Genomic DNA, 288358 nt, shown 5'->3' on the forward strand with positions numbered 1-288358 from the left:
ATGCACAGAGCAGGACTACCTAATAAAAGTGCACAAACACTTCTGTATTTGTCACGATGTGTGTTTGGTTTGGTGATTCTCAATTTATTTATTAAATAAATGATTTGCATTTTTGTAACACGTCATTTTGATTTGGTCATTTTATAAGTATCTCGCTTGCTGAAAAAGTCTGGGCACACCTGATCTACATTATTCATAATTTTCCTTTTACTTTTTATTCTTAAAGGTCCTATATTTCATAAAATTTACTCTTGTGAGCTTTTAGCCATGATATAATGTTGATATCTCCATACCTGGACCATACTTGGACTTGTGTTTTGTTTCATTCACACATGTTTAAGTAACCTTTTTTATTAGTTTATCTACACCTCCAAAGGTCAAAATGCTTTGTTCCTCCATGTGATGTCATGAAGCAGTAGTTTTCAAGTTTGCAGCTACATCTCAACTCTAGTTTGGTAGAGACTGGCAAATGATTCTGGTGAAGGTGTATGGAGTTAGAACACAATGGAGCTCTTCCTGTATTACCACAGGACATCACAAAGTGGGACACAGTGTTTTCTGTTTGAGAGAAGGACACAGCCTAAATATGCAGGATTTGTGTGTTAAACATGTGTGTATGAAACAAAACACAACTTTAAGTATGAGAAAACAACATTATGACTGATCAGACAATAGCATAATATAGGCTCTTTTTGGTTTGACTTATTGAGCAGAATTGGAAGTGAGTGAGGTGCATGCCAAAGTAGATTTTGTAAACAAGTGTACCGTATTTTTCGGACTATAAGGTGCATCGGATTATAAGGCTCAATATCAATAATGTTGAATTCTCTTGTCTATTTTCATGGCAAACCGTATTATAAGGCGCATTGTCGATTTTTGAGAAAATTAAAGGATTTTAAGTACGACTGTAGTCCGAAAAATATGGTATTTTTCTCCTAAAACACAATCTGATTTACTGTCCCACTCTGAGCACTGCTGTATTGTGTTATTTCATCATTTTGGCCCTTTACTTTTTAAAAGGCCCATATTCTCTGATCTCTGCTGTAATGGTATTTCCTCATCACAAACAGACCTGGAGTTGTGTTTTGTTTCATTCACACATGTTTAACACACAAACCATGCACATTTAGGTTCTTCTCTCTCAAGCAGAATACACTTTGTTCCACTAGAACCATTTGGAGGATTTCAGCCCAGCAATTGACAAGCGGTCAGTTTTATTGCTTTCAGTTTGGCAAAATCTAATTCACAGCAAGAAAGAAGATAAAAGCAAGATCAATGCGTGAATATATTTTCTTTAGGATAAAACAATCTGGATGTGATTTAAAGTAAGTGATTTGTGTTTTGGAATATTACATCTGGATAAACTTGTGCATATGTTGACTGCATCATAACAGCCCCACTGTTTGTCGAAGCCCAGTGCCTCATGAAGATGGATCACACCATATGTTTCATCATTCAGTTTTCATCCTATGCCTGACTCAGATTCATTACATCTGCGGCGTTTCATCACAGTTTCATTATCATTTCACAGATGGTTAAATGCAGAGTTTACCAGTACATTTGAGTGTATGTACAGTGTGTAAATAATTCTATGTATGAGAAATCCCGCCCACAACTTTGGGTCTGCAACAAAGAATAAAAACATTAATCTTTTTTACACTGAAGAGGGCAGTTTCGAAGAAGGAATGTGTACTTTTACCACATAGAAGATATAAATAAAATGCAGTCCAAGTTCTTAAAATGTCAGTGCTTTGCAACAGCAGTAAGCAGAAGTATAAGAAAATAAAGACACAACCAGAAAGAATGCAAATGCAGTATACAGGTTGAGCTATCAGTAACTCCACAAACAGAACTGCCCAAACATACTTAAAGGCGCAATAATATGTAACTTTTGTGGTGAAGGGTTTGCCACCTGCTTCTTTCCACGAAGGTGACATTGCTTTGCCTGAAATGTTCAACAGTATGATATTTAATTTCAGGGCAGGCTGTACTTTCTCGGAAGGCTGAAGTCCTTTAACATCACGCTCCTGCTGATTTTCTACCAGACAGTTATCTCCAGTGTCCTCGTCAGCGCTGTGGTCTGCTGGGAAGGAAGCCTTGGGGTTGGATAAGCTGGTGAGGAAGGCAGGATATGTAGTGGGTGCAGAGATCTGTGGCTGAGAAGAGGGCCCTAAACAAGCTCCTGTCCATCCTGGATAACCCTCAGCACCCCCTGCACAGCAACATCACCGGACAGGAGAGCACCTTTGGGGACAGGACTTTGTTGTCCGTGCGTTGTTCCACAGAGAGACTCGGGAAGGCGTTTGTACCACACACCATACACCTATTCAAAGCTTCACATTTGATAAATTCATATAAATTGATTTTAAGTGTTCAGCGCATGTGTTGTGTTACATGTATTGATTTTACAGGTTAGATTATCATGTAAGAATTCATTTTTTGGTAAACATTATAAACTAAACTAGACAAGATGTGCTTTTTGTACCTGGAAATTGTTTTACCTGTAGGTACCAGGTACTTGAAGCGAAGTTAGAAGTCAAACCTGTAGAGACAAAAATAATTCATGCTTTTCCAAGTATTTTTGAGCATTAAAACACTTGTAATTGAATAAATAGAAGAAAGATACGTATACTGTGGAAAAATCCAACCAGAAAAGTTATATAGTGAACATTTAAAAACTTTTACATTTGCTTGCATAAATCTATATATAAACTAGAGAAGCCATGTATATCTGCAGATTTAGTTTGCAGATAGATAGGTCAAGTTAGGTTACATCTGTGAAGAGGCAACCTTGAAAGAATTCATGCTTTCTAGGCATTTTTCACTTGTAATTGAATAAATGCAAGATAAGTTTAATGGCATACTGTTCAAAGCAATAACATCTCCATGAAAATATGTAGGTAATAAGTGGCATAGACAAAAGTTACTTAGTGCCCCTTTAATAAATAGCAATTTGCATGCATACATATAACTAGACTTTTTTTCTTGGTATTCACTCCCAACGAGACAGAAAACAAGAAATAATGGCTCATCTATCCAGGAATCAAACCGCAGACTACGTCCTAACCACTGTTCCGCTTGTATAATCTTCACTGAATTTACCATACTCTCCTATGCAGAACACGTTTACATAGTCCTTTACCCTGGCCTTTTTTTAGTAGTTAATCTTGCTTTCTGGAGCCTGCGGTGTATTACAGAGAAGTGAAATGTTCAGCAGAAAAGCATAGGAGTCAGAACATTACACAAGGTTGTAGAAAGAGTCCGTTCCTCCAGGCGCTGGCTAATGCTATGACCCCCACTGTAAATCCATCAGTGCCATTGTGCTAATGAACTGATGTATGATTTAAAAGAACTGTCTGTGAACTCATTTCCTGCTGCTTTACAAAGTGCTGACGAAAGGCCCTATGCGTTCCCCCTTAAACCCCACTGTTATTGTGGCTATAAGCTGATTTGTGTTGCTCATTCACAAACCCTGATCCAGTCTGGTCGCCATTTGATAACTTAGGTCAATGCATATAGAAGGAAGGGGAACTGGTTTTTAAGGGGAAAACACTATTATCGGAATTAATGAGGCCACGGAGCCCCCGCTTAGACGCGCTGCTGCAGAGTCCTCTGTCAGATAATGTGGCTTATTTGCAGCGACAACAAACTTGAACAACATTGCAATCAGCACAATTTCAGAAAGTCATGGTCAACAAAAACTGTGTAAACTAGTATTTTGTTTTTGTGTCATTAAAAACAGAAGGGATGTTTAAAATGCTTCAGCAAACATCTGAAAGCCAAAAGATAGTGCTGCAAAGTAATTACACTAAAAAAGACTATGCAGATCCCAATTCATGTTGTTTTCAAGGCCAGAGGTGGTATAATAATTTAGTAAATGTCCAAAGCCAAAGATGTTCATTTTGTCTTCTTATGTACTAACTTCTGAGGTTCAGATACAGAGGTAAATACAAGAGAAATACTCTTTACTGTATTATCTTTTAAAAGAACCCAAGAAGCTAATAGTAAATGTCTTATTTGTTTATTTATTTCTCTTTTCTTTCTTCACTTTGTTTAAAATACATTTTGGTGTAACATTGCACTACACTTTCAATAGCCTTAACAAAGCATGAACAAAGAAGAAGTCTTTGTTCGTGCTTTATAAAAGGTACAGTTCCATGGAAATAGAAAGCCCAACAGTAGAAAGCACAACATTAATATGGATAAGAAGAAGAAGGCCCTCCTCCAGACCGAATAAGAGTCAGTTTTATGGAGATACAAGCCCACTTGCAGTGAGGAGGCATGTTTTTCAGCACTGATTTTCAGTTTAGTCTATTTCTGGCTAAACAAATTGTATTAATTATTTATTATGATTAAGTTTCTTTTGTTCATGACACACTCAAAGTGAATCATTGTTGGGATAATTGCTTTTATAAAGTTTAGTATTTTTTCTTGTACTGCAGATGCTATAAAAGAATAAGCTTTGTTAGTTTGAGCTTTATGTCAAGCTTTACTTGACTATGTCTTCATCTATGCAATATATATCTGCAGTAGTTTAATCAATTGGACAATTTTCAGTTAATGTTATTTTTTTTTTTTTTTATTCATTTTTTCCACCAAATTAACCGAAGGCTATTTCATATAGCTAGCCTATAGGGATGTAATAATAACCGAAATATCATGATATTGTATCATCAAGTTTCACAATAATATCATGGGCTGTCACATTATATTGAATTACAAGTTCCTTTGTGTAAATGCAAGGTTTTATAGTAGTAACAGCTTATAAACATAGGGAACTACAAATCCCATGATTCATTTCAGTGCAGAGAACATGAAGAAATATGTTTTTTACTTGAATTCTTGTGATTATGACAGTAATAATTCACACCAAAATCTTGTCAAGGTATTTTAAAAGCAGTCTGTCCTATCTACAATTAGATTAGCCTCTTCAAAATATCAATAATAATAGCAATAAATATCGTACCGTGAGATGCATATCGTGATAATATCGTACCGTGAGATCTGGATATCTTTACATACCTATAACCTAATAATACCCCTAGTATGTGTCTGTGCATGTTATTAGGGGCTGTGGGACTCCTGAGGTGTAACATCTGCAGGTTTAATTCATATGTGAGATTATCATAAGATCACATAAAGGACATACGGGGACATAATGCTTACTTCATAAAACGGCCAGGACGATATGAGGATTTTTCCCCCCCTTATAATAATCAATCCCCATTTTCTCTTGTCTCATAAAAATGTCTTTCAGTATCAATTACTAGAGCATGAACAATACAGAGATTAATTGCGCAGTCTTGATTCTTCATAGTTAATTACTGTGATGGCAAAATTCTGCCTCTGAAACTTGTGAACTTAGAAACTCATCGTGGTGAATAATTGGGAAGCTCAGAATGCATAATGTAAGTGAGGAATAACTCTGGATCACTTAAAACCATTCAAAATGAATTAGCTCTGTTTTTCGCATTTTTAAGACAGTAAAAATCAGATGCAAAACTTTAATGGAATCTCAGACTCAAGGGCAACATGAATAAATGCAATTGTACAGTCTTACCATGTGGCAGGAACATTCTTTCTCCACATATTCTCCTCATGGCTCTCACTTTGAGGTATTTTCATCGATTGTTTGGTGTTCACCTGCAGAACGGCTATGATCAAAGTTAATGATGAGTGCCTCTCCGTTCCACACTATTAATTATTTTTAGAGTGTGGGTGGCAAGGTCAGGGTGTGAAATGGCACTGCTCCGGTGTGTTTGACTGATTTCCCTAATAGATAGAATGGAGGTGTTGTGAATTGTAATAGAAGTGCGCAAGAGAGGCTATAGCATAACGCAGAAGGACTTATTAGCGATAAGGGAGTGAGGGAATTCATAAATACACTGTGGCAGATGCTTTGATGGTACTGATGAGACAGAGTTGCAGGGACAGACTATAAATTATACTATATAGGCTAGTGTTGACAAAAGTTCTGACAGTGATTATTCTTGCTATTCTCGTCTTTGTGCTTTCAACTTGTCCGAAACTTCTCCATGGCGACAATTCTCATTCACATACACTGTCAAGCCGTATAGTTATAAAGATTCAGAATAGTTTGAAGAAAGTCTGGTACAACACTGTAGTGCTAACCATAAGGAATGTTCGAATAGGGAACAGGAGAGATTATACTCCAACATACATGGATGACATATAAAACCACTTCAGTTATGCTTTAGTTAGGAAGCAACATTATAATATGGTAAAAAGCTACAAAAAGTTGATTTTGCATGATGGCCTTAGGGTTTAGGTTAAAGGGCCCATATTACTTTATTTTCTGATCTATGTTATAATGTTGTTTCCTCAAATGAAACAAATAACACACGCCAAAGTTCTTGTAGAGGTGCAAATTTAAGGAACAGCTAAATAAAATTGAAAAAATACATCGCACATTCAGAGGGCTGATGTCCAAAAGATTTTTTTTTTCTCTAAATAACGTTTCGGCAAAGAAGCCTTCGTCTGATCGTCTTTCTTGCTTTGGACAGTGTAAGATAGATACATTTTTTTTATTTTTATAATGTTGTTTACTCATTACACGCATACCCAGAGTTCTTTCGAACAGAAAACACGCCACCTTGTGATGGCATGCGGTAATACAGAAAGTGCTCCATTGTGTTTTTAAACTCCATACACCTTCACTAGAATTATTTGGATAATTTCAACCCTGACAGTCTCTGCTGAATAAAAGGTAAAAAGGTAGCTGTTAACTTGAAAATTATCACTACATGATCTCACAGGGTGGAACAGAGCATTTTGAGCTTTAAAGTTGTAGAGAGACTAATAATAAAGGATTACTCAAACAGGTACCGTATTTTCTGGACTACTGAGGACCTGAATATAAGCCACATGAACTAAATTTTAACAACATTTTAAAATTGTACATATATAGGCCGCACCTGAATATAAACTGTAGGTGTCCACGTCCTCAAGAACGTTTTCAAGGGTCATCTGCTTTTATTGCCTCTGAAAGCTTTTGTTGTCTTTTTGCATTGAGTTACATTCGTCACACTGCTGTCACCAACGTCACCATCGACTCACTGATGCTGAGCTCACGTGCAGCAGCTCTGTTTCCTTCTTCCACAGTCATATCAGTTTCCGTTAACTTAAAAGCTGCATTATCTGCATTTCTTCCTGTGTTTTCCATAAGGTGTGTGTGTGTATGAAGCACAAAATAAAAACAAACGAGCATCTTGCATAGCGCATCACCCCCATCTCTCCCCTTGCTCTCTTGCAGAAAGAGCCTCTGTCCTGCCTGTATCGTGTCAGTGTCTCGTAGGAGTTCAACAGATTTAAGGCTCTCTCGGCTAGCGGGGCTAGTTCTATCAACCAGTTCTGAGTGGATGTCCGGCTACTGAAGTTTGAGACATTTTTTCTCATCAGTTATGCATATGGGTAAGAGTAGTCCGCGGTGTTGCCAAACCATAGACCATATATATGAATGGATAATGTGCCAAACAAAAAATCCATCCATATATTAACCACGTTGTTTTATTAGCCGCAGGGTTAAAAGTGCGAGAAGAAGTAACTTCTTATAGTCTGAAATTTACAGTATATTTTTGATGAGGTGACATGACTTAAAGCTCACAAGATAGGTTAGGATCAGTCTTTAGGAAATGGTGAGTGGGTGTGCTATCTTGATTGAAGTGCCCTACGCGAGTGTGAAAGAGCTATACTGTGACAATTCACCCACTGCCATCTTTGTTCTCAGTCACATAACACCAACACCTGCCCTCACTTCCCCTTATCTAAACCTGCAACTTTTGAGCTTTACACTGTTGAAATAACTCACCTGTAAAAAGGCAAATACACGTGAGCACAGACAATAGTCATGATTTCATGAGAAGGGTGGAGAGCGGTGTCTACCCATTGAGCTAACCTGATTATAGGCCTTCAATGAACACCCGGTCTAATCTAAAAGCAACACCTGGAGCGAGCGGCAATGCAAAACAACCAGCATGCCAAAGTCCTGGCACACCCCCACCGCGAGTGGGCTATTCACGACCTTGGGGAGGTGTTCAAGCTGCTCGCCCGTCTCAGAAAACGCTGCGAATACAGTCTTTTATTACAGAGTCGGTGTGAAATGTGTAATGTATGTTAATCCTTTTGGGATTGGGACACGGAGACCCAGGTTCTGAAGGGACACAATGGTAGTTTAAAGAGGAAGACATGGAGGAGGGAAGGACAGTGAAGGAGAGCACACAAAGAATTGGGGTGTTCAAAGGTGCTATTTTTACTTCATGTGAAAATGACGACATATGAACAGAGATTTTAAAGCTGGCCTATTATGCAAAATCAACTTTTTAAAGCTAAACCATTTAATTTTTTTTCTTCTTCTCATTTAACCTCTCACAGTTGTATTTAGGATGATTCATTCATGTTTGAGTAATCTTTATTCTCCTGTATTCGCTCGGATCAACCCTTTGCTATGTACCTACTTTGTACTTTTCTTAATCCGTGATAAGTGTAGGATTCGGCAGCATCGCTTAAACATTTTGGTAAAATGAAAAAAATAAAAAAATAAATACAAAAAAAAAATCTGTGACTTGTTTCTACTAAGTTGTTTTAGATGAATATTGTGATTTAAAATGTCCAAATTACAGTATAACAATGATCCACAAGTGATTAGATTATGACTATATAAAACAAAATAATAAAATAAGATAATTTCCTCAAGATTGTGCTCAAGGAAACAGTTAATTATTCAGAACACTATCGAGTTTAAGCTGTACATGTTACAATGTTTATGACAGATGGAGGACACAAATTTGACTACTGAAAACAAATTACTGTTTGTAGTGGATGCTCATCCAAAATCTGTGTCAAATGTTTTCCCAAGCCAGTGTCCCTTGAAATCATTTATTGTGTAAAAATAATAGCTCTAATAACACTTATGACTTAACCCAGTCAGCCCAGACTACAAGCTTTTCCTATACTTTACAAAGAGGTGTGGTCTGGGCTCTAGTCTTATCTCACTGAATTCAGATGGGCGGGATTGACAGATGGATTAGTCAATTAGAGAAAAGCAAATGAGTATGTATTAAAATAAATGGTGGATTACAAGAAAAAACAAAAAAAAGTTAAAATATTCTAGATATCTGGTGAATCAATTAACACAGAGCTCAACAATGTTAATCTGACATGAGTAAGGTTTGACTTTTTTCTAAATCAGACCTGGGCAGTGTACTAATAAAAAGTAATAATAAACATACTGTATGATTTTACCTCATGCATGGACTAAAGAGACATTGCTTTTATTTTAGAGGGTTTTTTTTTTTTTTTTTTCATTACATTTTTATAAGGCAACCTCACTTTTCCATTACTTTATCATAACATATACTCTTTCCAATCTTATCAGCTTGTCAAAACATGCTATTTACTGCTTTTTATAAAGAAATACAATTAATATTATGCAGAATTGAGTTAAGCATTTTGGCCCGGCCCTCCACAATATTTTCTGTTTCTCATGTGGCCCCACAGAAAAAGTAATTGCCCTAGCCTGTTCGAAATAAATGACAGTCAATCAGCTTGTTTGTTTTGTTATTGAAATAAACAAATCCAATTACATGGTGGAAGGAGTAGTGACCAGGCTGATGTCTTCTGTCTAGCAGCCAGGTCATATTTGTCTAGGACCAGGAACAAAAAGTGAACCAATATTGAGTGACTGTACGAGGGGCAACAATTTAACATAAAATATATCAATTATATACACATCAGGTTCCAAATGATAATTAATTTAATGAAATAAGTTTGATTAGGTGGTTTGATCAGGGGTTCCCACCATGCATCAGCGCTAGGATCAGATGTCTGAAGCGCCCAGGCCCGGGCCACACTATCCTCCCCATGTCTCCTCCCTGATCAGCATGCTCCCTGTGGCACCGCGTCGACTGGCTGCCAACAAGACTGAGTGCCCGGATACTCTGTAATCTACGGAGGCCATGATGACTTTGAGGAGCCTTCTTCTTACCTTAGCGCTCCCTCTCACCTCCGCTGTAATACCGGAGCTGTCAGCGAGCAGAGTTATGCGTGCGGAGACAAGAGGCCATTTTGTCACACCAATGAAAAGTGTGCAAAGGAAGGCGGGCAACGGGGGACTATAAACGTGTTTTATGACAAAACAGAGGGGAGGGCCTGTGTGGAACTATGGAGCACATGCTGGTAATTAATGATGGCCCCACGTGAACCCAAAGTGAACATTCAAGAGGCGTATGCAAAAAATACTGCACTAGTTATCGTCATCAAATGCCTCTCATATATGAGCTGGTAGGGATGGGACAAGATATCGTGCCACAAGATCTCACGAGTCAAGACTGACACAAGATTATGCACACAGGGGAAAAAATGCCTCTTAACTTTTGTTGTCTATGTTTTTACATTTAAACTGGACAAGAAAAGCAAGCTAGTTATTTAGATGAGATCATTATTTAGATGAGATTGTTGAGGAACTATAGTTTCAAAATGCAGTAATATAGTGACAACAAAAATATTTAATAATAAAACAAATCAATTCTGAGGCCAAAATAATGAAATGGATCACACAAATCATGTCAACATTTTGTTCTCAAGGACCCAATCTCGTATCTTGTCTCATCTTGTCAGAATGCTAATCAACCTTATTTGAGGCTAGTGCAAATTTCTCTTTTCACCTACTCCCTATCCCCACCCACATCCTTAGTTGCGATTACTTGTAAAAGTACTCCTCTCCCAACACAGTTAATGTGTCATTCATACACAATTAAAGTTGGGGTACCCAACTCCTTGTTTTCCCAGTGGAGTATTATAAAAGCAGCACTTTGTGACATAATCAGATCGCTGCAGGCTGTCTGCTTCTAATAATAATAAAAAAAAAGTATTTCATCTTTCATAAACCAGGATTGACTGTGCTTCCGTGGTTCGCCCCAGTTTTGTTTTGTCATCTGAAAAAAGTTGTTAAAGTCTTGCATGTGCCTGAAAACTACTGTATATTAACATTATGGCAAACATTTGTGAAAGCACGGTCGAGTTAAATACACAGGCCACTTCCCCCTGTCGCTGTTTGAAAATCACCAACAGTGACACGTAAGAGATTTATGAGAGATTCATTCAAGGTACAGTGTGTCACTTTCTGGAGGTGGTATATCTCATGTAACCTGACTCAGGCCAGATTGATGATGTGAGTCACTCTGCTCTCACTGAAAGCGATCAGAAAACGAGGAGCATCATGATGACTTTCTGATTGGTTGAAGCATCACAACGGCGTGTAACTTTTGTTACATCCAGTTGAGAGAAAAGCACATGCATCTCCCCTGTTTACAAATGTACAAAATGCTTCCCTTTGCATGTTTTTCTCAAACAAAATAGTCTGTAGTGGCACTAAAATAGGCTGAAGTTGTTGGTGTTTCAATGTTGGTTTTGGTTCATTTTGGGGCTTGGCCTTTGGCATTCCCCTTGAGATGGAAGTTTTATACAACACGGTGACAACATTTCCATGGAAACAAGCAAGAGGAGTTTTTCTCATTCATGGCAAAGGAACAAAACATTATTTTTGAGTGAGCTTGCATCTCCACAGTTCTTACTTGTAACTGTTGCCTGGTAGCGTCACATGCGTATCTTCATAAAGTTAGAGAAAATTAACTCCATATAGTGTTATATTCCAGGCAAAGCGATAATACTGGGATGGAGAAAAGCAGGTGATGGACCATCAATCAGAGAACTTAGTGGACTAACTTGAAGTAACAGTAGTTTTAAACAGCACCAACACTTCTGCCACTGTGTAATCCTGTTTTTATTTCTAGTTTCCAAATATAGGCCTTTTGTGTAATGGATTATAAGAAAACATAACTCATACAAAAGAAGACAACCACAAACTTAAAAAAAAAAAAAAAATGCTAGTCAGTGTTTGTCTGGGAATATTATTTTCAACTTGCCAGGCAGAGTCAAGTCAAAGATGGTGTGGTGTGTTTATCGGTAGGTCCTCTGTCTCTTGTTGGACCACTGAGGCTTGTGAGAAGTGTGAGAGGAGAACTGTCTCAGATGGAAAATCCTCTCTGCTTCTGCAGCCTGAAAATGTTATCAGACTTTTTCATCCTGAGACAAACGGTCCCACTCTAGGAGAAGACAAGAGAGAGATACATTAATACTATTGTACATATATTGCATATAGACTGAGACACTTCAGTATTTTGAATCATTGTCTATTAGCACTTTAGCATTAGTCAAGGAATTTTATTTTAAAACATATAAAAGACTTGTTTCAGACTTAATCTTTTTTGCAGCACAACATCCAGCACCATGCGGTTCCTGGTGTGGAGCTCTCTCGTGACCCACTGTCACTGCTCCTGTTTGAAGAGAGAGAAAGCTGTGGAGCTCTCAGTGACAGGAGCGAGACTTTCTGTGGCAGGAGCAAGGGCATGATGCTTGTAACCAGGAGCAGGGTGCTTCAACACTGGTGCAGGGTCCACAGGAACACGGGCCTCTGAACAAGGAGCATCCATGGATCCATACGAGTGCTTTGACCCAGGAACAGGCCCATGCATCTAGGAGCATAGTGTTTAAAAACAGCACCAGCCACATGAGCAGGGCCCTCAAATACAGGAGTAGGGGCTTCAAACACCTGCGCACTCGTGAGCACAGGAGCTGGGGGTGGGTACTTGGACTCAGGACCCTTGTCATTAGGATGTGCATATTTTCTTGACACTCTGGAGCTGGAGTTGGTCTGTGTGGACTGGGGAGGAGGCACAGGAGCTGCTCTGGGCACTGGAACAATTGATTTGGCAATGATAACGTCCTCTATTTGTGTCTCTGTTTCTTCCATCAAAAGTTGACTGTCCATGGAGTAATCATAATAAAAGTCTATGACCTCCTGAGGCTCAAGACCTTGCTCATTATAAATAAATAAATAAATAAATAAATAAATAAATAAATAAATAAATGTAATTAGTTAAACAATTACTATTGCTATAACCATTTTAATTTGAGTCTGCTTTTTAAGTCCTTACCTGAGCCGGGCCTGGGCAAAACAGTTGCATCAGTTGGTTATATTCAACAAGAGGCTGGCAGTATTGGTTTTCCATGACCTGATCCAGCACTGTTCCTCCATTTTGTTGCTCCTTGATTCTTGTCAACATTTGTGGGTCTTCCATGGCCTGAAACATGTCTTCAGTGGTAGGCTTATAACCACTCTCATCTCAGAGACTGTGAATGCAGAAGACATGAGGTGGCAGAGGGTCTTCTACCACCTGAGGATCAGACAAAGGTATATGGATAAATTATGATTATGATTATGATTATTATGATTACATTATTATAAGTATTTAAATGCTTTTTGTGCAGTATTTTAGTTTGTGAAGCATGGGCAAATATTGTGTCTGGAGGTTTCACTATGGTATTTGATCATTTACTAGATTAAAAGAGATCTATTGAGAGAACAATAACAAAAAATCCATAGAATATTGGACAATAACTAGATTAGGAATTTATTTATTAAGAATTTGCCTTAAAATACCACAAAAGAAGGTTAAAAAAAAACCTTGACATGGCAAAAACTGTGTTTTTCTCTAGGTAAAAACTGCTGGAAAATGACTCCTAACAGCTTCAAACCTCCCCGGATGAATAGTACAGTTTTGTTTTGTTTCCTTTCCATTCTGCTGCTCAGTAAATGCTGTAAATGTCTCGTGGGTTGTATACTAAGATGCCAAAGGGACTACAGTAAATTCTAAGTTTTACTCCTGCTTCAGTGTATTTATTATTACTGATAAAATGTAGAGAGGTTAAGAGTGAGAGTCAAGTTTGTGGAGAATTTTTGTCTAAAAACATTACACACTGTGGCTTTAAATTATAGGGATTTGTCAAACTAGACACAGTATTTACTCAAAAAGAAGAAACATCACAAAAAGAAATATCAGAGCCAGAATCCATGATGCTCTATCATAACTGCAGTCCTTTATAAAAGCTACATTGGGTTATTATCATACACTAAAATCTCTGCTAGTGCTCCTTGAGATGGACTGTGCAGCACTTGTCTAAAACAATATGAAAAATACATCGACTCCAGGTAGAGGAAAGTGCAGGCAAACATCAAAGCCAGTGCACAAAAGACTGGGAGAGCAGCTGCATGAAAGATAGATGAGGCACTTAAAACCCAGATTAAAAAAAAGTGTAGAGGAAAACAAAAAGGAATCTTTTATAAGTCATCAGAAAGAACACAGACCCTCTCGTCAAATATACATGGTGGTTTGAGACCCAGGCTGACCATTGCACTACCTTTATGTTCCTGTGATGGGCTTTATGGAGAAGCATGTATAATAAAAGGAAAGTTCTTTTTGCAGACTATTTTATTCATACTCATCATTTGATCTCTGAACTTTGACCCGGTATAGTTAAAACATCAAGAAATACTAAAATAGAGCAGTGGGGGTTGTTTTTGTTTGTTTGTTTATTTGTTGTTTTTTTTTACCATTTTTACAATTTCATTTCACAAAACACATGTCTCAGTCACAACACTTTTTACAATTTTCTAGAACTTATTAAGTGACACCAAAGTTTCCAAGTTAAAGGTCCTATATTACACAAAACTGACTCTTGTGAGCTTTAAAACATGTTATAATGCTGTTACTTCCTTAAAAATATAATCAGAGTTGTGTTTTGTTTCATTCATGCATGTTTGAGTAATTCTTTATTTTTAGTCTGCATCTCCAAAGCTCGAAATGCTCTGTTCTATCTTGTGATGTCATGAAGCGGTAGTTTTTATCAATGTTCAGTAAAGTTTGAAAATTCTTGGTCTAAAATTATCCAAATGATTCTAGTGAAAGTGTATGGAGTTTAAAAACACAGTGGGGCACTACTGTATTATCACATGACATCACAAGGTGGAACAGAATGTTTTCTGTTTGAGAGAAAACTCCATCTGAAAACAGAGATATTCACCGGTGACCAAAGTAGTGAGCACTCTCGATCCCAGTGAGCACGGAGGCACATTGAAAAGTAAATGGGAGGAGGAGCAAAGCCAATAACTACATATGATTATTGTGGTCGTCAAATGAGATTTATTTGGTCTTCTGATATTTTATGTTATTAGGTTCTTTTTTCAGACCAAGAGTTTTGTTTCATACCTGACAGTTTCGACTGCTCACTATGATGATTACGTAAAAGTGTTTTTTTCTGTCATGAACTCAACCTGAACTGATCCAAGGCTAATGCTGCACCACAACATACATTCTATTGTATTTCATATTCTTCTTATCACTGATGTCAAAATGTTTTAAGAATGAAACACATTTGTTCACCTTCTTATTGTGTGTGTTTAAACGTCCTAGGAGAGTGGAAAATGTACCTTTCGGCATGACAAAAATACACACACACAGAAAACTTTTTACTTGTCATGAATTTCTCAAGCAGGGTGAATGAGTTCTGATTATAAACCTCAGTGGATCTCTTACATTTTTTTAATAACAATTTACAAACAGCATCCCTGCGAAGTTGAAATACATAAAATAAAATGGAGAATGAGTTAAATGAGAATTATGGCCATAATCTGAATTTTTCAAAGGAAAAAATTCTCTATGTACTTCAGACTAAAAGATGTTCAGATAATCATCAAAAAGTGTAAAAAAAAAAAAAAAGCAAAGTTTTTTTTCTTGTTGATAACTTCAAATATTTTCTCAGTGTTTCCACATGAGTTGTGTTTTGCGGCTAAATTAGAAGATGGCATTAGTGGTCGTTGCAACTTAATATCATATTTAAAGACCCAGTCCTCAGCAGACGTACTAGGGCACTAAGTCAGCTGATGTTGAAGCTGTATTCTTTCAGGAAAAAGCTGTGTGGTAAAGTACAATCTTGTGCTACAATAGATGCTCTAATGGAACATCATGAATTAGAAAATAAAAATTCCACTTTTAAATGCAGTTTGGAGCATAGCAGGAGGGGAGCTTCTGAAGATGTGTTTTGTATTCTTGTTGCCTTTCTATCATAGATGTCATCTTATAATTACTGTTGGAAGCAGTCAGCATTCGAATGATTCTTAATGTGGGTGAAGGACAGAGCTTTCATCTACACACTGACTGTCTACTTCATTTTATAAATGTAAAACCTCAGCACTGATGGAGTGTTGGGTGAGGACATCCTTATGCAGCTTCTGACTCAACTCAGAGGGGGCTCTGCTTTAGCCACTGGTGAATTATGTGTGAACACCTCACAGGAAATGTCAGTATTTGCTTGCCTGCCTGGTTATTAAGAGTAAAATACTGTCTTTTAAGAGTTTGTAAAATCCCATGTTTGTTTTGACCTAAACTGTGTCCATATGTTTCTCTGATTACTTAATCCACCTGTCAGTCATGCAGATTTCAAAGTCAGAAATCAGGGAGACAGGGTACGGTTACAGACCCACATGTCTTTGTAAAGTATTTTATCAAATTATCATATTAAACTATTTTCTGACCTGGAGTTGTGTTTTGTTTCATTCACACATGTTTAATCCTGCATATTTAGACTGAGTTCTTCCCTCAAACAGAAAACTCTGTTCCACCTTGTGCTGTTGTGATGTAACACCGGAAGTGCTCCACTGCGTTTTTAAACTTCACACACCTTTACTAGAATCATTTGGATGCCCTGGAATTGGCAAACTCTAGTTGTTAGCTTGAAAACTACCTCTTCATGACATCACAGGGTGGAACAGATCATTTTGAGAATTGGAGATGTAGATAGACTAATAATAAAATGTATTACTCAAACATGTGTGAATGAAACAAAACATAACTCCAGGTATGTTTTTGATGTGGAAACAACATTACAACATATCAAAACTAAAACAGCTAAAGCCTCACAAGAATCCTTTTTGTGTAATATGGGACCTTTAAAGTATTATTTAACCAAAATGTGTGGCTTCAGTTTGCAAATAAAAGCTTTGTGTATACTATGACATTTCTTTCTTTGTTACTTTTACAGGAAAAGCAATTCTGCAAGATTCTGTAAAAGGCAATGTCATTGGCGTAATGATTGAGGTTGGTGTGTATAAAACTGCTTTTCTAACGTAGGCGTTAGAGGTCGACAAGAGAGTGCGTATTCCAGTATTTGGTGGAAAAGCGTCATATTGTGTGCACGAGTGAATGGCAGAGTTGCTGTGAGGTTGTGTCGTCCATAGAGCTCACTCCAGGGGGCGGACTCCAGCGGTGGGTGACCTTTAGGTGGCTTTCATAGCAGACAACAGGATCCTGCACAGGGGGCATGTTTCAAAAGTCGGCTTTGATTTGCAAAAATATTGAAATTAATTTATACAATACGCACAAATAAATTCAAAGATTCAAAGTCCTTCTATTTTGAAGTAAAAACATAGTCATCTACATCCTGTGAGCCAGTGTTTATTACATTTTAGGGATTGGGTTTGTCATTTTATTCGGTCCCTATATTAATAGAGTTAAAGTTAAGACATGGATAGATTAAGGATAAAGAGGACACTGTTAGCATACTCAAACTTGTATCTCAGTTGATTCATGCATGTTTGAGTATTCCTGTATTGTCCTGTTTTCATTTAGCCCCTAGAACTGTCCACTTCCCTTCATTAAAAATTGTAGACTCTCTGTTATACCTGCAAAGTTCAAAAATTGTATGTGCTGGGGCGAAGTGCAGCTAACAAGAAGCGAGGCTTATCAATTATGCTTTTTGAACAGGATGTCACTGTTCTGTTTTAGATACAATTAGCATTTTTTACAGAAATAAAATAGCATCATAAGGTTTGGATTTAGGGTAAGCTTGGCGACACTCTACAGGAAATGAATGCAAATGTATCCAAAAAGCATGGAAATCCAACTGTGTGAACTGTGTGCGTTTGTGTGCGTGTGTGTGCGCATGTGTGTTTGTGTGTGGATGTGCATGTACGTGTGTGTGTGAGGACGAAAGGTGCCCATGAATATTAAGGAGTGATGAATGGAACTGCACAACCTCTTGTCCCCACTCTGTGTTTTAAATGTCAGCTGAGCAAAGGAAACGCAGTGTGAGGAGGAGACAAAAGGCATATGACACAGGACAGCCTAAAACCTTGGTTTGGTACAAGCTTTTTAAATATTTAGGATGACATAATAAACAGGAAATAGAGTGAACTACAGGAATGATCATGATAGCTACATCCAGTTTCACAAAGTATTGCACTTTTATCTCTTTTTTGAAGTTTCATTTTCATTTTTGACACTGTGAGTTGCTTGCTCCTCCCACTTCAGAGCACGATCACATTATAATCTGTTTACATTCTGCTAACAAAACTAATGCACATTGCATCAGGTTTATGAAGTTGTAGTGTATTATTTTGTGTCATGCTTTTGTATATTTATGGAAAATTGGTTGGGCAGGAGCATGTGTGATATAAGCCTGTGGTCTGAGCATTGGACTTGAGCCCAGGAGAGATTGCTGGATTACTTAAACATGTATGGATGATAAAACCTCTTCAGGCATGTTTTGATGAAGATATTTTTGCTTAATACTCCCTATTATTAACATTTGAAAAAGTCCTAATAATCAAAACATTAGATTGTGACCAGGCTGTATTTTGCAACAATGAAGAAAACTATCTTGGATTTAAATCAAAATCCATTTAAATTTAAAATACAAATTGCTATGGGCTATCACATTTCTTTCCTACAAATGTAATAATAAAATAAGTGGCTGTGCTCATTTGCTAACCTTGACTATTAATTCTAATGTGAGAAATTACTTTGGATCAACAACAATTTAACAATTTAAACCTAAGCAGATACCATTTGACTCCAGTAAAAATAGAAACACCACTAATAAAAACAATGCATTAATTTTGTATACAGTTTTTCCAGACACTCAAAGTCACTTTACAGGTTCATGTATGATTCATTCACTCCCCACATTCGGTGGAGGTAAGCAGGTAGACTGACAGAAGCAAGGCTGCCAATCTCCAACCACCACCAACCACACACACACTCACACACTCACACACTCACACACACTCACACACACACACGCACACTCACACCGCATTGATACATAAACATGGTGGGGAAGTGTCTTGCCCAATGACAGTAAGAAGTGGTTGGAGTTGGGATCAAACTCCTGAACTTTGAGTTGATGGGCAGACTCTCTAACTATTGATACCTTGCTTGGAATCCAAAATGTACACTTCTCCAATGCTTTATGCAGTTGTGTGCCTGGTCACCCGTGTATCTCCATGAGTTCAGATGGAAGTGATTGACAGGTGGATTAGCCAATTTATTTGTATAGCACATTTAAAACAGCCAAAGCTAACCAAAGTGCTGAACAATGAAATAAAACATACAATTGATAAAGCAATAGTATATATATATAAAATAACAGCAAGGTGCCAAGGTGTCTCTTCCTAACTCTAGACAAATGCCAGGGAGAAAAGGTGCATTTTGAGCAAGGATTTAAAGTGCTCCAGTGTTACAGAGAACTGAAAAACATTTGGATTTCTGCATCAATGAGCGAAGCACAAAGGTCTGTTAATCTGATGAGGACAATGTCATTTTACTCTAAATGACAGGTGACCATTGAGCTTATTCGTTTCACATGTGTCACTGAAAAAACAAAACAAAAAATAAAACAAATCCAAATGTACAAACATGTTTGGTTCTGACTCATGTGACAGAGGGTGTAATGACTAGACTGATATCTGTATAAATATTAGGGATATCTTTGTGAATTTTAATACTTTGAGTTTTAACAAACAAAATAACGTAGATGCAAGGGCGGTGGAAGAAGAACTTCATTTTGTAACTTAGGTAAAAGTACAGATACTAAAGCAAAAAAATATATATATATACTCAAGTAAAAGTAAAAGTATCACATGAAATCTAGGTAAAAGTATTAAGTACCCCTTAAAATGTACTTAAATCGTATTTAGCACAGAGTTTTAGATCAAATATAGCTTCAAATGTAATGATTCTGATAAAGATTAGTACTGAATTTTGTTCAACAGAAACATTTTTCCTCTAGCTGTTTTCATTTGTATATTTCTGTTTGCTCAAATTTCAAATAAACTCTCAGCCTTTTCAGCAGGTTTTACACAACAATAATAATAATAATAAAAACTTTATTTTTCAGTCCAGTTCACAAATGTAGTGAAGTAAGGCAAGGCAAGGCAAGTTTATTTGTATAGCACAATTCGTACACAAAGTAATTCAAAGTGCTTTACAGAATAAGAAATACATTAAAATCATATTAAAAACAAATCAAAACATAAATAATCATGAAGATTAAAATTAAAAAACAGAGACATAAATTGGAGAGAAGAGTGCAGAATGAAAACCTTTCAGTTATATGCACAGTTAAACAGAAATGTTTTGAACCTGGATTTAAACAGCGTCACAGAAGAGGCCTGTCTCACATGTTCAGGAAGTAGAAACTTTACTACTTTAACTGTTACATTCCACCACTGGATGCAAGCGACATACAGTATATGTAACAAACAGAGCCACGTTCATCTCTTTGTAATAAAACAGACTTCTCACTTTTGTCTTTAGCATATACAAGAGAAAAATGCATGTGTGATCAATGGGGCCAACATGTAACAGCTGTTCCACTACTGGGCTGGCACATTTTCTATGAGGATGAGCACAGCCTAACCTTTCAAACAAAGGCCTACTTGCTGTGCCTCGGGCTACACTTGCCACTTTGCTATTTTTTGTCAAAGCAGTAAGAAATCACACCAGAGAGACGTGCACGCAGATGAATAACACTGATGACACGTCAAAACTCACAGCCTGACAGGAGCCCAGGAACTCACAGCTTTATATTTACATCCACATTTGCACATCAAACACAAGCTGGGTTTATTTAAAAGCTCTGTGTTCCCTACTTTTTTTTTCCTGCCGACAATGCCATGTGGAGTTGTCTAGCTCAATATAAAGGAAACAGTGGTAGAGCAAGGACGTGTTTAAGCAAACTTGAGAATAATGTGCATGGCTTTACGTGTCCCATATGTGAACACAATGGACTCAGTCAAGCTAATATTTAGCTGTTAGCGCATATCTTCACAGTGACGGTGAGTAATGTGTTTTACATCCACCAGCGGCTGTTACTTTACAATGCACTTAAATGTACTGACTCTGTATTCACATACATAAGTTAACCTCATAAGCTATAGTGGTGGAAGAAGTATGCAATTTTGTAACTTTAATAAAAGTAGATATCAAAGCAATATATATATATATATATATATATATATATATATATATATATATATATATATATATATATATATATATATATAAAATATGTATGCATTAAAGTACCTGTTTAAATATATACTTAAAGAGTAAAAACTACACACATTTTGGACAGATAACAGATTAGAAAATGTAGTGGAGTAGAAAGTACAGATACCTGCTCTCAAATGTAGTGAAGTAAAAGTAAAATGTATCCACTGCATGGAAGGTGAGGAACACAATTCTAACTCTATATAATATATCTATCTATTGGGATGGAACCATCCATGCATGGTCAGGAGCTTTCGTGTCATAAAGTCTGTGTTCTGTGTGTCCTCCTTTGTCCAGCTGATGATTCCTGCTGGGTATCTGATCACTGTCAGGGCGTAGCTGTATATTGCCCTTATTGACACTCGTTGTAGGTATTTGGTATTTAGTCGTAGCCGCTTTCCTTGTTGCCTCTTCGAGGAGCCATTTGCTTGTGGGATACCAAGGTACTTGTAAAAGTCCTCAACGTTTGTTATTGTTCCCTCTTAAGTGAGACCCCCTCTGTGTGGACTACCTTCCCTCTCTTTGTCATCCTCCTACTACATTTCTCAAGCTCAAATGACTTTCCAGTGTCTGTGCAGTAGGTCCTGGTGGTGTGGATCAGTGTCTTGCTCACTCTTAGCTTGCAGCTTGATGTCATCCTTGTAGAGGAGGTGACTGAGGGTGGCCCCTTTCCTGAATCGGTATCCATAGCCAGTGCTGTTGATGATTTGGCTGAAGGGGTCAGACCTATGCAGAACAGCAGTGGGGACAGTGGGGACACTTGGTGTATGCCACATTTGATGTACACTTGAGTTAGTGGCTTGCCTTTGTTGGTTGGTGTATTTTGGTGGTTTTCGACAACCGCATCAAGCTTGTAATGAATGCCCTTATTATTATTATTAAATTTTTTGCTTAATGCAGTACTTTGCTACTTTTACTTCATAACATTCTGCCAGTGATAAGCTAACACCTTTTTTAAGTAACATGTTCATGTTGTAAATTTTGCATAACATTAGGCAATTTATTTCTCTCATAATTTAAAAACATCAAGGTGAGGCCAGGGATATTGAAGGGTGATTATATGATTACCTCATGCAGCCATGAAGAATTTGTTTGACCTTCACCTCTTTGATATTGATGTTGTATGTTATGACTAAAGTAGAAAAAAAAAACTAAAAACTGACATTCTAACTCTACAGAAACAGGGAAAGAAATAGCACTCTAACCAGTCAGTCTCTCTTACTTTCTGTTAAAATGCAGAAAGGACCAGAGCAGAAAAGGTGTCAAACCTCTTTCCAAACTTGGGACGGTACATACACAGGTGGTACTTTGTAGCATGTGTCTCTCAACTGTGGAAGACTTCTCCTCTCAAAACTTATTTTACCTGAGACAAATAAGAGAATTGCTTGTTGATTCTGCAGAAATCTCGACTGTTTCTTTCATTGGTTAATTTGCCTGTCAATCATGCCTATCTGAAATCAAGGAGACAAGTTATTGTTGCACACATCTTTGTGAAGTTTCATCAAAGTGTTTCACTTATCAAAGTGTTTTGGCTGGCCAGGAAAAGCACTCAGACTTTGACTAAAAGCAAAATTCCGACCAGATTTTCAGACCAGAGCGAAGACCCAATATTTTTTCTTCCTACTTCACACAGATATTGTAATTGTTTATATTTTTCCTTTAGCATACTGGCTAGTCCTAACCATACATGGACGGCAACATCATGCACACAAATTAGCCCTGATAAACCTGACAGTGTGCGTTTCCTAATAGTATTCATGTATGTTAGTTACAGGAACAGAATCCTGGTGGCCATCGATCGTGTGCCAGTGAGCCCGGAGTCTGAAATGTCTTTATTGTATTTCACCTAAATAGTCCTTTCATCTTAGTTACAGTATCGACAACGCGCACAGAGAGGGGCCATAAAGACTCGCTAACCCACTTTTGTTCTTAGCTCCAGCTCATTTGGCTTAAAGAGAGCATTACAGACAGAGGTGTGTGACTGAGTACACTTTAAACACATGTAATCAACAGTATTTAATGACGAAGCAGGGAGGACATTTTGACACAAATTACTGCTAACCATGGTTATATATTTCTATGTCAGTGTTCCTGGAAATTTACTCCCACGCATTTCTCACTGTATTATTTTTAGGGAGTATTTTCATCAAGTGTTACAGTATGTATATTAAAATAGTGCCCACTAGATTTGGAAAATAAAAACTCACTACTAAATAAAGGTCACTACGTTTACATGCAAGACAGGAAAACCGGATAAGTGGTCTACTCAAAATGCATGTAAACCCAGGAAATACAATGAAGTGTCCTGATTTTAATGATTCTTGCATCACAGTATGAAGACTTCAGGTCCTTTTGTGGAGGTTTTGTAAGTTTGTCAGTGATTAAAGGATGCTTAAATGTGTGTACATGAACAATAAAAGCACATTTATTCTCTAGATGCATACAGATTGCATAGACTTTTGTGTTGTGTCCTTTGCGTTGTTCTGTTCATCATTTGATCTCTTCAGAACATCTGGACTCTTAGCAATGGAGCGGTGCATGAGCTACCCGCTGGGAACAGTGGTGAACACAGCTCAATAGTGGAAGCTAAACTATTTAGTTTAGTGACTAGAACCAGCTGCAAAACAAATAAATGCTTCCCTTGCCTTGTTTTTCTTGGCTCTTTTCCAACAGATGCGATCTAAAAATGCCGTGGGCTCCTCTATGTTTTGTTATTTGTTGCTCTGTTTCATCCGTGTTGGCCAATTCTCTAACTGACTTTGTAGTATAAATGTAGTGATGGTTACTACGCTTGGAAAATATAGATCCGTTTAAATGTATGAAGGTGGAGCATAAATGAGCCTTAAAGTGTACATTAAAATGAACCTCAGTTATCATTTTTTCTTCAAATTTTGCCAGGATATGCTGTGATAATTAGCATGATTGTGATTATGATTATCAATACAGGAAGAAGATCTCATTCAAATTCACCTCCATATGGTTTTATGACAGTGTACAGGAAATAGTTAATATTATTTTGTACACTTAGAATTGCATTAAGAGCCTTATATAAAAGACAGTGGGTAGTTGGAAGAGGCAGAGCAATTCCAGTTTATTTATTGCAACACATCCAAATATACCCAGGACCTATTTATGTCAGCCAGCATCAGCGCATCCCACTTCCACACACACAGCGCGGCTCATGACTATGGCGCTAGGGCTCTATGTCACACGCCTCTTAACTCTGTTTACAAGCCTGGATTACACCTGTGTTTAGAAACTGTAGACTTTAAAACTCGCAAAACAGAGCTATTTTAAGCAGTTTGCAGGGGTCCAAAATGATTCCTCACTTATCTTTTACATTCTGGGGTTAGTGGAGTTTTGCTGTGACTGTAACAACAACTAGCATGCTAATGCACTTCCTGCTTACCAGACAACAAAATGCTTTATAAACAGGTGCAGACAGTATTTTGACATGCAGAGTTATTTGCAAATGATAGAACACACTTCTTCAAAACAAAACCTCTCAGAACAATAGTTTCCAATGTACTTCTCTGTTTAATTTAATTTTATTTACTATACAGAACAAATATTAGGCTGCAACAAGGAACAGGTGAAGTACAACAAATAATAACAGAATAAAAGAGGGAGAGATGGCAAGAGATGTTTTTCACCCATGGAGCCCTGTATTCTGAAAGTCTATCTCTACACCTTGTAAGACTCAGAATGACTAATAATGTATTGATAGTTTTCAGAACGCAATTTTCACATTTCTGTTTTTACAAAAGAAACTGTAATGTCGGGAGCTGCCTGGGACATATTTATTTATTTTGTATAAAGATTGTGTTTTTCTCTGCTCAAAAATGCAGCATGGCATTTTCAAAAATTTGCCATGTCAGAGACTGCACACTCAGTCCTCGTGTAAACAAACATCCCAGTGGAACAGAATCAGATTGTTTTTGTTGACAAAACAAGCCTCTAAAAGTTAGACTGCATGGGAGTATTGTCTGCATATAAACTCGTAGCACAGGTGGCATCACTCAGCACATAGCACAGATATGTCAGCGCGAGTGCTATGTAGCCGTACAGTGCTAACTACTGTTGGCAGGAGAAGGGTCTGGATCCTCCCAGCAGGCTCCAGGGCCATCTGATCCCCAGGGGGCGACAGTGATTGAAGTGGTAATTGAGTAAGTAATGTTTTGCAGAAAGGAAATGACTTGGTGCCAGGCAGCCACGCTCAAGGGTCTGCAGCCAGGATTCATCATTGTCTCCTTCTCTTAGATCACTGCTCAGTGTTCACTCACTGTTAGGATCTATGAAAGATTGCTTTTGTCTTTGATGTTCTTTATGGACCAAAACAGTCCATGGACCGCAGAAAAAGTAAAGTAGGGTGCATTTTTATGCTGACACTGACTAAAGTATAACTTGAAATATATTTATAAACCAATATTATAGTCATGCTTCTCACCTTGAGGTTAAGATTAATTATTGTGCCCATAGGGAAATATGCATTTGACCCATATTTTAAACTAGCAGCACTGTTGTAGAGCAAGGCTTGGTCAGTGTTGCTGAAGTAGTCTGAGAGAAAGACCTTATTTACCACCAGTGTAGGACCCAGGACCCTGGAGACCTGTGATGGTATTGTCCATAACAATCTAGTCTAGTCCAGTCTCCATATGCTTCTGCTGTAGGGAGTATTATACCTCTAATGAGGTATAAGAGAACAAGGACTGAGCTAGCACAGCACCTAAAAGTAATTCAGTCATAACCACCTGGAGGATTTTTGCTATTTTGTATGTTTTGGATTGTACATTATTTTTACTCTTTGTCAGTGGTGTGATCAATCTTGAAATTTTACTTAGAGTCACTGTTTACAGATTACTACAAAACCATGAAGACCCATAAAAGCAACAACTTGGACTTAGCATACTTTTTAAAATATATTTTACTATTATACAAGCCCATAAACATGTATTTGTAGTGAGATTTAAACGCACCAGTCAGTAAGTAATGATGCATAACTAACAGCTCAAAATGGGCTGACAATGTGTTTATCTTTCTAATATTTATGGCTACCGGCAAAAACACAACATAAGTCGCTTTCTATTCATAGCTCTGTCCGCTGTGTTTTTGTTAAAAAGCGAGATATCAAAATCTTTGGAGCTTTGATTTATGCAGCGCTAACACTTGAGAGAACAAAGCAGCTGTAGGCGAGCCAGAGGTTTGACGGCACAATGTATTCAGGCTTCGCGCTAGAAAAGGTCATTAATGATAGGCATGCACCCCTCCGCTTCGAACGCCGATATCTTTTCACGGGGCAGACGGACCCGCACCGGTGCCCGCTGTGCCGCACCCTTAGAGCCCCCAGAGCCTCCAGAGCCCTCAGAGCCCTCAGAGCCCATGGGTGTCACTGCGAAAACACCAGCACCACAGAAACTCTCCTCTGCCCAGCCAGGACACCAAGGACCTGAAGGGTAAAAGGATGGCAGGGGACAAAGTGAGTGACAAGTGATGAGTAAAAAATGTATGGCATACTGTGTTTGAAGAGCAGGTAACACTTTATATAGCCTTGATAAAGCATGTATAAAGACTTAATTCTCAATGAGCAAATAGTTTATTAAGAATTATTCAAGCTTAGTAACTTTTCTTATGCAGGGCTCACCACCTGCTTGTGTCTGTTGAGATTTTATTGCTTACTTGAATGTTCCACAGTATGTGATTTAACTTATCGATCTAGCATTTACTGAATTGCATTTTTTTTTTTTTTTTGTTCAAACATACCTTAAAAAAACATGAAATCTCACTGTGACAGGGCCTCCTTTTGACAGATCTGACTTGTAACTTTGTCTGATGGGTATTATGAAGGTGGGGAGGTTTAGTGCTTTTCTGTGGAACATTATGTTGCTGAGTGGCTAGAACTCACGCTTACCATACCATACCAACTTTATTTATAAAGCACTTTAAAAACTTTACAGCTGGCCACAGTGCTGTACACAAATGCAGAATAGACAAGGACAATCGCAGTACAACACAATACACAGTACAAACACAATACAACTACTAACAAACATAGAAAACAATAAGATACTCAGGAACAAGAAATGTACATCTCACTTGTTAAAAGCTACTGAAAAAAAGGTGCATTTTTAGGAGTAGTTTAAAAACAGGTACAGAATCTGCCTGTCTAATCTCTAATAACAACTGGTTCCACAGTCGTGGGGCAGCAACAGAAAACACATGGTTCCCACGAAGCTGCGTTTAGTCTTTGGGACGGCGAACTGGATCTGGTCTGCTGATCTGATAGTGCGAGAGGGGACGTACGAGTGGATCAAGTCAGTGAGGTAGGAGGGTGCTGGGCCATGCAAACACTTGAAAGTAAATATAAGAATTTCAAAATCAACTGTAAAACACACTGGGAGCCAATGGAGAGAGGTGGGATGCTCATGTGTTTCCGGGTTCCACTTAAAAGCAAGCCACAGCATGTTCTGGGTTCGATCCCCAGGTCACCCAGGCATTTCTGTGCAGAGTTTGCATGTTCTCTTCATGTCTGAGTGGGAGTCCTTTGGACACGCCGGTCTCCCCCATCAACCCAAAACATGCACCAAAGGTACAACCCTCCAATAATCAAATAACTCAACTAGAAATCAGATAATGATCAGATTTGTGTTGTGCAGTTATTACATTTTCCAATAAGTACTTTTGTGTTTTGACCAATCCTTTCCTAAAGCTGAGAAAACCAACCTAATCTTTCTTGAATTGAAGCTTTGATTTTCATGCATTCTATCCGTTCCCTTGTGACAATTTTAATATCCAACTGCACCCCAACATTAGTCTGGTAAATATATGCAATATTATGTCACCATTTTCCTTGAGTGGTCAGAGCCAGACCTATACCGAGGCTCCAGGTGTGTTTTGGCTTCGCTCTCGGAAGCGCTGTGGAATGCTGTCAGCGCTTTGACAATACAAACAGAAATATTTCAAGAACACTTCAGCACTTATTCAGGTGATGCATTCCTCTGGTGGCGCTAAAGGTGTCGAGGATGTGAGCAAACGCTGTGCCAACAACAGAATCAAAATGAGCAGCGAGCTGGGAAAATTCCAACTTGGAGGAGGACGAGGAAACTTTCGGTAAATAAAATGGAACAATTGGTTTGTTTACGTGTAGGAAGTTGACAGATTATTTTACAACTCTGTTTTGTGTGATGTCGTACAATTTTGGGTTAACAGTTGAAAAAGAGTTTTAATAGAAAATGATTGGTCTAGAAGGGTATCTCTCTGATTTATTTACTTATTTATTTATTTATTTGAGACAGAGGAATACTAGTCTGGTCAATACTCCCAGATTCAGACAGTAGTGTCCAAATAATTTTATTTTTTCATTTAATTTGTTTTTTTGTTTTTTTCAATGTCATATGTGAAAGAAAGGAGCTCATTGGTCACATAATTTTGAAGGAAATGAAACTTCTCTCACCTCACATTGACGAACTTTAGTGCTTTTTCACGAATTCTCCAGAAATCAGTTATGTTTTTCAGTCCTGTGTGATATTTATTTCTTTTATTATTTTATTTTTTCTTGTAAGCAGTCATATTTGTTTAGATGCAGACTGACCATGTATGTCCCTGATTGGCTAAACCATCTGTCAGATATGCCAGTTTGAACTATGGGAGATTCACCAGTGATCAGCCTCACATCTTTATAAAGTGTTAGAGAATTGTGTATTCTGGATCCCAGGTAAATGCAATGAACAGTGTTTTGCACAATTCATCCCCTGTCTTTGTCTTTGTAAAAAAAAAAAAAAATAAAAAAAAAAAAAAGGATTCATCATTGTCTCCTTAGATCACTGTTCAGTGTTCACTCATTGTTAGGATCTATGAAAGATTGCTTTTGTCTTTGATGTTCTTTCTAGACCAAAACAGTCCGTGGACCGCAGAAGGATACATTTTTGTACTGACACTGAGTAAAGTATAACTTGAAATATATTTATAAACTAATATTAGAATCATGTTTCTCACCTTGAGGTTAAAAAAAAAAAAAAAAAAAAAAAGTTATACTGTAAACTTTCTGTGCACTTTTATCAAGATTTTGTAGGGTTTGATAAATATTTTAGGTTTATTTAAGCAAAAAACTACTTCCCAGTCCCATTATGCTCTATGAGTGCTCATAATTTAAACCTCCGTATCTCAGAATTACTCAGAATGCAAATAGAATCTTAAAACTCCCCAAGGGTAAGAACTGTAAAAAATGTTTCAAACCACTTCACAACTTCAAGGTATTTTATCAATTTGCAAAGATGAATAATTACCCTTGCACTTCTCATGTAAATGAATTACCAAGGCAAAGGTCAGGGGCAGGAAACACGAGACAGCTGTGAACCTGGAGCCGCCGCTGTCCAAATCCACTATTTCAATTACACCGAGGCAATTGTGTTTAATCTGGAGAGCAGGTTAATGAAACTAATTAGTCTTCACGGCAGGGGCCCTCTGGCACGTCAGATAATCGCCATGGGCTCTGATAGCACCAGTCAATTTGGAGCTTACCGCAGCGGAGAAGCAAAACAAACACTTGCTTATCTCCTATGCAGCCATTACACCTGGGCTTTACATCGCGCCCGGAGCCCCCTTTCACCTTCCCCACTGTTCTTAGCCATCGACATGAGCCATCCGCACGCACCTTACACTCACAACATCTACTCCATTTGCATTTGACTGAGCGCTCTGCTTCTTAAGGGCTGCTTTGACTCCAGATAAACACTCAACTTCGCAGCAGAGTCTGTTATCAGCTGAAAAGTGCATCACTTAAGCACACAAAGGCCTCCTCAGTGATTAAGTATCTTCCGAATAACTTCTAACTTTCTGAGCCTATGTAGTGGTGTTCGAAGAGTGCCTCATCCAATCCTACGTATTACTGGTGTCCAATGAGCTCATAACATTTTATAGGTCAGTATTATTTAATACAGATTAGGGGCAGAGATAAAATGAATATTGTTTAAATGTAGATTTTTCTTGTAATATTACGAGTTCTTGGGTGTCTTCATGTCCCCATCTGGGACATGAAAACTACTTCTACTACTACAAATACTACTACTACTATTACAGTATCTCTTAGCATTCCAAAACATGTGCAGATACAAAATTTGCTCACTCCATGCAATAGAGTACAGCTTTATATGTGGCAGTGGATTTAAAAAAAAAACCAAAAAACTAAAGTCTTCAAACTTGCAGCCAATTTTTTTTATTTGTACTTAAGTGTGTATTGAAAGCTGCCATAGTCTTTAAAGGCCCATATTATGCTCTTTTCTGATCGATCTTTTTTTACTCATGAAAAACATACCTGGAGTTGTATTGTTGTTTCATTCACTCGTTTAAGACACAAACTCCTGCATATTTATGAACAAAAGGTGAGTATGAGTAAAAGGTAACTGTTAACCTGAAAATGTCTGCTTCATAACATCACAGAGCATATTGAGCTTTGGAGATATACACACACTAATAATAAAGGATTACTCAAACGTGTTAATGAAACAAAACACAACTTCAAGTATATTTTTGAAGAGGTAACAGCATTAAAACTTGGCTTAAAGCTCACAAGAGTTAATTTGACATAAAATTAGACCTTTAAACACAGAAACAATGTGAACAAGTTGGATCCCAAAGTAGTATTTTCTGTTTCTGCTGTATTTCTTTTAGTTAGAGTTACTTTAATGGTTTGAACTGGCCAAGGCCACACCGTTCCATTTTCTTTAAAAGGAAAAAGACATAATCAGAAAAGAGCAGATATGTAACTACAAGGGCATCCACATACACAATATCTTATATAAAAATGGCACAGACCTCATGCTTTATCTCTGTTAAATTATTGACACCAACTTATGGGCTTCAGAATTGTGAAAACTTAGGGCTGTTGCCATAGAGATTCATGCATTAAAACTAAATATTACACATTTTGAAAACTGTGTACAACAGGAAGCTGAAATCTATGAAAAGAGTGATGAAACCCCAAATGTTTTAAATGTGTCCCCATGACAACAAAACAACACAGCCATTTTGTTATTATGAGTTCACTTAGTCTCTTATCATTCTCCAAAACAATCATTAACATGCAGAAAAGACTTTTAGGAGCTTTCTACTATGTTATTATAACGTTGTTCCCTCATCAAAAACATGCCTACAAAGTTTTGATATGTCATCCATGCATGTTATAGTAATATTGTGAACTATTTGAGCCTTCCTTAGTTTCACGCTCCATGCTCTCACACCACATTTTTTCCCTTAATACATAAGAGCAGGCTATAAAATAACTCACTACAACTTCATAAACCTGATATGATGTGCAGTAGTTTCATTAGCAGGATGCACGCTAGTTGCATTGTGATGGAGAGCTGAACAGTGAGTATCTTGACAACAGAAGTGAAACTAGTCACACATTTTAATGAGTTGTTTTTGGGTAATATAGAATTTCCAAAACAATAAAAGCCAACATGGTGATCTAAATATATTATGTGTTAATAATGAATAGTAGTACAGTAGTGTAACAGCTGCTCTTTAAATCTGAGTGGAAAGTAGACCGCAGACTTGTGGGAACTGTCCGTGGTGCTGAATAAGCCTCTCTTCTCCGCGCTTTAAAATGTCTACAGAGGCGTTCAAAGACAGATGACTCTGACAGAATTATTTTCAGGCAGTTTGACCAAAGAAGATCTGAAGTTAAACTGAAAAGGTCAAATGTGGCAGCAGACCTCTCTCCCGCATTGATCTGACAGAGCATCACCTTGGGTTTCTTGCTTAATACCCACTATTGATTGACTGACCTTCATGTATATAAACGGATAAAACTGTTATAGTGCGTTATGGATTATTTCCCACTTAAATCAGTTTGTAGGAGCTTTTTAGTACAAGACTTGCAAATCAATAGCTTTAACAGCACGTAGAAACAGTTTTGCAGTATTTATAGTGTATATTAAAGGTAGACTATGGAACTTTTTGGTATGGGGTCTGCCACCTGTTTGTTTCCATGGAGATGCTATTGCTTTGCCTAGAATGTTAAGTGTTTATATTTGCACTAGTTCAATTAGAGGTCTTCGAGCACATGGCATTTTTATTATGAGAAGGCTCACCTCCCCACAGACCTGACCTTAGACTTGATATAATCCACCATGATAGAGAAAATTTACCAGTTTAAAACATAAGTATTTGTTTAGTTGTAACAGTACCTAACTTTTACTGTCTTAAAAACTTTGAAAAACAGATAGCTTCCAGTGGTCCAGAGTTATTAGTCATGTCCTAAAGCAGAGTTATACCCACTTTTTACAACTTTTAAAAGGCTAGACTTGAGTTTCCCTCTTGATAAAACTACAAACAATTAGCATGCTAACAAAGCACTACCTGATATTCTGACAATATATACAGTATATATATTTATTTTATTAAATACAAACAGTTTACTGCAGAACTTATTTAGACCTCAAGAACTTATTTCACAATACATCAGTGCTTGGGCAAAACTAATTTTATTTTACTACAAGAAAAAAAATCTGGTGCAGGCGAGATGACTAGAGGTATAATTTGTTGGTCCCAGAATCTAGAGGGACAACAAAGTTTGGTGGTGAAGTACAGGAGGCCCAACTAGGTCATAACTATTCCTGGTCTCCTACCATATGCTAAAAGTTGCTCCAAAGTGCTGGCAGCAGGGGGAGAGTGAATATCAATGTCTCTGCAAATGTATCAGCTCACAGGACGCCTAAACAAACCTCGAGGTGTTTGATGCATTTTAAGCAGCAGCAGTGTCCAACAGCTGGCAGGCGAGCTAGTTCCATCTCTGGGACTGTCCTGGGCTCACTGCAGCTGGCTGTTGTATCCACCCTGTGTATCTGTGTTAGAGCTATCAAGCATAAGAGCCTGTGAGATGTAAGTGTGGGTGGATTTAGGAGTCTATAACTTAAAGTGACAGATGTGATTTAGGAAATAACTTGACTGAATGACTGAGGAAGAGAGATGACTGTATAGAGCCTGTTTGTAAATGAAAAAGTTTTTTTTTTTTTTTTTTTTTTTTTTTTTTCATCTCCATGGGAAAATCCGTCTTCTACATTTCACCCATCCTCCAAGGCCTCTTCAGAAACTGATCTGGAGCAGTTCCCAGTTGGCTGCTTCTCCAGTCCCTCCTCCTTACAAATAAGGGCCTGTAACATGACCATAGAGCTCATGTCCAATTTTAGAATAATCACAGTCACTAATTTGAAGTGTTCTTGCAACATCCAGTACAACATCTTACTTATTTTACTTCAGATACATAAACAAGCGAGTAGTGTTTGTCATATTTGCTTTGGACCATGTGTTTCTTTGATTGTCAGTCACACCCGTAGGCAATCCAGGAGACAGGATACAGTTCCACACCGCATGTCCACGTAAAGTACAATAAACCCATGTGTTCTTGGCTGGCCGGGCAGGACCACATGGTAGGACCCTGATTTTAGGATCAGTGATAACTACTTTAGGTGCACTGTGTAACTTTCCTGGTAGAGGGTCCACCATCTGTTTGTCTCCATGGCGATGTCATTGCTTTAACTGTTGTTCTACAATATAGCTCTGAACTCTTGTGGGCCTCCCGCAGGATCCAAAGCAAAACAGTGCAGCGTGGGACACACTTTGAAAGCTCATTGCGGGCGCAGGCGGGAGCTGGACTGCACAATGCAGGAACAGACAGGTGGGATAATAAACTGAAGTCCCGCAAACTAAATATGAGTGTAAAGTAAAATATACAAATGGTTATGTATGCCTATCATGCATCATTTGAGCAGGACATTTTATTTGGCATTAATAAAAACATTTTAACCAGCCTAAACTTGAGTACGTGGTCTAATCTCATGCACATTTTAGACAATTCCTTTCCACTTCTCCATATTTGTTGGAGCTTAAGAAACCGAACGTCCCCATCTTGCGGGACTTACGGGCAGGAGCGGGACAAAATATCACAGATGTGGGACTGAAAATTGCAGTTCTTTGCGGGAGCGGGCGGGAGCAGGACTGAAAATTCTGTCCCGCGCAGACTTCTATTCCACAGTATAGCATTCAAAACAAAACCATGCATTGTTACTATGAGCAGCTCTGAGCAGATGTGAGCTCCCTGTCTCAACAGGGATAGTTCAATTAAATGCCATACCCTCTACTAGGAAAGTTACCCAGTGTACCTTTACTGGGCAGATTCACATATTGTGCCTGTTTGGGTTGATGTGGAAAATCAGAGAGCCCACAGGAATTCAATTATTTAAGTTAGGACCACTAAATATGTTCAGTGAAAAGTTTAATTGAAATCTGGCCTTGGGCACATTTCCAATGACAAACTGTCTGAACCAAATAGATTTTTTCATATTTGCTTGCATTTAGAAGTTATAGATACAGGATTCGTATGCAGTAGAGGCAATACAGTTTTCTCATTTTGTCTCTCAATCTGCACTCTTGTGGAAATGGGACCTTTGAGTAAATTTGTGTGTATGTGCGAAAAGTACTGTATCATCAACTTATCACTTCACCTCAGATGGCATAAAAAGCAGTCTTCCCATTTGCCCTGTCACTAAGCACTCTTTAATGAGATGCCAATTCTATTCAAAGTGCGCTTTTAAGTGCGCTCCACCTGACTACGCCTTCAATCTTCACTTCATCATTAGAGAATACCTTCCTTACCATATCCTTTAAAGTATAATAATATTGCTTCATTTCTGCTCAATTTACAAATCATTATCGCCAGAGAAGCTTTCAATATTTCCATTGGAGAATATGTGTATAAGTAAAGTTTCACGCACGGTTGGATATATGCTAAGAAGGTGAAGCCTGTGCAGTCAAGAACCAAAAGTCACACACCATCCACAGAATTTTTTAGTTCCTTTTGGTTGATTCTTTTCTCTCAGATGACTTTGGTGTATTTTTATGGTTGATGGAGTTTTGGTGTTGATATCAAAACCAAGCGTACATGCATTAAAATCTGGCACATATATATTTTCCTTCACATTACAGATAATACGATGCAAAGTATGGAATAGTTACATGAACAGAAATTAAAATTGTCTTTTATTTTGCATTTTTAAATCAGCAAGAGTTCATTTTATTCCTTTCCTTTAAGGTTAAGGAATAATTCCATCATCCCATGATTGTCAGCTTGCTCTGGATTATCCATAAAGTGGACGAAGTAAGTGTTACGACACTCACTGTGTTCAGCTCCAGACAAATGAAGATCTCGATGCTACCAGTTTGTTTTATTCACACAGTTTTGAGTAACACTTCTTTTTATTAGTCTGTCTACATCTCCAAAGCTCAAAATGCTCTGTTCCACCTTATGATGTGGTAAAGCATTAGTTTTAAAGGGACAGTTAGGAATTTTGGACATAGGACTTCATTTCCTAGTGAGCCAGAGTGTTGGAGACGTGTGGAGACACTTTTTTAAATATTCCATCCAGTCCTTGTATTTGCAGAGGTCACTGGTGCTAGGCTAGTGCATGTCAATGGCCATAGTTATCCTGCCACTACAACCAGCCTTACCCACTCCACAAAGCACCCGAAGCAAATCCATTACACCAGACTATTGATGTAAATGTCTATGTTGATAGAATAATTTTAGAAGTAAAACCAACCTTGCATTTGAAGGATTTATGTCTGAGCAGCAGCAGAGAGTTGTACTTCCTAATAGAAAGCTTGGCATCGGCGGACTGATATATAAGAAAATAGCCCCTCGAAATGTGATGATTCATGCGATGCAAGGTTAGTTTTATTTCAAACATTATTCTATCAACACAGACATTCACATCGATAGTCTGGTGTAATAATAGATTTGCTTCGGGTGCTTTGTGGAGTGAATAAGTTAATGGATAATGTTTTTAGTGGCAGGCTAACTGTGGCCATTGACATGCACTAACCTAGCACCAGCGACCTCTGCAAATACAAGGACTGGATAGAATATTTTTTTAAAAGTGTCTCCACACGTCTCCAACACTCTGGCTAACTAGGAAATGAGGTCCTATGTCCAAAATTCCAAACTGTCCCTTTAATGTTAACAGCTTCTTTTATGTTTAGTTCAGTAGATTGGCAATTTCAGGGTGAAATCATCCATATGATTGTATGAAGTTTGAAAACACATTGGCAAGAGACAGCCTAAATATCCAGTGTCTCTGTGTTAAACACGTGTGAATAAAACAAAACACAACTCAAGGTTTGTTTATGACAAGGAAACAACGTAGATCAGAAAAAAGCATAGAATGTTTTGTGCAGGCTTTGTCGCATTTTATATGAAACCAGCAACCAGGCCAGCATGATGAATTCTTGACATAATCATTTAAAATATCTTTTATCTGGCAATAAAATTCATTGGGTTGCAATATATTGTCCAGAACATCTTTTAAAATCATCGGTCTAATATGTCTCTCAAAAATCTTTCTACACTTGAATCTAAACTTAACATGTTGAAACCTCATTCTTTCTGTTAGTTCTCCAGAGCAGCCAGTGAAGGGTGTGAAGCATGAACCATCTCCAGCTCAGGTCTTTAATTATTCCAGCAGGTGAGCTCCCATCCATCACGCTGTCCTGGTTTTACATGGGAACCCAGCGTTGGACTGAAAAATGGACTGCCGCCTCAGCGTCCTAAATTTGGGTGTACTTGACAGCTTGATGCCGTATTTACTATGTGCGATAATATGGAGGGATATGGGGCCATTAGTATAGACGGAGCGCTCTGTGATAGGAGGCCTGTGCTTCTCGCTGCTGTCAGAGGAGATCAGGAGGGGTTTACTGGGTCACAGGTTCAGGTCTCACTGGGAACAATGGGCTGAGGGGTGTCTTGTGTGTGTGGGGCTCATGCTGACGGTCTGGAGCACTCACCTTGTGTTGTAGTTTAACAATATGACCTCTTTCAAATTAGCCTGGCAAGACTTCAAGAACTGTTGTGTACTGTGCAGTATGTATCAAAGTATCACACCCACATGGTAATCTACAAAAAGAAGAAGAAAAACAAAAAGAATCTCCATTTTGAAAAAATGTTAAAAGTTCATTTTCAAGAGATATGACAATAACAATAATCAAATGGAATTATATTTTGATAACATAAAAATAGATTTGGCTTTTAAAACTATTAAACTAAGAGTAAAGAAGAAGCCTGCAATAACAAATGGTACTTATCTGTTTTTGCAAATAAATACTTCAAAATATATGTCCTCAAAAGATCAAAGATAAAACATATGCCATTAGCATTAGTTTTAGGCAACAAATTTAACAGCTAGGCAATTACAAGTTTTGTTTTGTCCTTAAATATGTATTGTACTCTGTACATTTTCAGGTGGAAAGTCCACCATCTGTTTGTCTTAATCTAGATGTTCCACAATATGGCATTAACTGTATATCAGGTAGTGTGAAGATTGGCTCCAAAAGACCCAGAGTCAATGCAGTATTAAACGGGTTTTTAATAAATCCAAAAGGCTTGCAAAAAACACAGAAACATCCATAGAACAGAAAGACAATCTGACAAATGGGGGAAGACAAGACACAGACTAAAAAGGGGAGCTAATGGGACACAGGTGCAGCACATTAGGGCGGGGCAGTAATCAAAGGCGGGAACACAAGAGGGAGGAAGTAAATCTGCAACAGAAAACAGGATAAGTAATAACAAAATAAAAGGGAACAAACAGGACATGACACTGTAACTGTAAAAAGTTACATAACTTGAGTCATTTTAAAAGTGCAATGTGTAACAGGTGCCAGGCCAAGTTACACATTGCACTTTTAAAATGACTCAAGTTATTTAACTTTTTTGGTGTAAGGTCCAGCACCTGCTTGTCCCTTGGGGAATGTTCCACAGCAGAGCATTAAACTTAACCTTTCTTCTATTTATTAAATAAAATGTATTGTTGCTTTGTACACCTTTAAAAAATTTTATTCTTGCCCCTCCACAGATCTGACCTTTATCTTGGCCAAGTGGCATCACCTTCTTGTTTCAGATACGTTTTATGCCACTCTGTAGAACAATCCAAGCAAACCCTTAACACCACCAAGGAGACAACCAAACAATGGACCTCCTACCAGAAAAGTTACATATTGCACCTTTAGAGCTAAACATTGTTTAAAGTTTTAGGTTTGCTCTTGTAGCACATTGTTCTGTGTGCTTTTAGTGACAGATGAAGTGATAGTTATCTTCATTTTCATTTTTCATGAAAACACACAATAGTACAATGAATAACAATAATGTAAATTTACATAATAGAAGGCATTTCCATGATTAGAAAGGAGCAGATATAAAGAAAAAAATATATATATTAGTCTGCCCCTTTATTTACATTTAAATGAAATGATTTGATGGTCCTGCCATTTTCCCATATACTCACCTGTGTGAACCAATAATTCTTTACATTTGACATTTATCAGTCATCCAGACATCCCAGTTGGTATTGTTTAAAATATTTCATTTTATACATTCTTTTATAATGTAAAAATGTTTGACAACCTTTTAATTTATTATCCAGACAGTTCCATAGCCTTACCCCATAACAGTGCACCATAACAAATGCTTAATACTTAAAGGTGCACTGTGCAACTTTTCTAGACAAAAATAATTGTGTATGTCAAAACTCTATTTCTTGCTTTAAACATACCTAATAGTGTCTGTACCTCTATAATGTTTTATCTTGGTCATAAATATGTATTATTATAAACAAAGCATGAAACTGTTACCCTTATCCTTACACTTAGCTAAACCCTCAGAAAGCATCCCACATTTCTGGTAAATTGGAAACTTTTGCACTCATACTTTTACTTTTGTACTGGTCACCACTAGAGAGACCATTTCTGCTAGCAAACAGACCTAACCTCCATCTCTTCTGGGAGATTACCTGAGGGAGAATAAGTACAAGGACTGAATGAAGTAACAATGAAATAAGTGCTGGTTTCCGGGGCTCAGACGGTGCTCTATTGTACCAGCTGACAGTGACAGAAGCCCAAAGCCTTTCGTATGAGCCTGGCTTCTAATATCTCACCTGCTGCTGATGACTGCGCCCTTTCTTCCTCCTTTTCCCCATTGTGTCCAATCCACAGATTCGATTTACAGGCCTTTAAAAATGATTCAAACTTTTATTGCACTGCTCACCGAACAGAACGCCGCAAAATGAAATATTGGAGGAACAAGGCAGAGGTATTTTATTTGAAAGTTATACTCGACGCTAATGTCACAGGTGGTGGGTACAGATGGGGGTCTTGTGTGTCTTCTTTTGTGTATGTGTGTGTTCTGTGTTATTGGCGATGAGGGACTTGACTTGATATCCACAATATGCTGTTTTTATTTTATTGTATTTTTTTATTAAAGCATGTCAGCTTTATGGGACAGGAAACATTTAAGCATTTGACTTGGGGTTGAAGAATGGGGAGGGACATTCAGCAAAGCATTGTTGGAGCTAACCATAGACTGTCCCAAATAGGAAGTGAGCACCGGGGCAGTTGACTTTACATTGAAAAATTGTGACCTCTCTCTCTGTGACTGCTGCTGTGAGAAGTTTTTAGTTTGCTATTTTGTCCATAAATAAATTCCTATTCCTAATACAGAGCACGGATTTTGGGTCACAAGGCGAAGTGTTTTTTTATTCAAGACTATGTTTATGACAGTCTGAACAGAAGACGCAAAAGTGGCATCTTTACTTTTTATTCCACATTTAGACAAATATTTTCAGGTGGAAATCTGCACGCATATGGTGACGCAAAAGTGTGTGGACATATGGAAGTTTTCACGCCACACATTTTCATCAGCTACTCCTTCCACAAAGTTGTCCCACCATTGACTGGTTCAGTGCATACCGACCAACTGGTGCATCCAGAATTTCACAGAGGTGATTGCACATCCTTATCTGTTCACTAATAGAATCTCCGCATATTCTGTACATTTGTTGGGATGCCTCCTGTAAGTTTATTAGTTATTATTATTAGCTGCCAGTGCAGCTTGAAGGTCTGACACATGGAAATGATCGAACATGTTTGATTCTGTGTACTGTATGTATGTGACGTAAACGCGTACGCGACGTGAGCAGATCTGAACAGAGGTTTGCGTCTTGGGCAGTGTAGACAGAAACACTACAGCAGAGTGCATTCAACTTTTCCACTCTGGAGGGTGGTTTCAGATTTTTGTTTTTTTAAGCTCCAAAAACACCATCACCATCTAAACGAAAGGCACTTCCGATAAAATATTTTGTTATTTTTACCCACAAGAGTTCTCGTGTCAACAGGCTCTAAGGAAACACACACATTTTGTGTTAAACACATGTGAATAGAAAAAAATACAACTCCGGGTATGTTTTTTGATGAAAAAACAGTATAACATAGACAAGGGGTATAAAAAAACAAAAAAAAAACATAATATGGGTGCTTTAAATTTAGCTGCAATTAATCAAAATATAAAAAATTCCTATTCTTCCGTTTGACTATAATTAATCATAAAACCAGACGCAAATAGGCCTCAAACTGTTCCCCTGCATCCAATCCTAATAATAGAGTGTTATTTTATGGAGGTGACAGAGGTTGGATAAAAACTGTGAGACTGTTCTCTAATGACACGTTGCATTATGTATTGGGATAATTATTCAGAATTGCGACTGGGTAAATAGACTGGATGTATTCCAAGAGCAGCAGACGGCGGCGCTCAACCTTGCCCAGGGGCAGTGCATTATACATACAGTGGGTTCGACATGCATAAATGTATAGGGCCAAAGAGGTGGAAGTAAACTGTAAACACCCTTCATTGCTCCCATTGTGGAGCTAGCAGTGAGCTAATTGATCTGGTTACATGGAGTGGAGGGACGGTGAAGTCACACTCGGGGCCCAGTCTTTGACCTACATGTCATGGTGATAGGTGCACACAGAGCTGTACTGGAGAGGTATGGAACAAGCACCAGAGGGCTGTCAGCTTGTATTTCTCGGATTAGTGTTCAGGGGCAGTTGTGAACGTGACTGGGGCTGTTTACAAGCACAGACTGGTAATTAATTGCAATGTTGTAGTTCAAGTGAGTGAAGGAGGAGGTTTAGAGAAACATAGTTAAGAGTGGTGTACTTTTAGACATATTTTAAAGACATAGCAAAATAAATGTTTAATTCTGTTAGCTGGACACACTGCACAGCTCACATTTAGCAGTTCAAAAGACCTAGCTAACAATCAGAAACTGTTAACAAGTAAGTGTGTGTGTCAGTTTAGTTTCAGTGTAGTTAGCTCCTCAAGTCAGGCAGATATAAAACAGTGTCCACAGGCTATTTGACCAGAACTGAAGAAGCAACTTAGATGAGCTGCGAAACATCTTCACTCAAAAAGTTGACAGAATTTTCTTTCGCTATGGATCCTACCTGGGTGACTGAGGGAGTACAAAGGCATATTTTAAAGACCAACCTGCTGACGCATGACTGCACAACAAACTACAGCACCAACTACTTTGTGAAGTTTGCAGATGACACAACACATCACCAAGGGCGATAATACTCACTACAGGAAAGAGGTAGACATTCTGACCATATGGTGCAGAGACAACAACCACCAGAAGAATATCAGCAAGACTAACGAGATGGATGTTGACTTCCAGAGAGGCCACACCCAACATCCGCCACTGACCATTAACAGTGCTGCTGCGGAGAGAGTGAGCAGCACTACATTTCTGGGGGTGCACATCAGTGAGGGCCTCTCCTGGACCAATAACACTGCATCACTGGTGAAGAAAGCCCAGCAGTGCCTCTACTTCCTGCGAAAACTCAAGCAGACAAGTGCCTCACCACCATCATGAACACATTTTACAGAGGAATCACTGAGAGCATCCTTTCAGCTGCATCACTGTGTGGGGTGGAAGCTCTTCTGACCACAACAGGAGAGCCCTGCAGAGCATAGTGAACACAGCCAGGAAGATCACTGGTGCACCACTCCCCTCCCTGCAAGACATATACTGCAATCTTTGGAAAAACTTTGGACTTTTCCTTTTATCTTATTATTATGTCATTTAAAAGATTGAGAGTGAGAACATAATTTCAATTTTACATTATGTTCATATGGAAATTTGACAATAAACTTTTTAATTGAATTGAATATTTCTGGACACACACGAGTTTTGCATAGAACCAGTCTTGCCTGTTCAGCCATAACCACATGCTATTACAAACTTTACAAAGACATGTGGGTGTCCCTGATTTCGGATGGGCATGACTGACAGGGGGATTAACAAATCAGAGAAAGTTCTGTTTGTGTGCGTGTGTGTGTGCGGGAGAACTGAGAGACTACTCAGATTTCTGCTGAATCAACAGGTGAAGTGCTAAACTCTTATGTATCTGAGGTAAAAGAAGTTGAAAAGCTGAAACATTTGAGAGACATATGCTACACATAATTGGCTGTGACCAAATTAGGATGGGTTATTTATCATGTTTTATGGTTGAGCTCCAGACCCTCACTGGGACTGAACAGTCAGGCAAAAACGAGTCTAGCTCAATAGTTCTCTTAAAAAAGAAATTACACATTTTATAAGATCAGCAAAATTGGGCCCCCCAGAAGCATTTTACTGGGCAACCACAAAGCTAGACAGAGGCCTGTTTATGCACCGCTTGTGATCCCCCCATCTCCATACATCTACATTTGTGATTTTAAAAGTACATGAATTACATACTTTGTTGTACTACAGCATTAACGTGAGTGGAAGAGGCTATCGGAAGTGTCCACAAAGTGTTTTCATTAAGCGTCTGCGGTCTTGTATCTTTTCTTTTACTGTTATTATCTTTACTGTCTTAAAGCACACACACAGTCTAGTCTCTTAAGGGCCTTCAACCCCGGGCCACTTAAGATTCATCCCATTAAAGTCCAGGCCAGTCAATTCCGCCGCGCGCTCTTAATAGATGACTCAGGAGCGAGACTTAGTGGGAGATTGGAGCTGATTATGCCCTTGTTCTGTTCATTTGCACAGACCCTGCTTAATTGACTTGGGAGCAGCGATCCATTGGACACACACTATCTGCTGCCAACCTCTGCCTGACCCGGCTCACGGCAGGGAACAGGAGTGCTGCTCGTGTTTAAATAAACTGTTTGTTTTCATCTGTGCATGTTTGTGTGTGTACGTGTGTGTGTGTGTGAGGAATACAGTCGGAGATAACAGGGAGAGAGAGAGAAAAGAGGAAGCGTCGAGCGTGTTTATCCCTGTGAAAGATAAAATAAAAGAGGATGAGAGAGCAGAGCTGCGTGCAGGGGAGACGGAGGGAGGGGGGCGTTCTTGTGTAATGTTTCAACAGATGACAGAGTTCAAAAGTCACACAGGCTTTACTAACAATATAGATGTCCAGACTATTCCCCGGGGCCAAATGCAGCCCCCCAGACACATTTTCCAGAACAACATAACCCTTGGGGCTCATGCTGGATTGTTAGCAGTAGTTTTTGCTGCATATTGGTGCATTGTGTAACTTTTCTGGTGGAAGGTTCATGAAATGCTTTTCTCCATGTTGATGTTATTACTTTATCTGGAATGTTTCACAGTATGGTATTAAACCTTCATGGAGACCAAACCAGACCAAGTTAAAAGTCACATGGGTGGAGAGGAGACCCCGTTCACAGTCAGAATGCTTGTTTTTCTAGGTATTTTTGAGCTATAAAAGCATTTGTAATTTAATAAATATTAGGTAGAGCAGTTTGATGTCCTACTGTGGAGCATTCATTATACATTACATATGCCCCTAAAAGTTTTTTTTTTTTTTTTAAACAAACCATCACTAACAAACATTGCATTGTAATACAGTACATTTATGTTCCAAGTCTGATTTAAAGGTGGTGCCTGATTTAAACATGGCTATGACAGCATCCATCTGATCAACTCCTTGCCCTGACCACTTGCTCTCATCTGTGTATTAAAATGCAGCCCATACAAGTCTGGATACCCCTGATAATCTAATCATTGCATTTATATAGCGCCTTTCAAGATGCCCAAAGTGCTTTACAGTTCATTATTCATTCACTCAACACTCAGTGGTGGTAAACTACTACTGTAGCCACAGCTGCCCTGGGGTAGACTGACAGAAGCGAGGCTAACAATCCCACCATCACTCACACACTCACCACATTCATACTAGGCAATGTGGGTGAAGTGTCTTGCCTAAGGACACAACAACAGATTTTGACTCTGGCTCCATTCTGCCATTCAAAAAAGTTCTAAAAGTTCTGGGTTATGTGTTCACTTTACAGAAAATCAAATAAAGTGATCAGAATGAGAGTTTATGAATAGCAGTAAAAATGAGACACATTATATAATGCAGGAGATTGTCAGACTTGTACAGCAGACAGCTAACTGCTGAAGGTTAAAGAAGCATTCAACAGAATTAAATACACTCTACAAGCAACATTCTCTTTGATACTGTATGGTACGAAGTTAAGATGTACTGTTTTTGTGACTAACCAAGAAAATATCCCCAAAACAAGCACATGTTTCATGTGTTCAGTTTGCATAAAAGATCAATGTTCAACACTGTGGATCCTGATTTCTGCCCTGCCTTTGGATAACTGTAGATCATGGTTGTGACTCACTTGTGTGCAGTGGATTTGTATGTGTATCAACATAAAAAGGGGGAAAAATAGAGCAACACATTAAGTGAGTGAGAGTGTATGAAGTGTAGATGAGAACAAGAATTTTCAGAGAAATGGTACCTAAAATGCAGGAAAACAAAATATACTCAAACATGCATGAAACACAGCAGAAAAATCTCTTTTAATGCCCTTGGATTAAAATATGTACAGTTTTATGTTTATGTTGCTGATGTCAGTGAACAAGCTATAGAAAAATATCGCCTGGCCTTTTCGACATAATCAGCACCAAATAACAATCTGTAAGTGAAAGTATTATTTGCACAAAAGTAGAAATGTGTTTCTTTGAAAAGCTTGTATTCTCCCTGGAGGTTAAAGTTCATCTGGCCTTTGTCTAACCAAGTCTTACAGAAGAAGACGTAACCATGGAGATACAGAGTGGAGTGGAGGGAGCCAGCGCGTCCCCCTTGTATCATTACTCAGCCCTGGATAAACAAGCCAAACAATAACACATTGTGTACAGTGATACTGAGAAATGGCCCTGCTCATACTCTTGTGCTGAGTCCAAATATTCCCCACTACTTTTGAACACAAAGCATATTTCTGAATCTGGCTCTGGAGGCAGCACATTGGATTTCACTCATAAATGTTTTAAAAATGTAGCAATATTTATGACCTATGCTCTATTATAGCAAATCTATAGCAGGACCATTAGGCCTGCATTAGTAACTGAAGTATATTTGACCTAATCCTGGTACTCAGTGAGAAGTCAATAGCTTACATTAAGGGCTGCCTAAATAAAAATATGACTGTGTTTTTTTCTGTTCTATTTTCATAGCACTTTCAAAGGCTCTTTCTCTCTCCATGTCCTCTTAATTGAAACATTCATAACAAGAAAACGATTCCTCTGTGGCAATGTCCAACAGCAGTGCTACAAGACAGCAGCAGAGGAGACAGACTCGAACCATAACAGTATTAGCAGAAGTAAATACATCTGAATGAAAAGTGCACTCCTAGGCCAGGACTTCGTTGTAATCGTGTCTCCGAATGACCTTCTTATGTATGCTTATTGTAGCTGCAATTGGATTTCACATTGTCTTATCAAGTTTGTGTGCTGACAATTTCATCAAAGCATGGGGGAAAAAAATGCATTAGCGGCGCCACAGCAGAGACTATGAAAACAAGCTAAAAGCCAAACTCGGCGTCCAACTGAGTCCACTACGCAAGGTACAAAGGAACAATTTTTTTTTTTGTTAGTTTCAAATGCCATGAGCAGTTCTATTCTTTCAATTATGCCGCACAAAACAAAAGGTCAGATTTGGACATTTACAAACAAAGGAGGGAGTCTTCGGCATTGTTGTTACTGGTGAAAAGCCAGTATAATAATGTGGCCATGGGCTAATTTACTGTAGTGAGATAAAGAAGTAACAGCCCTTTTGGTCAAACGCTTAGGTCTGTTTGAATGAGCTGTCCTGAGGTAAGTGGGCTTTAGGGAGCAGTACTTCTATCAAGTACAAAACGTAAGCATTTACTTAAAAGGGGTGGAATTAAACACATTTGTAGGGATACAGTGGCATCAGCACTAGTTTCTCTCAAATGAAGATTGGTGAACCTTTAGTGGTAAAATCTCTATAAATTAAAACATATTATATTTTTAGGACTATAAGTCACTCCGAAGTATAAGTCGTAACAGTCAAAAAATGCGTAATGAAGAAGAAAAGAACAATAACAAATAAGTCGCACCGGATTATAATTCGCACTTTTGGGGGGAAATTTATTTTATAAAATCAGAGACCAGGAATCGACATTTCATCTTCAAAGGCAAGTTATACTAATAGCAATAGAGCAGAGAACAACAGTCTGTTAACGTAACATATGAACACTTATTCAGATAACTATAGCATAAACAACAGAACAAGTTTACCAAACTCTCCATCTCACTAAATCACTAAATCCATTGAATTCTTCATCCTCTGTGCCACTTCTGAACAACTCCGTGACCTCTGGAAGTAAACAGAGTGCCGCTTCCCCTTCTGCGTAGCTGTCATCAGACTCAGCATCAGTTCTAGTTAGAATTATTCCGGCTTTTCTAAATCCCGACAGGATGGTTTCCGTTGTCATTTAAGTCACTTACATTTTAAACTGTCAGTGGTACAGAAGTAATGGTGCGATCGACTGACATGATACCATACAGGACAGAGGCTCTTTCTGCAGAAGACATGCGCAGTAAAGTGAAGTGACAGTGGTCCAGGAGTAATAGGAGCAGCAGATACTGACACACAAGCCTAGAGCCTCTGTCAGCTGTCAGTGTGAACATTTTAATATATAAGTCGCAGGACCACCCAAATCATGAAAAACAGTGAAACTTATAGTTCGAAAAATACGGTACTTGGAGATATGTTTGTTTGTTTATTCATGTTTAACACACGAATGCTGCATATTTAACTGCAGTTCTTCTTTCAAACAGAAATCAATGTCCCACCTTGTGATGTCATGTGTTTTTAAACTCCATACACCTTCACTAGAAAGGTAGCTGTTAACTTGAAAACTATAGGTTCATGATATCACAAGGTGAGCATTTTGAGCTTTGGAGATGTAGATGGGCTAACAATAAAGGTGTGAATGAAACAAAACTCAGCTTTAGGGTAGGTTTTTGAGGAGATAGCAGCATTATAACAAGGATTAAAGCTCACAAGATTCTATTTGAATATAGGACCTTACATTTTAGAAGAGGGGTAGGACATAGGTAGATGAGGAAATAAGTAAAAGTATAACATGCATTTTAAAGCAACACTGCGTAACTTTCTGGAGGTGACATGTCATTATAGAAATAGACAGTCCCAGCCATACTTTGGAACATTTTCCACAGATATTTCTTGTCATATTATGGAATCTTATCATCAAAACATAATCAGGCTTTTCCATAGAGACAAGCAGGCTGAAACCATCCTTTATGCTATATAAGAGTAAAGTTTGCGAGGTCTATTTTTGGCTAAAAAGTTACTCAGTAGAGGAAAAAAAAAAAAAAAAGAAAATATTTACAGTCTATAATTAATAGAATTATCACACAGGACAAAACAGCACTTCAGACAAAATGCTCCCAAACACAGTGACTGCTTTAAAATGTCAGTGCGTGTATACTATTATAAGAGAAAGTTTTTGGATGAAAGTTTTTGGTATTTTTATATTTTAAGGTGTTTTATTGTTATTATTTCATGTTTCATGTCTATATTTCCAAATGAAAGCCATGTTGACCATTACTTTGCATTTTTCATGAGTTTAAAGGTGCATTGCGTCACTTTTCTGGTGTAGGGTCTTCCACCTGCTTGTCTCCATGGAGATGTTATTACTGAATGTTTCACAGTATGGCATTAAACCTTTTTATCATCATGGACACCAAACCAGACCAAGTTACAGGTCAGATCTGCAGAGCGGCAACCCTCACTGTTAGAATGACTTTTTTCCTATGTATTTGTGAGCTATAAAACATGAATGTAAAGTTAGATCTGTTTAATGTCATACTGTGGAACATTCCAAGCAGAGCAATGACATCTCCACAGCGAGAAGAAAGTGACGGGCCCAACCAAAAAGTTACATAGTGCCTCTTCGACAACTTCTGAGTGCTTTTTGAAGTACTTTGTCTCCTGCTACAATTTCATTCTAATTTAGCGTTAACTTTGCCTGTGACATTAACATGGAAATGGGATCAGTGGTGAGCAGGTTAAGTGAGCGATCATCTCAGTGGTGGGTGGAGGATGTGGCTTAACGCCCCACAAACAGCAAATGGATGGAGTGACTGTTCCCCCTCCATAAGTCAGGTCTGGTATGAATATAAATGGGGGAGTTGAAGAGCAGGGACCGGGCGTGCGCTGGATGGCTTTTTGCACACCGCCCTACAAAAGCAGTGTTCCCCTCCTAATGGGTCGAGCCTGACTGAATTCAATCATGTCCTTTGATATCTTCTGAAGAGGATGCAAATTGTCCATCAACCCTAGCCCAGCCTTGCCCCTCTCCTCCGCGTCTCCTGCAGCATCACTCATTCCTCCTGATTATTTGGCCATCTTTTACCATGACGCTGCTTTGTTTTTGCCCTGCTTTTTTTTTTTTTTTTTTTTTTTTTTGCTTTCATGCTTCATCTGCGTTTACCCACGTCAAGTTTAAACCTGAGCTTGAATGATGGTGGCAGCAAAGGTTGTACACTATGGGGTTCATTGCAGGTACTGTTATAGGGACTGTGTGCAGCCTGTACTCCATGGTACACAAAACTGACTATGAGCTTTAAGCCATGTTGTGATATTATTATCTCATCAAAAACATATCTAATGTTGTGTTTTGTTTCATTCACATGTTTGAGTAATCCGGGTTTATTAGTGTGTTTACATCTCCAAAGCGCAAAATGTTCTGCTCTACCTTGTGATGTTATGAAGCTGTAGTTTTGGCAATTTGGGGACTGAAATTATCCAAATGATTCTAGTGAATGTGTATGGAGTTTAAAAACACAGTAGAGCACTTCCTCTATTACCACATAATATCATAAGCTGTTTTTTTTGTTTAGTTTGATAGAAAAACTCAGCTTAAAGATGCAGGATTTGTGTGTTAAAGATGTTATAAGAAACACAACACAATTCCGAGTATGCTTTTCATGTGGAAACAACATTATTAGCCTGATTCATCAGTCCATCTGACCTCACAGCATTCAAGATTTGTTCGCTCGACAGTAGGAGGGTAGTTTTTTATTTAATCAATTGCTGCAGTTTGGTCATGATGTATGTATTGCCCTAAATCCCATAGGAAAAAGGGCAATAATGTCTTTCCTCTTGATAAAATTCACCAAACATTTTCTTTGTTCTGGCTTTAAATCCTCAATCTCGGGAATCGTTGCCAACACAGAATGTATGTCTTCGTCTATATCCATCTCGACCGCTTTGTTTACTGTTGTGCTGTACCACAAAAGGGACCCAGACAGGCGCTTGAGTTTGATGTCATGGCTTCACAGCTCTTCGCTGATTGGCCGGCGCACGGTCTACAACTTCCTGGGTTCTTGCAAACCGTCTGGTGTATTCCGATTCCTGACCTAGTTGCCGCAGAGAAATGAAATTGAGCAGAGGCACTAGATGACGCCAGCCTGGCTTCACCACTAGCACTGACTGATGATTTGTTGTGGGTTCTGGGATTTGGGCAGTGACGATGCAGTCCTTTTACATTTAAACCAACTGAATTTCAGCATTAAATCTGGCTCAAAATGAAATGCTCATATGAGGCTAACTATTCTTTATTGAATGATTGTCTTGAGAACAAACAGAAAATGATAACATAAATAAATGGAACATAACGTCCAATGTTTTTGTAATTAAGAATAAATCGCCACTGCAAAAAGCTAGATTTGATTTGAACATGTCCACCTCATATTTGCGGACACAGTAGGTCATGGGTTCATAAAATTTTACATCAAAATCTTTCATTCAGTTCCTTGAATATGGAAAAGACGTGATTTCTGCACAATTATACGTTTTAAACATGCATTGTAACTCAAATAAAAGGTGATTGAAAGGGCCATTATTTTTATTATTAGTCAGTGTTATGCCTCAATAAACAATGAAAAGAACAGAATAATCCGGTCATGTTTTTGTTTTAGTGCTGGGATGACATGTTTTGATTAGCAAAGGTCAATGTATTTATTGGATGGGCTCATAATGCAATCATCATTCATTGACTTCCTTTTAAAGCAATCGTACAATGTGTTGGAACAGGGAGGCACAATAGAGGGGAAATTAAGCATATTTTCACGCTGAATGACAATTTAATCTACTTCGGGCTACAGGTGCATTCTGCCTCTTGTTCAAATGAGAAAAGGTGTTTAATGCAAATTGTGTAATGACGAAACAACAGGGCTTTAAAAAGGCTTTGTGTGATAGTGTTTGTGCTCCCATCAATCTTTGTTACACATCCATTAAAGGTTATACGGCATTAAAAAGTTAAGTGGAAAAAGTAAAGTCTGTAAAGTTTTATGATGTGGGTGTCCATTACCTGCCTGTGGGGAAGTTACTGCTTTGCCTGGAAGGTTTCACAGTAAGGCATTAAAGGTATTAAGTGTCTATTCAATTACAGATATTTTATGGCTAATGCACAAAACACGCATTCTAACTAAGTGGACTTGCCTCTCCACAGATTTGACTTCTAACTTGGCCTATTGGCTTTGTGTGTTTTTGGACACGTTTAAAAGACCCATATTACGCTATTTTCTGATCCACGTCTGTCTATGTGAGCTCTTCTCTCAAACAGAAACTGCTCTGTTCAACCTGGTGATGTCATGTGGTAATACTGGAAGTGCTCCACTGTGTTTTTAAACTCCACACACCTTTGCTTGAATCATTTGGATGATTTCAGAACTGGAACTGCCAATCTCTACTGAACAAAAGGTAAAAGGTAGCTTTTAAGTTGAAAACTACCACTACATGACATCACAAGGTGAAACTGACAGACTGATAATAAAGGGTTACTGATGTGAATGAAACAAAACACAAGTCCAGGTATGTTTTTGATGAGGTTGCAAAAAGAACATGGCTTAAAGCATGCAAGATTCAATTTTGCATAATATAGGACCTTTAATGCCATAAAGTGGAACATTCTAGGTAAAACAAAAATGTATCCCTTGGTGACAAGCAGTCCTCCAGCAGACATGTTACACAGAGCATAAAAGTCCAATGAGGTTCATTTGGTCTTCAAATAATTTATGTTATTAGGTTCTTTTTCCAGACCAAGAGTTTGTTTTCATACCTGACAGTTTCGACTGTTCACTAGTGGTCTTCCTCAGAGTGGTCACGTGATGTTGCTGTGATGTGTCTCGTCAACTGATTTATACAGGTTTTGGTGCTGTCTTCCTACCGGTGGAGGCAGGACAACAGCGCCATCTGCAGTCCAACTTCCTCAGGACAGTAGCAAGCATCATTGGGACAGAGGAAAACACTGTCCCTGGATTAAAGAGGCAATCAAAATACGGAAACGTGCCCACGAGACTATAACCCGGGATGAGGGGGCTTTTTTACTCTCACACACTTGGGATACTGTCCTGAGGAAGTGGGACTGCAGACGGCGCTGTCATCTTGCCTCCACCAGTAGGAAGACAACGCCAAAACCTGTATAAATCAGCTGACCGGACTTGTCACTGCAACATCACATGACCACTCAACTGAAACTGTCAGATATGAAAACAAACGGTCTGAAAAAAGAACCTAATAACATAAATTACACAAATTGTTCTTTTCAAAATAACTTATAACTATAATAATTTATATTTTAATAATAATATAAAGAGCACTTTTCTAAAGTTTGGTCTACTTGTCTGAGAGTTAACAAGTCCACTTCACTTATGATTTCACCGGAACTCACATAACACATAGCTTTACTCAGTCTTCCCAAAAATGTTTTTGCTATTTATAATACATACCTGTACAATATTTTGAGCTGGGTTTTTACAGCTGACCTTCGGGTGGTGGTTCAGGATGTTGGTCATGTTTTCTCAGAGTAAATAGACGCATTGCTGAATGTCCTACTGGATATGTGTACAATATTTCACTGAGACATAACTGTAAAATAGTCATTTGTTTCATGTAGACACATTTGACTAATTACCGAATTACAAATCTTATTCATGGTTGATTGCAAGAAATTCTGCATTATATAATTGGTTATGAAGCTGTGTTGAAAGGATTAGAGATGCACTGATCCAGCTTTTTTCAGTTCTGCTGATACCCGATGTCAACCAATACCAGGGCAGACACTTAAAAAATAATGTATTTAGGTAACAAATTATTCAGATGAGTATTGTAACCAGAGAGCAGCTTTAGAAAAATACAAATTTAATATTCTGAGACATTTTAGGCCAATATTTGTCAGTAAATCACCTTATTACACAAATTTATAGACCAAAATAGGATATTGTCGGAACATCCTGGAGGCCGATATCCAATCCACTAAAATGTTCAATATCAGCGCCAATATTCGATATCAGCATCATATTCGGTGCATCCCTAGAAATCATTTTGTTATTATTTCTTTGGTTTTGGCCTAATCAAAATTACATTTACAATCCCTTCTGAAAAAACATGAATCTACTAATGAATTAAATCAGCAGGAGATCTGTGTGCCACTGCTGGTCTGAATACAACAAGATGACAGAGCCTGATAGATGAGCTCTCTGCAATTAGCCATGATGAATCGCACGGCTCTTTAGATCTTCTCTAAATAATTGATCTCAAAAAGCAACATCGGGCACAGGCTTTCCAAAACTAGACGCATCAATGTCAAGTACGGGTGATGTATGGAGACCCGGTTAAGAGCCCATTTCCCAGGGTTCCACGGGGAGAGCTGAGTCCGTAGTAAATAAGAACTACGTGGCCAGGAGGCAGAAGCAAGAATCCCTGTACTTTCTCTCTCTCTTTCTCTACACCGTTCTTTGTCTTCTCTTTTACACAACTTGATGCATTCATTTTTTTCTCCACTGCTCCGCGCCTTAGCCCATCTTTCTCCCGCACATCTCAATCTCTTTTCGTTTGGTGTCTTCTCAATCCTGCCTCTTTCATTGCCGCGTGCCTGGCAGACAATCGCTGAAAGGAAGGTGGAATTGGATGCCTCCCTCTTCAAGCTTTCCTTTGAGACCAGAAGAAGGGATTTTGTTTTCTTGGAGTGAGTTGTTACTGCTCTCTCTGTCTCATCATCGTCCAAAAACATCAACGGACGGTCACGGGCACGAAGGGTTCAAAGCAATGGACAATAAATGCACCTCTGTAACTTTCTGGAGTGTGTAGATGTCTTCAGATAAGGAGAAGTCATCCGATCTTATGCCAATCTTTACACTTGTTTTGAATAGTCTAAAAAGTAAACAGACTATGAATTTATCTTTCTGAACAATTCCACAGCTAGTATCAAAGATGATTCATCCTTGTTCCACTGAAGAATACAAAAACTGAAAGAAAATTATCAACAGAGCTTTTCACTTTTTTATTTGTTTCAAAGTGTCTTGCCCAAGAGCATAACACTAAACCTCTAAGTTAGGTTAGAACCATTAGCCCACTGCTTCTCCACATACATGCAGTAATCTAATACCAATTCCGTTGTGTGGCTGTAACAAGATAATAAGTTCTCAATATCACAAACTTAACCCGAGCACATTACTCGCATGATAGAAATGTTTGGGTGAACCTTTTTGTAATTTACTTAAAGGTACACCATGTAACATTTCTAGTGGAGGATCTCCTGTTTGTGTCCATAAAGATGTTATTGCTTTGCCTGAAATGTTCTGCAGATTGTAATTGTGAATCTCTAACAATTATTCTCAAGTACAGGCTGTTTTATTTGTCAAAAATACCTTAATAATCATGCATGCCAGCTGTGCAAGGTTCACCTTCCCACAGATCTGACCTGTATCTTGGCCATGTGGCTCTACCTTTATGGAAACGTGTAGCATGGAGCTGGCAAACTCAGAAAAGTTGCATGATTCACCTTTATGCGCTGTAACAATAGTTTAGGTTTATTAATTTAAAAGTGCATTGTGTAACTTTTCTGGAGGAGGATCCTTCATCTGCTTGTTGTTGACATTAAGCATCTCTATCTTACATTTATTCAGTTACAGGTGGTTTTATAGCTCAAATAAACCCAGAAAAACAGGGATTCTGACTGAGCGGAGTTGTCTCTCCACAGATCTGACCTATGACTTGGTCTGGTTTGGTCGCTATGAAGATGGACAGGTTTATTATCATACTGTGAAACATTCTAAAGCAGGAGTGGGCAAACTTTTTGACTCGTGGGCCACAAAAGGGTTCTAAAATTTGACGGAAGGGTCGGAGTAGGAGCAGATGGATGGAGTCTTTAGTAAGCCACCTCATTAAATTATTATTATTATTTCGATAATTCAAGTTCCGCAGGCCAGATTAAAAAGATTAAAGGGCCCCCGGGCCATAGTTTGCCCACCCCTGTTCTAAACAAAGCAATGACATTTCCATAGAGAAAAGTATTTGACTGTTCCTCCACCACAAATGTTACACAATGCACCTTTAATGATTTACAGCACAGGGTTGTCCCAATCTATTGAACGCAACAGCATTATATAACGCTTTTAAGCCATATGCTGCAAACTAGCACTGGTTCCTCTCTGTCGTAGTGGTGCCCAGGTTGTGATTAAATTGGGACCATTATCAGTGACACTTAGTGAGTCACTCCAGCAGATGTGCGCCCTTTAGTGCACTCTTTCCAGCTGACTCATCCCAGATTCTCCATACAGAGGTTCAGCTAAGGGCTACACCGCGCCAAGGAAACAAATAACCCTTTGTGGGTGGTTCCAGTACATGGTGTTACAACTAATAACATGCCCTCAGGAGGAAAAAAAGGAATAAAATATATTATAGTCACATTATGATTCATTCAGCTCATCATGGCCTGCTGAGTTAGCCTACTGCTATTTTTGTGTAAGTATGTGTAGCAGTATTGCCTCCAGGCGGGCTCTGCCACTTGGGTGCAGACTAACTATTGCTTAGTGGTGAAATCAGTTAATCGATAAAAATGCTTCCTCTTCTTCCCTTCGCCCTCTGACCTCACACTCTTACTTCCGGTTTCCTGTTGTTGACACCACTCGTTCACCACGCTCAGGTGGTACTCAAGATTCAACGATAAGCACAAGATTCAGTAGTAGAATTTTCATAGTGCTTGCTCATGAGCCCAAAATTCCTTAAATAAACAAATCCGCTGACTTCTGTGTTAGAAAACTGCGGTGCTCAGGAAGTCACGGCAAACATCATCACAACAAAGAGCTGTGAAGATGGATGGCTGCACTGCCCTACAAAGGCAAAAGCAGTAACATCATGTTTGAGGAGTTAATGTCATTTTGGGGGTATCTGAGACCTCCTTTATCATGTGAATAAATATTGTGAGGAATATTGAGCTCAAAATTGACCTTTGACCCTTATTTGGCAGGGACTGTACTCTGCTTTTGTATCATGAGCCAAAAATAAGGAGTCGCGCAAAGGCAAAAGGCAGTAACAGTGTCATTTGCAGTGTCTGTTTTTGCATGACTAGAGTACAGCCACTGCCAAATAAGAGTTAAAGGTCAATTTTGAGCTAAATATTGCTCACATACAAATATTTTTTTAAATTATAGCAACTAGTTGTCAAATTTTGGGAGCCGTACCTGTTACATACTTTGGTCTGGACAAAAAATAAACTTTGAAGTCATTTTTCTCAGTTTCACTCTGACAAGTTAAGGTCTATTGCCTTTGTAGGGCAGTGGAGATCAAGCTTTTCATTTGTAACAAAATTACTGTGTGACTCTGCCAAATCCTACACATATCACTGATTAAGAAAATAAAATTGAAGAATGAAGGAAGTACAGAGCAATGGGCATGGGATTTCTGTGGAGGTGAAAACGGATATGATGAGCAAAATGGTGTCTTGAAAATAAGTGATTAAAGATTGCTCAAATATGCACAAATCAGTCTGAACGCAAGTTGGAGAGGGCAAATGAGAGGTGGAAACAATTATGACATGGTTAAAAGCTCTGAAAAGTCAATTTATAGGTTTGCTTTAAAGCGTAAAATTAGACTTAAATAATATAGGATAATCAAAAGGAGATATTTTCCATTTGAGATACACGTTACAAATTTATAGCTATGGTTGGCACATGTTAAGTAATCATATTGTTTGACATCTAATAGTCTCACTCTAAACTCTTCTGCATTCAAACAGAAAGTAGGGACTGGCTTGGTATCAGCAGCTTTACCACACCCATTGTAAATAAATAAGTGTTGAACCTCTCCTCACAGGTTAAACCCATCTCCTCCTCTTATCTCCTCTGAGTGATGGACAGGACTCTTGATCCCCAGACAAAGCCGAGCAGACAGGTCAAAGGTCATCGCCAGACATAATCCCTTTATGAATCTACCCCGATCAACCCTGAGGTAGGACAGTTCAGAAGAGTGCATACCATGTGTCCCTGCTCCGCACTGGCTGAAGATTGCACATTTCTACTCTCCGTCTTAACTGGAGAATGCCCACCGCTGGCTTACGGCGGGGGAATTGGCTCTAGCGTCACTGTGAATGGATGTCTTAAAGGGCGCTGCTTCTCTCTCTGTCCCACAGCCTTGTTTCTCTCACTTGCACTTTTATCGGTGTCCACTTCCTCTTCGTTTACGAGCAGGAAATTGAATCGCGTTCGTGTGTGAGCGGTGTTTTAAAGACTGAGCGAGTCTGCACGCTGGATGTTGGTGAGAGGGATTGCGCCCTTTTGTACAGGTGCAGGGAGGTTAGATTGGGTCAGCGTGAGGAAGTTCAGGCAGTTTATTTTCTCGTATTTGGCTGCTCAGACTGACACATTAGTCTTTCAAGTGGAACTAAACACTATATCAACATTTTTAGCACCTAAACTGTATACATGCTTGTTTCAACTGATTTTCACTCTCACCTTTTTGTTGAAGATTAAACATCTAAACAGGACCATGAATGCTCGTATTGATCCTGAAAATGTGCTTTAGTATTTTTTTCTTGAGTTTTCAGACAATCTTAAATCTTTTTTGGCAGTGTTTGTTAAAGTGTGTATTGTGTCTCCATGGTAACTGATAAACATTCCACCATAAATAAACATGTAGAACACCCCAAAGCTGATGGCACTGAAAAGTATCATATAGTCTTACCGACTGTTGCTGGTAATTTTAGCCCATTTTTGTGCAAACAAGGAATTTTTGTGTGCTAGCTCCAGTGGCCTCTGCAATGTTAAGTACTTGGTGACATCACACAAGACTGTCCTGATTATAGCCCCTCCCTGTCCCTTTTAGTGCTCCAGGTATTGCCCGATTTTAGGTGTTTAGTCCCACAAGTGAATGGTCACCAAAGTTATATTTCAATAACCAGAAAATATATGTTTAATATATTTCATATCCAATTGAATTAGAATAGCTTTTAATGCTTAACTTTTTCTCCGTATGATTCACTGTTTTTAACTTCCCTGTATTATTTATGTATTGCACATTTTAATATTTGTTCTTTAAAGCATTTTTGAGTGTTCTGAAAAGCACTTTAGAAATAAAATCTATTATTGTCATTATTACTGTCATTATTCAGTGAAAAAATTTGTTCACATTTTGGGCAAAAGTCATGTGCAAAACCTTGATCTATTTACTATCTATTATCTACTAGTTATAGTTATTAGGCTGCCTTATTCTTTTATTGAAAAAAAAAAAGCAAAAATAATAGTAGTAAATAATAGTTTTGAGCCATATGTAGATTTGCACATTACCAGATCATTCAACCACCATAAATATGCTGCACCTTTTTCTATGCTGTTTCCACAATTTTCGATGGCCATAATTGCCAGGTGGATTAACCCATCAGAGAACCAGCAAACTTGTATCTGAGGTAAAAGAAGTAACAGATTTTGTTCTGAATTATCTGAGAATATTCAAGAGGAAATGTCTTTTGCCTTTGAGAGACAGATTCCATAAATTAGGGGATGCGTTTGGACGGTCCCAAGTAAATCGTCTATCACGTTCTATGATCCGATTTGAGGTCCTTCTGCATTTGAACAGAAGGGACTAGGCCTGTTATAATCATTACTTTATCTACTTATCATTCAATATATGAGAGCATTTTCTTTTTAATAATGGGGAGATTTTTGTTATTTTATTTGTAATACAATAAGATTTGAGCTGTAGAGGGTTGAAAAAATAACTTCTATGGCCAATTATTCTGCTATTTATTTGTTGCAACTCATGCCTATAAACAATACAGTCTATTTAAAAATGGTTTAGTGAACAGCATTATCCTGCTTTATTATTTTTGTGTCAGTAGCTTAAAGTAGTTTCAATATTATCATTTATCATACAAAGAAATATTATGATAAACAGGCTGGTCAGGCTACAGACTCTCAGGATTGTTGTTTGCATTCACTGGACTGGAGAATGATGCCAATTCATGTAAAATAAAACATATTTTTTGACTCAAATCATAGTCTTGTGTAACATAGCCTCTGATTTTACATCCATCGGTTTTCCATCAGGATGTAGTGAGTCCCAGGTCTCATGAAGTTATTGAGCAAAGTGTTTCAACATCAAATATAATATACTTTATTTTTTGGACTATAAGGCACAGCACATTATAGGTCACAATATCAGTAATGTTGAATTCTCTCATCTATTTTCATACATAAGGCGCACTGGATTATAAGGTCCATTAAAGGTTGTATAGAGGATTTTCCAAGGAACGAGAAATCCAGCAACTGTTTGTCCTTTTTCAAATGTTGCGCATGCGTGAAACCACCCCCCCTCCCCTACAGCTCCCTATGTAGAAACGCCTCCTCCCGCCTCCTCCTTACGCCAGAAACAGGTTAGTTTACAGCTGGTGCGCTGCACATGACTTGTAAACAACTAACTACAGTGTTGGTTAGACAAGGCAGAGAAGTGAGGAGCGGGGGGAGGGGGTGTGCGGACATTTCGTGCGCGAACAAGAAGTGAGGAGCAGGGAGAAAAGCGGAGCGGAGCAGGAGCAGAGAGAGAGAGAGAGGAGAGGGGAGCGGTGCGCGGAGATTCCGTGCCCGGAGAAGTGAGGAGAAGGGGGAAGAGCGGAACGGGCAGCGGGGACAGGAGCAGGAAAGGGGTGCAGAGAAGAGTGCGTGGAGATTCAGTGCGAATGAACTAGCTACAACACGCAGCAGCAAGCGGACTCTTTCTTTGCCTTGAAAATTAAGTTTTCAGACATAGGATATCGCTTTCGTGTCCTGAAAAACGTTTGTCTCGCTCTTGGAAATAAAGTACGTTTTCATAATAAGCAGAAGTGACCTGTCCAGGAGTAATTTGGCGACCAGTGCTTCAGTCTTTAGACCCTGCGTCTGCTTCAGTCGCGCCATCGCTGGAATGAATCTTCAAGAATCACCTTAGTTTGGCTTCGCTGCTTTTCCCCTTGTCTTCTTCTTTCAGCGACCTCAAAAACGGACTTTCTTTTGCGGCTAACTGCTCCTGGATTCTTGTCTGCCATTGCAACAAACTTTGTGCTAACTGCGAGGAAGATATAGGTAAAAAAAAGCTGCTAAGAACTGTTGCGTTGGTGGAATAAACAGCGTCTGTGCGTCTTGCGTCTGTGGACTGCGTGACAGGCGTACGCAAACCACGTACCGGCAGCGCGCAGGCAAGTCAGTTACGCTAGAAACGTAGGGAGTTTGATTGACAGCCTGTCAGCTAACAGATAACGAGGCAGTGTCGTTATCTATTGGCAAATGTTTAGCTGGCCCCACCACGTCTAGAGTTGATGAATTTTTATTCTCTTTTTTTTGGTCATCATAATTACAAGGCTACTGCACCTCTATAATGCTATCATTGACAATTTGAAACAAAAAAAATCCTCCATACAACCTTTAAGTAAAACAAACACTTGAGACTGATCCCTTAGCCCAGGCATCCACAATCCACTGGCAGATCATGGTGTAATTCGCCCAGCGTTGCCTCCCTGTCTTGGTGAATGTGTTTTGTGAATGTGAATATGGGTGGATAATTTAAGTTTGTTTTTTATTTCCTACGTAGAGGACTCAAATATACAGTGAGTAATAATGTGTTTGTGGCTCATTTGCATAAACTGTAAACTTCTGTTGGACTAAAGGACACGACTCAGTGGAATATGAATGTTCTTTCTGTGACAGAGGATGTGCGGCTGATGGTGAGTCTGTTCTGTTTTTTTATCATGTTGGAGATGGTTCTTGTGAAACTTTTCAGAGATGATAAGTCTGTAGATCATACGCATAGACTGTATATATGAATGGACATATATTCTCTGTAACATTTCATTGATGTCAAAAAATATACTTATATACTATACTTCACCCTTTACTCCGCAAGGCTCCTGACTAAAGTAGTCTTAACGCTCCCACAATTCATCAAGCGGTGCGGCTTCATAGGTTACCAAAGTTGTACTAAAACATTTTGACAGATTTGAGAACGCCATGGACCACATAAAATCAGGTCGAGGTCAGTAAGCACAACCAGAATACTATATGATACATAAGGCGCACCGGATTATAAGGCGCACTGTCGATTTTTGAGAAAATTAAAGGATTTAAGTGCACCTATAGTCTGAAAAATACGGTGTTGTATAAATATATCTATCATGCATTCAGTAACATGTGTTTTTTATTGCCAGAAAATACATGTACACCCAAAATCTCTTCGGTGCGATTCCAGACCCTTCTGGATCGCTGTTTGCGTGCACTGGACTGGAGAATGACGCCAATTCATGATAAAATAAAACATATTTTTTGACTCAAATCATAGTCTTGTGTAACATGGCCTCTGATTTCACATCCATCGGTTTTCCATCAGGATGCAGCGAGTCCCCGGTCTCATCAGGTTAATGGTGGAGTATTGAGCAAAGCGTTTCAACAGGTGCTCTCCACGGCCCACTGTCCCCGCTCCAATTACCGCTGGAGGCAGAGGACATTTTTATTGGTCCGTGAGGGGACATTTCCATGGCTGCCACCGTCTCCTGCCGCGCACTCATCTCCTGCTCAATTACTCCCTCATTCTGGGCTGACAGGGGAGAGACGTGTCCTCTGGTGAGTGTGGCCAAAGAACTAAGGGATTTCTGACTGACTTCAAACACGCACGCAGCACAACTTGTTACTGTGATGATATAGTGTATACGAGGGGAGTACTATAGAATGGGCAATGAAATGTTAATATTTAAATTACATCATTTTGCATGTTTTTGTAGATATTGTTTGAAGTGTGAGACCATGAGGGCAACTAGGAGCGCTTGTCAGATCACAGCAAGTTGTGATAAAAGATTTGGAAGGTATTTAAAGCAGCACTTTTCACCTCATCAAGATCTATCATAGAGAGAGACCAAACTTTTCTTCCCTTGCAGTAGAATACAATCATGTTTGGTCCATTGGAAAGCAGTAATTTGCAGAAAAAAATGTAATAAATAGATTTTTTTTAAAGCTTTCTTCCATGTTATAATGCTGTTTCCTCATCAAAAAACATGCCTGAAGGCGTTTTAAATGGCATAATGCATGTTTGAGCAATTTTATGATCTCTCCCAGGCCCTGTTCTTTAAGATTCTGTCTAATGCTCAGCCCACGAGTCTACATCATCCATGCTCCCACACGACAACTCTCCATAAATATAGAAACAATTATTCAGAACTGTACACAACAACATGACAAACCTGATACGATGTGCAGTAGTTTAATTAATGGGACGCGCGCTAATTGTGTGAGAGTGCTCTGAAGGGGGAGTGACTGTGTGCTCAGAGCAAAGGGAGGGGAGATTCAGAGCATTAAGAACAAAAGTGAAACTTATAAAACATGTTAATGCGTTGGTTTCAGCAAATAGCATTTTCAAAACAATAAAAGGTAATATGGTGTAAATAAAAGTTAAAATCTCCCTCTTTAAAGTTGAACTATGTAACTTTTCTGGTGGGGTGTCATTTGCTTGTTTTTAATTCCATAGTGTGGAATATTTCAGATAAAACAATTATGTATTTTTGAGACAAGCACCGGAAAGGTTACACAGCGCATGATTAACAATCATTTGAATAATTTTGAAATCATCTTTTACAAACTCATCATCATTCCATGGTCAGTCCTGTGCCATTCAGGTTCTAGTTCATTATGGAATGGAATAGTTCATGGAATAGTTCAAGTAATGGAAATACATTTACAATTTGTTTCTTATTTATATAGAGTTTATTTCAACACTGCTGTAACAGTGTTGCTTTTCAGGTTTTCTCATGTGCACATCTTATGAAACTGGAAAAAAAAAAAAAAAATTACATGACATTTTTGTGGATGCAGCAAGATATATTGTGCTGCATCCACATCAGCATTCACACACGGCTCTGATTTGAAATCTCATAAAAAAGTCTGTAGATGTTCGCTGAGGATGCTGGATTTGAAAAATACATCTGTGACATATATGTTGGATTGTGATTATACTGTATATATTGCATATTTTAAAGGGCACATTTTAATCTATTTTCTGATCATATGTTATAGTTGTTTCCTAATCAAAAACATACCTGGAGTTGTGCTTTGTTTCATTCACACATGTTTAACACAGAGACCCTGCATATTTAGGTTCTTCTCTCAAACAGAAAGCACTGTTTCACCGCGTGATGTCATGTGGTAATACAGAAATTGCTAATCTGTGTTTTTAAACTCGCAATTTGACTAGAGTCATTTGGATGATTTCAGCCCTGTAATTGCCAATCTCTAAAAAACAAATGGTAAATGTAGCTGTTAACTTGAAAACTATCACTTCATGACATCACAAGGTGGAACAGAGCATTTTGAGCTTTAAAGATGTAGATATCCTAATAATCCAGGATTACTCAAATGTGTGAATGAAACAAAACATAACTCCTGGTATGTTTTTGATGAGGTAACAACTTTATAACATGGTTTAAAGCTCACAGGCATCATTAGTACTGTAGTGTATCTTGGAGGGTTTAGTAGTATGTAACATTAGTTTGTGTTTTTAAATACTGGCACCACCTGCCTATAAAGCAGATGTTTTGTAACAAAAGCAGAGTTGGAAATCTACCATTTAACTGTGAATGGTATAAAATGCTGCTTGATTTTTACGCTATGTCTGCACTAAAAGCATTTAATAATAATGTTCTAGTATTGATCCGTGCAGGTGTTCTGCACAGGCTGCTAAATCCTCATGCATTATGCATAGCAGCATGCCTCAAAGGAGATTTTAGGTGCATTTAATGGAACAAAAATGGAATAACTTGGATTTTTAAATGAAGAATTAATGGGGGACTGGGTGTGCATGAGACTGATTTGACTTTTACAATTAGTCCTATTAATTCCGGCACACACGTAATAAAATATCTGCATATCAATATCTCTTTTGCGTTCCTGTGTTTTAACGCACAGACACAATCTCCTCCTGACTGGATAAAAGCATTGAACAAGACAGGAGCAAATGCCAAGGCAGCTCCAGTGTCGTGCCCTGGAATGTGAGCGGCTTGTATAGACTAATGGGACGATAATGGGCAGTTTACAGAGGGAGAGTCACACCAAAGGATGGATCACATTTAAGCTAACCTCCTTAAGGCATCGTTACTGCTCATAAAAACAGCCACTAATAAAACATAGCCCAATTACAGAGAAGTGCGCTAAAGATTAACGCGTTTCAATTAGCTTCTTAATGGAACCGAAAAAGCAATTACGAAATGTGACATCAAAATTATTTATGTCTTGGATTCTTAAATAACAACAGAGCAGAATGTAGGTCTTTGTGTTGTATTGTACCAACTATAATACATTTTACACTTTCACCACATCAAGATCTATCATACACACAAAGACAATTATAATTATGTAAGAGCAGCCACTCAAATTTGATTTCTTACATAATACTTCAAGGACCAAACTTTTCTTCCCTTGTAGTGAAGTATACAATAATTTTTGGCCCATTGCAAAAGCAGGAATTTGCGGGAAAAAAGCTTTGTATTGATGAACCACATTTTTGATTGCAACCTGGATGTAACTGCTGGGACTTGTTAGTGCATCTAAAGATGGGCACAAGTTTTGTCACGAAAACAAAACAGTTTGCTCATTTAGGACAATAGCCTATAATGTCTTTCTTTTCCGTGACTAAGACTGATTGATCTGATGCCCCGTAGTCTGGAGTACAAATATGTCTTTAAGTTGAGGTGAGAGTTTAAACCAATACAGTCTGGTAGTTGGTGTTAAGAGCCACAATGACCCACAGAAAGGCTGCAAATATAAGCTACTGAATACTGTGTACTGTCTTTATAGAAACTGCTAACTTTTATGCCATTCTGTGGAGGATTCCAGGCAAAACAACATCTAGGTAGAAAAGAGGTCTTGGATATCTAAATATTATTCTAAAGAGTATTATACTTCTACGGTGTATGAACTGCTAACACATTACACATTTAGATCACTACATTACCTTTAATTGTCTGAAAATGCTATATTCACCAAAAACAATTGATCAACTGTTAGGATAAACAACTAGGCTTAGCTATTTTGTTTAATCACTTCTATAGTTCATTAGGCGCTAAGACTAAACCACAGTAGCCTCCCACTATAGTTTGCATATAAAAGTCATTGTATAGGCGTAAACATTGAGTCTCTGCTTGAGAATGTCGGCACAGACTCCTTGTACAAGCATGGCTTTCTAATATTGGAATAAGTAAATTATCTGGACTTTATTTCTGTTTCAAGTGTGTTTCTTATCTATGTAAAAACGAACATGAAAAGAAAAAGGTCGTTTTACTCACCACAACATGTTTAATAAGTTTCAGTTTAGTTTTAGCTTTTTCATAAACTTACAGAAGACTGGCTTGTGGTCTGAGTGCAGAACAGAATCACACTGCTGACCGTGAGGAGGGTTTGAATATAGCCTGGGAGAAATCACAAGATTACTTAAACATGCATGGATGACTGTGGAGAAGCTGGTCCGATGTGGTCAACGTAGGCGACAGGCTTAAAAGAGAAGTGTATTAAAAATTCCTTTAGTTGTGAATGTTAAATAACTTGATTACAAAATAAATTGTTAAACTCAGTTAAACAGAAAATAAATAGATTAAAACCAACACAGCAACCCTGTGCACCCAACCACACTAAAGTCTCCCCCAAAGGACTAAAACATATACTATTCTCTCCCCTGCAGGAAGGACCTCCCCTGGGTAAATACAATTTCCTTTTATAGGTGACAACAAGGTTTAAACTTCAGCCGTATCTAAATCTAACTGGATAAAGTATTCGAGCCTAAGTCCCTTTAAACAAAGTGTTTAGAAAGAAAGGTATAAACACACAAATACTGCACCCAAAATACACAAATACATCGAAACAAAATAGAACTTAAACAAGTTCTCCCCTCTACATGGTCTGGCCCGTGACCTCTACCAAAGGTTATAAAAATGGCCACCAGAGGGCACACCCCTTTTTGTTTGGACCATGTGGAAATACAGGTAAACAGTGAAAGGATATATTTAACTGAATTGTGAAATTAATAAGTTTAACCAAATAAAATATCTTTAAAGTAAGTAGTTGTGCATGTGTGGTAATTTAACTGAAGTGTAACTAGAACATAACCCAGGACAACAAGCTGTTTAGTTGGATATGATAAATGAAGTTGATAAAAACACAAATGAAATAATGGGAGAAAGTGACCATAAACCTACTTTGTCATAATGACGTCTTTAGTAATCTCCAAAAAGTCAATTCTGCATAAAGCCCCCGTTTAAATATTTTGATGACAAATACAAACTGCTCGATTTCTAGATTTACAATGCAAACATTTTTTTTTATGTAACATCTTCAGAGCTGTATGATTTTTTTGTGCTACTTTCACAAAGCAGCAATATCCATCCATTTGTGATTTGTGCGGACGTAGAACACCTGTAACTAAAAGGAAACTCATGCTCTAATAAATTTGACGTGAATGATGACTAGAGTTCAGCCTCCCTCCGTTTCATTAATCATCCTCTTCCCATCACCGTCCGCCGCTGAGCTAGAGTTGCCAAGGCATTTTCTTCCAAATGAATTTTCTCTCTCACTGCTCCTAATCTCCACTTCTTGTTTGCTATTTCTTCTCTCCCCAGATCAGTTTTTTTTTTCAACCTTTCACTCTGGCACAATGCTTTCGCGAGACAAGGCTTACTAATGCGGCAACCTCTCTCATCTGATGAAGAAATGCTTTGATAGAGCGAAAACTACGGAAATGTAAGTAGATAGAATTTTCAAGAAAATTATTTATTTTGAGAGAAAAAGGGTAAAAGTTTGAAAACTTGAAAACTATTGCTTTATGACCTCACAAGGTGGAACAGAGCATTTTGAGCTTTGGTGATTTAGACATCCTAATAATCCAGGGTTACTCAAACATGTGTGAATGAAACGAAACAGAACTCCAGGCAGGTTTTTGAAGAGGTTCCAGCATGTCATGGTTAAAAGCTCACAAGTCAATTTTGCATTACATAGGACCTGTAATAAGTACAGGATATTTTGGAATATTTTGTAGCATTTAACATGTTAGTTTGTGTTTTAAAGGTGCACTATGTAATTTCTGGTGGAGGGTTCGTCTATGGAAAGGCAAGCCTATTCGAAGTAAGAATGTATTTTTTTAAGTCAATAAAACACATGTAACTGAGTAAATGCAAGATGGATAGTTGAACTAGGAAGGCTGGAGCGACCTAGTGCAATTTCATTTCTCTCCAGCGAATAGGACAGGAATCGAAATACACTAGATGGTTTACAAGAACCCCGGATGTTCTAGACTGCGCATCGACCAGTTAGAGAAGAGCTGTGACGCTATGACTGTGTCCCTTTTTGTGGTACAGCATAACAGTAAACAGTGGTCAAGATGGATGTAGACGAAGCCATACATTCTGTGTGGGCAATGATTCCCAAGATCGAGGATTTAAAGCTGGAACAAAGAGAATATTTGTTGAATTTTATCAAGGGGAAAGATGTTATTGCCCTGTTAGCGGCGCATTACATACGTCATGACCAAATAGCAAAGACTGGTTAAATAAAAAGAGTACCTACCTATCGCTGAGTGAATGAATCCTAATGCTGCGAGGTCAGACGAATCTGATGAATCAGGCTATAGTTTACCACCATACTGTGAAACATTCAAGACAAAGCAATACCATCTCCGTGGAGATATGCCCATGACGCACCTTTCACCAGAAAAGCTCCACAATCTACCTTTAAATGAAAAAGATACAATTCCCAATAAAAAATGTTTAGAGAAAAAAATCTAAGAAAAAGGAAGAAACAATGGTCTAAATTGATATTTTGATTTAGCTAGCAAGTGCATCCTGATGCCTCTTGGCTGTACTGAAAAGTTGTATTCGCTGGAAAGAAAGAATGACATAAAGAGCGGAGAGGAAATAGAGTGGTATTGGCAAACGGCCGCATATCAACCTTGCCCCGATCCAAGCTCCAAGTTGGCCTGTGACTGGTCGGTTGTGGTTGGGCCTTGGCAGTGCCTGAAACAACAGCTGTTTGGAAATGATGGAAGCCCCCAAATGAGGAAGACGATGAGGGAGTGACAGTCTGCGAAAATTTGGTTTGCTCGGCCCATTTGTACAAAGCGTAGAATCACAAAAACATTAACTTAGCAGAAATGAAAGCACAACTGGACAAATTACAAATGTTGATTGAAATTGGATGCCTTCAATCTACTCCTCTGAGGGTGTTGTTTATGAGACTGTCTCATTTCACGGCTTCAACTGCGTCCAATGGGAAGGATTGTACGGGCTGTCGACAAAATGAATTTAGACCGTGGACAATAATATTCGTGCTCACAAAAGAGAAGAATTGGTAATTACTCGTAAATACCTTTAAGCCTTCTATTGGTAATACTGAAGGAAATACCAGCTTCAAGCCTGAGCAAAAGAGGTGGTAGCTGGAAGTGTGTCACAGGTTAAAAAAAAAAAAAAAAAAACTTGCCAAATTACACAGAAGGAAGGAACTTGTGGTCCCTTGATACATAAATACATATTGCAAAAATTTAAAGGAAGTTAAATGGAACGGTGCCTAATTTTTACAGTCTTAAAGGTGCACTATGTAACTTTTTGGTTGGTCCGTCACCTGCTTGTTTCTAAGGAGATGTCATTGCTCAGCCTAGAATGTTCCACAATATGACATGAAGCAGCTCTACCTTACATTTATTCAATTACAGGTGGTTTTACTGCTCAGATGTTTCAACAAACAACAGGCATTCTGAGTGTGAGCGGGGCCGCGTCTCCACAGACTTGACAAGTAACTTGGCCTGGTTTGGTTTCCATGAAGATAGAAAGGTTTAATACCACTGTGTGAGACATTTCCAACAAAACAATAAGCTCTCCACTCTGAAAAGCATTTGACGGATCCTCCACCAGAAAAGTTACACAACACAGCTGTTAGAACGTTGTTGCCTCCACAAAAATATACCTGGAGTTGTGTTTTGTTTTATTCACACATTTGAGTAATCTTAGCCTGTTATTAGTCTGTCTACATCTCCAAAGCTCAAAACGCTGTGTTCCAACTAGTGATTTTCACAAAGCGGTAGTTTTCAAGGCAACATTTTATCTTTAGTTTAGTAGAGATTGGCGATTCAAGATCTGAATTCATCCAAATGATTCTAAAGGTGAATGGAGTTTAAAAACACAATGGAGCATTTCCTGTACCAAATGACATCACAAAGAGTCACGTCAAGTGAGTGTTTTCTGTTTGAGAGAAAAACTTAGCCTAAATATGACTTGTGAAACACAACTCCAGGTATGTTTTAATGAAGAAACAACATTATACCATAGATCACAAAATAGCGATCATAAGCAGTTATACAGTCTTGTACCATCCAGGTAAAGTTGAAATGGCTTTGGAAAAATGAATAAGAAACTGCACTGGCTATACACACACAATATCAATGTACTTTGCTCTTACAAAACCTATCCACATTGAACATGAAAAGGCTTGATTGGTGTTATGGAGAAAAAGGTAGGCCACTGAGCAAATGTCAATGCATGCCTATTCCCATACACGACCACCTGAGCATACAATGGAGAAAATAGACCTCCAAAGGCACATAATACATGAAATCCTTATTCGGATCTGTACCTCTTTGTCAGACTTGATGCCATCTAGCTTTCAAAATGCTGTTACAGAATGGGTTATGTGCATACAATGTGGCAAGATTGTTAGAATTCAGCAAAGACTGTATAAAAAAGTGGACTAAGTGAGTGTGACGTCACCCACAGCGTTCAGCGCTGCTTAAATGAAGTCGTGATTACAGGAGCGAATTTGGAACCAGTCTCTGTATTATGAATAGGATTTTTTTTTTTTGACAGACAAAAAACACCAGGATCATGTAGAGCACGTTAATGCGAACATTTTAAGACCAAAATGACAAGGCTCACTGCAGCAGTTACAGAGAGGAGTGACAAAATTCCAATGTAAGTCAATGGAAACCAGGAACAGAAAGAGCCGGAAGAGCCCGCATGCGAATTTCCTATTTGGAACACAACAGCTAGTGCGTTTGCCATGTCCATTTATATATTGAGTCTATGGATTTAAAGGACAAATTAACCATGCATCTTGCTTTCACTTGCTCTTAACCCCAGAAGAAACACACCCATAGGTAATACAAAAGCAAATGAATGTACAATACTGTTTTGTGAATCATAACCAAAATATGAGATGAAATAAAAATTTGGATATTTTTAAAGATTTTCTTGGTGTTCTGTGCTAAAATTATGTCTAGAAGGTAAATAAAATAAATGTCTTATGTTACCTGACAGTTTTGACTGCTCACTAGTGGTCTTCCTCAGAGTGGTCATGTGATGTTGCTGTGACGTGTCCAGTCATCTGATTTATACAAGTTTTGGCACTGTCTTCCTACCAGTGGAGGCAGGATGACATCTGCAGTCGAACTTCCTCAGGACAGTATCCCAGGTGTGTGAGAGTAAAAAAGCCCCCTCGTCCCGGTTTATAGTCCCGTGGGCGCGTTTCCGTATTTCGATTGCCTCTTTAATCCAGTGACGGGGTTTGTTTTCCTCTGTCCCAGTGATGTTTGCTCCCAGTCCATAATGCAGTTCTCTGATAGGAAGACAGCGGCAAATCCAGAATAAATCAGCTGACCACAGCTGACACTACAACATCACGTGTCCACTCTGAGGAAGACCGCTAGCGAGCAGTCGAAACTGTCAGGTATGAAAACAAACTCTTGGTCTGAAAAAAGAACCTACTAACATAAAATATCGGAAGACCAAATTAACCTCATTGAGCTAAAATAAATGTCTATATTGAGTAATATATTCACTAAACCTTCTCCTTATGACCTCTTGTAGCTGAGATATATTTATATTACTATATTTCTATATTTTACTTTTACCTGTACATCTACATTAATATAATTGTACCTTTTGACACCAGTCTCTTGCTATTTTTGCTACTTTTAAAAAAATCTGTTTTTGCTCTTTGTATTTACAACGTGTTGTGATGTGGGAGCTATGCATCCAAATAATTTCCCCTGAGGATCAATAAAGTTTGTCTGAGTCTAAACCAGTGTACACGCTTGCATGTAGAGATAGTACATGCGGATATTGACGTGCTCTTGTGTCGCAGGTGAACGCTGAACTTTCGAACAAGTGCTTCCGCAAAATTTCGAGTAGCGCGACGATGACTCAAAGAGCAATTTACTCATGTCCTTTCACTCATTCCCAGACAGCTGAAGGCTACGTGTGCGGCGCCGTGCAGTTAGGCATGGAGATGTGACAGCCTGGCTTATTAAATCACGCTGATAGAGAGTTGATGCAGAGGCAGGAGTGGGCAGTCCCGCTCCAAGACATGTGATCGCTCCCTCTCCTTACAGCTGGGTACATTGTAATACATGCACGCTGCCGGTTGCGCACACTGGCTCTACCTTTTTCCACATTCACAGAGTCTGTACTTGGAGCGCCCGGGCGGCACAGACAGGGAGCTCACACTGTCAGCGTCGGCTTTCTCAATGGGGAGACACGGACAAGAGCACACAGAGCGACTCCACTGGAGCCTTCCGCCGCGCGCCTTCACCGGCAAGTGAAAAGCGCGGCCAAATTAGCGCTTGTCATTTCATCAGACTTCTTTTAACAGCGGAGTGATTTAAAGAAAGAAACTGACTGCACTGAGAAGATCTAGACCTGTTTCCTTCCTTCAGCGCCGACTTGAGCAGCGTCCCAGCCGTCTCCAAATCTCTTGACATCTCAGAAAAAGGAATAACTGAAAAGTACAGCACTGCAGACCGTTTTTTTTTTATCCTGGATAATTTGGCTGTGACCCCTTATTTCGAAAAATGGATGGATTTAGCGGAGAAGATTGATACTGCTGGAAAGGCAGGCAGTGACTGACAGCTCATTTTCCTCCTAAGCATCAGGTAAGAAGATACTTTTGAGGAACACCTATGGAGTTTGGGGGGAAGGTGGGGTGGGGTTCGTCTGTTTTCAAGATAAACATTGGTTCATGTGTCACCCACAGAGCACTTTACAGCAGGGCACTGGCAAAGAACAACACGCGTTTTATCTTCGTTATATAAGTTGAACAAATAAAGGCTAAGGTTTAGATTAAATGCAGTTTGCTTCGTTATAGTTCTAAATAGTGCCTCATTTTGTTTTTGTGCATGTAACTGTGTATTTAACCTACTCGGGGTCGTTTGAAAGCGAAGAGACCTGTAAACACTTGGTGCGTGAGGGGTGCGTGATTGCAGGTACTGTCGACCATACTTTCTCGTTTGTGGTCAAAAGAAGCAATTGAAACTACTCCACGTATTCTATTTTTTCGTAAATTCTGCTTAACTTGACAGAGCAGCCTTGCGCATGGGACATATGCGCACTGAGACACGAAGTCAGCCACAGGGAAGAGTTTGGAAGTCTCTGATCAAAGCTACTATCGTTTTATCCAAAATGTAAAACTTGTAGTATGAGTTTGGGTGTGAAGTTTAGCATACTCATCTTAGAGGTTAAAAGGAAAAGAAAAATAAGAGTGCTGTGCCCGGTTTGTACCTTTTACGCACAGCCGTACAAGCTCCAGCAGTGCAAAAATTAGCCCAATCGACTGCTTAAGATGTTCTCTACTTAAAATATATGACACATTATAAAAGAAGAGCAGATATACCTACACAAGACGTAATCATTTTAATTAATCATGATTTATAGAGGATTAAGAACAAGCACAGGAATTAGAAACGAACCGCTAGTAATTATATGCTTAATTTTTTTCAGTATTTAAATCAGTTTCAGTGTCGCCGAGGGCAGCACTCTCAGTTTTAGTAGCCTGCTATCAATCTTGCATACAGATGATGGAATGACAGACAAGAAGTCAGCTTGAGGAACACGCTTTGGGGCTATCTTCATTCAGCTCGTAGATCTTGAAACATTGAACTAAAGGTACCTACTTGATTTTTGACTTTTGGGGGAATACACTGAATACGATAAATTATGCATGTACAGAAATAATAATAATAAAAAAAAATACTTGAAACAATTCTGTCTTAGTCTGGATAAGATCTTTCTGGTCACTTTGATTTCACTCACTTATTTATAACAATTGAGGTTTGATATGCTAGGTGGTGGTTGCTTTGGCAGTGCCCATTATTAAGTTATTGCCCACACAGTTTAATGTAAGATTGATATTGCACTGTATGTTTACATTTTTATCATGTTTGTGCTTTGATGTTCCTCTAGTCCCTTTAGTGCATACTTGGGGAGTTGTATGCTTTATTAAGTGTATTTTGTTGGCTGAATGAGACTTTTTTTGCTCTTTATCATCATTTGCCCCATAATACATAGTAGCAATGCAAGAATAATACTATAGTGCTGTGGTCAATTAAGAAATTCTTGGAAAATCAACTGAATACACGCCTTGTGCACTGATTGAGATTAAGTGACTAATAGGGGCTGTGATGTCTCTCAAAAATGTAAGAATCTCACACAAAAACAAATGTTTACAATGAAGTACAAGTAAACAGTGTCTACATAACATAAAAGGCAGATTAAACCGTCCAGTCACCTCCAAAACTCCAGCTAACTCACTCTACGTTTTCTCCTTTCTACTTCATTATTCAACTAATTAAAAATGTGGTCAACCAAGAGACCATTGACCGATTAAACAACTGAAGAACTACAGCAGTTTGATCTTCATATATCAAGTCTCTAGTGCGGTAGTCCTTTAGTTCCTTAGTCGATTGTGTCTTAGTTGTCCAAAGTCTGCATTAGTCATTAGGATTTATATGGGACAACAGCTGAAAGGAGACGTTAGTGAGTGAGTTAGCTGAAGATTTGATATTTTTTTGTATTTATGTGTAAAAAAGCGGATTAAACTCATGATTGACAAGTTTAATCTGTTTTTAAAATACACTGTTTCCAGGTTCTCTTTATCCATAAATTCTTATTTTGTTTTGTGAGTGCAGTGTTAGTTTGAATCAGGTATATATGTAATAGTTCTGAGAGCTTTTGCCACGCCCCTTTTTTAGTTCACCAAACAATCAGCAGGACATGTCTAGTTGAAAGTTTCTTTAGTCAACTGCAGACTTATACCTGGGCATGTCACAATAACAAATTTTCAAGTAGTAAATATAGACGATACTGAAACAAATATATGCCACTGATACAATAAGCAGATTTAAAATTTTAACCACAAAAACTGTTCTAAATCTACAGCACTAAATACACAGCAAAATGAAACACTTAAGTACATAGTTTGAAAGTCATGAGTCATAGAAGTGATTAATTCAACCTTTAACGACTCAAATCTTATCATATAGTCAAAAAATAACCATACATTTTCCAATATTTCAAAGAAAATGAACACATTGACCCTCAAAAATATAGTTCCATTTATCATGTATTGAGCTATAAGTCGATTTAGTAATTATCATGACAGGCCTTCCTCTCTAAAAGCTCTCGAATATGTACATGCTTGTCTATTTGAACTTCTCCTCCATCTCTACTCTGCAGTTGTCCAGTACCATGTCTTGGTTGTTGGCTGTGTGGTTTTGCCTGGGCTGGGTGCTCCTATGCCAGGCCACCCTCTACCAGACCATCCAGCAGCACCACGTGGCCCGCCCCGGCCACACCGAGATCCTCACCCTGGGTAAGTCCGCGTTTGATTTTTCGTTTTTTCTGCTGTGTTTTAGCTCGCGCTCCTCCCTCTCTCGGCTACTGCAGTATGTCAGAATGATTTAGCACAGTAGTCTACCAGTAACATAGTGATTCATACCCCTCCCAGTTATACAAGATACAACTACTTCTGAAGCTTGTAATTGTGTTTTAGAAAACATCAAGTATGACTAAATGAAAGCCGGGGTCTTTTTAAATGTTCCTTTGAGGGCGTACATGGACAAAGATCACCCATCGACGTTATGTGAAAGTATGGATTATGTGTGTGCGTGGAGAAAGAATCCTTACTCTGGATCTTGCTTGCAGACTGTTCGGAATAACACAAGCTGTAGGCATGAATCCCTATTACTGCATTGTGGTTTTATGTGGAAATGACAGTTACAATTCACATCTTTTGCACTGGAAATGTTCTCACTCAAAAACAAATATGTCTACAGTGAAGTACAAGTAACTTACTTAAAAGGCAGATTCAACTGTCCAGTCACTTCCAAAACTCAAGCTATCTCACTGTGTTTTCTCATAATCCTCATAATCCCAACGCAATTACTATTCATCTGAAAAAGAAAAAAAAAGTGGTCCACCAGCACACCAAACAAATAAAGAACTACAGCTGCAAATAATACACTCAGTTTGATCTTCATATGTCAACTCTAGTGCTGTAGTCCTTTCGTTTGGTTGAATAATTAGTCGATGGTGACCAAAATCTTTTTAAAGGTGCATTGTGTAACTTTTGTGAGGAAAGGCGACCCCGCCCACAGTCAGAATGCCTGTTTTTCCTATGTATATTTGAGCTATAAAATCACCTGTAACTGAATAAATGTAAGGTAGAGCTATTTAATGTCATTCCAAGCAGCGCAGTGATATATCCATAAACAAGCAGATGACGGTCCCTAAACCAAAAAGTTACATAGTGCACCTTTAAGCGTCTCTTTGAAGGTGGACAAAGATCACCCATCGGCGTTATTTGGAAGTATGGAATATGCGTATTTGTAGAGAAGGAATCCTTACTCTGGGTCTTGCTGGCAGACTATTGGGAATAATACAAGCTGTAGGCATGAATCCCTATTACTGCACTGTGGTAGCCAGGGGAGCTTTGATCATTGTGGCTTATGCGGAAATGACAATTACTATTCACCCCTTTTGCACTGGAAATGTTTAGCAATTAAGCTTGAAGCCTCATGCACCGTGGGGGCAAATGGGGAACGCTATAGATGCAGAGGCGGATCTAATTCTGTGATTATGAAGAAAGCTTACCAGTATTGCTTTTGGTGTATGTGGGTTTATGGTGAGGGGAAGGCTAAGGCTCCCTTAAGCTTCTAACAATGAGCATGTTGCGCATCTCTTGGAAACTAGTGGGGCTTTGACTTGGAGCTAAGCACTTGTTAAACATTGATGCTATCTCTTTCGGAGTCTTTTCTGGGTTGCCTGTGTGACAGCAGTGTAAAGGAAATAAGTACGAGTCGACACAAGATGCAGCATCTGATTTTTCAGGCTTAGATTATAATGTTAGCAACTTAAAGGAGCTGTACATGTTAAAACAATTAAATAAAATGTAAAAACAGGTTTTAAAGGTCTCATATTATGCAAAAATGGACTTGAAGCCATTTTATATTTTTGTGACTTCATCAAAAAAGTGTGTTTTGTTTCATTCATACATGTTTGAGCATTCCTTTATGATTAGTCTGTACATCTCCAAAGTTCAAAATGCTCTACTCCACCTTGTGATGTCATGTAGTGATAGTTTTCAAGTTAACAGCTACCCTTTACCTTTAGTTTTCAAGTAAAATTGGACAATTCCAGGGATGAAATCATCCAAATGATTCCAGTACTGAGTTAAAAAAAATACAGTGGAGCACTTCCTTTATTACCACATGACATCACAAGGTGGGACAGAGTGTTTTCTGTTCAAGAGAGGAACTCAGCCTAAATATGCAAGGTTTGTGAGTTAATTGTTTTTTTAATACATTTTTTTTGATGAGGAAAATAGCATAATATTGGTCCTTTAAACAGTTTGCAGTCCAAGGTTATTCCTCACTTTATCAATCCAGACCATGAGGCAAGAACTAGCACGCTAATAGCGCACTTCCTGACAGTCTGTCGATTGTGTTTTAGTCGACCCAAAATGTTATTAGTCGACTTAGAATTTTACTTAGATTTAGAGAATAGCATAATAGGAGAAGTGAGTGAGCAGGTTAGCTTGAGATTTTGCATTATTTTGGTATTTATAGGTAAAAAACGTATATTAAACTTATGATTCTTAAGTTTAATCTGTCTTTATTTAAGTCCATGTATTTCTAAAACTTTTTATCCGGCATAATAGTAGTTTTTTGCATGAGCCCCCTTGCAGTTGTAGTCTTGTGAGTACAATTTGCGTCAGATAGATAGAGATTTGTAATAGTTGTGAGCGCTTTTGCCACTCCCCATTGGTCGGCAGGACATATCTTTAGTCGACCAAGAATTTCTTCAGTCAATTACAACCCTAAACGCTTTATAATTAGATGCAGACAGTACACAGCCGACTTATTTGGACCTCAGGAGCTGTAATGGAACACATTTTCCTCAAACACATGGGCAAAATCTAATACAGGCCTTTTAAAGTAGCATGTCAGACAATTGGATTACTTTGGAGAAGCTGACACATAAAAAGCTAAAAAAAAAAATCTTTGCACGATAGAAAGTTCTCAAAGTGTTCTAGCGCCGTTAATTGGAACCAGGGTGAAGGATAAGGGACAGAGAGCTGTGGATGAATTTTTTAAAGGCAAGGCTTCTAGTTTTGCTGTTTTGTGACTGGTTGGCAATTTCGAGCTTGGTGCCAAAGATGTACAAGGAAGTGCAAGGCTCAGTAAGTGTCTTTTGAATTATGCAGCGATTCAGAACAGAGGGAGGGAAAACAGGCCCCCCCTCCACTAACCATCACTTCAGGACGGATGAAAGAATGTCACCCATGGCTACGAGGGGTATTTTAGGTTCCCCATGTCATACAGATCAGCAGACATGTTTACTCCGTTCACCACATGCACATCGGGGTAGCTCTTCTTCACTGGGGCCATTACGATGTGGCGTTTTCATGGGGCCCTGGGGGATACTGGAGCTGCGTTCAGGACACATCAGGTCTGAGAGGAAGCAGTAAACATAGACTGTACATGTGATAGTATTTCATTTTATCTTGATCTCTTTAGATATAAGAAAATCACAAGTGGTAATAAAGAGAGCCGGGATGCAAATTATAGATGCCTTCTATTTTAAAGAGGGGATATTTTACTTCTATAGGGTATTAACTGCTAACACATAACAGATTTAAATCACCTTGTTACCTTTTATTGTTTTGAAATTGCTACAGTCCTTTGCTCTCTTTGCTAAGTCACTCCCCCTTCAATGCAATATCACAACACGATTAGCATTAATGAAACTACTCAGCGTCGCATCAGGTTTGTCCAGTTGTTGCGTACAGTTTTGTATCATATTTTTGTATATTTATGGGAGCAGGGATGATGAAGGCAGTAAGATTGCTCCACTAAAGATCGCTACATTACTGATACATCCATAGATGACATCAAAAAGGCATGTTTATTATGAGAGAATAATGTTATAACATGGTAGAAAGCATTTTTAAATATCAATTTTGCATAATACCCCCTCTTTAAAGATCTACATGCTGAGCACATCTTTCTGTGTTTTGGGTAGTTTTGAGATTTTTAGGTTCAAAGTTCACAACATAGTACAATAGATGTTTGCTAATGTTAATATAAGAAAACCACTAAACCCTACAAAATTGATAAATGGTATTCAGGAGAAAGAATATATGAATAATTTAATTTTGGCAAAAAGCATCAGATAGATGAGTGGTCTGGCTTTAAAGAGGGAGCATTATGCTAAATCAACTTTTTTGAGAGATTAAACTTTTTAATGCATTGTTTTTCACAAAAATAGCATAGTGCATGAAAACCATGTACTATTTTTGGGCATTTCACCCATTCCTAATTCGAACAATCCTACACAGCAAATGGCATGAAGTCATCGTGTTGGTCTCAGAGGGTAACCACATGTAAAGGGCCCTCTTCTAGATCCATGAACAAGGCAAGGTTCATGAATCTAGAAGAGGATATTTATTTTAGTTTTCAGGATTTTAGGTGAAACCCTAAATACAATTTTGGTTCAGACTCCAAAATTGAAGAATGTTGAATTTCTTAAAGAGCCTGTTTTCATGCATTTGAGAAAAATGTGTTTCATCAGCAGCTCTTGATGTCAAAATAATCAAATGAATACAATTACAAAATATTTTATTCGACGATCAGGAAGTAGCTAGCTTTTTTCAGAGATCGCAAAACTCCACTCTGGCCTCTGACAGTTTTGAAAAGTCTAAGTTAGAAAGCATTTTATTCAAAAATCAGGAAGTACCCAGTTAGCATGTTAGTTGTTGTTAGCTTTTCAATGATGGCAAAACTCCACTCTGGCCTCTGAAAGTTGTGAAAACGAGAAGCGAGTAACGAAAGCGACTAAAGCGGAATAACTGGACCACTGCAATCTGTTTAAAGTGAAGATCTGTTTTTTTAAGATGCTAAAAAATCAAGTACATCGCCTTTAACATGATAAAAGTATCAATACTTCATGGATCAAGTACAAACAACTCATAACATGTCTCCTTGCAGCTCTATGATTGTACAATTTACTGTATATCATGTTTTAAGAGGATTAAGCCTTCATCAATCTTACTTAACCATGGCGTGGCGTCAACCGATCTGACCAGAACAGCTTTCTTGGAATTGAAATGCTGTGATGAATATTTGAATTAGAATTGATTTTATAATTTGAGCAGCTCTCTGGTTTCATTCAGGGCCAGAACCTTCAGATATAAATAGATAGAGCTATGTAGGACATGGTGGAAAAAAAGAAATGTTTTGCTTTGAAAAAAATCCATTGGTTTTCATGCTTTGTTGTTTTCTATAATCAAGTGTGTGTCTGTTTCAAATGGATAATAAAAAATGTGACGGAGCATCTGGCTTACAGTAAATTAAGTTGTGAAATGTTTGATGGAGCATTGTTTTTAAAATGGAAAAATGACTTTGAAACTGTGCTTTCATTTATTCCCTCTGACACTGAAATTGATTGCACCCTAAATTGTTTCATGACATCTAGACATCTACCTCGGCAATGCGAAAGAGACACGCTGAGAGGAAAATAGTGTTTTTTTACTCAAACCCTTGTGGTTTATAAGAAAACAGTTGTGTTGGTGTCTCTCCCAGCTGCTTGTCAGTTGGTGCTGAAATGGTTTCATGCACATTACCACACTTAAGTAAGCCTGCCACGATAATTACTATATAGGCTTATCTTTCAAATATGAAAGCCGTAACTATATATTTTGATTCTCAATATGTATCGTGGGGACTTTTTTTGCAATAGCGTGGAGACTTTGTTTTCGTTTAACCTGTTTATGTCTCACTAACTTCACTTTATCATTCCCAAAGTCTGATTTTATAAAGTTGGTCACATTGGTCACCTTCTATTAGTAGATGAATAAATTATTTCACTGGTGTTTAGTCAAGCTATCAATAATTGTGAATCAGACTGTCATATAGACTGTCTACTTCGCCTCGCCCACTCTTCTCATCGTTCAACCTTCATCATGTTCTCAAGTCCAAAAGTGACAGGCACATTTAACCAATCACAGCAAAGTGGGGGGGCTCAAACTTTGTATAGCCGGAGAATTTCATGTGTTCTTTGTGTTTGAGCTGCTTGAACCTGCACACACCACATAGAAACGCAAACGAAATGATACGACACTGCGTAGTATGTGTCTCACAGTCAAAGCGGTGCCAACAGGTGTGTGCAACAGTTATATCTTATGAAATGGGGAAAGTTTTGTGCTCGTATTTGACCGCTTTACGTTTGCATGATTCCAGTGCACCAATACTGGTGGAACTTTCTGAGTAAGTGGACTACAGCACCTGTACTGTTATGATTTCTTGTTGACTATCTACTATTTACCTAGGCTATAGCAGGGGTCACCACACTTTTTTCTTGGGGGCCACATTGTCGCTTCTGACTGTGATAGGCCATAAAAAGACCCTGACAACACAGATTATATTCTTTGAAAACTGCCACACTTTCTTTACATATCAGACAAACAGCACAATCCTTACAGTGAATTAAAAAAATAATCAGTTGTCCACTGTTCTTTGGAAACTCGGCACTTTCTGTCAACTTTTCGTACTTTAACACTCGTCATTCTGCTGTCCTTAACTGCACTACAGTACTCTGCGTGTGCATTGACTGTCACTGTTTGATCTCAAGCTTGTCAGGTGACAAAAATTCAGCTGCAAATGTAAATAAGTCATATAATTATTTAAATATAAATATTAAATACTTCATATAAATTCAATTTTTTTCATATTTTTTCAAAGTATAAGATGCAGACATGTTATTATTTGCCAAAAAGTCCTTTTAAAAAATTGGCCATGACAACTTGTAAGGATTGCCTCATAGGGTCAGTTCTAGTGTGAGGGACAGTGGGTCTGGGGAGCCGGTCAAAGGGGCGTGGAGGGCCGGAGTCAGCCCACGGGCCTAAGTTTGATGACCCCTGGGCTATAGGCTATGCAAAGAAGGAGCTCGAGAGGTGGTAGAGTTATGGTCATAGTGTTTTTTGTGATCCTATTAAACAGCCTAATAGCCTAAATAAATGTTAATATAAATATGAAGAAAAAAACCCTCCCTCCTTCTTCATTTTGGACAAATCGCACCCTGTTTTCAACTCTGCTATATATTATGACATTCTGGTGTTGTGTTTCCCCTAAATAGTGCTGCCCTACCAGTTGCATCCATTCACAGTCCTGTGACAAATCGGTGCAGTCAAAACCGAAAGCGGAGATTGAGTTCCTCCAACTTGCTTTGTCAGATGGAAGTTTTTCTGTCCCCCTTTTTTCCCATGAGCCTTTCCTTCTTCACATATAGCCCCCATGCCCTCCTTGCGTCCCTACTACCGAGGCGGGATGATTGATGACGGCCTAAATTTCGGGGCCGCCAATTCTGGTCTCTCAAGGAATAATCCAGTACGCTGACAGATGAGGCGAAAGTGACATGACGAGCTATAGTCAGACTCTCCCACCTGCCCGCTCACAGCCAGCACACAGAGTCAACACTGGCTAGACACAAACCAGGGCATTTGTGACAGTAGACGGCAGACAGCATTGAAATCAGTATCCAGTCAGTACAAGCTGCTCACTATAGCCCTTTATAAACAGAAAGGGATGGTCACACAGATTGGAGTCTGTGCACACAACTACCACCCGCATCCATTTTGTAACAAGGCAATCGATTCATATCTCATTGATCAATAGTTGTCATGTTACTAAATGAAAATCTATAATAATTTTTTATATTGCTTAAAGATGCACTTTTTAACTTTTCCGGTTGAGTGTACATCACTTGCTTGTCTTAATGTTGATAAATGTTTCACGGTGTGCATTAAATGTATGTGTCTCCATGGAGGTAAGCAGATGAGGCCGTCAAGTTAAGTTTTGTGGAGAGGCAAGCCCTTTCACAGTTAGTGAGTGTAAGTGTTTTGCAAGGTATTTTTTGCAAAGAAGATACCTAATTTAATAAATGCATTATAGTTATGTTCAATGACCTACTTTGGAACATTCTAGGCAAAGTAATAACATCTCATGGGAGACCCCCCACCAGAAATGTTTCATAGTGCACTGTGGATGTTTCTCTGATCTCTAAAAAAAAATTTACCATAGTCATTCAGTTGACACTGTTGTTTTGATTAATTGATTCACCTATCCTGAAAGAACTAAAGGTAACACAGGGTCACAAATATTACTTTGTAACTACTACTTCATAGGTTAAATTAGTATAAGTAATCAACTGCCTAAAATATGGGGAAAAGGGACATTAAAAAAATAAAATCTGTGGCTGCTTTAGTCCAACTATCCATGACTCAGTGACTCGCAATGTTTAATCTCAAATGATGGAATGGCTTTTAATAAACTTGTTCAATGTGCCATGATGCGTCTATGGCCTGGAAAAGTCTTTGAGGTGGAAAACATGTCATTATTGTGATTATCTGAGACACATCACACAGTCAAACAAGAGTGTAATAAGCACTCAGAGAGAGGGGAAAGTTTTGCCTTAATGCGCACAGCCTTATGCGCCAATCTTATCTTGAATAATTAAACAGTGAGTGTGTATTGATGTAAACTTTTAAGGGTGCAGCATCACGAATAAATGGATAACGTTACAGCATCGATCTAGCATATCATTATGACCTATGACAGGCGAAGTGGTTAACACTACACAAGCTCACCCTCAGAGAGTGTTATTAGACAAGTGCACATTCTGTACTGATGGTGCAGTAACTGTTTTTCCAGTCTTCAGACGTCCATCCACAGGAAGGTGCATGGTCAAATCGTTAGTGGCACTATGGCAGAATGGCATTCTATTTAGAGATGCACCGTTGTGAATATGGTATTGGACATCGAAGCTGATATTAAACATTTTGATGGCTCAGGGATCAGGTATCATTCCAAGATTTCAGTTCAGTTGATATCTCATTTTGGCCTTTTTGAAAAGCTGTTCATTTGTTACTTTAAATGCTAAAATAGTTACAAAATAGTAGGGGGTAAGAAAAAATCGATTCAGCGATATATTGTGATAGTTGAATTGTGCAATAAAAATCTAAATGCACCAAAATAGATTTGTTAAATAATATATTTCACAAAAAAAATCATTAGTTACATTTACTATTTTGTATGTAATAAAATGTAATAAAGGATATTTCATAAATTTTTCGTAATATTTTTTGCAAATATTTCATTGTAGTTGACATTTTTCTTAAGTAATTGATAAATTGTAATATATCATCCATTGTTGTACAATTGGGATATATTGAATCATGACATGCATATCATGATTGTATCGTCAGACTCAAGGCAATGCACACCCCTTTTAGGAAATATTTAACTATACACCATTTGTATTAAAAAATGTAAATATTCTCAGTCTTTGCTCTAGTATCGGCTGATATTGGGTATCGACATATACTTTAAGCCTAAGTATCAAGATCAGTATTGGAAAAGAAAAAGCTGGATTGGCGCATCTCTTATTCTGTTCTCACAACAAAGACGTTGCAGATCCAAATGACAAATCATGTAACACCTGTATGGAGTTTGAGGCTATAGTCATACTTTACAGTTCTTAAAGAAAAGGCATATTTAGTGAAGGATATGTCGGTAGTTTTCTCCATAGGGACAATAAAGCATGCCTTACCTAAACCTTCTAGAGATGTTTTGACAGATATACGATTATATTTGGTCTTGATTAAAAGTACCTCCAGAGGAATGCAAAACCAAAACAAAGTGATCACGCTTCTGATTCTAAGAGTGGGGACGGAAGAAAAATACATGCTGCCTTTCCAAACCAAGTCCTTTCATTAGTTAGGTGTGAAACCATCCATCCAGCTTGAATTTACTAACATCCTTCTGTAGTTTTGTTTGTGGCTTGTTTACATCCCCATTAAACTGTGGGGACTAATTAGCCTGGGGATTGATGGCCAAAGCAGAAGCAATTAAATTACAGTCACTTGAATGAATGTTGCTTCATGATCAAATTTTCAAAGTGGCTGAAGAGAGATTTGAGTTGGTTAAGTGCAGCTATGTGTTACAGAAGACATCCGTATGTTGGGCCATCAGACAGACCGTACTGAAATAAAATTGAGGTGGAGCACCGCAAAGAACTGTTATTTACCTTTATGTTTTTGCTTTACAGTGCTTTACAATGTATTACTATTGTAGCCACAGCTGCCCTGAGGTTGACTGGCAATCTGCTCCATCGGCCCCTCCAAACACCAACAACACTCAAGCATACACAATGACACATTTTGCTACTGGCGCTCTGCTGTGGCACCTGATACTCCCAGCGTTCTCCCATCCAAATACTAACCAGGCCCAGCCCTTCTTAGTTTCTGAGATTTGACAAGATCAGGCTTTGAACATTTTGGACATTTTAACTTTCAGATGGTGTATGCTCCACCAGAAAAAAATAGTATTCCTTTAAATCTTCATGCACTACCTTTTAGATGCCACCTAGATGTGGACTTTTGACAGGTCATCCTCTGCTTTGACATTGTCTCTGTTGCCATAAGTCCATGGTCATTGGCCTCTCTGTTTCTCCTCCTCACCTCTCCATCCACCTTTCCCCCCTCTGCGCCGTCTCCTCTTGTCTCTATCAGCCCTCAGACCATTTGTCATGGATCAGATGAGACAATTTGTCATGGATTAGTGCACTTAAATGTCTGTGTGATAGTGGAAGCAGTCAGTGGAAAAGCTTAGGAATCCTATTACACTGCGCTTTATGGCCGGCCGGAGGAAAGGGAGGGATTGAGCGTGAATTGGCACTCGTCTCTTCTTTCTTTACATTGGCCTCCACACTTAATCAGATATTCACTTAGAGGTGAGCCACATCACACGGCTTAAGTTGTGTGGTTAAGCTAGACTGGTGTGTTTTTACCTGACACCCCCTTTGTTCTGGTGCATGAAGACTGACAAAATTTTAAATATGACCAAGACTGCCTGACACTGTTATGTTTTTGTGTGAATCTTAGGAGATAGTTTTGAGATAGTTTTGAGATAGTTCATCATATACCTGTTAAATATGCAAAATGTGCAGAATCTAAAAACAGCATTTGCAGTATTAATAATGTGATATATTGTCCACCAGTGCTGATATGAGACCTTCTGATGGATCGTTATACATGTTAGAGTATAGTCTTTTAACAGTGCTGTACCAGAGTTGTAAAAATGCAAAAACAGAACTAGTTCATTTTAAACTTTACAACTAACACCTGTCCAAAAGTATTTCTCTTTTTTCACATTGTTAGCATCCAATTATTTACTGTAATAGTATTACAAGTGCTTTTAACAACTTGCAGAGTTTTGCCTTCACAGTAATGCTAATAACAACTAGCATGCCAGCTGAACGTAAGCATTACTTCCTTGTTCACGGATGATAAAATACTTTAAAACTACGCACAGACAGCAAACAGTGGTCTGACTTCGACCTTGTACTGCAGCTAAATTTAATTTTTTTATGTGGAGAAAGCGTGTCCAGCCATTCTAACTCATAGACCATATGTATATAAATGGACATAACTAACCTGGTAGCCGCCACGTTCCAAATAAGAAGTGTTCATGGGCGTGCTTCACCCGTCTCTCTGTAGTAACTACAGTGAGCTTCATCATTTTGGTCTGAAAAAGTTTGTAATAATCTTCTCTACATGATCCTGCTATTTGTACTTAGCTATTTTGTACGTGAATAAAACTCGAGTCCTAATATGCAACTCATCTCCAAATTCAGTCCTATGACTGCTAGCCTCGTGAGCTTCATTTGACTGGAGATGGATGTTATGGGTAACATCACACTGCTGTAGTTCACTTCTTACTGTACAACAACTGAACCTAACCGTGACAAATTTAACAAAAGATAGCAATAGCCCGGTTGTAGTGTAAATTTTTTTTCTCTCTCCAGACATACCCACCATATTTTATTCAAACTACACTATAATAGAAAGGTGTTATTACTGACATATCTATTCATACTGCATCCGCATCTTTGTCTGTCCAAGGCCATAGGAACACATGATCCGTCCTGCTTATGTTAACACGTCTCACCACCTCTCTCATCGTGCACACGGAGCCTGGTAATTGTGATGCGGCACAGCTTACCGCGTGGCAGCATTTAAAACCTCCTTGGGGGACAAATCTTACTCATGAAGTGTTATGTTTGCGGAGGACTGCCCCAGCGACTCATTTCCCCACTGTCAGACAAATGGCTGTGTCTTAAGCATACGACTAATTTAGCGGGCCAACCTTTTCATTTGGCTCCCACATATAAAACAAAGCAGGTTGTTTGTCATGTAGGTGCTAGCGAGGTAATTATAATGTCATGTTGGCTTCGAAATGCAAGCGACATAGCATAAGAGTGGGCACGAGGAAAACGGGATTATTGGAATTGTGCATGCTACAATTGGCCCGACTTCATTTTTTTTAGTAAGGTCTTTTTCATGCTTCGTTCCTCATTTTTTGATGTGTTGGAGGAGTATTTTTACAACTGTATTGACAAGCTTGTGTTGTGTTTCTGTATGAGGAAACATTGTTCTATTTGCATCTTAATTATAGACTGTATAAAGAAGTGGACTAAGGGAGTGTGACATCACCCATAATGTTTGGCTCAAATCAAATAAAGCTCAAAAGGCTGACAGTTATAGGGGCAAATTTGGAGCATTAGGCATTGGAATTTATTTGCACACAAAAGATCATCTAGAGCGGGTTCATACAAGCATTTTTAAGACCAAAATGATGAGGCTCACTATAACAGTTACAGAGAGAGGTTTGATCATTTTTCAATGAGCCAGAGTCTATGGAGCTGAAAGCGCCCCCCCATACTCACTTCCTATTTAGAATGCGGTGGCTAATGGTTTAGCTATGTCCATTTATATATACGGACTATGGTCTTAATATGGGGCTAGGGTGTAGATCTGTAGTCCATTAGTTGTTTAGTTGATTAACCAAATGATCGTGTCTTAGGCTACGTTCAGACTGCAGGGCTTAAAGGTTGTATAGAGGATTTTCCAAGGAACGAGAAATCCAGCGACTGTTTGTCCTTTTTCAAATGTTGCGCATGCGTGAAACCACCCCCCCTCCCCCACAGCTCCCTACGTAGAAACGCCTCCTCCGCCTCCTCTTTACGCCAGAAACAGGTTTGTTTACAGCCGGTGGTGCGCTGCAACAACTTGTAGCAAGAACTGAGTGTTTGTTTTGTGCAGAGAGCATGCGCTTACAGGGCTAGCTTTTCTGCGACAGACATAGGATATCGCTTGTGTCCTGAAAAACGTGGCTCGCGTTTGAGCGAGCGTCAGTCTTTAGACAGTCAGCTGTGCTTCAGCGGAAGCTAGCTAAGCGCAGCGTATTTGTTCAGCGCGTGCGTTGTGATGTACGTGAGTAGCAGGTCAGCGATAACGAGCGTCTTTGGCCGTCCAGAGTCAGGCTACTGAAGTCGCATGTCGAACAAGATTGTCGTGACTATGTATCGGATTCAGGACCAGAGAGACATATCCAAGTGGCCTGGGTCGCATTTGAAAAATTCTGATCTGTGCCGTTCAGACTGTCATTAAAAGACCGGATACAGGTCACATAGAAGCCAAAAAATCGGATTTGGGTCACTTCAGGCTGCAGTCTGAACGCAGCCTTAGTCTACATTTTGTATTTGTCATTCTCCTTTTAATCCACTAACTGATGCACAGAGCATGTCTTTAGTCCACCCTGAATTTCTTTAGCCTACTACTAGTCCTACTGGGGTGTAGTAGTTGAAACATTACATGTTAAGATGTACCAGTTCATTTGAAAAAAGCGTAGCGAAGGATATTGGGAATTGAACCCCCAACTTCTACCTATAGATGATTGCAGTAATAAACGTTCATGCATACTAATACTAATACTAACTACAAACTACCATACTAATACTGTATACAATGTACAAATTCTGAACATTGTAGTTATTGTAGTAGTTTGTCAGTTCATATTCTAAGTGAGTCTTGTGGAGTCACTCAGTAAATGCCATTTTTGTTGTAATATTGTGAGTTTTTGTGTCCAGTTCTGATTATGTAGTAGTTTGTCAGTTCATATTCTAAGTGAGTCTTGTGGAGTCACTTTAAAATGCCATTTTTGTTGTAATATTGTGAGTTCTAGAGTCCAGTGATTAATGGAAATGATTACCACGTTACATGCATTACTTCATGCATGTACTTTATCTTTTAAATCATCTTGGTGAGTAAAAAATGCATGCTTCAAAAAGTAGCACGCTAGTCACATTTATGCTGAATTCATTTGGGCACTGTCAAGACACACTATTTGAGCAGGCATCCTCTTGGTTAAAAATGTCTCCAATGTGTCAGAAAAAAAAAGATGGAAAGCGTATCTGCATTTTCCAGCGGCGTTGCTCTGTCAGCATTAGCACAGGTCTATTTGTCTTTCGAACCCCGCTGTGCCTCAGCCCATATTGTATTGTTTTATCCCAGATGGCACTTCTACCGATAATCATAGAGAGATTTCAATTTCACCGTGCGTCTGCTTGACTATTGTGCACTTAAAGGTGTCACTCACTTGCACTGTTAGCGGCCAGATTGGTGACAGACTGTAGAAAATATAGCAGCACAATTAGTATCTGCTGGCTGTGTCATGTATCTTCATTTGTGGTGTAGGCAGAGCTGGTGTCAGGCTGACTGCACATGGCCGGGTGCCCTGGGAGCCTGCTGTGTGCCAGCTCCGAGAGGATGAAGAATGAGGGGACACCTGTACATCCCTGTCTCAGGCCTAACAACCCTCACTGTGTCCAGCTATGCTTGGTCTCACCCAATGTCTCTGCTGGACTGGAGCTTTTGCTGGGTTTCAGATAACATCACAATATACTATTCAATACAGATGGCTAAAATTAGTATTGTTAAAATTAGGGCTGAAAGATTAATTGCAATCAAGTCTAAGCCACAATTTAAACTGATGCAATTAGAAAATCACAAAGTCTACAATTCTGATAAATACTTTCTTATAAAAACAACAAAAAATGTGGTCTTATTTTGCAAGTAAGATGATGCGCAAGATTTTTTCTGTTATTGTGGTGTTATTTTGCATACAAAAGGTATACAAACATCTACTGAATTTCTTGTAGTAGTTTGGTGGTTAATATTTCAGCTTTCTGGACTCATTTAGAAAGAACAGAATCCTGTTATTAAACCATAAATCAAAATAGAAATTATTCAACCCTAGTTATAACTACCAATCTATTTATGTATGTTTTATCTTGTGCTTAGAGAAAAACTAACTTGCATGGGGAACTGACTTGACCTTTTTACAGTAATCATTTCCACGGAGATGTCATAACTTTGTCTTACAAACAGTAATGCAGCGTTCCACAGTAACTCTGTCTCCATGGATCCAAGCAGGTGACTAAAAACATGGCAACTAAATGGTCAGTTCTGTGGACAGGCGAGTCCTCTCATAGTATGAATGCATGTTTTTGCAAGGGTCTTTTAGCACTAAAAGCACCTAAACACTCTAAGATTGAATAAGTCCAAGATAAATACATTTAATGGCATTTTAGAACATTCCAATCAAAGCAATAACATCTCCTTGGAGACAACCACTTTACAAGTTGAGGTGGAAAGTTCAGCAGTATAAGCTTTCTAAAATCAGAAAATTACAACTTTTCTCACAAGAAAAGTCCTGTTCTTTTTAAATCAAATTGAAATATGGGAAAGTTCTATACCCTGTTTTTAGAGGTGATTCTTTCTAAAGCTTTCATTGCTTTTTCACCTACTCAGTAAATCCCTTCTATTTACTTTGTACTATGTTATGTTTATACAGTTCTGTTACACTTGACTCTAGAAGACAGGAGATGTTACATTAACTTTGTGAGATACGGGTTCCGTCCCTTATCACTTACTTTGTGTCTATGCCAGAAAAAGTTGTCAGTGAGGATATATGACTGTGAATCTGCCAGTGTGCACTGTGTAGGATTTTCTCTCCCTCGTCTCACATCCCAGAGGTTTTAAGTGAAGTAAGATACAGAGCTTTTCCAACAAAAAGACCTTTTGACCTGGCTTCTGTAAGTTTTGTGAGCAGTGAGTAGAAAGCCTGGATAAACGCCTCGATGGAACTTGTTCAGTCTGGTCCCTGAAGGCATCGGTGAAAACATGGAGCCACTCTGCACTAAACACAAGTTCTGATAGATGTTTCCATGTTCGCACTGAGATGAAATCTGTCTTCTGCCTTATCCTATATCTGTTCCAAATCATTGCTACAGGGGTCTCACTGCGGTCACATGTAGTGAAGTCAAAGTAAAAGTATCCACTGTAAAAATTAACTTAAATAAAGTACAGATACCTACAAATTTTACTTATGTAGAGTACTTTTACTTACGTACTTTTGTGTTGGTTTCCATCACTACGTCACAATCTTGTTTGTATTTTTATTTATTTTTTTAATGGCCACTTCTCTACACTTACTCCTTGGGTAACCTTTGTGCTCTCTGGCTTCTATATAGTTCAGACACGTTCACAGCCCTGTCACAACAACAACATTTAAAGCACGTCAATATAGTAATTATCATGACAGGACTGCATATTCAGTCACGATCTCAAAATTCATGAGATTAATAGATAAATGGGTTATTTTAAAAAAAGCACTATGTAACTTTTCTGGTGCAGGGTCTACCATCCGCTTGTTTCAGTAGAGAATAGAGTTATTTATTTGCCTGGAATGTTTTACAGTTAGCATTAAACTTATCTTAAACAGGAAACAAACCCCATACACCTTAACTAGAATCATTTGGATAATGTCAGCACTGGAATTGCCAAACTCTACTAAACATAAGATAAAAGGTAGCTGTGAACTTGAAAACTACCGCTTCATGACATCACAAACTAGAACAGAGCATTTTGAGCTTTGGAGATGTAGACAGACTAATGATAAAGGGCACCTCTATTACTTGCTTTTCACATTCCTGTAAACACTGAAATCCTTCAAAATCAAACGCTAGCCTTTTTTCGAACAGAATGACATTGGAGCTTTGTGCTTTACTTATTGTCAACATTTATTCCATTGTGTTGAGGCATTTGACATTCAGCGTACACTTGTGTATAGATGTTGTGGTTGTTTTGCCGTGCTGAAAACTTCTCAGTTCCTTGATGCTTAAAAGTTGAGAGTTACATGTTTCAGATAGTAAAGGACTGCAAAAGTCTGGGATCAAGGGCTTTACTTGGGAATGCACACAGAGACGCAGAGCTGTGATGTTTTTTCAACACCTCCGGCTGCCTTACTGTATATGAGCTTTTAGTAATACATTTCACCACTTCCATCCCCTTTTGCTGTTTTTGCTGAGTGTAAGAATTGCACAAAGCTACAGTCACAGTGCCTTTCAGACTCTGAAATCAAAGATGGGAAATAGAAAGGTAAAAAATACACTGAAGGAATAACAAACTGTTCTGCTGTCTGCTATGGGAGGTAGTCATTCTAACCTTTTGTACATTGCGATTTGGACTTTTGGTATTGCATTTATGATGGTACATGCTCAATTTTAAATCTTTTTTTAAAATCAGGATGCTTCGACTGCCATCTGCTTTTGACTTTAAAAAGTATTTTAAATGACTACCTCTGAAACTTCTGGCTGAATGAGACATTACATTAACTACAGTCTATTGTGTATAAAGCATTTTTTGGAATTGAAATTGGTTTCGAGTATCAAACATTTTCTTCAGTATAGAATTTAAGTTAGAACTTGTATTATTGTGACAACCATGGTATGTGTATCTACGAGGAGAAAGCAGAACAATTTGTTTTGCCGTCTTAGTCAAACAACAGAAGAAAATGTCACAAACGCCAATGTTGAACTACAAGCAATTCTTATTAAAAGTGCAAGTCTATTAAAAGTACCAAACTGAACCAAGAGAACAATGATTTCATTTATCTTCTGTCTGCTATGTTTTCCCTGTTGGTCAGGTCATGTTCGAGTCCACATATTGCTATACTGGTCTCTCATCCAATCACCTCAAAAACCATCCGTTTCGCTACTCCCCTTTACACTGCAGCAGCAAAGCCACACACCTTCTCACACTCTCCTCCATCGTCGGCCATGGGAAGAATAAAAACACAAGTGTAGATGCTCACAAGAATGAAGTAATGAGTAATAAGAATCAGAATCAGAATGAGTAATCAGGAATAAAAATCTAAATTTTTTCTTATTCCTTATCAATCAATCAATCACAATTTTCAATTTCATTTTCTGAACGTAAAATGAAACTTGACCTGCCATCCGAAACAAAACTAATTATAATAATGAAAATCTTCCTCCAAAATACAGAGTTGCTGACAGGCTGGCTAAAGACCTCAATTAAAAAGGCACTAAAACCATCATTTACAGTTAGAGATGGCTGAATCGTGATCATATTTACAGTTCATTTACTAGCACACCCTACAGTAACTACTTATTGCCTTTTATGAGTCATGTTTTGTGATTCATCTTTTAAAACCTTGTGTAGATGAAATGTGTGGTTTTGCTCCAGGTACAAGCGGCAGAACAAGCGGACCATCATTTAGAACACAATACAAGCACCTCCTCTTTTTTTGTATTTTTGTAAAAAGAGCTATAAGTGTAATTAGGTTGATTGTGCCGTAGACTGTATAAAGCAGTGGACTAAGGGAGTGTGATGTCACCCATAGTTTTCAGCTCCAGTCGAATGAAGCTCATGAGGCTAGCAGTTATAGGAGCAAATTTGGAGCCAAGTTCTATATTAGGAATAGGAATTTATTTATGGAAAATAGTAAAATAAAAGCACAAGGATCATGCAGCGTAGCTTAACACAAACATTTTAAGACCCCAGTGACAAGGCTCACTGCAGCAGTTACAGAGAGGCTGACATTTTTTTTAAACGTAAAGTCGGAGCCGGAAGAGCCCCCATGCTCACTTCTTTATTGAATTTTACAACCATTGCCTTAGACCTTTGTTTCCCAAAGACTGAATTGCTAAAGATTTTTTTGGGGGTCACCTTGTCACAATCTGCATGTAGGTTGAAATGTTAAGACATGTTTTGTATAATTTCTAATCTTTTTTTAATGATTTTTGTTGACTATTTTGTTCCAATATTGCTGGTTCAGTTGAATGTTGATAATTAAAAGAAATGTGCTACATTTAATGTCCAAATAGGTGACTTATGGATTTCTTTTATTGCTTGTTCAATTACTGTTTTTTATAATAATACTAAATAATACTAAATATCCTCATTAATATTCAAATCCACCTTTATTTTGTGATTTACGAATAATGTCTATTGACTTGGGTTGTGAAGGTTTGTGACTTTTAAAATATGGAAGAAAAAAGGTTTGGGAAACACTGCATTAGACAATGTGAAACTGTCCGTACTGCAGTTCTATACCCTCCCTTTTCAACGTAACTAAACCTGGCTTTGTGCTCCTTAACCCCAGTTTCTGTTGTTTACTCACTTGAGAAATTCCCCTTGGATTAAACCAGACCACAGTTTCCCTCAACAGTCTGTCACCCCTTGCGCGCTATTCACTCAAAGAACAAGCACCTGGAATTAACGCAAGCACCACTTCACCTTTTGAATCGATGCAACAAGATTTGGCGGATCTGGAGGAGACGAGAACTCCTCCAGTCGGATTACAGATGTTATCTACGAGCATTTTACCTCTTCCCCGCGGGTAATGCTATAGCCGGGCTGGGGCTATCGGTGCAGTGGCGGCAGACCCTCCTAGCGTCTTAAAGGTGCTTGTGAACACGCTGTCGCATCCTGGGGTGAATTGGAAGCAATCTCATAAGTCCCCTCTCAAACGTGGCTCTCGGCGAGTTGTAATAGATGTTGTATACACAGAAGACAGGGCCAGTAAAACACACATGTTGACACAGAGTAAGGGCTTATAATCATTCAATTGGATACATGGCGGCACGTGATAAGTGGTGGGAAGGGAAGGGAAAAAAGAAAGGTTAATGATAGTTGTAGAGAATGCATTGCCAATTAGGGCAGGGTATCATTATTTATCACTGACATGATACATACCTTTGAAACATAGCCCATGTTACTATACATTTTTTAATACAGTGAGCTTTCGATTCCATTCGTGATCTTTCAAATCAATTTGATAAAGTTTATTAAAAGGTAAGGGCTAAATCATGGCTGTGATACTGAAAGTCTTTGTTAAACCACTACTTGTGCAAAGTGAATATGAAATGCATCCAGAGCGAATGTGTCAAATGTGTTGTTTAAGTTTTCTTCCTCTGAAGAAGCAGCAAAACTGAAGTGGTGTAACAAATTAATTTTGTAAAATCTATCAAAAAAATACTCTTGCTGATATATCGATGCAGCAGTCTACGATACTGATACTGTATCATAATATTCAACAATATGATATGTTGATATTACAAATGTTTTGCACAACCTGTACTGCCAATGTTAGTAGCATTACAGGTAGTTGTAGTTGTTGGAGTAGCAGGCGTAGTTTCAGTGAACATGTGTTTGTAGTAATAATAACGAATGTAGTTGTGGAGGAAGTAGTATTTGCACTAGTATATATTTTTGCTAGGAACATTTGAGAGTGAATTAGCTACCAGCACATGCCAATATTTTGTTTTGGCTGACCTGGTGCCTAAAGAGTGCACACAAAGCTTTATGCGCATAGATAACTGCTCACAATGCAACTAAATAGCCCTCTTGAAAGCTTGTGATAAAAGAAAGGAGTGTAGGTAAGTTTGTTGTAAATTTAAATGACATAACTTGGTGATATAAAATCGAAATCAGCTCTACATATTCACTAAAAAATATCGGCAGAGTTTCCCATCCATCAGTTTCTCTGGATTCTAAACAACTGGTACAAGCATTGAAAAAAACTTATATTGGTCGATCTCTAGACTATAGAAGTAAAACTATTCGTAAATATTGTACCATACATATCAGTAGCAGTGCAACAATGTAGCAAGACAACGACAAGACTTTTAAAAATTATAATAATGTTAGAACCCAGTTTTAATAGTGGTAGCATGATGGCAATAATACCTATGTGCAGTATATTATGCAATGGTAATAGCTTAGTTGTACTGACATACAATTGTATTCAGCTGCCAAACACGAAGTAGTAGACCAGGAAGTAATGAAAAGTAGTGGTTATAGATAGATCTCTAGATAGATAGATAGACAAACAGACAGACAGACAGACAAACAGACAGATCAAATGTTAGATAGGCACAACTTTCATCATAAAATTCATACATTAAACACCTTTAAAAAACATCACAGTAAAAGACAACAGCTATGCATCCTAAGCTCATCTGGTGGAATTCAGAGAGACAACGGCAATGGTAACTGTTTGCAATAATGTGAGCATGTGTGTAGCCACAACTGTAGTATTGATATTTCATCCTCCTTCAATGCACATTTTGTAGTTGTGCCCTTAGGCAAGACTCTTAACAAACCACTTCAAAGGTTGCAGGGTAGAGTATAAGATGAAATGTAACAAATCCTTCCCTCCTGTCTCAATTGAAAAAAACATAGCCAACCATACCCAAACTGACAAACCAGGCTGTACTAACAATTACTTTGGTATTATTTAAGTATATGCCAATCTGTCTCAAGGGCATGCTTTGAGCTTGAATGCAAATTATTTCATGTTATCATTACAGCTGTAGATTTTAAGTTGTTTAATCGTACACAATTTACTCCATACAAGTCAACTATTAGGTAAGTTCCATACCTTCTCTTCTCAACGCAACTAAACGTGGCTTTGTGCTCCTTAACCCCACTTTCTGTTTACACACATCCCCCTTTTATTAAACCAGTGGCTAAAGTAGTATTAATATTTCCCCCTCCTTCAATGCACATTTTGTTGTTGTGCCCTTAGGCAGGACACTTAACAAACCTCTTCAATGGTTGTAGGGTAGAATGTAAGATGAAATATTACAAGTCCCTCCCTCCCCTCTCAAACATGACAAGGCTCTTGTAAGTGTCATACACACATTAAAGCTCCTATATTGCACAAAATGGGTTCTTGTGCGTTTTAAGTCATGTTGTTACCTCTTCATAAACAGAGTTATGTTTTGTTTCATTAACACAGATTTGAGTAACTCTGGTTTATTGGTCTGTCTACATAACTCAAGCTCAAAATGCTTAATTTAACGACTACCTTTTACCTTTAGTTCAGTAGAGCTTGGCATTTCCAGGACTGAAATCATCCAGATAATTAAGTAGTTTAAAACGGTGTCACAACATCGCAATTATTTTCCATTTAAGAGAAGCCTAAATATGCAGGGTGTGTGTCTTGAACATATGCGAATGAAACAAAACACAACTCCAGGTATGTTTTTGATGAGGAAACATTATAACATAGATCAGAAAATAGCGTAATATGGCCGCTTTAACATGCATGTTCACGAGGATCAAGGTGTCAAAACAAATCTTCAAAGTATACACTCAAAATTGCTGCTGGCATATGTAGTGGGATTAACATTGATAGCATAAAAGATTTAATAACCTCAAAGTAATGACAAGCTAATCTGGTTAATCTCCTATTGTGATCCCTGCACCACTCAGCATGCAGTTGAAGACAATTAGATGGATGTTTACAGTGGGCGGTTTTCAAGCCTCTGGGCCAGTTGGAAAAATCCAGTTATGTGTTTGAACAGTCCAAACTCTGGCGCATCACTGTCACAGCTACTGTCCAGCCCAGGCTATCATCCATCATCGTTTGCACATTACAACTTATTTCCAGGAAAGCTTCTCTGCTACGGTTCCAGTGTTTATTTATTTTTTTCCGTGGACATTTGCATGGTTGGATGGATTTATCTGTTTGTCGACATCGTTGTGTTGCTGAAAATATGTGTGTGCAAACAATAGGGCTGGAGGTGTCAGTGAGAGGCAGCCAATCCGATTATATAGCCTACACTGTGAGTAGAGCCACGCAGGACAGATGGCGCGTGTGTGATGGGGAGACGGGAGAGCCGAGGCCAGCAGTGGTAAAAACAAACTGGACTGGGCGCTTTCCGAGTGGTCATTTGGACACTTTGGACAATGTCTAACCTTTATAACGGCTACATAAAGCATGTTGTTGCAGCCATTTGAATACCACATGGTTCCAGAGGTGGGTAGAAGGTTACATTGTACTTTGAATAAATGGTATTTGGCAGAGTAGTTTTATTACGACATGCTGACAAATTTGCGTTGAAGTAGCAGTAGGGTTGATTGTTGTGCCCATGCCTTTGCACATTGCTTTCCCATGTGATTTTGTTATCTAATGGAATGTTTGAAGGTCCTATATTACACAAAATTGACTCTTGTGAGCTTTAAGCCATGTTAGAATGCTGGCACCTCCTCAAAAAATGAATGAAATGATCCAAATGACTCTAGTAAAGCTGTATGGAGCTTAAAAATACACTTTCTGTATTACCACATGACATTAGAAGGTGGAATAGAGTGTGTTACACATGTGTGAATGAAACAAAACACAACTCAAGGCATGTTTGTGATGAGGAAACAACATAACACAGATTAGAAAGCTGCGTAATATGGGTCTTAAAGGTTTAACCTGCCTTTGGACAATGGATAAAAAATTGTTTTTCTGCTAAATACGGTATATCTGTGTTGAAATTGCTTGCTTACACAGTTATTTTCCTCTGTCCTAATTCATATAAACACAAACTAAATAAAAATAAAAAATGAAGAAGTGGACAAAATTTTTTCTTATTGAAAAAATTATAGCAACAATACTCACATTGACATCTTATACATATTATTTATACACAGTGTTCTGGAGTAACAGATTACATGTACCGGAGTTACGTAATCAGAGTACAAATTATGAATAACTGTATTCAGTTACAGTTACTGTTTCACTGAGTGGTAATTGGATTACAGTTACTTTGCTGAAATAAATTGATTACATAGTGGTATTTTCCTGTTTTTACATTTTGGGCTAAACCGGGACTAAACCAGGTCTAAACCAGGTCTAAACCAGGACTAAACCAGGACTAAACCAGGTCTAAACCAGGTCTAAACCAGGACTAAACCGGGACCAAAACAGGATTTAACAGGACCATGCTGTGTGGACGTGTCTCCTCGTCTTCTATCAATAATAACTTTAAATCAGTTAAGGAAAGACTCTGCTTTTTATTTTCTTTTAGCAGACAAAACTTCTTGTGTGAAGATTTCCTCGTCTTTGCTTCTCTACAGCAAATCAAGTAATCCAAAGTATTCAGATTACATTACTCACTTTAAGTAATTTATTGGATTACGTTACAAACTACATTTTGGTGTATGTAATCTGTAATCTGTAGGGGAATACATTTTAAAAGTAACCTTTCCAACACTGTTTATACAGCTTGAGGCCAAATTATTTCTTGTAGTCATTAGGGTTATAGGTCTTTAGTGTAATCAGTCAGTGGTACTTTAGTTGTCCAAATATTCTATTAGTTGATGAATTATTCTGATTGATATAGATTTATGGGACAGCAGGAGAAAGGAGAAGGTATGGTATGAGTTATCTGAAGATTTAGCTTTTTATATATAAGTACAAAAAACTGCTGTGTACTTTGGGCCAGATACATATAAATACACAATAGTTTTGAGAACTTTTGCCACACCCCCTTTAGTCAACTATTGATCGACTGGACATTTCTTTGGTCAAAAAGCCCTATTTAAAAAAAAAATAAAAATCCTTTACATCCTTGAGAAATGTGTCCCAATAATTCTGTATTTTTTCTTCTGCCAATTTTGTTATTTCTTCATAATATGCTTTTATATTTATTTATTTTTGGTCTTACAATCGAATGGAGTGTACTTAATTCAGCACAGCATTTTTTGAACAAAACCTGAATGAAACTGTTCATAGTGGAAGACATTTTCAGAGTTGCGATGGAGCCTTATCTGGTCACAGCTGCAAATTCATTTCTTAAAGGTTAGACATAAAGGGCGGGGATCTCCTCCTTCCTCCTCCCACTCTGCAGATTGGAGATTACACATTTCACCCTGAGCCACAAACACAGACCAATCGACTGTCTCTGTTCAAAATTAGCTTTGTGTGATCTAGTGTATATGACATATCATTTAACATGTGGAAGAACCCAATGGAGACAAATTATAAAGGGAGTAACGGTCCAACAACATTAATAAGATCATTTGTTCTCTGCATTTGACCCATTATTCAACCAGTGACGCATTGAAAACCTGTCAGGAGCAGTGGCAGTAGCAGTGCAGCCCCAGGACCCTTTTCAAGTCTAAAGCAAGTCTATAACACTTTTGGCTCAGTTTCAATATATCTACCATTAGTAGAATAAAAAAACTAAATTCTAAAAAAGTCTGAGAATCTCTGTGCACATATGTAAAGGCCCTATATTACATAAAATTGACTCTTGTGAGGTTTAAGACATGTTATATAATGTTGTTACCTCATCAAAAACATATCTGGATTTGTGTTTTGTTTCATTCACACATGTTTGAGTAATCCTTTATTATTAGTTTGTCTAAAATCATCTGTTCTAACTTATGATGTAACAGCAACTTTTTTACCTTTTGTTCAGTGAAGATGGGGGATACCAGGTCTGAAATCGTCCAAATGATTGTAGTGAAGGTGTGTGAAGTTAAAAAAAAAAATACAGTCGAGTGTGATTTGAGAGAGGAACTCAAACCTAAATATGCAGGGTTTGCGTGAGTGAAACAAAACACAGGTATGCTTGTGATGAGGAAACGACATTATAACATAGATGAGAACGTAGTGTAATATGGGCCGTTTAATCCTTTCAAAGATGTAGAGATGTCTGGAGTTCATTAGTATAGGACTAGCTAAGTGAATGAAAGTGAAGCGGTAATTGAAAGTGCTGTAATTATTGTATTGTAATGGCATATTTTAGCATTAGCATTTTTACCTCTTAGCATTTTAACAGTACGTTCATGATTGTTAAATAGCAGCCCTTTATTTACAAAACACAGACATGAATCACTTATACTGTCTTGTAAGCATGGCCTAATGTACACGAAGTATGTAACATTGTGTATGCTCAATAGAAAAGTAAGCACTGAGCCTTTTAGAGTGTGAGTGTGATAAGTGTCCCATTAAGTACCTGATAGCATTCAGTTTGTGTGGATCAGTGCGTCTTAAGTGGAGAAATGAATATTTGATGCCGCTGTGAGAGTGCTACAGACACTTCCGGAGAGACCACACTTCCATAAAGAGAGTGGGATGCAGTTCTCCAGTTTTTACGCATTTCAGGATCATGTTTTGTTACTGTTACATGCCACTGTATTCTTTCTTTTTCCTGATTACAAATTTGAAATCAGCTGCATATATGCAAAGTTGACTTTTAGGAGCTTTTAAACAGGTAACCTCATCAAATACATACCATTCATGGTTGTTTCATTAATTAATTAATCTTGCTCTGTTTTCATTTTGCCCAGATTGTTTTGTCACAGGTAAAAATCTGGGCTTTGAACTTTTATACTAAGTGTAGCTTATAACTTATAACTTAGAAAATGTGAAATACTCATCCCAAAGTGACCAAAAGCATGTTTAAAATGGAATTAAAGCCACAAGAATGCATACTATGTGCTCATTAAAGCTTTTGGTTCATTTGTTAATTGCATAGTAAATTTAAGCAATGAAACCCAGTGTCTTGAGGCTAGACTAAACCCGTTTACTTCAGTACAAATTGCTTTTGATATTCACTAACTCTTCAAAACTCAAATATATTCTTTGCAAAACTACAAGGAAGTAATCATGGCGTGTGTTTGAAACAGAATGGATGGCAGTTGGGCGAGCCTGAAGGGAGTTTGTTCAACGTTCACTGATTATGTCTAATTCATGATCCTACCCAATCGCAATGGAATATTATCAGTCTCATTAATAAAATAGCAGTGCAGTTTAGTCTGAACTGAAATTTGTGTTGCTTGCATAAATCAACACAGAGCAATGTTATATGGAGCATCGCTATGTTGGCAGTCACTGGGTATGTTTTGAACACAGAGAATGCTGCTTTGAGAATATAGCTCATTTTCTTGTAGTTTACTACAACATATAACTTCACTAACCACTTTACTGTCTACTGTCCTGATCTTGTGCACAGCTGCGGGCACTCAACACAGCAATAGGTAGTCTTGTTTTCAACCATTATTCTTCACGTAGTTGTGAAAGTGCTCACAAAGGCTGTCAGCTTCTCTGCTAAGACCCTCTATTCAGTGGAGTCGGTTGGGCTAAATTCAATTCATCAACCTGTAATGGACTGCACAAATTGTCTTTCTACAGTCTTAACATGGAGAGTGGACGATGTAAGCACAAAGACTGGGAACATATGGGCCATGATGTTGAGTGATAACAGAACTAAAGTAGAGCATATGCCTTCTGTGTGGTGTTTCAGAAGAATAGAGTCTGGGAAGTTGTTGAGTATGTTTGAAACTTTGCATTTAAACTATGCACTTTAATTTGCAGTTTACCTAGAAGAAAGTTTTTCCACACATTTTCCTGTAAAGCTTGTAATATAATCCATTATTTAATGAGCTTGCAGTGACATGCCATAATTAACTTTTAAATGAGACATATTATGCAAAATCAACTTTTAAGAGCTTTTAACTATGTTGTTGACCCACTCAAAGTTGTACTTAGACTGCTTTAAAAAAGAAAGAAAAAAAATCTCACTACTCCCCATCCACGCCCACTGCTCTTTCCTTGTTTTGCTCTGCATTTTTAAAATGATTTCGTTTTTTAATGGACATTCCTTAGCATTACATGAAAAAATAATAATAAAAAAAGCATAAATTATCAATTTTTTGCTACTGTGATCTGAAGCTATCCATAGATGGGGCCATCATCATGATCCTGCAGCATGGGGCTTTGTTGTGACCTTTAGTGACATAATGTAAAGGACAAGGAGAAATCTGCACGACAGTTTTCAAATGACTAGTTTACTTATTACACTTATTACAATTAAAACAACTAAAACAATATTGAAATATTTGATATAGGATTTATATAGGTTTATATAGTTCATATTTTAAAACATGATATGATCATTCAAACATTTTTTTAAAAAGGTTGTCCCCTGGATAAGTTTTTGAAAGAAGTTTCAACTTCCATCTAGATGTCATTCTCAGTGTAAACTAGTACCTGCTTACCATTTCATTGGCTCGCTGATGATACTCCTGTAAACACCCAACAGTTACGCCACCTTGTTCAAAGAGTGTTTTAGTTGAACTTATAATTCATATTGATATAGTAGATGTGTGAGGCTGTCCAGTGCTGTGGCTGAAGCTTGGCCTGACATCAGTGCATTTTCAATAAGATGCTCCTGTGGGTTCAAATGTCCACACTCTGTGCAGTCTCTCTTGGTGACCTTTGTTCACGCTCTGCTCATCAGCCATGCTCTCCATCTCTCCTCGCACACCTGGTCTCCTCCTGTCCACTGACATAACAGAGGAGAGCTACGAGTAATGATCTTTTACAATGGCCCAACTTCAGAGGGGAAGCCAGGTGAGCGTGATCTATTCTGTCCGTACTTTATTTATTTATTTTTTTTATCAATGGTGCAATTTGGCTTTATTTCTGTCCCTCACCTCAGCGTACACTTTGGCTCACCACTTGTCTTCTCCCCGAGGTGCTAGAGTGTTATTTAGACTTCATGGTGACAGGAGACCTCAAGGAAAGACTAAAATAAAGGTGTCTGCTGACAAAGGAGGATTTGGAGGTCATGTGAACAAAGGAGAATGAAGGCCAAATCTGAGACATGACACAAACTGAGTCACTGAAAATATGGGCTGATATGACATATATTAATTTGTATCCACAAGTTAACAGTAACAGTTCAGTTTGAGAAAAAATTAACATTTATTAAAGATGTACTGCGTAATATTTCTAGTGGAGGGTCCGCCATCAGATGTCTCCAAGAATATATTATTGCTTTCTTTGGAAAGAATTATTCACCGAAAGAATTATTGCATTTTTGAGCAATAGAAAAATCCATATTGAATAAATGCACAATGTATATGTTTAATGTCATACCACGGAACAATCCAGGCAACATATCATTTTAGCGATTATTGTGAAGAAGAAACATCTAAATTTGAACAATTATTCACAACAATACCAAAGAGCTGTGCAATTATTAATTTTCTTTCATTCCAAGTGTTTAATACATCACCAACTTTATGAAATTACACATTCTGAATGATAGAGGTATTATAACAAGAATGTTATAACTCACCCTTTAATTTGTTACATTTGGAAGGTACTGTGACTATTTCGTTAGCTATGCGCCCTATGAGGTCCTAGCAACCTACAGTGGCTGGACAGTTGCAGGTTGTTGGTTAAAGTGCACTATGTAACTTTTTGGTTGGGGGTCCTGGGCAGGAGACGTAAAATACACTTCGATCTGCCAATTTTTCCTATTATATTGGATTTATTACAGCCAGGATTGCAAGTGCTCAACTGATCTGGTTCTTGAAGTCAAATTCTCTTTCATTATTTCTATAGACATTTCTAAAATGTATTAAGTGTGAAACCTTCCTATTCAGCTCTGAGGTAATTCACAACCTCAAACCAGAATAAAACACTGCAAAGAGAAAAGTTGCACCATTTACCATTTGAATTTTAAGCACTTAAGGTTTATACATAAACCAGGAAAGCAAACTATTCTGGCTGAAGAGACAAAGATTGTGCTTTAAAACCTCCTGGTACCTGAACTCTTACATGGCAAGCTTTATTGATTTCTCTTTGTTGTTTGGGCTGATTTGTACCTGATTAGTGCAAAAATAAAGAATTATACTTGTATATGTTGTATGTATGTGTTTTAATCATTTTTGATGGAATGCAATGAAGTCACAACTGAATAATGATTTGCAAAAACTATTTTTAAGTGCCTGAACAACCCAAAATGTGTTGGACACATATGTGGATACCAGGTCCTATGAGGCTACAGGTACACTATGTAACTTTTTGGTTGGGGATCCGTCACCTGCTTGTTTCAATGAGTATGTCATTACTCTGCCTGGGAGGTTCCACAGTATGACATTAAACAGCTGTATTTTACATTTATTCAGTTGCAGGTGGTTTTATGACTCAAAAATACAGGCATTCTGAGGTTGCTTCTCTACAGATCTGACCTATAACTTGGTTTGGTCTCCGTGAAGATAGAAAGGTTTATCATACTGTTAACCATTCCAGACAAAGCAATAACATCTCCATGGAGAAAAGCATTTGATGGACTCTCCACCGGAAAGGTTACACAATACACCTTTCAATGTGATCATTAGTGCAACATAAACATTCATATCTGATGGTTTTGGGAGTTGAGTTGCAGTTGGTAGTGGCCTTACAAGGATCACAGTGGTAAATGGTGTACAGTAGTCTATCAGAAGCTGTTTGACTCCAGGCCTCTGCTCTTCGCTATAGCCCGGATCAAACACAGCCGCTCAGATCAGAAAGCCTGGACCTTCCACTGGAAAAGGTCACCCTCCTCTCCATTATTCATCAGCCTGCCATGCTAGGGCCAGCCAGTGTTAAGAATGAAAAGAACTGCGATTGTAAGATTGATTTGGAAAAAATGTAGGCTATACCAATCTTTTTTTTCTTTTTTTTTTTTCCTCTTTCCCCCCGCGGACCACAAACTTATCCGTTCACCTTTGCAAACCAGCACTATAGGGACGTTAGATAAAAGGCAGATTCAAGGCTGTGGGTAGTTCTTTGGCACAGAACAGAAAGATACGTTTGATTTAAAACACACTGCACTCTATTCGCTTGGAAATCCCATTGAATATTTGTGCGCATCCATAGCTTAGCCGTTGTTTTCTTCTTGAATATTGATTTTGTCCCCCACGTGCAAAAAAATTCTTGCAACCACAAAGAATCAACACTATTTTCAAATATTTAGAGTAATGGTAACATTCACCATCTGCGTTAAAAATAAAACTGCAGTATGTACTTTTTGGGTACCTGATTCTAGGGGTAGCTGACTTTAAGATTTAGAAACACACACTCAATTGATCAGCAAGAGAATCTAGAAAACTAGCTACAAATAAATAAAGAGAGCAAAAACACTAACGCAATTTAACATTTGCACTATACATTTCTCACAGGACTAAATGTTAGTGGATATCTTGAATACTTAAATCAGATCCAGGCTATGTATTTATAGTTTATAGGCACCATTTTGAGCACTTTTCACCATTCAGATTTTGTTTTAAATTGTTAAATGACACGGCAACAGTACTAAATCCCCAAACCCCATAGTTATCTACATTTCCATATACTTCTAATTTGCCTGGTGTTGAGCTTTCTCTGCTTTTGTACAGTGTTGTCTCAGCCCTGTGAGCACAGTGCACACCTGTAATCTCTGCAGACCACAGAGCCTCTCCACAGAGCCCCGCACTGGAGCTGTTGTCGAGGAAATGCATTTGCACTCTCACAGTCAAATCCCAATACATCTGGGCCCTTGTTGTACATTCTGTTCTGTGATTGCGTTCCTCTCAGAGCAAATATGCACACACTTTTCTCCCTTTATGTTCTTTTTCACTGTGCAAAAGACTTAGCAAAAAATTCATGTCTTCACAGCAGCGTTGTTTAAATCCTCAATAGAAATGTGGTCTTATATTTGTTTAAGACATTTTTGCATCAAACTGATTCATTCATGGAGTTCAGTCACATTACCTTTTCCTGTTATGGATGCCCTGAAATGTAAATTCTTATAGTGACCGATGTCTTTTTTCATCACTCAGAAACCCATGGATATACTAAGGATGGGTGACATATTGATACTTATCGCTATTGGTCATGTCAGCGTGGATTCCAGATATCATTATTGGTCCAATATTTGGTTATTTTTTCATTTGCTAAGATTCAAAATGATTAGTATTTTTATTACTATCACACTAGCAATAATTAATCAAAGTAATTATGATTGTTTGGATAATGGTAAACGTTATCTGTAGGGGTGTAAAGATAACCAAGTCTCACGATACAATATTGTCATGGTATGAACCTCATGGTAAGATATTTATTGCGATATCATGGGAAAGCTCATGATATGGTGGTGGGGAGCATACGTTTAGGAATGTAACAATATCCAAATCTCTCGGTACGGTGTTTTCACAATATACATCCAATGGTAAAATATTTATTGCGATATTTTGTGGAGGATAACAAAACTGCTAATACGTTACTTTTTCCTCTTAAAATGCCTTGACAAGACTTAATCCAAAGAACTAAGACTTTAAAGTGCTTATAACTCTTATTTCTTCTTGTAGTCTACACTGAAATGGAGCAAAGGATCATGGTCTATGTAGTTCTCGTCTGTCTTTTTTAGCTATTGCTTCATCATAACTCTTAATTTAAGCAAATTATTGTGAGAACTTTGATGATACGATATCACAATATTTCGGTTGTTGTTACATCCTTAGTTATCTGCCAGCTGTCCTTTTTTATACCAATGACAGCTGCATTATTAAAGGTCCCATATTAAACAAAATTGACACTAATGTTGTTCCCTCATCATAAAAATATACCTGGAGTTGTGAGTAACCTTTTATTATTTGTCTGCCTACATCCCCAAAGCTCAAAATGCTCTGTTCCATCTTGTGATGTAATGAAGCAGTAGTTTTCAAGTTAACAGTTATCTTTTATCTTTTGTTTAGTAGAGATCGGCAATTCCAGACCTGAAATCATCCAGACTATCCTAGTGAAGTGTATGGTTTAAAAACACAGTGGAGCACTTCCTGTATTACTACAAGACATCACAATGTAGAACCAAGTGTTTTCTGTCAGGGAGAACTTAACCTAAATATGCAAGGTTTGTGTGTTAAACATGTATAAATGAAAAATACAACTTATGGCCTTATTTCACACCATTCACATACAGTAGAACAACCACTGAATTCCTATGCATTTTGGTGACCCACATAGTTGCATATAGAGAAAGACTAACAGATAATTTCCCTCTCAACTTCCCCCCTTTTAAATACAGAGTTACTGTATCAGCAGAATTAGCGGCTCACCTCACCACTGCAGCAGCTCGAGTGTGTCAGGGCCTCAGGGGGTTCGTGCTTTGATCTAGTGCACAATACTACAGTGTGTATGGGCCCTTGCGTACATATGTACACACTGCAAATGAGTTTCACCAACAATTATAGCTCTGCAGACTCGCGTGCATACCTTTGAAACATACAAAGGCTTTTAGTGGTGATTAAGCAAGGCAACCCCGAGCTGGTCTGGAATGATGGGAGGAAGCGGCTCTTTAGTTAGCGGAAACCAATACTCTGAGTGTGTGGATAGAAGCTAATTGTGCCCAGGGTTAGCGAGCGAAGAGCGCTAGACAAGAGCTGGACTGGAAGGCTAAACAAAGCGGTGCCATGTGGGGCCAGAATAGCCGGTTCCCCACTGCGTCAAGCCCACACACAGCAATTAGAATCTCCCCAGAGGATAAAGTAGGCTGTGATATATGAGTACTCAACTATATGTGTTTTTATACTGTGAATCATCTGGGAAAGGGGCCAGCTTGGGATTTGTAATGGAAGCGATAGGGTCTTTGTATGATAGGGTTTTCAGAGTTGAGAGTTGCCAATTCGTAGCACTGAGACTGGCTAAGCTGTCTTTGGAAATACTCTACCAGTCAAAAGTTTGGGCTCACACTCTCGTTAAGTTTGTTTCTATGTTTACTACTACATTTTATATACATGCAGAAGACATCAAATATATGAAGTATGAAGTAGGATGTATAGAATTATGTATAGCAAAGAACCAAAAGTTCATAAATAAATCTACTACTAACTTAAAAAAAAATAAATAAATTAATAAAAAAAAAAAAAAAAAAATATATATATATATATATATATATATATATATATATATATATATATATATATATATATATATATATATATATATATATATATATATATATATATATATATATATATATATATATATATAATATATATAATATAAAATAAAATAAATCCTCCAACTACCCAACTTTTGCTTTGTTAACTTTTTTACCTACAATATAGATACACCCTCTAATTCAATATGTTTTATTTTTTCTTACTTCTTAAAGTAAAAAAAAACAAAAAAAAAACCTTATTAAATATTTTTCGACAAAGCAAAAGGAGCATAATTTGAGGATGTGGTTATTGACAGTCTGAGAGAATGGTGATGACAAACCAACCGGACATAGTGGTGTTGGATAAGCACCAGAACCAAGCTGTGGTGGTGGACATCACAATACCAAGCAATGGTAATATCAGGACAAAGGAACACGAGAATGGGAGAAATACCAGATGAAGAGCTGCAGAAGGCCTGGAAGATGAAGGCATCAATGGTGCCCATGGTGATCCGAGCACACAGGGCTGTAACCCCTAATCTGGAGGAGGAGCTACAGCAGATCCCAGGAAAAACATCAGACATCTCAGTCCAGAAAAGTACAGTACTAGGGACAACAAAGATACTGCTACTGATATATATATATTTTTTTGCTACATAATTCCATGTATCTTACTTCATATATTTGATGTAGAAAGTAGTAAACATATACAAACATATACAAAAGAAAATTGAGTCTAAGTCGAAGCATTGCATGAAGCAGAAGGGTGAGTTCACATTCAGTACTTCAATAATCTTCCCTGTGGGATTTGGTTTCATAAATTCACTGTATTAAACTTTTGGCTGCTCACATTTGTATCATGTTCAAAAGAGTTTGATTTGATAGACACAACATTAGCTAAGATAAGTAACCATAAACACTCTTGACACATCTGGATTGTGAGTTCATAGACTATAATAAAAATGCCACTTATGCAAGTTACAAAGACAAATGCATTTTTGGAGAGTGATGTTTCGTAATTCTTCTTCCCACTCCCTTTGAGCTAAAATGCAAACTCATGTGGAAACACCAAAGACACAAGTTGGATTTGGATTTGTTATTGTATCACTGAGAACAGTGTGCATGTGTGTATTTACATGAGCAGTAGGGATGCACTGATCCAGCTTTTTCACCTTCGATAACAATATTCATACTTTGACTTTAAGCGTCTCCGACACCCGATATCAACCGATACCAGTGTAGGGACTGAGAACGGCCTTTTCTCCCCCAAAAACATAGTTATGCATGATAGGTGCATTATGTAACTTTTCCGATGCAGGTCAGTGAAATGCTTTTTTTCTATGGATATGTTGTTTCTGGAATGTTTCACAGTATGGCATTAAACCTTTCTATCATCATGGAGACCAAACCAGACCAAGTTACAGGTCAGATCTGTGAAGTGGCAACATCACTTCAAAATGCCTGATTTTCTAGATATTCTTGAGCTATAAAACAATCTGCGACTGAATAAATGTAAGGTACAACTGTTTAAAATCATATTGTGGAACATTCCAAGCACATCCATAGAAACAAGAAAGTGACAGACCCCCTACGGAAAAGTTACGTAGTGCACCTTTAACTTATTACAAAATGGATCTGATATGTAATTGTTATCTTGCAAGCAACTAAACCAACTTTGTATGAATAAAAGTTCAAACATTATGAGACATTCTAATCCTACAACCAGTACAAAGTAAGGATGTAACAGTAACTGAAATATCGTGATATCGTATTGTCAAAAGTCAAAAAGTAATATCATGCACGGTCACACAATATATCTAATTACCAGTTCTTTGCTAAAATGCATGGTTTTATAGTAGAGACAGCTTATAAACATTAGAAACTACATATCCCATGATTCATTTCAGTGCAGACAACATGAAGAGATATGTTTTTTTACTTGAATTCTTGGGATTATGATAGAAATAATTCACACCAAAATCTTGTTAAGGTATTTTAAAAGCAAAAAAGTGTCCCATCTACAATTATATTAGCCTCTTCAAAATATCACAATAAATATCGTACCGTGAGATGAATTTCGTGATAATATCATACCGAGAGATTTGGATATTGTTACATCCCTAGTAAATAGTCGTATTAGATCAAACCAAAGCCCCAACCAGGATATTGGTTGAACTGATACCCAATCCAGCAAAATTTTCTGGATCAGTGCCAATATCAGATACCAGTGTCAGTATCGGTGTATCCCTAAGGCGCAGTGGTGTTGTGAGCGGTCACTTTTACCATGTAGACGCATATAAGGTCAATATCCTAATTTATATAAGCTTAATATAAAAATCAATCATACCGTATACTTTTTTTCTGTCTTTTTCCCATGTTTTATTCTTATTTGCTTGAAATTGAATAATTCTTTCCAAGGGGGTTGCTGCAATACCTAAGTACCCGGGATATTGCTTATTCTATTAAACTGTTTATGGCATTATTTTGTATCTCTAATATAATTTCAGATGGGTCCGAAGTTGGATGCCTTTATCTTTCCCTTGCGTATCAACTAAGTAATTCTCAAATCTGTTTATCTGATGTTTTCATTAGCTGCCAATCTCATCAAAGTCAGTGACACTTTTTACACAACTTTACCAAAGGCTGTATAAATGCGTACTTGTGTAGTGCTCTCTGCTTGTTTACTAGACACACTCCCGCACTTGTTGGTGGTCTCAGCTGCCCTATGAAATATTAATACCCCATCTCCCTTAATGATTCATAAATTGTATTCAAATAGTTGCCACTCTGCGTCTCTTCACTGCTATCCACACGCAATAATTGGAACAGCGCTTTTTAAAAATCCGTGAAGAAGGTGTCAGAAAGGAAGATCACATTGTTGTATTTTTTTTTTCACCCTTTCTCACATTTCTACACGCTAGCTGCAGGATCATAATGTCAGTAAACAACAGTATTCATGAACAAATGCTCTCCTTGGGAATGTGCGTACGCCTGTGCGCAGTTGGCTGGGAATCGTCAGTGTGCTGCCAGTGAAAGTGGCACCTCCAAAAATATCAGCTTGAGATGGCAAAAGCAAACTGCTTTATTTACTGTAATAAACTCCTACGTTATCAGCTTTTGACCCCTTTTTCTCCAATAAAGATATGGTACGAGTAGACTCTAATGTGTACTAATCTAAAAGAAACACATTTGCCGTCATCGATTGGAGAGACAGAACTGCCGCTTAAAACCAAACCACAGAAAATGAGGTCTTCACTCCTCTGCGTTTTTATCGGCCCGGGTTGTAACAGTCAGTGTGATTTTCTTTTGACTCAATAATGCTCTATATGACAGCACCATTTATATCTCAAGAGGGGATAGACGGTTGAGGGAGGAGTTGGATGTCCTTGTTTACTCTTTCACATATCAGCCTATTACTAAGACCACAGGCACAGAATGTATGTAATTCTATTTTGAGCTAATGGAAATGTTATGCGTGTTACTCATAGATCATTGCTATATGGGGAGTAAACATAGTAATAATATGGCATTAGTCTTACATAACACTTATCCAGACGCAATTACAGTTTCATGTATTATTCATTTTAGAGTTCAACAGATATGGGTTTAGAATCCGGAGGAACTGATGGCCAATAAGCTCTGCCGATATTTTTGACCCGATATAGTGCAAGTTTAATAATTTTCCACAAATTACCTCTAAGAGAGCTGTGAAGTCACATTTTGTGCAGTTATCACTTCATATTTAAGTGTTAAACTAAAAGCTTCTGTATGTTCTAGGCAGCAAATTAACAAAAAATAAAAATAAATAAATAAATAAAAACTATTGGTCTTTAACTGGGGAATTTACTGTAAGGGCAATAGCCGATGTGCTTAAAACTTCAAATATTGTCTCGGTATATCAGCCAACCAACATCAGTCTTTTTCTAGTGAGTTCATTCCTTACTCAACGGTTTTAAGGTATTGTTGCCACAGATGCCCTGGGACAGACTAACAGAGGAGAAGCTGCCAATCTGCGCCATTGCTCCTCCGACAACCACCAGACCCATAAGTCGAGTGACCAGGCCTTCTCTGTGGTTAGTCTTTGGAACTTTGGAATACCCCCCTCCCATAAAAAACCAACAAAAAAAAAAAAAAAAAACGCCCCTTCAGTTGATGCTTTTAAGTTTTGTTTAAAAACTAGTGCTGTCATGCGATAAAAAAAATTGAGAGATTAATTAATTATGATCTGTAATTAATTAATCTAATTAATCTCATTTTAATCTCACCTGAAAATTGCTGAGAAAAGCCTTCAATTTGAGGTATTTTCATTTAAATTCATTATTACATTATTGTGGCAGATCAAAAGCCTGATATAGAACAAAAAAAGTGACTTTATAAAGTCATTTATTGTTTAACAAATCTCTCCAAATTGGCTGTTGAGCCCAAGTCTCCATGAATAAGAAACTGTTTGCTGTAAAGTTGCAAAGACGAGGAAATCTGAACATAATAACTTTTGTCTACTTAAAGACAATAAAAAGTCCAGTCTTTCCTTAACCATATTGAAAATATTATTGATAGAGAAATGCTTTATATATGAGTCCTGGTTTAGACCTGCTTTAGTCCTACTTTAGTCCTAGTTTAGTCCTGGAATGGATTAATCCTGGTTTTAGTCCTGGTGTTAGTTCTGGTTTAGTCCTGGTTTAGACCTGGTTTAGACCTGGTTTTAGTTCTGGTTTTAGTTCTGGTTTAGTCCTGGACTGGATTAGTTCTGGTTTAGAGGCTCACAGGAGGAAGCGCGGTTTACGCCGCGTACGCGAGAAAACACGATCCACATGCGGCTCACGGGAGCACGTCGGTGTCCGCGCAGTAACTATGGAAGGAAACGTGGTCCGCGCGTTCTCAGGTTGATGACGATGATGAAGGTGTGCGTTTGTGTTTGTGTGTGTTTGTGTGCGTGTCCCCTCATGTGGCAGGTCACTATAGGACAGTAGTGCAGACATCATGAGCCTATGCAGGTTGTTTTCACCAGTGACATTTAAGTTGTAGGCGATATTATATTTGTTATTTTCTTTTATATTTCACGTTGGGAGAATAATTTCCAAGACACGAATGCGTTTTTACCTGTGCACTGCTGACTCTGTTCTACTGGCTCTTCCACCTCGTCCATTGTGCGACTGACGCCGCCAACGTAAACATGACGTTTACATCGCTTTTACTGCACGCGTTTTGTGTGGTTTTCCGGCAATGAGTGGAATTACCGAAATAAAAAAAAGGTATAAATGTGTTTTGTGTGTGTGTGTTGTTGTCCCAACAACACATAAAAACAGGTTTTATAATAAAGCAACTCACATACAGAAACAGTAAAGTTAGAGATTAAAAATGAGATTAACGCGATTAAAAAACATAACGCGCTAAATATGACTGTAATTAATTAATCGCAATTAACGCGATAATTTGACACCCCTATTAAAAACACAATTTTACTCTTTGGCTTTTAACACGACATGAGAATTATGTGATCCTCTGATAGTATGTAAAATCCCACAGTCGTCCGGGTGGCAAAAACAGAAATTCTGTTTGTCAACTGGACAAAAGTTTATTTTGGTGAAATAAGTTTCCTCTGATAATCTTTTACTGATTATATATATATTTTTTTATTATATATATATATATATTTTTTTTTAATGTTTCTATATACAACTTTCGCATTATGTTTTTATTTTTGTGCCTACATTGTGCAGCACTTTGGAGACTTTGTGTTGGTAAAATGCGCTACACAAATAAAGTTGGAATGGATTAGTATCACCCGCTCACACTCCACATTCAGACGAGGGAAGGTGCGTGACGTGTCTTGCCTAAGGACACAACAGCAATTTGCATTAGAGCCACTGCTGCCCCGCTGTGGTAGTCCCAGTGGTCTCTCATCAAAGGACTAAACAGGCCCAACCCTGCTTAGCCATCACACAAGATCAGGCTCTGAAGGTTTGGCCATGACATTACCATTGTAAGAAAATGGTCTTGCTGCAGATGCGCCAGCTGCTAATTTTCCATTGAAATCCAAGGGTAAGTAGTATAACACTGACTTGTTTGTGCATAACTCATTACAAACTTGTAGAACATTTGGGCACAGATGAAAAAGTAAACAGACTTTGTAGTAGCAGATTCCAGGAAAGAACATAATTTAAAACCCAAAACACTACTGAAATGTGGTTCTAATGATGGACTTTTATACCTGTGAATAATTCTGCCACTGTTACTAAGCTACAGACGTACACAGGCACGCTGTCATTCCTATTATTGTTTATCTTAAAATGACTAGTTATGTCATGTACTAATTGGTTAGAGAATGTTGATGAGTAGAGGCAACTGTATTTACACCTGAACAACAAAACAAAATAAAAAAATAAAACTTGTAAGAATACCGTACCAGCATCAATGAAGTTTTGTGTCTTGCAAAAACACAGCTCATTAGACTTAGTCGGTTAAAGTGCCTGTGACAGATTACTAAATTTTTTAAATACTAAAAACACAGTTAAAATCAATATATGTAAGATTTTTGCAAAAACATTCATACTCCTTTTCCCAAACTTGCCATTTTTAGAGTTTTTTTTTTGTTTTGTTTTTTTTTTACTTTACTGGCTGGAAGTCATGGTATCACACTAGGGAATTCCATAACTGTGAGCTAAAACTCCTCTAATGTACAAAGAAATGATCTGACAAATACAAACATAAGAAAACACCTATATTTTGTTGATATAATATTTTAAGTATCAGAATCAAATATAATCCTACCGAATTAAGTAAAAACTAGAGAATCATAAAAGTCTCACATACGCACTACTAGAGCCGGGTGATTTTTGGCCCTTTTGGAGCAAATTTTTCACTCGTGCGACTGTTTTTGGGATCAGACCGAGTTTTGTTTTAATCGTGTGTTGTGCTTTATGTAGTAAACATGGGGTAACGAGAACCGATTAATACCCTTGCCAGCTCCCAGTCAGCAATCGTAGGTTGCAAGAAAATCAAATCTGTTTGAGATCCAGTCACCTCTTGTCAGGGTTTCACACCGTTGAAGTCGTTCGTATAGTGTGAGAACATGAATTGTGAGCTGTGAACTTTTAAACCCTGTGATTTGGCTGTACAGTTTGAGCTAGGGCTGAATGAAACGATATCACACAGTGGACGCCCGGCTTTAAGGTGCATTGTGTAACATTTTGGGTAGAGGGTCTCTAACCTGCTTTCACAGTGTAGAATTAACTTATCCAGCTACCTTTCATGCAATTGTTTTTTTTTTTTTTTTTTTTTTTACATGCACAGCTGTCCACTACACAGATCTGACTGGTATACTGGTGTGTTGGCATCTCCTGCTTGTTTTCCATTTCTACACAGTGAACAATTCCAAGCAAAGCATTTACATCGTCATGGACCAAAAATGTATGCTGATGCTCCTCCAGAAAAGTTACATAGTGTACCTTTACGTTTGTTGTGGGAGAGCACACAGAAAAAAAAAAAAAAAAACCTTACACAATTCTACAAGTATAGAACAGTGCTTAACCCACCACTTGTGTTACACACAGTACTGCAGACCAATCTTTTCTTTTTCTATCGAGCACTTTTAGACTGACCAAACTAAAAACAACAACATGGACTGGGCCAAAGGTTTAGTTGAAAATAGTCAATAAAGTGAGTGCAGCTGGCTCCTCAATCAGGCTGAGCTTCACAAACTACTGCAAAGGTCAGCTCCTGGGAGAACCTACTGGAACGAGTGGCTGCAGATGTCTGCGCGGTGACAGGAAAGACCTTGTCCACCAATGACTAATGAACATTGATCTGCTGTATTATGGCCACAACAGCTTCTTACAATTGAGAAATCTTACCACAAAGAAAAGATAAAACAGAAATGGAAACAAGAAATACCCATTGCTTGTATTTAGGTCAGTATTTTTTTCTTCTCACAGTCATAAATATTAACCTCCTACATATTTTTTTTTTCCCACTAAGTCACCCACGTATTGCTGGGAAGCTAAAATTGTGGTAGTATTAACAAAAAGAAAGCTACTTAACACGGATTTAGAGTTATTTTCTCTTAGATATATTCAATTATCTTATTGCCTGTTTTTCATGTACATTTTTTTTTCTCTCTTTCTTTGTGTTAGGAATTTGGTTTGTTTCCCATTACAGGAAACAAGTTAATCAATAAATCACAACTAATTCATCATTTATATTTTTGTTAACTAATTTAGTAATTGAAGAATCTGGACAAAGCAAAGTACCTTTAGTACTTTTGGTGATTATGGATGTCCTCAAGTGGCATGACAAGTGACAAGATGTCATCACAGTAGCTTCTTCTGGTTCAAGTTTGGTAGAAAACCTCATATTCACAAACCTTTAATAAACTAAACAAATTAATTAATTAAAATGAATTACTAGATGAATTGATTTGCTAAATAATTGTTAGGTTGTTGCTGCCAAAGTAATGTCTACTGCGTGTTGTTTGTGTCCAATAATCAGGAAGGCTGCATTAACTTGCTAGCTGCTCTTGACGGCTAAACTTCTCCGGCCTCTGAATATACCAAAAAGTGCTTATAAACTCATCACAGTGAATAATTATGATGCCTAAGGTTTATTTAGGAGTAACTTTGAACCACTGCAAACTGTTTAAAATTAACTAGTTGTGTTTTTCATCTTTGTAGGAAAGTACAAATCAGGTTACAGAACTTTTAATCACTGTATAAACGATGTACAGAGCATTTAATCATTATGTACACATTTATTTTAAGATATATATCGCATGCCTACTTAAGAAAAAAATAATTCAAAAACAAGAATAGCATCTCTCATCACAGGCAAATGATGTGTATGTTTATTTGCTCTGTGCTTCACATCTTCACAGTGACACTTTAACCCTTACATATGAGATAGCACTTGGATCTTGAGTGAAGCGGGGTCTGTCTCCTCCCTCTGCTGCCATCTTGACTGAGAGTTGTCTGACTTGGTCTGTTTATTCCCTCGCCTTGGGCTGTTCCTGCACAGGCCTCTGCACACACATCCACACATCTCTCCCGCTGTTCCTGTCACTGCCTCCCGCCTCCGTCCATGTCAATATGTCATATTTCTAGCGCGCCCCAAGTACACGCTTTTGATTAGGTTGATGTCTTTTATGCTATGTATAGTTGCAGATTTGAAAGTACCGGCAAGATGTCCTTCATGGGAACATTTAGAGTGAATGGTGTTTTTCATCTGGCTTTTTTAAAATAGCCCGAGTGAAGGAGCGGCGATGGCTTAATGGTGAGGGATAGGCTGCGGTGTGGGCTTACACAGACACAGACAGCCCTCAGTCTCAGTTATCTCCTGTTTGCTCAATTTCAACAGTCTGCAGCAGCGCACCTGTGCTCTGCTCACGACTCCGCCGGTGGCACCCATGAGATAATAGCCAATCCCTCTCTTCTCACCTCCAAATCAGACGGGGCCAGAGAGCCTAGTGCTTTGTTTAAGATTTCCAATGAACAAAACCCTGTCACCGTGGTGCCGACCCATTACAAAAGCAGACAGAGTTTTATGAAAGGTCCTGTTGCTCGGCTAATAGTGGCCAGATGAAAAAAAGATGTCTTGAGATGGAGGTCGTGTCATCGCTACATGGTGCTTTGACCATTGCGCGCGTCACTTCATGCGCTCGCGATGATAAAGTCCATTGTTCGGTGATTACAGAGAAGTCGATAATTCAAGCGTCGCAGATAGGGGCATTACAAGGATGATTGGTCTCTAATAGGCGTGTATTGTGCAAGGATCTGACACATCAACACAAGATCGCAATTGCACGTATTGCGCTAACTAATGCTTTTATGGGTGACGCTATTGTGGTCCTACTCAAGAGACAGACTTCTTTGTGTTTTCAGAGAAAGTCAAATGGAATTATCTGACTTCTCTTGGTGCTTAGTCAATCAGTGTCTCGACCTCAAATATCTAACCATTTCTTTCAGCAGCAGATCTTGTTTTTTTTTTCTATTTAATGCTACATACAGAGGGCTTCAAAAATGTGAAATGAGGACGAGGATTCAGCTTTGAAGTGCCTCAGATAGAATCATTAAATAGACTCGTCAGACAATGGGTCCACATAAAAGAAAGCAGGGGTCCAGAACTTGTTGAAATTGATTTAATTCTAAACTTGAATTCACAGGATTGTGGATGATTGAGTGTATTAATTAGATCATCTAAAGTAGATTTTTCCGTAGTCGATACCGACATCTGATATATATTTTTTTCCGTTATTTGCAGATATCAATATTTTGAAATTCATGGCAGTGCTCACACATTGAAGTTAATTTGTGTTTATGTTCACCAACTTTTCTCAAAAAGAATATAATTTGGTGTACTAGATATTAGGGCCCGACCGATATGGATTTGTTTTTTTTTTTGTTTTTTTAAAGCCAATATGATACCGATAAAGCCGAAGTTGGAGGCACAGATAGCCGATATAAAAGCCGATATATTTAGTGACAAAAAAATTCACTATAAATCTTCAATTGATTATAAATCTTAGGTAGGACTAATGGCATTTGTGCATGACATTCTAGCCAGTAAAGTAAGTCAGTAAACTACTGCTGTCAGCCTTTAGCGGTAAATATGCGCACGTGGCAGCAATTAATTATGCGTAAATGCAAATCATTCACACTTCTATTCACAGCTCATTTACATATCAATGCAGGTCCAAAAGCATATATACAGCCACAATAGTCAATTTATAGTAGACAAATGTCGAAGAAAACAGGCTGTTTATGTATGGGGGCTACAGCAGCTAGACAATGAGAAAGAACCAAAATTAGCTTCAAAACTGACATATTTGCAGCACTCACTGCTCACACAGACACCTCAAGTCTTCACTAATAAGTGTTCTTTTAATCCTGACTCAGAAAGATTGTCTGTAAAAATAATATAATCCAGAATGTGGACAGCAGCTGGGGGTGTAAACAAGCACATGTGAGTGACGTGACTCTGGGGGTGCGTTGAGGGGCAGTACGGTGACACAGACAAATTACTCCGCAGATGAACACTGATGCGACTTCATATATTAGGACATTTATCTGTCTGTAAATTGGACTAAATGGAAATAATATAGAGAGCCTAAGTTATAACGTGGTATAACATGCCTACGTGGACTATTGGCCTATATCGGCAAGATTTAGACCGATCTTCAAGTGCCCATATCGACCAACCGATATATCAGCCGGGCCCTACTAGATATGCCAGTTGTGAAAACATACAACCACATTTTAACTGTATTGTCCTTCTATGTTATTTAGGGGAAGAAAAAAAAAAGAAAATATCTACAGATTTTTTCCCCGATACCAATATCTGGAAACATCCCCCATCATGGATACCTGTATTAATATTCATAGCAGAACCTGTCTCACATGCTATATTCAGAGACTAATAATAACATTCTAAATACAGTTTAAACAGCAACACTTCTGTATACACATTACACTATGATGATATTTAGCCAAAATACTATTCAAAGCATACACTATTTTTAGATAGAACATACTGGATATCCTCATTGTGTTTGTTTTTGTTTTTGCTTTATCCAATACAATACACAATATCTGCAAACACATGCACTTGGATGCATCTCGGAGACCGATCAAAGACACCCAGACCAACCACGCATACAGTAACATCCCGGAGGGCCGCTCTTTCTGGTCATAGAGTAAAAGAACCGCAGGTGAATCGTTAGAAACCCAAACCCTTAAAAACTCAGGCACAGATCGATGAGCCCGGCTGCCTATCAGGAACACTTCTACTTCCCGATCGTCCACTATCAACATTTCAAGTTGATGTAATGACAGTGGAAAAAAGGCCCAGGGTAAACCGCTCTCCTTCTGTCCGTCATGGCGGACATTTAATCTGCCCAGGCCCCGTGGAGACCAAAACAAATACATTAGCTACATGCTCTCAGACACGCGTTGGTGCAAACTGTGGCACCTACAAGGCCAGACTCCACCGCGCATTAGAAGCCTCGAGATCTTATCAAGTGATATCAGAAGAGGTACATCGTCTGTACTTTCACAGCCACTTTCCGAGTCTGTTCGCGCCAAAGGAATCTAATCGTAATATGTAGCTTGCTCATAATGGCTTTTAATGTCTCCTGTTTCGGCTCTCCAATGCGCCCAATCGTTGCTAACCCGCTTAACCCTACACCCCCGGAAAGAGGTTGCCAGATTAAAGACGACTTTTATCCGTCTAGTAAAACCGTGTTCGCTAAATGGGAGGCACAGGCTGGTTGCTGTCCGTAGGTTGCTGTCTAACTAATCCTGCTAAATGGTAGTTTGAACAAGAAAAATGGTGGTGTACAATAGAAGTACTTGGGGGTATGAAGTGATGAAGTGAATGTACACTGTGGGAAAGGTTTGACTATTAGAGATGAGCGATATATTCATAAATTACTGATACTATTGTGAGTGTTGGTGTAAAGATTATGCAAAATTTTAATATCAGGTTTATGAAAAAAAAGGCAATGTTGTAACCTTTCAAAAAGGGGGAAAAGTAAAAATTTTTCATTTATGTGGGTCCTTTCAGATTTGTCTGAATAATGACATATATACCCTATATAGTAGCAGTTTGTCCACTGATCTGAAGGCTGCCAGTTGGAATCCTGTTCTCGACATAAACATCACTGATTCACAGGTTTATGATGCGATTCCAGCTCCCATATATGCATACTGTTGTTGTGTCCTTGGGCAGGACACTTAACCCACCTCACCCCCAGTGTCTGCGTACGTTGGTGAGTGGTTCTTTGAAGTAAAATTCTCTGAGTGCCTTGAAGGTGGAATAGCTCTGTTTAAAACGTGTTCAAGTTTATAAGTTAGACTGTATAGACTGTATATATAAATGTACTGACCCTGGCTCCCATTGACTTTTACTGGAATATTGTGGCCCCTCTCTCTGCAACTGCTGCTGTAAGCCTTGTTATTTTGGTCTTAAAATGTTCATATTAATCCACTCTACATGATCCTGATGTTTTTTTTCCCTGTTATTCTGTCTTTAAAAAAATCCTATTCATAATATAGAGCCTCGCTCCAAATTCTCCCCTGTAACGTCTAGCATCATGAGCTTCATTTGAGTGGAGCCGAATGCTGTAGGTGACGTCACACTCTCTTAGTTCACTTCTTTATACAGTCTACAGTTTTAGCACAATTCTGAAAATATCGTTATTTAATACCTGATTTCGTATAAACATTTTTTGTGCTTCTCATACATTTGACCAGATTCTGGTAGTGGTGAGAAACTATCCCACAGTTGGAATGGGCTAACTTGTACAAGACCAAACTCCTCAAACTGAAAAGTTTTTTTCTGGCTGTAAAAACAAACACACATTGCATTACAATTATTCTTGTGTCCGAGGTGGTCAGTTTTGGGCAGGTGTTCGTAGTAAATATTACTAGCATATCTTAAATGCATGCATACAAGGATAGCGTTTATGTCTTTTGGGGATAATCATAAAGAAACAGATGGTGTGACGGTTGTTGTGTTTATGTTAGTCTTAAATGTAGCAACATTAAAACACCCACGGAGCTTATAACGGGATGACACTGACGAGAGAATTGAGCATTGTCAGGGGAAGGCTGAGGATGCTTGTTAGGCATACTGTCATCTGACTCACATCGAAAAGAAGCAACATATAATTTATTTCTGCCAATATATTGTGTATACACTCGCTTTTGTCTCGTTACAGCTTTGAAAATCTTTAACTTTACTTTTCACATCTGCCGGAAGGACACTGATGCAGGCTTACATGAATATTGGGTTGTCAAATGTATTTAAAATCAGATATTAATCTAAAAGTAGAATGGAAATTAGATAATCACTGGATAAAAATCACATAATTTGACCTTTCCTGAGAAATTTACCTTGAGCTTTATCTAAACTAGTATTCAAGTTGCCATGGGTGCTGCCATCGTCATGTTTATGATGGCAGCAAATTAGTTCTTTGCATTTTGCACAAATCAACTTACATTTTACCATATTTTACCAACAAAACTTCTCAAATTCTGAATGGGGTTCCCACTTCACCAATAGTGCCATCGTGAAGAAAGCACTGTTAAGTAGCATTTATAGGAAAAAGCAGGCGGGCGGAATAAGGTCAAATGAACTCAAAAGTTACGGAATTAAATTTTCCATTAATTTTTCCCCATAGACTTTTAGAAAAAAATATTAAGAGTTCAAAGGCATCACTGAGGCTAAACAGCAACGTGGTATCCATAACAGCTGTTTTAAGTCCAAAAAGGCTGTTTAAAATGCAAGACTCTATGAAATACTTTAAACAGATGATGAATAAAATTATAGGTCTTGTGGCCATTAGTTACTATATAGTTGATTAGCCCTGAGCAAGACTTCAAACTTTAAACATATATATTTTTTGATCTATGGGAAAAATGAAAGAGAAATTTACTTCTGAAACTGGGGAGTGGGCGGTCACTGTTGAGCTCTATAAAACCACGAGGTAACATAAAGAAAGTGCAATGATTTACTGTTGAAAATTATATCCTACTGTCTAAAGATGGTGCATTTTTAAACGATCAGTGTTTTCGGCAACATTTGGTATCAAGCCTATTCCTTAGTATCAAATTTCAGATTGAAAATGTAGTTACATGGCAACAGTAGCTGCTACACTTACTTGGGGGCGGCCTTGCTGTGCTCTCTATTGTTAACTCCGGAGATGTTTGCATACTTTAAAGCTAACTGTTGCCCTGTTTGCAAATCCCCCGCAACTCCGCAAGCGTATTTTACTCACTGCGTCTGTCTTTCAGTCTGAGCCTTCCAGCTTATTAAGAGATGAGCAGACTAACGGATAACTCATCTAGATATAATTATGCACAAGGATTCTGGCGTTACAGTGATGGTAAGTGATCACTCGCCCCTTGTTATCACATTGAATCAACAGCTCCCGCTCGCATGGCTCAGAACATGCCATCCCACACAATCTATCCAGCCATTGGGCATAATTGGTGATATATATTCAGAGACCTTTTCCTCTTAAGGACAGGCTCATTGAAATACTACTAGCAGTACCACTGTTTTTGAATGCCACCATTTATTAGTCAGTTAGTTGACAATCCTCCCACATGGATAAACACAGATGTCTGCAATATTAACCAATGCCTTCAGACTAGTGTAGAGTCCAGCCATTCATATTTTACGTTACACAAAACTGAATTTCAGATCTTTTTCTACTGACTTATGGTTGGGCAATTTTCAGTGTATTAGATCTATAAATACTGCAGAAGAACAGATATGGATATTGATCAGATATGTCTTTGCTGACAATGCAGCAGCAGCAGCCCTGGATGTACCCATAGATATCAGGGAAACTAGACAACAATGAAATAAATAAGTGCTTGAGAGAATTAATGAGAATAAGGGCGTTACACTGGCCATGTTTACGTGCACACAAAATCTGATTATTATCACGTTTCTGTAGTTCTCAGGGTATTAAAATTACAAGCAAACCACAAAATCTGATGTGAGTAATCTGAGGGACCACGATCAGGAGAAAATCAGATTACTCACATCAGATTTCACTGTTTACATTTCATTTTAATAATTGGACAAATCTGATCAGATTTGAGTGTGCATGTAACCACTGCCACTGTGGCTCCAAATAACAATCACTTTACTGCTGGCCTGCACACTGTCATATTTCTTTTAATATATTGGTAAACAAAAGTGTTATTAATTCCTAGTAGAGTTTTTTAAAGGACAAATACACCCATGAGAGCAGCATGCGGCTTTTGTGATATTTCAATCCTTTTGCCATTCTCATCTTGCAAATGTAATTAAGCAGCTATACCTGCTTAAATTTTGTGTTATGCCAAAGTTTTCAAAGCCCACCCAGCTTCAAAGCAAAGCCCCCCAAGAAGGGAAATACAAATTTATTATTTATTAGTTGAAGCATAAACAGCATGTTTTTAGCTGCCCTGTGCACCCTAAGCTTGGCTCCTGTGAGAATGAACAATAGGGGGTCTTCGGGCTGCTCCTGTCTGCTGTTATTTCTGCTGTGGCGGCTCTGTGTTGCTCTCTTAAACCCTTAAACTGGAGCACACTGTATATGCACTGAACCAAATAGCATTGTCTCCTGCTTGCACCCACATGACTTATTCATGAGAATGTGAAAGCATGCATTGAGAGGAGGAGTAGAGAATATAACCAGTGGTGTATTTTACACAAGCACTGGCAAAGAACCCGTCTGAAGATCACCCTGTGGACAAGACCTTGCACAAGGAAGTGGGCTAATGTCCGCAAACACATATATACTATGACAACTACACATGTGACCGCCCTGTGCTTCAATGTTATAACACCATGTGTGAAATACTATACTGTATTAAAAATGCCTAGATTTCTCACCGTGGTGAGAAAGGGTGGGTACTTAATGTTCTTTCAGTGACACATGTGAAACGAAACATGTCGTCACCTCAGATTAACAAAGTTCAGTGCTCATTGATTCTGCAGAAATCCACGACCATTTTCAGCCCCCTGTGGTGTTTTTTTTTTTTTTTTTTTCTTTCCTTTTTCCGATATACCATGCATGTCTCTGATTGGCTTTTCCACCTGTCAATTGTGTCCATTTGAAAACAGGGAAATTCACCGGTGACCACACTCACACCTACATAAATTATTGAAGAAGTATGTATTCTAGATCCCAGATGAGGTACTTGTATAATGTATATTGTGAATATAAAGAAAGGAGTGACATTATTATATGCAACATTTGAGATTTCAGTATCCCAAGAGCTTAAATCCAAAATTCTGTAGGTGTTGTTTCAAATTCAGTGGTCCTCAAACATTTCACACCGACTACCTGCAAAGAATATATTTTGACTAGTTTAGGACCTGGAACTGAACTTAACCGCAGAGGTGTAGCCCAGTTAACCAGATAACCATTGGAATAGGACATATCCATGCTTCAACTGTCCAAAACTGCCCTGTGCATTTGTACATTTGTATTAGAAAAATAGGAAAAAAAAAAAAAGTCAAGCAACTTTGAGTGATCTCGATCGATCATTCAAACAATATCATGGCACAAAACATTTATATTTAATGGGATGATGGTTTACAAGTCCAGGCTCTTGACTTTGCAGAATATGAAGTCAAGTGAGGCCTCTCAGCTCTAATACAGGAGTCTGTTTGAAGCTGGAGCTGAATGAAGTTAGACACTGCAGTGATATGAGTGGGCACACACAGTAATCAGTCTACACGCAGACATGACGTGTGCACATACAACTGCATGTCCACACAACCCTTTCATTCCACACTCTCGTGATGAAGTACATATGGAAATGACATGAGTGCTATTGAGAGTATCAACATGGTGTCATAAATCCAGGGCTGCAAAGGCTGCAGGATTTGACATGATTACTATGGACTGCCACAGAACGAGAGGTGCACTAAAGTAAATCACACTGCTGATGATTCACACATGATATATGCAGTTTTCAGCCTCTCGGGGAAAGTGCTGCTGGTATAAAGAATGGTCCTATCTGCACAGATAATGCAGAAAACAGCTCTTCAGACAGGGCTGAGCGGTTAGCCCTGTTCTGCTATACTGTGCTACAGGAAGAAACATGTGACAACTTTGCTCTATTATCCACCGCTTAATTAGCTGCACTCTTTTGTCTGTGCTCTGACATCAAATGCTTGAAAATCACAGCAGGAGCCTCCATGGACCTGTGAACTCTCTGCATTAATGCCCAGGGGTTGGCACCTGATGAATAGTTGAGTACAAATTGAAAATAAGGTCCAGAAATAAAAGAACACAGTGGACAGAGAGAGAGAGAGAGAGAGAGAAAAAAAAAAAAAATCTGTTTTCATTTACTTGACCCATGAACATGAATTATGATTTGATCAGATCAATGTTTTATAATATTTATAGGTGTTTCTGCACAACTGTAAGGTGGGTCATTTCCCACTTGAGCATTATGACTTCTGACTGATTTAACTCGTATATAAACAACTTGGCTAATGCAGTAGGCTAAAAGAATGTAACATTAAAGAATGTCTCTAACAAATTATGTAACCTGTAACAAATGTTTACGGCATTCCAGTGATAATATTTCTGCTATAATACATCACAGTTTAACTAGTTTGTGAAGTGAGACTCCTCTGATCATCTCTTTTGTAAATAAGAATCACCAGTTTAAGCAGCGTTCCAGGGCAGAGGGAGGTTGTAAATATCCCATTCACCAGTTGCCTGGAACTCACCATTAAATGCCAAGATGTATGTGTTGCTATGCAGCGATGCTGATCCATTGCACAAAGGATTGAGGGTTGCCATGGTGATGGGGATCTGGACTAACCAAGTTATGATTTATCAAAACACCCTCAGGTATAGCCTACATATTTTTCATATGAAACAGTCTGCACTTGTGATAAACACAAAACATCAAGTATTTTTCTCACTGTTTATAGCATAATTACTTGACAGTCCTTCATAAAGTTTGATTTCATAAAGATGGTCATATAAGAATAGCAATTTTCACAAATTGTAAGACTAAAATAGTAACACTAAAATGTGATACCATGTCATCTTTATAGGACCTATCCTCCGCCAGTGTGCCGCGTGGTTATAAAGAGAGCAACATGCATCAACGCTTGTGAAGTTTGACTCAACTCAGATCCTGGGACCATGTGATCTCAAATCATTACAACCTTTTGAACCAGAAATAAAGCCGGGGCCGCTGGGTGCAGAGGAGAGGGAGGTCAGGGGCCAAACGGTGGCTGGGGAACGGGTCAGTGATTACAGTAAGAGGCGCGGCGGCTTATCGATCCTGCGGCTCAGAGCAGGAGGCGGGAGGGGCGGGCGGGGCTTGCACAGATACTCCAAGACAGAAGTGTGCTGATGCTGAGGAAATGGGAAGAGACTCAGGGCCAAGGAGAGGCCAGGGACATGCTGGAATACACTGCATGACAGGAGGGAGAGCTCTGTCACTATATACTGTGGGAACACTCTTCTATAAGGCTTGGCTCAGTCTTCTGCCTCAGAAAGCAGAGAGGTGGAAAGTGACATACCCTTTTGTTTTTGTTATTTTCTTACAGCCAACTTGGCATTTTTCATACTTTTCGGTAATCACTTGTTTTGAGCTGAAAGTTATAGTTAAGTTTTGCTTCATTCTCATTATTTAAGACCTGCAGACCTTCACAGACAGTCTTTAGGTCGCTCTAGGCTTTAGCAGTAGCAATTAGCCACAATATCTACCACTTCTTGAAAATGAGAGGAAAATCAGTTGCAATGCATACATTACTATCGACATAGTACTAATATATTACACTTTACATTCATTACACTTTAGATTCTCATGTTTAGACCTCCTGATGTGTCTTGTCAGCTGATTTAAACAAATTTTGGTGCTGTCTTTCTACTTGGACCACCAGGACGACAGCGACATCTGCAGTCCAACTTCTTCAGAACTGTATTCCAGGTATGAGATAGTTGATATGCCCCCTCATCCCGATTTACAGTCTGGTTTGAGCGTTTCTGGATCTCAGTGACCTTTCTGATCCAACTACGGTATTTGTTTCTCTCTGTTTTCTTGTGATGACCTTAGCGTTATCCCAATCCATTAAATAGTTTTGACTCTTGCAGTGGTCTAATATTCTGATATTCGGAACATAAGTTGTTCTTGATTGGCTTGTTGCTTTTGCTCTTTTCCACATTCATTTTGTGTCCTGTTTTGTTGTTCTGTTTTGCCTATATATAACTTGATGCATGACAAACAAGAAATTTCGTCATATATTTCATTGCATTTGTAGTCTTGGTCTATTTTGTCCTTGGGGTGCGCTAGTAAATGTCAATTTTTTTTATTTTTTTTTAAAGCATGTGTATGTTGCATAATTGAAAAAAATAATCATGAGCAGACATAACCACAGTACTCCAGTCAGACCTCAGACAAAATAAAGACAGTTTCTAGTGCAATATGAAATGCTTAAATCTGAAACCGAACACCTTTTGAGCTAACAATCAAATGTGATGGGTCTGGCGTCGCCTTTAATACTTCCTCCTTTCCCGGTGTCACACTTTATCATATTTGTTTTCAAATGCATTTCCACATTTAGCATGAAATATTTTCTAATTAGCAGAAACAGGAGTGTGATTAGCTGGTTAGCACAGAGACAAACGTCCAATAATCACAGCTAGCGGCTCTTATTTATAATCTAATTGCCTATTACGCTCGACTGGTTGACCTGGATTTTGAGGTAGCGCTGATGAAGCTGACAAACCGAAAAAACGCAAGGCAACACTTTGAGAAGTTCAGAGAGAAGCTGTCAGTCTAGAATGGAAAACGCCAAGTCGGCTCTGGGGTTTTTACAGAGCCAGGCTAGCAACAAATACTTCAAGTTTGAGTCACTTTGTCTCCATGTGCCTCGACAGCAAGTTTGAGGAGAAGTCTGTGCTTTTTAAACATAAAATAAACATCATTAAGTGTGATGGACGGCCTGAGATAAAACACAAACACAGAAGCATTTGTTGTATTTTTATTTCATCAAGAGCCACATTATTTTCTTAATATGTTCAGCTTTACAAGGCAAACAATAACTTCAAAGTCTGTTCACTCCAAATAAGTTTCTCTCAGTCTCAGATCAGGGTCTGGGTCTTTCAAAGTTGAGGTTTGTGATCTATAAAAAGACGACTAAACATGAAAATGAGTTTGGTTTGAGTCTGGTTTGGTCCAAAAACTCTGAGCTTTTGCGCCAGGGCTTTCAGAGATGAGGCAGAGAAGGCATCTGTGAGAAAGTTTGAGAAAGTTTGTGTTATGTCCCTATGTGCACTTTTACTTAGAATTTTGCATAACATTTTATAAATGAGACCACAGATACGTGAACTTTAGTAGTACCTGTATGTTTGTTTGTTCCAACTAGTCCTCAATAAATTTGGAAAAATAAAATGTGATTTGCAATAAATGTTGAAAAAAGTAGAACTTAGATTAAAGTGCACATTGTATCAAGAATTCCATGCATTTTCAATTTGGGATTCAGTTTGAAATTTGAATTTGAATACTGTACTAGTCCTCAAGTACATGTAGATGTATTTTTTGGTTACTGTTTTTATTTCAACAGTTTCATATGAAATAACATTTTCTGTAGTTTTTAAATTTTTCCAGGGATTTCTGCCAAGGATTTCAGCACATACTTAATTATATCTGTTTATATTATGCACAGACACATTGGTGGTGAGGTGTGAATTCAGTCATGACCTGGGAAATAAGTCAGTTTGCTAAATCCTCACTCAGGTATTATAAAAGTAGAATTCATTGCTTAACCTATAGCGCTTTTATGTTTCATGGCTAAAATGATTTATTTCTCAGCTGTTTACCGAGCCCTTCGGGGTAGAGGCTGAATTGATAAAATGTGATACCAAACTCCACACCTACAGACTCTGAGGTTGATTGCCCATTCCATCATCTCTTATTGTGAATACTGTGATTTACGTTTTCCCCTTGCATCATTGACCCCTGAGACTTAGTCTTCTACCTCTATATCTGTACATGGGTCTCTATCACAACTGCAAATGTTGCTTGACAAGTTCAGAATGATACTCTCAGTATTTCTTTATACAGAGGGATATCAGTCTGGTCACCACTGTGAGCCAGGTTCATAGTAGTGCAGTAGTGCAGTTTATTTCAGTGACACATGAAACGGAGGAGCTCATTGGTCATCCAGCTAGGGATTGCTACTGAAACTTGGTTTCAAGTAGGAGCTGACCTAAAAGGATTGGTAAGTACTGGCACCGAAAAAACACTGTTCGGTGCCAACTATCAGTTCTTTAAATTAACGTGTCAGTTCACTTGAGGATCAGCTGCCTGCTTTGGTCCATTTGCGTATTGTGTATACTGTGTTTTAAAATATTAATTAACATAGTAATAAGTAAAAAAACGTATTTTCTTAATAATACTGGCCATTCATTTGTGCTTACAAAAAATACAGGGAAAACAAACAGTACAGGATTACAGGAAAATGCAGGTACCCAGCCAACAGTTTAGTGCTTCGCTCATTGATTCAGCAAGAATCTGTAATGCTTTTCAGTCCCCTATGATATTTTTTCCTTTCTTTTTTCCTTTTATGCACCCATATTTGTGTTGACATGGATGGATCATGGTGTTCCTGACTGGCTAATCCACTTGTCAGTCATGCCCATCTGAACTTGGGGAGATTCACCAATAACCAGACTCATACCTTTGTAAAGCACTGGAGAATTGTGGATTCTGTCAAATTCTGTGTACATACATTGGTCCTGCTAAAACCGGACAGTTTGGAAATCAGTACCTCCCAAAGTAGCAAAACTCAGCTATGCCCTTCACTCTACCAGCCCAAATATTTAAATGCAAATATAGTCAGTGCATAGTACATGTGCTGCCTTCATCTAACTCAGCTAAATATCTATGTGTGATCCCAAGTCACTTCAGGATAAGACAGAAAGAATAAATCAGCCAACAACAAAAGAGACCATATCTAACAGTGCTAGTGGGGGAGCTATATTTAGACGCAATTTGTCCACATTTCTTTTCATCAACACCAAGGCCAATCGGAAGCATATAATTTTCTCATCATGAAAACTGGCACAAGCTCTATGTCTGCTTGTGTACTCTGGCACCTGGTTTCCAACTTAACTTGGTGAGGCAAACTATAGCTTTGTTTATTGTGGTTTTGGTGTAGCATACTTTGGAAAGGTATGAAATATACAGATGGTAGCCAAAGGGCAGGCTCTCTGTTGCATATGTATGAATGTAATGATGCAATGGCGTGTGAAGAGTGGAAAACAATACGGGCAGAGGAAGAGAAGGTTAGATCTGCTGCTGCTGGTGCCTTTGTCGTGCATGTACATAAACAGGAATGAATTGAGTCAGTAAAATGTATTGAATTGTTTAAAATAGTAACAGTTGTTAATATGAGAAAAATAACAGTGGTATTGGGTTTCTTGAAATGATCGATATTTGGTCATACAATCATGGTTAAAGACAACATTTTGTCATTTTGCTGGTACTTAGTATTGAACTATAATATTAGTAGATCATTTTTTTCATGGTAAACCGGGTAGATGAAAACAGATATTTTTTAAGCATTTACGCCGTGAAAGGAGGATAATACAGTATTACTCAAATGCACGCATATGCATGAATGAATGAATACAACTTTGATCAAGTTGATAGTGAGGGAACACCATTATAATATGGTAGGGGTGTAACAATATCCAAGTCTCATGATACAATATCGTCATGGTATGATATTTATTGCGATATTGTGGGAAAGCTCATGATACGGTGGGGAGACTCACAATTAGGGATGTGAAATCTATCGGTACGATATTTTTACGATATACATCTCATGGTTTGATATTTATTGTGATATTTTGTGGAGGCTAAACAGCTAAAACTGTGAATATGCTACTTTTTTCTTTTAAAATGCCTTGACAAGACGTTATCCAAAGAACTAAGACTTTTCTTGTAGTCTACACTGAAATGGAGCAAAGGAACAGGCTAGTAGTAGTTCGCTCTGTCTTTTTTTTTAGCTATTGTTGCACCATAACCCTTAATTTAAGCAAAGAGAGCTGGAATTCGATATATTGTGATGGTCCATGATATTATTGTGAGAACTTTGACGATACAATATCACGATATTTTGGTTATTGTTACATCCCTTTAATATGCCAATAGCTCATAAAAGTAATTTTTGATTACTGTGACCCTTTAATGTTAGGGTATAAATGACAGCCCCTGTAGGGAAACATATCCTTTGCATGGGATCTATTCCTCAATACTGCTTTGGGGCCAGAGCAACCTATCAGAAGGCAGGAGCAGTGGCTGACCACAGTAGGCGTAACCTATTAGACTACATGGAATGGAGTTCTTGCTGTGATTTGAGAGTCCTATAGACACTGGAGGTGGAATTGCATTAAAGATTGACTGATCTTTTCTATGGTGTGACATGAACAGAAAGTTATTATTATAAATCCTTTATTTTACAAAACTGAAAATTCAGAAGGTCAGATTGACTTGGACTAATCAACCATCAAATACTCATTGACAAGTGAGACCAGTGACCACTCTCCGAGCCAGTGGACTAGAAGGCACCATGCACTTTAATCCATAATAGTTTATATCAAGAGAAAATAGCATAAAACGTTAGATACATTGGACAGTTGTGCATTTGCCAATGCTGTCATGTCACCATCACCCAGGTTTAAATTCTTAAGAGGAGCCAAGAAAAGGGCTAATAGGATCTGATCCAGACTTACGCTAAACAGAACGTCAGCTTTGTTCATTGTCAAACATTGTTCTAGTACATTTCTTAGCCACGTTTTCAATCAGAACAAAAGTAATGAGGGTTTTTAGTCACAACTGTTTGAGAATAATTATTTCTTTTCTTTTCCGACTTGAGTTCTTTTATAACCTCCTGTGTGTTATTTGACTTAATTGTTGCTAAACCAGTGCTGCCTTTGTGCCTGGCTTTTACAGTTTTGCGATTTTTATTCACACTTGAAGAACTTGTCAGTCTAGTCTCGCTTAATGCTTTGTTCATACCACCATGTGTTTTTGCCCAGACAAAGTGCACTATGATCCCTTTACTTTACCTGATAGGTGAAGTTATACAATGGAAACCCACACTTTGCTTATTGTCATTGGTATGAAATCACCTCTCTTCATGATCTTTGACTTAGTTTGGCTTTTGCTAGAAATTTTGCTTGTAATTGAATCATTGAATTATTTGGCTCTGTTTAGCCCTAACATCACAGTCATGAAAATAACAGTTTTAAAAATGTACAAAACAAAACTGGTTCATTTTACATGGATTGTAGTAATTAGAAATTATTCCTCATTAATAAATTATTACTAAATACTGGCCAATTACTGGCTAAGTTATTTTGATATATTACATATTCTTATATTCTCCAGATCAATGTTAAAAGTTGCATTATTGGGTTGTATTTATGCTGTGTTAAAAAAAAAAAATTAAAAAAGTCTGACTAGCAAAGAAACAAAACTATCCTGTGCTGATTTGGGAGTTTGCATTACTGCAGGCATGTATCCCTGAGTTGAATGGCATAAAGATGCCCTTAGGAAAGTAATAAAGTTGCGTAGTGAGCAAATATGTTTCTGTCTCTCCTGTGTGCCACCAGCACTTAACTAAAAAAAAAAAAAACAGAATCCTGAAAACTGAAAAAATTGACTATGCCTTCCATGTTTTTCCTGCTCTAATAAAGCAGTTTGAGTGATATATGGGAGCATCTCCATTACCTCAAGTGTCCCAAAAATGCTTATGCATTGCAAAAAAGCTTATGTTAAATTGAAGTTTGCTGGTTGCGCAAAAGGCCACATGCTATGCAACATTTACTACTTTGAGCTTTTAACAATTATACAGCTACAATGTTCTGTCATCAATAACATACCTGGAGTTGTTTTCTTAATTCACATAATCAGTCCGTTTTACAGGGCTGTCTTGTTCGACATCTCAGTTAAAATTTTCCTGAATGACTGGGTCTAAGGGGGGAGAAGTAAATCATCATTCTGTGTGGTCAGAAAAATAATTGCTAAAATATACTAAAAGAACACTTGATATAAACACCAGCGATATATATTGATACAGCAGCCCACGATAATGCTACTGGGCCACCGAATTCATGATATATTGATAATTTGATATTTTTGCACACCTTTAATTGCCATACTGTAAAACATTCCATGCATCTCCATGGAGTGGCAGAGCACCAGAAAAGTTACACAGTGCACCTTTAAAAAAAACAAAGCAAACATCAGGTCTATGATCTCATCATCCCATCAACTCATTATCCTTGTTATAAGCTGCTCCTCATATTGACTAGAAGTGAAAGGATTTCTGTCTTTTCAGTGTTTAGACCCACATGCTTGGTTAATTCATAAAAAAACTAAAAAACTGACACCAAACTTAACATTTCCATTGACAGCATTTTTAAAGGACCTATGTTACACTATATTAAGATTGGTCTTATAATGTTGTTTCCTCATGAAAAACATACCTAAAGTTGTGTTTTCTTTCCTTCACACATGTTTAACACACAGATCCTGCATATTTAGGCTGAGTTCCTTGCAAACGGAAAACATCTTGTGATGTAATTTGGTAATACAGGAAGTGCTCCACAGTGTTTTTAAGCTTCATACACTTTCGCTAGAATTATTTGGATGATTTCAGGCAGGAATTGCCAATCTCTATTGAACTGAAGATAAAAGGTAGCTGTTAACTTGAAAACTGCATGACATCGCAAGGTGCAACAGAACATTTTGAACTTTGGAGATGTAGACACACTAAAGATAAATGATTACTGAAACTAGGGGTGTCAAATTATCACGTTAATTGCGATTAATTAATTACAGTCATATTTAGCGCGTTATGTTTTTTAATCGCGTTAATCTCATTTTTAATCTCTAACTTTAGTGTTTCTGTATGCGAGTTGCTTTATTATAAAACCTGTTTTTATGTGTTGTTGGGACAACAACAACACAAACACACCCACACAAAAAACACATTTATAATTTTTTTATTTCGGTAATTCCACTCATTGCCGGAAACCACACAAAAACGTGCGCAGTAACAGCGTAAGTAAACGTCATGTTAACAGTCGCACAATGGACGAGGTCGAAGAGCCAGTAGAACAGAGTCAGCAGTGCACAGGTAAAAACGCATTCGTGTCTTGGAAATTATTCTCCCGACATGAAAATAACAAATATAATATCGCCTACAACTTAAATGTCACTGGTGAAAACAACCTGCATAGACTCATGATGTCTGCACTACTGTCCTATAGTGACCTGCCACATGAGGGGACACACACACAAAACACACACAAACACACACAAACACACACAACACACACACCTTCATCATCGTCATTAACCTGAGAACGCGCGGACCACGTTTCCTTCCGTAGTTAATGCGTGGACACCGACGTGCTCCCGTGAGCCGCGTGTGGACCGTGTTTTCTCGCGTACGCTGCGTAAACCGCGCTTCCTCCTGTGCGCCTCTAAACCAGAACTAACACCAAGACTAAAACCAGGACTAATCCAGTCCAGGACTAAACCAGGTCTAAACCAGGACTAAACCAGAACTAAAACCAGAACTAAAACCAGAACTAAAACCAGGTCTAAACCAGGACTAAACCAGGATTAAAACCAGGATTAAAACCAGAACTAAAACCAGGTCTAAACCAGGACTAAACCAGAACTAACACCAGGACTAAACTAGGACTAAAACAGGTCTAAACCAGGACTAAAACAAGGACTAAAACCAGTGATCTCATATATAAAGCATTTCTCTATCAATAATATTTTTAATATGGTTAAGGAAAGACTGGACTTTTTATTGTCTTTAAGTAGACAAAAGTTATTATGTTCAGATTTCCTCGTCTTTGCTACTTTACAGCAAACAGTTTCTTATTCATGGAGACTTGGGGTCAACAGCCAATTTGGAGAGATTTGTTAAACAATAAATGACTTTATAAAGTCACTTTTTTAATCTATATCAGTCTTTTGATCTGCCACAATAATGTAATAATGAATTTAAATGAAAATACCTCAAATTGAAGGCTTTTCTCAGCAATTTTTAGGTGAGATTAAAATGAGATTAATTAGATTAATTAATTACAGATCATAATTAATTAATCTCTCAATTTTTTTAATTGCATGACAGCACTAACTGTCACATGAGTGAAGGTAACAAAACACAACTCCAGTTATGTTTTTGAGGAGGTAATAGCATCATAATATGGCTTAAAACAATATAATGTAGAGGACCTTTAAAAGTTGCTAAATGTTGTTGTTTTGCTCAATGCTGTCGGTTCATCACTTACCATTCAGTTTCCCTGCAATAACATCCACAACTTTCTAAACCATAACATTAAACCACATCAAGCACATGGAATAACAGATCTGCCTGCTATATACACCCCACTGGAAACATGTCCAAGCAGCACACACACACAGCTCAGCGACAACAGCATCATACAGCGAGCCTGCCAACTCAAACTGTTCTCACATTAAATCATATGGAGATGTTTAGCAGCTTATGTCTCATATGAGTGTACATCCAAATGGGGGCAGCAATCACAGGGGGGCAGTACAGGGAGGTGCACAAGTAAATGCTAGAAAATACGTGTTTCTTTGTCTGTTGATACTGTCACAGCAAAACATCAGTGTGATTCTGACAAGAGACAAACAGAATGATGAATTGTCATATCTCGCCCACCCAACACTTCTCTGCACCCCGCTGAAGGTAACATGGAAATCTGTGGATAACACTGTTTCTACACACGAACAGGCTAAGTGCAGGAGGTGGGAGTCTGTGCCCTCATGTCACGCCACATGCAACAACGGAAAATAGAGGAGAATGAATAACTTGTTTCCGGAATGTTAGGTATTGGGCTGAATAAAGCAGTGAAGGGCATCACAGATGAGGTCTGATTTTTGTCAGACTAATTTGTTTTGTATGTTTTTTTCTTGGTTTGTATGTTTTATTGAGAGCATTTAAAGGTGCACTATAATAACTATTCATTTTGTGGTGGAGGGTTTTCAGTCTGCTTGGTGCCATGGAAAGGTGTTTGTTCTGATTAGGAATGGGTATTCGATAAAATTTTCTTAATCGATCGTCAGAAGAATTAACAGTTGATTTTTGATTCATCTTTTTTTTATATAAAAAATTACCATCATTATTTTTACTATTTCTAATTTTCATAAATAAACTCAACTTTACAACATGTAAACCTTAACCACAGCAGAGCCACATCAGCCCTTTGAGATTATAATGTATTTAATTCAACTTTGCCACATTTGTTTACATCTTACAGAAACAAAACTTAAAAATGCACAGCTAATTTGCATAAACTATAAACACTGAAAAAAACAACAGTAAAAAACAGCTCTTTCCTTGTGTGCTGATGCGGTCACCTTCTGTTGGACTAAAGGACAAGACTAGGTGGAATATGAGTGTTCTTTCTGTGTCAGAGGGATGTTGATGATGGTGAGTCTGTTCTGTGTGTGTTGCATTGGAGATGGTTCATGTTCTTAGAGATCAGACATGTGCAGGTTTAGCACTGTTCTTTATTTAACAGTCATTTCACTCACTTTATTTATGTTGGTAACTTTATTTATTTTGGCTACTATTATGACGAAAAGACTGAAAAGTGTTTGTCTTTTGGGGGATTGCGCATGCAACTTAATGTTGCAGTAACCAGGATACAGCGTATACATGCACCATAACAAAATCGGGATACTAAAAAACCTGACCATAACCGGGATACTGATGTGCATGTAACTGCACTCATTGAGTGGTACAGTGATCACCAAGGAAGTGCCAGAGCCCAAACGTGGGACTGTAAGGCCGCAACTCCAGTGTTTGCTCTGTCAGACGCAGCCTCGTCTCCTTACGCTACGTACAGCAACCTACATTTTGTTTGTCGATTAAAAATGAACATGATTGATGGAATTTTTAATGATCAGTTATCGATTAGTCGACTAATCATGCCCATCCCTAGTTCTGTCTCAAATTTTTTCCACAGCATGACATTAAACTCCATGAAGACAAGCAGATGATGCAAGATCTATGGAGAGGCTGATAAAAAGCATGATAGAAAAGCTTATTGCCATACAGTAAAACATCTCCACGAAGATGGACTTGTGGCAGACTATCTATTAGAAAAGTGACACAGTGGACCTTAAAAAATACAAACCAACCATCAGGTTTGTGATCTCATAATTTCATCAACTCATTGTCCTTGTTACAAGCTGCTGCTCAAGTTGACTAGAAGTGAAAGGATTTGGACGTCAGTGTTGACACCCACATATTCTAGCTGCTGTTACATATTTAGCACATAGTTATGTTATTTGGACTTCGAGCTGTATTTGGGGCCAGTGTTGCTCTAAAGTGAAGATAACAACAGAAGGCTGCAAAAAATAGCACAGAACAGAGAACGCACTGGCTAATTAAAGCGCTAGCACATTCAAAGAACAAAGTTAGGTGTTGTTCTGAAGGTGGAGATGCTCTAATTAATCAGCAGAGACCACTGACACCGCTGTTTGATGAGCCTAATGAATGTATGAATTTGATTCTGCTCTGAACAGACCCTCATATGGGCAATTATCAGATTTAAAATAAGCACGCGTATAATGCTCCAGCAGACCCTCCAAGTTAGGGGTCACAGACAATTGGACACAAAGGGTTGACACGAAAGGAGCAATTTGGAGGACTTGCTGCAAAGTTATGTAAAATGCTCTTTTCTCCTCAGCAAAAGAGGTGCAGTAAATGTGGGTAATTACACAGTACTACCTTTTATTTTATGTTTTTTACAATGGAAAAAAGAACCTGTTAGAATGATTCAGTAGTAGTTATGCTATTGAAGTTTCACAATAGAGCAGTAATAGCACAGTTGGAGACGGCATCTCACTGCAAACCACCATCATTTACTTGGGCACTTGACAGACGCTTGAAGTTAATGTTGTTTTAGAAAGATCGTTAATCATAATGCTATAAAGGCAGGTACAAATTTGTAACTATTAAAATTACAATAGTGATATTATAATCCCTGGTTGATACACTGTGGCGCAGAGGCTGTATGAAGTCCGAATAATTAAAAGCGAAGGTGATGTTGTAGTCCTGATTCACTTCTGTTGGGAGTTTTTTGACTGGATTCTGCAGCCTCCACAGGTCTTTTTTCTTACTAAATGTGTGTGGAACTTTCAAAGGCAGTGACGGAAACAACACAACAAAACAACTGTGACAATTGTAGCTGGAGCAGGTGCTATCTGAGCCAGGCACAATATTTGAGTAGAAATATGTGTAGTGGTGAATTGGCCTGTCATGATAATTACTGTATTGATTTACTGTTCAATACATGGAAGCTGGAACAATTTGTGAAAGATTTCTTAGCAAAAATGGGAGATTTGGGGTGTTTTTGTTGTAATACATTCGAATTGAGCTGAACAAAGGTCGAATAAGTGGCTTCTTTTGCTATTTATTGGTTCATTCTGTTATTTGTTTGTTGCAGCTCATGTTTTTAATGATACTGTCTAGTTAAAAATGGTTTTCTGGGATTATCTTGTATTATTGTTATTGAGTCAGTTGGATAAGGTACTTTCCATATTACCGTTTATTTCTCTTTCTAAATATATAATACTTAAAAATGTGTTATCGTGACAGACCTAGTGGTGAAGATTAGACAGATTGAATATTGATTTATACACAATAATAACAGTTCACTTTTCAATTTGTCTTTGTATCTTTCTTTCTTTTCTTTGTATCTATCTTTGTTTTGGGAAGTAACTGAACACATGTAACTAGAGTATGTATTCTGAAGACTAAAAGTGTATCTGTACAGCTGCCTATTTGTATGGTATTCAGAATTCAGTTCTTTTTTCTAAATTCATAGAAATATATTGTTGTGTTTGATCACACAATTTATGCTTCAAACTGCTCGATATTAGAGAGTAAAATATAAAACACTTGCGATGAGTGCATGTGCAATTGTGTCCTTCTCCAATTAGTCATAAATAAATGTGCAACAAACGGTTTAACAAACAAAGTTGTTTTTAATCCTGTGTTGAATTTTTAGACTATAATTTAACTGCAACTTGATGTAAAAGGTACTCAGGCGCAAAGTATTCAGAATACAGTCCTCTGATTGGACCATGTATCACAATACGTTGCAAAAATACATTTAATGCAGATATTCAATATTTTGTATCTAAATACATTTTCAAAGTATTCTTCCCATCACTGTCTATAGTAAAAGTTGTACTTCAGGTTTTCCCAGTGTTAACCAGCCATGTGTTTCCCTCAAATGACACTTGAGACATGTGCATTTGCTCATGCGGAGCGGTGAGACTGCTCCATGGAAAGTGTAGCATAAATGTATCATGAAGTCCGTCAGCTTGGATCAGTATTAAACTTTATTTCACTCCCCACAGATGATGCTGTTTGAGGCTAGACGTGTGAAGGCACCTACGGGTGATATGTGAGAACATGACTGCACCCCTCTCCCCTCCCACATCTGCAGTACAAGTAAACTATCAAAAATATAAGAGGGAAGCATACACATTTTAATATCTTTGCCTGGATGCCTCCTCCTCACATGGCTGTGTTTCCAGAATGCCTTCAGTGGTTTTCCAATTACAGTGGGGAACAAAACATCAGGAGATAGGGTGTGTGCGTGGCCTCAAGTGCTGATGGATCAAGTGATTTGGGCTCCATACGTCTATATCTTGATTTTCTCATTTCTACAGTTTTATGCAGCGTAAAAATGCAATTCTGTCAAAATTTACTTTTTTTTTTCTTTACAATTTTAGGGAAGCTTCTTAGCTACAACTCTCTAAAGGCCCTATAAAATTTAAGTAAAGGGCACAGAAGTTTTCTACCATTAAACCCTCAGTTGAAGCATATTAAAAGTAACCTTCCCCTCTGTTTTTGGCTAATTTCCGAGGTTATACACATAGTAGGATCAAAATCGCCATATATCCAATAATATATAAACTGTCATAACTATCACTGCTGGGTTTCTACTAACATTAGACCATTCAAATTATATAATATTTTGTTTTGAATTGTTAATCACTATGGCAACAGTGATCATTTTTTATCACCCTGAAACCCATGGATAATTACATTAAAGGACACATATTATATTTTTGAGCCTATAACCATTTTATATTTGTATTGTTCCCTCACCCAACATATACTTGTAGTTGTAATTCCGTCATTCACGCTGGTTTCCATAATCCTCTTTAAAAAAAAAAAGTCCTTTGTCCTGCAACCTCAGAGAAAACACAGTTGGAATGTTTCCAGAATTGTTGTGTCAAAGGTAGAAACCTTGCACCTTTTTTAAGTCCATAAACAATCAGCAGACTCATTCAAATAATTTCCAACATTACTACTTAAACTATTACTGCTTATACTAACATGTCTGGGCACGGTGTTTATTAGCTAGTTTTATTTTTTCCCCGTGGTAATTCTCTGAGACCAGTAGATCACAAGCTTCAACAAGAGGGTAAACTTGCAGTGTTAAAAATATATATTTATAGTGTATATGCTGACATTTCTGATCCACATTTGAGCACTACTTGAACCTTGGACTCCAAAAACATCACATTATTATCTCGATATTCCCAAAAATACACCCATATCATCCCAAAATACATCATCAGTATCTCTTACCCCTGATAACAAATGTCTAAAGTTGTTGAAAAGTTTCACAGAACTCTCCAATCTTCTGCACATGTTGGACAGTTGATTGAACACGCCACATGACCTTCAGATGCTAGCAGCCGATAGCTCCCTGCGGACTCCAGCGCCAATCGTTAACCAATACGCCGTGGTGCAGGGAACCTTAGACGCCATTGTGAGCAGCTCCAGCAGTGATCAGACCAAGCACTGCCAAGAGATGTCCCCATCCATCACACATCACAGCTACTTTCACATTAGACTGTGAGCCAAGCGGTCTTATGCCGAGCGGGCTTGTTGCCATGTAAGAAAAGTAAGCATCTCTAATAGGTTTTTTTCAGCTTTCCACATCTGTCTCAGTTTCTACAGAATAGAAGCTTTTAATAAGTTTGAGGCAATGGAAAAACAAAAAGTCTGCTTATTTAGTTTTATCACTGGTTCAAATAATCAAAATGGCCGTGGGGGTAAAGGGGAAGTAGCTGGATTATCTTTGAGTTTTGGGCTGTTATCACTGTTATTGAAGCTGCATTGCGGGTTGGATTTCTTAGCAGTGGTTATAATAGAAATAAATCACATAAAAGGACTTGCCCAAAAGGGGAGTGAAGTAAATGTGTACGTAAATGTTTTGAGAATAATCTGTTAAAGGTGCACTATGTAGCTTTTATGGAAAAAAGATACATTTAATGCCATACTGTGGAATATTACAGGCAGTGAAGTAGGGATGGGCATTATTAAGGATTTACCAATACTACGTGATACTTATCGATACTGCTTATCGATCAGCAGAGGTTCAACCAAGTCATTGTTTTGCATCTCTCAAGTAAGTCTCAAGTCTTTGACCTCAAATCCAAGTCCAAAATACCAAATACAGCTTAAATTTTTTTTTTTTACAATTCATATGATTTTTAAGTTAAATTTTACTTAAAAGTCATAGTATATTTATATATGAGTATTTATATAAGTGTTGTAGAAATGGACATTTTTCATTTTTAAATGTCTGGACAAGATCTTAGTGTGAATCATTATGTTCAGAATAGAAATAATTCAGATTTAAAAGTGCTTAATAACGGTTTTGTCATGTAGTCTGCACTGAAATAGAAAGATCATGTTCAATGTACTTCCCTCTGTTTTACTGTATTGTACTTTATATTACAGTATTGTTCTGTACATTACTGTAGTACATTTGAGGATACCATCTCACAGTACTTCAGTTACATCCAAAGTAACAAACAGAAGTGGGAGGGACATGGTCCAGTTTGTTCCTGTAAAATTAAGCATCACATTTATCAACTGTAAAGAGAAAAGTATTTTCTAAAAGTATGTATTTTTTTTAGTAGAAGCGTCAAGTCTTCTCAAGTCACAGGCCTCAAGTCCAAGTCGAGTCCCAAGTCTTAGTTCATTTTACCAAGTCCTAAAATTGACTCAAGTCTGACTCGAGTCCAAGTCACGACTTGCAAGTCCCCACCTCTGTCGATCAGGTCTTTCAACTGCACTGTACTGTACTCTACTCTGAAATTATTATTTTTAAATGACTAACTAGTACTAACAACTTTAAACTTCTTTCTAAATATTTAATATCTGTAGAGCATTGCACCAGCCAACTTTATATATTTAGATATTTAGTGTTCCCTACATCCCTCCAATGCAGTAACATCTCCATAGAGACAAGCAGATGGTGTACACTCGACCTGAAAGTTACATAGAACAATTTTAATTTGCTTTAGAAACTGCTCAAATTGAAGTTATTGGATTGATTTACAAAAATTCAAAACCAAATGTCTTTTTTTTTTTTTTTTTTCTCAATCTAAAGTTATCATAAGCACATATACAATTTTACAGAGAAAGCTACAAAGCTATAAAGTTTGCTATAAAGTTACTGTTAATTAATTTCATAAGTCAGATGTAAACCAATACCAATTCTGTGTATTTGATTGTGATCCATACCGTTGCACTCGGCGCCTCACTGATGTGTAAATATGCAGCCAGCGTGCACTGCCCATAGGGATCTGTAGCCTATCAATATGATGGATTAGCCTTTTCCTACTGGAGGAAAAAAATAATTACTCAAAGCAATAATTACACCAAGCTCCTGCTGATCGCACAGCACTTAGTGAAGAGGCAAGATTTCATTGTCCGGGGAAACAATAACAGAAAAGACAGATACCCACTATAACAAGCTACAGCACATTTGGTTAGATTCTCAAGTGCCAGATGTTTTGTCTAAAGGTGTTTTTTTCTGTCATCAAAAAGACATGCTGCTCCTGCTGATACACATAGTCAAGGTGAAACTGTGACACCTGCTTTTTAAAAGCTATCTTACCAAATTAATTTATTTAGGAAATTTTGGAGGAAAAAATGTTTACTGGTGACACAAATGCAGTGTGAACTAATTATATTTACTGTTAGCTTGAGTTGTTACAAGCTTGTAGTGGAAATAAATATCTGATAATACCTTGAGACAGATTTTAATCTTGTCTTTTAATGGTGTTTGAAATAATGAGTTGATACACATCTTAAATATTACACCCCACCTAACCTGCAGGGATCAAGCGTCAACTCTGTCTATTCTTAAGTGTCACATCATTAAACACAGACTTCAAAACTTTCTGTGAGGTTCATTAAAATCTAAAATTAAATCTAGTTCAGTGAAGTTAAAGTGACAGTTCTTTCATCTGCATATAGAGGAAACATATACATTTTTATCCCTCATTCTCAGTATATGGACAGGCCATATCTCATGTGAAATCCCAGAACCTGAGCTGAAGTTTACGTATTGAGGATATAGATCAGACAGTCTCCTTGTTTAAGCAATGAAAATAGCTGCAATCCAAATGAGAGACTCTTGTGAGGTTCATTCTGCTTTCTGGTTGGGTAATTGTCTTGAGAACCAAATCACCCAATTATAACTTACAATTTGGCCATCTTGTCCGTTCTGTTTTTATAATTAAGAATAAATTAACATTAGAATTGTTATGAGTATAAAGAGCTATATTTGATTTGAACATGTTTATCTCGTATCTGGGGACTCAGATAACTCATGTTAATGTATTACTGTCCCTTAAGTCCCCAGACACTACTCGACAATTTTCCCAATTTTGGCTGCAATTTGCTTCTCCTTGAGTTCGGTGGAGAAGTGACCCGACTTTGTGTCTTCGTGTGCGATTTTGAAGTGACGGCGCTCCTCGTGTGTGGTGTCAGTGTGACTCTGAGCTGCTCTGTCAGATCGTAATCACCAAACATCAGCATCGCTACGGTAACAGCCAATAAAACAGAGCGTCAGGGCCAGAGGAGTAACAGACACAGAGGTGCAAGATACAAACTCGGGATATAACGGAAATAATGAGAAGACTTTATTCCTCACCTCTCGTTAAGTTGTAAATATAAACTGCAGCATCTCATCCACATTATCCATCCATGTCCTCTGCAAATAATGACACCCAGTTCACAAAACATCACTGTTAACCAAATTTGAAGAGTTCTTTAAAAGAACATTGAACAGTGAAGCTGCAGATTAACAATAGTCACTTTACTTTCTGTGTACTTTATCACCAACCTTTTGTGCGTTAAAAATCATGTATCTGAAGTATTGCATCACATTTCACAAATAATAATAACACAGTTTTGACTTGTATCTAAACTCGAAGTGTATTGCTCTAATCTTTTGAACACTTAAGTAGTTTTACTGTAGACACGAAACAGCAGATGCAAGGTGCCCTCACAACTGTGTAGCCTGTAGTATGCAGCCATATCCCACTGCAGTCTTTGTGATTGGAGATTTAAAATATCACAAGATTTTTCTTGTGTGTGGTGTGTGCTTTTTGTTGCACATTTAAAATTGTTTTAGACTGAAAAATACTGTAGTGTAGTTTCTGATCCCCTCCCTCACATTTTTTTTTTCTTTTTCTTGATTCTTCTGTCTTCCAGGTTTGGAGGGATACACAGCCCTCCTTAGAGGCCCCATTACTGCTCCTATAAATGCTTACACCTTGCTAAGAAATGTTTAAATATTTGAGTCTTTTTTGGGACACTGTTGATGTCAAAGTATAGTGAAGCTGCTTGCCATAGCATTCTCACTGACTATCTCCACATTATGGTGTCTCATAGTATTAGCACACAAATGGATATAGGAGGACATATTTATTTGCATTCAGTGTTAGAATCTTTTTACAGACTGTTTACTGAGAGGAGCTGACCAGAGCAACACATTCAGCACTTTATTAATCCCTGTGATGGGAGGGAAATGGAATGATGATTACTTCAGGTCTGGGGTTAGTGCACTAGGTTTTGTTGTGCTGTGAATCACCCAAGTGTTCACTGTAAGGTTTCAGTGGCTTATCTTATATTAAAGATGCGCTGTGTAACCTTTCTGATGGGATATACGCCACCTGTCTCCATGGAGATGTCATTGCCTTACCTAGAATGTTCCACTGTATGGCATTAAAGAAAAGAGAAAGAGAAAAAAAGAGAATAAAAATGGAGATTTCCATCAGAATGAAATGAAATTGAGTGATAAGAAGTAGAACCTATTTTAACCCAACCCACTTACTGTTCATGTTATAAGTTAGATCTGTGGAGAGACAAACTCGCTCACAGTAAAGGATGTGTGTTTACAGGACATTCTTTATTATGTTTAGGTTAAATGCCATACTGTGGAGTATTCTAGTCAAAGCAATAACTCAGCCCCCCTACCAACCATAAAGTTACATAGTGCACTTTTAACTCAACTAATTATTGATTGATTTATAGATTTTTTTTTTAAATTTTTACGAGCAATAGCTGTAAATATTAGCCTGATTCATCAGCCGGTTTCTACAAAGTGAAACTGGCTCGCAGCATTAGGATTCATTTGCTCGAGGGTAGGCGGGTACTTTTTTTATTTCGTTGCTATTTGTGACATATGTAATGCGCTGCCTTCGATGATAACTGGTATGGAAGAAGGGCAATAACGTCTTTCCCCTTGATAAAATTCACCAAATATTCTCTTAGTTCCGGCTTTAAATCCTCGATCTCGGGAATCGTTGCCAACACAGAATGTATGTCTCTTCGCTGATTGGCTGGTGCCCGAACTTGCACTTCCAGGGATTTTGTGTAGTGTATTCCAATTCCTGACCTAGTCGCTGGAGAGAAATGAAACTGAGCGGCGGCACAAGGTGGCGCCAGCCTGGCTAGTAAAGTATAGGTATGCTCTTCGCTATTTGATTTGAGTTGACATGTGTGCGTATAGGTTTATTTATACCATAGTCTCTCCAAGAAACCCCTCCAGCCATCCTTCCCTTTTTGTTGTGAAGGGCTTTGGAGTGCTTCTTAAGTTGGCTCATATTGAAGTGAGGAGATCCATCATGTCTGCACGGGGGTAAAAACAACACAGGAGGAGAGGTCAAATGGGAGCAGCGCACATCACCAGAAACAATGGCTGCTGAATTATTGAGTCCTTCCTGTCCCACCAGCCATTTGTCCCGGGACTAATGGGTTTCTCTAAAAGGTACGCCCGGGTGGGAGATGTTTTTACAGTGCACACAAACAAGAGCTAATATATGCTTTGTTCATTCAGGTTTGGCAAAAAGCAAAAAAAAAAAGCATTGTTGGCGTATTATTAGATGATGCACAAAATGCAGGATCCATTTTGGGAGCATGACAGGTATTTTTTGACAGATTATTCATTCATATTATATCGTCAGCATGGGTGATATATGATATATATTGGTTCCATTATCGGTATTGGCAGTATCAGGGGGTTTTCCCAGAGATTTTAACTGATATTTACAATTTAGCCATTATTTAGAACAGATTTCAAAACAGACTAAAGGGTTATGATGGAACAGTTAGGAGCTGTATGTTTACAAAACTATTATATGCCAAAACGTAATCATAACTTAAGGGTGCACTGTGTAACTTTTCTGGATGAGGTCTGCCACCTGCTTGTTTCCATAGAGATGTTACTGCTTTGCCTGCAATGTTCTACAGTGCAGAATTAAACTGGTCTAAGCTGAATTTATTTAATTACTGGTGTTATTTTGTTATTTTTAAACAAATAACTTTGATCATATGTTGAGCAGGCTCGCCTATCCACAGATCTGACCTGTAACTTTGCCTATTAGCATCACTTCACAAAGTCAGATAAGTTTAATGCTAAACTGTGGTAAACTTCATCGCAAAGCAACAACATCTCTATGAAGACTGTCCTGTGTTTAATCCTTGATCAGATTTAATTAAACTCAGATTCTCTAGTTCAGGAATTGTTTATAGTCCAGACTGTGCACCAGTGTTTATAATATTCTAACATCCATTTGATACCCACACATGTGGCTCTGTACCCACACATTACTGTGTTGTCCATTTACATAATTACAAATAGCAAAATGTGTCTCCAAGTGTTTTTATAGTGACACCTTTTTTCTCATAACATAGGCTTTCATATGTAAAATGATCCATCCATTAAAATTAGACTTTACATACTATGGCATGCCAGAAATTCAAACTTACTTGGCTGAAAACATTTGGTTCTGAAAATGTTTTTGAAACCTCTGTCATGATCTGTGAATAGTCACTGTCACGACTCAGTGAATCAGAATTGTGTCCACTCTTAAAATACCTGCAGTCACATTTTGATTATAATAATAGTTGGTCTCTGGGCTAAACAAACTCATATGCCAAAAGACCTTTTATAACAAAGAAAAATGTTCTTGTCTCAGAAACAGGAAGTTTATGGTTGGCATGCTAGTTATTATTAGCATTAATGTGACGGGAAAACTTCTCTCTGGCCTCTGGAAGTTATGAAAAGTCACTATATTTACAGATATTTTTACAACAAAAACAAAAAACGCTAACTGGTCGACTACTAAAATATTGTGGTCCTATCATTATAAATACAATACCGACTTATTCTTTAATATATTATAAATAGAATAGGTCAATATTTATCATGTGTAATTTTTCTTTATAGTAGTGGGAATTTTTTGGTTATTTTTTCTGCAATATGATCAGATTTGAGCTGTAGAAGGTTGAATTATGAACTAAAATTACATAGACTAATTAGTTAAGCGCTGAATTTTGCTATTTATTTATACAACTCAACAACATTTAACACTATTGTACTCTTAGAATACTTTTGTGTGAATGGTTTGGTTTCAATATTATCATTGTCTATATTTACTTCAGGAATATATCACACTTCAAACTTTGTTATCATGACTACTCTAATCCTGGTTATGAGCAGCGTAGCTGAGGTGTTGCTATTATTGCTTTGAGATATGTATGGAGCAGAGGCATTGACTGAGCATGTGTCTGACTGCTGTGTTTCACCTTCGATTAATCCACACTTCCTGGATCTGCCCGGGTTGCAGCTCCCATCTCGCTACTACTCATCAATACCAACACACCACACACATGTCTGTACACACATGTGTCACACCGCTGGGGACTGGACTCGCTCTCTGCTGCCCCCTACTGGGTGGGCCGGACATACAGACACGAGTGCAGGAACTTGTGCTGTCAGCCTGCAGTCAGCTCTCAGCAGGTGAGGTGTCCAGACAGAAGTGAAGTCATAGGCCAGTGAGCAATACAGAGGGAGATACAGCTTGAAAATAACTGCATAGGCTTTGTACTGTGCTGTGTGCTGCCCTAGTTTATTTTATGTGCTTTTAAATTTGTCAAACTGAACATTGCTTACCTTGTAGGACAGATGAATAAATACATGTTCACGTGACCTTAAATGCTATATTCAGTGTTTGTATGATGAAAAATATAAAATATGTCCTTGAAGACCACTGTTTGCTTATTGGATTTGCAGGAAGGAAATATATCACAGAAACATATCAGTGGTGTGCTTTCGAGGTGCACTATGTATCCTGCACCTTTTCTGGTGGCATCAGCCATCTCTATAGTAATGCTATTCATGCTTACGTCACAAACCAGGAAGACGTTTGGAAAGATGCGATAACTTCCCAGGTCCAGTTTTCTTCATCTCCATGTCATTGTAGTGTTCCGTTATGTTCAGCTAATCAACAGTTACAACCACACTTCATTTTTCATCATTTCCCCACTGACATACAACTCCGAGCGCACTGGGTACATGCAATTAGAAGAGATGAAGTGCCAAATTCCATATGATTTCAAACGGCACATACTTATGCAGTCTTCATTTTACCGCTTATCACATTTACTTCAATGGGTTTCAATACAGTCGGGTTTAATAGATTCATGTTAGGCGAGCCCATTGTCATAACTACACCGGAAGTTGTAATCACATCTTTCCAAACATCTTCCTGGTTTGTAATGTAATCGTGAATAGAGCCTATTGCTTTGTCTCTGTCTATCTGTTTATCTATCTATCTGTAATATTAAGGCTGTGCAATTAATACAATTTTGATCACAATTTAGATTTGTGTGTCAAACGATCTCCAAACGACAACCATAGTTTTGCAAGGATTTACATGATGCCCCCGCAAGCTGTGCGTAATGTGAAAAATGCTGAATAAATGCATTGTGTAACTAAAAATAATCATTTTAATAATCATGATTTTCATATTGACCAAAATAATTGTGATAATGATTTTTTCCTTAATCGAGCAGCCCTACTCTATATCTCTATATATTTAGAGAGATAGAGATAGAACATTCTAGGCAAAGCAATAGCGTTACTATACTATAGAGACGGCTGACACTTGCTTAGTAGCTCCAGATTGCTGGCAGAGTGGTCATATCCACATTGGCATTTGATCTGAGGCCCCACAGATGAATTTAGTTGTTGTATCCTTGGGCAAGTCACCTTAGCTGCCTTGCCTCCATTTTTCCACCAATTCAGTTTTCTGGATTTGGCAACGCAAATTCCCCGTAATATCTTGCAGACTTCCATAGCTCACTACAGCTAAACTTTAACACCATTGTAGAAGTTACACGCCGTGGGGTACAGACGTCTCCTCTGCGCACCGCCGTACTGCTCCGAATGTGCCTCCCAACATCCACAGCTGTTGCTCTCCTTGTGTGTGTTGGCCGTTTGTGCTGTCAGGTCACTCAAATCAACTCTATTTCGCTCCCTCCTTTAGTGTTAGCTCATCTGCATTGCTGGAGCAGTGAGATCTGGTAGTGAGCCATGTTTTCAAATAGAAAATAAGCCTTTAAATGTATGTGGGATGAATTTGCCACAGTTTTGACAAGTAAGTGAAATAAATGAGACATAGAGCAGCTTCAGGCAGTACAAGTTTGAGGTTTGTGTTACTTGGTCTGACCTCAAATGGACATGCGATGCTGTTATATGTATGTGTGGTTGGTGATGTATCTCAACAGTCAAAGAACTGAATTTAATTGAATAGTGTAGTTTAGTTGGATACAAAAATGTGTGTGTAAAAATATGTGGTCGGTTTTGGCTGATTTGTGTGACCTTTTAATATATGTTAACCTGGAATGATGCACTAAAAGTCTGTAGCAAAAAAATATATCTGTAATGTTCCTCAGTTTGCAATTAAATGTATGTATTTAGAGTTTAGTGTTAATTTAACTAGGTGTACATTCTTACTGTGAGTGGGGTTCTTGTCCACAGATCTGATCTGTAACTTGGCCTGTCTGTGTTACCAGGTTGTCTTTGTTGAGATTTAAAAGTTTAATACCATATTGTGGATCATTCCTGCAATGAAATCTTCATGCAGACAAGCAGATACTGTGTCGACCACAAGAAAAGTTACACAGTGCATCTTTAAATTACACCATCTTTTTTTTTTTTTCCCAGTGGCTTTACATTTTCAGGCTGGGGCTGGGATAACTAGGATCAAATGGTTGGAATAAAAAAAGGTCATTACATCTGTTAATGGACAAATTTGTGAAATTGCTCTCAAATTTAGTGCACCATTTGCATGACTAAAACCAAGTGCTAATGCTTAAAATGAGTATTCAGTTAATTGACCAGAAATTTGAATTTCATTTATTCAGTGCTGTGTGAAGTGTAGATTTTATCAACTGCATCTCATTTGGTTAATTTTACACACCAAAATCACAATATGTTTGGGATGGAAAAGTGTTGTGGACCTGGTTTCAGCGCAATTTTGAAGACACTGTTGGTGCTTTGTGGTACTATTAAATTAATAATAGCGTTAGATCATAAACATATCTATAATGCATCCGTGCCAATGCCTTGTATGTCACAGTGGCTAATCAGAGCTACATGATTTACTATTCTGCACTGTCTTCATTTTTCACTCGACTTTAAAGGTCCTATATTACACAAAATGGATTCTTGCGAGCTTTTAGCCATGTTATAATGTTGTTACCTCCTCGAAAACGTACCTGGAGTTGTGTTTTGTTTCATTCACACATGTTTGAGTAATCCTAGTTTATTAGTCTGTCTGCATCTTCAACATTTGTTCCAATTTGTGATGTCATATAGTGGTAGTTTTCAAGTTAACATCTTTTACTGTTAGTTCAGTAAAGACAGTGGGAATTCCAGGGCTGAAATCATCCAAATGATTCTAGTGAAGGTGTCTGGAGTTTCTCAACACGGTGCAGCACTTCCTGCATTACCTGTGACATCACAAGGTGGTACAGAGTGTTTTCTGTTTATGAGAAGAACTAAAGCTAAATATTCAGGGTTTGTGTGAAAAAAACATGTGAATAAAACAAAACGCATTTCCAGGTATGTTTGTACTGAGGAAACAACATTATAACATATCAGAAAATAGTATAATATGGCCCCTTTAAACTCACGTCTTATAGCTCTTTTTGACTAAATAAAAGCTTAAACTTTCCTTCCTAATATACTACTTACCAGCTGAAATCCCTACTGTTTTTGTAACATCAATTATTAAGTTGAGCTGTTTGCCGTGTTAATAAAATTTGAGTTGTGAGCACTCTGCTATTGAGAGCTAATCTAATAGACGTTCACAATGTATATTTTATTATGCACTATACACTATTCATAGGAAAGAAAAGCTTTGAGGACGAGAGCCAAGTGTGAGTGTGGAGCAGGACTTATTAGCAAACACACATCCCTGGTGACAGATCTGTTTTATATAGCATTTAAATGTGCTGTGCCTGATTTTTACTGTCTTCAGAATGTGGAAAACACAACTAGGTCATTTTAAAGAGAGTTTTGCAAAGATCCAAAGTTATTCCTTATAGTCCTAGCATCCTAATTATTCACAGTTTTATAAGAGTTTATAAGCGATAAGTTTATAAGTGATTTTCACAACTGTCAGAGACCAGAGCGGTGTTTTGCGTTCTACTTTAAAGGTGCATTGTCTAACTTATGATGGATTGTCTGTCAAATGCTTTTCTTCATGGAGATGTTTTCTTTATCTGAAACCTTTCTATCATCATGGAGACCAAACCAGAACAAGTTACAGGTCAGATCTGTGGAGAGGCAACCCCACTAACAGTCAGAATTAAAACTGTTTGTCTAGGTATTTTTGCACTATTAAACCACCTGTAATTGAATAAATCTAAGGGTAGAGCTGTTTAATGTCATACTGTGGAACATTCCAGGCTACAGAATGACATATCCATAGAAAGAAGCAGACCAATGCTGGCACACTAACAGATATCTGTAATGCGTAATGTGGACTGCATCTAGTGCTGTTATACAACAAGGGCGGGTCAGCCAGTCTAATTACAAATGGTAGCTTTAAGAGATGCTTTTTACATCACATCTGCACTACAAATTTCGCCCAACTACACAGAATAAAACTGGGTACAACCACTGTAAGAGAGAGAAATAATATTGTCTAGCCATTTTCAGTACTATCTCTGCAACCATTAGTCAGGGTTCAGCCCAGTCTGCTCAAAGTTTGGGTATGTCCGCATTACCGCCAGATGGCTAACCTCTGCAATATCTCCACTCGCTATCTACCAGAATCGAACAATTACAGCGGTGGTGTTCTTGTGAATATGTGTCACGTTACATTTGCTCTGACAGGGACGAAGCACAGAGACATGGACAGGGATGCTGTAGGGATTAATGTTGAGCTCAAGAGCCCATTTCTTCAAGGCATTAGCTGCTTGCTGGAGCGCTCAGGGCCTGACAGGGGACTAAGACACAGTGTGCGGATGGCGGTTTGGGAGTGGGGAGGGTTATTTCTGGACCTATGGAAGTGTGGAGTCCACCAAAGCTCACACAGCGACTCTAGTAGGCGAGGTCTCAAGGGCCTATGTGCACAGCTGCATTAGCATTTGGGGCATATTTGGGGAGAGTCTGTGAAAGGCTTGTTAGGCTGTTATTAATAGATCTGATTTGGAACTTGTAACAGATAAAAGATTCATCTATTGATAAGTGTGATGAAGACATGTTGGTATTAGTTGGTTGGAAGTTAAATTAAACTGTTTTTGTTTTCTTGAGCAAAAGACTTACCCCACATGCCACTTACCTAACCATAGCCAAAACCACTAACCTTTACAGAGCTTTATAAAGACGAGTGGATATGGAGCCGCATCTTTTTTTTACACGTGAAAAAGGGGGGGAAACAACATAAAGGACTGACAAACAGCACAGATATTTATATAATCAACGATCTAAGCACCAAACTATTTATCTCAGGTATAAGAAGTTATATATTTTGTTCTGTATCTTATGAGACATTTTGAGAGGAGATGTTTTCCGCATGTGAGAGACACTTGATACAAATTAGGAGCTGGGGTTGGATCGTCTCAAGTTTGGATGGTAGTTTAGACCACAAAAATCATGTTCTGAAATGTGCACGATTCTTGTTTATCAGTTCATATTTCAGTCTTTTCCGAGCTCTGCCAGTGATTATCTACTATATGCCGTCTGAATCGAATCCCACTTTCTTAACTAATGGCAACGCATCCTTATTCCAGTGCTTATTTACTATGGGTCTACAAGGAAGAAGTGGGTCCTCTTTGAGAAAATAAAAAAAACACAATTCTTGGTTACTGAAACTACGCCATATCGACATATGGAGAGTCAGTGGTATGTGGCTATTCTGTGCTTCTATCATAAAGTAAGTTTTTTATCTAAACGTCCTAATTTTAGTTTGTTTGCTTCTTTTCAAAGTCATACTCTGCGTGCCAGGCCTAACTCAGGGACCAATTTAACTTTCATTACAAAGTGAAATTTTAATAAATGGAAGAAGACATATTGTCAAGTTGGCCCAGGGGCATCTAAACTTAGCGGCAAACGAGAGCTTGATAAATGATGCAGAAACGCGGCCCGCTACATGGCCACCCGGGCGTCTCACTTGTATGTAAATATGTTTGGCCTAAAGGTTGGCTACATTCGGGGGGATGTGGTTTTAAAAACACGCCGGAGGATTTCAGATTGGTGTTTTAGCGCTGTGACCTTTGAGTGAGTTGGATGGGCGCAGACAGCCGTATGGACTCTGATGAATCGCGCAGGTCCTGTCCCAGCTGGGAGAGCAGATGCCTGGAGAAGAACGTGAATATGTTTTTTTCGCTCTCCCTCTTCCAGCTTTGCATGCTATTTTTTTTTATTCGCCAACTTCTAATCTCATATTAGAGATACAGAACTGGGAGGGGGAGGCTGGCGAGATGACACACTATTAACTCTCCTGGCGTTAATCTTAATGCCTCATGCTAGCGGGCGATACACAATCCATTTTAATGCAATTAGCCCATGCCAGGAAGGATGAGTTATTCAATGGGAACATAATTGCATCCTCAAGTTTTTACAGTGGGATGTAATTACTTTTATACATGGTTTAACACACGGCCTCACTGACACGTGCGATGCTCCTTGTGCGTGGTGAAGAGGCAGTCATCCACACCACTACGCCGCCGTATGGAATTAAGGTGACGTGCAATACATCATACAATTTTAGCTGATTACAAAGTCGAAATGTGGAATTGGCTGTGATCAGGTTTCATCAAGGAAAGGATAAGGAAATACAGAAACGTTAGATCAAGTTTAGGGATGCACCGATTGGATACTGGTACTGGATAATGTTGAATTGGATATTAGCTTCTAAATATCTGTATCCTGTTTGGACATTTAAATTGATTTAATATGAGTTATATATATATAATATTTTATTTACACACTTTTGCTTCAAGTTTCAAAGGTACACTTTATTTACTCACTAAAACAGCTACAGATCATTTGGAATATATATATATATATTTTTGTTTAGCTGCTTAAAGGAAATAAATGCTGTCTTCAGTCTATGCACTGGTATCAATTAATATCGGGTCTCTGCAGATACTTAAAGCTGTAGTATCGGAATTGTATTAAAACTGAAAAAGATGGATTGGTGCATCCTTAACAAGAGTATGACAGGGAAGTTTGGGATAAAAGAGCTGTAGACTACTTCCTTCTATCCAGAAAAAGAACATGTATTAGGGAAAACTTGGACTATCCACACACTTGGGCTCACGATAAAATACATTTTCCCCGTTCCTTAGTTCTGCTAGTTTACATTTCATGTAAAAATGACTTTCAAACATGTTTAACACACATATCCAGCATATTTAGTTCTTCTTTCAAACAGAAAACACTTTTTGATGCCATATGGTAATACAGAGAGTACTCCACTGTGTTTTAAATGCCAGACACCTTTACTAGAATCATTTGGATAATTTTAACCCCAGAATTCCCTATTTCTACTGAACTAAAGGCAAAAAGGTTGCTGTTAACTTCACAAGGTGGAACGGAGCAGTTTGAGCTATGCAGATATAGATCAGGATATCAAGCTAATAATAAAGGGTTACTCAAACATGTGTGAATGAAACAAAACACAGCTCCAGGTATGTTTTTTTTAATGAGGTAACAGCATTATAACATGGCTTAACACTCAAAACACTCATCAATAATTTAATCTAATACAGCATCATATAACAGAAAGATCTATGTCTTATTATAAACAAATCTAAATATATCCTGTTATTAATTTCCTGGACATGATCAAGTCAAACCTCTTGCTTTTACTGATCGAGGATTGACTCTAGACTTTTTTAATTAAAAAGACAAAAGCATATCATTGACTATTAGAAATGACTAGATCTTGATTAAAACATTGTATTAATTACACGGCCCTACATTGAGGGGCCAACCCTGATGTTTTTGTCACAGCTCACAATGTGAAAATGGTGAAGAATGAGTCTGATAGGTTTGCACAGCAGCAGTGTTCCTCTTCGCTCTCTTTATAAATAATGAAGGTAAAATGGAGCCAACACTGGGAATCATCTGGAGTGGCCAGAGGGCACCCACGGGCCTGTCAGGGGCACCCATCTATGTCCACCCACAATCGTTCCAAACATACACTTCTGTGCGTTTGCTAAGGCTGCTACGGCTACTCTCTGCTGAAGATGTACAAATGTTCTGTCAAATTAAAACCATTTGCAAAGCACTTTTCAGTATTCTTCAAGAACCTTTATGCTAATTAAAAAATACCCAATCTTTTCAATGGTCTATATTACACAAAATTGACTCTTGTAAGCTTTTAGCCATGTTAGAATGTTATTACCTCATCAAAAACATACCTGGAGTTGTGTTTTGTTTCATTCACACATGTTTGAGTAGTAGTAGTAGTAGTAGCAGCAGTAGGAGTAGTAGTAGTAGTAGTAGTACGAATAGTAGTCATAGTAGTAGTAGTAGTAGTAGTAATGACTTTTTTATGATTAGTTCAGTAGAGATGGTGGATGGTGAAGGTGTGTGAAAAGTGAAAAATAGTGTTTTGAGAGAAGAACACAAACAGAATGTGCAGGGTTTGTGTGTGCAAAACACAACTCCAGGAATGTTTGTGATGGGAAAACGTTATAACATAGATAAGAAAATAGCGTATTATGGGCCCTTTAAAAATACACTGTACAATATGATAATACACAGTCACTGCTAAAATATCTTCCCTTTACTTTCAGTGAGTACTTTATCATGTTGTGTCCAGGGCCCCAGTGGTGTGACAGTGTGTCAGGTCATGAGCCCATTGGCCCTGCTCTGCACCTCTGTCCTCTGTGTCATCGGCAGCAGCAGCAGCATGTCCACTCACTCTGACCTCCCCTCCATGTTAGGCAAAGAGCTGACAAGCACCTTTTTAAAGCCAGCTAAACATATTCCCTGAGTTGTCTTGGGACCTTGGATGGAGGACTCTACCCCAACAGTGCAATACGGTACATGACCTTGACCTAGTGCTGTCACAATACTAAAATTTCAAACTCACTAAGGAATACACGATACTCAATACCACTATGATAATAAAGAACAATCTTTATTTAGAGAATACAATGTCATTTTCAACATTACCAAAGCTCTATACCCCACCCAGAGCTTAGACGTCAGCTGACTGGCTGTGGCTGCTGGCTGTGCCCAAAATTAGGCTCAAGACGAGATGTGACAGAGCCTTTTCTGTGGATTTAGACTAGACTGAAAACTCCTCTCTTCTCTCTGGCATTTAATACCAGCTAGACAGGATATATTGGTGTTTTACTATAGTTTTCAAATAAATTGTGTTATCTGGATATGTTACTTTCTTCTGGTTTTGTTCTTTTGTTTCTTCTGTTTTTGTTGACTTTTATGTGAAGCACTTTGGTCAGCTGAAGTTGTTTTAAACATGCTCTGTAAATCAACTTGAACGGAATTTTAAATTGTGATACTTTCTTTTATATTGGTCTTTTTACGGTCTTGGTGTTTTTATTTTGCTTTTTGTCTATAAATCAATTCCTATTCTTAATATGGAATTCGAATACAAATTTGCCCCTATAACTGCTAGCTTCATGAGCCTCATTTGACTTGAGCCAAACACTGTGAACAGTGACATGACACTCCCTTAGTCCACTTCTTAATACACTCTCTGGTCATTCCGATAGGTTCCATATAGTTCAGGGTCATATATAGTATAGTAGTCTATATGGTCTTGCACTTGCACTGATGCAGCTCAAGATGATTCTAAGACTATTCACACTTTTTTTTAGCATTGATTCAATATTAGTTTTAGTATCAGTTAATATCTGATTTTCAATACTTTTGACAGCCCTAAATTGGCCAAGGCAGAGCAGTGTTCTTTCTTGCGGTCGCATGTATGGACGGTTGTGCCTGGTCCAACCGCAGAGGTCCGCAGCGTTTGTGGGGGTGAGAACTAAATCCGTTTACATGAAAGACCTTGGGCACAGTATGACACATCGTTGCTTACCTCTGAGCCTGGAGCTGCACAATGTGTCCACCTCCGCACAGCCCTGACCCCGAGCCTCTCGCTTTGGCCAGTTATTGTTTGTGACTGCAGATGTTTGGCTTCCATCGCTGCGCAGGCACACTAGCATACGAGCGGTTTACATTCTGTGACACTGCCTTCCAGCAAAATCACCAGACACTTTTTTTTTCTAATAGACATGCTTTGAAAGAAAAAGGGATAACAAACATGGGTAATATAACAAAAATAGACTGATAGATGGATACATAGGATTGTCTAAAGTATTGGAAATCAGATCCTAAAACTATTATCAAAACTAGATCCTCATTTAATGGTGCATTACATGGTGCATGGTGCACCTGCTTGTTTCTGTATGTCATTGCTCTGCCTGGAATGTTCCTCAATATGGCATTAAACAGATTTACCTTACATTGATTAAATTACAGCTGGTTTTATAGCTCAAAAATACCCAGGAAAAAAGGCATGCTGACTGTGAGCATGATTGCCTCTCCACAGATCTGACCTGTAACTTGGTCTGGTTTGGTCTCCATGAAGATAGAAAGGTTTAACTGTGAAATATTCCAGACAACGCAATAATGTCTCCATGGAGAAAAGCATTTGATGGACCATCCACCAACAAGTTACACAACGCTTATGCAAGCACTGAAAAAAAATTACAAAATTTTGACATTTCCTCAATTTTATCTTGAGTTTTCAGAACTAGTGCAAGACCACATGGTATAATAATCAAATACTATTATTTTATTGCTTAAAATTATTTGGATATCAAGTCATGCATTCAATCATTGCATTATTATTCTGCTAAGTTTAAAGTGCTACATTAAATTACTATTAAATACCTATAAAATACAATTCAGTTACTAGAAATCTGCAGTACTTCTTACATACATTTAAGGAAGAGCATGTTGTCCTCTGACCAGAAAGCAGTGTAGCAGTTTTGGCTCATTTGCAGCCGAGTCCTGGGTTGAATTCCCATGGTGACTGTGCATGTTCTCCCCATGCTCGGCTGGGTTTTCTCCAGGTGCTCCCTCCTCCCTTGCTTCCTTCCATGAATTGACTTTGAAACTTGAAGCAAAATACGAACAGAAACTTGCTGTGTAATCTTCCATGAAAACATTTTTCTGCAAGTTGGTCCGTTTAAATTTCAAGCAAGAAAAAAAGAAAGAAAACAACACAGTATGTCTACGTTTACTCAGTTGTGCCTTTTTTTTGTCTTGAAAATGTCTTGTAAATGTTAAAGTGCTGAGAAATTAGCAACAGAAGAAAACAATTATGATGTTCTAAAATGAAAGAATCAATTTGAGCAATTCTCACTTCTGAAAAGGCACTAAAACATAAGTACGGCCAAATCCAAACATTCAGTTTTGCCTTTTTCTAATTGAGGTCATTGATAATCCTTTAGTAAATGGTGTGCCATGACATCTTTTCAATTAAAAAGTGTGCCTCCACCTAAAAATAAATGAAAAACACGGCACTAAAGAATATATTTAGTCTGCTATACACCAGGTGGAGTGGCAGTTTTTAACACACTCATTAGTCAATCAAGGACAAGCCTAGTCCGTCTCTATCAACACAAATATAGCTGCTTATGGAAAAAAAGAGAGGAGAAAGTGACAGGGAACCAACCATCAGACAACAGCGGATTTTTACACAATCGATGAGCAAAGTGCCAAATTTAATCTGAGGTGCGAGCGTTTTGAACAAGTTTTAACGGTCTTATATATTACACAATTCTGATTCTTGTGAGCCATGTTATAATGTTGTTACGTCAACAAAAACTACTGTGTTTTGTTTCATTCACACACATTTGAGTAACCCTTTATTATTTGTTTGTCTACATCCCCAAAGCTTAAAAAGCTCTCTTCCACATTGTGATGTCATATAGTGGTGTAGTTTTAAAGTTTGCAGCTACCCTTTACCTTTAGTTCAGTAGTAGCAATTCTAGTCCTGAAATTATCCAAATGATTCTAGTGAAGGTATATGACGTTTAAAAACACAATGAAGTACTTTCTGTGTCACCACATGGCATCATAAGGTGGAACAGCTTGAGAGAAGAAATCAGCCTAAATATGCAGGATTGAGGCAGGTACTGTATGTCTATGATGAGGAAACAATATTAAAAAATAGATCAGAAAATAGTATAATATAAGTCCTTGAAAGGAAGGTTGATCAATGAGCACATTTGTTTCATATACGTTACTGAAATAAACATTGGAAATATGGCTTGATGCACAATGGAGGAAGTATTGATTGTATAAAAAACACATATATATATAAAGAGAGATATCATTCTGTACTCTCCAGGCAAAATAAAATACCTGCATACCTGGGGTTAGACAACTCATTGAAACTGCATAAGATCCTCTCCCAAACCTCCACACATATACCGTACAAGCCCACTTAACGCTGACGGTAAAGACCAGACCGCTGGAGAAACTGACACCGGGCTTTGAGTGTGTGCGAGTGTGGTCCTCCTCCAGCCACGGTCGGGCTCTTCTCGAGATGCAGACAGCCCGCCAACTCATTTATAAATGATCTGAGCGTATGATACTGCCCTAGGAGGAAGAACAGAAAAGCATGGAGAAGTCCCGGTGAGTTTCCCTGACATGGGGCTTTTTATAGAAGGCTGGACTTCAGAGCGGGAGGGGAGAGGTGGTGGTTTGGTCTTCTCCACTCGTCTGCGGTACCTCTAGGCTACGGCCACGGACACACCAGCCCCACCGTGACATCTGTTTTATTGCTTCACCGCTACAGTATTTACAAGTCCATTCCAGTAAATTGAGTGAAGTGCAGCGCATTTTCCACCGACCCTCCTTCCAGCGTCCACGTATTGGACTTTATTTGCAGTTTTATTCGATTAAATGGTAAATAAATTGTCACATTTTTATATAGTGCTTTTCTACCTTCAAGTCACTCCAGAGGGCTTTACATCAAGGAATCACTCACCCATTCACACACACATTCATGCACCAGTGTACACAGACACTAGGGGTGAGGTGGGTTAAGTGTCTTGCTCAAGGACACAAGAAAGGTAGTCACTTGTGGGAGCTGGATTCACACTGCCAACTTGGATATTACTAATCTCCCAGTGATGTTTAGGTCGAGAGCAGGATTCAAACCACCAGCCTTCAGAGGGATAAACAGCCTAGAAGTTGGCTACATGTTTTGATAACCTGCATGTTCTTATAAATAGGGATGCACCAGCTTTTTCAGTTCTGATACCAATAACGATAATGATACTTTGACTTTAAGCATCTGCCGATACCCAATATTGACCTATACCAGTGTAGGGATGGAAAATGACATTTATTTCCTTAAAACACAGTTATCTTATTACACAAGAGATCTAATTATGTTATGTATTACTTATTTATCCTTAAAACTTTGAAAACAAACAGCTTTGAATGAATAAAAGTTCAAAAATTATGAGACATTTTAGGCCAAAATTTGCCTGTAAATATTCTTTTTACATCCAGTGAAAAGACCAACTAGGATATCGGCTTAACTTATATCAAGGAACCAATACCCAGTCCAGCTAATATTTGCAGTATCAGTGCCAGAATTCCATAACCGTATCAGTATCGGTGCATCTTTTTAAAACTGATCAACTTGAATTGTTTTTTCTTAGACCCAGATTTTTTATTTTTTTTATTTTTTTTGGTTCATTCATTCAATCTTGAAAATGTGTTGTCCAAAGTTGTTAGCCGTATTGTTAAAATCATGCTTAATGTTTTTTGTCTTCCCACATAGCTCACATGCAGGTGTTGATTTTATAAGGTGAGGTATAATCATGCATAGTAACGATTTAGCTATTAGCAGGGTCTCCAGGGACACAGCCTGTGAAGCATCCCCTGTATGACTGTCATAGGGGCATGTTCATGTTGTAATATAAGATTCTGTTGAAGCACTGACCCCTGGCCCTACAGTCGCCATCAATTTTTAATTAACAAGCTGCACATTTGCTGTTGAAGAAGATTACAATCAATGGGACATCCTTGGAAAAAAAAATAATTCATGCATGTATCTATAACAGGTGCATGCACAACACAACCTTCAACTTTAAGACAGCTTTATTAATGGAAAGTCAAAGAAGCTGTACCTGATTTGTATGGTCTTAAAAACATTTAAAAAAATAAAAAAATAAAAATCAGTTTGTAGTGGTCCAAAGTTACTCCTCGCTTATCTTATCCGTTCCTATCAAAATTATTCTCTATGATGAGTTTATGAATGCTTTGCATAACTTTCAGAGATGAGAACGGAGTTTACTATGATGGTAACAGGATGACTGGCATGCTAGCAGTGCACTTCCTGTTTATCTGACAATAAAACGTGTTAGAGATGCAGACAAAACACAAGTGCTCTCTCAGATCTTTGTTCTCTAATTTAAGAGAACCTGCAATGTATGGCATTGTACACAGTGTGAAATTATTGAAGCTTTCAGTTAGTTTGCGGTGAAAAGCTAACAGCAATTAATACAAAATGTAACTTTTAATCAAATTGAAATATTAAATAGGATTAGGCCTGTATAATTATTACATTTTCTACAATTCATTAAATCAAACAGAATAATTGCTTTATGTTGCACACTATGCACATTTTAATTAAAACAGAAATAACTTGACTTATTCTTAATTACCACATTGACAGCTGAGGTGAGCAGTTGGTGTTGTGACTGTCGATCAAATCTAGTACAACTTCACTCAACTCTCAATAGAGATAAATACATGTTTTTAAAGTATCAAATCAAACATACAAAGAGGCCGATAGGAGTTTAATGAAGCTGTCACTTTTGATTGTTTGACAAGGGCCTGCACACATTAACCTCTGTAGCAGCCTGCTACTAGCAGGGCACCTCCACCGGGGCTGCCCTAGAACCACAGGTCTGACAGCATCTCTGTCACCAGACCATCTCCTGCTGAAGATGGATGAGAGCGCTTTGCAATGCCCAGTGCTCTGTGCCAGCCCCCAACACGCCGCCCCCAGCTGACAGCCACTCAAGACGTGTTATACTGGGCTAAGCATTATGTTAAATACTTTACTGGTTCCCTGGCAGATGCAGAATGATATCTCTATATCTTTATACAGAGGGAAATCAGTGCGGTCACCACTCCCTCAGTCATGTCTTAAGCCAGAACCATGATCGTGCATCAGATTTGTTTATTTTCACACACATGAATGAAGGAGCTCATTTGGCAAATTTCTCTCACCTCAGATTAACAGAAATTAGTGCTTTGCTCATTGATTCTGTAGAAATACACAATATTTTTCAGTCCCTTGTTGCTCATAAGCAGCCTTATTTCTTTTGGACTGACCATGCTTTTCCCTGATTGGCAAATTCACCTGTCAGGCATGCCTATCTGAAGTCAGGGAGATTCACCGGTGCCCACTCTCACACCTTCGTAAAGTAATGAAGTGGTGTGTATTCTTGATGCCAGGGAACACTTGTGGTAACTTAAAGAGTGTTACTGTGTGATGTACTTGACACTGTAATTGTTAGTTGGGCTGTAAGATCTGTCATCCTGAAATAGCAATTTGACTGCTCTCAAAGCAAATCACAAAGATGACAATTATTCCAGTAACAAGTTTTCTGTGCAATCAACAAATATTCTGTTGTTTAGTAGTTTGTCTGTCAGTTTTCTCAAAAATCTTATTGATAAGCCCCAATTGTTAGTTAGAAATATTGTTTTTTCAGTAATAGAGGCAAGTGGAGCAAAAGTACCAAGTTTCTGTCACTATAGTGCCCATGTTCATAATTAGATTAACAGGACGCATGAGTTGATGTTGTTGTTATGTCAGCAACAAAAGAAGTGCTACAGTTTGCTGACCTGGCAGCGCAGTAAACCAGATCAATAGATGATCGGTAATCAGTAACACTGACCTGTGTGTGCTGCTTCTACCAACACTTTGATCCAGTATTGTATATACAACAGTAGTCATTGCACACATTGGGAAGTAGCATTATTAATAGTTCTTAGTCAGGTTTGTCTTTGATCATCTTCAGTGGGAAAATGTAGTTTTACTCTATAAATACGCAATGCAGTTCTGTCACTTAAAGGTGTGGAGTGTCACCCATAGAGTGTTTTCTTGGGTGATATTAAACTTATCTAACATGCATTCCTTTTATTGTGGGTGTTTGTAGTGCTTGAACATACATTTAAAAGCATACAGTATACTGCTTTGTCGGTGAGGTCACTCCACAGATGTGACCTGTAAATTGGCCTAGTGGCATCTCCTGCTTGCCTCTATGGAGAGATAACTTTTTTAATGCCATACTCTCAAATATTGAAGGCAAGGTCCTCTGGAAAAGTTACACAGTACACCTTTAACTATATATAGAAATTGTACATAATTATATTAAGTCACTATTTATGCTTTGTAATTTATTGGATATATTATAGTTAATGTTTATGATGTAATACACTGTGGAACAGTACTGTATGAACTTATGGGTGAACTTTTTTGTTATTATGATGGAACATTTTATTGTAAATTATGCCAACTTGGACTCCAGGAAGAAGTTTTCACCCCAGTAAAGACTAATGTGGATCCAATGAATAAACAAACAAATAAACAATAGGCTCCAAATGCACTATGGAGGGTTCATTACCATATAATTCCCAAGGGGGTATTATTATTGACTTATTACAGTACAGCACACAAATATATTATATCTATATCCACAGTGATAAGCAAATGACAAGCTACTGGTCATGTGGAGCGATGAAAAGTCTTATTTTTACAGTTATAAAATCATCTCCAATTGATAAATGTAAGATAAAACTTAGTGCTGAAGAAATATCCCATCTTGGGAGAAAGGCAGGTGGTGACACTTCACCAGAAAAGTTACATAGTGCCCCTTTAGAAAAACTGAAATAACAGAACGATAAAAAAAGACGACTATTCTCTGGTATCTGAACATTTGTTACGACTGCGCACCCTTTTATGAACATTTTTGTTGAGAGCTAATCGAATTCTCTCCGAAACTCTCCCCACGGCGAAGGAAGAGCACGCACTTACACAGAAAGCCAATACACTGAATTGTTTGATTGGATTTTCGAAAATACACAATTTTAAAATGCCACAGGTTTTCCTTTTTTTTTTTTTTTATAACCTGGATGGCACGCCGCGATGTGTTGTTTTAGCCAAGTGCTTTATGATGTGGTAATTGCAAAGACGCCCTGGATAATAACAGTTTGGAAGAGGTTGTTAAAGTCAAAACACATGTTCCTTTGTCTCCTCCGGCAGATCCCTCTCTGGGCCCTCTCCTTTCTTACCATTTCTCCTGCTGGCTTGTTTTCACACTTTTATTACAGCTGTCTCTAAGGATTCGCTGTTCATAGGCACGGTAAGATTGCCTCTAAACGGACCACTGCTTTCTTATGGTTGGAGATAGAGTAACCATTATTCAAGGTCTGGGCACCTCGTAGCCTGCTTGGTCACCCATCCCTGGCTGAGTGACACCCAGCCCGAGCAGTAGAGGGTGTTCATGGGAGCGGAGATGGCAGGACAGAGGTGATGGTGGGGAATGTGGATGGGGGAAGTGTCTGGGGATGGTTTTTTTTGGCGGTGAGGTAACTTGGTGGAGATGTTCAAGACGTATTGGGTAGCTGTCTTTTAAAGATATGTTTGAGCTGTGTACCTTGTGAACAGTGGTAGAAATATTAGATTTTGTTACTAGTATCTTACTTGTAGAAGTAAAAGTACAGATATAGGAGCAAAAGTTACACATGAAAAAATCTAGTAAAAGTACTGAACTAACACTTTTAAAATGTATTGTACGGATAAAAAAATATATATTTCAGATGTCAAATGTAGTGATAAATAACTGCGCTTTCTACAACAGAGACAATGAGTTCACTTCTGTATTTGCTCAAACTATGAATATGCTCACAATAACACCCCTCAGCCCTTATCAGCAAACCAAAAAATCAGTCCTGTTCTGAAATGTGTGTGTAGTGTAGTGTGTAAAAAGTATATTTGCTCTCAAATGTTAATGTAAAAGTAAAATGTATCCAATTAAAATGTTCTTGAGTAAAGTATACCTAAAAATTGTACCTAAGTAGAGTACTTTTACTTTCAAACATTCAACCATTGCCTGAGAATCCCTCTACTGGAAAAGAGGAGCTTTAAACATATCAAAAACATGCGCCTAGGGCAATTGTTACAGTCCAGTGAATACACAACACTAGAGCACACTTTTGAGATCAAATCAAGTCCCTCAGCACAATGAAGTGTAACTAATGTTCCGCACAAATGTACCACACACCTTATCCAGTGTGTCTCATAAAGGGTTTTCCACAGTATTCCGTAATAATATAATCATTTACAGAGCAGCAAGTAACTAAGTTGACTGATATGTGCATGTTGCTTCATACAGGGGTCCCACTTACACCAAGTTCTGTAGTTGTGTAGTGTGATTGTGGCGAGTGAGTGATTGGTGGTGGTCGGGTTTGGTTGATATTGCAGATTGGCTGAAAAAAAACGATGAGATTGAGATTAAGATACGATTTGCTTAATTACTAACTGTTGTTTATATACTAAATGATCAAAATTATTAAAAAGAACATAAAATCAAGTTAGGGTTAAAGTTAGGGTGAGGTAATGAAACAAAGTGTTACCATAGTGAAGATACAAACAGAGCACACTCACTCCTCAGCAGTATAGTGGATAGTGCACTATATGTGTGTGCCTACTTTCACCGAGCAGCTCCTTCAGATTCTTTCATGATGCTTTTCTCTTAAAGGTTAATTGAATCTGCTGATCCCCAAACAGTCTTGTTTTTTCATTCAAAAGTGTATTTGAATCACCTCTTCCGCAAAAAGAAAACAACCCAACAAAAGCAATATACCAGCACTTGTATTGTACGGCGCGTACCTTTGCCCTCTTTAAACATTTTATTCCAAAAAGTGTCATATTAAACAGTTGATTTATTACAAAGATATGTATTACTGTGACTTTTGTGAAGGGACACTGTACTTGTCTGGTATTCTGCTCTCATCCCCACCATCGATCAGCACAGTGCGTGGCAGCAGGAAATGACATTATATTACTAGCCCCTCGCTAATGTTGTTAGCGGATATTGTTCTGAGACGAAGTGTGGACTTGCCCAATGTGGTTAGACCCTATGATGAATTTGCCCTGTTGTTTGGAGACTGTTAACTGACTAGAATGATTGACCTGGACCCAGAACCTTGCAGGCATTCATTGACGTTATTCCCAATCTTATTCCTTTAATGACCGCACTCTGATCATTTCCAGTATAGCTTTAGGCAGGCCAAGTTTAGTTAGCAAAGTGAAACTAAATGGGGTTATTGCAAACGGAGGGAAAAAATCTATGAGCAGATATTTTGAAAGTTTTCAAGACAAAAACATTGAATTTGATGCATTTTATATAGACCAACTGGTGATTTACGCAACAGAAAGTTGGCAAATACCAAACAATGAAACGGTCAGTGGACATGTTGGATCTCTTCTTGGCACCAATAGAGTTGCTCAAAATGAATTTATTATAATTTTCTGAGATCAAGACAAATTATAACATACAGGGATATCTACTTAAAGGCAATTTACCTTTTGAAAGTTTTTTTTACATTTTAATTATTCCTCACTTACCTTATGCATTCTGAGCAGTCACAGTAAAGCTATAGTATCAACAATCAGTAAGCAAACTAGAGATGTAAAAGTATCCAAAATATCGCGGTACTGTATCGTCAAAAGTCTCACAGTAATATCGTGGGCCATCACAATATATCGAAATACAAGTGTCTTTGCTTAAATTCATTGTTATGGTGCAGCAACGTTTTAAAAACAGACAGAACTACGTAGACCATGATCCTTTGCTCTGTTTTAGTCCAATCTACATGATAAAACAATTGTTATTAAGCAGTTTTAAATCTTAATAATATGGATTATGACACTAAGTAAAGTAGCATATTTACAAATTTGTTAGCTTCTACAAAATATCGCAAAAAATATCATACCGTGAGATGCATATCGTGAAAATATCGTATCGAGAGATTTGGATATTACATCCCTAATGCTAACCCTTACTTCCCACTGCAAGATCTGCTTATACAGTTTTATCCGTACTATGGCAGAAGAAGTTTTGCAGAAATGCACGGAGAAAAAATAGGCAAAGGATCTCTAAAAATGGCACATTATTTATTCATCTAAGCCGCACAAAATCATGACTGAAAAAACAGTTCTTGCCAGTTTTAGCTTTCTCGCGTGAAAATGTATTATGAAACTGTTTTTTTTAAGGTAAACAGACTCTCCCAAGCCACGTAATATTGATTTTGAACTTAAATATGCCTTCTTGCCTTGTACTATTCTGTTGATTGGATTGTTGAATTATAAAATAAGGCCATTCTGCTATTAGTTGTATCTCTTGTAACCCTATATACACTTTCTTAACCTGTTTTTTGTTTTGTTTTTTTGTTTGTGAAAGCATTCAAATAATCAAATCTCACAGACAAAAGAAAAAAAAAAAAAAACACTTTGAGATAGAAACTGTAATGCTATGTTTTTATCCATTCACCACCATCATGCCATTATAGTATTTGTGCAAATTTCCTCCAGTGTTGAGAGAGACCAACAAAAAGCTATCCTTACATTACATCTATAGCAGCACTGTATTTTGTGTCTAGAAAAAGTCATTATCCTCACCGATATAACTGCTATAGATTGAGTAGCCTGGGTTCACCTCACTCACCTGTCCATTTCAGTCTTTTATTTTCAGTGTGGGCCTGCTAACCTTTGACCTCCTCCTACATCCACATAGCCCTGAACCATGTGAGTGTTTTTATCTGCCCACTAGCTCCGGGAAATGTACACACGCTGCTATAGACTCCAAGCACGTGCCAGCAGCCTCCACAACCGTCCCAATAGAGAGGTGGTGTCAAAAGCTCACTACTGATGAGGTGAGGTGTCAGAAAAAACATATATCATTTGTTAGAACCTATAGGCCACAATTTTCTCACACTTCTGATAAACTGAAAACAGCAATAAAAAATAACAAACACATTGATTCATCCCAATTTGTTATACATTTTTTTCTTCATATAAAAAACATGGTTAATAAACATGAGTGACTTTCAATAGCCAAATCTTAAAACTGTATAATTATTTTGTTGAAGATTCTGCTATTCGCAGAGTTGATTTGCTTGGGATTGTTCTACAGTGTGGCATTAAACGTATCCATTTACACAGATTTACAACAAGTAGGTGTTCAAATTCAAGGCAGATAAGTTTAATGCCATACCGTGAAACATTCCAGGCAAAGGTAGTGAACCCCCACCAGAAAAGTTATTACATCTTCAGTGCTCATACAAAAAATCTGATTTATTTCTCCAAAGCATGTTTATACTGTCACAAGATTGACAGTCAAAAGAAAAAAAGAAAAGATAAAAGAAAACTGTCTATCCGGGGTCAGGTCACGGGGGCAGCAGACTAAGCAGGGACTCCCAAACTTCCTTCACCCCAGACACTTCCTCCAGCTCCTCCGGAAGGACCCTTAGGCGTTCCCAGGCCAGCCGAGACGTAGACTCTCCTGGGTCTTCCCCTGGGCCTCCTTCCAGTGGGACATGCCCGAAACATCTCCTGAGGGAGGTGCCCAGGAGGCATTCGGAACAGATGCTCGAGCCATTTCAGTTGGCTCCGCTTGACGTGGAGGAGCAGTGGCTCTACTCTAAGCTCCTCTAGTGTGACAGAGCTTCTCACCCTATCTCTAAGGGAGCACCCAGCCACCCTGTGGAGGAAACTCATTTCGACTGCTTGTATTTTAGATTTTGTCTTTTCGGTCATTACCGAAAGCTCATGACCATAGGTGAGGGCAGGAACGTAGACTGAGTGGTAAATCGAGAGCTTTGCGACCACATCACTGCAGACGCTGCGCAGATTTACCTGTCAATTTCTAAGTAGTTAGCTTGCATCTATAAGTCATAGAAGTCCATAATTCAACTTTCTACAGGTCAAATATTACAGTACAGAAAAATAACCAAAAATGTCCTCCAAGTACAAAGAAAAAGTCTCCACAAAAAATATTGCCCTCCCAAATGATTGCTAACATATAATATTATATGTTATATATTTTTATATTATAACACATATCTAACATATAATGAATGATAAATCGATATAGTACTTATCGTCACAGGCCTACTTAAAGCTATATACACAGACACATACCTTCTACTTTCCCTACCCACTCCTTCTGTGACAGGTGGATTTAACCAATCACAGTGAAGTGTGAATTCTCAGAGTCCCTGCTTAGACTGCTGCCCCCGCGACCTGGCCCCAGATAAAGAGGAAGAAAATGGATGGATGGAACTAACTACTTAAGTGTTGCATTCTGCTATGTATTTATTGCAGCCCATATTTTTAACAGTATAGTACATTTAGAATACTAATCTGCTTTATATTTTGATTTCAAAATTATCGTTTATCCTCTGTATTTACTTCAATAACCTATCTCTCGTCAAAGTGTGTTATAGTAACCGGCCTAGCATAAAGCACAGTTTGTTTTTATCAGCTCCCATTTCTAGTCAGTAACCCTCCTCACTTTGAATACATCATGGTCCCATTTCACCTAATTAATACAAGACTCCAAACTGCTTAGAAAATAGAATCTGACATTTGTTCTCCATAAATGTTTTGCTGTCAAACAAAAACATTCATGTGAAATTGTTTTTACACTCCTGATGCCACATTCTTGTAAAATGCATCTTAGACCAGCTTTAAGACTTAGCTTTTACAACTTCATAAACATCTGTAGTACATGTCAGCGCAGATTATGGCTACTTTACTGAGCGGAGAAGGGAGATCTCATGAATACTTAACTAGTGTCTGGTGAGAATGATGTAACTGTGATGTAAGCCACTGAAAGCCATTAGTTATCTCTGTTAAACCTGAAGCTTTTATTTTTCCTTCCAACACGTTTCATTGTCTTTAGTGGGCATGGGTTGTAATCTGTGTGTTCCTTCTTAGTAGGCCTGTCACGATAATTACTATATCAACTTAATACAATACAATACATGACGGATGGGACAGTCATTTTGGAGGGTCAACATTTACCGTGGGCACTTTTTCTTTGTACTAGTGGGGAACTATTTGTTATATTTCTGTTCTACGTTCAGATTTGAGCTGTAGATGGCTGAATAAATAACTTGGATGACTCATTCTAGATACAGACTAACTACTAAAATGTTTCATTCTGCTATTTATAGTTTGTTTTTTTAATCATATTGCACATTTAAAATTGTTTTTGGGGATAATTATTCTCTAGGGTTATTGTATCAGTGGGATAAATAAGTTTGAGTTTAACTGTTCATTGCGTATATTTATAGAAATATATTGAAATTTGCTATAGGCCTACTTTTTAACATGACAGAAATACAAGCATGTTGAAGGCATTGGGGGTCAATCACCTGCTTGTTTCTACAGATATGTCATTTCTCTGCTCTCTGGAATATTCCACAGTATGGCATTAAACAGCTCTGCCTTACATTTTTTCAATTACAGGTGGTTTTATGGTTCAAAAATACCTTTTGAAACATTAATTCTGAGTGTGAGCGGGGTTGCCTCTCCACAAATCTGACCTGTAACTTAGTCTGGTTTGGTCACCATGATGATAGAAATGTTCAGTGCCATACTGTGAAATATTTCAATAGAGAAAAGCATTTGACAGACCCTCCACCAGAAACGATCCACAATGCACCTTAAAAATTGCGTGGCATTTAAAGACAGATTCAACACTATCACCATATATATTTTTTCCACAGTAATGGTAACTACACATGCCCCGGGTCGCCGTGGCAGAGACGTGGCAGCCATTCCCTGAGCTTGGCTTCCCTGTATGCTACCAAACACACGCTCAAGCACAATTCATTCAAAGATGAGATTAGTACCCTGCAAATGAACACAACAGTCTGTAAAGCATGACGAATAAAACCATTAACCTTTCCATTGTCTCAACCATCTGAACTACTGAGTCTTTATTTATCCAGAATTAATGCAGTCAGGTCCCTTTTAAAGCCTGCTATTGTTCGGAAAGTACGTTTGCAATACATTTTTTTGTTGACATTTCATCAGTTGTGTGGTGACGAATGTTTAAAATGTGATTTGTTCCAAAGACATAAAAATGTTTTAATCACTTAGCGGTTCATAAAGTTTTAGAAACAGATTTTTAAGTATAGGATTTATAGTCAGTAGTTACCACCTAGCGCTTGTCAGATGTGGAATGTAAAAGTAGTGAAGTACTGTCTTTATGTATAACATTTTGCAAGCTGTACTTAAGTATATTTTAAAGTAGATACTTTTACTTCACTACATTTGAGAGCAGTTACCTGTACTGTCTACATCACTACACTTTTAATAGGATTGAACAGTACAAGTATTTTTTAAGTTGAGGGTTTATTTTTTAAGTTAAGTTTATTTTTTAACACATTCATAGTCCTAGCAAACAAACAAACAAAAAAAAAAAAAACTGCTAGCTTATTTCCTAATTTTATTTTACATTTGAAGCTTTATAGAATTTCAAAATCTGTGCAAACTACTTTTACTTTTTAATCTAAGTTTACTTCAGATGGGTACTTTAACACTTTTTACTTGATTTTTTCATGTGATTCTTTTACTTTTACTTGATCTTTGCACCAGTATCTATACATTTACTTCATTAACAAAACCTTTAAACTTTCAAACTTGTAATATTATTTATTATGTTTCCTATGGTTTATGGCAGAATCAGAGGGAGGGAGATTTACTCTGATAACACAGCTGTGTATTCCAGCTCCACACACCAATCAGAGCCTGTCCTCACAATTGTTCCAAACTCCCCCATATGTTCCAATCTGATCTTCAGTGAGGTTGACAATATCAGTTCACAGCAGAGGGTTAATCCTTTGATCCCCCTCGCTGTGCTCGCTGCATGTTAGCTGCACATACACACATTTAACGCACTGGCCCCATACCGCCACCGGGGACACTCTCACACTCAATACAGCCAATTAGAGCAGGAAGCGTTTAGTGATTCAGCCAACATTTGAAGCATCCCGGTGGATCTTCTTCAACCCATTCTCCACTCGCTCCTCGTTCCCCTGCTATCACTCATCCTTCTAGCGTCAGTGCGTGTTACCGGCAGATGAGGAGAGGGCTTCATCATGATAGAGCCCATTTAGCAGCAAGTGTGCCACAGTTCAACGCGTGATCTAAAGAGCTTCCCAGTGAGGCATTGGTCTTGACTTACATACATGATAGGTCTCTGCTGCTTACATGTGTTTGAATGAGATGTAATTTATCAGAACAGAATGTGGATAGATCTAGGGCAGCGAAAATTGATTCAGGTAAATGAATGAATCACTTTTTTTTTTTTTTTCCCTCAAATTGATACATCTGGTTTCAACTATGTTTTGTTTCTTTCCAAAAACAAAATCAAAATGGTGCATTGATTTCAAGAACATAAACAAGATGTATTTTAATCTGTACAATTTAACATTAGCTCAATTTATTCTTCCAAAGTCAGAAGCCACTAGGTCTTGGTGGGCGGCACGGTGGCTGAGTGGCTAGCAAGCTACTTAGGTCTCCAAGAACAGTTGATAGTAAAGGCCAGTTAAATACAATCAATCAATGAACCTGTCCAGGGCACTGTTGCTAGTGGCTAGACACTTCACCCTCATTGCCTAGTATGAAAGTGGCGTGTGTGTGAGTGATGGTGGTGGTCGGAGGGACCGTTGGCGCCGATTGGCATGGCAGCCGTGCCTCTGTCAGTCGGCCCCAGGGCAGCTGTGGCTACAACAGTAGCTTACCATCACCACGTATAGAGTGAATGAATAATATGCTGAATGTAATACTCTGTAAAGCGTCTTTGTGACAAAAATGACTGTGAAAAAGCGCTATATAAATAAAGACTTACTTACTGTTTGAAGGTACCATTAGATAACAAAAAAAAGTCAACGTTCTACTACTAAAAGTACTGGAAGAGCACTGTAGAAAGTTGCGATACAATATGTAAGTGGAGTATATTTTCAATGGGTTTATGGAGAACATTGCTATTTTTAAATCTAAATCTAAATAACTGTTAATATAGAAAATGGTACTAGAAAAATATCATACAAGGTATAGTTTGAGTACTGGTACCTGTAAGAAATGAAAGGAACCCAGCCCTAAACACACATTCTTTTACTTACACACTGCTGCATTAAAAAGACATGACAATCTTGATTAAAATTCAATAGCGCAACCCTGGGTAGATCCAATAGAATAAAATGACCTCTAGCTAAAAAAAAAAAAAAAGTCTCATTGTCGTATATGGCTGCTTACCATAAAAACATACCTAAAATAGTAATGCCACCAGTACCATATAATAAAATAAGCTATGTGTTGTCCGGGGTATATTGAAAATGACAACTTTGTCTGTTTCCCGCATCACGGATGACTGCTTTTCAATCACCTAAAACTGAGAATGTCAGAGTCGTTCCTTAGGTCAGCAGGAGGAGGTGTGAGCGTGGGGAGGAGGAGGGGGGGGTCTGTCATTGTGTCCTCATCTGACCGTAGCTATAGTCACATTCACCTGACCCTGTGCAATAACATCTGTATGCTCATGTAGGCCTGTCACAATAACACATTTTGAAGCGAGATATATTCTTACAGAGATATACTGTGCTAAACGATAATATTCAAACTACATTATAAAACTGACACAGGAACAATAATGCAAGATAATCCCAGTGAACCATTTTTAAATAGACAGTATCATTCTAAAGACTTGAGCTGCAACAAATAAATAGCAGAATAAAGCGAGAATTATCCATAGAAATCATTTATTCAACCCTTTACAACTCAGATTTTATTGCATCACAACAAAAATACCCCAAATCTTACCATTTTTACAAAGAAAAAGCACACATGATAAATACTGAGCCACAAAATATATTGTTCCAGCGATAAGTCGATGAAGCAATTATCATGACAGGCCTATGCTCATGATCATTCCTTAAAATTGTCTTATAACACAAGCTTGCAGTTTCATACAATAAAAAGTTAATTTAGTTGTGATATTATGGCTTTGCTGTTGTGTTTTTGTTGCATATTACCATTGTCACTTTACCAGCTGTTAATGTATTTTGTCCATATGCTGCACTTTACATAACCATAGTCACTTATTGAACTGTATTGATAGTTTTTGTCAGCTTTACTCTTCTGGCACAGTGTTGTGTTGTATTATGTCTATTGTATTTAAATAGTTATTTATCTTGATTTTGATTCATACTGCTGTTCTTGAAATTTGTGCAAAAAATGTATATATATACATTTAGCATTATTTTGAAATCATGCTTATCCTTAGAAATAGACCAGACACAATAGCAGTCCAAAACCAATTTTAAAAGACAGCTATACTTTTGTCTTCACATCCACATTGCAGTGGATCTTATATTTGTGTGAAAATAAGATTACATTTTTCAAAGTTTTCAGGCTGCAGATCAAATTTTACATTCTTTTGGGAGCACTTGTAATTGCATTGCTCATGAAATGTGCTCAAATACAATAAAGCTGCCTTGTACACACAAATTGAATAATCACAATAATACAGTTTTTTGTTGCAGGGAAAAATATTTAAAAATATCACAATTTCTTTCCGAACAAACAATGCAGGAAAAAAATCCACTGGCCTGTGTGTGCTGTCCTTTCCATATTCTTCTGAAACATTCATAACTCTACATCAGGGCTTTTCTAAAAGTGCAAAATGCGCCACCACACAAAATATCCCCAACAATACATCTATTTCAATAATGATACAAAAACATCTGATATATTAAAGTTTTGTGAAAAATAAAATACAAACATTTTTTACCAACATTGCTCTGCAGTACTGAACCAGCATCAAAACTACAACAAGACTAGATCCAACTGGGTCTGAACAAGGACTATCTCAGAATTAAACTTGGACAACTTAAACCTAAACCAGGCCTAAACCCAGTGGTAACAATGTAAAAAAGTAGTAGTAAAGCACTGCATTTAAATAAAGATACCTGAAATACTTAAGTACATTTTAAAGTTGAAGTTGTACTTCACTACATTTGAGAGCAGTTATCTTTACACTACATTTTTGAACTGGACTGAAAAGTGAAAGTATATTTATATATTATATATTATGTAAATTATTTTGTGAAACCTGCTGAACATGGTTTATTTTTAACATGTTAACATGAGCAAACACAAATATATAAATAAATACTAGAAAAAAACAATCAATATAATGTTTTTTACTTAACAAAATTCAGCACAAATTGGTATCTGTACAAACGGTAACAAAACTGAGCACTTCTTCCACCATTTGCTAAATCAGAACTAACCAAGCCTAAAGCAGAATGAAACAAATACTAAACCAGTAACCAAGAGAAATTGTATTTTGTGCTTGGTGGGCCTGTTCCCTCTTAGCACCCGAAAAACAATGTAGTTCAGGAGCACCCAACATTTGTCAGTAGCTGAAGGAAACCAAGCATGTCATCACAACAGAACTGCCCTTGCCTCATCAGTTTGGGTTCACCTTAGGGAGACAGCGTAAGGGTCAAACAGACACTCCCACAGAGAGGTCCGTGCAAGCTACCAACTTCATTTACATATAGTTACATTTTTTTCTCATCTAGTTTATATTCCTCACTATACATTCCAACCTGCTTATTTTTTTCCCAATAAATTATAGCTTTGAATCTTGTAATTAGCCCACAGAAATAGCCCACTCCCCAGAGACGCTAGCAGTTGTTATTGTTATTATTATCATCATTAGCGTTATCAGCCTGTCTGTACCATAAATATCCACGCTGCTAACCGGAGAGGAGCTTGGGTGCAAATAAGGCCTTTGTGACTGGTGTGAAAAGGGTTCTTTAGCACTCCAACATCAGCTCATGTCTAATTAGTCTATTGACAGCAGTAAAACATAGCACCAGAGAACGGACCACAGGTACTTAACGATTTCTATTCATATTTTACATTTTCACCAAGCTGCGCACTGTCAGACCCCCCACCTCTTGATATTTTACACCCCATGTAACACCCTGTTTATTCCCTGGCTTGAAAGTTCAGAACTCAGAGGGGGAAACTATTTTGATGTACAGATAAAATGTAGAGTAGGTTGGTAGCTTCTCATTGCAGCCATTTCAAACATTAGAGGCAAATGTGGTGTGTTTTTGCAGGGCTTTTAGGAGAGTTCTTTGGAGGCATAACAAGTCAAAGGTAACAGTCTGCATGCTGCCAGAAATGTGTTAAAATGTGATAAATTCAGATTATTGATTTTGTTTGTGAATTGTTTTGATTAGATAATTGTTGGTTGAGCTTTCATATTACTATTACTATTTATTATGATAATTTTTCTTTCCATAATCAAGCAGTCCTAACAAGAAAATCTTTTTGAAACTAGTCAGAAATACATTGAATCAAGCAATACTACAGTAAATAATAATAATAATAATAATAATAATAATAATAATAATCAATGAATCTAGATGTTATTTCAACAAAAATTACTCAAGTCAAGACATTTTACTTTGCTTTTCTGCGTCAATATTTGTGTAGGACCTCTGGACATTAGGGATGTAACCATAACCAAAATATCATGATATTGTATCATCAAAGTTCTCACAATAATATCATGGATCATCACAATATATTGAATGACAAGTCTCTTTGCTTAAATTAAGATTTATGGTGCAGCAACAGCAAAAAAAAAGTCAGAGGGAAGTACATAGACCATGATCCTTTGCTCCATTTCAGTGCAGACTACAAGAAGAAATAGCAGTTCTAAGCACTTTTATGTCTTAGTTCTTTGGATTAAGTCTTGTCAAGGCATTTTAAGAGGACAAAGTCACATATTTACAGTTTTAGCTGTTTAGCCTCCACAAAATATCGCAATAAATATCGTACCGTGAGATGTACATTGTGAAAATAATTTACAGAGTAATTTGGCTATTGTTACATCCCCACCATACTGTGAGCTTTCCCACAATATCGTAATAAATATCGTACCGTGAGGTTCATACAGTGACAATATTGTATTGTGACACTGGGATATCACCCCTACTGACCATGCATCCAACTAAATCTAAAGTCATATGTTAAAGGTGCACTGTGCACTTTTTTCGATCAAGGTCCACTATTTACTTGTCTCCATGGAGATATTACTGCTTTGCCTGCTTTTTAACTGTTCCAGGGTATGACTTTTTACATATCCATCTAGCATTTATTCATTACAGGTGTTTCTATTGCTCCAAAATATAATAATTCTTCTGTGAATAGGGACGCCTCTCCACAGATCTGATTTGTAATGTAGCGTAATGTTAACCTGCTCGTCCCCCTTGTGGAAGTTTAATAGTTTAATCTATACTGTGGAACATTAGATAAAGCAATAATATTTCCATAGAGATAAGCTGGTGGCACATCCTCCAATAGAAATGTTACACAGTGCACCTTTAAATAAGCACAATAAACTGTCAAGTCACTGCCAAAACTCTAGCTAACTTCCTCCATGCCACCTCCTTTCTGCTGTGGTCAATCAAAACCCGAATAATCCCGATAAGATAATTAATCAACTAATAAAATGTTGGACCAAAACACAATTGACCAAAGGCTTACAACACTGGCATTGATCTGTTTGCAAAACTACAAACAACAGAATTTCTGAATACAGGTAAAACACGCACTTTTATGTAGAAGAAACAGAGTCATGTCATGCTATTACTTGGATTGCATCTTCCGCCACACTCAGTAACGCCAACTGCTGAGAGGAAGGCCCCCCGCTGAGCACTGTCTATTGTGGTATTCTCAAGAGATTGTGGGCCAATGTAGACTATAGGCAGTTTTGCAGATACAACATAGCTCTCTGTTTTCTATGGAAGTCAATGCCTTTTGTACCTATCACAAGTTCAGTGTACACATATGACAGAATGCCTTGTTTCATTCATGTTGACATCGGTAAGAACCTGTGAAATCCCATGTAGTGAAAATTATGTTTGGGGACACAAGATGGAACAGAACATTTTGAGCTTTGGAGATGTAGACAGGCTAATGATAAAGGATTACTCAAACATGTGAATGAAACAAAACACAACTCCAGGCATGTTTTTGATGAGGTAACAGCATTATAACATGGCCTTCAAATTTTCAAGGGTTAAAATTTGGCAAATGTACTTGTAGAATATGGACGTGCTTTTGATTTATCACAGATTTCTGGGAGCTTGAATTTGCTCGAAAATTTTCCTCTTCAAATATGAGGGCATCTTTGAAGGACTATGGAAAGTGCAATTTCGAAGACAGAGGTCTGATATTGAACATACACCTTCCCACACATGCTGTGTACTTTGTATTTTAAAACTGACTCTGTGATGAACGCTGTAGAAGATATTAACTGTTAAAAATGGAAAAAAATAAATTTGGTGCCATCTTTACCATGTTATACCAAAAAAATGACAACTCCCACCACCATAAAATTGACTGTTTTAGAAAGAGTAGATGTCTGTTTTTAACATATCCAAAATTTGTGATGGTGTTCTGCTTTATTTTTGCAAAATGAATTTTTGAAAATGTGGTGTCCGCATACATGCATAGCATTCATGGACTATGAAGGACCTACCTTAAATAGTTTTTTTTAGATACAGCAATCTGAATCTCTCCTCGGAAAATTCTGCTCAAAACAGGTCAGGGGGAAGATGACAAAATATTGGGAGCCAAAATTTGGGACTTTTCCTATTGCAAAGTGTGTGAACCTCCTAGAATTTTTTCAGTCGAATCTGAGATGGTCGAGCCGGTTCATTCAGAGGTTTGGTGTGGAATGACCCATACAGGACCCTAGGTATGTTTGTGATGAGGAAACAACATTATAACATAGATAAGAAAATAACATAATATGGGCCCTTTTAATCATATGATGCGTTGTTGGTGTTATTGTAGCCTGTATTGTTATTTTGTTGTCAACACTTCTCTGCTCTGAATAAGCAAATTTATTTCAGGAAATCATGTTTTCTCTCTTATTTTTACTTGTCATTGTAATTGCAGTTGCATATCTCCACTCGCATCCACTTCTCACACCATTGAAACCCCCTCCTTATCCTTTCAGCCCAGTCACATGACCCTTCGTCCTCCAAGTCCTTCACTAAAAAGGTTCTCCAAACACAAGAGCTTCATTATACTCGGCTCCATGCAAATCCACTGCAGACACACACACAGTTTCCAATGACTGCTGAGGAGGTAGCAAAGGCCTCTGTCTGCCCGTCTCCCACACGTCCTTCCCCAAGGTGAGACCCCCTGTGCCATTAGAATAGAAAATTAAGTATTTGGTGCGGTATAATTAAACTGTGACCTTTGACCCCTGATGAAATCTCAGATGCATATTAAGACAAGACGGTATCTATTTGCTCCTGCATAGAGAAGTGCTGAGGAAGTGACAATCAGTTAGTAGTTTTTAATTAGCACAGATTGAGCCATCCACAAAACTGAAAGATGTCAGCTCAACTCTATTTATGTTATTCCAGAATTTGTCACAGGTAGGGGCGTGCAAAAACATAGAAAAAGCGATATATTGTGACACTAAATTTGATGATACAGTATCGTTATCATGGGCTGGTGTATTGATATATCGACAAGAGTCTTTTTTGGCATCTTTTAGCATTTTTTTTTTTTGTGACCACACTACAATTTTGTTCCTTTGTATATGTATTTTGTTCCTATGTATTTGGTTCTTTAAAAATCAGCATTATATCACAGAGTTTCATACTATATCATATCTAATCAGAGGAATCCTGTGACTAAAGGGTTACTCAAACATGTGTGAATGAAACAAAACACAACTCCAGGTATTAGGGTTGGGCTGTATCCAATTTTTGATACCTTTAAACCTTCTCAGGATTTTACCGGGGTACATGGTATTACCCTATTACCAAAATGTTTTAGTACGACTTTAATAAGCTGTGAAGCTGCACCACTATACAGGTCTATGCGTATGACCTGCAGACTTGTAATGTCTACAAAGTTTCACATGAACCATCTCTAGCGCGATGCACAGAACAGACTCACCATCAGCCGCACATCCTCTGTAGCAGAAAGAACACATTTATTCCTCTGAGTCCTCTGTTAGTCTAACAGAAGCTGAACCGCATCAGTGCATCAGGAACAGCTGTTTTTATCAGCGCTTTATAGTTTATGCAAATGAGCCATGTGGTTTTAAGTTTTGTTTTTGTAAAATGTAAATACATGTGTGTCTGAAACCAAAATGCTGGCAAACTGCAGAAGTACTACTGTTTTGTTTGTTTGCTTGCGGCTGGACATGCCATCTTGTCTTGGTCTCCCTTATGAGCGTTACGTGACAATGGAATGAAACTAATTGAACATCATCTCACCACACAGTTAAAAGAAACATTATAGACTACTATTAGTTTTAAATTGTGATAGCAGTAAACTGAAACCACACATTCATTTGTGCTGAGCAAACAAATGTAAGTATCAATAAATTATAATATTATATTAGGCCCTTATGCTCTGCAGATTTTTTTTAATGACAGCAATGAAACTGATACCGTTGCTACTTTTTGATACCGTGGAATACAGCAATACAGTATTACCGCCCAACCCTACCAGGTATGTTTTTGAGGAAGTAACAACATTCTAACATGGCTTGAAGCTCTCAAGAGTTAATTTTGTGTAAATGGGACCTTTAAAGTAAACTGTCCCATTCTAAGTGTTGTACCCCAGGTTTTTTCTTCACTGTTATATTATTTGTTTGACTAATGCATCTCTATAGACAGACCATTTTGTTCTATGACGCATGTTCCCTTCTCTATATGCATAGCCCATGTTTGTTCACATATAAATTATACATGGATTCTTGCTATCGGCCAATTCTTGACCCTTTCACATTCTTTTCTTGCTCTTCTTATTTCTTTATTTTAAGGAAAACATTTGTGCTGAATGATAGATTAGAACTGCTTTAGGGTAATCTATTGTCTAATCCCACATCTTAGGTTTTAGAATTTTGTGTCATGTCAAGTTTTACCACAAAAAAGCTTTGTTATAAGTAAAAAAATATTTTACAAATGTACTTATTTGAACTATCCTGATATGTGATTTTTGTCATCGACCAATATTGACCAAATCAGCATGAAATAATAAAACATGTTTTTTCCAATCAGACAACATTTGACAACCAATCCTAGTCTGCTTTGCTTGATGCATGTACAAGTTTAAAGGGTCCATGTCATGTTTCTGATGAGGATACAATGTTATAATATAGATGAGAAAATATCTTCACTGTAGTTGTGTGTTTTTTTTAACCACTACATGACATCACAAGGTGGAACAGAGAATTTTGATCTTTGGAGATGTGGACTAATAATATATAGGATTATTCAAACATGTGTGAATGAAATAAAACACATGTCCAGGTATGTTTTTGAGGAGGTAACAACATTCTGACATGGCTTAAAGCTCACAAGAGTCAATTTAGCATAACATAGGACATTTAAAGGAACTGTATATAGTGTGTGCTCTTACTGTTTTAAAAGAGGAACTACAATCTCTGAACCTGGGTTGCAAGTGCCTTAACCTGCAGACAGAGGACAAATTCATATTGGTGATTAATGATTGACTGCTGGTACTGGGATTAAAGTAGTAAGGATTCAGATGAGGGAGAGTCCATTTAGGTTCAAACTAAATGAGAGACTCGTGAAGATCGTTCTGCTGTCTGATTCGATAATCATCCTGACAACCAAAACACCAAATTACAACATAAACAACTATCATGTCCAATGTTCTTTTTGTAATCAAGAATAAATCTACTTTACAATTGCTATCAGTAAAAGCAGTACTTGATTTGAACATGTCTATCTTTGTCTACTATCTGGGGACAAAATTAAGTCATGACTGGAATTTAAAATCTTACATTCCTTTGATTAAGATCATTAAAGGCAATATTTTCATCGAGTGACCACTTAACATTGCATTCCATCTCCAATTCATGATCTCTGATGAAATCTGCGGAAATTCTTTAATTATCACATCCACTATTACATGTTCATAATGAGGCACAGATGAATATATGTATATACTAATATGGGACTACTAGGAGAATGCCCTGCAGCTTTCTTCGCTCCAGCATTCAGAATCATCAGCGGGTTTAGCTTAATAAAAGTCTTGTAGCTACATGATTTTACATATGATTAATGACTATGGATGCCTTTTATTTCCACAGTAGTATCTGTTACTTTGAAATGCACAATTAGGTTCCCATGTTATCCCTTTATTGAACTATTACATTACATCCCCATTTTTAAAAAAAACAATGGATTAAGCGGTATCATAAAAACATCCAGTGGAAATACTATGGCTGTGTAATATAGTATTTTGATTCATGTAGGGTCGTATTGCGGATGGGGCGAGGCTATGAATAGAATCACTTAACTGGCATAGGCTCCACACTGTGCACAAAGTCGGATAGTGGTGGTTGGGCACATCTTTGAACTGGCTCACATTGATTAGTGCGCAGTATTTACCACACAGAGTTCACATTAAAAACATCTCAAAAGCTCTTAATCTTGGCCTTAAAGAGGGGGCAGGGCAATGGCAATCAATAGTGTTAGCATTTTATTCATCCTCCCACTTATCTCTGTCTGCCATTGTAATACAAGGACTTGGGTGAGCACAAGAGGATCGCTGGGTAATTCTGAGAAAATGTCAGATCTGCGCCAATGTCAAGGCGTGTGGCTCGCCTTCACACAAGTACAAGAAATGGAAATGAGCAAAATTTAAATATATTTTTCAGCCGGAGAGGAGATGTTATAATTCATCATCACTGTTTGTTTTAAAGGTGGATTTTTATGATGTTAAAATGATGCTATCTCCTAAGAAACATACCTGAAGTTGTGTTTTATTTCAGGCACACATGTTTGAGTAATTCTGGTCTATTAGTCTGTCCCCAAAGCTCAAAATGCTCTGTTCCACCTTGTGATGTCACAAAACAGAAGTATTCCAGGTAACAACTACCCTTTACCTTTAGTTCAGTAGAGATCTTAAATTCCAGGGCTGAAATCATCCAAATGGTTCTAGTGACAGTGTATGGAGTTTAAAAACACAGGGGATCACTTCCTTTATTACCACATGACATCACAAGGAGAAATAGACTGTTTTTAGTTGGAGAGAAGAACTCAGCCTCAATATGCCCCTTTTATGTGTCAAACTTGTGTGAATGAAATAAAACACAATTTCAGGTAGATTTCTGATGAGGAAACAACATTATAACATGGATCAGAAAACAGCGTAGTATGAGCCCTTTAATGGGCACTTTCTGCTGTGGGCTACACCAATTTCTTGTCACTATGAAGTTGTTATTGCTTTGTCTAGAATGTTACAATGTATGGCATTAAATATTTCTACTATTAATGTCTTCATGGCTGTTACTGCTGAAAAAAAATGTGTTGCAAACCATGCATTCTTACTCAGGGTCACCTATACAGAGATCTGACCTGTAACTGTACCTGTTGTGACCTTTAGCTTATTTCATTGGCTATATCAAACTTTAATGCCATACTGTGAAACATTCTAAGCAAAACAATGACTAGACTATTTATGTATTCATTCTAGGGCTGTCATTGTAGTTACTATATTGATTAATCGATCAGTGTATGGAAGCTGGAACAATATATTTTGAAAAAAGAATCTAAAAATATAAATTATCGGAAGATAAGATAATTAATACAGTAAGATTTGAGGGTTAAATAAGTGACTTCTATGGCTAATTATTGCTTCATTCTGCCATTTATTTGTTGTGAACTCATCTCTTAATGATACTGTCTACTTAAAAATGGCTGACTGGGTTTATCTTGCATTATTGTTATTTTGTCAGTGGCATAAAGTAGTTTCAGCTTATCAAAGTATATCTCTGTAGCAATATATTGCATTTTCAAATGTTTTATTGTGATGGACCTAATTCATTCATTTATTCACACAAACAAACAGATCAATATATTACACCCAAATGTTTTACACATCACATACTTACTACCCACTCGCCTGTGCCCAGTGCTTCCGCTTAGACATGTGCACAGTGGTCAGGGATAAATCACGCTGTGGCTGCCTTATTAGGAGAAATGAGAGAATCTATCATGCTGACAGACTGTGCTTTATCTGCGCCAGGACCCACTGATTCATTAACCGTGCAGCAGCGTCGGATCGGGCCCACCGTATGTAGCGTATGTACCATGTCACTGTAAATGTTGAAAGTGTATGTTAAAAGTGGAGAATCTGCATAGCTTCGCACATGAACACTGTTTTACACACACACGCACACACGTATTTCTCATTACCTGGACAGTAGTGGCCCGCAGCAAGATGGTGGCACTAGAACTCCCAGTCTCATTACTTCATGCATATGGCTTCTACTATCACATAGGATTAGACACTGCGTTCTGACATGGCTTTGTTCTGTTCAGGTAAAGCGCAAGTCTAAAGGGGTGGAATAGTTTTTTTGAGGAACCTGTTTTTGTTGCAGCTGTGGTTGTCATTATGAAACAGCACACACTACATTATAATACACTTGCAACTTGGTATCTGATTTGACTTGTTGGTGAATTCAGGTGCCTATAGCTGTCGAAAAACATTTATATTTAAAAGGAAATACTGACTGTCCAACCGTACCTAGACTTTATCATACATTTGGTTGAAATGTGTGATGTGCACTATGTAACTAATCCGTGTATCAGCCGTTCATTTGTTTTTCAAAATAAAAACAAAAATAAGAAAACAAAAAAACAACTATTTTCTTCATTATATGTCTCCAAAACCAAAATGAAAAAAACAGATAACAATTTGTTTTTTGCAGTTTTCGATTTTGTGTTTAAATGAATAATAGAAAAAAAACAACAACAACAAAAAAAAACTGATAACTGCCGTTTCCTGTTTCCATGACTTAAACTGTGATGCTGGATTTTGCGCCACATACAGACTGAATCAGGAATGAATCAGGACTGAACCAGGACCACACTATGACTAAACTAGTGTCAGGGCTATTCATTTAAACACAACATAAAAAAACTAAAAAAAAACTAATCAATATCTCTTTTTTCATTTTGATTTTGGAGTCAAATAATGAAGAAAATAGTAGATTTTTTTTTCATTTTCTTATTTTTGGTTTTATTTTTATTTGAACTTTTCTGGTTTTCTGCTTTTTTCCAAAAAGATGTTATTGCTTTGTCTGAAATTTACTACAATATGGCATTAAAACTGTCTATCCAGTAGGCCTGTCACAATAACGAATGTTGAAATGTGATATATCTTTGAAGTAAATATAGCTAATCTATAAGGATAATATTGAAACCAAATCATAAGCAGAATTATCTCCCAAAAAGTATTCTAAATGTACAATATTTGTAAAAAACCTAATTCAACTTGTAATTCAACCTACAGCTCAAATCTTATCATAGTACAGAAAAATAACATTAAGTACCCCACTAGTACAGATGAAGAGACTCCACGATAAATATTGATTATCTTTAAAAATTCTCATGCTTACTTTAGACAGGGTCTCCTCTCCTCAGATCTGTCTTAACTACAACTTTGTGTGTGAACATAATAGTTATAATAATAATATTGTATCATATCATAAATAAATTTAACCAACGTGCACTGACACTAAGCTGGAGGAGCAGGACTGACCTAGAAACAGTGACTTGTCTGTGTCCTTTTTACACAGATAAAAAGTTTATTCAGTTCTCCAAGAAAAGTTGTAATTATGATCAGGTCAGCATGAGAGCAGATCCGACAGCAAACAGAAAAAGGACATTGTGTGATGAGCTCCACAAAGACACAGAGTTTGGTGAGCTTTGGCCAGGACCTGTTCCATCTGTCCTCCTTCTCCAGACTGCACACTCATATTCTGCTTTTCTTCTGCCACAGCGGCAATAACTCTAAACCCATTTCTGTTTAAAATGATGCATTAATGAGTGATAATTAAATAGATGTAGCCCTTAAAGTGGAACTAAACTTTTTTACTACTAAACTGTGTATATGGTTTTTGAATAGCATCATCTGCTGTTGGCAATTTGAGTGCAAACTAGGCAAATTTTCAGCTTCGTGGTAAAAAATTTATGAAAATGTGTGTCTTGGCTCCAATGACCACTGCAACCTCAGGTACCCCCCACCCGCTTTCTTCTATAGCCCTCCAGGTTCGGCCCAGTTCAGCAGCTCTATTTGAAATATGGTTTAGAGTGGGATGTAGATGCTTTAGGTCCCACTTGAACTTTTAGTATTAATGCACAAAACAGTGCTACTTAAAATGCAATATGTAACTTTTAATGGGTCCACCATCTGTTTTTTCCCCTTTGAGATGTTTTGATATACTGTTCCACAGTATAGCATTAAATTAATCTCTCTTGTATCACATGTTTCTGTTGCAAAGAAAATACTTGGATGCATTCTTGTTATGACTGCGTTCACCTCTCCACAGAGTTTACCTGTAACTTGACATTGTGGCTCCATGGATATAGATTTGAAGTTTAATATCTCACTGTGAAAAGTTATGTTATGCACCTTTAAAACATGTTCTGCTTATTATTGTATAGTACATTTTAATGGTGTCTTAATTTCCTAACTACGTCACACTTCCTATTGTCAATGACTGTTCCAATCCCCTTATTTTAAATGGAAATCTTGCCTGTAAGAATAAGTTGACATTTCCAGGATTGTCACAGCTCTCCCGCTAAGCACTATAAGTGATAGGTGTAAGACGTCAACACAGTCAAGAAGGAACTAAGCGTCCCTGATAACGTTAGAGTACTTAAAAGACATGGCATGAAGAATATAGTGACTAATGAGTGCAAAATGGACTTTTGTGAGCTTTAAGTCGTGTTATAATCGTGTTACCTCATCAAAAACTTACTTGTAGTTGTGTTTTGTTTCATTCTGTACCACCTTGTGATGTCACATAGAGTGGAAGTTAACATCCACCTTTTTCCTATAGTTTGTTACTGGCAATTACAGGGATAAAATTATCAAAATGCTTCTAGTGAAATGTATGGAGCTTAAAAACACAAATAGTAAGTAAGTGTTTTCTGTTTGAGAGAAGGATGGAGCCTAAGTATGAAGGGTTTGTGTGTTAAAAATGTGTGAATGAAACAAAACATAACTTCAGATATGGTTTTGATGACATTATAACATAGATCAGAAAACAGCGTAATATGAGCCCTTCAAAAGTAGAATTAACTATTCACAGTGTAAAATTTTACATGCTGAGAATTTAGGGTGGGTAATTTTGACAAAAAAGTTATATCCTTTTTTCCCCAGATTATGGCAGTCCATAAGAAATGTGCTAAAACAAGCCTGTATTGTTTTATTATAGACTCAGTTTTATAATTTTGCATATTTTACATGGAGTACAGTGGCTTAGTGAGTAGAACATTCATCCACCAACCCAAAGGTCTGTGGTTCAGTCCCAGCTCCAACTATTGTGTGTATAAGTAGCTTACCACTACTCAGCCTGGGGGATACATATTTAGTGAATTGAGTGACATATAATAGTGGCAGTGGGTAGTACTCTTTGCTTACTCTTCCCATTGTGAGTTAGGGCACATTCACAATGAAACTGAAGTGGATTGGGGATTAAAGTTGCACTATTCTATCATTTTCTCAGCTGGGGTGGTAAATGGATACTGATTTGAAGTGTATTGTGAATGCACCCTGTCTGCAAGTGACAACAGCTTTATGTTGACAATATTTTGACATTTCGATTTGACATTAATTGAAAATGTGTGTTTCTTACCTTCTCATGTCATTGAATTGTTTTAATTTTTGGTGCTATATCCTTTGAAAATACCAGATTTTTTAGTTTTGTCCTTCCAATTACATTAATTTAAAGTTCTAAAGCAGATGTTACTGTTGTACTCTTATTTACTGTTACTAGATTGTAGGGATTCACCGATCTGATACTGGTATCGGTGGCGATGCTGAAAAAACTTGTTGGATCGGATATGGGCTTCCTGGTTGGAGATATAAATTGATGTAATAAGACTTTTTACAGGTCATGGTTGGCCCAGAAAGTCTCATAGTGTTTGAATATTTATTTGTACAAAGTTGTTCTGTAGTTACTTGAGAGATAAATAGCAGCTACATAACACATGGATCAGTTCTGTTTTATTTTATTTTAGTTTTAAGGAAATAAATGCTATTTTCAGTCTCTGCCCTGATAACGGTTATTGTAACTGAAAAAGCTGGATTCCTACTTGAGTAGTAGTTTCCCAAATACCTTTTTTCGTGAATAATTTCTTGGACACTACTTTTACTTGAGTTAGACCCAGTATTACTGTGTACAATTTACTACATTGTACAGTTTTGTCTGTCCTGTCTAACAGCAGGATATAGCAGTAATAACACAGCCAGAGTTGGTATAATAACTTGTAATTTGAACTTAAATAATATATGTGCTCCGTGCAATAAAAAAGCTGCATTATGGTGGGAACGTGTAAATAATTGAAGCTGTCCCGTGTTTTGTAGCGCGTGTGTACAAATGTGTGTTACACTAACTGCCGGGGATTGACTCTCTCGTCATTGCGATCACCCATCTGTTGCTGAGCCTTGAGAGCTGCTCCCTAATTTGATTTGTGTGCCGCAAACAGCTGGCAAATGCAGTTATTGTGTTTTCTTCTGTTTAGAGTGCACGTGTGGTGACAGATCCAAGCAATAATGTACAAATTAATGTAGAATTGATCTTGTGATTAAATTAGTCTAAAAGCACATGTAATATAGTGGGAAAAGACAAGTGGAACAGTGCTTAGGCTGGATATTAGTTACTATGAAGTGGTGTTTTGTAGTGTGGGAATCCTCGGGCTCTCATGTGGAAGTTTAATAAAAATTGTATCTGTAGATAAAGAAAATAGAGTGTTGAAATACCTGATATGCCTAGAAGTTCAGCCACAGGTTTTACAGTGATCTCATCTGATCTCGGGAGCTAAGCGGGGTGGGCCTGATTAGTACTTAGATAGACTTTAGACTTGGAGACTTCTATTTGCCACAGTGGGGTCGCAGTGTTTCGAGTAAATACTGTTATTGTGTCATTAGGCAAGATACTTCTCCCACACTGTCTGGTAAGAATTTGGTGAGAGAGTGAGTGGTGGTTGGAGGCGCTGATGGTGCAGGTTGTTTATTAGATTTGAGTATTTTGGGTAATTTGTTTCTGTCCAGATTCCAGAAGTTGCCCTGGGGCCCGTCATTATCATTCTGGCTGTGTAATTTTGCATAGGGCTGCCGATTTCGAAAGCAATTATTCGATACAGACAACAATGATGTTTTCAGGCCAGTCAGAAAAATGATGCACTGTTCACTTGGTGCACATGAACATTGAACAATTTACACAAATCAACCAAATCTGTGCCATATTTTAGTGGCGAGACATTTCTCTACTTCTTCATTTAAATGAGATTCGCTCTTAACTAGGGATGGGCATTCGATGAAATTTTCTTAATCGATCGTCGAGAGAATTAACGATCGATTATTGATTAATCATTAACGTTTTTATATTAAAATGATCATCATTATTATTACTATCTGCACTACTAATCTGCATAAATAAATTCAACTTTACGACAAATAAACCGTAACCACTCTAGAGCCACATCAGCCCGTTTATTATAATGTGTTTAATTCAGTTTTGCGCAACTCTCACAGAAACGAAACATAAAACCGCATCGCTAATTTGCATAAACTAAGCGAAGATAAAAACTAAAGCTCTTGTGTCGCTTATGCAGTCAACTTCTGTCAGATTAAAAGACATGACTCAATGGAATACAGGTTAATGTGACCATATTTGCGTTTGTCAAAACCAGGACACCGTACGGGGGTAGGAAGGTGGGGACTCGTCCACGACATTGTGCTTCTCTCACCTGGCAAAGCTTTTTCCCACTGGACACCGAAACATATGTGCTGCTTTGTACACTGTCCACATGGACTCCCACTTGTCCCGACCGGAACGGAAAGTGTGCAATTTCTTGTACAAGTCATCGTTAAATACGCATATGCACTTCGGTACGTTGCAGGCAAACTGACTGTTTGTGTTTGCTCGCTCCTTCTGAGTGCAGAGCTACATGTATGGACCCCCGTTTGGTCACGCTACGCACAGCAAACTGCATTCGGTTTGTCGATTAAAATTTACATAATCGATGCAATTCTTAATGATCAATTATTGATTAATCGACTAATCATGCCCACTCTCTTAAAAGTCGTAACTAGGGATGTACTGATCTAGCTTTTTCACTCCAAATACTGATTTTGATACTATTGCTTTAAGTATCTGCATTTAGTATAGTAAATAAAATGAGACAAAACTGATCCAAATGTGTTACGGAGCTACATTGTGAGCATAATGAGACTATGACCAGGAAATAATGTTATTACGTCAGTGTATAACAAATGTCCAGTAAATGTTGCAGTATCGGATTTGTGCATCCCTACTCTCAACTACAATGGAAATGCAGTTTAGTGGCTGTCAGATGCAAAATTGAGCAGGGCAGAATAAGGCGAATCTTATTACCATATAGACTTTTCAATCAATACATGAAATCTGGAACAATATATTTTGGGGCTCCATATTTTTCATGTGTACAGTTTTTTTGCAAAAATTGGGAGATTTGGGAGATTTTTTGTTGTTGTAATATAATAAGCTTTGAGCTTTAGAGAGTTGCATAAGTGATTTCTATGACTAATTATTGCTTCATTCTGCCATTTATTTGTCGCAGCACAGGCCTTTTACTACTATTTAAAAATGTTTCACTGAGATTATCTTGCATGAACTAATTGGGTTTTCAAAGACAAAAACAGTAGGAGATGTATTTACCTTGTTGACATGTTCTGCCTCTTAGCTGCAAGTCATCTTCAGAACTGTCACTCCAAATATCTTCTACAACTGTTATTGAGCCAGTTGTTTTGATATTATCATTTATCGCAATATTTTTCAGGAGCAGCTGAAAAAATTTTAATTGTGAAGCCTATATATTTAGTCACTCATTCTTCACCTGAGCATGTATGACATTTTTCTAACTTGCAGCAAGCTGTGGTGAGATATATGGAAGTGACTCATTCTTAGTTTGAGCCAGGTGAGACATAACACAGTGAGGATGACACACTAACAAGCAGCTTCATCAGGGTGAGCAATGAAGTGCCACAGTGTCTCCACTCAGACCCACCTTGGAGATGCTGGATGGATGGAGCAGAGGACACAAAGAAGGGAGAGTCCAGTGTGGAGGGTGTGTGGGCGGTCTCCATAGACTGTGTATATAAATGAACATAGGTAACCCGATAGCTGCCACACTCCGAATAGTGCGTGTTCATAGGGGCACCTCCAGCTCCATCGAGTACAATTGACTTTACATTAGAAAATTGTCACCCATCTCTCTGTAACTGCTGCAGTGAGCCTCATCCTGGTGTTTTTATTTCACTATTGACATCACATTTCTTTAGTCCACTTCTTTATGTTGATCACTGGGCACCTGTGGAGATCTGGAGTGGTCCATTTACCAGGAGAGAGTCACTAATGGTGATGTTTCAGTCAGAACAAACTGAGAGTGAAAAAACCTAGAGTGGAAATGATACATAAGCAATGAGCAAACCAAAACAGTGCAAAACTGGATTAATAATTGGCCTAGAAAAAGAATCGTGGATTAGGTTTTAGATTTGGTTCATTGGGTTTGAGAGGACACTGTCTGTCCTTGGGTTGCAAATCTGGCCCGGTTGTTATAGCAAATAACAAAATATTAAATCTTTTGAATAGGCAAAAGTCCCCAAAATATCACATATAAACATATAAACAGCTGAACACCACTTTTTGGAATGTAACGTTTAATTGTTAGTATTACGATATATTGATATTTTAATATTTTTGCACACCCCTAGTATAGAATAGTATAGAACTATTAGTTACAGTGTTCATACGGTACATAATGGTGCTATTTAAAAGTATTAAAAGTATTATGTCTTTTTTGAAGGATAAATGTACTGTAATAACTAGAGCCCGACCGATATATCGGTTGGCCGATATTATCGGCTGATATGGGCAACTTTAGGCATATCGGCTATCGGCCGATATGCTTGCTGATAGGGCCCGATATTTCACGTGGGCATGTTATACCTCGTTATAAAGCTTAGACTCTCTACATTCTGTTCATTTAATCCAATTTACAGACAGATAAATGTCCTAATATGTGGCTCCACATCAGTATTTATCTACGGAGTCATTTGTGTGTGTCCGTACTGTCCCTGAACACACCACAGAGTCGCGTCACTCACGTGTGTTTGTTTACACCTGCAGACACAGATCCAAACACTGAGATTATATTCTTTTTACGGACAATCGGTTTGAGTCTGGATTAAAAGGACATTTATTAGTGCAGATTTGTGATGTGAGGAGGAGCCTGTATGAGCGGTGAGTGTTGGAAATATGTCGACTGAAGCTAGTTTTTGTCATTTGTTATGGGTTAGCTGCTGTAGCTCCCGCACATAAACAGACTGTTTTCTATCACTTTAGAACACAGACTGTGTTCTAAAGTGACTATATTGGCCGTATATTTGCTACTGGACCTGCACTGATATGTAAATGAGCTGTGAACAGACGTGTGAATTATGACATTTGCGCATATAATTAATTACCGCGGCGCGCACGTATTTACGGCTAAAGGCTAATAGCGCTACTTTCTTTACTAGTTATGGGTCCGTCGCGAACGAAATGACTCTTAGAACCGGCTCTTTAAAGGGAACGACGGGAGACTGATCCTTACTGGGAGCCGTGTTTTCTCTTTTTCTCACTTTTTTTCTCTTCACGCCGCGTGATTCGTGGTTTGACAGCGGCAGCGGCTCAAAACAAAACTTTGAGAAATTTGCGTGTACGTAGGATTAAAGAAAATAATAATAATAAAAAAAAGAGCATATTTGACTGTAGTTTAGCATAAAATAAATAAGTCCCGGTTTAGTCCTTTTTCAGTCCTGGTTTAGACCTGGTTCAGTCCTGATTCAGTCCTGCTTGCAACAAAACAATCTGAAGAGCCACTTGGGAGCCAAAAGAACCAGCAGCTTTTAGTGAGCCGAGCCAAAAGAGCCGGTTCTCTAAAAAGAACTGGAATACCCATCATTAGTGTCTAGAATGTGATGCAAAAATGCCATTAAGCCAACCTACTGTCTGTAAATATGATGTAAAGAGGCAGAATAACAATAAATGTTGCCTAAATAAACCCAATTTAAAATCCACCAGAGCCAAACCTAAGTTTTTTAAACAATTCAACATTTACAGTGAATTTTTACATCACTAAATATATCGGCGATTATATCGGCTATCGGCAGCGCCACTTCCCATTATATTGGTTTCATATCGGCCACAGCAAAATCCATATCGGTCGGGCTCTAGTAATAACCACACTAATTGCTGGTTTAAACCTGAAATAAAACCCATTCTATTATTATTTTGTCCTGGGGTTGTAATACTAATAGTGGAAAATGACATAAAAGACTCAAAAGTAGTTCTATTAACACACAAGTAGCAGCACAGTAGAGATAAGTACTATCATCTGCCTAGTATTTTTTTTTTCTTTTTCTGCAAGACAAATGTTCTGTGTAATAGCCACCCATGTGCATATACTTGTATTGTAGCAGCAGCGCTGTCCTCCCATTAGTATGCGCACTGAGTGTAGTCACACTTTGATGTGCAGCCCCATGATTTCACAGTCCACCCTGGTGCCACCGATCACATTTGGAGCTATGTAGAAGCACGACTGATGAGGAGAATGGCCACTCATTTCAACCTCACATCAGCCTGTCACACTCACGCCTCAATATATCTCCCACTGCCTCTGTATGAAACTTTTACTGATAGATTTTTAAAGAAAGTTGTTGTATTACTATTATTTTTTATTTTGTAACATTTGATCCTTATTCAATACAATAGATATGTACTTCATTTAAAGATGTACTGTGTGACTTGACTGTTGGAGGGTCTGTCACCTGCCTGTTTCCATAGAGATGTCCCTTGAATGTTCCACAGTATAGCCATAAAATTGAGAATCTCCATGGAGGGAGATAACAGGTAAGATCTGTGGAGCGGTGACCCCATTCACAGTAAGAATGGATGTTTTTTGTTTTAAATATATTTTTGCACAATAAATAGCATTTGTAGTTGAATGAATGCAAGAGAGATTAGTTTAATAACATAATGTGGACAATTTAAACCATTTCCATGAGGACAAGAAAAGTTACACAGTGTAATCTTAAGGCTAATTAGGTTGTAATTATTCTAAAGTGTTACCAAATCTGACATTGCCACACAGAACACACCATGCGTTTTTGTCTCTCCTTCCCTCTGGCATTGCTTCTTTTTATTGTAGCGTATGAGGAGTTATTGCATAGGCATTATTATCAATCCATTTTTCTAAGAGGTTAATTTGAATAATACGAGAAGGAAGATGACTGAATAAAGCCATCAAATGCGTCATTTTACTGAGGGGTCCTGTCTCAAATCTTTTTCAATTAGTCCCTCTCAAAGAGCTGAGCCGACCTTGAGAAGCTGCGCGGCCGTGAGTTCAAAACCAAGTCCCGATTCTAATCTTTATAATTAATGGGTGCGAGACTAGTGTCATTCATTACAGAGCATATTTAATCTTGTTGATAGAGGAGAGTTTGGCCGACTAAATAGCGACATATTTCAATTCCTGACCGACTCCCCCAGCAGAGCACTGCCTTGGAAGATGAACCAATCAATCTCTAAAGTAAAAAGAGTGAAGGTCCGGCCATTCCACAAGAGATGTTGTTAGCAGTAATAAAATGTTGAATAGAAAACCACAGGAAAGTGAAAACTGTCTGATTGAAATATTATGAGGGAACACAGGGCGGATGTGACGCCAAATAGAAAGCGTTTAACAGACTGGAAGGCATACATAAAGTTTTTTGTTTGGTACCACAATAAACTTGTCAATCAATTCCATAATGAACCATCTCACTCGCGCCACAGTGGAAAAGCAGGCATCATATTTCATGGCTTGACAATGCAAACACCGCTATCCCACTTGTGTTGCCTCATCAAGATGTTATCTCAGGCTTAAAAGCTTATCGGGCCTTCAGTAATGATATTGAGTGACTGGCTGCTGTGTTTTGATGGATATTGCAGTGAGTAATCTGACGCCAAATTGTGTTCCAGTTCTCATATTGTTCTGATTTTAGACTCGGCAAATAACGCGCTCCCCCACCTCCCTGTCTTCTCGGAGCGGCCCCTCAACGCACCCGCCGCACAGCTTCGCCACAGTCATTTGTCATAGATATAATTCCTTCCCAAAGGTAAAAGGGAATAGACTAGAAAGCAATCTCTGCGCCCGGTGACACAGAAGGGGATTGGCGTTGTCTAGTGTTGCTTTGGTCCAAATTGTGTAGCCTTTAAAGTGCATATGACAGGTTAGACTACTCATTTCATTAAAACATAGTTAACATAATTATATTTTATCTCCTATTTTTATTTATTTATTTATTTTCTGAAGTTTATCATTTTACTTGTTACCTGTTTGGACATGGACAACAAATATGGCCTAGAGTGCATAGACATATTTACATTGTTACCTATAGCAACCATAATGTTACAAGGGCAAAAACGGCACATATAATGAGACGGTATAATGAGACTAAGCCAAGTAACACCTTTATTTTGTCTAAAGGTCCTGTATTACAGAAAGTGCACCCTTGAGAGCTTAAAGCCATATTATAATTGTGTTACCTCCTCAAAAACATACCTGGAGTTGTGTTTTGTTTCATTTGCACATGTTTGAGAAGGTTCAAAAGTTCAAAATGTTCTGTTCCAGTTTGTGATGTCATGAAGTAGTTGTTAAGTTTTCAATGTAACAACTACCTTTTAACTTAATTTCAGAAGAGATTGGCAATTCCAGAACTGAAATCATGCTAGAGAAGGTGTATTGAGGTTAAAAAACGCATTGCAGCATTTGCGTGTTAAACATGTGTCAATGAAACAAAACACAACTCCAGATACAGTATGTTTGTGATGAAGAAACAACATTATAACAGATCCAAAAATTACGTAATATGTTTAAGCTGTTAGACAAATGTGTTTGTTGTGCAAAAATTATCACCCCACCAATTTTCAGTGTTGATGACTATTCTGTTTTAAAACTCATTGCTACTTCTTGTACTTTGAAATCTTTCTATGATGCATATATTTAACACAAGTATTATCCCACCAAACCAATTAATTATAAGAAAAACATGAAAACCTGTCATAAACATTTTAAAGGTGCATTGTGTAACTTTTCTGGTGAAGGATCCATTACCTGCTTTTCTGGAGATGTTTTTGCTTTGTCTGGAATGTTTCACAGTATGACATTAAATCTTTCTATCATCATGGAGACCAAGCCAGACCAAGTTACAGGCCAGATCTGTGGAGAGGCGACCCCACTCACCGTCAGAATGTTTGTTTTTCTTGGTATGTTTGAGCTATAAAACCACATATAATTGAAAACATGTAAGGTAGAGTTGTTTAATGTCATATTGTGGAACATTCCAAGCAGAGCAATGGCATATCCATACAAACAAGAAGGTGATGGACCCCCAACCGAAAAGTTACATAGTGCACCTTTAAATTGTGCTGGCTGATAGAAGCAGGATTTATGACGGGTGCTGTGTTTCAGATGAGTAAAAAGCTTATGTCAGATAGCACCCTTTCCAGCTCCCAGTGCATATGTACAGTACATTGGTGTATGAATGTGAGTGTGAATGGATAAGTGGCTCCTTCATGTAAAGCACTTTGAGTGGCCACTAGAGGTAGAAAACTTCTATATAAAAGTCACCATTTACATGTTCATACAATTTTAATTAAGATCATATGTGTTTAAAAATATCAATATTCCGTTTCATCAGACATTTATTTTAAAGATACCAAATTAGCTTTTACAGCTAATTTGGCATCTTAGCTCTGTAAGATTATAATGTTGTGTATTTCTTATAGTATTTATCTAGCTTTTCTTTTTTTTTTTTTTTTTCACAAACTGCAGTATTTGACATTTTTATCTTATTTATCTTAGGATTGTCTTAGCATTCTTGGAAATGTTGTTGGGTTGGGTGGGTTTGCAAGGGATCCCTATGAAAAACCTATCTGACTATGATATGACTGATGTGGAGGTATGTTTTGCTGGTCAGATGCACTTGTATATTTTAATACATTTACTACAAATAAACAAAATAAAAATGTAAAAAGTGATGGCCTTTTCACAATTTGTAGTCTATGTCCAAGCTGCGTAGATCAGAGAGGGTCAAGCTGTCACTATGGATATACCTGACCTGGAGGTTGTAGCAACTCAAGAGCTCAAACCTCTTTTCTCTTCTTTAAATTCATGTTTTAGACAATTTTGTTGTTTTGTCCCTGCACCTGTATCTGTTAAACTACATCCACCGTTGATAACATGGTTGCTCTGTGTTTAATGATCTCAAGTCTAGACACCATCATTATCTTGATAATAGCAGTATTCACACTTGCAATATCTTGTCTAAGAGCAGGTGATGAAGTAACTGATTGACTTGTTCTCCATTGTCAAACAAAAAGCCTTTAGTGCATTGATTCCCTTCATAATTACTGTTATTGATCCTCACGGGGAGATCAATCTTCAGAAGTGTGATCAATAACCTGCTCTGGATTGTACAGATCATAGATACATAGAAAAAAACTAACCATGGTGTAATAGAAGGACTTATCGTTCAATATATTATAGTTGGAGCAATATTTATCATGTGTACATTTTCTTTGCATTTGTGAAGAACCTTTTCATTTTTATTGCATTAAAATACGATTTATGTTGTAGAGAGTGAAATAACTTCTCTGTCTCATTCTCCACACTCACTGTTATTTTTCACAACTTATATTTTAATGATACTGCACATTTAGAATAGAGTTATTTTCGGGGTTATTCAGCTTTAGGGTTGCTGTGTAAAGTTATTTCAAAAATACCTTTCAGTGTTATATTTTCAGTAGCATTTCAGACTTTGTTATTGTGACAGCCCTAGTGAAAAATGAGGAACATTAGGTACTAGGATTGTCAAAAGTATTGAAAAACAGATAATAATCAATGCTAAAACTAGTACTGAAACTAGATACTAATTTGAGCAGCTATGGATACTAAAAAGGTCACATCCACAGGACAGAAATTAACCTTTCCTGAATAGCTTTAGGATGATCTTGAGCTGTATCAGAACAAATATAAGATCACATAGAACAGTATATGCCCATGAATCACTATGGAACATACCTGGATGACTGAGGGATTACACAGATATTAGACCACATGGTGATATAAAAGAAAGTACTATGATTTAATGTTGAAAATTGCATTCTATTGTCTAAAGAAAGAGTGTTTTTTTTATTATCATCCTGGTATCGGATTCAGTATTGAGTTTCAAGTCTCGAGTTTGAAATGTTAGTATTGTGACAACAGTATTAGGTATAAGCCAAATTGACTTGTTTATGGTTAAAGCAAAACTTGATCTGAGGGTGATGAAACATTTCTGATAGTTTTTCATTCATCATTTTTTGTCAGTGCCCTTTTCTGAAATGTGAACTGTCAAGTAATCTTTTTTTTTTTTTTTTATCTGGTTTAACACAGCCATCTGTTTACAGTCAATCTTAATGACAGCACAGTGTGACGCTGACCTGAAGGCATATCGTGGTCTTGTGTTAGTCCAACGTGAAACAGGTAGAAGAGTGCCACAGGCTCTCACTGACCGGTCATTATTTGCTCCAGATGCTCCAGGCTAACGTCAGACCGGATGATTCCCTTTGACTTGACCTTGATACAGATCATAGTGTTCTCACTGGATTGGTACATCAAGTGATATTATTGAGATGCAACTTTCAACGTGAGTGGGATTGCAGTGTCTCCATGAAAGTGTCTCAGAATAGAGTAGCATGGTGTTTATTAGTGGCTGCACTGCTGTGTGATGTGTATTGTTTTGTTATCCCATGCAGATTTCCACACACTTCCATACAAAATCTATGTATTTCATGAAATAGAATGAATTATTTGAAGTTTAAAAGTATGGTAAATCATCCAAAATTATTTAAACACAAATAATGAATAAATGATATGTACAAAAAAAGATTAAAGGTAGGTAGAGAGTGGGCTATTTCTCTGTCTTTTGGGCCTAGGGCTGTTTAGGAGGCATATGGTTCTGCTGCGGTTTGGGTTTTGAGGGGTTGCAGAATCATGGAGAGAGAAAGTGCATTGATGGTGATTGGAGTACTGTGAAGATATTAAATTTTAAAACTTAATTTTGACAGTAAGCAACATAACGTGACTCGCTACAAATTTCAATACTACAATGAAAACAAACAAAAACTCTCTCTTTAGACAATAGACAATTTTGCATTTGACCACTGCATTTGATCCATCCTTCAGTACCTCTGGTGCAAGTTGTCAGGAGCAGAGAACACCCACGGACCCATCTTCACATCTTGAGCTAGACTTGGTCAGGATTACCTCAGCTGGAGGATATTTACATTTATGGTGCATGTTTTGCGTCTTAATATTTTCATGAATGATGGGTGATGAGGAAAACCAATGAATTTACTAGAAAGAAAACTGACAAAGTTACTTGTATGTTTAGCTAAATTCCTTCTAAAAAACTTTTATCCAGTTGACAGAATTGTACTTTCCTTTACTATGAACATTATAACATTTATGTCCAGCTATCTTCTATGTAGTCTTCCCAAATGAACTTATTATTACTATTACTACAGAGGATAACTTTATTAACAATTACTGCACAGTGGTCTTGCATGCTGCGTGGCCATACTGCAGACAGTGGGCAGATCATTTGCACAACAAAGTGCCCTTTCTTTACATACCGTACACTGCTGTGGGATTTCGCATGCATCTATAATCTGATGGTAAGTGCCTTCTAATGCATTATGTATATTAGATAATGCACTGTGTGTGATACAGTCTGAACCCAAACCACTCATCCAGAGCCTCACTGTGGGTAAATATGTCCCCTAATATACAACTAACTTTACTTTTTTTTGCCATTTGCCACTTTTTACCTTGAGGAGGTGAAAGCTCTGGTCTGCATTGGAGCCATTTTCCAAGGCTCAGGGCGTCCAATTGTTTCCCCCACACTGAAAGCTGCTCGGGAGCTGTGCTAAAGGCTGCTTTGTGATTCTGAATGGACATTTTAGTGGCTCATTTTGCCATCACACTCTCATTTAGGCCGAGCACTGACCTGTGTCATATGGACATTGGATGGAGGTCAGGCAGCACCAACTGTACTAAAGGGTGCACTAAAAGACAAGGTAGAGAGGATACACCTGGAACTCTCATGTACTGAGTTCTAATGGCACAGGACAGCTTCCAGTTTAGCCGGACAGTCTGTTAGAAAGTAAGCTACAGACTTTATCCAGAACTGTTTACAGGGTTATAGTCGACTCAAGAAACTCTTGGTCAACTAAAGGCATGCCATGAGAAATCAACAGCTTGAGTGAAAAAGCTGATTTAACTGCCCAGTCACTCAGAACTAATCTCACTCCTTATATTCTCACTTCTGCTGTGAACCATATAATCTTTACAACCCTAATAAAATAATACATTGACTAACTAACAAAGAATTTATCTGACTGAGACAATATGGACTGATTAAAAACACATATTATAAATTCTTGTGGTCAATTCCTTTTTAAACATGGATTTAAAAATGGCATAGTGGAAGTCTGGAGGTTTACCTGTGATGTGACAAAATTGGCCAATTTCGAACAGAGCATTTTTGAGTGCTCCAAGAAGATAACTTTGGATAAATGGATTACTGACAAAGACATGAAAGAAGCAAAAGAGTTATTACAAAAAAAAAAAAAAGTTAATTTAGCGTATGTGTTCTTCAGTTGACTGAATGACTAAAGGAATGCAGTTAGAATTAGTGATTCTTTTGTCAGACAGGAGAGTTTGTTTACCTGCTTTACATCTTTCAGCTCCTTCCTGTAGCCTTCCTCAGAAGTATCACATGATGGTGTAGTGATGTGCCTTTTAGGCAGCATATGATAAGGAAATAAGACAGAAAAACTCCCCGCTGTATCAGAGAGGTCATTGAGATCCGAGGTCCAAGGAGCATGAATCATGATGAGGAAACATACACACAACATACACACACACGAGATGCAGTCAAAGAAGAAGAAGGTACCAGACAGTAGGGTGCGTAACCCTTACTGTCGACAAAGAAAGACAAGAAAAGCAGCCTACAAGACATGCCACTACACCATCATGTGGTACTTCTGTGGAAAACTACAGGAAGTAACCGAAAAATGTAAAGCAGGCAAATAAACTCTCCTGCCTAACAAAAACAGTCACTAAATCTAAGTGTAAAACTGAAGACAGAATGAACCTTTGCGGAAGATTAAATTAATACAGCCCTACTGTTTACAGCCTTAATTTTTTCCTCTTCCTACTGTGCACCACACTATTTCTGGACTGCTGTCATGTGCATAAGATAAGAAGTACAAGGGTGAAGGGACACAAGCTTTTACCTCAGCATTATATTTTGATCCCACATTTAAATTCAATGTACCCCTTACTGTGCTTTGAAAAGAATAAAGTTGTCTGCGCACCTGAACAAGCAGAACTAGGTTAGATCTTGCATATGTTTACCATAATGGCTCCTTTTGTCCATTCGTCTGGAAACTAACTTTGGCAAACTTTTTAATGTACTTCCACAAAGTGCTTTCTTTGATTAAAAGTTGCCCTATGAAGTGGGTGGTAGGCAGAAGAAAGAAAAATGTTAAGAGACGTATTTACTGCTTTTATATAGAGAGGGATTTCGACTCAGTGATGCAACGAGCCAAATTCCAAACAAAGGATTCAGATTTGTTTTTATTTTGTAAACCCCATATTTGTATTGATACAGACTGACCATGCATGTCCCTGATTGGCTTATTCACCTGTCAATCACACCCATCAGAACTCAAAGAGATCCATCGCCATCTTCTCACATTTTACTAAAGTATAGGAGGAGTGTGTATTCTGGATCTCAGTGGATTATTATTTTGTCTATTGTTTGAAAAATGTGTATTTTTTTATTGTCATCGTTTCATGAATTTCGTTGTTGTATCAAAAATCAATATCATAATCAAGTTTGAAAACATTATGCCATGCAATACATTTTTTCAAACATGGGCAGTAGTGTAACTTTTTTTCATCCATCTTTCTGTTACTGTGAAAGAGCAGGTAATGAAAGGCAGTGGTGACATTGAAGCTGTAATATGTGTGAACAGCATCAGTGTGCTGGACTTAGCCCTGGCTGTGCACTGACACTCTTGTGTGTGCCAGGGCATTACAGAGGCCATCTTAATCCGGTTTGTCACATGGCTCCCCCCAGACCAGCCTCATTTCATGCTGCTGAACTGCTATTGATAGAGCCTTTGGTAAATGAGGCACGCAGCAATCGTTAACTTTAATAACCATAAAGATGTGAGCATGGCAGTCATACAGGCCCAGGAGAGGGAACCCGTACAGGTGATTAAGAATCGACCCGTCCATCTCCTATTTGTACTAATGGAATCACCTGTTCAAGTCGTAGGGGCCATTACAGCCCACGGTCTCTTTGGGGCCTTCAAACGTGTACACAATTGGAATTTATCTTAAAAGGACATGACAATGTTATGGCAAAGAGACAGTAAAATGCTGACATTATATTGATTCATACACTTTTTCAACAAGTAAAATCCAATCATTAAACTGACATTTTTTATCGTTTGAAAACCAAGAAGTACAATGTTAGCAGTTATAATTAAAGTGCCTATATGTTAAGCAAAACTGACTCTTGTGAGCTTTAAGACATGTTAAAATGTTATTACCTCCTTAATAACATACCTGGAGTTGTGTTTTATTCCATTCATATTTCATTAACCTTTTATTATTAGTCTGTGTATATCTCCAAAGCTCAAAATGCTTTGTCCCACCTTGTAGAAGTAGGAGTTTTCTAGTTAACTGCTACCTTTTTGTTAACTGAGATTGACAATTCCAGGAATCAAATCATGCAAATCAGTGTTTCCAAACTTTCTTTTTTTTTTTTTTTTTTTTTTTCTGGGGACCCATATTTTAGAAGTCACAAACCTTTGAGACCCAAGTCAATAGACATTAATCGTAAATCACAAAATAAAGGTGGATTTGACCGTTATTGAACATTAATGACGATATTTTATTGTTGACTGAGTGATTGTGTCTCTCTGAACAATTAATATTACTCAAGTTTTAAACAATGAAAAACAGTCATTGAACCAGCAATAAAAGTTCCCATAAGTCGCCTATTTGGACATTAAATGTAGCCCATTTCTTATTCTTTTCAACATTCAATTGAACCAGCAATATTGGAACAAAATAATCAATACAATAATAACAAAAATATTAGAAATTATACAAAACATTTGAACATTTCTAATGAGATAGGTGGGATTGTCTGCGTTTTTATAGCACATTCCAGTCCGGGGTGCAGGAGGAGAGTGCAGCAGCAGATCAGGCGCAGCATTCTGTCTGTTTCTGTGCTTTGTGTTCATTTTTGTGAGCATAGAAAATCTCATGTGTTAGAACTCTATATTGCAGACCTACATGTAAATCGTGACAAGGAGACACACAAAAAAAAAATCTCTTGCCTGAGGGTCACGACCCAGTCTTTGGGGCACAATCATTCTAATGATTCTAGTGAAAGCGTACGGAGTTGAAAAACACAGTGGAGCACCTGTATTACCATCTGACATCACAAGTGGTTGAGTGTTTTCTGTCTGAGAGAAGAACTTAATGTTAATATTTGTTAGTATTATCATCAAGACAAACCTCCACTCTGGCCTCTGAAGGTTGTGAAATGAGCTGATAAACTCATCAAGGTGAATAATTGGGATGCTATAAGAATGTGTTTGGAAAATAAGGAATAATTTTGGAGAACTGCAAACTTTTGGACTTTTACAACAAGTCCCACTTTTTGGCATGATTAGTGAAGTCCATGCTGCATTGTGTTTCCCGGCTGATTCATAACGCCATACTTTATTTATAATTTGTAATCAAGGGCCAGTGTAAGTGTGAACCAGAACTAAACATCCACAGCTGAGAAGAAAAACAACATTGACTAATCTGACTCATGTAAGTCTGGGTCAGTGGATTCTGAGTCAGCGCTGGGTTCTGGTGTGGACACTCTTCCCTTGTTCACATTTCCTTGGTTAGCTTGGGGGCCCTAGCTGTGGCCGTTGCGTACATATTTATCTACTCCATTTACTTTACTGCCTCGGGAGAGAAAGTGAGACGCATCCATGTTATCGGGTCAGTCTGAAAGCAGCCTGCAGCCCTGGAAGAGGTCACCCAAAACATACGGTTCAATGCTACACGGACCGCCGATGTGATGAATGGTGAACTCCACTGACCAAATCACATGGGGGTCAAAGTTCACAGGATCAGATAAACAAGGGTTAACAATAGCCTCGATTAACCGGCTTATTATGGGCTGAGATGTATAGCACAACATAAAAACTCCCAGTGCTGGCATTGGTCCCGCTTCTTTAAATGTGTTTGAGTGTGGAGTCTGCTGCTATCCATCCTGCTGCAGGCTACCTTTTATTATTCATCGGCTTCACTTGGAGGAGAGCTTTTCACAGTGAGAATAAGTGGCCACAACTCGAGCCCTAGTGGACGATTTACTCTCAAGGCCAGGAATGTGTCAGTGGATACAGACAGAAAGAAAATGATGCACATTGTTATACATTTTTGCAGTTCACAAACAAAATGTGTACATGGAAATAAATGTAATGATCTGCTGATAAAACACATTTGGGCTGTAGGTCTTTAGTCATTTGGTCGATTAATCAGTTGAGGGTGTCTTAGCTGACTAAACTTTTTATTAGGTGACTTTTATTTAGATAGATTTAGAAGGATTTATATGGGACAACAGCAAAAAGGAGTGAGTACCTATAAATGGCAAATAGTCACATTTTTATATAGCACTTTTTCACCTTCAAGGAACTCAAAGCGCTTTACATCAAGCAACTACTCACCCATTCACACTTAGATGCATACATCAGTGCATGCAGACACTAGGGTCGAGGTGGGTTCATTGTCTTGCTCAAGGACACAATGACAGCTTTTCATTTCATTTTCTTTTCTTTTTTTTTTTTTTTCCATTGAACTATAACATATGTAAGTTATACTATTCATGACTGAATGGCCTAATCAAAATACAAATGTGAGTAAACTTATGAAGATAGAAAATCATTTTACTATTACTTCACTTACTTCAAAGCTCGTTACAGTTTTTCATGCATATTTACTTATTTAATTTAATTGAGAGTGCATTCAGAACAGTACTTCAGACTACTGCATACAGTCACACATGTATTAAATATTAATGCTTATTTTGATTGCATTTTGAATGATGAAAATAGGCATGGACTTGATTGGTTGCATTGTACATTGTAAAACTTAAGGACCAGTAAACATATTTTATATTTTGGGAATTATTTTAGGAGAATATGCCATTATTTATTTTAGAGATTGACCAATATTTGTTTTTTTCATGGCTAATGTTTATGATCGAGAGCAACCGATGCCTGATAAACTTTACAGGTATTTTTGGGCAGATATACATGGCTAATTTTGTTCTTTTTCATTAAATTATGTCATTTAAATTTACTAAAAACTCACCAACATCCCTTTTTTTCACCAGAAACTCATAAACGAGCAGAATAGACACATTTTCAGCAGTTATCTCTTTGCACTGAAGTGTTGAAATACAGCTGTAAGAGTATTCAGTTTGTTGACATTTGTTCATGATTTGTTGTTCATTTACAGTGAATGTGTGGATAGAGCAAAGTATGTCTTGACCAACATTCTTTAAAAGATTCAGTTTATATCCTTGGTTCATGTGAAATAACATCATGTAGTAGATTTTACAATAGGTTGACTGATACTAAGTCCTTAAAATGTGAATTCCAGCAACTCACCAAACGTGCAGCCTGATTGTGTTGTGATTGGCTTCGTAGACTGCAATCAGTGCTACTCTCAACTATCAAGAGCATTTTGGTGTGATAAGATAAGAAGTATAGTCTCATTCACTCCTACTTTCTTCCAGTCTTTAGATACCACACTGTAAACTAAAACGTATCAGTATATGACCTTGGTTTCGACAGATAAAAGCCATCAAAGAGCTCAGTTGTGTTATAAGGGACACTTCATATGGCAATAACTCTACACCACTCCTCATTTTCTCGCATTTCTCCGATTTCTCGCTCATTAGCAGTCTCTAATTGGCCGTTGGGCTAAGCTGAAAACAATGAAGCATCGATTTTCTTAAACATAATCACCTCATCCAGTCAGTTAATGGCTGCTGTCACTGTGGGCCACTGAAAGAAAAATGGCCAGCCAGTGGTCCCTCGGATGCCCTTCACCTCCCCTCACTAAAGGCTGGAGTACACAACCACCCACTCCATCTTATCGGCTTGGTTTAACCCCTTTAGCAGCCTGACAAACTCGGAGCACTGCATCCATCACCACCTATACTCCGTCTCAAGCCCCCGCAACACAATACCACGCATCAATGCACACTCAGATACAGTTCATTAAAGATCCTATTTTGCGCTATTTTGTGATCTATGCGACAATGTTGTTTCCTCATCACAAATATACCTGGAGTTGTATTTTGTTTCATTCACACATTTTTAACAAACAAATCCTGCTTATTTAGGGTTTGGGTTCTCTCAAAAAGAAACACTAATTTCTACCTTGTGATGTCATGTGGTAATAGAAGTTATGTGAACTTGGCTTCATGACATCACAAGATAGAAAAGAGCATTTTGAGCTTTGGAGATGTAGACAGACTAATAAAACAATTTAAAAACAAAGTGGAGGTGGAACAGAATGTTTTTTGTTTTAGGGAAGAACTCAAGAACTTTGATGAGGAAACATAATATAGATAGTTTTGAGTAATATAGACCTTTAAGGTAGAAAATAATTAATAGTTACAAACATATATGCTACCCTTTAATCTGTCAGGGATATTTTTCACTTTATCCGGGTGAAATGGCAGTCAAGGTCCAAGTGGCTATTTACGTGTCTGCCTTCAGTCATTCACACCACACTTCCGCGCTCTTTCCAGATGGTTCAGAGTCATCATGTCTGGCTCTAATAGTAATAGTGCAGTCAGCCTAAGTGTGCTGCTGATCACCACAGCTCAGCCCACAGACACCGATCACAGGACTGGCCTGCTCCTGAACTCGTCACCAAACCAGTATGATTGTAACTAGGACTGCAACTAACAATTATTTTACAAATTGATTAATCTTTTAGGAATCTTAAAAATGTGTAGCTATAACAGTCCAGAGTGATTTCTATTTTCTGTGCTAACACTTTTTTGGTTTGGCCCAGACTCGCTTTAGTAATGTTCTAGTCCTGATTTAGTTGTGGGTTAACTCTAATTGTTTTCCTAATTTTGATGTGTTGTGCTTGCAAATGTGAATGTGCCCTTTCTAAAACTTCTGCAGGAGTAAACTGATAGAGCACCTCTTTCATTATTTAGTAACTTCGAGTAAAGTTTGCACATCAGAGATCGCCTAGACTTGAAAGCCAGTCTGTAGGTCAGGAGGAGCTTTGTGAAATATTCAGAGAGCAACACTTGGTGGGGTTTGGGGCTTAAGCCCACTCTAGAGATCTCTCCCCACTTGTGTAGTCTTTTATAGTTATAGTATTGTGCTGAGGGAAATCTCACAACAGGCAGTGAGAGAGTGACATTAATACCACTCGACAGCACAGTCCAGCAGGACTGCAAATGTTTGCCTTTTAATCCAGGACTCTGTGGCCTTTGGTCTGGCTGCCACATACACTGATGGGAAAGAGAGAAGAAAACTGTTGCCAAACTCGTCTATGCTGCCGAAAACTTAGCTGCGGCGTAATGCATTGTGCTATAGCATTTCATTCAAACTAAGCAGCTGTCCTAGAGCAACTCTGCCGTGATATTGTCCTCATCAAGGCACACCGAGATGGATGGAGGCACTAATAGGTCTGGCATGTTTCAGTAGTTGCGTTTTGAAGTGCATGTAAAACCTGTGATGTACTCTTGTCTCCATCTCCAGCTCTGTCCTGGGATGAGCTCCAGTTTAATTGTTGGACGTTGTTGTGGGCTGCGGTGGCTGTCAGGAGAAGATAAAGAGTTTTTCCTGAGGCGTGAGGAGAGAGGGGAGCAGTGATGGAGGGTCTTTGTGCTGCTGCTCCGCTGGCTGCATTAGCCCTACTCTTTATAATTGTGTGAAGGGGGCACTTCCAGTGGCTCGCTCATTACTCACTGGCACGGCCGGCCGCTGGCAGCAGACACACCTTGTCCTCTAGCTCTGCCTTTCCGTGCAGGATGCCCCGCAGCTCTGTCCCCCCTCCCCTTCCCCAGAGCTCCATACCTATTGTTATTTTGACCCATTACCACCATCTGCGCATATCACCTTTTCTTCTCCCTGAATTTTTTTGACACGCTCTTTTGTCAGAATGGAACCTATTGTACGGCACTGGCTGTGACTGATGTCACCTTTGCTCTGGAGCTAATGTAGTGGTGGACTGCAGCCGCAGACGGTAAAGCTCTGAGGGAACCATAGTAGTTTAAGTAAATGCAGCTGCCATGCACACAATCAAAGACAAATATCTGGAGCAGTCATAACCAAACATAAGTGGACAGACAGCTGATTGGTATGGAGCGAGGACAGCCAGTTTGAGAGGCAATTAGACCATATAATTGAGATTCCTTGAGGGCCAATTTGTTACACACACTTACAGTCAAAGTGCTTAGTAAATGATCAGAGCGAAGCTCCATAATAATTGTCCTTGTGTTGAATTCTCGTCTTGTGTTTATATTTCATTTGAATAACATTCTCTACATACCTGCTTTGCATGCCAGAGAACCTCTCCAGCTCTAACCTTGTGTCTGTGTGTGTGTGGGCAGAGGGAGGCACGTGCGAGGTGATCGCCGCTCACCGCTGCTGTAACAAGAACCGCATCGAGGAGCGTTCACAGACGGTCAAATGCTCCTGTTTACCTGGGAAAGTGGCCGGGACAACACGCAACAAACCCTCCTGTGTGGATGGTAAGGACACACTGTACACTACTGCAAGACTTTGTATTGTAGGCAAACATAAATAAACCTTTACAAATATTGATGATAATGATAATGATCATGATAATGGAACTGAAGATTAACCTGGCAGTACTGAAAAAGGAAAAGAAAAAACAAACAGGACTTTTCAAAGAGTAGATTGTATTTTCATAATCCAGCCACAGGAGGTGACAAGATGTGGGTAGAATTGACAAAGGCCTGTGAGCCGGGCTGTGATTGGCTGATGGTGACACATAGAGAAAAAAACAAAACAAAACAAAAAAAAAAAAGACTTTTTTCTTTTGGTAAAGCATCTTTCTGCCAGTTGAGTGTTCTTCAGTACATCTTACTGCACCAGAATGCATTTGCTATAGAATTGAACTTCCCCTTGCTGTAGTTGTTGGCCTCAGGGGGGAACCGTTGGGAGGACTCAGTCAGCCTTGTGCACACCTGAGCAAGTAGCACATAGCCTGTGGCACCTACAGCTGATGGAAATGAATAACTAATAAACAGCAGTCGTGGGAGCTTCGGGCCAGTGCACCTGAATTACCTGACTGTAGAAGACAATCAGGGGGAGCCAGTTCAGTGGGCAGAGAAGAGTTTTCCGAGAGCTGCACAAGTCTACAGAGACGGCAGCGTTTCAGCGAGCTCATTTACAGTCTCTCACCTGCGCCTCCTGCTCACATCAAAGTCAGAATTAGACCCAAATATCTTCATTAGCACGGACAGGACATGAAGGGCCAGACAGGCTGCTCAGTGCTTTTCAGAGACCTGGTTAGTCACAGCTGACAGTCAAAAAAGGAAGCAGAATATAAATTAGACACATAAGCCAAAAGGATGACACCCAAGTACTGATTCGATGAAAAATGACTCGGAAAGTCAGAACAAGTTTTTTTTTTTTTCCTTTTTTTTGTTCACGACAGCTGAATTTCCGGGCCTTGATATATTGTGTTGGAGAAAGTGATGTTCTCTGGTTTATACGGCTGTTGAATGAAACATTTGCAGACTCCGACCTTGAATAAAACTCAAGCATTTTGTACGGTGAAAAGAGAAGCAGACAGCCAGACAGATTGAGTGTATTATTTTACTAAGGATGACTAAGACTGACTCAGTAATTACCTCAATAGAACACGCCTGACTATTGGAATGACAGTGCTTTAGAGTTCAAACAGTATCAGTGAATCAATTTCAAGTGAGTGAGTTTTCTGTCCATCAGTAATGAATTAATTTTGGCCCACAATTGGGTGAGGTTGCAGGATGACATAGGCTCTGTGCCAGCCAAGGTAACATACTAAGAATAGAATTTTTGTTAAATGGACTCTAAATGGAAATTCACGCTGTAATAAAAATAAAAATGGCGTTAAATTTAAAGTGGGACTAGACACCTAAACTCTGCCCACAACCACATTTCAAATAAAGCGGATAAACTGGGCAGTGTCTGAAGGACTAAAGAAAAGAGTGTGATTGGTAATCCAAACTTTCCGAGTGTCCTAATTATTCACTCCGATGAGTGATACTATGATAAAATACTTTTCACAACTCTAAAACAGGAGTAGAGTATTCCTGAAACTAAAGATAACAGTAAAACTATCAACAATTAGCATGCTAATAGACACTTCTTGATTACTGGACAATAAAATGCTTTATAGTTAGATGCTGACAGCACACAGCGGACATATTCTGACCTCAAGAGCTGCTTATACAACATATCTGTACTGGGCCCAGAGAAATGTTGCTGGATGTGAAAAAATCAAAAAACTTTAACCGCTAAAATAATAGTTGTTACCTTGGTTCTAGCCCCAGGCCTGGATAAAACTTGTAACAAAGAGCATTGTTGCATTATTAGGAGCTAATTTAATGAAAACAGAAAAGACAGCTAATTTGAACTTAAAAAAAAAAAAAACATGAAAAGCCCAGAAAACATTTAGACAGAGAAAGAATTTGCGTAAAAAAGCAAATGTAACAGTCAACGTATTATCATTTTTATTGCCCTACCAAGGCATCCGAGAGCAGAAGACACATGTTGCATTTGCCTTGCCAATGAAGGGCTGACGGCATGCCTGTTAAATGGCTTTTTGTGGGCATGGTTAACACGTCATGGCTCTGTGCCTGTCTCCTGCAGCGATGCACAGGAGCTGTTAGTGTATTGATTAACAAGCCCTTATGGAGGCAGTGCTGATAAAAATGGAAATCTCAAGTCAGTGGGCTTCAGTTGGATGACATAGCGACTATTTACAACATGTGAAGACATCATGTGATAATTGCTTTTCTCTCTTTTGTGACTAGGGATGATACAATAAACTATAATATCACTTAAAGGTGCCTTGTGTAACTTTTCTCCATGGAGATGTTATTGCTTTGTCTGGAATGTTTTACAGTATGGTATTAAAACTTTCTATCTTCATGGACACCAAACCAGACCAAGTTACAGGTCAGATCTGTGGAAAGGCAACAAAGGTCACAGTCAGATTGCTTGCTTTTCTATGTATTTTTGAGCTATAAAAACACATGTAATTTAATATATGCAAAGCTATTCAGTGTCACAGAACATTCCAGGTGACGGAACCCCAATCAAAAGTGACATAGTACACCTTTAATGAATGAATCAGTTTATTTTGTTATAGTGTCTTGCATACAAATATCCCCAGCCGCTTCATTTAAACAAACATATCTCCTTCTTTTTCCGGGCTTTACACAGAAATGATGAAAACTTATAGATATTAGAATTAAACAAGCATTACATCTTGTCATCATCATTACATCAGAACAGATCAGGACACTGGGTGAACATTTCATCAAACAAAGGATTTATATAAATTCATCATAAAAAAAGGACAAAGCAACAAAAAAATGAACTTCACTTTCCACTTCTCCCAACTCACATAAAAACCTAGTTTTGAAGGCCAGGGGACAGATGTAGTGTTTAGCTGGGAAATCAGTTATCTTTGATTCCCGCTCAGATTTACTCTGACATAAAATTCAGTTTAAATTGAAGTCTTTTAATTGAATAGGTCCACAATTTTGGTTTAGCCAAGATCCCATTCAGTCACTGTTCTTCATAACTGGTAAATTGTTATTAAATACAAATATTTTAATGGTTTGTGCTACATTTTGTTAATTATAAACTATACATGATGAATTTAAATAACTATCATGATATTATTTTTAATCGCAATTATTTTAGCATGATAATCATGACATAGATTCCCAGTATCGTCCCATAATTTGTAACATTGTATGATTATCCTGCGTAATAGTTGCATGTGCAGAATGATGTTATGTATTTTTATACCAAGGGATATTGATCTAGTCACCACATTCTTCACCTTGCTTCGAGCTAGATTCAGACAGAACTGCTCAATCAGATTAGTTTATTTCAGTGACATGTGAAACGAAGAAGCTCATTGGTCATACATACAGTACGTTAAGAACACAAATTAAACATATCTCCCCTCAGAGTTACAGAAATCCACTATGTTTTTTTTTTTGTTTCCTGTGATTTTTTTTATTTTATTTAGTTTTTTTAGTCCTCATTAGCAGTTGTGTTTGTTTAGCTATGGACAGACCATGCATGACCCTGATTGGCTAGTCCACTTGCCCATCATGCCCATCTGAACTCAGCGAGATACAACTTGGAAAAATGTGTATTCTGGATTCCAGGCAATCATGATAGTGAAATAATGACAAAACCACCCCAGGATACAGGGCAAAGGAGAGAATAAATAATGGCATAATTACTCATCTAAGTGGCATCTATAATTAAGAGATTGAAATTGAATGTGTAGATGGAGGAGCTTTTAATACGTAAAAATGAACTCTGATTTAGTATTTTTTGGTGAAGCGAGCCTACGGGCCGCTGTGGCACTATGGTGAGGGATTATAGACTTTCGGAGTCAGCCCTGTGTCCCAGATGGAGCGCTCTCCCCGGGTCCTGCTTTATTAATGTCCCATCCAGATGAGGAACGATCCTGCCGCCCAGCTCATCCCGACGCCCCCTGGGGGACACCTGCTGCCACTGTACCATACACAGGTTTTGCTCTCATACAAATATATACACTCAGACGCAATAGGCAAGGCTCTAGAGACAACTGAATCTTTAGAGGTCACGCAGTTTGGACAGTTAGACCACTTTCATCTTTAGCGTAATTTTGCAGGAGAAGGCAGACTCCCGCGCGTGATGCATTATGGGTCATTAACATCAAACAAGCATCAAAGCAGCTGGTTGGAGCTTCATTGTTACATGTTTACGATGTTGTGAACGAGGCCGCTCTGGGTTGACTCATATCCGACTGGTGAGTGTTTTGGATGCTATTAATACAGAAGCATGTGGGGACAGCGTGTGGCCACTTGGGTCTCATGTCAGCTTATCCCTGTGGTGGGAATTGATTATCAGTTTTGACAAAGAAAAGTTATGTCCTAGTTATGTCAGGGCCAACAAGGCTCTTAGCGATGAACATGCATTTTAACAAGTCGAAGTCCTATCTTTGCAGGCTGGCCAGCTTCATTACACAAGCTAAGATTAGACACTCCTCATCGCTCCACTGCTTTAGTTTTGTTTTTATCCTCATCTCAGCATTTAATACATGTATTTATTTTGTGCTGACACTTAAGATCTCTTCAAATCAATTTATGTGTTTGCTTTATTTATAGTAATGAGAAAATCTGTACTTTGGACTATAAAACATGAAAATGTGCTTTATAAACAAATTTAATGTTTATATAGTTAGTCAAAGCATAATTCTAATCATAGCCATAATTTAAAGGCCCGGTCCCTGATCTTTTCCCCATATATTCAAGCTAAATTTGGGTTGCCCTAGTACAGATATATTGCATATGCAGCTCTTGAGGTAAAAAAAAGAAAAAAAAAAAGTCCACTGTGTACTGTCTCCATCCAGTTGTGGAATCAAGAAGTGTGTGTCAGCATGCTAGTTGTTGTTAACATTACTGTGATTACACAAATTCCTCTGCACTGAAAGTTATGAAAAGCGCATATCAACTCCATCACCTGCTTATCTCCATGGAAATGCTTTTGTTTTTTCTTGAAAGTTCCACGTTATAGATTAAAAATCTATCATGAGGGAGACAAGCAGGTTACAGCACTACACTACGTTACAGTTCAGATCTGTGGAGAGTCACCCCTATCCCAGAAAAAATGGTTGTACTTTTGAGCAATAGAAACACCTGTAATGAATAAATGCTACATGGATATGTTTAATGTCATACCATGGAACATTCCAAGCTGAACAATATCATCTCCATGGAGACAAGGTGGCAGACCCTCCACCAGGAAAGTTACACAATGCACCATTAAAAATTCAAAACTGGTATATACATTCTAATATTTCAATTAACATAACAAACAATTATATAACTAGAACACAGAAAATATTAGCCAGGCTGCTGCCACCTAGTGCCTCCGCTCAGTTTCATTTCTCTCCAGCGACTAGGTCAGGAATCAGAATACACTAGACGGTTTGCAAGAACCCCGGAAGTTGTAGACCACGCACTGGCCAATCAGCGAAGAACTGTGAAGCCATGACATCAAACTCAAGCAACTGTCTGGGTCCCTTTTGTGGTACAGCACAACAGTAAACAAAGCGGTCGACATCGATGTTGACGAAGACATACATTTTGTGTTGGCAACGATTCCCGAGATCGAGGATTTAAAGCCAGAATAAAGACAATGTTTGGTGAATTTTATCAAAGGGAAAGAAGTTATTGCCCTTCTTCCTAGAGGATTTGGCGCATTACATACATCACGACCAAATAGCAACGACTGGTTAAATAAAAAGAGTACCCGCCTACCTTCGAGCAAACGAATCCTAATGCTGCGAGGTCAGACGGTTTACACGAAGTGAAACCGGCTGATGAATCAGGTTTAGAAAATATAGTTTCCTGCAAGAAAATACATACATCAAAAATCTAAAAAAAAAAAAAAAGAAACTAAATAATTAGGTCCCCATGATCTCACCCCTCTGTCTATGAAAAGCGCTGTTTACTTATGCATAGGCATTACATTGCAGATATGTACTCATTTAGCCTGTATGCAGATGTTGTAAATGCACACACGATATAATTTGCGTGTGTGTTTATTTGCTGTAGACATGGGCAGATGGAGGCTGAGGAGCACTGATGGGGAATGAACCCTTCTGTCTGGCTGCAGGCGGGTGTCGGCGAGCATGGCAGGTTGTCATGGTACATTTGAGATACATCCACAGGGAAACGCACAGGGATTTACAATGGAGGGGCGGCTCTGCTTACACATACGGAGGGAGAGAAGCACCGGCTAAAGTCAATGTAGCATGAGCAGCCGGAATACAATACAAATGTAAAACTGGGCAACATGTTGTTACAGGAAGAGCAAATAGTTGTTTTTTTGTTGTTGTTTTTTTATTAATTTGAACAGTTGAACTTTTTGTAACAATTAATTAATGTTTAAGATAGATATGGGATAGGGACGCACTGATCCAATACTGGTATCGGATATCAACACCGATCCTGAAAAATTTACTGGATCAGATATCGGCTTCCAAATATTGGATCAGCTGATATCTTGGTTGGATGTATACATTTATGTAATAAGACTGGTTATAGTTGGCTCAAAAAGTCTCTGAATATTTGAACAGCTACATAACACATTTGGATTACTTTTATCTTATTTTAGTTGTTGCTTAAATGGAGTAAATTTTTTTTTTATTATTATTATTTTTTAATGCACTGATATTGGTTGATATTGGGTATCGGCAGATATTTAAAGCTTTAATATCGGAATTGGTATCAGAATAGAAAATGCTGGATCGATGCATCCCTAATTTGAGACATAGATGCTAACTACACTGTACGTACCCTTTTTTGGTTCATTTACTGTAACAATGATGGAGAAAATCGCATTGCCAATAAAGCCTCCCAGCATATTGCCAAAGCTAGCAAGATGTATAAGTGTACTTATTTTTGCTATAGATTTACTTTAAAATGGTTGATTTCCATTGACTTTTTTGGTAGAACACTTTATCCATCTATGCTGAATGTGTAAGTAGGTTGGGTTCACGTGACATTATAATATATATATAAATAAAATGTGAAATTGTCAAAATTCAGATGGTTTGACCTTGTTTATGGTGCAAAGTTGTTGTTGTTTTTTTTTTTTTTTTTCGTATCAAGGTAGTGAGTGGTGCCATTATTCAATCACCAAGGCCTCATGTTGTCAGATTGCACCTGAAAATATGATACATTTATGGATCTAATACCAAACTGAAAATTACAAGGTTAACTTTGGGGGATGTTTTGTTCTGTAGTGACCCAACAGCTTATCTGGTTGTTCCATGGCTCATGTTTTCTGCTAATGCATCTCTATGGATGTTTTGTACTGATCCCTCAAACATGGCAGTTGTTTTTGATTTTCCATTCAAAGCTCTATAACTCAATTCAGTACGAAGCATTATTGTTAGAAGGTTTCCGCTTTCACCATTGTAACTTCCATTATTTGATATACCTCATGATTATTGAGCTCCACAAATGCTTTACAAACTACCTGAGGGGCTTGGCTTGGGTCAGAGTGAGTGTTGTCAAACCTAACCATAGGCAAAAGCAAAAAACCCTTTACTTTCTGACCAAATCAACAACACCAGGACAGATACAGTGAAGAACCTGCAATCCCACACTCCTCCTGGGCGCAACAAGCTTTGAGCTTGTGGACAAGTTGCAGATAATGATCGTGAAAAAGGTTTTTCGGCTTCCTCCGGTGCCTCATCCCATGGAGCTCACGCTGAAGCTGTTATTAGACCGCCGACCTCTGACCTTCCTGCAGAGCCCTGACCCCAGAATGGAGTGGTGGGATCACGCAGTACTTCTGTATTTTCTGTTTATTAGGTGAGGCTCTGTATATTTGTTAGAATGGGAAGAAGTGAGTACTATCTGCCCCAGCGTAGGAGAGACTGTGAGGTGTTTGACCATTTTAAAGAAACAAAATTGCATACTTATTAATGTATGCATAAGAAAATAATGCTAAAAAGGATGAATTTTAGATGCTAGTTTGAAGTTTTACAATCCATTAAATACGAATAGCCATTTAAACTCTGCTCATTGCACTGTTTGAACTGATGTTATTTTTTATGGCGTAATTATCTAAGGTAGTGAAAAATTTGTTTCAGTGAGAGAGGTCATATATACATGAATTAAAGTCTCCTTAAATGCCTTAAAATTTGACAGTAGCATATGTTTTCTAGAACTGCAATATGGTCTGTGTATGTGTGTGTGTGTGTGAGTGATTGGTGGTGGTCAGAGGGGCTGATGGCAGACTGCGCAGATTGGCAACCTCACTTCTGTTAGCCTGTCCCAGGGCAGCTGTGGTCAATCCAATCCACTTTATATCTATAGGACATTTTATAACCATGAAGTTTCCAAAATGCTGCACAGACAAAATAATACAATAAAAAATACAGTAAATCAAATAAAAACAATAAATAAAAAGTGTTAAAATGCATAAAGCTAAAAAAATTTTTTTTTTTTTTTATTAATAAATACATAAATTAATACATAAAATTAAACATAATGCAATACTTACTGGAGGTAAGCTACAATAATAGCTTGCCACCACCAAGTGTGGAGTGAATGAATAATGCTCTGTAAAGCACTTTTGGTGTCTTGAAAGGCGCTATAGAAAACCAATGGTTAATTTATTATTATTATGACCACTTAAGCAAACATTCAAGACTGTCCATTCCAATAATTCAACACAATAGCACACAAGTGCAAGCAAATAAATATCTTAGGTCTTAATAAATATAATATTGCATGTATATCAAGAGAGCAGTTAATTAGAAAGCCAAACATTGACTTGTGAATAGTTAATCAAACGCGTGCCTTCTCCAAGAGTAGTGGGGATTAATGTAGAGTAATGACTGTGTGAATGTGACCCCAGGTTCAGGGGTCCTCTCTCAGTACAGCTAATTACACTCCTGCTTCATTTGCTTCATGCTCCTGTGACCCTGCCCCCGTTTCCTAGAGCTCCACTGCACCAGGCGGGATCACGTATCTTAGCCTCATTAGGAAGAAAATCAGTTTTATTTAATCAAAATCCACACCTTTGCCAATGCCAGGGAGGTCGCTTCAATAATAGAGAATTTACTTCCTGATTTGGCTATTAGTAGATGCTGATTAGCCATGTTTTGAAATTGTGATGCCGCTGAACCGGAATGAGCAGGTCAATGGTGTTATAGTAAAAGCAACTAAATTATCATAAATTAATGAATTGAGTTAGTTATTTGTTCGTTTTTAACCCTATTTAGTATTTTAATAGTGACAAAGGTTGGTTGGTAGGTTGTAGTGGGAGGTAGAGCTATCCCAGCACTCATACTTAGTTCAACGGGAAAAGTGCCTACGAATTTTAAGTACGCCAAGGTTACATGGAAAAACGTCTAGTAATAATATCTTAATATTCAGAAGTAGGCCTGTCAGAATTACACATTTTGAAGTGTGATACTGTATGTTGCTGAAGTAATATAGACGATAAATAATAATGTTTATAATTTATGCCATTGACATCATAACCCAAGAGCAGATTTAAACTACAAAGTGTTAAAAATAAACACAAGATACAATAAATAAAGAGCAGAATTAAACACTGCAGTCCTTAGTTTGCATCTGTAATGAGTCATAGAAGTTATAAATTCAACGCTACAGCTCAAATCTTATCATATTGTCAAAAAAAATAAAAATAAAATAAAATATGCTTCCCCCCCAAAAAATATTGTACCTATCACCTATCTATCATATATCGAACAATAAGTTGATATAGTAATTATCATGACAGGACTATGCAGAAGAAAACCCATACCTGTTATATTATGCTTTTCATTCCATGTCATATCAATCTTTACCATCTCAGCAGTATATGACTATATGGGACCATTTTCATTATCTGTCAACATCAGGTATTCTCAGTTATGGGTCAGTGTAATCCTTTATTCATCCAGGAGTGTTTCATGGTAGGAAAGGTTTCAAAGGTTGTCATGTTCATGAAATGGAGGCACTTTGGCATTTGTCATTCTAAAGGTAATGGGCAGAGGGGCTACAGTATGGAATTTATGTAAATAAGTCTAGCACCTTTTCAAAGTTATTACACCATGAACCAAACACATGAATTGTTTTACTTTTGTAAAAATTGTCTAATAGATTACAATTCCTAGAGTAAGTATGTATCTTTTATAACTTAAATGATATAGGAAAGTTAGTGTGACTTAGAGATCTGCGTAGGACCGAATTTTTAGTCCTGCTCCCACCTACACCTGCATTGTGCAGTCCCGCTCCCGCCCACATCAGCAATATTTTGTCCTGTTTCCACTTGCAAATCCCGCAACATGAGGATGTTCACTTTCTTAAGCTCTATGAAACACAGAGAAGCGGAAAGGAATTGTCTAAAATGTGCAACAGATTAGACCACATCCACAAATTTAGGCTGTTTAAAATGTTTTTATTAATGCCAAATAAAATATCCATCACAAATTGTATGCTAGGCATACATTAATCATTTGTATATTTTACTTTACACTCATATTTAGTTAGTGGGACTGCAGTTTATCATTCCACCTGCCCGCTCCCCCATTGTGCAGTCCTGCTCCTGCCCTCGCCCGCAATGAGATTTCAAAATGTGTATTTTGCGTTGGTTTTGCGTCAGGTCTCCACTAGAGCACTGCACTTCAATGGGAAGCCCAGTGCAGTGCTCTAGTGTGACTTACTAATAGTGGGTTAAAATATTTTAGTTTACTTTTTTGGAGTATAGATTGACTTGAATTATACTATATTTTAGTATACTACTATTAGTACAACTATTAGTATAGTATCTTATACTCTATTTTTGACATATTTACTTTGAGTGTTTGTGTGTGTGTATTTTAGTTATTATGATCACAATAATTGCCCCTGTATGAGTACAGATCCCAACTGATAAATCTTTACAAACTTAATCCTTGACTTTATGTAAGAAACTGTCCATAAATAAAGTTGTACAAAAGTAACTGCATATTAAAGCCTTCCTGTGTGGTTCAAAAGCCTCACTGGACTCAGACTCCTATATTAACATTTTGACACAGTTTGAAATCAATTGTCTTTCTCATCTGTCAAGGCGTTGAGCATTGCACTACCTGGCAGCGACGTGGAGCCTGGTTCAGTCCATCACAGAGCCGCCCTCCGCTGGTCTGACAGATGCACTTGTAAGAGGTCCTTCGGTTCATGTTTTCCAATCAATTCAACTCCCAGGCCAGGCTTGTTTGTCCGTCAAAACTAAAAGATTCACGCCTGCTTACAAGCACTCGGACATTCTCCCTCTCTTTGTCTCCTGATTAGACTGAGCCCATCTGCCGGCCTGACAGACAGCACTATATGGGACCAAGCAAGCTTTTTTGGTTAATTGGTGTTGGAGCGTGGAACTGTGTTGGAAGCGGGTCCACTTGTAAGCAGATGGACGGGAAAATTAACAATGTGCCCAAAGGGGGAGCTGGGGCAGGCGGTCAGTTGTCATGCCGACCAAAAGCAGGTGAAAGTGTGCTGTTGTGAGGACAAAGGTTGTAGCCTGTGTGGTGTGGAGTGCAGGGAGGGACGAGGGAGACATGGTGGAGGTCAGCACAGAGTGATGTATGCATGTGTCTCCAGAGATGACCTACTCTATGTATCTCAAAGTCCTATAGTTCACACTGTGTGGTCAAACCTTTTTTGTATTATGGAGTTTATAAGCACAGCAAAAAAGCCAAGTTGGATTTATTTAGGGCTGGGTATCATTAAGGAGTTGCCGATACGATACATCCCTCGATACGCAGGCCACGATACGATACATATCTCGATACAGTGCACTTTCGATTCTATATGATATATTTCAAATCGATTCGATACGGTTCAATAAAAAATAAAGGCTAAATCCTGTCTCTGATACTAAAAGTCTTTGTTTAACTACTTCTTGTGAAAAGTTCATATAAAACACAAACATTTTAATCCTCAAAACAGTAAAAATGTCAAATGTGTCTCATAAATGAGCTTCCTTTCACACCACAAGCCACAAAAATGTAGCACTGTAACAAAATAATTTAGTAAAACACACCTAAAAATACTCTTGATGAAATATCGATACAGTAGCCCATGATATCGATTCTCTTTCATCACATTAAACGATACAATATATCGATATTCCAATATTTTTGCACACCCCTAGATTTATTATATTTTATTGTTTTCCAAATTTTGAAATTAAAGATGCATTGTGTAACTTTCCTGGTGAAGTGCCTCTCAAATCCTTTTTTTCCCATGGAGATGTTATTGCTTTGTCTGGAATGTTTCACAGTATATTAGTAAATCTTTCTATCTGCATGGAGACCAAATTAGACCAAGTTACAGGTCAGATCTGTGGAGTGGCAACCGCTCTCACAGTCAGAATGCATGCTTTTCTAGGTATTTTTTAGCTCTTGAACAACCTGTAATTTAATAAATGTAACATAGAGCTGTTTAATGTCATATTGTGGAACATTCCAGGCACAGCAACAAGGAGGAAACAGACCTCCAACCAAAGTTACGTGGGCAGGGTAGCCGCAGGGTCTTAAAAGTCTTAAAAGGTCTTAAATTTCATGTTCCTGAATTAAGGCCTTAAAAAGTCTTAAATTACATTGTCCAAGTCTTATTTTTTCACAAAGGTCTTAAATTTCATTAGCCTATTTGTTTTGTATACTCAACCGGGCTGCAGTGCTATGTTAAATGGAGGGAGAGAAAAAAAAAATAACAACGTGAAATCATGTAACCAGAATGATCGTCTAATTTGGAGTATATGCAAACAATACTTTGTTTTTTGGCACCAGTGGCAGTGAGTAAACAATCAGTTCTGTCTACACTGCCCAAGATGCAAAACTCTTTTACGTCACATACATCACCACCTAGCGTCACCACCGAGCCGTCTGACATTCATACCCAATCAAATTCCACACACTTTTGAGTCACCCGAAAACACTCATCTAAACGCGGAATAAAAAGTGAAAATGTGACGCAAATTTTGTGTCTTCTGTTCAGACCCTCATCATATAAATGTAGCCTTTGATTCTAGATATCGTACCGGTATCCAGTTATTAGAACTGGATCTGGTGTTTTCTGCCCGCATAATGGGTGCAGTGTTGGTCTTAATTTTTATTTAAGTCTTTAAAAATTTGGGGTAGTCAAACCTGGGGATACCCTGATGGGTGCACAAACATCAAATGTCTATTAAGTCCAGTCCTGTCAAAATGTTAAAACAATAAAACCATATCTCCTCAAAGATGCCAATAGAACACACTATACTCCATTTAAATGAGAACAGCTATGTAACACTTAACATAACAAAATAACTACACTTTAATTACCCTTTCTAACTACTCAATACTAATCAATACTTTAAACCCTTAATTAGTTACTAAGCCTGAATCATCCTTCATAAACCCCCACCCAGCAAATGAACAGAACACAGTAAAATGACATGAGTGAAACATGTTGATTTGTGTAGCATTTGTGTCATTTGACTAATGAATGAAAAAATAGAACAAGCTATATTCTATTTAAAACTAATATCTTAAAACAAATATGTATTTTTGTCAGGCTGAGTTGTACAGGTGACTACTTACTACTACTTGACAAGTAACGCAAATACTTCTCGTAGTAGTAGTAGTAGTCTAGTAGTATACAAGTAATATCGGTGGAGATAATTACACAAAATATATATACCATTTGTCCTATGTGTTCACCACCACCCTCAATTCTGCAAAGTTTAATTTCAACTACATAAACAATATGAATTACAGCAGAGAGCAATGCACAAATTTCATCGTCCAATCTACATAATGAAACACGTTATCATACTGCCAGTTTCAATTTTGTTCCAACTTTTTTTCAATAAAGCTGAAAGCAGCATAGTTGAATTCGGATTAATTTTGATAAAAGAAAAAAAAAGAAAATCTGAAAAATCAAGCCTTATTTGATCCAGGAAACTAGAATCCAAGTAATCTAGTTAATGTCTTTTTTATTCTTTGAAGCACTTTGAATTGCTTACCATACACATAATTTATAATGTATTGCCTTGCCTTTATCCTAACTTTTAACACTATATAAGATGCCCTATGCCTTTAGTACCGGTAGTTATCATCTTTCTCTTGTGTACTTTTTTAAAGAAAAACGTACCAAATTTGCAAAGCAAGCATATACTCTATTCATACCAATTCAGTTCAAATTATTTTTATAACCCAAAATCATCATATCAGACAGTCACCTCACAGGGTTTTCCAAGATTGGGGATTTAAGAAGACTTTGAAAAAAATCAAGCAAGTTAATAAAAAACTAAAAACTAAACAAAAATAAAACCAAAAACATCTAAATCTGAGTATCCCCTGTCCCTGTTTTGTTGGTGCTAAATAAAAATCCTGTAATCATATTTAGTTTGCTGTAGTGGTATCTTTACTAGTTGAAAGTTCCATGGCGGATGTCACTGAGACAGTGAGCTTCCAACACGCATGCTGTCTGTAACTGAGGAAACTGACCACGAACAAAGGTGAAGCCAGTATTTTCTACACAGAGGTGGGGAGAGAAGGCAAATTAACATTTGGTGCAATTTCACAGTTATACAGAGGTCTTTGTTTCCAAGACTGAGCAAACAACAATCATGACTAAAACCCAAGAATAATTACTTTTCTTCCACATTGCCAAAAAACCCAGAGAGGAAAAAAAGAAAAACCTCGAGGAGAAACACAGTCCCTACGTTTATATGGTTGCCAGAAAAATCGGATAAGTGGCCTAAACCAATTTTTCTAAATGTACTGTATGCAAACATGGGAACTACGACTGAGTTGTTGTCAATCAAATCTCAAAGATCCCATTGACACATCTGGAGACGCATATACCTGCTCAAATACCGGTTGCAGTAACAGCTCAGTCAGATTTACATTAGTCGTGAATTAGGAGAAGCATTCAGTTGTAAGGGGTAAGAAACAACAAGGAAAGTATTAGACCATATCTCTGTAGTTTTCAAAGTAAACATGATTGACTAGTTGCTGATAGATCACTAATCCCTGTGCATTTTTAATCATGTATTCTTCATCACTGTCGCTTTGCAAACTTAGGGGACCATTTTTCCATGATCCCTGACTCTTTTGCAGATAGAGAAAAGTCTGCAGAGCCAGAGTTCACTCAAGACACTCAAATTCTTACATTTTCAGCCTTGTGAGCTTCATGTTTATTGTAATTGTCAATCTGTGACATCTGGCAGAGCCTACTTTAAAAACTGTCTGCAGTTGGAGTATTTATCCTTTATTTGGCTCGTACTATATGCACAGGATGAAGGGCTTTTTGTTCTCTCATTATTTTGAATTGAGCCAAACACATTGTGACAGCTGCACAGAGGCTAACCTACATTGTGCACAGCGCTTGTTAAATTCAGCTTTACGTGGCCCGTTCATTTCAGCTGTTTAGCCATTAGATAATTAGTGATTGATGGCAGACTTCCACACACATGATAGCTGGTTTTGTCATTACATTTGCGGGTTATGAGCTGCGCAGTGCCAATGTGTTATAATGGATTTCAGAAGTAACTAAATGCATGTACTAAAAATATGTGTTCAGAATACAAATTTTGTGTAATTGTCTGCACAGTTACTCTTGAATTTGGTGGTAGTCATGAATATAAAGTAGTGTGGTCCCTGATTATGCATTGTCAGAGGTGGGTAGAGTAGCCAAACAAGTAAGACTATGGTAAAAGTACACTGCCAGAAGTATTATGAAAAGTATGATTTCTTTAAAAAGCTATTTTATTACAGGTATAAGCACTTTGCAACAAAAAAAATTAAAAAGTACTCCTCCCAACACCTCGTATGTCACCAGTTGTTTCAAAATAAACCTGGATGGAGTGCAGTAAATATCTTGGCTGTGGCATAAAGCAGAGCTGTAGTTTTAATAGCAGACAGCTTTCATCTTGTGGCCTCCAGCTTCTATTTAGAGTTTTTGCTTTGTGCGCATTACTGTTTTCAATTTGGAATGAGTTCTGAGCATTTGCCGTGGTATAGACACTTGGAAGGAAAGTGGAACTAAAACATCTGAGCAGTTACATTTTTCATATACTAACTGTTATGTAATGCGCTGGTAAATCCTGGTAAAAGATCTATCTATCTAGAAAAGTGAAATATCTCAGTTTCCAAGTTTATCCTGGTTTGGCTTTTTTGGAAGTAAAATAGTCCTGTATAAAAGTAAGGACACCATTCTGGATTTGTTCACTTATCTACTGTACTAATGTCTACCACGTATCCACTTGTCCAAGTTAAATGTAATGTAGATAATGTATTTAATGTTATGTAGTGCCCATGTGCCCTATAGACTTTTTAAGGATCTGAAATTCATACCTGCTTACTATTGCTCATTGAAGCATTAATAGTTATACTTCTGTCAAAATACAAATTCTGGGATAAATGTTCTTGTAAATGAGTAAATCTGATGTTACCATGCTAGGGCAGTTCATTTTGGGGTCTGGAAAAGCTGTTCTTAAATGTCCTATGTTACACAAAATAAACTGTGAGCTTTAAGGCATGTTATAATGTATCCTCCTCAAAAACATACCTGGAGTTGGGTTTTGTTTCATCCACACGTCATTTATTATTAGCAGAGGTGGGATCAAGTCACTGTTTTGCAAATCTCAAGTAATTCTCAAATCTTTGACCTCAAGTCCTAAGTCAAAGTCAGGAAAGCCCAAGTCGAACTCTTGAGTCACTGGCCCATAAGTCCAAGTCAAGTCCAAGTCGTCTGCTTTGAGCTTCAAGTCATTTCATTTCAAACCTTTAAACCAAAATACCAAATATAGCATAGATTTTTGCAATTAATATGATTTTTATACTAAATTATACTTGAAATTAATCGGATCATGTTCTATGAAGTTCTCTCTGTTTTGTTGTATTGTACTGTATTTTACTGTAGCACATTTGAGGATGCCACATCACAGTACTTCAGTCTTGCTTCAAAGTAAGAAATAGAGAAATGGGGGAGACATGTTCCAGTTTGTTCCTGTAAAATTAAGCACCACATTTATCAACTGAAAAGAGAAAAGCAGTTTAAAAATGTATATATTCTTAGGACAAGCATCAAGTCTTCTCAAGTCATAGGGTTCAAGTCCGAGTCAAGTCCCAAGTCTATTTTATCATCAAGTCTCAAGTCCTTAAAATAGTGACTCAAGTCTGACTCGAGTCCAAATCACGACTTTCAAGTCCTCACCTCTGATTATTAGTCTGTTACATGTCCAAAGCTCAAAATGCTCTGTCCCACCTTGTGATGCCATAATGCAGTAGTTTTCAGGTTAAAGGCTACATTTTATGTTTAGTTAAGTAGAGATTGGCAATTCCAGGGCTGAAATTATCCAAATGATTCTAGTGAAGGTGTATGGAGTTTAAAAACACAGTGGGGCACTACAGAGTCTTTTGTGTTTGAGAGAAGAACTCCACCTAAAAATGCAGTCTTTGTGTGTTAAAACATATGTGAAATGTCAATGTGTCAAATGTCAAGTAAAACACAACCCCAGGTTTGTTTGTGATGAGGATGCATTATAACATAGATCAGAAAATAGCGTCATACGAGCCCTTTAATACACACTCACAGAATGCCAACACTTCCCTTTTTTGATCCAACTCTGATTTACCAGAAAATGAAAAGGGAAGCTGAAATATTTCTAACATATTAATTGTAATGAGTGCACGGCATATTGAAGATTGCTAGAGTGCGTAATTAGTCAATATGGTAAACAGCCACAGGGAGAGCCAAAGGGCGGCTCCACAGCTGGTTGGATCTCATACTTTCTCCCTTGTCCTCGGGGCTTATGGAGGCGAAAGCGAAAAATAACACAAATGTCAGGAAACTGTAGCCTTCCTTCTGTACATGCGCTCTTGTCAGTTCGGTCCACCATACGTCACTGTGAGATGACGCCATTTTGGCTCAAATCGACTTAGCTGGCCTGTAACCTAGCAACACGTATTCTAAGGGGCGAAAAACCACACCTGAGTTTGAGAAAGTGCCATAAAACAACTTCTAACACAAAGCTTGCACCCAGTGATTTGACCTTCTCAAGATAAAAGGAAAGACACTCTTTAGAGATTTGAAAGAAGAAAAAAAATGCACTGCTTGCGCTGAAAATTCAGCTGGGGAAAGAGGTGTCTTATCACCTGAATAGAAGAATAGAAGACTGTAAAGAATGAAATGTCTTTTAAATGCCAGGGTTAATAAATGTAACAGAATATGTATTTGTTTGATTTACAGCTCTGCCATTTTAGTTAAACACTTGTAGCGTGTGACATTTAGAATACATATATACAAAAGTTAGGTTGAAAAAAATAAAAATGCTGACAGAATCAAATAGGAACACTGCAAAAAACTGAAATCTATCTAAATTAAGATTACTTGAATTAAGAAAGTTTAATCATGGTTTGAATACATTTCACTTGACACAACTTTTCATTCATAAATTATGAAAATACAGCGTGCTACACTTAAGATAAGAAAAACAACAACTCTTTGTTCTTAAAGTAAGAAATACAATCTAATGTTGCTTGAATTTGCTTGAAAAGAAAACACTTATTTCACTGGTAGAACATTTTGCTTGTTAACTTGAATCTGCACAAAAAAGTAAAATAATTTATGTAAAGAAATTTTAACATCTTGACATCTTGCTTTCTGCAGTGTAGTTGATGTGCTTATAAAATGGCCTATTGGTAAAGGCTCCACTGTGTTTTTTAAACTCCATACACCTTCACTAGATAATTTCAGTCCTGGAATTGCCCGTGTCTACTGAACTAAACAAAAGGCACGTGGATGCTACAGCTTGCTTGTGTTTTAGGTTCAAGTTTGTGCTCTGAAAGTTTGTGTAAATTTCTCTCACTGTTCTCTCCCTAGTCTATTAATATGAAGAAAATTACAGAAAATTGTTGCATACTTAAGGAACAATACACGAGTTTCGGTTTTATGCCTCTAAATCCTGGAACAGCCTCTACTTTCACTATGTTTCAATTCAGGCTCAAAACAGTTCTGTTGGGCTGTGTATCCAGTATGACTGAAAGGCTTTTATGTGTTTTGTGGTGATGATTCATTTTTGTTTGTATAGTGATTTTAATGTCTTTCTTATTCTTTAAAGCACTTTGAATTACTTTGTGTATAAATGTGCTATACAAATCGAGTTTTTGAGAAGATGGGCACCCTTATTTAGATATCATTATTAAAATCTGTTCCAAGGGGGCTGATAAGGGCCCTTGTACTTTTCGATTTAACCCTTGTAAGGTCTTCGTTTTTTTGTTACACAGGGAGTCCTGCTGGGTCTGGTGGACCCATTGCACTTTGGGGCTTTTACATCATCATATTTAAACCTTTTTGTTAAAATTCTCAGCAGATGCTTAATTCATCTCATTTGGAAGTAGTATTAACAAATTATTGTTAAATTTGCTCCCTTTACCTTTGTTAAATTACATTTATGAATAAAAAGGCCCTCCTTTTTGTAAAGGTTAGGGTTATTAAAATAGAATAAAATCAAGAAATGCATCATATAACAGTCATGACTGGATAATAATCAAACAATGTACAAATGAAAAAGGTTCTCACAACACTATAGTGAACTATTCATTTGAGTTTCAGCAGAAATTTAACTTACACAGGTGAGTTTACACAACATTTCTCTGAACAACACATTAGTTCCACTGAACACAGACATTTTCATGACAGTTTCACTGTATCTATTGCAGATGTACTTTTTACACCTGGTGAAACACCAACACACACAACACATACACAACACATACACAACACACAACACACACAGACCCAAAGAGGAGAAAGGGGAAATGAGGAACTATGATTTTCATACTTTCAGTAGCTCCGGGTCCAGTGGACCCGAAGACCCTGTATGTAATATAAGTGTGAAGGGGGTGGAAGCAAGGGGGGGTCAATTAATTTTTTTTCTGATTCATGTTCCTCACTCAAAATGAGCCAAGGCCAAATAATCTCAGGCTGAAAAAATTATTCTTTGTATAATTTTTCTGAAGTTAAAAACTGAAAACGGGTCCTACAGACCCGAAGACCTTACAAGGGTTAAATGAATTACTGTTTGCCCAGCTTCTTATACAAGAACACTCAATGACATGTGAAACCTTAATGGAAATCTACCATTGTGAAATCAACAATAATGAGGAGAATTTTGACCAGTTTGTACTCCAAACCCACAAAAAAATAAAATAAAATATAATAGGAATTTATAGGAATTTTCGTGGACTTCCAAGACACTGGAACTGTCAAGACCCAACATATGCTCAATCCACTGTCTCTCAGGCCATCCCCAGGGACACCAGCTATACTTATTTTTATATTTACATCCATTTAGGCAGAATCTGAAATCTGAGTTTTCTCTGTGTAGAGCTTGTTCCAAATTAAAATTAGAGGAGACCAAACAGCAGAGGACAAAACTACAGAGCCTCACGTTCACGAGTCCAGCCATTTGTTTGTGCTCCAAAGGGTTCAGAAACAGATTAACAGATTCAATCAATCAGAGAGCCTGTCAGTACAAGTATATAGTTTAGTGCAGAGTTTACTGTAAACTTAGGGAGGAAAAAAATGGCAACCTTTGTGCTAAATGGCTCTGATAAAAAGTCTGTTTTATTTAGTTTTATTTTTTGCCTTTTTTCAGGAAATTTGTACTGAAAACTTACTTACTTATTTTTTTATTTATTTAATAAAACAAAACAAAAAACCTTTTTTTCCATGAATGATCAAAAAAAGTTCCTCAAATCAAGCAATAGTGATGAAGTTGAATGTCCAAATTGTTTGCAAAACGTATACCTGTATTTATAGAGAGGAACTCTAGACATGAGCTACTGAACATTTTGCCAGATTGCTGCTGCAAAAAAAACAGTGGATGTTAATGAGACTCAATTAGTTTTGATTAAAAACTGAAATTGCGCTTGCGCATATGCATGTCGACCTGACAATACAAAATAATGATTCATTTCAGATGGTGAATGGCATTACTGTCACTGTGAGTTATTCATTCAACATCTGTTCTTTGGTCAACAGCTGTGGCCAAGAAAAGATAGAATTGGATAATGGTCTTTTATGTTTGGCACACATCCTCCTGAAGTAACAATTTGGTTGCATTATTATTTCATATAGGCAGAAGTTTTAATTTAAACTTTAATTTAAGATTGAAGTTTTTTTCTCCTGTATTTTAAGAGTCACCACAGCTAACCATCAGTCATAGCCATTGTGTCACTGGGCAGGGCACTTTACCAACATTTAATCCGGTGTTTTGCCTGTACAGTTTATCAAGGAATTGAATCTACACCAAATAAACAATAAAGGTGCACTATGTAACTTTTCTGGTGAAAAGTATGCCACTGTTGGTTTCCATGAAGTGATAATTTACTTGAATAGTTTCATGCTATTGTATTATCTATCTTGTATTTCTTCCAATTACAGGTGTTTAACTTGGCAAAAATTCCTTGAAAAACATGCATTTTCTTATTGAGAGTCACGTCTCCATAGATCTGGCTTGTAACATGGCCTGGTGGCATTGCTTTGTTGTTTCCATTGATACATATATGTGTGTTTAATGTCATACTGTGGACCATTTTGTACCTTTAACTAACCTTTAACTTTCTTCTGTCTTAATCTACTACATTGTGTTCAACCTTGTGTGACCTCTTTTTGAATAACTAAACACTGTATTTCCTCCTCTTGCTTGCTCTGATGACCTGCGTTGTTGTGTCCCTAGCGTCCATTGTAATTGGAAAATGGTGGTGTGAGATGGAGCCGTGTCTGGAGGGAGAGGAGTGCAAGACTCTGCCTGACAACTCGGGATGGATGTGCTCCTCTGGGAACAAAATCAAAACCACGAGGGTGAGTGCTAAGTCAAACTCTCCCAGCAAACACAACACTGTCACGGGGCTGTACGTAGACAGCACGGACACGCCTCACACCTGTATGAACAGAACTGCGTGTACACAATCTCATGAATGTTGTACATGTGCATCGACGGGCACATGCTGGTACACAAGGTTTTTTAACAGTGCTATTGTACTGGCAGGGAGGTGGACTGACACGATTCAGGTTTCAATAGTAAATCAGAGCTTGAAGGCCTCAACTTCTACCTTTCAGAGTTATGGAAAGTTAGCACCTCTGCCTTAGAAATTTGTAATTCAAAACTAAATATTGTATCTTTAGAATCGTCAAAAGTCAAAATGTCACCATAAAAGTAATCAGATTTACTTTTATTCAAGGGTAAATCATTTCTTTTACAAACTAGAGACTGACTCATATAGGCTTTTTCATGACCAATGCCAATACATAACACATAAATTGTTCATAATATTGTATGTCCAGAACAACCATTGGCTGTTAAACTCTGCTGGCATTTTGGGGTAAGTAGAGCTGGTTTTGTTCCCCCTTCCCAAATTAGAGATCCCGAGGGAAATATATAATTAGAATTTACTACAAACTCTATCCACAACCCTGCTTTACAAATTGGATAAAGAGCTGTGTAGTCATATTTTGTGTAGTGTACACTTTGCACTTAAGTGTTCAAATACAGCTTCATGTGAATTCTTTAGGCATCTGGTGGGCCCAAATTAAATATTGGCCTCTGCTTGAGATTTAAGGCCAATAGCCAATACACTAAAAAGTGAAATATAAACAGCTCTATCTCAAACAGCTGCTTTTTTACCAACAAAGTCAACAAAGCCAGTGTAATTTTCCATTGAGTTGGGTGTCTTTTAGGTTCATGTTATACTTTGGAGAAATCGAAACCTTCAGTGAAAGAGGCAGTGATTCACCTGATCAATCCAAACTTCTCCTGTGAAACAACAAGAGGAGAGTGTGGAGCCTCCAGAGAGTGCAGACGAGACTGTACAGAGCAGAGGAGAGCGTGTAAACAGGTGGTCAGAGCCTGGGGCCTCTCCTCGCACAAAGCTAACATCCTCTTGTCCTGCTCTTTTCTAAACCCATTCTCAATGTGGCTGCAACAGATAATGAAATGACTTAGAGCTGCTCAGTCCTTCAGCGACAGGCCTCTGGTTACATTTGTATTATTTAATAGACTGTTCCTTTATTGCCTGCTCCCTAACTTTGTGTGGAACTGTCAGCCTAGGTTAGAATAATGATTACAAAACTCTTTATTCAACTGCACCATTCTAAAACATAAATGCTATTCAGTAATGTTTAAAACTCCACTGTGTAATAAAAAAAAAAAAAAAAGGCTACCTGCTGATTTCCATGGAAATATTACTTTTTGCTATAATATTCCAGATTATATAAAACTCAAAATTCCATAACATAAAACTCATCTCCATTGAAAACGTTCCGAAGTATGGTTTTAACCGGACCCGTCATCATTTGGGGGGCCCGGGACAGCAGAGCCCATTGCCCCCTCCTGCCTACTGTCCTGGTTTTAACTTGGAATCATGCAGGTGACTTGCCATCTGCAGAAACACTGTGGAGTTTTAACCACAGTTTTAAATACAAACTTGATAAAGCTTGATCAGCAACTTTGTAATCTATTATATAAGATAACAAAAGAAAAAATCTATTCTGTCAGCTGGACAAAAGTTTGTTTGTTTTTTTGACTGAAGATGTTTCGCAGCTCATCCAAGCTGCTTTTTCAGTTCTGGTCAGACTGCTGGTTAGTTTCAGAGTAGTTTCAGTGTAGTTAGCTCCTCCCTTCAGGCAGATATAAGACAGTGTTTTTCGGCTATTTGACCAGAACTGAAGAAGCAGCTTGGTTGAGCTTCAAAATGTCTTCAATAAAACAATCCTACTGTGGATTTTACCTGTACAACTGAGGGACTACATAGACATTATTAGATGGATACTTGTAACACCAAGGCAAGGCAAGTTTATTTGTATAGCACAATTTGTACACAAAGTAATTCAAAGTGCTTTACAGAATAAGAAATACATTAAAATCATAATAAAAACAAATCAAAACATAAATAATCATGAAGATTAAAATAAAAAAAGAGAGACATAAATTGGAGAGAAGAGTGCGGAATGAAAACCTTTCAGTTATATGCACAGTTAAACAGAAATGTTTTGAGCCTGGATTTAAACAGCGTCACAGAAGAGGCCTGTCTCACATAAAAGAGTAAGTGTGTGTTAGCCTACTATTCAGGTTTCTGAGACTGTTCTGTTGCATACGTTTGTATCTTTGCTGGGCCTTCTCAGTCACCACAGGCCTTAAATTTACAGAGAGAAGCTGGTGGAGTGGGCGTTTCCCAGCCTGCCCAGGTAAGACGCAGTACTTGACCTAATCTAAAGAATGCATCTCTAATTCGCATCTCAGTCCTTTGCACAACTTAAAAGACGTAAAATGATTGTTATTTAACTCATGCAGGGGGTAAATTGATCAAATTGTATAGTGGGGGAGGGGCTGAAGCTGCTTTACTGCCCAATACACACATGTCCTTTTCTCTTGACCCTCTCTTTGCAGAACACCCAGCCATACTCCCCTTTTTAGCCTCTGGAAGCAAAATGCAGAGGATGCGTCAACAGAAATTGAGCTGCATTCTTGCTTCTGTAAAGGTTAGTCTTTTCTCAAACTGTTTTCCTGTCTCTGTCTCAGTCACATTACCGTGCCCACTTGTTGAGTGTGTGGGGAGTTGACGAGTGGGACCAGCTCTTGTTCAATGACTTCTCATTAACCTGAACGCTCAGTGCAAAGTAATGGAGAGTGTGTTTACATGTTATGCATGATTAGGCAGGCGTGACTGGAATGTTGAGTGCCCTGCTGTCCATTGTAAATATGTGTCAGGTGAACGTGATATAGAGTACTGCAATAGGGTATTATATACAAATCAGGTAAGAGGTAAAATTGTCACTGAGTGGCAGTGTTGATGATTGCTTAGTATTAGTAGGTGAGGCAGTCTTCGCATAATGTAACAAGTAAATGTAATAAAGTACTTAAGTAATAAATGTAGGTATCCGTACTTTACTTAAGTAGATGTTAAAGCGGATACTTTTTGCTTAAAACTTTTTTATACCACTACATTGACTGAAAAGTAATAGTATTTTTTAGTTTGAGACCTGCTGAAAAGGCTAGGGGGGTTATTTTTAACATGTTCACAAAAACAAGCAAATCCGCTAGGGAAAACAAAACAAAACAAAAAATATATTGATTCAGTTGTTTCTGTTGAACAAAATTCTCCACAAATCTCTATCAAAAGCAGTTTATTTGAAGCTTAATTTGACCTCAGAATCTGTGCAAAATACTTTTTACTCTTTAAGTACATTTTTAAACAGGTATTTTTTTAAAGTAGTAGTATTTTAAGTAGAATCTTTCATGTGATATTTTTACTTGAGCATTTTTTTGCTCCAGTATCTAAACTTATACTTGCAGTAAGTAACAAAATTGGGTACTTCCTCCACCACTGCAATCTTCCTGAGGCACAATTTTGACCCTCATTTATTTTACTACTCTTGAGAAAAATGTCAGTAACAATTCCCTAAAACATAGCATTTTAGAAGTTTTATATCAGAACTTTACAGGCAGTTCTTAGTCTCTTGTGCCAAGGTAATTTTTCAGGTGGAGCTCTCTTTGCTTGTGCAATTAAAAACCTAATCAAAACTGTCCAAACTTAACATATCCCTTAAATCCCCAAAGTGTCTTATTATATCATCCAGAGAACAGATTTAAAAAAAATAACAAGTTTTGCCAAAGTAATGTTTTTTTAAGAAAATAAGATCACCATCAAATCATAAACAGTTGTGTCACGAGTGGTTGAAGGTAACGAAGTACAAGTAGTAAAATACTGTATTTGAGTAGAACTTTTAGATATCTGTCTGTACTTAACTGTACGTTTAGGAAAGCAGCAATCTGTACTTTCTAATGATTTTAGGAGCTATTTATTTTTTGGTAACATCCTCACTTTTTTTTTTTTTTTTTAATTCAAGCTTCGGCTTTGAGCAAACAAAAATAAATTCACAAAGTTCATAAAAAGAATTAAGAAATGGATTAGTTGCTACAAATATTTGTTATAATTTTTAATCAGTATTTTTCTGCTACTACTACTAAAGTAAAACATTTTTTTAGAGTACTTCATCCACCATTGCCATATACTTAAATATTTAAGCTTTCAGACTTTTATAACAGGGAGTATATGTTCTCAGCATTTGGTGATCATCTTTAATCTTTGACAAGACATATCTCTGCTCTGTCACTTCTGCCCTTCAGATCCACTCTCAAACACAGCTCCCCTTATTTACTCACATCAAATATAACTCAAGAGACTCCGTGGTAGATGTAACATAGCTTTCACAGAAATCAGATCTGAACTATACCTGACATTTGCCCAGTTAGCCCCTTGTGTGTGTGTAGTGACCAGTCCAGTCTCTGCTACCTCTGATCCACCATGTTGGATCTTTTGTTCTCAGTCCCATTCTGCGCTATCATCTCCAGTGTGTCTTTGATTACCGTGGTTACAGCAGTACAGTGCCAATCCCATTAGGCTCTATAATCTGTGACTTGCTCTCAATCCTCTCTCATGCGCTACTACTTCTGCCGCCATGTTTGATGCATCTCACATGTATGCGTGTGTGGGTGTGTGTTTGCCCAGACCTCCTCCCTTTGGTGTTTTATCAGTAGCCACTTGATATCCTGACTCCCTCTCCCTTTCCCCTTCCCTTGAGACTGTCCATGAAGCAGCTATCAGTACACTTTCTAGCCTGCAGTGCACATGAAAAGCCCCACTGTCCCCTCTCAGTTCTGTTTTAATCACTGTTTCGCATTCGCTTGACTCCAGGGCCAAAATTGTCACGTTTGTTTTGGTTTGGAAAGCCAGAAAGCCCACTCCACAGCACGTTTTCTCACAGTCATTCCCCGATAACATGCAGGTTTTGTTTTGCTCTGAAAAGTGCATGGCAGTAAAGCAGGTAGTGGTAGGCTGGCAAAGGTTGTTAATAATTTGTATTTCCTTCAGTTGTTGCATTTATATAAGAAAAACACTATCGGGGGAAACACAATTGGATGTGTTTAAACATCCTATATTACTTAAAATGGACACTTGTGAGCTTTAAGCCATGTTAGAACCTTATTACCTCCTCAAAAACGTACCAGGAGTAGTGTTTTGTTTCACACATGTTTTATGTTCCTTTATTAGTAGCATTTCCAAAGCTCAAAATGCTCTTTTCCACCTTACAATGTAATGAACTGGAGTTTTTATGTTAACACCTTTTACCTTTTTTGAAAAGTGTCAATCAGACAAGCAGTGGTAGGATGGTAGAGGTAGCTAATAATTCATATGTACTTTATTCATTGTTTTTATTGAGATAATTGGGAGAATGTTAAAGGTGCCATCTCATGCAAAATAACTATTTTCACATTGTATCTTATGCACATATACAAGCACAATTTGGGTTTTGGAACATCCATGACACAATAGTTATGAAATCTTACTGATTCTTGGAGGCAGTCACAGACAAGGAACTATGAAAGGCCGACTATTGCTCATCCCCATCTTAGGGAGGGAGGGGGAGACAGGCGTGCACCCTATGGCATAAGTGTACAGCCATGCAGCCACACAACCCGTTTAACGGTCTGATAGCGGTAGGAATAAACTTTTATTCATCATGGCGATAAAGCGCATTCCGCCTTATGTGTTGGACCCGGAAATGGATGAGGACTTTGAGGTGCACGAAGCGCAAGCACTGCGTCAGCATCAGCTGAACATTACTGACTGGTAAAGTATTCATAAACGCTTTTAGATAAACTTATTATCATGTACACTGCAGTGTATAACAATTAGCTTATGCTGTCGCTTTTGTTTAGGTGTTCATGTAGGAATTGTTGGCCAATGCAAGGTGGAGGCGGGGCGGAGGCGGTGGAGCGGGGGCGGGTGCAAAGTGCTTTCTGCTATGTCCAACATAGGTGTAGCTGGCCGCGTCATCCTTGTAGCAGGCTTTAGTTTGTTGTCACGTGGGAGGGTGGCAGAAATGCACTGCAGTTTGTTAAAAAAAATGCTGAGTCAATCTAAAAACCAATTTGGTGACATGTATAAGGCCCACACATCTCTCTTAGAAGGTAGAAAGCTCTGAAAAGTTGATTTAGCATGAGATGGGCCGTTTAACACCTTAACGCACCTTGATAGTAGTTTTAGTTGTACCGGTGCTTGTATGCCAGTAATAGTTATTGTAAAGCAAAGGTGGGACCAAATAATTGTTTTGCAAGTCTCAAGTAAGTCCAAAGTCTTTAACCTCAAGTCTGAGTCAAGTCCCCAAGTCAAAGACAGGCAAGTCCAAGTCAAGTCTCGAGTCACTGGCCCATAAGTCCAAATCAAGGCCAAGTCTTCTGCTTTGAGCTTTGAGTCATTTTAAGTCTTTAAATAGAAGTACCAAATATAGCTTGGATTTTTGCTATTTATAAGAATTTTAAGATAAATTGCACTTAAAAACCATAGTACATTTATATATGAGTATTTATAGAGTATAATAATTGTAGAAATGTATTTAGTTATTTTTTCCTTTTTAAATGGACATGACATTGACAAGATCTTAGTGTGAATCATTACATGCAGAATAGAAAAAAAATTCAGATTTAAACATTCTTCTCAAGTCACAGGCCTCAAGTTCGAGTCAAGTCCCAAGTCTTAGTCCATTTCATCAAGTCAGGTCTCAAGTCCTAAAATAGTGACTCAAGACTGACTTGATTCCAAGTCATGACTCGTCCCACTTCTGTTGTGAAGTAACAATACTCAAAGTGACTGAGGGTGAATGTGTTGAGTGACAATTATTATTTTGACCATATTAGCAAAAGAAAACTGATACTGTCAACTGGACAAAAATGCAATTACTCCTTTGGCTAGCTGACAGAATTCAGTGGAGTTCAGCAGTGACCTCCCTCTCCCATTCATTTTTCCCATAAGCTGAAAAAGTACAAAGGCATCACGGAGGCTAAAGAGCTACGTGGTAACTAATATCCATAACGCACATTTAAAATAAAAGATTTGGTGAAATGTTTTAATAATTTAGCAGCTTATAAAGTTTCAGAAACAGATTTTGAATACATTTATACATCTTCAGGTGATTTTTACCACATAGCTGATTAGCCCAGAGCACGCTTGCAAACTTGTTTTTATTTCTGTGTGAAAAATGAATGAGAAATTTACTTGCAGTACCAGGATGTTTTTGGTTACTGTTGAGCTCTATTTACTTTTGCTTTGATCCTACCTGGACGACTGAGGGATTACACTGACATCACCATATGAAATTATTAGTACATTTGCATTTCATCTTCAGATATTATTTTTTTAAGTTAGTTCCTATACTGTTCTACTTGGAAATATCAGAATTTGAGCATTATTATAGTATATTTTGCTCTCGCTTGTCTTCCCATTAAAGTAAAAGTACTCTTATCTGAGTACATTTTTTACTGCTCTACCCACCTTTAAGCAGGAAGCACATTACATGCCAGTTTGAACTGATCTTATTTTACTTGGCATGTGTAGTAAGAAACAGAAGCCTGACGCAGTTCTTTCTGTTTTTTTCTTTCTTATGTCTTTCAGAGAGGGAGTCCTTCATTGGCTGTTCTGTAGCAGCAGACAAGTCAGGCCCTTATGTTTGTGGAGGTCCCAGTGAGAGCGAGGCTGGGGAGCACCTTCCAAAAGCCCATCATAGTGCATTAGCAACTCCTGTTTCTGTAGATCAGTGTGCAAAATGACTGTAGTACACAATGGTTTTTTTTGTTTGTTTGTTTGTTTTAATTTCTTTTTTTTTTTTTTTTTTTTTTTGTGGTTTAGTTTCTTTCAACACAAGCAATACTGCAACAATGAAAAGGAGTCATGAAAATATACACATGGGATTTTAGGTTATTGAAGGGAACAGTCACAAGGTACATTTTCTTGAACTAGTCAGATATGACTTACAGCTGTCCAGAGAGCTGCACCTCAGTTATTCACAGGAAGTGGGAGCCATGATTCAGAGTAATAGCCCACAGTGACAGGAAGTAGCAAGAGTATTTCAGAGCAAAAGTGACCTGCATTACACTTACCATCCACTAATTCATCTAAAGGAGGCCCACTGTGCTTCAGGCTCTGCACGTGCTTATGGGCTTGTCCAGTGCTCTGTCAGTATTGTACAAAAGATGCATGTTCTTATTTTTATCTTTTATTTGACAATGGACAAGGACACAAATGTAGACAGAAAAAAATGACTGTGATGATTGAATGCCATAAATGCCAGTTTAAAGTTGAATGTAGTGTCAACATTTTTTAACCACAAAGGCTGGTTTATACTCAAGCATCAAATAAACGCTGCTGCACATCTCTACAATGCTCCTCACTACCAATCAGAAAGTTATGCTTTAATGTGAACAAGCTATAGACGTCCACTTCAAAAACGTTACATTATGTCAAAGGGTTGCAGACACTGTAATTGGTGGATGAAGACTTTATGGATTTCATATGTAATTTAGCTTACAACGAACATCTCCAAATATGACTGTAATGTTCAAGTAAAGACCCTTCATCCACCTTGCCTAGCAGGAATGTGACATGTGAGTGATTTGTGGTGGTTTCCATCAGTCTGCCCCAGTGCAGCTGTGGCAACAATAGTAACTTGTCACCATCACCTGTGGAATGAAGGAGTAATGATTGCAGAGTAGTGCTTAGGGAAGCTTTGACAAGCAGTATAATAGACAGTATCATTATTTTGAAAAGTAATTGGATCCCCACAATTCACCGGAAACACACAACACAGAGGCTGGAAAGGTTCAGATCTGATTCAAGACGCCAGCAGGCAGCTGAACGCTTGAGTGTAAGCCAGCCAGTGAAGGCACTGAGCCAAGAGTGAATACAAATTGAAGAAAAAATATATACAGTATATATTGTTTGTCCTGTTCAGACTTTTGAGATGTGCTGCTTCTATGAGGCTTGTACATTTGGAATTGGTGTATAGAACCAAAAAGGCCTTTTATTATTTTGGAATACCACAAAGTATGAATAACATTTTTGAAATAAGATCCATTACACACAGTCAACTGCAAGTGTCACCAAATGAATCATATGTTCTTTGCTATCCTCCAATGTCAATTAAATATTTTTGGATGTACACGGGTGTGTGGCATTCTTTATTGTGGGGCTCTTAAGTGCTGTTCTGAGGAGCGCCTGACACAGCCATGATTGATTAGTTGAGCTCAAACACACGAGAAAGGGGAATAAGGGGAGCTTGTGTTTGCTCTATATCTTCCTGCTAAAGCAATTGTCCTTGGCTTCTTTTACTAAGCGAAGTCGGAGTAAATTGCGATTTAATGCAGCCTGCAAATTAGAATGCCGGCTCTTTAGTTGGCAGCAGGAATGGGAAAGAGGCGGGGAATCCTTCAGAAAATCGGTCTCTACCTGCTGCACTGCTCATTTGGATGGACTAAAAAAACACAAGTCAATTTAGTCTCATATATTTGCATACAAGTCCCTCATTCCGACTAACAAACCTCCGGGTAAATCGTGTCCTGGACGCAGTTCCATGTTCTCATTCTGCAAAGGTCATTCTCTTCTTCTACATTGTGAATGTTGTCACTGATGATACATGCAAATATAAGAAAAACACAATCAGGGGGACAGCAGTGATACTAGGGGAAACACAACTGGATGTGTTTTTAAAAGTAACAAATATTACCATCCCTATTGTAAATGATGAAGTCTTAGATTAAGTATTGTGTATCATCCTGGAACTAACTGACCTTCTATAGACAACAGTCGGAATATGTTACATAAAGGTTGCACAAAACTGACTCTTTTGAGCTTTAAGTCATGTTATTATGTTGTTACCTCCTTGAAAACATCCCTTGAGTTGTGTTTTGTGCCATTTATACATCTTTGAGTAACCATTTATTATTAGTCTGTCTTCACCTCCAAAGCTCAAAATGCTCTGTTTTCAACTGAACAGCTACCTTTTGTTCAGTAGAAATCAGCAATTCCAGAGGTGAAATTATCCAAATATTTCTAATGAAGGTGTATATATGGAAACACAGTGGAGCACATCCTGTGTTTCCACATGACATCACAAGTTGGGACAGAGTGTTTTCTGTGTGAGAGAAGAACTAAATATGGAGGATTTGTGTGTTAAACATGTGAGAATGAATCAAAAAAACATCTTCAGGTATGTTTTTGATGAGGAAGCAACTTTATAACATAAACTAGCTTTATAAGTGTCCTTTAAGTTGTGATGGGGTACTTTTGAACTTTTATTTAAAAAGACCAAGACCAAATATTTTGACAAATAACTGATTTTATGTTCATTGTATTGTCTAGAATGTTCCACACATGGTATTAAACTGATCAGACTTCATGTAGAAAAAAAAAGCAAACGACACCATCAGGGATCTGAGAAGAAATGATCGTGCTCACAACAAGAAAACTTTTGTTATTTTATTTATTTGACCATTGAAAACACCTGTAATTGAATACATTTAGATTTATGTTTATTGCTGTATTGCGGAACATTAAAGGCAACACAATTACATCTCCATAGAAGCATCTAGCAGATCCCTCACCAGAAAAAGTTACATAATGCACCTTTAAACAACCAATAATGTAGTTTATACCTAAAATCAAGAGGACAGCAAGTAAGACTCTGCTAATACTAAAATTACTGATATATTCAATTAGTTTGGTGTATAGCTGCAGTCGCTGTCCCTCCCCTCACAATCATCTCCACACAGCTGGCTCCCACCTGCCATACTCTCGGTAAATGTCACCTCTGGATTTGTCAGCTCAACTGGATTATGCCATTTATAATTGTCTTCATCGTGAGGACAGGCACTGGCTTTTCGAACAAAGTTCTACAGTTATTTAATGAAACAGAAAGTGAGGAACAAATGCTTAGCTGTATTTGCTGCATTCACAACTGTCAGAGGGCAAAGAGGGTGGATTAGTTTAACTGCAGTAGACATGATGTACTCAGGTTTTATTGAGCTACAGGATGCTGAAAGCAGGACATTCAATAGCTGTCTCAAGGTTGCACAATGTTCTATTGAAATGTGTCCAGGCTGCAGCTAGGGCTGAATAAGAGTCCCTGAACCAGAGTCGCAAAGAGAGCGTTCATTCTCCACAAATACACTAATGCTGCAATCACTGCTCTACCTGTGATTGGCTGTATGGGCTAAAAGGTGCACACAGACGTTATATGACAAAATGAAAAAAAAAAAAAAAAGTAAACACAACATGAAAACACAACTGCAGGGCTTTGCACTAACATGCTAGCTGCCATGTTTCACAGTAGGCATGGGTGAATTGGCTCCATCAAATTCATGTTCTATTGAAAATGTATATTAAATAGAACATTAATTTTCTATAGAAAATTAAGTAGCAGAGACTACTGCTGTGAGGCTTGTCATTCTGGCCTTAAAATGTTCCTTTTAACTCACTCTGAATAATACTGGAATAATCAGGAGACTTCTTTCACTAAGGTCGGCTCCCAGTGTCAAACCAAAGGTGTGGAGGGAGGGGGCGACTACCTTCAATGACTTTCTTTACTGGTTCGCCTGCATTCAGCCTTACATTTGTATGTATTTTAGCATGTTAGTATGTGTGTGAGTGTGTGTGCATGTGTATGCATATATATATATGTGTGTGTGTGTGTGTGTGTGTGTGTGTGTGTGTGTGTGTGTGTGTGTGTGTGTGTGTGTGTGTGTGTGTGTGTGTGTGACTGTCTGGGTTGTTTGGGTGGGCAGCTGTAGGGGCTGGATGGGTGAGTGAATGGAAGGGTGGTTGGAAGGAAATGTGGGATTGTTTTTAACCACTGTAAAGCACTTTGTGTTACTTTTTTTTTTTTTTTTTTTTTTTTTTTTTTTGTATGAAAAGCGCTTTATAAATAAAGTTTGAATGATTGATTGACTGATTCAATAATCTTGTTCCTGATTAGCTCTTTGGTTGCCATGAAACGCACACTAATTCCAAAACTGGAACTTGGCTCCAAATTAGCTGCTATAACTGCTTTGATTGACTTCAATTGGCTGGAATTTGGCAGAACAGTATGGTCCACTCCACCCAGTCCTCTCATATGTACAGTCTGCTCTACAAACACATTCCCATTGCTGTTGCTGCACATGTAAACTGTCTGGTTTTAGAATAAGCCATAAAAAAAGCACCTCCACAGTTCAAACAGTCTCTTTGTGCCTAACAAAACACTCTCCTGGGGTGTAATCCTCGCAAACATGCGCGTTTTTGTTCCTTCTAAGCATATATATGTTTTCTTTTCTCCTCCTCTTCCTCCTCCTCCCATGTGTTGCAGATTAATCCCAGGACCTAACAGAGAGCACCTGTCACCCCTCCCCACCACCGCCACCTTTCCTTCGCCCATCCTTAGACTACCACACCCATGGCTACAGAGGACTGGATTACCTGGGACTGCAGAGGAGATCCACCCTGTGTAAAAAAAAAAAAAGATCTGCTCGCCTGGTGCCAAGGATTTGACTGCAGAATAATCCAGGGTTTGTTGGAGAATAAAAGAGCTGTGGCCAGACCCTCCTCCATCTTGTTTCCCTACATCCCCACAAACTGAAGCTGCTTTGCAAGGGTTATTTATAGGTTATTAAAACATTATAAAAGACATGTGCCCCTCCTTTTTGCTACACTGTCAAGACCTTTCTATTGGATGGTTTTATGGAAAGGACCATAAAAAGTGGAACTCCATGACACTGGCCACTAACAAGAGACAATGAAGACTTGAGAATTCAAATGTGTACTCCAGGCCATTCAAAAAGATGGGACATTTCTGTTTTGAATTGTGTGGGCATGTCCGATGTAAATTCATCAGCATATTTTCTTTCTGTAAAACATTGTGTAAATATACATATAGAAATACATTATGTGTAATGACAGAATCAAAGCAATCTATTAAAGATTCTATAGGACAACGGACACAGTGCGGACGTGCCCAATCTATGGCAGAACACTGAGGCAACACAAGGCGGAATACAAAGCAGCATTTAAGAGGGTGGATGCAATTAAAGTAATGTTTATGTTTTGTTTTCTGCTATAACTCTGAATTCACAAAATCCTTAAAGAGCCATTGCACCATAGTTACTTTAAAGAACACATATTATGCATTATTTGTATATTTGGCCTTTAAACATACTCTTGAGTACCAGAGCTTTGGTGTTTCATGTTTTAGAACTTCTAATTATGACAATATTTATTAGCTAGATATTCATTTCCAACTTGGGCCCATGTAGAATCTGGTGTGGGGGTTCTTATACACTTAACCAACATGCCCAGACATGTTAATGGAAGCACACAGTAATAATGAAGACAATTTTATCAAGTCTGGCAGTGATTTTATTTATTTTTTCTACCTGTGGCATCACAATCCAGGTAAAATTCAAATTGAGCATTTTCTGAAGTTCAAAGGACTTTTTTTTTTTTTTTTTTGTCCAGATTATTCTTGAAAATCACTTTGTTGTTTGAAGGAAAAATGTTATATTATGCTTACAAGATCAAAAAAGTCAGATTTGCATAATATGTGTCCTTTAATATTCATGTGAGTTATGATGGTTTTATAATTTCTTCATTGTTTCTGTTTTATGGTTTAATTAAATAGACACAATTTATTGGACATTTGCATTTAAATCACACAATCCCAGATTGTCAAGCTGTCACCACATAAGAGTTGGTGCATAACATTGTGCATGGTAATGGTTCAATTGTAAGAAATAGCAAGTGTCACCTTCAACATCAAAATGTCCACAACTATGAAAACAAGTCTATGTGGTTTTGCAAGAAATTTAGCAGCACAGTTCATAACCAATAAATACTGTGGAAATATAAAAGACGAAAGAAGTACCACTGTTACTATCCAAAAATAGTTAATATTAATAGGTTGTTATAATCTCAGATGGAGGGCTTGGGCCTAGTACATCATTCTGTTGGAGATTTTTGAAAGAAATCTCTAAAATCCTCAAACAATGAAACTTGACATTATTTTTTTGAGATTGTCTCCACAAACTTGCCTTACTAATCTTACATTTCAAAGTCAAGCCAATTTCCAATTTAGAACCTATTGCCATAAACTAGTAATACAGATTACAACTGATTACAGTAACATTCTGACCTGCCCTCCATCTCAGTTTTTAAAAATCTAAATTAAGGTTGTTACCATAGCAATTAACAATTCGCTGAAACCCATGAATAGGGATCCTAGAATGTTGCAATGTGAACAGTGAAGGCAATCCTGTGTCGTGTAATCCAGGTAATCTTTAAGCCGTACTCCTTTTCAGGATGTACCACGTGAGCGTATCGTGCCATGACAACGAGTAGGGGAAAGCGTGTTGCCAAAATACATGTTCTTCTTCTGTATGAATACACGGGCACGGTACAACAGCACTCAAAGGCGGTGGAGAGAACATGAGAGCTGCTGAAATGGGCCTCTGAACATGCAACAGTGTAAAGCAATGCCTCAAACCACCGCCACAAACTGGTGAAAGTAGAAACTCTGCAGACAGTTTTGTCATGTGAACAGAGACACAGGTGATGCACTCCGAACGACTGCTATAGTGTATTAGTCACCGTGGATACAGTAGATATGAGGACATTACAGACAGCCTTATGAGAAATAAAAATGGTTTTCTATCACCTTTCTGCAGTGTACTTCTTCATATGCTGATGTTTGGACACATTTTCCTCTCATGACTATTTGATGCGCTGTAATGTGTGGGTGGGAGATCTTGTCGGGATTTCATTTACGATATGTTAACATTGCAAGCAGAGTTTTTTGCTTGAGTAAACAGGCAATCAACAGCGCAGAGGGTGAAAATGACTTAGAGGCTATAACACACATGCATGGGACACACACACCAACAAATCAGTTATGCTTCATTTCGAATATTCCCTTGGTGGCCCACTGGATTTATCAGCGTCGCGCATTCAATTCATTCATGCAATTAGAATAAAGATTTCCAATATGGTGCCAGGCGAAATTCCAGATGATTTTCAATATGACTCCCTCCTTCTCTTCTCTCTGCCGTTATGAGGTGCGCCCAAACTCCCAACGGACTCACGGCTGAACATTCATCATTTAGAATTTTTGGCGAGTTTCACGTGCCCCTGTGTTTGTCTGAGAAGCTATAAAGCCGACATGCGCATCAATCTCCCAGCAGTGTTGCCAGATTCAAGAATAAATATGCAAACTGAGCTTTCTTTTTTTCGCTCTAGTCTCAATGAGCCACCGCTGTCTTTGTTTTTGCTGAACTAATTGGCTGTTTTATTTGTGCAAAGCGAAAATAGTGAGGTTGAATCGATGTGTTACTTGGGGCTCTAAAGTAGTGTTTTCTGAACCAGAGGTAAGTGGTATGTAGACTATTGAATTATATAAACAGCAGTATAGCGCAGGTTTTTCATTTACAGATGTTTTCTAATACTAATGACACAAAATTTAACTTTTAATGCACAGTTTTTAGAAACTTCTGAAAATGTACAATCCCATTCTCTAGTCTGTCAAACATGCTGGGAAGCTACTTCTACCTGCACTGGGGCTGATGAACAAAGATGTGGCAGACATTTTGTGCCACTAACCCCTCGAGCCATTTATATCAACTAGTCTAATTGAACTGTAGTTTCATGATTTAGTTTCATGCGATTAGGTTTAGTAACAAAGAGAGCCCAAATTATGCAATTTTTTAAATCTATGTTATAATGTTTCCACATCAACAAACCTGGAGTTGTGTTTTGTTTCATTCACACATGTTTAACACAAAATCCAGAATATTTAGGCTGAGTTCTTCTCTCAGAAAACACTCACCTTGTAATGTTTTGTGTTAATAGAAGAAGTATTCTGCTGTGTTTTTAAACTCCGTACACCTTCACTAGATTTATTGGAATAATTTCAGCCCTGGAATTGCTGTTCTCTACTAAACGATAAAAGATAAAAGGTAGCAGTTAACTTGAAAACTACCGACTCATGGCATCGCAAGGTGGAACAGGGCGTTTTGAGCTTTGGAGATGTCGACAAATTCTAATATGCCGGATTACTCAAACAGGTGTGAATAAAACAAAGCACAACTCTAGGTATGGTGTTGATGAGCTAACAATATTATAACATTGCTAAAAGCTCATAAGAGTCATTAAGCTGTTCATTAATTAAACAGCTTATTCTACGATAGAAGTCTGATCTGATCCAAACTTTAAACTATTCATGAATGTCAGAATGATGAAAACAATAGAACTGTTGCCAGAGCAATTGACAATTTTGAAAATATCCTTCAAAATGTTACTTACAACAGGAAGATGAGAACCCCATGAATAGGTTTGTTCCACTAACTTCTCCAGCCTCCACCACAACCACCATCATCAACTAACATATGTAAATGTGTTCACCATGGTATATGTTCAAACTTAATTGTTATCGTAGGTAAAATATAATTCTTTTGGCATATTTGAACAACCATATGAAGATTGAGATCTTGAGGCTAGATCTTACACAGTATCACCCTGTATTATCCCTCTCAGCACATTCTTGGTTTAATATTCCAGTCATAAATTTAATATGACTACCTTCACCTTCTGATGAAAAATGTACCACCAAGGAATATCCATTACAGAAGGCTGGGAATCACTGGGTGCATTAAAATAATACAGAAAAATCAGATAACTACAACAACCAGAGCCCAGTCTCATTTTTGGTGTGTGTTTCACGAAAGAAATGTGATAATAAAAAGCACTTGGTGACATGAGTCAGTCAATCAGCGGATTTGTATTTTGAAGACAGAGTACATGGGATTTGAAAATAACTCAATCAATCTTAATCACTTCATTCTTAATATTCTTTTTCTTCCTTTTTTGCACAATTTTGCCTTGTCAAAACTTGCGCAGGTGAACTGTCAGAAAGAAATCAGATTACTCATGTGAGATGTAACTGGCTGCAGTTACAAGCACATTCAAAATCTGGTAATTCTCAGATTTTTGGATGATATTGGATTATTAAAATGAAATGTAAACAGCAAGAAATTGTCATTCTTTACATCAATAATCTGATAACTCCAGAAAGCAAATAATAGTCCGATTTTGGTTGTGCATGGAAACATAGCCATTGTAACAGCTATAGAAGACTGAGAAACAGCATTCCCACCACAGTGCACCTCAAAGATTATCCTCAAATTCATTGCTTGTTTAGTAAAATCAAGGGAATCCTCCTCCCCGCCCAGCTCATGTGTAAAAGAAGATCTCTGCTTAAAAGGAGCTTGGGGATCAGAAGAGCTTTTCTCCATTCCCTTTCATGCTCACACTGGCTGTATCCTGAAGTGATGGCACCATGGGGGGCCAGGGGAGTTTGAGGGGTTTAGGCTCTCGTAGAATGGAGCGAGTTTAAGGTGAGACGTCTTTTTTCCCTAATTTCTATCATCGGTTTGCCCTCTCTACATATACACTTTAACCTGGAAGTAACATTTTTAATAGTAAAATGCTGTACCAGATTTTTTATGTATTAAAACTGTGAAAAACAAAACTAGTTCAATTTAAAGTTTGCTGTGGTCCAAAGCTATTCCTCACTTAACTTATGAATTCAGACCATCCTAATGATTCACCACAATGAGTTTATAATCACTTTTCACAACTTTTAGAGACTAGAGCAGAAGGATTTGCTGATCCTAATTCTAAACCCAATTTATCTTGATTTGGATTTGGATTTAGTTTTTTTCTATTTTCACTAAGATTGAGTTTACTAAAAATACTAAATAACATATCCAATAACCAGTCTTTATTTGTTTTGTATCTATGTCCACAAAGAGAAGCAAGAAATTTAAACCTGCTTCTAACCATTTTTCCCACACAAAATGCCTTTATATATGAACACATTTCTTACATTTTTCACACAGTTATTTACTTAACAGAAGCTTCAATTGATGCCTCTAAATATAAGATTTGTTCCCTACTCACCTGCAGTGTCTGGCCTTAAACAGGTCTCTTTGTGCAGTCTCCGGGGGGAAACATCCATCATGCAGAGCCAGACCCACAAAGCAGCACACGTCCACATCACACTGAACCCATCAACCACTGACAAGGACAAACTGTGTTCACCCAAGACACAACAGCCCCTGTGCAATCACAGGACTCGATGACAGGCTGAAGACCTTAAAAGACCTATATGCAAAATGATATAATGCTACACTGTTCTTTCAGCATTCAAGAAATAGGGGTGTGTTACGTTTTATCTGAGCAACAAACACACACGCACATGTCAGGTTAACCATCTGTGAAATTTGCCTAACCTTGAGTAAAGTAACCCATATCTTAGGTTTACACCATGTTGTTAATCTAATGTACTTATGCTGTGTTGAAGTTTTTTGGTCTGGTTTGATAAAGGTGAAATGACTGCATACAGATTTCACCCCTCACAATGTGATGACTACCCTTCCACACAGACCTACACAACCCACCATCTCCTCTTTATGTCATTAGGTGGTAGTTCAGATAAAAGATACTCAATGCTTTTAAATTTCAACCATTTTGCTAATCGTCTTTGATCCCAGACTACTATTTTCTCCTACATTTCCATATTTATTGTACGCAAAAAGGCATGAAAAGCAAACGTCAATTTTGGCTGAGTAATATAGAAACCAACTGGAAAAGTTTATTGTTGATCACAAGTTAAAAAAAAACTTTATTTTTAATCTGAATGACCAAATTTGGAAATAATTCAACATGCAACAACATGTATTTACCCCAAACAAAACATTTCAACTCTGTAATTTTGGGCTCTGACTAAATCCCATATTTCAAAGTATTTCAAAGACGAACTCCATAAAATTCCATCTATTGATTCAGATTTCTAAGGCCATTTCATAATTAATTTCAGTGTAGATGTGTTTATGACTTTGCAATCTTTAATCTTTAATGTCACAACTTCACTGTCATATTCTTTAATTATTAGTATAGTAACATGTCATTAATGGAAAGGGCGCTGGGTAATTGCAGTCATTACAGACATGAGTCACTGAGAATGTCATCTTTACAATGCCCCACTGCCTGACCCAGACAGCTGAGAGCATCTCCCACCTATTACTGACACTAAAACGTGCTCTCGCTGATAGGGGCCGATTATCATTATCATCAGACAAGCTGGGGTTTTCAATAGGCCTTTGTGTTATGACATATAAGATCACAATTGAACATGATAAAATAGACCCATCCAGTACAATAAGAAGCTGATGAATACTGAGGTTGTGTCTGTTGTCAGATTTTCTCTCACCATTTAAAAAAATATAATTGTATGTCGCCACACAAAAGACACTGTTTTTTGATAAATGCAAGACCCATAAAATACTACCAAAAACACCTTTTGTAAGAAATAATTCCATGGAAATGTCTAAGATAAGCAGGTTTGGGCTTGGTTAATAATGGGATGGGAGATGCCGGGAATACCAGGTGCTATAGTAGGTTTAGTTACTACCACTATGCAACATCACAAGGTGGAATAGAGCATTTTGAGCTTTGGCGATGTAGAGAGATTAATAATAAAGGATTACTCAAGTCTCAGCTCAGTCTGTTTTGCATAATATAGCACCTTTAACTTTTGTTCATGCTTTATTAAGTCTATAAAAATTCTAAAAATGTTAGAGGAATAACTCCTTGAGAACAGTGACAGTGTTGAATGGCATCAGCACAAACACATAAATATGCCATGCAGAGTTTCTTGAGTGAAAGAGCCAATGAAGGTCAACACCACAGCCAGCCGAGCCCCCTGATGCTGCCAGTATTCGTAACAAATGAACACATACTCTGACGACTATGCAATACATCACTGCTCTGGTCCCAGGACACAGCAGCCCGTCCAGCTCCCAGACCCACTGTCAGCCAAAGGGCCCACTGCTCCGTGAGTGTCAGCAAGCTCCCGCATCATCCTTTATTTTGGTACATCATTTTCACAGCAGAGATACACAAGACAAACTTTTAAAGGGTCAAACTGTGGAATCCATCTTAGCTGCGGGGAATAGCAGATTGTTATAGATTGTACTATTGTTATTGTACTAGTGTTGGGATGCTACTTAATACGTGAACCAAAACTATGCATTCAGAATACTTATAAAGAAAGTGTAAATATACAGGAATACAGTTACTGTTTTATTTGGCGGTATTCATAGTACAGACACTTTCTTAAATTAAATCCATTGTGTTTTTTGCTCATGAAACTTTGGCTTTGAACTCCACAGAATTAGTTAAAAGAAAGAGAAAACAGAGTTCTTGTGGTGAGCACAAATGCAGTTTTTCCTTCTCTAACCAGTTAACCAAGGCATAAAAATTGTGAAGCAAATATTAAGTCCTGTGTCACTTTATTACGCTATAATAAAGCAAATTAAAGAGAAAGTATTCTAAATATTCAGAACACAGTGCTCTTCTTGAACCATATTACAGAATAAATTACAAAATACATTTCAATGCATGTATTCAGTATTCAGTAACTAAACACATTTTCTAAGTATTCTTCCCAACAATGGTCATAGTATCGTAACCCTAGATCTAACTGTCCAGTTATAATGCAAAGCCACTATTTTCAGAAAACTTTGTGGTTACATTCATTCAATTCTTTGTAAAATCTCATCTGAACTGTTTCATTGACACATTTAATTTGTGTTAATGAATTCACTTTAGCAGTCACACTATGACTGTAAATTCCCATTCACATCACACTTTCAATAGAGGCTGAAGTGCTTTGCCCAAGGACTGAATGGCAGTATCCAATACTAGTAGCTCACTGGTAACCTTCTGCTTAACAAAGAACCAATGTTAATCAGTGGATAGATCAATAGGCTTAATAGAAATAGCCCTAGAGTCTGAGTTGATTAAAAAGAAACACAGAGTGCTTCACATCTGTATAACTGTACACAGATCTATCTATTGCAACTTGTGCAGTGAACAAATGTGCTGTTTTAAGCATGGGAGATGATCTATTGTTTGGCGGCTGCAGTGCAGAGGCGCAGCGTGGCCTTCTGGCTGTGAGCCAGAGCTGCCCACACATTCACAGTTTGTTGCAACAAACTTAGCTCAAGTTTGAACAAATAAAAGCAGTTGTTTTTGCCTACACACTGACCTTAAACTTCTGCCATGTCATTGGCAGCATCTCTCCCTGTCAGAATACCTGTCTATCTGACACCAATCAATATTTACTTCTGCCTGAAGCTATAACTATTTCAAAAATAGGCAGATAACAGCTAGTTTATGCAGCATTCATATTATGCCTATACCTTTAAAGGACAAGGCGTGAGATGAATCTCGCATATGCCTTAGACTAGAAAAACTGCTTTAAATTTCATAAAAATGACCTGTGTCTCCAGATACAAGGTAAACAGAGTTCAAATCAAAGAGCTTTTACTAATAACACTGGCTGTTTATTGGTTTGGAACTAATGGCGAAGTTGTTTATGTTATAATTTGGTGTTAAGACTATTATCCAATCAGAAAGCCGACCCAGTTGGAGGAGGTGGGCCAAAGCATGCCACAGTTGCGTATGTGTATGTACGTGCATACACTCAGCTTTTCTATACGAGCCCTGTGTGTTTACACTGATGTCAGTCACATGAGGAAAACGTGCTCAACTTCAATAAGGACTGTGAACGGTGACAGAAGGTTTGCAGCCTCTTGTCTCTGACTGTCCCCACGCCTATGCACTTTTATTGTATCCATAAGTACACGGAGGAGCACGTGTGATAAGAGGATGCAAATCTGCCTCACTATTTAATAAATATTTCATGTTGGTCAACTTCTTTCTCTACTAAAGCGAAAGCACTACTATGTGCCATGTAAACAAACAGCACTCTGTAAAGACGTCATAGGGCTCAGTTCAGTCCTGCAGGTGTGAGTTTGGTTCCATAGAATTCTAGGTAATCGTGCTTGAGCACTGTATGATTCTAAAGTCCTAACTGTTCCGCAGATTGGTATGGTCCTGCACCTGTTGGGGCAGCAGGAGGAGGGCCTGCTGTCCTCTGTGGTCATTACTGACCAAATGACCAGGGCAGTGCAGGAGTGGACAAAAAGGTAAGATGAGGGACTTTGAGATGGAGGGGAAAGGTGAAGAGGAAGCCAGACCTCTTCTAAATTTGGTAAGATCTTTAAATCCCATCCTGTGCACTAATGCTGAATCTTCTCTTTGTCTCAGACATGGGATGTTAGGAACACTCTCAAAATGGGAGACCCTGTGTTTGAAGCAAGGCGGCTCCTGTCTCCTGAAGAAATCCCTGAGAACTTTCTGTAGGTCACACACACGGTTCATCGTGTCTGGCGGAAACAAACTTGTTCAGGTTCTCTGACCTCAGCATCCAGGCCATTGGACCATGTAACTGAAGCTCTAGGAAACATGCTCCAAAGAGTGCATTTCTCTGACTCCATGTGGGACCAAATGGTTATGAAGATCATGGTGAGAACCCACCAAATATTTTCCCATGAAGAACTGGGGGAACTTGTTTGGTCCATGTGTCCCAGCCTGCTGGAGGCTGTCACTGACCTGATGATAGAAGAAAGATGCACTCTCGGCCCTTCTGAAAACAAGCATGAAGACCACACCACAGACCTGGAGTCTTCTACCCTGTTCATCCTCCTGCTGAGGACATCATTCTAAAAGCCTCAAGAAACCAACAGGAACCCAGTGTCCACACACCCACACTCAATGTCACTTCAGTCCAGCTCACAGAGACTGTTCTCCCTGAGGGAGTCTTCTCTGAATACCTGTGTGACCCACAGCCTGTGGAGCTGACTCATTCTGCTCCTGTCAAGAAGGAGATCCCAGGACTTGAGGAAATCCCAGAACTTGAGGAGATCCTAGGACTTGGGGAGTACCAAGGACTCGAGAGCCTCCCAAGACTCAAGAAGATCCCTGGATTCGAGAAATAGAAGATGTTTCTTCAGATGTGATAACGTGGTAATTTTTTACTGATTTCTGTTACATTGTCCTCATCAAAAAACATACCAAGAGTTGTGTTTCGTTTCATTCATGTTTAAATCAAAAACTGCACATTTAGGCCAAGTTCTTCTCTAAAGTTCTTTTCTCATAAGACTATTTTTGGCCCTGGAACTTCTACTGAACTAAGGTAAATTGTAGCTGTTACGCTACATGACATCACAAGGTGGAACAGAGCATTTTGAGCTTTGAAGATGTAGACAGATTAATAACAAAGGATTCCTCAAACATTTGTGAATGAAACAAAACACAACTCTACATTTTTGATGAGGTAACAACATTATAACGTGACCTGACGCTCACGAGTCAGTTTTGTATAATATAGGCCCTTTAAGGTTAAGTATGTTGAGTACATCTATGGCTTTTTATTTCCAAAAAGTGTGAAGCTAAGAAGGGCATCTCATGAAGGACAGTGTGTTTGCAGCAGGAGGACACAGCACCACACGAAGGCCCCAGGCTCATTCTCATTCAGTACAATCATCTCACTTTGGAGCGAATCTAAGTTGGATGTCTTCACTTACCAGAAAAAATACTCCTGTGCATAAGTGTGTGTGTATCTGTTAGTGTTCTGGTGGTCTTGAGTGTGCCCAAACTGATTTCTCTAAGCAAATCACTGCGTAATTTATTGTCATTTATGCAAAGTGACAATATTATGCATTATTGTGTCTTTAGTTTCACTTTGAACATGCTTTGGGGGCATATTGGGGTTCACATTTTCATTTGAAAAAAAGCTGTTGCTACTTGCTTGTCTCCATGGAGATGTTATTTCTTTGCCTGAATAGTTCCACAGTAGGGCATTAGACATATCTCTCTTGCTTTTGTTCAATTACAGATGTTTTATAGCTAAAAAATACATCATAAATGCTTGGAATGCAGAAGGTGGAGAAAAACTTCGGACCTGCTGCAATGTGTTCAGTGATGATTTTTACCTGTGATGTAACAATCCGGATAAAATTCAATCACAGTAATTTATGAGCACCCACAGAAGATGACAGGATTGAATGAAATGAGCGTGAATAAAACAAAATACAACAATGGGCCATGGTTAAAGCTCAAAAAAGTTGATTTAGCATAATATGTGTCCTTAAATGCAAAACAGCAGTCAAGATGTTTAGAAAATCAGCATAACCTAGCAACAAGCAGAGCAGCTCCAAGGCATGCAAAAAGGGTAGAACACAGTCTTTATCTCAGCAGCTGCATAGGCACGCTGGAAGCAGGATTGAAATGTTAACATGAGCATGGTGCAGAAATCAATTTGTGTGTTATTCCCTGGGCAGGTTCACGCTATGACTGTCCAGGGCATTTCTATTTTGTATTACTTTCCCCTCCTCGTTTTCCCTCAAGCCATCATCCCAAATAGAATAGTGTCTGTGTCTCTAGGCAATGGCCATTGATCCACATTGGAAGGGAGACACTACAGCCTCTGCTATCAGGAGAATGCATTGGATTTATCAAGATGGGAAAGAAAGAGAGTTGAAATAGGACGGACAGCTCGTATACACTTGGATTTAACAAAGGTGAAAAATGTATTGAATTAAATTAGATATTAAAGGGGTATATTGGAGAAGATTGACTTTTTGAAGGTTATAATGCTATTACTTAATTAAATTATGAAGCATTTCATTCATTTGTCTGTTAAAACTGCTTTCTCCCTGTTGGTGAAATAACACTTTGTTGTTGTTGTTGTTGTTTTTGTTTTTGTTTTTTTAATCCACCCACTGGTTCTATCCCTCCTGACTCCAGGAAACACTGAACTATTTAAAATGTATTTCACAAAAGATTAGATTGAAGATTTAAAAAGTAAATATAGTCAAATGAAATGTTAAATATCATAGTGAAGCGTCCTCTCCTGCCCTCTACAGACATATGATCAATTTATGAACCAACCATTGAAGGAATTATTTAAAACCCTAAAATGCAGATAGGCCTATACAGTGTTGTCCAAAAAGTGAAAAAGATTTATTTCATATATAATTATACAGCTTGTAACACACTGTGGCTATTCTAGCTTGTCAATGCCTGATCCTGTCAGGTCTTAGAAGCTAAGCAAGGCCAGGCCTGGTTAGTATTTGGATGGGAAACCGCTAGGAAAATCAGGTGCCACAGTGGAGCTCCAGTCGCAAAACTGTTGTTGTGTCTTTAGGCAAGGCACTTCACCCACATTGTCTAGTATGAAAGTGGTGTGTGCGTGATGGTGGTGGTCGGAGGGACTGATGGTGTTGATTGCCTGGCAGCCGTGCTTCCATCAGTCTGCCCCAGGGCAGCTGTGGCTACAATAGTAGTTTACCATCACCGTGTATGGAGTGAATGAATAAAACTCTGTAAAGTGTCTTTGTTACATAGGTCTGTGAAAAGTGATATATAAATAAAAACTTACTTTGCTTTTATATGATGATCATGATGTGAGTAGTTCTACATGTTTCCAATAAACCTCTGAAACTCATAACACAATTGTACAGTGCATTTCCCTGCAGTTCTGTGAATATTTAAAGTCTCCTAAATGAACGCATCCCCAGACTGTGTCATTGATTCTGCTCCTCTTCTCCATGCAGCCCTGTGCACTCAGCCACATAATCTCTTTTTTTCATTTCAGCACCTCCACAATTGCCTTCTAAACACAAATAATGAGAGTGGCAGCCCTGCTCTGTGAGCCTATCCATGAGCTAATACTAAATGTGTTGATCATTTGGCTGATTCATAATTTTCCACTTCCCAGAAGCACACTTCAGAGCCGCACTCAACATTTGTTTTGCAACAAAATAAATTCTCACATGCTGATATAAATAAAATTAACAAAGCTCCATTGTTATTAACAGAATGCAATATGATTATGATTGCACAAAGTACAGGACTACTCCAAAGGTTAAAAGTATAATTGAAATTACATCAATGCCAAATGCCACATATATGCGATTGTACATTTTACATATTTACATTTTAAGTTAGTGATATGTCCAGATATGTTCTCTTCAGCTTTCTTCAGATGTGGAGTTATAAATCATAACTTCTCTTTGTATAAATGATTTGTTCTACAAGAGAACCCCTCTAAGGCTCAAAGTAGACGGTACATGCTCCAATCACAATCCAAAACTGAAAAGAGCAGAAAAAAGATAGTTATACAAAATCATTATTTGGACTGACTATCTGGTGAATATTAGGCTTCATGAAATAATATGTCAAGTTCTACTTAGATGATGGACATGTTTGATTGACAGCCCATGGCCATGATCTGATCTAATTACATCAGTGACCCCAGAATGACTGAACTATTTAACTGTGTGTTGCCTGACTGACTTCAATAAAAAAAAAGAACAGATTCTGCCATTATATTGTAATTAAAAAACAAAATCAAATAGTATCACACCCTAGCAGCACCTGACCCTTGCTTCTGTGTATCCTTAAACGAATCCTAATCATTTGTGTATCTTGCTTGAGTGAGTTGGGAGTCAACAGCTGCAAACGAGAGGTGCTGATTCTGAGTCCTAATACAAGATGTAATTAAGGAAATGAAAGAGGTGTCAGCCCCCTCTCACAGGCTGCTCCGCCCGATGATTAATCACAGACCGGGCTAATCTGATTTGTGACAAGGAAACTCGCCAAGTCAGTTAGGAGCAGCCAACTCGACAGCATATGACATTAATAAAACATGAAGAGAGAGGTCCAGGAAGGAACAGAAATCTACATGAGATCCAGAGGGAATGGTGACAAGAGCGGATTGGATAAAACTGGAGACAACTTGGTAGCTGGGAATAATATTGATCTAATATATGAAATCTTCAAAATGTTGTCAATGTCACTGAGCAATTGGTTAATTTTTAACTGGTTTGAAATTTTAAAATCTTAACCAGCCTTGATGTTTATTAATCTTACAATTACTAGTTGAAATTTGGGCAGAACAATTTTGGAAAATATAAAATTGCTATATTTCCACGCTGCCCTAAAAACATACCATGAATATTTGAGAAAATACAATATTTGAACTGATAAACTAAAGGGCTATACCAACATGAGAATTCCCGATCTCAAGCCTAAGCAGAGCTGGACCTGGTTAGTACTGAGAGTAGTACTCATTAGTTAGAGTACTCACCAACCCGAAAGTCAGCAGATTGATTCCTGCTCAGACCAGTACACACTGTTGCTGTTGTGACCCTTCACCCCCCCCTTGCCTCCAATGTCCATGCGTGCTTGCAAAATAACCTTCACAATATGAAAAAATAAAAAACACAAACAAACAAAAACAAAAAAACAACAAAACAACAACAACAACAACAAAAAACAGCTAAAAGCTTTTAAGGACACATTTTGTTTATTAAAATGTGAAAATTGCGATTGAAATTTCAAATTAAAATTCGATTGCCCTCTGATGTTGCAAAATGTTATATTTATTTTATTTTAGGGAATTGAAATATCCAGTCAATAATGACATTTATTACTGAATTTGAAACTCATATTCACTAGAGTGCCAATACCTCATTAGTGAAGAAAATATGTAAGTCAGAATGCACAGTCTGCTGAAATTTGAGTTTGATATTTCATTGATAATTTGTCTCCACAGAAATGACTGCTAGTGTATACTGCAGCAGAAATGCCACTGCAGCCCAAACACTACAGAAATATTCTGCCAAAAGTAATATCCGAGTACTTTTCAATTACTCAAATTAAGAAGATTTAACTTGATTTGAGTACACAAGTAATATTATCTACTAATGAATGAATGAATGAAGTTATTTTTTCATAATTCAAACTATTTGGTTTCTCATTTTAAGTACAAAGAGTTGTTGTTTTTCTTATCTTCAGTGTAAAAAGAAAAGACTTGTTCGATTTGGTAGATAATTTTACTTTGTCATGTGAAGTTTACTCAAATCAGTATAACATGTTCTTAATTGAAGTCATTTTAAAGGTGCACTTCATAACTTTTCTGATCTATCACTCACTTGTCTTCATGAAGATGTTATTGCTTTGCTTGGAATGTTACACATCATGGCAATAAACACTATGCATTAATTTCATTATAGGTTTTTTAATGGAAAATAATATCAAAGAAACATACATTCCTACTATTACTGGTGTCAGCTCTTCACACATCGTCTGACATCTGCATGCAGATAAATAAGTTTATTGCCATACTGTATTAGAACATTCCAGTCCAAAGGAATAGATGGGTTTCAGGGTCACCACAGCATTCTTTAGGCTGGGGGATGCTAAAATTAAAATGGTTAAATTATGTACTTTGGCTTAGAGTATAATTGAAAATACCAGAGATACCATACCAAAGGGAAGTCTTGCTCTTACCTCGCATCTGAGAGTATCAAATCATCACATTCTAAACTCTGAAAACTACTAGTAACCTCTCTACACAAGCAGGTGGCGGACCCTGTAGCGGGAAAGTTTCAGAGTGCACCTTTAACTTGGCAAGATTTTCGTTTTTGTAGTGTGCATATTGTGTCTGTATCCCTGCTCAAGTGAGGAGGTGCCAATCAGATGCTCACAGCTCACCTAAAATAAAACCAGACTGACACAATCCATGGCCAAACTTGCACGACGTAGCCCACAGAGCAGTGTCCGCCCTGACAGTGACGAGCAGCCACGCACAAAACACAGCGCTGATGGACATAATGAAGCGTATTGACCAGACATGATGAGAGATAGTGCAAGCATGTACACATACCCGGACAGAGGGCGGTGACGTGGAGGAGGAGGAGAAGCAGGCCCAGCTGTCAGACACATGCACCTGTTGTGTGGAGGTGTAAATAGTTGCCAGGTCTGGTGCTTGACTCGTGTCGTGGCCTGACTGTTGCAATAGAGCCCGCTGTGGAGTGGATTATCTGTGGACAGTTTCCTGGCTGGGCCTCTTCATACAATAGGGGTTTAGTTCGTTGTAACAGTAATGGTCGATAATGTATTCATCAAAGGATTAGAAGCTCAACAGGTTGATTGATTGATGATACAAATAGAAATATGAATGAGTCATGAGTGGAAAAACTTGGAGGCCTTTCTAATGAGTATTACTGGCAAAATAAGAATATTAAAAAACAAAATGTATACCCTTTTTGAATCTTTAAAAGCCCTTTTTTACACCGAAATGACTCTCTTAAGTCATTTTAGCATGTTGTTAGCTCCTCAAACACATACCTGGAGCTGTGTTTTGCTTCATTCACATATTTTTGAGTAATACTTTATTATTAGTCAGTCTACATCTCCATGATTCAAAATGCTCCGTTCCACCTTGTGATGTCATGTGGTGATAATTTTCAAGCTAACAGTACCTTCCAATCCAAGGCTAAAATCATCCAAATGATTGTAGTGAGGGTATATGGGGTTTAAAAACACAGTGGAGACTTCCTGTATTACCACATGACATCACAAGGTGGTACAGAGTGTTTTCAGTTTGAGAGTAGAACTCAGCCTATATATGCAGGATTTGTGAGTTAAACATCCATCCATCCATTTACTTCCGCTTATCCGGGGCCGGGTCGCGGAGGCAGCAGTCTAAGCAGGGACTCCCAGACCTCCCTTTCCACGCAGGAGGGAGGTGAGTTAAACATGTATGAATGAAACAAATGCAACTCCAGGTATGTTTGTGATGTTTTTGAGAAAACAACATTATAATATAGATCAAAAATTTTGCGCAATATTGTTCTTTAATCTTATAAATAATGTTCTATTCTTATCAAAAAGAGTAACATACAAAGTCCTGCTCTATTATAAAAAAAATTATTCATAAATTCAGTGCCGAACATGTTCACTGTTCAGCAAGTTTGGCAATAGCTACCATGCATCATACAAACAACTTTTTCAACATGGTAGCAGATGCAGTCTCAGCGCCCTCTGCTGGTGATTTGTAATGATTCGCTCTAACTATGAGTGTGGAATTTCCAGGACACATTCAGAATATTAAATTATACTGAAGAAATTCATAAGGCTTGGTAAAAAAAAAAAAAAAAAGCTCTTCACATCAGTTAATTAGTGATATGTTGACCAAATAGAACAGTGTTTTTCAACCTGTATTTTTTTTTAAATTTTTTTTTTCTTTTTTGGTTGAAAATATTCTGCAGCACACCACCTACATTACCAAATCACACTTTTAAAAGCAAAACTGTGCAGTCGAAACTGTCAAAACAAACTAGACCTTGGTCTGAAAAAAGTATCTATTAAAATAAATTATTAGAAAAAAAATAACCTTACTGGAGTAAAAAAAAAAGTGGTATATAATGCATCACATATTGTCAGTGCCACTGTGTCTGGTTCTTTAAATTTAGCAGTGGTGATTGTTATGTTTTTTTGTTGTTTTTTTATCACAAGTTTCCAAATAATGTAAAGTATTCAATAAAATCCAAATCAAGGAAATAGAGAACTTATTCCACATTAACAGCACAATCTTAAAACTTCAAGAAAGATTGACAAAATAGAGACAAGCATTCAATAGCAATGCCAAACAGCCTACACTGTAGAAAGTTTCACCTTCGGACTGTTTCCGCGGCTGTAAGCTGTGTGTGTGACTCAGCCCAGTACCTGGCAGCAGCTGCAGGTGTTGGCCTTTTATGAGACCCTCACCTCTTGCCAGATTGTGCATTATTAAGCTGCCATTGTTGTTCTAGAGACCGCTGAGCTGTGACCTTGGATAAACAAGTGGAAAGATGTCATTTTGAGTTCATATTCCTTACTGGAGAAAATTTCAACTTAGAAGAGTAAATCGATATTGTACACATTTGTAGTAGTAAACACTGCACTCTGCAAATACACAACTCCTACCAGGTCATCACATTGGCTTCTCACTGTTCAAAGGCATATGTTGTTTTGAAATGTGCTCTTTTTTTTATTTTTTATTTATATATAATCTATAAACTGCACAAGGCTGAAGATCATTGGGGAAAACCAGAGCACCCAGACAAAAGAGAATATGCAAACCTCTAACCTTGAGTGAAGTATCAACCTAAATGGAATTATGTTATCTATCTCCCTGCCCTTTCACAACAAACAAATTGTATTGTATAACAATACAATCTGTTATTGCACTGTGTAACTTTCCTGGTGGAGGGTCTGCCACCTGTTGGTCAAAACAAGCAGGTGACGCTACCAGGCTAAGTTAGAGGACACATTTGCGAAATAGCAAGCCTGTTCACAACAAATAGGTATGTTTTTCAAGTTATTGAAGCCATTTTTAGCAATAGAATCATAGTAACTTAAAAGTCATATATTACACAAAATGGACTCTCGTGAGCTTTAAGCCATGTTATAATGCTGCCTCATCAAAACATACCTGAAGTAGTGTTTTGTTTCATTCACACGTTTGAGTGATCCTTTAGTCTGCCTACTATCTCCAAAGCTTAAAATGCTCTGTTCTACCTTGTGATGGCATGAAGTGGTAGTTTTCAAGTTAACAGCAAATCCATAGCTGAAATCATCCAAATGATTAGTGAAGGAGTGTGGAGTTTAAAAACACAGTGGAGCACTTCCTGTTTTAACACATGACATCAGAAGGTGGAACAGAGTCTTTTTTGTTTGAGAGAAGAACTTAGCCTGTATGCAGGGTTTGTGTGTTAAACACGTGTGGACTAAACAAAACACAGTTCCAGATATGATTACGATGAGGAAACACTATAACAGAGATCAGAAAATAGTTTAACACAGGCCGTTTATGAAATGCAATGCAGTGATTTAGATTTTAATGTTGTGGAACATTCCAGGCAAAGTTGCAGCATTTCTGTAGTCTGATTCATCAGCCGGTTTCACTTTGGAGAAACCGTCTGACCTTGCAGCATTAGGATTCATTCGCTCAACAGTAGGCAGGTACTTTTTTCATTTTACCAATCACTGCTATTTGGTTGTGACGTATGTAATATGTCGCTAACGAGGCTAACTGGTATACTAAGCTTTTCCCAAATCCCGTAGGAAGAAGGACAATAATGTCTTTCCCCTTGATAAAATTCACCAAACATTCTCTTTATTCCAGCTTTAAATCCTTGATTTTGGGAATCTTTGCCGTCACAGAATGTATGGCTCTTTGCTGATTGGCTGGTGCGCAAACTCGCACTTTCGGAGTTTTCGGGGTATTCCGATTCCTGACCTAGTTGCTGGAGAGAAATGAAATTGAGGGAAGGCACTAGGTGGCGCCAGTCTGGCTAGCATTTCTATGGACACAAATAGGTGACATTCCCCTCCACCCTGCAGAAAAGGCACATAGTGCACCTTTAATGCAAATGTGTGAATAGTATTTTGATACTAATATACAGTATTAGCCGTAGATAGCATGCGCGCTCACTTTGTCAAGTTATTCCCTGAACTCGCCCCAAGGACTCCGTGTTTGCACCATCTTACATCATATAATGGGACATCTACTGCAGTCCACCCGAGGGTTATCCAAGGACACCCATCCACATGTTAGTGCATCTGACAGGACAGTATGAGCAGGGCACACACCAACACCACCACGTACTAAACTTGAGTCAGGCGAAGCGAGTAATGAGGAGATGGTTTACGACTTCCCCAGTGGACATCTTGTGCTAATACATTTTCAAATGTGTGGTTGTACTTGCCTTGATCACAGCTTGGGGTTTTATTTTACGATACCTGTCTTGTACATAACAGTTATTTCCAAGACCACTTCCTTAGGGGCTTCAATTACCTGGTAGAAGCTATATAGCTGAGCATATAGCTGAGAACATAAAAGTATAGAGGTATGGTATGTGGTATATCTCCTATTTCTTGAATTAGAAAAGATGAAAAAGAATTGTGTAAAAGATGACACACACCTATCCATAAGTTTCATGGTGATGAAAAATCAGTACTGTTGCCATAGTGATAAACAATTTTGCACAAAATATTAGAATTTCCTCAATATGTCACCTATAAACAGGAAGTTAAAATCCATGAATGAATAATTGCCCAAAGAACCCATTTAGCACTCTAAATAAAAACAAAATTGTAGAAAATATTACATTTTCAACAACTTTCATTGTTGAAAATGGCTGCACGTATGATCCAGAGTCAAATTTATGTATTTATTTATTTTTTTTCAGACATTCTTTGAGCACTTGAGCCAAAAATATAGGGCAATAAGTTTTTGTTTTTTTAAAGTCACTGAATCTTCATTAATAGGAACATCAGTACAACATAAAGAATCAGGTGTTGACCCCATCTTGGCAATACAGGATTAATCAAACATGCATGAATCAATCAAGTATTATTGTTAATGAACCCCCAATAGTGGAACGAAAAGTACATTTTACAGACTAAAAACTAAGAACCCAAACTAAGAGGAAAACTTTTGATTCAGCAGCGATGCCTTGATCCTTCTGAACAAAACTAAAAACATATGGCACAGAGATTTGAGCAGATATAGGTTTTCATGCGCTGGATGACCTTGTATTGTGCTCAGGTGTTAGCCCAAATCCAGGAGGGATGAGTTTGGGCGCAGTGCTGTCTCCAGGGCCTGGCACTTCTGAAAACATCCTCCTGACAAGATGGATATGCCACCCACAAGGCAACATTCCTCTGTACACTGCTGTTTAGACTGTGCCAGTCCAGCCAGCTCTACATACAAAAGCTCTTGTTATATAGCCAACAGTGTTTCCATAAAACTTACCTCTGGATTTTGTATCAACTCAGACTATATTTGTTTGTCACTGAACCCACAATTCTGCAAAGTCAAAGTTTGGGGCAGGGAAGTGTTACAAAAAACATAACATATTGGCAGTGGTAACAATGGGTCCACAGGTCTTCAGTTGTTTGAATCAGTCAATGGAGAGCAGTCACATTATTATATAGCGCTTTTTCATCTTCAAGGCACTCAAAGTGTTTTATATCAAGGAACCGCTCATCCATTCACTCACACACTCATACACTAGTGTACACAATCACTGGGGACATGGGGGATTAAGTGTCTTGCCGAAGGACACAACAACAGCATTCAACTGTGGGAGCTGGAACCGCATCTCCAACCTGTGGATCTGACATCTTTACCAATGATGTTTACGCCAAGAGTGGGATTCTAACTGGCAACCTTCGGATTAGTGGACAAACTCTACCAACTGAGGTACTGAATTTATTTGAGAAAACAGCAAAACAAAAAAGTGAGTGAGTTAGCTGAAGATTTTTTTTTTTTTTTTTTTTGGTATTTATATATAAAAAGGCAGATTAAACTCATTATTCAAAAGTTTAATCTGCCTTTACGTAAATTTCTTTGTACTTTTTTCTGCATAAATAGTGTATCTGCATGAACTCCTGTGCAGGTCTAGTCTTGTGGGTACAGTTCAGGTTAGATACAGAGAAATGCGTAATAGTTTTGCTTTTGCCCATTTTTAGTTGACTACGCTATCTGCAAGGCATGTCTTTAGTCGAAGAATTTCTTCAGTCAACTACAGCCCTACTCAACAAACCATAATAATAAGACTCTCAAACTTGAACTGAACACCTGTTTTGCAGAATATTTTGAAAGTTAATCTAGTTTCTCAAATACACTTAGAAGTCCATTGTCATTGCTATGTGATCTGCTCTGTTGTCTATTGTTCGGTTGAAAAGAAAGTAGAAAAAGAAAGTGCAAAGACTACAGACGGTGTGAAGGGTGTATTTCTCTTTCATTGTTCATTATAAAACCTCAGATTGTATCAAGTCTAATAGTTATACCCCATTAGCTGATGACATGTGTTCTTTAGCTCCAACTTTATTCATTATTACAGATGCAATTACTGGACCATTGTTCCTTTATAATTACACAGGCACAAATTACTGAAAGTTATTTGATTCTCCGAACTTCTTAAAACAAAGAAAGTTAATATTCTCTGCCATATACTAGTATGTTATTAGAGTATGCTTGTTTCCATGGAGATGTTATTGCACAGTATGTCATTAAACATATAGTGTCTAACTCCATGGAAACTGGATGTGACCACTATGTCAAGGTACAAGTCAGATCTGTGAAGCAGTGACCCCCACTGACGGTAGGCTTCAAGGCGTCTTTCTCGGCAATAAATACCTGCAACTGATTAAATGCAAGATGGTTACATTTAATGCCACAGTGAGGAACATTCCAGGCAAAGCAATAACATCTCATCGTAGCAGAGCCTCACTAGAAAGTTACATAGTGCCTTTAATACTAAGGGTGCGATGCTAACTGTAAGCTCTGCTCTGTTTGAAGCTCTGTTACACTTTAGTGTGAGTTTTGTTTTAACACAATCTGACCATAAAAAAAATGATTTAGCTGAAACTATAATAGGTGAGATGATTTGTACTGTTAAACAAGTCACTCTCAAATAACATTGATCACAAACTAAATAGCATTTGTCAACAGTTTTTCAGTCATTCTCATGTTTTTGTTGAAAATCATGAATCATGACCAATGGACGCTCATATTGATCACAGGTTCTTGAACATGTGCTGTTTAAATCTTTTTTTTTTCTTTTTTTTTTTCTTTCAGGCAATCTAAAAATGTTTTTGGTTATGTTTGCTAATGTGTGCATTGTGTCACCATGTGTAACCCATGAACATCCCATCATAGAGATACATGTAGAACACACCCAGTATGATGTCTCTGCGAAGTATCAATTGGATGAGGTGGGCTTATTATTACTAGTGTTGATCAAGAATGTCAAGGTCCCTCATGCAGTTCCCTTAACAATAAAAAACACATGTTTTCAACAATGATTCCAAGCCAGGCACCCCAATAAGAATGCAAGCGGTTTTATCTGGATTATAGGGCCTGTATTGTGCTAATTTCTGATCTGTTATCATGTTGTTTGCTCTTCAGAAACATACCTGGAGTTGTGTTTTGTTTCACTCACACATGTTTAACACACAAATCCTGCAGGCTTAGTTCTTCTCTCAGACTACATTTATATGATGACAGTCTGAACAGAAGACCTAAAAGTGGTGTCACATCTTCACTTTTTATTCTGCATTTAGACAAGTTTTTTTTGGGAGGAAATCTTGCATGCATATGGTGAAGCAAAAGTCTGTCGAATTCAACTGGGTATGCTTGTATTTAAAGCAACAAGCATATCTTAGGACATACGGAAGTTGTCCCACCAACAACTGGTTCTCCAGGTCTTGTCCATAGTCATCTGGCTGGTGAGTGATGTGATGTAAACGCGTACACAACATGAGCAGATCTGACCAGAGTTTTGCATCTTGATCAGTTTAGATGGAAACGCTAAGGTAGAACGTATTTGACTTTTCCATCATCTTCACAGTCTAAAGCAGGAGTGTCAAACTCATTTTGGTCCGGGGACCCTATCCAACCTACTTTGATCCCAAAGGGGCCAGATCAGAAAACTCATGGCATATATACCCCAAAAACACCAATAAATTCAAATATTTGTGCAGAGAAACAAAAATCTATTACAGAAATCTTTTTTAATTGATGAACAGTTTTTTGTTTTTTTTTTCCAAAATATTATAATATTATGAACAACCTGAAACTTTAAGAAAAATGCTATTTCAACACAATGTTTTAACATTAACTTGTATGCAAATAGGAATAAGTCCATTTTTCTTGGAAAATCCTGCACTCGGCTCCACTTTTCAAATATTTGACATTTTGCTGATGAGCGTGTCACGATCAACAGTCAAAACGATCGTCCTTTTCGTTTGAAAAGAGACAAGTCTTCATTTGTGCTGCTCTGGTGGGAGGGGCCACGTACAGAGACACTGGAGACGCTGCTATGATAAACACCACAGAAAATTACCAATATTTTAATAGAAAATATAATTAAAATATTTTAGTAGAAAATCAGCCGAGGGCCAGAATAAAGGACTTGGAGGGCCGGATCTGCCCCCCCGGGCCTTATGTTTGACACCTGTGGTCTAAATGAAAGGCTCTTCCAATAATATATTTTGTCATTTTTACCAGCAAGAGTTCTTGTGTAAATAGGTCCTCAAACAGAAAACACTTTCTTCCACCTTGTGATGTCATGTGGTAATACAGGAAGTGCTCCGCTGTGTTTTTAAACTCCATACCACCTTGTGTAGTCCATTTGAATTGGGGTGCCTGACTACTCGGTTACTCACCATTCATTTACTCACAACATTGGAAGTACTTTTGAAACTTCATGTATCTCACTCCAAAACACTGAAGAGGAACCTAGTCACAAACAAAACTCCAAACATTGGACTCAGACCCTTCCCAGACCCCAGCACAGCTACACAGTGTGAGTGTGCCTCTAGTCTTACCATTTTGAGGTAATGATAGAGGGAAGGCACTATGCTATATTTCAAACGCCTCTGTCAGTTGAATGTGCTTGGCTGTCACTGATCTGCTGTCCCCTGTCATTTTGCTTTCAGATCCCTCTCCCTCCTGAAGTAGACAATAGGGTGCTACGTGCTTTTGTTGCTAACTGTGAGCTAGTTTGGGTGCGCGCCACAGCCCTGATGGAGCCTCGTTGTATGAACATAGCTCTTGTTAATGAGTCGGGCTATGGCCAGTTAGGGAAATGAAGCAGATGCTTAATTTTCCCTTTCTCCTCTCTGCTGTGGATTGGCTGACTTTGGGATATTACGCTCAAATTAGTGCTCTGAAGTGACAGTTTTTTCTCTCATTAACACAGTGTCAAGAAGGAATCAAAGCTAGTAAAAGCGTGCACCCCCCGAGGAGACAGGAACAGGGAGGGGATGGCTCATATGCTGTCCATGCTGGAATCATAAACTCCTATTTTAATATCCCTTTAAATTGGTGTAGAATAATTGAAGGCACACTAGGCATTTTTTCTGGGGGAGGGTATGGCACCTACTTCTCTTTACATCTCTTTAAGTCTTTAAAGCAATACCATTGAAAATTCTAGCCCAACAACTCCATGAGGCAAGGAAAGTTACATCACCTTTAAAACTAATGCATCAGTATTCCAGTTGAAGTAATATGCATATTAGAGCAAATTAGAAAAGATAAGATAATACAGAATCCAACTATTAAATAATACTAATAAAATATTTTTTGTTTGCTAATGAGTGATTGTAGAAAATGTTGATAAAAACTTAGAGGTGCTGTAAGTGGTTTTTAAAAAATAAATTGGAATGAGTAAGTGGTTTTATAAACTTTCAGAGCTCAATCAGACACAGTGGAAATTGACACCAGCCCAAATGTGGTCTGAGGTGGACCGGCCAACCAGGCATCTTCCCGGTAAAACAGATTACCAGTCCAAGCCTGTACCCTAGTATATCTGCACTGGGGAGAAACAAATATTTCTCAGCTACTCCTTCTGTAAATATTCAAGTACAGATAATTGATTTGTTAAAGCTGTACTCTGCAGATGCTTCCATGCATAATTTTTACCATCATAACCCAGTCATAAAAATTGTTGGAAGACCAAGTACACCCACACTGATATTGTTTAGCATTAATGAATTCCTCTTTCTGTGGTTTGTGTCTACGAAGCTATTAGACCTGTGATGTCACACTTAAAAATCCCATATTATGTAACATTTACTTTTGTGAGTGTTTAGTCATGAACATGTTTCAAGGTTCAAGGAATTGTCCACCATGTTTGACCAGAACTGAAGAAGCAGCTTGGATGAGCTGCAAATCGTACTTGATCAAATAAACTTTTGTCCAGTTGACAAATTAAATATCTCCTTTGCCATGGATTCTACCTGGACGACGGAGAGATTGTTCACACATTCAGTACAGATTGCCAATTCCAGGTCTGAAATTACCCATATGATCCTAGAGAAGGTGTACGGAGTTTAAAAACAAAGTGGGGCACTTCCGTATTACCACATGACATCACAGGGTGGAACAGAGTGTTGTCAGTTTGAGAGAAGAACTCACTAAATATGCAGGATTTGTGTGTTAAATATGCATGGATGAAACAAAACGCAGGTATGCTTTTGATAGGGGAACAAGATTATAACATAGATCAGAAAATAGCACTGCATGGGACCTTGAACAACCCTGTAGATGATAAAGATAACACTTTTCAAAGCAGTTTTCAAAGCATATCTACATTGTGGCCACATTTACATTTATTTCATTCAACTATAACCCATGAATCCCAAATATCTTGACCCAGCTAGAGGGAAGAAACATTTGCACACATTTTATGCACATACTAACATTATGCCAACTCTCCATTGTACCAGAGCTGCCCTTGAGGCCCAGTGCTTGGATTTTCTGCTTGTGTAACACCTAAAGACAGTCAAAGGTCACGCAACAGAGGAGGGGGGTGGAACAATGGAATAAACCCTGACCATGACACCCCCAAAACAACCATGTGCATTTAAGTAAGCCCGTAGTGACCCCAGCTCAGTGAAAAGCAGGTGGTCACTGGTCTACTCCATCCTCCTCCTCCTCTCGGCTAATATCAACCTACTGGATCAGTGCCAGGGTTAAACGCATAGAGACCGCATCACATCTGTCAGCAGTACAGGTCTGAGTACGCCGGAAAAAGTAGCTCTATTAAGTGTTAGACCATCCACTAAAGAAACACTCCGCCTCAGCAAAACGTAACAGCTGCTAGACGCATCTGTCATTTAATTGGGGGGTTTCACTTGATTCGAGGAAGTGTGCAAAAATTCAGGAGTGATTAGTCAGCAGCTGTCCGGACCGTGGTCAGGGATGCGCCGCGGAGAACATGGTCAGCTGTGTAAATAAGTCATACATTACCAGTGGTTGAGAGCGGAGGGAGCTGTGCGGGCTACATCCGTCAAGTACATTTATCATTAGCAAGGGCTTGAACTATAAACAGGCCAAAGCATTACCAAGTCTAATCACATTTGGGCCCACAGAGAGTGAATAAAGGAGTAACGAGAGCACACATCTGCACAACTTTAATATAACTGTAGATGAAGGACAACAAATATATTTAGGCTCATTTTGTTGTATATGTTCAAAGTACGCTTATTATCCATATGTGAGGCTTTAATTGTAAACATGTTTTTAGTCACCTTGGGATAAGTATTTCACATTTTCTAACTTCAGTAACGGAAATGAACAATTGGAAAATAAACAAGTGAAACCATTAGACAACACGACTGCTATATGCTTAGTGTTGTTACTGGGGGCAACAGGAGCTCAGTAGCTTAAAGTGTTTGTCCATTGATCTGAAGTTTGATTGGTTCGGATCCCACTCTCGACATAAAACATTGGTGAGTGGTCAGATCCACTGACCCACAGGTTGGCAGTGCAATTCCAACTCCCACAGATGAATGCTGTTGGTGTGTCCTTGGGAAACTTGGGAAAAATTCAGTTCTTTCAACTGGACAAAAGTTTTTTGACTGAAGACAGATGTGTGAAAGGAGGAGCTAACTACACTGAAACTAACACTCCTAATTGTTTACAGTTTCTGTTTGTTAACTGGGTCTATTGAACTACATTAAGTGTGAACTGTGCATGAATTATATTAACATAATTGTTCAGGCCCCAAGTTAGATATAAGACAGTGTCCACCAACAAGCTGATGAGAACTGAAGAAGCAGCAAGGATGCGCTGAAAAATGTCTTCAATCAAAAACACTTTTGTCCAGTTGATAGAATTGAGTTTTTCTTTTGCTACGGACCTACCTGGACGACTGAGCGATTACACAGACATCTTGGACAAGACACTTAAACTGGCTTTCCCCAGGTGTATATTGCATACACAGGTGTATGAATATGTGTGTGAATAGGTGAGTGGTCCTTGATGTAAAGCGCTTTGAGTGCCTTGAAGCTGAAAAGTATATATAAAAAAAAAGCTATATAAAAATGTGACCATTAGTAGAGCCATGCGTTTGAACACAATTTGACTGCAGAAAAATGTAATATAAAAATGTGGGTAAAATGCAAACTTTTTTGAGTGCTCAGAGAAGCTGACTTTGGATTAATAGATTACTGAAACTAATGTGAATGAAGCAAACTACAACTCCAGTTTTGTATTTGATTATGGGACAGCAATATATAACATGATTAAAGCTCATGTAAATGAGACAAATCAGCCGTTCTTTCCCACACCTCAGAAATCATGGACCAGCGAGGCGTGTCAGTCTGGTGCACCTGTCATATCTGTCAGGCTCCAAACAAAAGCTGATAAAGATCCACACACTAGCAGTCATGCCAAGGTGTACAGTCAGGTGAAGTGAGGACAACTGATGTAAGTGAGAGCTAAAGACTAGTATTACTCTGGCCATGTTGTATTTTTGTGGATGTCCTGTCAGCAGCTCTCTCCTCGCAATACATTGTAACCGTAGTGATATATAGTTATTGTCTTCTTTTGCCAAAACATGGCCCAATTAAATACAATAAATATATACCATAGTGACAAGAATGTGCCAGTATCCACACTCATAAGGGAGGCTCTCCATGTCAGTGACAGGCCTACGCTCTGATCTGCAGTTCAGGCAGGTGACGGCAGGTGACGGCAGGACCAGCGGCTCAGTGGTCCTGACAGAATGTGAGGCTGCGGACTTCATCACACTGGAGAGAGCAGCTAATGATCTGAGAATCAGTGATGGGCAGCACCCTGCTCTGATTAACACTGACAGGGTGATGACAGCACAGCTCAATGTGAGAAGGCAAGACACAAGCAAGACCCACATTCACTGTGTGAGTATGTCACAGCAAAAAAACAAAACAAATATGTGTAAATGTAGTCATCGTTATATTGAGTAAAGGTTGCATGGGAGAAGTAGATTCAATGGTGACAGGATTTTTGAGTTATTTTTTACATAAATAAACATCATTTTTAAACAAAGTGTGATGATTCAGTATTTGTATAATAACTATATATAATTTAATATTTAAAGTAAGTTTACTTAAAGGTGCACTGCGCAACTTTTCTGGTGAAGGGTCCACCACTGTCGATGTATCTGTGTGTAGCTGTGGGCGTAAGGTCTGTGATGCTGGTCGTGGCGGCAATCCCTGAACCCGGTGGTGGACACTGGAAGTAAGGGATGCCGTCAGGCTGAAGAAGGAATCCTATTGTTGGCTCGCGGGACTCCTGAGGCAGCTGACGGGTACCGATGGGCCAAGTGTGCTGCAGCCCGTGCGGTCGCAGAGGCAAAAACTCGGAGCTGGGAGGAGTTTAGGGAAGCCTTGGAGGAGGACTATCGGATGGCCTCAAAGAAATTCTGGACACGCTGTAGGGACTATGTCTCTTGGCTGTCATGGGAATGCTTCAGGGTCCCTCCAGAGGAGCTGGAGGACATGTCTGGGGTGAGGAAATCTGGGAGTCCCTGCTTAGACTGCTGCCCCCACGACCCGGCCCCGGACAAGTGGAAGAAAATGCATGGGTGGATAGATGGATGGAGGGTCCACCACCTGTTTGTCTCCATGGAGATGTTATTGCTTTGCCTGGAAAGTTCCGTGGTATAACATTAAGCATATCCATCTATCTACCTGTAACGTAGCATAGTGCTGCAAACTGCTTGTTTCCCTCATGATATAGGTTTAATCTGTACTGTGGAACATTCTAAGCAAACATTTCCATGGAGATTAGGAGGTGGTAGACCCTCCACTAGAAATTTTTAGCAGTGCACCTTTAAATGTGATTATATGTTACTCTTGCTTTTATAAAACTATACCACATAGGGCTGTCAAAAGCAAAGAAAATAAAAAACTAACCGATACTAAAACTAACATCAAAAGTAGAAGCAAATCTGAGCAAGTATCAAGGACAAAATCTGTGTTCAGGTTTGAGTTTTAGTTTTATTGCACACTTTGAAAATAATTTGCTGTTGAGAAAATCAAAATTGTCTTTTTACACATTTGATGTGGAAGCCTTGAATCAATCGCTTAGTTTTGGTAAACACCGACATCCAAAGCAGCAAAAAGCACCATCAATAGACCTCTAAATAGTCGTCTCATGCACTGACAGTTCTCGTGCTTGATAATGCCACTGAAATTATCCACCCTCAATCTTCTTCATTTTGTGACCCTTCTCTCCCTGTCCCTAATACACCCTCAGCACAACAATATGTCATGCAATGGATATAATTGTAATAATGCAATTTGGTTTGGAGGCGGACTGAGGGAATAATTGGACTCAACCCCAACACTGTGACAGGCTAATGATTTAGCATGGCCACTGGCTATTGTGTGAAGCGGCGCTCTCAACGCTACTGAGCTAATTTCCTCTGATGACGGTCTTAGCGCGCTGTCTTTGTGTCGGCACAGAGGAGCGCATGGCCATCAGGACGGACTGTGCGGTGATGTAACCCACCCACCCTCTGCCAAACAAACACATGTCTTCTGTCCGCGAGGAGCCACACTTACTTACTCCAAGACGCTGCTTATTTGAAGTAAAGATAAAGCGAATCCCCGAGAAAGACAAAATCACAAACAAGGCCCCGTCTCTTTTGAGCTCCTCCAGACGCAGAGGAAAGCAAACAGAGCTGTTGCCAAAAAGGAGTCAAACTATTAGCATAGCCATCATTTAATAGCAAAACACAAGATTAAAACAGGACTCCAGCTTGAAATTAAAACAGATGTCTCACACTCAGTATTGCAGCATTGGAGGTCTGTTCAGGTGAAAGCAGATAAGCCACTATAAACACATTAACATCAAATTAGTTATGTTATGTTATGTTATGTTATGTTAAAGTAAATGTTATAAGATTGAACTGGACAAAGCTGACTGTGGGGGTATCTGAGCTTAAAAGGGGTGCTAAGACATTCATAAAAGTGTAATTATTTATAAGATCTAGATTTTTAAAATGTATTTATTTATTTAGTTTTTGCTGATATCATTATCTGATATTTGCTGATGCCGTGATCCGATATCTGCAAAAACCCTCTGATATCACTGATACAGATACTGGAACCAATATAATAATGGAACAAACTCAAAATAGAGTACAGTGCACCCTTTTTGCATCTCGGTTGCCACGGCCTAAACTGAGTTTGTTTATGGAATATCTCAAATGCCCAGGTCAGATTGTTGAAAATCTTTACCATTGCCTACTGTGCTGGAGAAGTTTACTTTGACCTTCAGATCAAGAGGTTTTCTTGTGTGTTTTTTGCATGTATATTTTAACAATAGATATGAAACTTGCATGAGATTCATTATGCTTTCTGTGATTATTAAAAAAATGGTTCTTACCAAAAATACGATTCCTTGTCCAATGTGCTTCAAAAATTAAGAGTATTATATTTATTTCACTGACAAAATTATTTTGCACTGTAGTTGGTATTCAGACCAAAACATGTTATAGCTTGTGTTGCAGATCTGGTAAGGAAATGTTTTGAGTTTAGCAGTAATTGTGTTGTGTTTTGGTGTTGTCTGAAAGTTATTTTTATGTTCAGACACAACCCCCTCAACTCCTGCACAACAGCGATTTTATATTTTCTTCTAACAACGGATGTCTGGAATATTTTTTTTTGTTTTTCTCATACCTGTGTTTTGTTTTCCTCTCGCTGTTGGCGTAACTGCTGAGCCCTCCCATCACACACAGACACAGGAGCATTGCATAAAAGAATTACCAAATAACAGTATATTGGTGCATGTAAAACAAACCAGGTAAAACTGAGAATCTTTAAGACAGGAGATAGAAAATGGAAAGCTGATGTTAGCAGTAGGCACGTGGCTCTGTGCCCTCAGAATCAATGCTCCGAAATCCCCCAATGTCAGATCCTCTTACAAGCTATCAATTATTCAGCCAACCTCTTTTGTACAACCACTCCTGTTTACACGGACTGCCTGGCCAGCTGCTGTGCATGTTGATTACGCACCGATTTAATGCTATTTTGGTGCTCCTTGTGCTGTTATCGCATCTGGGGTGACGGGGCATCTGACTCTTTGGCGTTAAGGTGCTTTGGCTTGTCCAGGAAATAAGTCTAAACAGTGAGAGTGAGAGCGGAGAGAGGGTGATAAGGGGACCAGGGGAGTTGAGGTGAGGAAGTGCTGAGACTAGCCTGGCATGATAATAACTATTGACTTATTGTTCAATGAATGATAGATGGAGCAATCATTTTTGGGGGTCAGTATTTATCATGGCTACTTTTTCTTTGTACTAGTGGGGAACTTTTTGTTATTTTTCTGTCCTATGATAAGATGTAGGTTTAGGTTAAAAGTTTGAATAGATAACTTCTATGACTTAATATAGATACAAACTAACTGTTTCTTCTGATAATGGTACTTCATTCATTGTTTTTTGTGGGGATAATCTTGCTTTAGGGTTATTGTTTTACAAAGGGTGGAGGGGTGGGATAAAGAGGTCGCTCTCATCATAAACAACAAGGGTTGAGAGATCAGATCCACTGACTGATGAATGCTGTTGTTGTGTCCTTGGGCAAGACAACCCAAGGCAACCCACCTTGCCCCCAGTGTCTGCTTACACTGGTGAAGCGCTTTGAAGGTGGCAAAGCGTTATAGAAAAATGTGACCATTTGCCATGACCGTATAATGTTCCACACTATGGCATAACACATCTTTTAGTATAGTTTTAACTTTCTGTTTCCATGGAATCATGCAGGTGACGTGCCACCTCCAGAAACACTGCAAAAAGTACAAACTATCCAGGCTGAAATTGCTTGAATTAAGAAAGTGTTGTCTTGATTTGAATAATGACCTACTGATGGAACACGACTTTTTGCACTTAGAGTCACTGAAGACAAGAAAAACAACACAGCTTTGCACTTAAAATGAGAAACACAATCTTTTATTACTTGAATTAAGAAAAAAACACACTTGTTCCATTGGTAGAAAACTTTACTTGTTAAGTTGAATCTACTCCAACAAAGTAAAACGTTCAATTTAGGTACTCTTAACTTACCTAGATATTACTTTTTGCAGCATACTGTACATTTAACAGTGTCAAGCATTAAATTCAGGTAAATGTAAGTGTTATGTAATATGTTTCACAGTTACATACAAACTTATTTACTTGAATTCTTGTGGAAACTGAGCCACGCTGCTGGTTTCCCCAAACTGTCAGCCGGAGTGTGTCTGGGCTGATTTTCATGTTGTAAATATCCTGAGGAGCGGCAGCAGCTGTGGAACTAATGGTTTGTGTGTTTGATCCTCCTTGTTCTGTCTCACGGCTGACTCCATACTTCACCTGCCAAGGAAATTTATGAGGACACAGTTTTCCCTCCAACACTCCAGTCGGGCACAGTAGTGTAGAAAAATAAAGCATTCATTTAGAATTGAGGGTGATCAAACTATTATGAAAAATTTACAATTTAACTCCAGCATGCACCAAGTTTGTTTGACACTTTGTAGTCATGTCACATTAATATATGCACTCTGATGTTGCCTTAGAAACAACAAGCATGGCAGTTAGATTTCATGAAGCAGACTTAAAGGCACTCTACCAGATTTTTACTATCTTCGAAAACTTGACCAACTATTTTTAATCTGCAAATGTCCAAAGTTCTTCCTTACATTATGCATTCTGAGCATCCTAATTATTCAATATGATGAGATTTTGAGTGCGTTCCACAACAACTTTCAGAGACCAAATGTTACAAATGCACTTCCTGATTCTCAGAAGATAAAACACTTTATAATTAGATACCGAAAGCTAGTGTTCGGAAGTGACTGAATACATGTACAGAGAATATTTATTCAAAGTACACATTTTTAGTAACTGTATTTCAATAGAGTTGGTACAGTTTGGTTGTATTCAGGATGGAGTTACTTTCCTAAAATTTAAGGAATATATTGCAGCTGATTGAACACACAATTTAGGCTTCAAAGTGCACAAAATTAGAAATAAATGTGTAAAATTTGTGGTAGGAAATGCATAAGAAATAGTGCAACAACCATAAAGCTGTTTTTAGTCTTAAGTTGCATCTTTTACACTATAATTTAAATGCAACTTAATGTAAAAGTATTCTTAGTAATCAGAATACAGTACTCAGATTGAACCATGTAACAGAATATGTACAATATACACTTTAATGCAGGTATTCAATATTCTGTAACTACATTTTCAAAGTATTATTCCTATCACTACAGACAGCACACAGCAGTCTAATTTCTACCTTAACAGCAGCGTATACCATGTATCTATACTGGGTAAAACAAATCTTCTGGAAAAGTATACAGCTGTTGGTGTATAATTGCATGAACGCCCAAGTCCATAAGCATTGTGCTGTATCCAGTTACGGGCCATTGTCATGACAGTAATGCTATTGCCTCAGTGGGAAATTATATCTGACTCACTGCTTTGCTTTACAATAGAGTAAGTGAACACTGAAATGTACATTATGAGTGGGATAGCTCTGTTCAATGTTATCGCCCTTTCTTTTTATACAAATGTATTCTAAAATGCACACCAAATGAAATCGTCACAGTGATACCAGTCACTTTCATAATACATAGTTACCTCTCAAAGTCTATCTAGACAATAATATGGACTAGTGATATCCAGCTAATATCCTTGCATCCAAAACACACACATACACTTCAGGGCTTGTTTTATCAGCACAGCTCACATTGGCCAAGACACATCCCTGCCAAGACCGCTAGGCTATATGGCCATGCTAATGTATCCCGCTAGTTCAACAAAAGCCCAGGTCAATGGAGCCTCCAGTGGCTAATTGCTTGTGTGAGATAAGTGGGTTTGACGACGCAGCAAGGAGCAGCTCTGTGGGAGGAAGAGCCTCTAATGAATCCTCCGTTCACTGCAGCGTCAATATCACCAGCTGCAGGCCTGTCTCAAAATGAATATTGTAATTGTGGCTTTCCGTAAGTGGATTTTATTGAATGTTAATTGTTGGTGTAGCGGGGTTGGTCGCATCCCATTCAGTGTGGTGGAAGAGAGGGCGATTCCCAACTCAATAGACTGAGACTTAAAAGCTGCTGCAACCAATAAAACAGGTGTATGGAAGTAGTTACAGCAGTTTACAGCAGTTTTTGTCTATTTTGTCAACAGCAACCTGCAAATTAGAATTTCAGATTTTTTTTTACAACAACTTTGTCTAGGAATTTGAAGTAGTGTGTATAATATATAGTATAGTGCAGGGGTCTCCAAGCTGTGCCCCCTACCAAGTAGCTCACCAAGGGATTTCTGAATTACAGGTACTGAATAAGCAAAATTAGATTAATTAAATACCTATTACAATTGTACATGTATCATTTTGATACCTGACTTTGTACCTTAATAAATAGATAATGGTTTGTTTTATAGGCATTTAACTGTACATCATCTAAGGCCTGCTGTGGCTCTTATACAACAAGTTTAGTGATTGCTAAAATTAGCAGCAATTTCGCTTTGTAAAAGTAGCTCCCCAGAAGAAAAATCTTGGACACCCCTGGTATAGTGACTGTATAAAGAAGTGAACTGAGGAAGCGTGCACCCATAGTGTTTGGCTCCAGTCAAATGAGTCATAAGGCTAGCAGTTACTGGAGTGAATTTGGAGCAGAGTTCCATATTAGGAATTTATCCACGGACAAAATAGCGAAATAAAATCACCAGGATCATGTAGAGTGTAGAGTGGATTAATAAAAACAAAACCAAAATGAACCAAAATGTTATAAGAAAAGGGGCAGTGTTTTCAGTGGAAGGTCAATAGGAGCCAGAGCTGATGAAGCCGAAAACGCCCCCATGCTCAGTTTTATTTTATTAGATTCTGTACCTGATTTTTACTGTCTTGTTTAATAGAACTAGATCATTTTAAATGGTTTGCAGTGATCCAGAGTTATTCCTCACTTTACTAACACATTTCTAGCTTCCTAATCATTTGTCATGGTAAATGGTAACATTTTTACAGTGCTTTTCCACCTTCAAGATACTCAAAACGCTTTACATCAAGGAGCTCACCCATTCACTCATACACCAGTGTATGCAGATACTAGAGGCGAGATGCATGGGTTAGGTGTCTTGCCCAAGGACCCAATGACAGCATTCATCTGTGGGAACTGAAATTGAACTGCCAGGTCAGTGGATCTGACAGCTCAACCACTGATGTTTATGTGATGGTGGGATTTGAACTATCAACCTTTGGATCAGTGGACAAACACTCTACCAACTGAGCTACTGTTGCCCCGTCACCACATTACAAATCATTTCTCAACATTTTTTTTTTTTCAACTTTCAGAGACTAGATTACAGTTTTGCTGTCATGTTAATGATAACAACAACTAGCATGCTAACTGCACACTTCCTGGTATGCTTTATAATTCAATGCATTCTTCATACAGCGGTCTAATTTTCATCCTAAGAGCTGCTTACAATATATCTATTCTGGCGTAAAACACATTTTACTTTATTACAAGGAAAATCGGGTATGGCCCATTTAAAAACAATAATATTTCAAATGCCCTCTGAATATTTAGTATTCAACAAACACACCCATATCAGTGGAGGAGGGGACCATAGTAAAATGAATGATTCCTCTAAATGAATATTGCATTCCTGGGCATTCTGAGAATACGAGACTACAATACAATAAACTACGCTCGAAGAAATCTTTTTGTGCAGTTCTGACTCATAATACGTCATGGTTATTGAGCAGCCGATACGAAAGAAATGCATTGGTTTGGAGTTGATTTGTCCCCCTCAAAGTGACAGAGACAAGAGAGAGACGCCACACTGGCTCCGATAAGACTGATCCTATCTCCTTCATCAGCTAATCTGCTCCTCACTTATATTAAATCAATGTCACGAGCTATGGCCTGTTTCTGCGCGGTGACAAAGCTCTCCTCTCTAAGAGCTGACTCAAGTTGTCACACATTTCTGCGGTTCACTTCATCTGAACATTACCATTTTCATTGAACACGAATCCTACCTGTATTTGCGACGACTGGGCTCCGGGCTAATACAAATTGGACTTGGCAAAGAAATGATGCATACGCCAAGGCAATTGAGTTTATACGTTTATTTGATTCTCTCACATGAGCTGCTTCAAGATGGATGAGAAGAACTGGTCTTATGGAAACTTAGTGGAAAGCTCTATGTTAAATACTAAAACCGTCCTGCCTGACTGAGGGATTACGCAGACTGCTCAATCCATCGTAAATGTACTCACTGAAATTGATCTGTCTTTGAAGGGTTTCTGAACACCAGAGAAACAGATGTGAAATGCCATAGTACTTTGGACACTGCTAGAAAGAACTGAAGCCTCAACCTTAATGCAGAATTAGAGTGGGCTTGTTATTACTGTAAACACTGCAAAGAAATGATAAATTATCTGGTTCAGCCTGGTTCACCAGAATTGGTAGAAGGACATTTTCCCTCTGATTAATTTTAAAGTTTTCCAATTAAAGTGTAATGCAATAATTTTCATTACTTGTTCATTCCAGACAGTTAGCAGTGGTTCAAAGTTCTTCCTCATTTACCTTAAAGAAGACCTATTAAGCTTGTGTCTGACACCCATGAATTATTATGTTATAATCAGAATTTTAAATTGCAATATTGATCTTAAAAGACTTAATAAAATAAACAAGTACATTGTGTCAGAAAACTGCAGTGCTGAATGGAAGCTGACGTTGCCATACATGTCATCACAACAAAGAGCCATGAAGTTATCAGCACCTCTTATGAATAGCTGCACATCACGCTAGAGAGCCCTGGAATTTTTATTGTTATTTTTTCATACCAAAATGACTATGCAATGCTGCTGAATCCTACTCATATCACAGATTAAGAAAATAAAAACAGTGGGTGTATGAGGGTGTTGGCACAGTTCTGCCTTTTGTTTACTTTTTTCCCCAGTCCAGTTCCATTTCTCAGTCTGTTCCGGTCCTCCTTTTGCCACCTCCCTCCTTTCCCTACAGCTGCCACTCATTCTGTAATCAGCCCAGGCCCAGTCTATATATACTCCCTCTGCTCCCTCAGTCTTTGCCAGATTGTCAACCTGTAAAGACAGACACTCAAGCTCCTGAAAACCTGAAATCTGAAAACCCTGTATTCCCTGAATCTGTTCTGTTTGTGACCTCTGCAATTCTGTGTTTCCCTGTTTGCTGTCCCTGTTCCTGAGTTTACTCCCAGTCTGTTTTTTACTATTGTATTCCCAGTCTTGGAAGATATTTTCGTTCACATTTAAGATCATATATTCCTCTGTTATACTTTCAGTCTGAATTGTCATTATAAACATTTCCTGTTATAGGACACTTTCAGTTATTTAAATAAGACTTTGTTTGCCAGAGTACTTGTGTTGCATTTGAGTCCAATTTACCGACATGACAGGTGTGGTGAAAAACGGGTTGACCAGCAAAATGACGTCACGAAAATGACGTCAAAATGACATTTTGAAAATAAGCAATTAAAGACTGCCCAAACATATATGATTCACTCCAAATATAACTTCAGGTAACTAAATGGTAAGAGGAAACAACTGTAGCAATGTTAAAAGCTCTGAAAAGCCTATTTTGCATAATAGGTCTGCTTTATGAATTCAGGGCATCATAATTACACACTGCTCACTTTATGACTTTGCCCACATCGTAAACCTAACAACAGCTAGCATGCTGAGTGTGCACTTCCTGATAATAAATGTTAATAAAACACAATTAGATGCACACAAATAAACAGATGGTTTATTTTGACCTCAAGAGCTGCTTACACAATATCTGTACTGGGGGAAAGACAAAGTTTGCTCAAATACATATTTAAAAATGAGATACAGGGGTTTTGAGTTGTTTCTAAGTCTGAAGTAATTTGTAATAAACACTTTGCTCATTATGATTGAAGTCTGTGTTCATTTGTGGCTATTAAAAGTGTAGTTATTCTAAGTTTTCAGACATTTCTAATTAATGCACCCGGAGTACAGAACCTTCACAATCTTTGCTTAGGGAAACCATTACAGCATACAACATAAGAAGTGGGAGTTTACATAAGAGCAAAAACAAATATTTAAAAATACACCCTCTTGACGACAATTTCAACACCTTTTTATCTCTCGTTGCGTTCCCACTTCAGCTCTTGTGATTAGTGCGTACGGTGCAGCCATTTCCGTCACGCTGCTTGTTTGTCTCTATGGGTGCTTCCCCCTGTGGGCCTCTGCTACAGCTAACCCACAGAGATCAAAGCATTTAGTCTGGAATGGGCCATTTAAAGGGTTAGTCCCCCGTCGATATTTAGACTGTCTGCCAGTGTGGCGCGCACAGTAAATACATTTCGCTCATTATTATCAAAGACAGCGGGACTCAGAGCGTTCAAGGAGTTTTTACGCAGCAATATAGAGCCTCATATGAACTGCTACATCAGCATGCCAGCTAACATCTCATTAGCAGCTACGAGTGAGGAGTGCTCTGGGAGTATTTGGTCTTTCTAAGCTGATGGGGGGCAAAGGAGGGCACTTCAATGGGAGTTCTGGCATACATCTTAAACATATACCCACAATTTTGTCCCAGATAAACATTGAGTCAGAGTAAGGCAGAGAATTTGGAGTTTGCTTTCTGTCTGCACATTGGCGGGACAAGAAAGTTAGATCTACAGCGGTAAACTCCATCCACCGGGAGGAGGGCAACGCAAATTGTCCTCAAATATTGATTCAGCCGTGGTGAGGCATGTAGGACGGAAAGAGAGAAGGGGACCAGGCTCATCTATAAGCCCTGAAATCTCCAGAGGAACACAGAGGAGGAGAGGGGAGGAGGCACTTTAAGGACACATGAGGTTTGATATTTGGTAGTTCTATTGGTAATGCTATTTAAAGTTTAGTTTAGGACACATTCAACTTTGTACTTGTGTTTGAGTTATATATATTAAAATGTCTTGACATTTGGTGAAAATTCAAACATTTGTGTTTAATTATTTTAGGTGTATGGGACACTTGAGGCTACGCAAAAACTGGCCAGGGAGTACTCTGAATGTATAAGAAATTAACTTTTTCCGTGTTCTTTGTAGTAAATTGTAATTGTAGGCAATTTTGAACATCAGTACAATTTTCTTTCCCATGTATTTGAGCAACATTTGACTTGCCCCATCACAGATATTGTATTTGTATTGGGGCGAGCAGCTCTAAACCTCAAGAGCTGTATTAGCAGAACAAAGAAACAAGAAAATAATAGTGTAAATAGACAATGTCTGTAATTGAAGTTTAAAGGAACTGCACAGCCTGAAAAGAGGTATTACAATAACAACTGAACCTGGGTTGCCAATGGCCTAACCTAACCTTGCACAGCAAGATGGATTATTCTGATATTTATGAGTTCTGAAACTCATGAGAATTCATCTTGGCGTGCACCCGCTGGTGTGATAGGGCCCGACAGGTGGTGGGCGACCAATCACAGAGCAGCATTGAGGTTCTTGCAAAAGCCATATGCGAAGTGCCTAAACAAACGAAAAACAAACGAAAGCAAACATGAAGAAGCTAATAGACACACTTCACCCTATTTTAACATCAATACCACTATTTTGTTTGTAAAAAAAAAAAAAAAAAAAAAAAAAATTCAAGAAGGTAAGGGTTGGATCTTTGGGCATTTCTGTGGACAGGAAAGATGAAGTCTGTGAAAACCTGTATATAGAAGTTATTAGCACTAGCACTGCTAATGATGATGACTGGCTACAGGTTCTGAGGTTTAGATAGTGAGAAGAGACTAGTTAGCCTCATTCTGCTTTCAGATTGGATAATCATCTTCATCATCAAACCAAAAGATCAAATTATTAACCAACTTGACCATCATGTCCAGTGTTTTGTTATTGTTACCAATAAGCTCTTTATTTGATTTGAACACATCTACCTCGTACCTGAGGACACAGTTTGGTAATGTTAATAGAATTTAAAATACAAATCTTACATATGGATCCTTTAAAGACGTACTGCAGTTGGAAAATGTCATCATATGTTACTTTCTAAATGGACCAAAGCTGCAGCGTGGCTGCTCGAGGAAAGAGGCCATTGTGGTGTGACTGGCCTAACTGCATTGCTGCACTGTAAACCTAAAAATATTCCTTGTCAGTGTGTTTCCCGAGAGGAGCCCAGTGTATCCGGGTCTCTCTGTAATGAGAGAGCTCAGGCGCCTGCCACAGTAGCCTGGCTGTCCCCCTGGCTCCCACCGGCTCAGAGCTCAGCACTGGAGCTGCTGCAGATTTATCATAGCTCAAAAAGCAGCACGTCTGGAAGCACAGGGCCTCATTGGGCGAGGAGCAGCCCCCAGCGGCCTCACCTCCGGGCACGCTCACACATCACACGGCAGACACACACGGTTAGGAAAAAGTCACTTCACTTGTGTTGGATCATCAAGAAAAAGTATATTTGGAAAGCTAAAAGAAGGGAAAAGAGATATGGTGAATGATACAGCATCTTCTGAGAGATAGATTGTGGTGGAAACAAGGAAGAGACTCAAAGATGGTTGATGGCTGTCCTCTACTTGGTTTCAGACTGGCATCCCAACATTCTATAGACCAGTGTATTTGGGGGGCAGCTAGAAATATTGTTAAAATGCAAATTTTTGTTGAAGTGAGTTCTAGGGTCCAGGCACAAGAAACTAACATTTGTGTCTTTACCTTTTGGGTAATGCATAGGAAAATGCAATGTATTAAAAAATAAACTTGAAATGTGGGACAAGAGTTGATTGATTACTTTGTATGTTAGAGTAAATCTTAACTAAAATACAATGTAATCAACAGGAAAACAGACACCCATAAATGGGAGTATGATTCACATTGTAGGAATCTGAAAACCACCAGTTTTGCCATTTAAATCCCTGTTCCTCATTCCACTTATTGAGATCATGTCCCATTTTTTCATGAGGGCATATTGTGGAAGACGCCAGGCACAGCAATAACTTATCCATGCAGACATCATGTGACAAACCCCTTACTATAAAAATAACAGTACGCCTTTAAACAGTGGTGGATGAAGTCCTCAGCAAAGGTACAGATACCAGAGCAAAGAAAAACCCAAGTAAAAGCAAAAGTATCACATGAAAAAAGTAAAAGTATTTCAAAAAGATTTTGATCTAATAAAACCTCAAATGTAGCAATTTTGATCAAGACTTGTCTTGAATTTTGTTTAAGACAAACAATTCAATACATTTTGTTGGCTCAAATTATGAACTTGATAAATAATAAACCCTCAGCCTTTTCAACAGGTTTCATATAATAATAATAATAATAAAAAAAATAATAATAATAATAATAATAAAATACTTTCACTAATCAGTCCTGTTCAAAAATGTAGTAGTGTAGAAAGTACAGATACCTGCTCTCAAATGTAGTGAAGTAAAAGTAAAACATATCCATTTAAAAATCTTCTTAAGTAAAGTACAGATACCTACATTTTACTTAAGTATAGAACTAAACCATTGTCTTTAAATGACTATACACCACAGAAAAAATGCTAATTGTCTAAGATCCACTTCAAAGTAGAGAAGAGAAGAACATATTTGTACTTTAACTTTGAGACAACAATATTTCTTTTATTCAAGTAAACCTTTACAATTACTAAATGAGTTTACAAAGTATTCATTTTGTCATACTGAGAAATAAAATACTCTCATAAACCTAAAAGCAAAGACTGCTCTTGGAAGTATGCCATCTTTTCTGTGATTGATATTGCGCTGGAAAGTAAGGAGGAGCAGAATAGTGGGAGTGTGAATGAGAATGGTCCATGATAATTGAGAGATGTTTGGGGAGCTGCGTTATTGTACTCCGCTCAGTATAATGATCGAGCTCTGTAGGAAAAATAACATGTTGAACCACCATTATCTATGGCAATTACTACTGCGTATTTCAGCCCAGCATTGATGTGGAGGAGTCTGTGAGGAGATCGATGGGCGTTGTGTGCACATAAACATACTGTATTGCTGTGGAGAAAGTTAAGGACTGTATTTACTGATTTGGAAAGATTTGGTAACGGGAGAATAAAACAACAAAAACTTCCATTCATGAGGCAAATTTGATGTATTTAAAGCAGGCGCACACTGTTGAGACTTTATCAAAGAGTAGCCAGTACTGTAGGGCTGCAAGATTAATTGCAATCAAATCAAAATCATTAATTTGAATAGTCACAAAAAAGGAAATTATAAAAATAAAGAATATTTTGGTAATAGATTCCTCTGCAAGATTTCTGCTCACTATTTGGTAACACTTTTTAATAACTACAGCTTAATTAGCTTAATAAATGATTACCTTGTTTTGTAATGAATGATTATTGCCTTAGTAACTACTTAATGAAAGGTTAGAGTTAGAATCAGTGGTTGTTATTATAAATTGTTAGCCATTATTTTATCAACTGTCAATGATCCTGGATGAGTTTGAAATGTGTACTAAGAAGTCTTAAAGAGCACATATTATTCATTCTTGTGGCTTAATTCTCTTTCATGAATGCTTTTATTCACCCTGTAAGTATTTCAAATTTTCTAACATAAAATCATTTCTACAT

The 288358-nt window shown here is 38.0% G+C and overlaps 1 protein-coding gene and 1 pseudogene across 1 annotated transcript; both read left to right on the plus strand.

Moving 5' to 3' along the window:
* The first annotated feature begins 66383 nt into the window (after positions 1–66383).
* LOC110165829 (chemokine-like protein TAFA-1) lies at positions 66384–239919 on the plus strand. The gene is made up of 6 exons (XM_020931027.2): positions 66384–66499; positions 74251–74386; positions 210111–210251; positions 232042–232166; positions 234751–234842; positions 239816–239919. The coding sequence occupies exons 2-5, from the start codon at positions 74263–74265 to the stop codon at positions 234775–234777; spliced, it is 417 nt and encodes a 138-aa protein (XP_020786686.1). The 5' UTR covers positions 66384–66499; positions 74251–74262; the 3' UTR covers positions 234778–234842; positions 239816–239919.
* A 17259-nt stretch (positions 239920–257178) lies between these two features.
* On the plus strand, positions 257179–257296 carry LOC129411118 (5S ribosomal RNA; annotated as a pseudogene).
* The last annotated feature ends 31062 nt before the right edge of the window (positions 257297–288358 follow it).

The sequence above is a fragment of the Boleophthalmus pectinirostris genome, unplaced genomic scaffold (genome assembly GCF_026225935.1).
Source record: "Boleophthalmus pectinirostris isolate CB_2022bp ecotype Guang Dong unplaced genomic scaffold, ASM2622593v1 HiC_scaffold_3, whole genome shotgun sequence".
Classification (NCBI taxonomy): Eukaryota; Metazoa; Chordata; class Actinopteri; order Gobiiformes; family Gobiidae; genus Boleophthalmus; species Boleophthalmus pectinirostris.

Bases quoted from the DNA above. Each gene is read 5' to 3' on its own strand.
- LOC110165829 (XM_020931027.2), top strand. From the start codon at position 74,263: ATGTCTTGGTTGTTGGCTGTGTGGTTTTGCCTGGGCTGGGTGCTCCTA. The intron at 74,387-210,110 runs GTAAGTCCGCGT...GTGTGTGGGCAG, and splicing joins CACCGAGATCCTCACCCTGG to AGGGAGGCACGTGCGAGGTG. The intron at 210,252-232,041 runs GTAAGGACACAC...TTGTGTCCCTAG, and splicing joins CAAACCCTCCTGTGTGGATG to CGTCCATTGTAATTGGAAAA.